Source organism: Podarcis liolepis (assembly GCF_965112155.1).
Source record: "Podarcis liolepis genome assembly, chromosome: 5".
NCBI lineage: Eukaryota > Metazoa > Chordata > Lepidosauria > Squamata > Lacertidae > Podarcis > Podarcis liolepis.
Genome location: NC_139556.1, coordinates 2,902,069 through 3,166,095, shown reverse-complemented (window position 1 = coordinate 3,166,095; position 264,027 = coordinate 2,902,069). Strand labels below are relative to the sequence as shown.

Sequence of the window (264,027 nt, the reverse complement as noted above, 5' to 3'; positions counted from 1 at the left end):
TAGTGGTGGTGAAGCTCCCTGAACATAGGAAGAATCAGATCGATATTAGTATTTATGATATCTTACAGTAAATAGTTTTCATAGTTGCTGGAAATACATGTGCAAATTAAAATAAACACACCCTGTCGTAGGAGAACAGCCACAGAAGGAAATATAAACTGGTTACATGTAAAAACACAGAAGACATTTTTAAAACCTTCTTGGCGTTCAAACTCTGGAATTGCTGTTTTTCTGTACTGCTTAGGAGCATCTATGGAAGAAGCGCTGACTTTGAAGGGAACTCGTCTTCTTCCATTGCCAGGGCTCCCTTCTGCTCCTTCGGGAGAGGCTCCTGCGGAGGGTCTGGAGCAGGAGCAGTGGCGCAGGGGCTGCGCCCCCTTCTCCCGGGGGTGGGGGGGGGGAAAGCCCCGCCAAAAATACACCTTGGGGGCGAGTGGGAGCCGCGTCGCGCGCGGGGGGGGGGGGGGAGATAGAAAGCTGCGCTGGTGGGGAAGCGGCGCGCCGAGGCCACGAGGCCCCCGCCTCCCGCGAGCAGCAGGCAGGAAAGGGCGGGGATTGGTGCCTGGCGAGGCCGCGGAGGGCGAGCGGCTGAGGCCCAGGCCTGCGGGGCGGAGCGAGGCCTCGAGCCGGGCGGCCATGGCGTCTTTCGAGGCGCCGCCCGGGGAAGAAGAAGCAGCAGCGGCGGCGCTGATGGCCGGCCTGGCCGCGCGGCTGACGGGGAGCGCCGAGCAGGAGGAGCGGGAGGAGGAGCAGGCCGCGGCGCCCGGTCGCCTGGCAACCCTCGGGCAGCTGGCGGCCCTCCTTCGCGACCCGGCGGGCAGGTGAGGGCCGCGGGGGGCTGGGGCCGGGCTCCGTCACGTGTGGACGCGCTGCCGCGTGTCTTCCTGCCGCGGCGCGGGGGGGGGGGGGGGCTCGCTTCCTCCTCCTCTAATTCCTCTTGACGATTTTGTAAGGAAGCCTCCCGAAATTTCAAGTCCCCCATTTCTCCCTGCAGTTGTGTTTATATCTCAAAAGTTCCTGCTGCTTCTCTTCTCCTGGCTGGAGGCTGCGGCTTTTTGTAGGCAGAAGATGCCTGGTGGGGTATAAATACTACTACTACTGCTACTGCTACTAAGAATAACAGTAGCACTAATATGATTAGTTATACCCCACCCATCCGGCTGCATTCAGCCACTCTGGGCCGGTTCCATCACGTATGAAAACATGAAAACATAATAAAACGTCAGACATTAATAATAACAATCAGATCCAATACAGAAAAGTCACAATAACTTTAAAATAAGTAACTTATATCAAATAAAGCAGTATTCAACAATCGATTAGAATATAATGGCAAATATTAAAATTAAATATCAGCAAATAATAAACGGTTTCCACTTGGGAATTACAATAAACAATTACTAAAGTGTAATTAATAAAAATCACAATGCATAAAATATCAGAAAACATACAAAACCATGTATTTAAAAATATATCTGAATTTCTTTCCAGTGAAAAATAATAATATAATCTAGCTTTATTATAAATAAATTTTAAATTTTATTGCATTAGCCGTGTGGCCATAGCATGATATACATTAAAATAACAACATAAAATGGGGGTGGGGAGGTAAAGGTAGATATCTTCCTGGGCAAATACTTAAAAAGAAACACACACACACACGCACACACACACACACACACACACACACAAAAACTGCTGAGGCTGGAGGAGGACCGTTAAAGCAGTGTTTCCCACACTAGTGTGCCGTGGGAGGGAGGCGGGCGAGTCGGGCGGCGAGAGGCGGCGGCGGCGAGGATCCGCGTCGAGCCGGGGGCGGCTCCGCGGTGCTGGTGCCGAGCGGCGGGGCAGCGCGCGCAAAAGGGAGGAGCGCGAGACAGCGGAGGAGGAGGAGGCCGGCATGTCCGGGCAGCAGCAGCAACAGCAGCAGCAGCAGCAACTCCCGGCGACGGCTCCTCCTCCGCCCGCTATCGCCGCCACCACCACAACAGCCGCTGCCGCCGTCCCTCAATCCCTCGCTCTGCTGCCTCCTCCCACCCCGGCAAGGGGAAGGGAAAAAACTTTAACTTTTGTGCGTCCCTCCCGGCGTGACGCTGCGCGCTGACGTCACGGGGCGGGGCTTTAATGGTGGTGTGCCGCGAGATTTTTTCCCGGTAAACAGGTGTGCCGTTGCCCAAAAACGTTTGGGAAACACTGCGTTAAAGGGTCCTTCAGCTCCTCAGATTTGTCCTAACTCCATTGTCCTTGTACAATAAGGCTACTTGGAACTTCGTTCGATTGTGCGGCGTATCGACTGCAGCTGTGGTGCCGCTTTCCTCTTCATCACACTAAGCAGGAAGTTAGCTGTCATCTCGGTAATCCAACAATCAGAATCCTGAAAAAAAAAGGGACACTATCCAAGGCTGGATTGGGAGATGAAGCTTGTTCACGAGAGGGGTTAAAAACCGAGATATTTCATCTGTCCAATTAGGACAGAAGAGCATTACATGTTCCATAGTCTCCAAAGCCGTGTCATTACAGGTGCATGTTCTATTTGCGATGGGAACTCTGGAATAACGACCCGACAGAACTGCTGTAGGAAAACAGTTGAGACGGGCACAGGTAAAGGCCCTTCGCTTAGCCTCCGAAGAAATTGTGAAGCAATATAGAGGGATCCCTTCAGGGGGTGGAATAGCTAGGGCTAGGCCTGAACACGGCCCTCTTGCATAGGAAGCTGTGTTAGAGAAGTCAAGTTGCTGTAGTTTCTTTTTAATTGGAGGTAGGGCCGCCGGGCTGATATACTCTGAGTTAAGAACAGTTTTACAATTCAAATTGAGAAGGGAGCGGAGTTTGAGGTTAATTGTAGTTTTCCAAGGGGAGTTATGAATATCTCTTAGGATCAGATTGGAAAACCCACCTCTAATTCGAGCATCCGATGCTAATAGGTGGGAACTATAGGAAATGGCTCGACTCCATGCTCGTTTTACAATTGAGGGCTGGGCGAACTCGAGTCGCAGGGCTGCACCTGAGACACATCTCGGGACGCCGGAAAGAGATCTCAGAAACATATGAAGAGGGCGATCCAAGTTAGCTGATATTGCTGTAGTCCATACTTCGCATCCATATAATAATTTAGGGACAACTTTGGCATTAAATATTTGGATTGCTGCTGGAAGGTGTTTGCCGCCCTTCTGGTGGTAAAATCGGACAATGGCGTTAGAGGTCGTGGTTGCAGCGAGAAAGGCAGATTGTAGATGGGTGGTCCAGGAGAGATTATTAGTGAATAATAATAATAAAGCTACAAATCTTATGTAGAAGATGCTGCTTTTCAGCATCTTGCAGTTTTCGTGTACATTCCTCACCCTAGTTCAGACAGTTTAAGAAGAAGCATACTAAGAACCAGTTCTTTGACTCCAAGAGGAGCTTTTTCTTTTTTGGTAACATAGTTTCTGTTCATTCTCCTATTTAAAGCGTTTAACATTAAAGTGTATGACATGCAACATTTACATAAAATTAAAAATAAAGCAGCAAGAAACACAGAGTTAAATGTTTCTGAGTGTATTAGCAAAATTGTGTCAAAGTGTATCTATCAAAATTATTACAATTACGGATATGAAATGATGCATAGTAACATGTAATGACCATAACTAACATGTATTTTGTATTAATAACAATTAGAATTTATAGGAAGGGGCGAGGGAGAGGAGCAGGGGGAAAAATAAAATATGTAGTAATAAAACTGCTGGGACGCAGGTGGCGCTGTGGGTTAAACCACAGAGCCTAGGACTTGCCAATCAGAAGGTTGGCGGTTCGAATCCTGTTGTTCGGTCCCTGCTCCTGCCAACCTAGCAGTTCGAAAGCACGTCAGAGTGCAAGTAGATAAATAGGTACCCCTCCGGTGGGAAAGTAAACGGCGTTTCCATGCGCTGCTCTGGTTTGCCAGAAGCGGCTTAGTCATGCTGGCCACAAGACCCGGAAGTTGTACACCGGCTCCCTCGGCCAATAAAACGAGATGAGCGCCGCAACCCCAGAGTCGGCCACAACTGGACCTAATGGTCAGGGGTCCCCTTACCCTTACTGCTAGCCCATTTGCACATGCCTGCCCAGGTCTTTGGATACTGGGAGCAATGGAAGTGTCCTTACACTGAGGCGGACTGGCTACACGGAGCGGCAGTGGCTCTGCCAGCCCTGCCTGGAGACGGAACGGGGGACCTTCTGCATGCAGAACAGAAGCTCTGCCCCTGGGCTGTGCCATGCAAGGAAGTGTGTCTGCAGCTCCACTTTAGGAAAAAAGTCTGTGGGAAATACTGAAATACACATCAGTCCTGGCTTAATCTTTTAAAAGTTCACATCTTGTCTTCATTCCGTGGCTCCACAGGAAGGAATGTAGCTCAGTGATAGAGCCAGTTCTGCATGGAACTTCAGTCCTGTTATCTCCAGGTAGTGCTAAGAAAAATTCCTCTCTGAAACGTTGGAGAGTTCCTGTCTTCCCTGTGGCTAATCCTGAGCTAGCTGGATCAGTGGTCTGAAGTCAGCTCCTTATATTCCAGTTCAGGCATCCATCGTCCCCAGAGCTGCTGTGTTTCAGAAAGATGGTTTCATCATATTCTGAAGGCAAGCGATGCAGCCGCCTTGGTGAAGCTAAGCAGCTCTGGGTATAGTCAAAGCCTGATGGGATACTGTCTAGAAGCTCTACTTAACTTGAAAAGTGGGTGTAATAAACAAACAGAATAATTCACCTTTTGACTTGCCCTGGGAACTTAAGTTCAAAATTTAGAAAAACTCAAATTTTTATGAATTTTCTTCGCAATTTTATGAAGCTTGTAGAGCCTGGAGAAAATACGTGAGTTTGTGGTTACCTATAGTAAATATTTCAAAGCCAGGGCAACCCTTTGTTTGCTATATTTTTTCTATCCCTATCAAGTACAAAATATGCAAAACAGCTTGGATTGGCTTTTTAAAAAAAATTGCATGGTACAAATGATATCCTTCTTTTATGTATATTTTTTAATGTACTGTTGATGCTGTCTACTTTACATTTCCTTTTCTTTTCAGGGAAAAAGCAACAGAAAGCCTATTCCAAGATCTCCTGCAAATTTTGAGGAAGGCATCTTATGAAATTGATATAACCTACAAGCAAAATAATACACTGGAACACACAGATTCGTTGTTCCTGTTGGTATCGGAATGTTTCAGATGCCTTCGGAATGCTTGTGTTCAGTGTACCAAGAATCAGAACGTTATGAGGTATGATTATTGCCCCCATACTTGCATAGTTTTTAAATGTTAAATTACAGTAACTTGTTTCACCCAACTGAGTTCATAGCTGATTTAACTTTTGAAGCAGGCTGTCTTTGAAATACATTTCACTCCTCACTAGTTCACTTCACTCTGCTGCATACTCTTGGCGTTTGAGTGGAAACCTTGTGAGTGAATTGTCCACATTTGTTAAATTGTGTGGCTCAGGCTAACTCACCAGTGTGTAATCATTATATATCTACATATTCTCTGAAAGTAAATTAATCTGCAAGAGAATCAAGGGTGCATGAACACAAGATTTATTCTGACAACTTTTTTTCTTTGATTTGCTCTTTTTAAAATACTCGTGAAGTGAGACTTCATAGACATTATCTTCACCAAGTCTTGTGATTATTTAAGATCTGATTTTTTTTGTTAGTCTTGCATCTGGATTACTTAATATTTGTTGGCTGCAGGGATGTGCATATTATTTGCCCCTGAGGTCAGGTGAATTCTGGGGTTTTCTCCGTGTGTTCTAAAGTGCAGCACTGCAGCAGGGAGCGTTGGGTATCCATGAAGGTTCCCTGCAAAGTTGAAAACCCGGATTTTCTAGAATTGTCAGTTGTGCAGGGAGCATTCATGGCTGGACAAGGATCCTCAGTGCAGAAGTGCACTTTAATCATGTGAGGGGTCAGAATGAGTTGTTAGTTATTTTGAATCTTTATGTGAATCTTTATCTCTTGCCAGCTCCTCTTTTCTCTCCTGGTGTGCCTTGCCACCTTAGGACTTTTTATTTTCATTCCTTTTCATAATTGCCCAGTATGACCTCCCTTTCATAGACTTCTCTGGGCCTGTTGTTTTTTAAGCTACAGTCTGTGCTTTCCTAGTATTTTTAAAACCATCTTCCTTCCCTTGGCTTCTCTTCCTACTCAGTCTCTTTCTGTCACTCTTACCTTACTCAGTCAATTACTCCTAGGGGAGTTCACCACCACAGAATTCATTTATTACATTACAATATGTATTACAAATTTAGGACTTTATATTATGATACAGCTTTGTATAAAACACTGGCTTCTCTGCTTTTTTTTAATTTGAGAGAATTTTAAATTTAAAACTGCTCTTTTATAACAGAAACATGGGGCTAATTGAGGCATCTGTACACTTGATCCAATTACTTCACAAATTAGAAACTACTCTGGAGTCATTATTGACAGGTAAGATATTGCGGGGGCTATGTACATAAGCCCACATAGCTACTAACCTACAAACATGTTTACTTGCCTGTGTGCTCACACATACCTAAGAAAGGACAACACTATTCCAGTTGAACAAAAAGACTTTACATGTCCAGCCTCCATCTCCATGTTGTAGAACTCTTAGAACTGTGGAACTGTCCTGATTCCCCCCCCCCCCGGAAGCTCTGTGGCTTTCTTGTACAGTGGTACCTCGGGTTAAGAACTTAATTCATTCTGGAGGTCCGTTCTTAACCTGAAACTGTTCTTAACCTGAAGCACCTCTTTAGCTAATGGGGCCTCCCGCTGCTGCTGCACCGCCAGAGCACAATTTCTGTTCTCATCCTGAAGCAAAGTTCTTAACCCGAGGTGCTATTTCTGGGTTAGCAGAGTCTGTAACCTGGGTTAGCAGAGTCTGTAACCTGAAGCGTCTGTAACCTGAAGCGTATGTAACCCAAGGTATCACTGTAACTTGAAGCCATTGGTTTGCGTCCTACCCTTTGGAGCAGGAGAAAACAAGCTTGTGACAGCCCTTAAGATATCTGAAGATGGCTATCGTATCTCCTCTCAGTAGCCTCTTTTCCAGGCTAACCATACCAACTCCCTCAAGGCTTGGTTACCAGACCTTTGATTATCTTGGTTGCCCTCCTCCGCACACATTCCAGCTTGCCAATGTCTTTAAATTGTGGTACCCAGAACTGGACACATTATTGCAGGTGTAGTCTGGCCAAGGCAGACTAGATGATACTTTTACTTCCTTCAATCTGGAGCAGTATGCTCTTTATGAGAGAGAGAGTTATTTCTTTATTCTGTTACAAAGCCAGAACATCTTGCTAATTGCCGCCGTGGCAGTGTAAGGCCTTGGGGTGCTGTTGCACTCCCTCCAAATGCTGTGGGACTGCTAGTTGCTGCCCTCAGCAACTCTGTACAATGAGGTCATGCTATGGGAGTGCCGGCTGACCTCCAAATTAGCATGTTGTGGCACTTATTAGTGCCAGATGTGCTGATGATGGATACTGTTACAGGTCTCTATACCAACAGACTAAAATCAAAAGACTTTTCTTTGAGAGCAGGTGTTCTTTAATTTTGCAAGCTTGAAACTGAGTGGTATAGCTCAGTGTTAGATAATGTGTTCTGCACACAGACAACCCCGTTCAATCCCAGTCAAAAGGATGGGGTTAAGGGAAGACATTAACTGTCAAGGTCCCTCAAAGTTGGAGAAGCTGATTTTGTTGTTGTTGCCATATTTATTATATTAAATTATCATTTTACCCTGTTCAGGGAGGTGCACATCAGCATTCATTAATGAAATATGAAACCTGAGTAAACAGATAAAACAGCAATGGAATTAAATGATAGGTGAAGGTAGAATAATTCCAAACTATTTCCCACCAAGACTTTATGTAATCAAAACAAGGTTTAACTTGATGTGAAAAGACAAGATTAGGTGCCAAGCCAACCTGGATGTTGACACAGAAAAGGCTTTGCATCTTAGTCGCCACCTTCTGTTATCAGGTTCATACAGAAGAAAGCACCTTGTTTTACTTAAGTGCTTTAGGGCTCTTCAGGCCATCACCAGCACTTTGAATTCTACCTGGAAATACAGCGAAGCTCTTCAAGTGCTGGAGTAATACATAACATAAGGCGAGAAAATTTATTTATTTCATAAAATTTATAACCCACTTGATTGGAAAAAACACCCTCAAAGCAGCTTACAAAAAGATAAGACAATAAAACCGAGAAAAAAAATACAACCTTGCTTTTTTTAAAAAAATAAAAAAATAAAATAAAAACAGATTAAAATAAATGACATGACTGTCATATGCTGATCCAGTTGAGGTTTTTGAGGCTGCTTTTCAGAGGCAGTCTGACACAACATATGGAGAGGTTTCCAAGGTGTTTACGGTTATGACAAAGTCACCACAGAAGGAAACCTGGCAATACTAATTGAAATGAGCAAAAAGGTATCCCTGGCCACAGATATATTTGCACCCACAAGCTATGAATCTTGCTTTAAGGGGAACATGATCTCGTTTGTTATGGGCCAACATCATTTCAAAGTCTATTAAATCACCAACCATCAGGAGAACACCTCCATTTGTCTGGACTGAATTTTAGTGCCCTGGAGCCTACTCTAGAACCTGTGTTGGTGGTGATGGTGAAGAGAATGTTATTTCTGCATCTGCACAATGCAGTTTCAAGTGGTAAAGGGACTGCTTCATTCTGAGCCCCAGTATAATAAATTTATAGCTCTGGAGGCATTCATCCAGCTCATTTCTGACTCAAGGAACATTCACATCACATTTGAATTAGAGAAAAAAGGAGGAAACAAAACTGGATGCCATTGGCCTTCTTATGATGCCTCACCTAAAAATCTCAAGTAAGCTCAGCGAGTGGCTTCATTTCATTGTTAAATAGCATGAGAGGCAGACTAGATCCTCAAGGCACTCCACTGCAGAGTTGTCCCCTGGAAGCACTGGGATTCCTTTCCAGGGCTTTCAGTCCAGACTGATCCTGTGATGGATGCTATTGAAAGCTGAGAGGTCCAAGACAACCTGTGGGGTCACTTTTCCTCTGCCCATTTCCTGATGTAGCTTGTTTCACAAAAGTAACAAAGGCACTTTCTGTCCCAAAATTAGTGCTTAGCTGCAAGCTCTCTCAGGAGAACTTTTTACTCAAATGTGTTTGCGGGAAAGGGGATTAACGAGTCCCAAAATGGGGGTTGGTGATGGCAGAAATCATTCAAAAAGTGTTTGTGCGTATCTTACCATTTGTGATGGCAGCGGTGTAGTGGTTCCTTTTTAAGCTTCTGAAAGCCTGTTTCAGTGCTGCAATCACACACACTCCTTTCCCCCAAAGTGCCTGGATGTAGCTTTGTTGTGGAGCATTCTGTCACAACAATTCTGGGCCTCTTAAAGCAGAGAGATGATGTTAGGGAGAATACAGGTGAAACTCGAAAAATTAGAATATCATGGAAAAGTTCATTTATTTCAGTAATTCATCTTAAAAGGTGAAACTAATATATGAGATAGACTCATGACATGCACAGCGAGATATGTCAAGCCTTTATTTCTTATAATTGTGATGATTATGGCGTACAGCTGATGAAAACCCCAAATTAACTATCTCAGAAAACTAGAATATTAAATGAAATCAGCAAAACAAGGATTGCAAATAGAGCAATATTGAACCTCTGAGAAGTAGAAGCATGCATATGTACTCAGTACTTGGTTTGGGCCCCTTTTGCATCAATTACTGCCTCAATGCAGCATGGCATGGATGCTATCAGCCTGTGGCACTGCTGAGGTGTTATGGAAGACCAGGATGCTTCAATAGCAGCCTTCAGCTCTTCTGCATTGCTTGGTCTCATGTCTCTCATCTGTCTCTTGGCAATGCCCCATAGATTCTCTATTGGGTTCAGGTCAGGCGGGTTTGCTGGCCAGTCAAGCACAGTAATCCCATGGGCATTGAACCAGGTTTTGGTACTTTTGGCAGTGTGGGCAGATTCCAAGTCCTGCTGGAAAATGAAGTCAGCATCCCCATAAAGCTCGTCTGCGGAAGAAGCATGAAGTGCTCCAAAATCTTCTGGTAGATAGCTGTGTTGACCCTGGACTTAATGAAGCACAGTGGACCAACACCAGCTGATGTCATGGCTCCTCAGATCAACACAGACTGTGGAAACTTCACACTGGACTTCAAGCATCTGGCATTGTGGGCCTCCCCATTCTTCCTCCTGACTCTGGGTCCTTGGTTTCCAAATGAGATGCAAAAGCTGCTCTCATCAGAAAAGAGGACTTGGGACCACTGAGCAACAGACCAGTTCTTTTTTTCTTTAGCCCAGGTAAGACGCTTCTGCTGTTGTTTCTTGTTCAGGAGCGGCTTGACAAGAGGAATACAACATTTGAAGCCCATCTCCAGGATCCATCTGTGGCTCTTGATGCACTAACTCCAGCCTCAGTCCACTCCTTGTGAAAGTCCCCAACACGTTTGAATGGTCTTTTCCTGACAATCCTCTCCAGGCTGCGGTCATCCCTGCTGCTTGTGCACCTTTTTCTTTCACACTTTCCCCTTCCGCATAACTTTCCATTAATGTGCTTTGATACAGCACTTTGGGAACATCCAACTTCTTCTGCAATTACCTTTTGAGGCCTTCCCTCCTTATGGAGGGTCTCAATGATGGCTTTCTGCACAACTGTCAGGTCAGCAGCCTTCCCTATGATTGTGCTTCCTACTGAACCAGACTGAGAGACCATTTCAAGGCTCAGGAACCCATTGCAGGTGTTATGAATTGAATAGCTACTGCACCTTTTCACAATATTCTAATTTTCTGAGATAGTTAATTTGGGGTTTTCATCAGCTGTACACCATAATCATCACAATTATAACAAATAAAGGCTTGACATATCTCGCTTTGCATGTCATGAGTCTATCTCATATATTAGTTTCACCTTTTAAGTTAAATTACTGAAATTAATGAACTTTTCCACAATATTCTAATTTTTCTAGTTTCACCTGTAATTCAAGCATGTCTGAATGTACTGTACCTATATTTAAGTGGCATAATTTGGGACCTGAGAATTTTTCTCACTCCCCTAAGGCAACGATTCCTTGCAATGTCATCTAGTGGACTCAAGGGACAGCCCATGATATCACGTGCTGTATTCACCACCCTCTGTAGAGATTTTCTGTCTGTGTCTGTCAAGCTAGCATACCACACTGTGATACAATATGAAAGGACACTTTCTATTGTGGACTGGTAAAAGGAGTTCATCAATTGTTGTTTAACATTATTCTTTCGCAAGACCCTGAGGAAATGGAGTCTCTGTTGGGAAAGTATACAGTAAAATCTTTTAAGTTAATTATCTTGATGGCTATGTGTTTCTCTCTCATCCAGTAACATCTATTTTAAGTTTTTATTGTGGTGTTCATAATGTGGGTAGGAAAGTCCAGAGTGTCCCAACAGTTTGGAATCGGTAATACACACACTGAAGTGGTATGCCTTATGTGCCTGGCAGATGCTTTTACCACTGCGGCTGCCTTGTGGGGAGGAGTTTATTTTTAACGATGTATTAATGAATAAAGCAGCAGAAAAGGAAATACCGTGCAAAGCGCTGTGACTTAAATAACTGCTGTCTAATATCTGGTTAGGTCAAACTGCAATTTGCAATTTGCCATGAGAGCAAGGCATTTTTATATAAGGGAACAGCCAAGTCCCTGCTCTAAAAGTTTTAACCCCTTTTGTTTACTGTTCCTGCTTTCATGTTTACTTAGATCTAGCAATCATAATTTGGAAGCTGTTCAATTAACAGCTTCGATATTATGACCAATTTGCATACGACCAATATGCAATTATATATAAAGAAGTTTAAATCACATTTTTTATATTGTTCTAGAATATTTATTCAGTTAATGGATTGAGTTAGGAGTATTGTTGACTTTGTGAATTGTATTATCATTTTGTACAATTTAAAACCAAACTGTATGTGATGTAAACTGTATCATTACATCCATTAGGCAGGTTTTTTTTAAAAAAGAAAATTGCATCAGCTGAAGAGGAAGCTGGTAATTAATCAGTTTGTAGCAAGTATGAAATGGGAATATAATCCTTTTGTCCCCTGCTGCATTCCTGAGGAAAATCCCTTTTCTAATACAGTGGTACCTCGGGTTAAGTACTTAATTCGTTCTTAACCTGAAACTGTTCTTAACCTGAAGCACCACTTTAGCTAATGGGGCTTCCTGCTGCCGCTGTACCGCTGCTGCACGATTTCTGTTCTCACCCTGAAGCAAAGTTCTTAACCTGAGGTACTATTTCTGGGTTAGCAGAGTCTGTAACCTGAAGCGTATGTAATCTGAAGCATATGTAACCTGAGGTACCACTGTACTAATAATTATATTGTGAGAAAATCCCCCATTTGGACCAGTTAAATACCCCAAGATAAATTTCATTTTTTTTTGCAATTAACTATTACTCTTTTAATTCTCTTAATTTTTATTTTGAAATTGGGATTTCCTTTTGCAAGTTTCACAATATAGCTATAACAGAGTGAATATTCTATTCCACTCACCCAGAAGCCTCTGCATTTGGGATCCTAAGGTGTACTGACCACCCTTCAATAGAAAGGCCTCCCTCGGAAGGTGGTGGGCTCTCCTTCTTTGCAGGTTTTTAAAATGAGGTTGGATGACCACCTGTCAGGGATTATTTAGCTGTGATTGCTATATTGCAGGGGGTTGGACTAGATGACCCTTCCAACTCTACAAGTCTATTACATATCCCGCTAAGACAGCATTGCTGGCCAAGCTGGTGGAAGTGGTATGGCAGAACCCAGGACTTTGGTTCTGTGTGACTTCAGTGTCTATGCCAAGGCCTCTTCCATGACAGCTTTGGAGCTATCACAGCTCATCAGCGGCCCAACCCACAGGGCAGGACAGATTTAGCCTGGGTTGTGTGGTCCGACAATAGATGAGATTCAAACAAGCTAGACCACTTCCTGGTGAGGTTTGGTCTCATGTTGATTATCTCCCCATGCAGGGGTTCAGGACCTATTCAGATGGTCCATTCCAGAGACTTATGGAATCTAATGGAGAGAACTGGCAATGGTACTGAGGCCCCTATAACAGTGAAATGTGTAGGGCTATCCACACTTTTTCTCCTGACTGCCCTCTCCACTGTTGTGGAGCTTGAAACACACCTTGGTGCTCTAGGGAGCTATGAGTTATGAAGCAAGATGGACAATGGCTACAGCGCTCTTGGCACAAAACCCATTGCAAAGGTGACCCAACACACCTTAGAGTACACAATAATGCCTACTATGTTGCAATGAGGGACAAAAAAGGGCTATTTTGTCTCTGCCATTGCATTCTGAAATAGACATCCGGTAGATGACATACCGTCTCAACCCTTGCCCCTCATAGCTAATTATAGCTTGTTAGGTGTGCTTGTGTGTGTGATTGGTTATGTACTGTATATGTGTAAAAGTTCTGAACCAGTGCCTGGATGCAGTAATGGGCTTGGTGAGGGCTAATAAACTGAAGCTGAATCCCCGAAAGACTCAAACCCTGTTGGTAAGCATCTGGAAACTTGGGTCAAGTGCCATCTATGGATGGGGTTGATCCATCATTGTCATTGGAAAGCCTAGCATCCTCAGTGGCTAGGAATTTCTTTAACCAGCTTTGGCTTGTGTGCCAGCTGCCTTTCCTGGACTGAGATAATCTGGCCATGGAGCTTTCTGCCCTGGTGACCTCAAGGCTAGACTGTGGCAATGTGCTATATGCAGGGCTGCCCTAGAGATGAATCTGGAAGCTGCACTTGGTGGATGTTAGGTTGCTCTGTGCAATGACTTAACACCAACAAGCTGTTAACACCATTGTTAAACCTTTGCTCTGGTTGCCAATAAGCTACTTGGCTAAGTTTAAGGTTATGGTATTGGCATACGGAGCCCTGAACAGCTCAGAACCTGATTATCTGAGATATACCTGATTAATATAATATACCTGACTGTCTGCTCTGGTCTGCTGTGGGGTTTGTTTGTTTGTTTGTTTGTTTGTTTGTTTGTTTTAAATACCAGGTGCATCAGTGGGCCAGTTGTTTGTTACTCACCACTGAACACTTAGTTGTGTAGTCCCCTTTCTGTCCCTTAATATTTTAGACAAACACCAAATTGGTATATTCTTGGATGCTTATTGAACAGATCTTCCCAGACTAAGACTAGACTGTATTTTATCTCCACACAATGTTTATTCAGTTACATAGTTGTGCTTGTGTTTTGTAGCTATAATTATATTTTTTTTAATTTTTTAAAAAATAATATTTATTAAAGTTTCACAAAAAATAAAGAATTTCAAAATTTAAACATATGAAGAACTTCAAGAATAAAAGCATACAGGAACAAAACATATAAAAAATACACAGTAACAAACCATTAGCAAAAGAAAGGAAGGAAAAAAAGAAAAGAAAGAAAAGAAAAACCAAAAAACAGAACAAAGAATAAATTAATATTTTCATCTCTTATAGCTCATTCACTAGTTTCTTGACCTCCTCACACCTCCCATTTTGTATTCCAGTTCAAATATTAAATTCAGCAAATCCTTACCCTCTATATAATTATATTTTATTGTATTTTGTATAGTTGTTGTTTTAAGGGAATCGCTTAGATATTTTGGTTTGAAGTGACAAATAAGTAATAGCAGTCATGACTATGATGCTAATCTGTGCTGACTTTTCTTTAATTACATAAGAAAAATAGCTTAAAAGCTACTTATTTACATCTTTGCTTTGTCTTTCTGCACTTCCAGGACAGGGAATTGAGGCCAGTATTTTGCTACTGTGGTTGAAGCAGAAACTGTAATTACATTGTCAGAGTAATATATATAGCACTGTATTACTTTCTCAAAATAATTGCAGGCATATGACAAATACATTACACTCATCAAAATTTTATGTAAACACATGCACAAGTTTTTATTTGACTTATTGATGGTGTGTGTGAATTTCATGCCTTGCAATCTGTTGACCAGCCAACCAAACAAGCAAAAAGCAATCTTCGTGGCCTTTTAACTGCTAACACTATAAATATCTGCTGTAAAATAAACTGTCACTTCTACTGTGGGCAATATTTGTTCTGTCATACTTTATGCTATGCAACTCTCATATTATGCTTTGAAGTGAGACATTTAATCTTTTTGTTCCTGGGATGTTATTGGATGAATTTGCTCTTGAAACAATTATTAAATTGACAATTTTTTAAATATGAGAGTTGAAAGTGATCTTTAGGGCTCATAGGGTCCTAAAAACTTGGTTGTCTTGTAAGCAAATGAACCAACAACAGCAAGAAGACCTGAAAGCAAAAGCGGGCTTTTGCACAAACGATTCATGACAGCTGCACGGGATTCCCACAGAAATGGCTCGATGTGTCTTTTGATGTTGATATAGGCAATTTGCAGCTTTAAGCTGATTTCACTTATGCTAAAATAAATAAGTGGAAAGAGCTTTCTGAACTCTTGCTTACTGGCCTTTGGGAAGACCATGTGAGGCCCATCGATGCTCCCAGAGCCCTTTCACATCCTTTCCAGAGATTGGTAAGCAGCCCCGTCTGTCTTACTGGGCTTGGGGAGTGTATTCACAGGCGGGGGCATCATTCCACACAAACCTGGGTGTTGTAGATTTTACCTGTTGGCCTTGAGTGTGAAATTCACTATACGATTCAATTTTTCATTGCAAAATGAATATTTTAGCTGATTTAATTTCTAATTGCCTTATCTTCTATAATAAGATGCAATATAAAAAGAGTACTGGTTACATTATAAAACTAATTCAAAATAGCTTTTTAAAAATACATTAGTAGTTTTAAAACAGCTAGTAGGGAGGACCACAAACTTTTCCCCTGTTAAGTAAACACTCCTTTCCCCCCCCCCTTAATTATTCAGAATATTTATATCCTACTTTTTCCGGAATATTGCTCATGCTGGCTAATAATAAAAATGATATTCATAAACTTAGCAAAAGGACCCCATAGTAATAAGATGCATATCAAACAGGCTGGTGGGGTCTGCAGTGTGGCACCCATAGACATCCTGGCACCTCAGGTGGTCCCCTGACCCTCCCAATTTTTAAATTTGACTTAAACAAGCTTTGCAGGTTTGCTTATTTGGTCAGGAGTGCATGAGTTCTGGGCCTATTTGTGTCAACAAAACAGCCTGTCTTTTAAAATGCATAGTTCCCAACTCCAGGGATGCAATCTTGGAGTTTGATAAGCAAAGCTAGGATCCCTCATTTTCACAGAAGACTGACATTCTTTGAAATTAAATGAAGCAGCCGGTCCATCCAGACATCTCTGTAAATCTAAGTGTGCAACATCTGCTACATCCTGTGAACTGGCAGGTCATATGGTCATGTAATACAGCAGCTGGACACTATGAATAACTCATAGTGGGTGGCCGGTCAGCCCTGTTCACTCTTTTTCTCGGTTACCAAGTGTGGTTGAAGTTCAGGTTAAGACTCAGACCATTCATTTTCTGCTGATTTTATGCAATTGCTCTTTGAAGGGATACTGTTGCCTGATTATATGCTTAAATGAAGGGCTAATCCCAGGATTGTGTTTGCTATGAGGTATCTGAAATGAGAACACTTGTTCTTTAACAGAAAGATTAACTGTTGTTCTAATGCACCAGGGACTGGTGAAGCCTAAAGGAACTTCAAGCAATCAATAATGTTTAATTTATTAACTACAATTTAGTCCCTCAGTTCCTCAAAGTAATTATACTTGCAGGCCCTGGGGCACTAAAAACGAACAGAGGTAAGGAAATTTCTGCATTGGTTTTTAGACCACAGAATGAATAAAACTGCCTTCTGTCCCTGTAAACAGAGGCCTTTAAAAACAAAGCGCCATATCATATGTGACCTTAAATGCAGGTTTACGTTTAACTTGTAGGTTTAAAATCCAAAAAGTATCAGCTGTTAGCGCCAATAAGAGAATGCAGAAACAACCTTCAGAGGATAAATTTGTCTTAGTAGCTCAGCTGGGGAGAAAAGAGTTAACCTCCCACATGCCTGCTGCAACCCTGATAATTATCAGCACACCCCTTACCACCATTTGCATGTTTTAAAACTTGCTTTTAACACCAGGTGTCCTACACCCTCTCCAGTTTTTGTATTCTCAGGGGTTGCTGTCATCTCCAAACTGTGGGCTTGAGCTGGCAATATATTCTGCCTTAAATTCGCCCTCTCACAAGTTATCCAACTTCGTAAGAAGGCTGGTGCCCTTTAGCGTTGTTGCACAGCTCAGAAAAGCATGGCATACAAGTGTGCAAGTCCATTAAAAATCCAAAATTAAAGTTTACCGTTAAATTATGGAATCTCTCTAACAACTTGAAAATACTATTTTATTCTTTGCCTACAGTTTCATTCACAGAAAAAACCTTTTGTATTACCTTGCTTAAATCATTGTAGAGTGTGTGGGTGGGGGGGTGGGGAATCATTTAAACCTGAAGTGTAAAATCAACTGTAAATTAGAAATCAGGGATGGACTGAAAAGAAGCTTTTCTCCTTCAAATAGAGGAAACCATGTGAAAGACTGCTTCCAAGGCTGAGAAGACAGACTCCTGATTCAAATTCCAGAGGACACATAGTCTTCCCAGGTCCCTAAATAACTTCTTGCCTTTGCCAAGGGTTAAAGGCTCTGATGGGGCTCCCTCTCCAGCAGTTCCTAAGGCATAATAGAATGGAAATGTAGCTCACAATTTGACTAAAGGAGCTATTTATTTCATGTGTAGACAGCCGGCTAATTTTTGTGTGTGTGTGTGTTCAGGGCTACCACCTTTCCTGCTACAGATGCAGCCTTTTTTTTTACTTTACAGTGTCTGGTTTCCAGCCCAAAGCTGGTGGGCATTCTTTGTGTTCAGTGCTCTGAAGGTCCTGGAGGGTTTTCCTCTGGGCAACAGCACTCACAGGAAGTGACATTGTCTGGTGGTCTTCCCATCATTTGTCGTAGACCCAGGGGTAGCTTAACCTGTGGCCCTCTAGATGTTAATGGCCTAAAGCTCCCACCATGGCTGGGCTGATGGAAGTTGGACCCCAACAACATATGGAGGGTCAAAGGTTGCTCGTCCCTGCTTATACAAACAAGTTACAGATAGGTAGCCGTGTTGGTCTGCCATAGTCAAAATAAAAAAATTTCTTCCAGTAGCACCTTAAAGACCAACTGAGTTAGTTCTAGGTATGAGCTTTCGTGTGCATGCACACTTCTTCAGGTACACACAAGTGTGATTTCTCTGTGTGCCATGTTCTCCTATGGGAATATGTAGGTCATGCGGCTGCCATGACTTGTAGAATTGCAGCCTTTTAAAAAGGTCCACTGTGATCATGCAGAATTTAGAGGTCATGTGTTTACTTCCTATGTGGAAGAACCAGTTATTACCAGTTATTACCTGGTTTTGTATGCACATCCCTGCCAGGTTGCAAGCCTGCCAGCGGTCAGCTCTATATGATTGCTCTTTGATATTTAGGATCTATAATAGGCATAGGCTTTCTTTTTGTGCAATTCAGATAAAAAAATCTAGCCTTAACTTTTAAGTGGTTTGTGGCTGAATTCAATCAAATATTGATGTAAGATGAACTTGTGGCCAATCAATATTCCTTTTGCTGTTCAGATGGCCACATAGCCTGATATAAATTGGTGTCCTAAATTGTAGCATATTGTGCTAAAAATCCTTTGAGCCTGAGATCCACTATGACCTAGCATTTGTGAAGCTTAAGCTGCAGACTCCTTGATCAGGGTACATATCCTTCTTTGGTAATTTTCGAAGAAAGGAATATAGAGAAAATTATTCTCCTCTTGGAAGCAAAGTGGAAAGCTGAAGTTACTATTCTTCATACTTCACTGGCAATAAAATGGGGGCATGCTCTACGTTTCAGCAAATACAGAACAGTAAGGCCTTTAAATTGTGTGTAAAATGATCTATTGCCATGGTCGCCATGGCATGATGTTGTGGTGATGAAAAGGGGTCTGACTTAAAGGTTGAAAGGGGGCCAGAGAGCCGGACTTTCCTTTCTCTCTTGTACTGGAACTCAGCTGGGGAGAAAAAGGAGTCATTTAAGTGTCAGGATCATGTATGAATCAGTCCCAGGGCAAGTTTGCAGGGAGGTAAGATACCGGAGGGATTAAGCTTCAGCACCCATTTGCTTCAAAAATTGGATGTATATCACCTGCTTTATAATTGATTTTAAAAACACAGATTGGTGCTAACAGCTTGGTTTAACTGGAGGGATTTGCCGCTAGAGGGGGCTGTAATACGTTCTGTGACAACTGGTTAGACAAGATTGTGACCTTTGCCCAGAGATGTCCCCAGAGCCACAACTCTGCCACAGTTTCTTGAAGTCTAAACTGGCCAAGCACACATGTGGCTTTAAATCCATTCAGTCTTAAGTTAAAATCGGTGTCTCTCTGTCTATATAATGTGAACTGGAGGATTTATTCCCATCCTGCTTCTCTCCCCCCCCCCCCGCCCCCAAAGCTGGAGTGCAAAGCTGTGACTTTTTTTGGCGTTTGGAACATTTGTCTTTCTATGCTTGTTTTATAAGTTAAGAGTAAAAATGATCTTACTGTTGCATTATTTCATGATGCTTTTGACTCATTAGCCAAGTATCTGAACTCCTAGTAGTAAATATAGATTCTTAACATCAGTCTTCCACTTGAGATGAATCTTAATTTATATCACAGAATAATAGAATCATCATACCTTTCAAATTTTAAAAGCATGATGGTTATGTTTTGGTGATTTTTAACTTCAGTTAGAATTTTGGAGTTGATCCATCCACATAATGATTTGATTTTTGTGAAGTTGTAAGCTATTTTGTAAGGGACGCGGGTGGCGCTGTGGATTAAACCACAGAGCCTAGGACCTGCTGATCAGAAGGTCAGCGGTTCAAATCCCCGCGACGGGGTGAGCTCCCGTTGCTCGGTCCCTGCTCCTGCCAACCTAGCAATTCGAAAGCACGTCAAAGTGCAAGTAGATAAATAGATACCACTCTGGCGGGAAGGTAAACGGCGTTTCCGTGCACTGCTCTGGTTCGCCAGAAGCGGCTTAGTCATGCTGGCCACATGACCTGGAAGCTGTACACCGGCTCCCTCGGCCAGTAAAGCGAGATGAGCGCTGCAACCCCAGAGTCGGCCACGACTGGACCTAATGGTCAGGGGTCCCTTTACCTTTAAGCTATTTTTAAGTATGTGGAATTGCCTAGTTTGGGGAGGGGGGAGGTAAGGGGGTGTTAAACGGGAAAAAAATGCAGGCTAAAATATGATTGGGAACAAAATACAGTTGAGCGAAGAAGAATAAACAGAACTTTAAGACATGATTGAGAACTGATAGTTGTTGGTTAAGGATAGAACCGACATAGCAGTTAAATGATGTGCTGTGGACTTTTGGCTCAAGAGGCTCTGGATTACTTAATTTTGCTAAAAGTAAGCATAACTTTAGAGAGGGCATAAGTGGGAAAAATCTAAAGGCAAAACTTACTAATTTCTGCAATGGAACTTGATGCAGACATGTCATTCAAGTTTTTGTTCATACTTGTATCTCTTATCTCTTCCCACTCCCTTTTGTTTCAAAGCACTCAATAAAATGTACTAATAGGTTATCAGAATGCAGTAATAGGCTGTCAGCGTTTAAGATCTATCTCATATAATTTTGATTTCTTATAGTTACGATAATTGTTGTAAATTCCTGCAGGTGTATGTATGTATGTATGTATGTATGTATGTATGTATGTATGTTGTGGTTTCTGTATGTAGAAGCATTTGCTCACATAGGTCTCCTGTTACCTTTGCCTTTCTCTTTCTTCTTATCACTTCTCCTAGCACTGACATTTAAATTGTAAGCTTCTTGAGACAGAGTTGTTTTGATTCTCTTACATGAGTGCTATGTACAGTGTTGGTTCCACGTCCCCTTTTGTATAAAGAAAGGCAACATTATGCTAATTTAAACAGTTTTTCTTAAATCTTTGAGATTTGAAGAAAAATCAGTTTTAAAAAGTTAAGAAAGTAAAAGTCAGAGGTTGCTTTGTGCCTAACCCCAAGTGACCTTATTTCAAGTTTTCTTTATGTGTGTTCCAAAGGAGCAATGTTCCCAGGCCCTCCTCGCAACTTTGGTTGCCAGCTGGCTCCGTCCCTTTCAAGCGGATACTCCTTTGCTATTTCCAGGACCTGGCAAAGGACGCTTCCATTTGCAATGGGCTGCCTTTTAGTAATATCTGTTTAACTATATTTTAATATGTAATAGTATGTTTATAAGCCAGCCTGTAAACAACTGAAGAAATTGAGAACTTGTAAGTCTTGCCCAGAGCGTCCTGTATGCTAATGTTTAGACTTTTATAGACTGGAATTATTTTATTATTCTTATTTAAATTTACTGGCCTTCTTCTTTTGGAGTCCTAGCTACAAACTTGACTAATATTTCATTGAAAATCAATAGTTTTCTTAAACTGAAAATAATCCTGGGGTGAAGATTTACATAGCTTGCATTACTAGCATACTTGGTGCATTTACATTACCGTACGAAAATTGGCGTTTACGATATTGCTGCTGAAGCAGACATACGATAAAAGGGAATGGGTGTGAGTGCCTGTGGAATTTGAAGGGAGCGGCTTATATTTGGGTATTGTCTTTTTCTCTCCCCCCCCCCCCGAATTTTAAAGGTGTGGCTAATATTCGGGTGCAGCTTATATTCGGGCCAATATGGTAAGAAAGCAAAATACTCTGGCTTCAGTCTTCTGGAAGGGAGATTTTAGGGTGTTGTGTTCCCTGACTGCAAATTGCAGTGGTTTGCCAAGCTGCCTAAAAATAAAGTTAGTAGTGAGTGACTTCAACATTTCCCCTTTGAAATATTGCTATTTTACACCCTACAGCCTGCAATAATATTTTTTCCTCCATTAGATTGTATTTTTGCTCTATAGTCACTCCTGTTTACTTCTTTGAGTCACTATAAAATGTAACTTTTCTGTTATGTGACAGGTTGAAAAATGCTTTAAGTACTTGAGGCAAAGCAGACGAAAATAGTGGTAAAAGTTAAAGTACATTGATCCTGTTGTTGCCCCTGCAGAACTCCAGGGAAATAATCTTTGCGTTTCTACCAGGTTCCTTTCCAGCCCGAGTGCAGTAGCAAGCAGATGTTGTACCTCTACAGTGATCAAAGTACCACAACCTAGTTTTGAATTTCGAACAAGATATTTATTAAGGGAAATCTACAATCATTAGGCATGCAGAAAATGAAGCTGTCTAGTATTATTTCAGCTGTCTAGTATTATTTCATTTTATAGATGGGAAAAAGGAGTTTCATTTACATGCTCTTGAAGGCTTTGTCTCCGCAGCATGCCTGGAGCTAGCAGTGCTGCAGTGCCACAGGGGCAGGCTGGCATGTTACCGTATTTTTTGGACCATAACACTCACTTTTTTCCTCCTAAAAAGTAAGGGGAAATGTCTGTGCGTGTTATGGAGGGAATGCCTACGGGTGGCATGCCTACGGATTTTCCTCCTCTAAAAACTACGTGTGTGTTATGGTCGGGTGCGTGTTATAGAGCGAAAAATACGGTAGATTGTTTTGAAGTATAACAGTTGGATTCATTCTGCAGTGCCAGTTAATCCTCCCCCTTTGTCATGCTAAAATTTAAAATGGAGTTGTTTATGCATCAGCTTTATTCCGTCTAGAAGACCATATATGTAACAAAGCTCTATTTTTTGTTTATTTTTGAACCCCTTTTCACCCCTCTCTGCAAAGTTCTCCTTCCCTCCCAGTTGCAGTGGGGACAGTCTTGTGATTGCCTTCAGTATCCTATAACAGAGACGGCACTCAGAGCCCTCTCTGTGGGCACGCGCACAGTCGCCCCACTGTGCTGGAGGTGGGAGGCGGAGGAGGGCTCACACACACGTCCACAGCCTGCAGCCCGAGTGCCGTAGCTTCCGTGCCGGGGGTAGGGGAGGAGGAGAGAAGGGCTGGGTTGGGGTAAGGAGAGGGGGGCCGCCATGGAAGCAGCAGCCTCCCCTGACAAAGGGAGGCGACTTGAGTGCAAAAATACTAACAAGCCCAAGACGGGAGGTGATCTGGTGTGGGAATTTGCATGTGGGGGCCTTAGAAACCTCCTGCGCTTTCTCGGGAAGGAAGCGTTGCCGAGGTCGGCTGGGTTTACTCCCGAGTAAGGGTGTGCAGAATAAGGAGGAGGGAAGCCGGGTGGGGACTCAAAGGGGGCCAGGTGTAGGCGAGGGAAGTAAGAGCAAGATGGTGGGCAACACTGGGGTGTGGGGGATGGGCGTCCTCTCTGGAGGGTTGTTTCCCATTATAAAGAGTATCTGAGGGGGGATACTCTTCCCACTTCCCGTGGGACTGATAGGGGGGCATGTAGACACGCTTGTGCAGGTTGCATTTTGCAACAAACAGGTGCTTAATTGTTGGCAGGCAGAAGGGTGACCCTTTTCGGGTCATGCGGTTTGTGTTTAGCCTTTTATCTTGTGAACGTTGATGTTTACATATGGAAAAAGTATTGGAAGGGAGGAGGGTTATTGGCTTTCATTATGTATTTTGTGTTTTTTATCTTCTATTTTTATGCTGTGAACTGCCCTGAGACTTGCACATGAAGGGCGGTATGCAAATTCAGTAAATGAATAAATAGAAAGATTTGGATCTGAATGGAGAAAAAAGGCACTGAGTTATACCATAAAATTATATATCAATGGAAAGATAATTTAATGAAGAATGCAATGCAATAACTTTCATGAAGGATTATTTATTACAACAGCAGTCATAAAGAAGAAATGTGAAACACACAGAAAAATATACAGGTGAAATTGCCATGTTGGCACTTTGCGATAAATACTGTATTTTTCGCTCCATAAGACGCACCTGACCATAAGGCACACCTAGTTTTTAGAGGGGGAATGCAAGAAAAAAATATTATTTAAAGGGAGCGCTGAGCAGAGCCTGTATGCATCCCAGGCTCTGCTCAGTGCTCCATTTCATGAGTCGTGTGGAGCGTGTGTGCGGCACTTGCAGGCTTTTCCCCGAGGAGGGAGAAGGGCAGCCCATCACTGACGGGCTGCCCTTCTCCCTCCTCAGGGAAAAGCCCCCAAGAGCCACACACACACTCCATGTTGCTCTTTAAAGGGAGCGCAGCTATCCCTGGCTTTCGCAGGGGGTGGGGGAAGTGTTCTGGCTTTTGGGATAGCCGCGCAGCCTGCATTCGCTCCATAAGATGCACACACATTTCCCCTTACTTTTTAGGAGGGGAAAAGTGCGTCTTATAGAGTGAAAAATACAGTAAGTGGGTTTTGGGTTGCAGTTTGGGCACTCGGTCTCTAAAAGGTTTGCCATCACTGTCCTATAGTATTCGTCTAATTAGTGTGTTGAGACCCACAGCCTGGGTCACATACCCATTGAAGGTGGATTGTGTGCCACCACTATTTTTCTTTTGGATGGCTTTTTTCTCTTTTAGGGAGGAGAGTGAAGAGTAGGCAAAAGAGAGAGCATGGGAAACCAGATTCAAAAAGGCCATCTTGCAAGAGATACATTTAAAAGTCGCCCCCGTGTTTCAGGCTCTTTGATGAACATAGGCCCTGGGTTTGAAAAAGTAAAGATGACGGGCAGCAAACCCGGGATGGATGTTGCTCTTGCCCGTAGCTGCACTGCCGCCTCCCAGCACCGTCACGGAGGGCTCATGGCCATTTGAATGAGGCAGTGGCGACACCCTGCTGCAGATGTGGAAGGCTTTTGTCCCTGCCATCAGGGTGGCTGTCTGTAGCAGAGCTGCAAAAAAAAAAAGGGAGGGAGAGGTGAGAAGCAGGGGGACCAGGCAGCCCTGAGAAGGCCCTTTTGCACCTGCAGGGCTGCCAAATGCTGCTTGTCCTTCACCCCCCAGAGGTGTGCTCACCTGGCAGGGAATCCACACCTTTCCCATTTATGCTGTAAGAATTAAGTCTGTCTTCTTTCGTGTCCCTGTGATATCACTGCTAGTATTTCTCTCTCTAACTTTATAGCCAGGTGCCTGCCTCCTTCAGATAACATTCCATGCATCTGATTAGGTGGACTCGAGTCCATTAAAGCTTATAAAATGATCAATTTGTTAGTCTTTCAGGTGCCAGAAGACTTTGCTGTAACAGACTAACATAGTCACCACTCTAGATTTTTTTCTAAATAGGTGATCAGGGGTCAGCAAAAAGTGATTGGGCCGGATCCAGCCCCCGGGCCTTAGGTTGCCTACCCATGGTGTAGATCTAGTAATTTGTGAATACGTAGCAAGCTTGTAGATTGTGAACATGTTAATCCTATACATGTTTCCTCAGAGTAAGTCTCCTAGATTTAAATTGCAATTAGTTCCAACCACATGTGCATAGCTTTGCAACACTAATGTGCTGCTGGACTAGATTATTGTGGCTTTCTTTGGATAGCTTTGATATGTTGTAAGGTGCTTTGACTGGGTAATTAAATGTTTCTCTCTTTTCCCCTTCAGCTTTTCGCTGCAGCCTCCAGTTTCTTGGAAACATTGCAGCTGGAAACAAAGCTTCTCAGCACAGGATTTGGACTCTTGCTTTCCCTTCGCTTTTCTTGTAAGCATCTTGTCCAGCCCATCAACAAATGAAATATTATACGGTTATATTTTAAGTTACCTTATTTACCATCCCTAAAATGTATTTTTGGAGAATGAGAGAGTAGTCCTTTATTTGTGTATGCTAATCACAGGAATCGGGTTAACTGGAAAAAAAATCTTGTTTTAAATTTGACCATAGATTGGGTTGGTTTTCGACATAGACCGCAAGATCACCAGGAGGCTTAATATGCTTAATGTTTTGTGCTAAATCATATGCAGGTAGGTACAATGGGTTTGAATTCATTAATGCTTGGCTAAGTACAAGTTTATCTTGACCAAAATATCACAGTTTACATAAAAAAAAACCGAGTTATGAATTTAGAACAGGTTCTTGAAATTCTTTACAGCTAGGTTGTAATAGGACTGCTATGAATTTCAAGAAAACCTGGTCAGTTGATTAATTGTTGATTAAAGCTGCATAAATTTGGGTATTACTTGCATATGAATAACTCAGTATATGAATAACTTTACTAACTTTTAGATGATTTACAAATTCCTGATGGCACCATTTTAGAATACACATTTCCTTTTGCATGTGAGAAAAGAATAAATGCTTATATTAATATTGTACTGGCCAACTCAATTTTTGTCAGTTATGGTATTAAAATAGTTACATTTTTAAACAAATTGCTGCCTGATATTAATTTGGGGCCTACTTTTAGTTAATTAATTGGTTGGAGTAACTTTGATTAAATAAATGTTGCAACCCCACTTTTTAGTCTAACGTCACCTCTAAGAGGAAACGCTAAATTCAAATAAATTGCTCCAGAAATGTATAATAGTATTTGAAACCTTAAACTCCTTTCTCAATGAAAAACTAATGACTTTGTATTACACTGCTCAGAATTTTCAAACTACTTTTTAAATTGCCCGTTGCAACATTGTCATGAGGCAACAAAGTTTTTGAACAAAGTTTGACAGAGTTTGGGGGGTTTAAATAGAAAAATTTCCATTTAAAAATCTCTACTTGGCCATAAAGAGGTCTTAACTCTAACCTACTTCCCAAAACTGTGAGGGCAAGGTAGCAAACAAGGAAGTAAAAAGCACTGTACACAGCGTCACAATTTAAACATTTCTAGTTACCATTCCATTCATATAAACATAAGCGCTTGACTTGGTATGAATTCCCTCTCTCTTTCCAAAGAGTGTCAAAGCAATTGGTATTAAAATGATGAGATGATAATAACACAGCTCCAGTGCATGCTTGCTTCAGTAGCAATTCTTAGATTAGCATAACCAGACAGGAACCAGTCCTGACCTTTCTAGTTTCAGGTAAATTTTTGGATGGATGGATGTGTGGGTGAAAACACTTCTCTATAAACAGGCCTTTGGCTGATTTACATTCTATGGCTTTCTAAATGTGTTTGTGGGAGCGCGGTTATTGGTTTGTTTTCTTTGCTTTTGTTTTATTAAGTATTTTGTGTTCTTATTTTGTATTTTTATGTTGTGAACCACCCTGTAATCTTCGGATGGTATTTTATTGATTGATTGATTGCATTACACATTGAGGGATTAATTGGGGATATCCATTAGAATAAAATAACCCCCAAAGTCCCTTCCAACACTCTTACAGGTACAGGCAAAGGTACCCCTGCCCGTACGGGCCAGTCGTGTCCGACTCTAGGGTTGCGCGCTCATCTCACTCTAGAGGCCGGGGGCCAGCGCTGTCCGCAGACACTTCTGGGTCACGTGGCCAGCGTGACGAAGCTGCTCTGGCGAACCGGCACCAGAGCAGCACACGGAAACGCCGTTTACCTTCCCGCTATAAAGCGGTACCTATTTATCTACTTGCACTTAGGGGTGCTTTCGAACTGCTAGGTGGGCAGGAGCTGGGACCGAATGACGGGAGCTCACCCCGCCGCGGGGATTCGAACCGCCGACCATGCGATCGGCAATTCCTAGGCGCTGAGGTTTTACCCACAGCGCCACCCGTGTCCCCTTCCAACACTCTTAGATTCATTAAATACCCATCACCATTTGAAGAGTTGGGTGCCTTACATATTGGCTGTTGGTACGTAGCCTAAACAATCCAGAACAATAAATATTCCTGCTTTTTCATTTTGTTTTTGAGGAATTGCTTGAATCATCAAGATGAGAAAACAGTTGCCTATTGCTGTATGGTTCTTTTCACTTGTCTTAACCCTGAGAGGACAAGAGAACTACAGGAAGAAAGCAACTTGAACGTCGCCCTTGCTGTTCTGCAGGCATCCAGGAAGTACCCGGAATCAGAATGGACGTCTGTATACCTCTCCTTTTCCCCAATACATTACCTTAAGTCTTTGATAGTTGTCTTTTCTCAGATGAGATGTGCAGCTTGCTTTTAACTTCTTTTAGTAAATACATTGTAATAACTTAATATTGATTTTAATTCTAAGAGAACTTAACAATATGTAAACTTTATATTGGCCCAAAATAAGGCTGGGATTGAAAGAACTGAATGCCCAATGGTGCTCCATAGTCTCTGGTAGAAGTCACATGTTTCTAACAAGCTGGGCCATAATTACAATAATTTCACACTCTTCATCTCTTGCTAGAAGTTGTTGTGGGAGGAAGGAGAATGTGATAAACCCTTTTGGATGTGCAAGTTGTTGGGCTTTTTTTGCATGTCTGCAGGGCTCTTTGGACTCTAAAATAAAATGCCACTTGCAGATAGGGATGGTGAGAAATTTGAAACTCTTATTCACACTTTTTGAACTAATACATGAAGTGAAAAACATTTATCATTTGAATTCACACTTATTTGTGCCTCCTTCAACAACACAATGAGGAATCCAGACTGCTTTCTGCCTGTCAGAAACAATAAAGCGGAAAGTGAGGCGAGTGCTGTGCCCGCCTTCAGCTCCTTGCTGCTTACGGTGTTAGGACCCTGAACACGAGATTCATCATTTTGATGAATTTTGTTGTATGTCCAGTTAGTAAACTGCTATAATAAATCCAGTTCAGGGAGACATTGATCCCAGCTGAGTGATGGAGATGGTTCTGGGAGGAGATGAGGGGAACAGCAATATCTAGAATGGAAAGTTTATTTTACTCTGTATCTGAAGAAGCCATTACAGAATCAGTCAGATTCCTTAGGGCATTGGGATTATCCTATCCCAGAGCTTGTATTGCTGGGAAGAATAACAGAGGTAGATTTTCAGCAACTTGACACAAGTGGAGTTTGGTACTGGTTGTGATAGCTAGATTTTGCTGTGAGAAAGCAGCTTTGGAATAATTTTGTAAATAGTGGTTAAGAGAGTCACGTAATCTGGTGAACTGGGTTCGCGTCCCCGCTCCTCCACCTGCAGCTGCTGGGTGACCTTGGGCCAGTCACACTTCTCTGAAGTCTCTCAGCCCCACTCACCTCACAGAGTGTTTGTTGTGGGGGAAGAAGGGAAAGGAGAATGTTAGCCGCTTTGAGACTCCTTAAAGGGAATGAAAGGCGGGATATCAAATCCAAACTCTTCTGCTTCTTTTAATTTATATGCAACCCCTCTGACTGGGTTTCCCTAGCTACTCTGGGTGACTTCCAACAGAATATTAAAAACACAACAAAACATCAAACATTAAAAACCTCCCTGTACAGGGCTGCCTTCAGGGCACCAGGCACATTTTGTGCCTAAAGACTCTCCATTTGCAAGCACCTCAAAAAGTCTGGGTGCCATTTTTTGTGTCAGGTTGACACTCAATGACTACTGAAATGTAGGTGCATTGAAGCCTTGTATAGTAGTGTATGTTAAGGATAGACAATATGGTAAGGAGTTTAATAATAAAGAGTAGAGTGTTTTGAAAACTGAAGTATGGTACCAATATTTTTATTGTAAACACCAAATTAAACATGTATTAATAATTTCTGCTAAAAATGTGATATTCACAATGTGTCACTTAAGTGAATTGCATTTTAGTTCATGTTTATCAAAATGATAAATAGAAAGTGTTGCTGAACCCTTCTGTGGCAACTAGCCATTCTCTTTTGGCGCCCACAACCCAGGTCCCAGAAGCCATTTGCCTCCTAGCTTTTCTACCCCAGTTTCTAACACTGGCTGCCTTCAGATGTCTTCTAAAAGTCAGGTTGTTGTTTATTTCCTTGACATCTGATGGGAGGGTGGGTGCCACTACTAAGAAGGCCCTCTGCCTGGTTCCCTATCACTTCAATTCTTGCAGGGAGGGAACCGCCAGAAGGCCCTCGGCGCTGGACCTCAGTGTCCAGGCTGAATGATGGAGGTGGAGATGCTCCTTCAGGTATACAGGGCCAAGGCTATTTAGGGCTTTAAAGGTCAGCACCAGCACTTTGAATTGTGCTCAGAAACAGATATTTTGATTATTAAAAAGTCTTCTGTCTCTGAGATTCTTCTCAAAGAGTTAGCCATGGTTTTATATATTTAAATGTGAAAGGCAAGATACCATCTTTACTTTGATATACTGTGGTGGTTGCCTTAGTTTCAAATTTATTAGCATATTTAGTTGTTGCCCCCCCAAACCCCCCAGTATACTCATTTTTGTATTCTTACATAGAGGCCTTTCCCTCCCTAAATGATGACTGATATACTCTATATACAGAAATAGTATATGCTGTTGTTTTAAGTGAGGGAATTATTTTTTCTAGCGCAGTAGTGGCCTTTAAAGGGGGGGGGGGAATGGGACATTTTATTAATGTTGAAGGTGTGTGTGTGTGTATCTAGCTTTCTTCAGTTGTTGTTTTTCATCTAAAACAACTTGAGCCCTCTTCCCAATCTACCAGAAATATACACTGCTTAAACTGAGCATCTTGGCCTCACTAGATATGGTAACCTGGATTTCTTCAGGTGCAGAATTGTACTCTCTGAGGTAGGTTATACAGGTTATACAGGTTTAAAACACAAAGCAATTTAACTTGGTCTCCTTAGAAGTCAGCCTGGCCAAGGGGTCTTGGGACTCAGTAGATCTTGAAGAGTCATACTTGGCAACTCACTGTGGCAGAAATGTGGGCCTAGGGATGTGAGCAAATAGGATGCTGTCCACTTGGCTGTACCCTGTATTATGTGCAACCTAGGGTAGCTTACTTGAAAGTAGATTGGTCAGAGACAAAAGGCTTCCTATACAGAAATGTTCCTGAAGCAATTCACAATATATCCAGTTAAAAGGACCTCAGGTATCAGGGGTGGAGAAAACATCTAGCTGAAATCTTGGATAGCCGCTAGATAGTAAAGGGGATAGTTTTGTGCTAAATACACCGATGGGTGATTGATTATGAGGCAGCTTCTCTAATCCTTATATTGTAATGATTAGCATAGGCCATAATAATAATAAAAAATAGAGCAAGGATCTTATGTGGATGTATTGCATTGCTGACTGAGAATGTGAGCTCTGTGCAATACATACTGTGCCAAATCATAGATATATAGTCTGTGTGTATATATGTGTGTGTGTGTGTGTGTGTGTATATATATATATATATATATATATATATATATATATATCTCCGTCGTCTTCTACCCTGTTTATTATCCCAGTCCTGTAATCATTACTGTGGTTATCTACTCATATGTTTTCTTGGGTAGAGGGAGAGGAGATAGCAGAAATAAGATGGGAATGTCATGAACTGCAGTGTAAACTGATCCAACTGCTTCTCTGAGTTGCATTTCTTCCTTCCCTCCCCCTCCCCCTTTTATGTATAAAAAAACACTTCTTTACACGCAAGCAGATGAAAAGTCATGCCTTAGGCACTGGAAAATTTAAAAGTCTTCAAGAAGTCAGATAATTTTTTTCTATTTTGGTTTGCTCTAATCAACAGCAGAGAAGAGCCTTGTGTCTTTGGAAAGCTACCGCCTGTAAAAGGGAAAAGAAACAACATTGGACACCATATGTTATCTATTTTAAACATTGAACCTGCAAACACATACTGTATATCTGGGATAGGGAAAAGTGCTTCAAAGATGCATTATAAATTTAGAAAAACTATGGATATTCAATTACAGACTAGATTTAGGACTTGTGCTCCAGTCAATGAGCTTCAATCAGCTACACTTGTCATATTAAAATTACTGATTTGAAGAAAAAGCATTATTTGTCTTTAGATAATTTTAGAACAAGCATTCCCTCCTGAGCATCCAGGGAGAGCCTGAGGATCAAGCCAGTGGCCCCCCTAGTCCAGCATCCTGGTCTCACAGGGCCAAGCAGACACCTGCGCTCTGCCTCTGCGCAGGACCTGAGGGTGTCCTCCCTTGTGGTCTTCAGAGGCAGACTGGCTCTGACAAGGGAGGTCCTAGTGCCCAGCCCTCGTAGCTAGTAGTAAACGCCAAGCCTGCAAGAAGGGCGCTTTCCCCACTCGTGATTCCCAGCAAGGGTCTTCAGAGGCATCTCACCTCTGATATGGGACGTAATACACAACCACCGTAGTGGTAACCACTGATAGCCGAAACCTCCATGAATCTGTCTAACCCCTTTTCAAGCCATCCTGGTTGGTGGCCATCACTACATTTTGTGATGGCAAATTCCATAGTACAGTGTGTGAAGAAGTGCTTCCCTTTCCCCATTTTGAATCTTCCAACATTCTGTTTCATCGAATGTCCCCAAATTCTAGGATTATAAGAGTGGGAGAAAAGTTTTCTCGGTCTAGTTTCTCCACACCATGCATAATTTCTATCATATCTCTTCTTACTCACCTTCTCTCTCAACCGGTAAGCCCCCAACACTGTAACCTTTCCTTGATCATTTTGGTTTACTTTTTCTACATCTTTTCCAGTTTTGAAATACCCCTTCTGAGGTGAGGAAACAACAACTTTATTCCAAGTGTGTTTATACATGCAAAGTCCAGAAAAAAGCAGAATTCTTTGGGGAGGAACCATTTTCATCTGTTGATATAGTTGTGGTGGAGGAGAGGATAATGGGAAGAAACTAAACTGTGCCCTGTTTCGTATTTGTTCTTAACTAGAATAAGCATATATGAATACAGTGGTACCTCGGCATGCGAACGGGATCCGTTCTGGAGCCCCATTTGCATCCCACACAGAACGTAAGACGTGACGGCACGTCTGCGCATGCACGGGTCGTGTTTTGCCGCTTCCATGCATGCGCCTGACATCATTTTGAGCGTCTGCGCATGCTCGAGCGGCAAAACCTGGAAGTAACACGCTCTGTTACTTCCGGGTTGCCGCAGAGCGCAACCCGAAAGCGCTCAACCTGAAGCACATTCAACTCGAGGTATGACTGTATAGCTGATTCTGTACATCACTTCTACAAGTTTAAGACCAGGAAATAGGGTTATCCTTCCCCACTTCATAGGTACTTCAAGCTTGTGGAGCTAATCATGAATGGAAAGCCAGTAGTTGAGACCAGAGGCTGTGAGGAAGATTTTGAAAAGAGAGTCATGGAATTGTATAATCATTATGCTATAATGTGTAAGGTATTCTCTAGCTGTGTGTAAAAATATTTTTCAGCCCTGTTACGGGTTGAAAATCCTTCCTTTCTAACTTAGGGATAGTTTTATTTTTCCCCCTACAAAATTGTGTGCTCTCCAAAAGACCAAATTTGTTTTTAATTCCTGGAAAGTTGGAGTTTCCTCATGTTACAAGTTCCAAGTGCAAGTGAGGGTTTGATAGCTATTTCTCACTGGAAAAAATGTTCTTTAATTGTAGTGTTGCAACAGATACTTGACATCTGTAGAAGCAATGCTGGTATTCTACAAGAACTCTTTTAATAGTTTTCTCTCAAAGCCATGACTATATTTGACTTTTGAATGGGAATTGTGACTAATATAATCACAAACACCATGTGGAAATGATTTTTGTGCTGAAGCTGGGCAAAGCACATCTAATGGTCCTATTCTCAGCATTGAAGCTGGGCCACATTGCATAATATAAACACAATGCCTTTGTGGGTGGGGCTACAAGTGGATTTGGCCATTTGGAGTGTCAAGGGACGTACTTTGCACACTATGAGGATGCTGCTGAAAAGGCATATTCCCCGGGTGAATTTGCCTTCTCTTATCTGTAATATTTAGGAGCACTTACGCCACGTTGTGAAGTCATTCTGTGAGTTTTCATGTCTCATTCCTTATCATAGGCTGGTGGAGAGAAGAAAAACTCAGAATGCAATGGTGTCATTGCATAGGGCAAGCGTTGTGGACGATGACATTTTTGGTGGTACCCCCATTTTGCATTTAATGTGTAACTTGGTTGTGATTCTGTTTGTTTTCCAACCCCCTTCCTTAATCAGTCAGATTTATTACTTGTAAAAGGTGTAATTTTGCTTCTTAAGGAAATGCAACTATTTTGGTTTGAGATGAAATAATCCTATAATCTGGTAAATCTTCCCTTCTCCTGTTTATAGCAAAATCATAGCACATGACTTGAATGGAGCTCATTCTCATGTAAATATATATAGGATTGCATCCTTAGTGTTCTAACTGTCTCAAAAACCAAGTGCCTAGTTGGTTACCTGGTCACCTGAAATTCACAGTCAACAGCTAAAAAAAATTATGATTGTTTTTTTCCATCTTTGTCCAAGACTGAATCCTGAAGGTTTCAAATGTTTTTACAACACTCCTTGTTACGCAGCAGTGCATGATCCATTGGACAAAGGGGTGCATGTGGAAAGAACATTAGATTGGGAATCTCCATTTTTGTAGTTTAGGAAAATCTACAGAGGAATTTGCCTACTTCTGTTATCAAAAATGTCCTGGCTTGCGTGGGACAGGGAATTTAATCCAACTATTTGTGTGCATATGAAATTCAGTATCATAGCTGAGTTATCTATTTAGCATTTTTAACCTATTGTCTTCTGGACATTTACAAATGATTGTATTCTTGTTTCTCCAATTTACTTTATATTGCGTTTAAGTCTGCCTGAACAATATCCAACACATTTATTTTTTTAAAAAATACCATTTACTATTTAATCTTCTTAAACTGGGGTCAAGGCGCAATGGACCAACTTCTGAAGTGTTGCCAGCCAGGACAGGAAAGCAGGAGGGGGGGGGAGCATTGGTTATATTTTGCAATGCTACCACTAAGCTAGCATACTTGAGGGGTCTGAGGATTGGGCCACTTGGTGGAATACATGGTGTTTTGGATCTGACAGAACCGAAGCTTTGGCAACCCATTCCACCTGGATATGCCATGTTTCAGGACATTTTGCTCTCTACTGCTGGTGATAGCTTCCACCTGACCAGATGAAGTTGTGCCTCTCCTGTGGCAGCCACCCACCCTAAGCTGGTGAAGATGATGATGATGATGATGATGATGATGATGATGATGATGATGATGATTTTATACCCTGCCCATCTGGCTGGGTTTCCCCAGCCACTCTGGGCGGCTTCCAGCACATTTAAAAACAAAATAAAACATCAAACATTAAAAACTTCCCGATACAGTGCTGCCTTCAGATATCTTCTAAAAGTTGTGTAGTTCTTTTATCTCCTTGACTTTTGATGGGAGGGCGTTCCACAGGGAGGGTGCCACTACCGAGAAGGCCCTCTGCCTGGTTCCTTGTAACTTCACTCCTCGCAGGGAGGGAACCTCCAGGAGACCCTTGGAGGTGGATGATGGGGGTGAAGACCCTCCTTCAGGTATACTGGGCTGAGGCCGTTAAGGGGTTTAAAGGTCAGCACCAAGACTTTGAATTGTGCTCAGAAATGTCCTGGGAGCCAGTGAATTTCCTTTAGGACCAGTGTTATATGGTCCCAGCAGCCACTCGCAACCACCAGTTCTGGATTAGTTGTAGTTTCTGAGTCACCTTCAAAGGTAGCTCTATATAGAGCACATTGCAATAGTCCAAGCGGGAGATAACCAAAACACGTACCACTCTGGTGAGACAGTCTGCAGGCAGGTAAGGTCTTAGCCAGATGGAGCTAGTAGACAGCTACCCTGGACACAGAATTGACCTATGCCTTCATGGACAGCTAGGAGTCTAAAATGACTCCCAGGCTGCACACGTGAATTTCGGAGGTTAGGGACTGCAGTAGCAATTAGCAAATATATTTATAGGCTAGAATTTCTAATGAGATTGCCTGTGACGCATGTCCAGGGCTGGATTTAGGTTTGATGAGGCCCTAAGCAACTGAAGGTAATGGGGCCCTTTATATGTCCAGCTGTCCTTTGTCAACAACAAATTTTCACTGTTTTTTGTGTTGAATATATGCTTTATGGTAATTTATGGACCTAATAGGTATCTAAAGCCATTTGCACATAACAAAATATGCCTTTTATCAAAGTAATTGTTGACCTTATCTTATATTTTGGAAATGTACATCTAGTTTTCCCCCCCCTTTAAATTTTTTGGGGGGCCCCAAGAGAGTGGGGTCCTACGCTACAGCTTGTTTAGCTTATACGTAAATCCGGCTCTGCACATGTCCATGGTTGCAAAGAAAAAAATAGTTACATTTGTTGTTTTTTTGACTTCTTATATAGTTTAGCAGGTACTGATAGAAATGTAACTTGATTAGTGACCAACTACTATAAAATGCCAGTGTGAACTAACTTTGCACAGTACAAAGTAGCTAACTTTTGCAGTTTTCCTACAACCAACAACAGTTTGTCCTATTGTTTTTCCTTCTCTTTCAGGTTCTTGATTGTTACCAACCATTTGCTGAAGTGCCCCGAGTTGGTCAAAGCCATGTATGCCAAACTGAGCAATCAAGAAAGGTAACCCCAAAAACCAATGTGGGTTTCAGCATTTAGCATTCCATATAGAGTATCCTGTTCACATGATTTGAAAAAAAAAAGTGTGGTTTCATAGTTGGCACAGAATCTCTAAATACATGTTTCTATGTCAGTAATGGTTTTAAATTGGTTGGTTAACATTACAATTTAGCCACAACTGGCAGGGATTTAGATAGGGGTTGCAGAATCCAGGTTGGCGCCCTTACTCTGTAAGAAATGCACACACAGAAAGAGAAAATGAAGGCAAGATTTCATGCTAATGCCTTGATTTCATAAGTGCACCGCACCCTGTTGTATTTTATGGCTCAACTTATGCAGCCATTTAATAGCTATTTGAAAAAAAACAGATTTGCACCAAATAACTTTAGATATGCTTCACTACCTTGCAAAGGAAGTGCACAATGAATGCGACAGTGCATATGTGCCGTGTTGTTTTATATCTCAATCTGCACAAACATGCACAGAAATTCTGTGTATGGAAAAGAGCAAGTGTGCTACTCTTCAAAAAGGAAATGGGCCGGGTAGAAGTTGCACATTATATAAAGTGAGGTCAGAATCTACAATATGCATATTTTTAACACAATCGGGCAGGCCTCATTAAAAAAAATATAAGGAAATGTGGGCCAGCAACTGGCTGCACCACTATTTAGTGAACAGAAACCTGAAGTGCTGTTTAGGTTAGATTAGCACCCTGTGGATGGGATTTTTTTTCTGGGGAGCGGACACGGTATGATGATCTATTCTGCATTCCTAACCCCACTTACATGGGAGTTAGCCCTATTGATTAGACGTAGTTAGGGTTACAGTCTTAAGTGAGTATGTTTTTTTACTCAACTAGTTTTTACTGATTTTGAATCTGAAGCAAAAGCCGAGCTTTTAACTTGGCTTGAGGCCTGCCCTTACCATTTAGTTTATATGCTGCACTTAACCTTAAGTCGAACCTGTGGTAAGCTTCCGCTGAGGTTTTTAGACGTATAAGTTACTCTTTGGTTTTAAGATGTCCGTTTCATACCCTAAATTTGAAACTGAACTACGGTTGTAGCTGCGGTTTGCTGCAGTCCCCCAAGGCTGCCCTGCTAGAGTTAGAGCAGGAAAAAAAGGTTCCACAGGCTTCTCGCCCCTCGGATGCCACTCCTGAGCTATAATTTTTACAGGGTTTAGATTAAACTCCTGCCGCCCATTGCCTTTCCCCTTGTACTTTAAGAAAATACATGAATAAATGGTTGGTAAACACAGTACTTGCCCTTTCCATGCCCAACCCAACTTGCTTGTTACCTTGACAGTTTGTTCCGGGGCCCTAGACTTTATATCAGTTTCGCAAGGAACAAGCAAAGCTGTCAGTTATCACTTTTCACTGTTGGTGCTAGCAGCAGAACTGTCAGCAATAGCAAAAGAAATCAAGCAGTGTATACATTTTATGAAACAAACAAACAAACAAACAACAATATAAAAAGTTACCAGGGGGCTCCCTCACACAGAGCCTGCCACTTCTGGCCGCAGCCCTAGCCGCCAGAACGCAGTAGAAGGGGCAGTGGAGTGGCCTCCTCCGGCGTTTCTAGCTTGACATTTTCTTTTATTTTTACTAGTCTGCTTTTTACTCCCCAGAGGGGCTGGCAAAGAAGGGACCAAGTGCTCTGTCCAACCTCCAAAAGCCCCTCATATAAGAAATAGCAGAGAATTTCATTTTACAGGCTATAAGCTTTAAGACTTGGGATATAGTTTGGGAATCAGGATTCGTCTCAAGAGAGCATCTTATTAATTTAACAATAATTGGACAACTTAAATTGGGGTGGAAGTTGTTAACATTTTGTAACACAAGAATTGGGAATACTGTAACCTAAGCAGTTGACTCCATGTGAAGTTAAAGGAGTATATTCATGTATCTTATAAAACTCTACTGCCTTTTAAATTTGGAAAAAAATGAGGGTTATCATTTGGAGAAAAGATTTAAGAACTTCTTCTTCAGAGAGGTAGGGCCAAAAATATAAGAGCCAAAAAGCACTTTTCTGCCAGTACATCATTGAAAGAGACCTAATTTAAGATAATATGTGACACATCAAAGAATGAATATATGGAATGGATATGTTTGGATGCTTGAGATGTGGAATGGTGGATGCAGTCTTATATGTTATGAAGATGTCCCACAGTTCAAAATGATTGGGCTCAAGTTATAAGGATCAGTTTGCAAATTGACATACTAACAATGGTTCTAAATTGTATAATGAATGTACCAAAGAAACCTGATAGTTAATCTTTTGCCAGTGGTCAGCATAATGCTTGTTTAATACTGACAAAAATTGTCAGCTCATTCTACTGGAGCAGCATACCCTGGTACCCTGTTTTGGAACACAACTTTCATCTGCCCCAGCCAGCATCTCCAATGGTCAAGGATTATGGGAGTTGTAGTCTTAAACAAGAAAGAAAAACAAAAAATGGGTCATTTCTTGAATTTGATAAAAGAAATATATCACACATCTGGTATAGACTGAAGGATAAACTGAGCGAATATTACCTCTTACTTCAGTTTAATTGTTGTAAACCACTCTGATTTTTTTTAAAAAAATGAGTAGTGGTATATAAACATTTTTATAACTAGGTAAGTAAAAATCATACTTAAGGTGTGGATTGGAATTTCTTTAGTCAGAGACTCCATGAGGCATCAGGAGATCTGTGGTGGCCTAGCAACTGTGGTCTAATTTAAATATATTGATTGTGCCCTCCATTTGGTAAACTTCAATGTAAATAAGCAAGGCTTGCATTTTTATTCTAGGGCTTCGTTTTTAGAATTGATACAATCCGAAATTGGTGAAAACAATGCAGTTATCAGTGCAGAAACAGCCAAATTTCTTGTAAATTGTTTCAAGGAGAAATGTCAAGCCGTGCTCATATTGGCTTTTGCAGCAAATGATGATGACGAGGTAAGTATATTTTTATCTGATGTTGTAAACCTGGTGAAACGTGATCTGATCTAGAGCTTTGTGGCTCTCATTTGCATTTACCAGTTCAGCTCACTACAGTTACTCCATACATGTCCTGTAAGACATTGATAGGAAAGCAGACATTTAAAAAACAAATGTTAATAATCATCTGCATCCATGGATTTTTCTGCTGTCTTGAAACAAATAGGGATGTTCTGTGGGTGGGCAAACAGCGCAAGAGCCAAATTATGAGATCATGGTGATTGAGTCTGTAGTATCAAGTGCATGAAATATCAGAGATGTCTGGATATGCATGTCCCAGTAAGAACTTGTAATATTGCCACACAGTTGATATATTAGCTGATACAGTTCGTCCTAATACTTGTGGCTAGATCACATTGGAAATTACTTGTACTCTCTTAGGCTACAAATGGGGGATTCCTTTGTTTGAATTCTTCCCTGTGGGAAGGAAAATAGTCTTCTGATTTGAACAAAATGTCAAGGAAAAGGCTGGAAACCATATCTCTTTCTGAAATCTAGTTCTTTATAGATATTTGGAAAGGAGGAAAATATACAATCATACCATCTTCTCAAATGGATATAATCCAGGAACAGATTGATCTGCTGTTTCTGTTAACTGGTTTGTTCATGCAGTTTAGAAAATCCTGGATCTATGATGACCTTTATCCAAACATTAACACTTCTCTCTCTTATAGACTGGATTTTCAGTTGCAAGGGCAATTCCTGTCTTATTCAGGAAAGCCATAATATAGCACATGGCTCTGCCACTGTAGCCCATAATTATCGCTTTCTAGTCTTAAATTTTATATAATCTGTTTTCTGCATATGATGATTTGCAATTACCACAGTTGCAGTTAGACAATTCCAAGCAACAGCTCTCAGGTTGAATAAATAATATGCAAATGACAATAATTTCCCTTTCTATCTAATCACAAATACTACACATTATTTCAAATGAATATTTATTGAACTTTAATGTAAATATAATTACCTTGCCACAAACGATTTAATTCTGTTGCAGAACAATCTTATATTGAAAATAATGTAGCTAGAGACTTTCTATATATCTATATTTCTTTATTTCAAGTTTGTGTTTAGTTTTTAGAGTATCACCCTTGCAGCAGTATTTCTGTTCTTGATTGTGTATTTGTGATTCTGAGGTTGATTGGATATTTGTAGTACAATATGCTCATTTTTATGGAGGTTTGCATTTGACTATGTTACAAGGCTTTTGAATTAGAAAAAAATCAGTACAGTGGTACCTCGGGTTAAGAACTTAATTCGTTCTTGAGGTCTGTTCTTAACCTGAAACTGTTCTTAACCTGAAGCACCACTTTAGCTAATGGGGCCTCCCGCCGCCGCCGTGTCGCCACCGCATGATTTCTGTTCTCATCCTGAAGTAAAGTTCTTAACCTGAGGTACTATTTCTGGGTTAGCAGAGTCTGTAACCTGAAGCATATGTAACCTGAAGCGTATATAACCCAAGGTACCACTGTACCAAAGAAGGTTGTAAAAAATTCTGCACAAGGGTAATAAAATTTCAGTGCCAAAAAAACCTGAATTCTGCAGTCTGTACAAAACATGCAGTTTTGTTTGTTTTGAATAATCGTGCATTTATGCTACATTGGGACAAGGAACTGTGTTTGCAAGTAAAGCTTACCCCATGACCATTTGCAATATCCTCTAATACCATCTGGCAATTTCAGTAGGCATTTGCTGCCATAGGTGCTAGAAATTTACTTCTTAAGTAGGTGAAAACTGAGATTTCAAACTGTTGCCTGTATTTCATAGGAAGCACTAGTCACGATTCGGCTTGTTGATGTTCTTTGTGAAATGACATCAAACTCTGGACACCTGGAATGTCTGCAGGCTTGCCCTGATTTGCTTGAGGTGACTGTCAGTAAGTAAGAAGCACACACATTTTTAAAAATGTAATAATCTAAGGAGTAATGCTTTGTATTCTACTTGAAAGTAGGTTTTATAAGGAACACTTGACAGTTGTGACCAATAACTTAAAAATAGGAAGTAGAAAATTGATAGCATGTCTTCCAATATCTATATTTGGATGGAAAAGGTATTCAAAGGTTTGCTAAAGGACTACCTAACCATCAGGTAAAACGTATAAGCTTTGGTGCGATATATGTTTATTCCAAGATATTGTGTATCTTGTATTAAAAAATCACATATATGAACCAATGTTCACACACTAATTTCTGCATGCCTCTGTTCTTCACATTGTACAGAATGTGTGAAACAGAATTGAAACTTGAATGCTCCTGTGAAGTAATTTGGTAGTAAATGTTATAATACCTTGGTGTTGTGGCAGCAACTGGAGCTGGAGAGGAGCACAGCCAGAACTTTTCAGCAGTGTTCACTAGAGTTGATTCACATTAAATTGTAGTTTGTTTTTAACTCTGATTCTATGTGACATGTGAACTAGGCTTATGAATTAAAGGACTCTGTTTGATTTCTTATCTATTGTACCAGAGCAGAGGACTAAACAATAATTTCTAAAGTTGCACACTGAGCAATATTTGCTACTTTTGGTGCAAAAGAGTTTACCAGTTAGCTTAGAGATCAATAAGTACTTTAATGAATTTTCACCCAAATAGCCCAGCTGACTAATTAAACACAGGATAGCATGGAACATTGAAACCATATGTTAATGTTGAGGGTTCCCAAACATTCTTAGCCAGCAAGTTTTAAAGTATTTATGCAGCATATTTAAATATGCTGCAAAATACATTCAACTTGATGCTTGAAATGTTGGCTAACTTCAGGAAACTGCAGCAATATGACTCATTATACTAGCCTTAATTGAACCAGTGCATTTAGAACATGAGTTAGAATGTCACATACAGGAACCTGATCTTGAACAGGAATATTTTGTCTAATGTATTTTCTGTTTTTACTTTTTGGAATGATTCCCAGGATACTCTCAGGGACCTCAAATACACACACATCACCCCTCTGACCTCCCCATGCCACCTTTCCCCTTCCTGGGTCGCCCCCAGATTCTCCTTCAGCTCTCTGTCCTTGCAAAGAAGGCCATCTGGTTCCCCTCCTGGGGAGACTTCTGGGACAACCTATTCCAGATTTTAGTAGTGTTTCTTTCAATAGCAGTAAGATGTAGATTGATTTCCTTTTATAATTATATGTTAATAACGATGCAGTAAAACAAAACTTAAGTATCATGGGCATTATAAAGATAATGTTTTAAAAAATAAGACAGAATTATTTTCTCTGTTTAGAAACTTTGCAGCTTACACATCTTGCTGGGAAGCAGAGCACAAACATCTTCACAGTGACTCATTCTGGGCAAGAACAAAGCTGTCATCCAGCTGTGGGGTTTAAGTCACATCTAATTCGTTTGATTGGAAATTTATGTTACAAGAATAAGGCTAACCAAGACAAGGTAAGAAAAGCTAAAGACTGTAAGCAATTCATTGTGCAGTTCATAGTACAAAAAGACATTTATATCTTAGAAATTTTGCAAAAAAAGGTCTCAAGTAAGTAATAAATATGGTATGCTGCAAGGGTGCTTTAAGTCAGTTGTAATATTTAAAATCACTTCCATTAATTCCTGGTGTTTCATGTAGGACTGCATGTATATGCTAAAAATACCAAATTTCTACTTATTATAGGGAGGGTAATAGCTCTGACTGTGCCCCCCTGCTGACTTTTGAGATTTCATGAGGCAGTGTCTGCAAACTTTCAAGCATAGCTTCAGAGCTGTAGGAGCTAATACTTTTGAAAACAAACATTGAAACTAATTTCAAGAAACTAATTCTGCACTAAATATAAGCCACCATTTATTTTTTATTCTCCAAGGCAAATTGGGATGGAGATGATTCATCACATATCTTTTAAAATAGATTGGATCTGTCAGCAAACTCAGCCTCCATTGGGAACAGGGGTAGCATTTAGTGACTCAAATTCCCCATAGTTCAAAGGTGGGTTTATAAGCCACTGGCTAGTTGATGCCTGAGAAATCTTCAGAGTGTCCTATCTCAGTTCATTAAGCAAAGAGGTGCACAGACCTTTTGCCCACACACACAGTCCCTTTCATCTTCCCTTTGTGACTTGCAGCAATTAAACAAGGAAGGATCTTATTAACATATTTCCTTGTTTCATCTGAATTGGGATACTGATTAGCAGATTTGGAACAAGCCAAGGTGTTACACCACCATTTTACACCACCATTTTACAATTGTAAACCAATGAAAATAACTCACTGAGCTGAAATAAGTGCTTTTTACAGTGGTTTTTCACTTCTTGTTGACAACTTGTATGAGGTTGTTTTTGGTGAGGTTTGCTTCTTCATAGCTTCCCTTGGGGAAGAATAGTCATGTTTGAAATACTTGGAATTTTGTTTGGCAAAAAAACCCAGGTTTTTTTTCTTACTGTGAATTTCAGTCCCCGTTCCTGATAGGGATGACTCCCCCTACTGGAGACAGGGAATCTTCGGCTTGCACTGTCCTCTCTAGAGGGGAGGTGTCATCCCATCTCTCCAGGCGGAGTAGCAGAGCAGAATAACACCTCAGCCCTCAAGCAGCTGCCCATGCGCCAGCCCCACTGCTGGAGCACAGGACACTCGGACACAAAACATGTGGTTAGACAGCAATGCAAAAGTTAATGTTCCAGAACTCCTCCCCATATCAATCTACAAATCAACCACAGCAGCCAGTAAAGTCAACAAATTATGCAATGCATAGAACCAGAGGAAGATAGAGGAGGGTGGAATGTCACCCCCCCCATTACGACATATGTAGGTCTGCCTCTGAAGACAGTTAATTCAATGGCCAGGTTGCTCCCCGGGGCAAGCCAATGGCACTGGGTACCAATTAGTTTCCGGACCCAATTCAAAGTGCTGGTTTTGACCTATAAAGCCTTAAACGGCTCAGGACCACAATACCTTAAGGGGCATGAGGTTCATACCTCTGTATAAATCTACTTGGACCCTAACATCATCCTCTGAGGCTCTTCTTCGTGTGCCTCCTCTACAGGAATTTTTTTGAACTAAGGAAGGCCTCAGAATCAGAGGGGGTTTCCCCCTTACTCATGCTCACCTGCTCTGGCAAAGAACCTGGAGAATCACCAAAGGCAGCTTGCCTGGAATCTCCAAATGCATAGATCTCCTCTGTGCCAACATCGCAAGGAGAAAGGCTGCCCTGCAGAGGCGCAGTCATCCTGTGCACAGACGCAGAGAAAAGGTGGGGAAAGCAATGTGACTGAGCACACTGCAGCAGCTGCTCAAACTCCCAGTTAGCACTGGGACCCAAAGGTGCAGTGATAATGCAGCCAGTCAAAACTGCTAGACCAACAGGTGCAGCGATTACGTCTCTAGGAGCTGCTGGGGCCATCCCAGAAACGCTGAGTTGCTGAAACAAAATGGCGTTCCTGCATTTTTTTTTGTAAGAAAGTGGCAGGAAACGCAAGCTCCTGGCCCTGTGTCGCCTCTGTGGACTCCTCCTGTGCCTGTTGGCAATCCAGTCAGAATCCAGCTGCTCCCTACAGTCCCCCCAGAGAGCAGGGTGGGGGAGGAAAACGAAGAGAATGAAGTAGAAATGAATAAGCTGGGGGAGGCAGCCAACAGGAAAACAGAGTGAAAAAACTCACTCAGAAAGATGATATAGCAAACAGGGCGAAGGAGAGGACTAGACAAAGGGAAAATCCACACAAAACAAGCACTCAGGCAAGTGTTTCTCTCCACACACAGAGAGAGACACAAAGACCCAGCCATCCCTTGAGCAGGCAGGGTCATTGGGAGAGAAGGGGTTGACTCCTCCCCTCTGGAGAGGACCTTGCAACTGAAGACCCTGCCTGTCTCCAGTAGGGGGAATCCTCCTCTATCAGGAATAAAAGCATCCCTCTCCATCTGATGAACATTCTCTGCACCTGGCAGCTTCTGCCTTACATATATGCTTACTTTATTCTAAGGTCTTACAAGAAATGGCATGCAGTCAGTGGCTAAGTGGCTGTGCCAGTATATCCCCCTGCCTTGATCCAACATGGGAGTTGCCCATGTGATGTGCACAAGCCACATTTTCTGTGTTTTTACCCATTGCTGCTGCTATGTGGGAGCAAATCACAAAGAAGCAGTTTTGTGGCAGCATATATAGCAATGGTAATGTGTAAATTGGTCCAAAGCTGTGTGTGTTTTAAAAAGTCTGAATATAGAATGGATGTAAGAAAAAAAACTTGGATTTTTAGCCAACTAATACTTGCTTAAAAGATTCATTTGTAATTGTGAGACTAGAGAATTGGTGAGTTTTAATAAGGACAGATCTTTCGACAACTTTTAATATGTTTGAAGGGGAATCTTGCTGAATTAACAGTGATACTTTGTAGGTGAAGAGGGGATTGCTGTACAATGTCTCCATTCTTATTCAGGAAGATACAGGGGGTTGTGATGGACACATGGTCAATTGTAAAACAAGCTGTCCAGCTAGATTTCAGTTCTCTTGCCTCATTTAATTTCTGGATGTATAAGTACTGAGGAAACTAAAGGCTGAACAAATCTTGATTTAAATTGAAACTTTTAGAGAGTGGAGTCTCAGAGACGTGAAGAAAATGGGCATAATTATACTGATAATGTTGTTATAGGATCTTTTAATTTGCCATTGGGGTTTGTATTTGCCTGGAGTAATTGTTCTCAAAATCAACCTATGAAAGGGGGTGGGGGGGGAGAGAGGTGAAACTATGAAATCCTCTTGGATTACCTCATACAGTACTAACAATTGTTAAGTGAAAGGTTGAACTGTCAAACACACCCTGTAAACAATTTCTGTAATCACCATCATCATCTTCATTATCATCATCACAGTAAAAACCACTTCAGCCCTCATTCTGTAAGGGTGACTTATGTGTGTAAGCATACAGATACAATGCTTATCACTGGTCCCTTTGCATAGGCTCACCTGGGTCCCTCTGAACAGGTCAGGTGTGCCTTTTTGGAAATACCCATTCCCATCCATGTCTGCTAGTAGCACACAACTGTAGCAGGATCAGGAATGACTTTCTTTTTTGTTTGTATTGCCTAATTAAGGAATCAGCGAAACCTATCACTGAAGGAACTGCTTCCCCACATGGGGTTTGCTAGCTAATGCTTTGCATGCACAGAATGATATGTTGTGGAGCAACAGGGTCTTCCTCAATGTTCAGAAATGGGTTGAATGATCTTCACCTTGATTTAGATGTCTCATGGCTGGGTGGTGGTGGAGGGCCGTGATAGGGGCAGCATTGTACATGTAAGAAGTATTTCAGGCAAGGGTTTTTTTTTCAACTGGAACTTACTAGAACCTAGTTCCTGCACCTATCAGGTGGGTGCCATTGCCATTCTAAGAGAATGAGGGAAGCATTCATGTTGAGTTCCTCTTTTTCTAGAAAAATAGCACAGATTTCAGACATATTTCCAGCAAAGATGTGTGCAAGAGGTCACTTGGGCCATAGGGAAGAGGAGGATTGCAGTCCCAGATAAACTGTTTGGTGGTTTTTCTTTTGGTCCATTTTTGATTGGCATCCACAAACTGGGTTTAATCAGTAGAGGATGCTGCTGCTGAAGATAGTCTGCAAACACTGTATCCCTCTTGGCACCAGGGCTAGGTAGATCTGGATGTACATCTCTTGTCTCAGATGTTGTGGAGGATGCAGCGCACTGCAGTCATGGCAGGGTCTTCCTCTCCTGTTTCAGAACAGGTGACAAGATTTCCATTCCCCCTACCCACCCCCAATCCCTGCTACCACCATCCATAAAGAGCCTTCTGCACCTTTTAAGGGAGAAATGCTGTGCCTCTGATCTCAGAATGATCTCAAGCGTTTCCAATGGAATGAGCCCACACATTCTACTGTTAATCATCAAATGATTAGAAAGAAGTGTTTATATGAATCCATAGGGCCCACATCGTAGCGCAGTATTTTTCTTTTTCTAGGCCAACAGTTTGGTGGATGTGGCAGAAAGGAAATACAATTAAAAAGTGAAATGGTTTTTAAGAAGTGAAATATTTTTAAAGGTTTCCATTAAATGGGTTTCTAGATTAGTTAGGGCAAGTAATTGGTAGAAATGTACTGTATTTCTTTCTCTGATTTTGAAAAATCAGTGCTGTTTCACACACTGCAGGGTTTTATTGTTTTGGTTTTTGCTAGGCTGCCAGGTTTCTAGAGAAAGCAAACACACCATGAAACTTAGCTTTAACTTTGACATTAAAAAGTGGCATATAATCTAGTGATAGTTTGCTTCATGTGTTGCCCTGTTCAGAAACTCTTGAGGCTCCAGTCATCTCTATACTGTAATGCTTAAGTACTACAACATTGCACCTTGGTTATTGCATATTCTTTGTTGTAAATATATAGATTTCATAGATGCATAAATCACAAAAGTAAGTTACAGGTTTATACAAACATATTAAACATATTAAAGCCTGACCAATATGTATATGCTACTTAAGTAAGATCCATTCATCTTGGAGGACCAAGAAGCTATTTCCCTTCATATAGTTCAGGTCTCTCTTTTTTTGGTCCTCCTTTATGAAAACGATGGAAATGTAAAAGCAATGCAAAAATTACTAAAGTTGCAGTCCATCAGGTTTTTTTATGAAAGGTTACCATCCAGCTGTCAAATAAGAGATATTTTCAGCAATGACACTGCAGTTAGTGTGTGTGTGTGTGTGTGTGTGTGTGTGTGTGTGTGTGTGGATCACTTGTGGAAACTGTAATAAAGTCCAATCATAATTGCAATAGGATGTAGGGTGTGTCATTCTGGGAAGCTGCCACTACTTGGGTGGTTGTGGCGCTGAGATCTCTGCTTCAGTCTGCAAGTGAATCTTGGGAATTGCAACCTCAGCATGAGATCAGCAGAGAGAGAGAGAGAGAGAGAAATCTTCTATTACATACACTCCTTACAAAGACCACTTCAACTTTTCTTATCTCAACGCTATTTTAAACAAATTAAGTAAGGTGTCTGTACTGTTGATTGCATAAGCTGACCTGATTCTTATCTAAGGTACTTAAGTACTGTATGTGCTAAACACTAAAATTAAAACTAAAGGGCAGTTGACCCATCAAAGTTAGACATTCTTTTCTCAAATATTTTATATAGAATTATATTGTTCTGCTTTATAAGTAATGATTTTTCTACATTGAAAATCTTTTTGACTCCGTAGAAGAATTATCATGTATAACAGAGAGTTCTTAGAAACTATGCTACTCAAGTTTAGGTTCAGCATAATTTTGCTTTCATGGCTATATTTAAAGAACACTTTAAAGACCCTTCCCCTCTGCAGGGAGGTGGGACCAATTTGGATGGTCCGCCCCCCGCAACTTAATGGATTCAAATGTTTTCCAAAGAGTGGTAGGGGATGCTTTATCCCATGTTGATGGCCTTTCAGCTGATTCTCTGGTGGTCCGCTGGAATGCAGAGTTAACCAGGGCTATTGACTGTTTGGCTTCAAAGCGCCCTCTCCAATTGCATGGGGCCCGGCAGCCCCGTGGTTTTCCATGGACCTGTGGGCAATGAAACAATCGCTGAGATGGCTAGAGCGCCGGTGGCGGATAACTCATTCTGAAGCTGACCGGACACGGGTTAGAGCTCAATGTCGAGCCTACCAAGTGGGCGGTAGCGACGGCGAAGAAGACTTTCTTCACCGCCTCTATTGCATCTGCAGAAAACAGCAGCAGGAGATTCTTTCAGGCAGTTCGCAATTTAGCGGAACCACCTACTACTACATCCTGCAGTGATTATGATTTTTTTTTTTTGCAGATTCGCTCAGATTCGGGAAGAGATAGACTCCACCGTGGGAGCAGGGCTGGGGCAGGATAGTGCTAGAGTCCCGTCTAGTCATGTTATGTGGGATCAGTTCCAATCTGTTACCTCCGAGGATGTGGACAGGCTGCTTGGACGAGTGAAACCAACCACCTGTCTTCTTGATCCTTGCCCATCCTGGCTTATAAAAGCTAGCCGGGAAGGGCTGGGCGATGGGCTTTGCATGGTGGTGAATGCTTCTGTCTGTGAGGGAGCCTTCCCAGACCCACTGAAAGAGGTGGTTATCAAACCGCTTCTTAAAAAAAACATCTTTAGATGTGGCCAATATGGCCAACTATTGCCCAGTCTCAAATCTTCCATTCTTGGGCAAGGTGATTGAGTGGGTGGTTGCTGAACAACTCCAAGCACGCCTGGAAGAAGCGGACCATTTGGATCCCTTCCAGTCGGGATTCAGGCCTCATCATGGGACTGAAACTGCCTTGGTTGCACTGGTCGATGATCTCCAGCGGGCTAGGGACAAAGGTGAGAGCTGTTTCCTAGTTCTGCTGGATCTCTCAGCCGCCTTTGACACCATCGACCAAAACATCCTTCTGGACTGTCTAGAGGGGCTGGGAGCTGGGAGCACTGTTATACCGTAGTTCCGCTCCATCCTCCTGGGCCGTGTTCAGAAAGTGGTGGTGGGGGATGAGTGTTCAGACCCCTGGGCTCTCACTTGTGGGGTGCCTCAGGGTTCTGTCCTCTCCCCCATGCTTTTCAACATTTACATGCAGCCGCTTGGAGAGATCATCAGGGGGTTTGGGCTGGGTGTTCATCAGTATGCCGATGATACCCAGCTCTACCTCTCTTTCAAATCAGAACCAGTGAAGGCGGTGACGGTCCTGTGTCAGTGTCTGGAGGCAGTTGGAGGATGGATGGTGGCTAACAGATTGAGGTTGAATTCTGACAAGACAGAAGTACTGTTTTTGGCGGACAGGAGGTGGGCGGGTATGGAGGACTCCCTGGTCCTGAATGGGGTAACTGTGCCCCTGAAGGACCAGGTGCGCAGCCTGGGAGTCATTCTGGACTCACAGCTGTCCATGGAGGCGCAGGTCAGTTCTGTGTCCAGGGCAGCTGTTTACCAGCTCTATCTGGTACGCAGGCTGAGACCCTATCTGCCTGTGGACTGTCTCGCGAGAGTGGTGCATGCTCTGGTTATCTCTCACTTGGACTACTGCATTGCACTCTATGTGGGGCTACCTTTGAAGGTGACCCGGAAACTACAACTAATCCAGAATGCGGCAGATCTACATTGGCTCCCAGTACGTTTCCGAGCACAATTCAAAGTGTTGGTGCTGACCTTTAAAGCCCTAAACAGCCTTGGTCCAGTATATCTGAAGGAGCTTCTCCACCCCCATTGTTCAGCCCGGACACTGAGGTCCAGCGCTGAGGGCCTTCTGGTGGTTCACTCGCTGTGAGAAGCCAAGTTACAGGGAACCAGGCAGAGGGCCTTCTTGGTAGTGGCACCCGCCCTGTGGAGCGCCTTCCCACCAGATGTCAAAGAGAAAAACAACTATCAGACTTTCAGAAGACATCTGAAGGCAGCCCTGTTTAGGGGAACTTTTAATGTTTAATAGACTATTGTATTTTAATATTCTGTTGGAAGCCGCCCAGAGTGGCTGGGGCGGGGTATAAATAATAAATTATTATTATTATTATTATTATTCATGGAATGGTAGGTTCTTACAGTCTCATTACAAAACATTTGAAGCTGTGTGAAGAGCAAGTTCTTTTTTCAAAAAAGAAAATTAAATATGAAATGATGTAAACAAAATAATACAAAACTGTAAGGTGCATATAGTTCAAGAGCACATCTTTTTTGCCTTGTTTGTGAATGCAGCCTGAGAAGTCACTTCTCCAGTCTCTTATTGCCAACATTACAGATGATAATGCTGACTTCCCCCCCCAAAAAAATTGAAATGTATTTTTAATGCATGAATGTATGTATCTCATTGTATTATTTTTCATAGTATAAGAAATGACAGTTATTCCACACAGTGAAATATTATTTAGGTAGGTCTCACTGTAACCAACAGCTGCTTTCCCCAGCTAACAGGACAGTATCTTATCCCTGCTGAACCTCAGTCCTTTAGTGGCTTAGATAACTGGAAGGCCAACACGTGCTTTGTGTCAGGGTTTGCTACCCTGTAAGCTGTGCTGCACCCCTGATTTCCAGTGTTCATGTTCAGTTACTGTGCTGCAGTAATAATGCTCATCACATTCATCTCAGATGGGGTTGGTAGTGTTTATGCAGTCAGTAAGCTGAAGCTAGTTTTCTAAATCCACACGAGTAAATTACGTTTTCAAAAATGCTTTTTCAAAGAATGAATGAGAGCAATGTGAGAGCAAGATTAGATGTGATGTTAATTAGGTAAATGCAGTTAACACGCACATTTTCATATGCAATAGTAGCAAGCAAAAGGAAGACTAAGCAACCATATAAGCATCCTTGAGCTCCTTGATGAAAGGACAAGCAAGGTGAAAAGAAGAAGAGAGAAATTATGAATTATACTGAAGTGCATGAATAAAAATCAATAAAAATACATAGCTAACTGAGGTTCTCCCCCCCCCCAACAAAAATCCTGGCTATGTCAATGCTGAAGTAGTAGAGGGAAAGATGAGCAGTAGATTGAGATTAAGGAATGGGGGAAGCTAGTAATAAGAAAAAGAAGGGTGTCCTCAATATTCTCAATGAGTGTGAACTCATTTTCTAGCTTTGTTTTGAGTGTATTGAGCTCTGTTAAACTTAATGACATGCGAATATTTTACATAAGTACAGTCAGCTTAAATTTCAGTGGGATATCTGTTGTAAGACATTAATACAATTGTGTCAGTAGACAGCCACTTTTATTGAATGACACTTTAAATATATATAGACTTTGCAGGGAAAAGGTCAAAATTCTCGTTACATTTGCAGGAGGGAAAAAGTTTTCCCCTCATATGTATATATTTAAATGTTTCATGGTGTCAGTAGAGCAGTGCAATTTTTAAGTATGGCAGAGGCAATGATCATAGTTTTGCTTTCAATGGGTGGGCATGGGGCTTCCTGGTGTGGCTGGGAAAGAATCTCTGCTACTTACGCCATCCATCTCGTATGGGAAGTATATGTCACATCAGAGCCTTTGCCATTCCAGCATATGTATGTCCTGGGAAAAAGAGCCACAAGTATTTCAGCAGTTTTGCAGGATGTGGTAGCTTCCAATAATAGACTTGTTTGCCACAAGCCACAGTGCCATATATTATAAGCCAGCATGCCTGTACCCTAAGCTCTGAGATCTTTAAACAGCAGGGAATAAATGCCCCATCTTTCTTTGGACATGAATTTGCACCTTGCCTTTGTGTAGGGACAATATCCCACATATAAAGCTAACGACAGCAGGTTGCCCATCTTAAAGTCTAACAGGCTAACTGGAAGCTGCTGTGGCTCATTGGACTCCCAGGCTGGTTCACTTGGCATGAAAAACTGGAACTGAAGTTAGATCAGGGACTTCTGTCTTTACAAAGTCCCTCCACCCCAAGCCCTCAGTTACAAGATGAGGCAACATTTGCAACAGGGATACGGCACAACACCTTTTTGTGGGGCCCTGCTTGTCCATGTGACAGGCTTCAAGAGGGAAGCCACAGTTTATAGTTGTCTTTGTAAACCCAGGGCAGAAATCCTACAATTTTTGTCTCTTAAAGACACTTTTGTTTGTACACAGTTGTGTGCATGTAGAAGTGTGCCAACAAAAACAAGGCTTACCATTGCCTTGTTCCTTGTGCAAATGCTAAAAGGGGATTTGTTTTTTAATCAACAGGAGCAAGGCACTGTAAGCCCCTGATCTAACACATTACTGTCTCTTTGCAGGTGAGCGGTTCTTCATCTATGTTGGGTGAGGCAGGTATTTCCCTCTGGCGCAGGGCTTGGGAGTGGGCTGGGCTCCCTCTTGCCCAGGCCTCCTTTCCTCTCTCTCTAGTTTGGCACAATGCGCGACTGACCAAGGCCTGAGTCAAGCAGGGAAGCCCAAGGCTGAGAGAGAGGTGCCTGCAGAAGGTCACCCAGTGAGGGCACGGATGAAGTGAAATTTAATGGAGGATTCTGGATTGGGAACTAATTCTCTAAACCACTGTAATATGTAGTGTGATTGGAAATGGGAATGGAGCGGGGAAAAGTACCTATGAGTGATGTGTATATTGTGGAAGGCATTTAATGACAGCCCTGCCCTGCCCCAGCCTATAGTGGGGAGGTATTGTTTTGGTTCATGATTAAGTAATAGCAAGGGACGTGGGTGGCATTGTGGTTTACACCACTGTTTCAAGCCCAAGCAACCAGCAAGCCGCTTGGGCTTGCTGATCGGAAGGTCGGCAGTATGAATCTGCATGACGGGGTGAGCTCCCGTTCCTCGGTCCCTGCTCCTGCCAACCTAGCAGTTTGAAAGCACGCCAGTGCAAGTAGATAAATAGGTACCGTTCCACGGGAAGGTAAACAGCATCTCCATGCGTTGCTCTGGTTCACCACATCACCCGGAAAAACTGTCTGCGGAAGCGGACAAACGTTGGCCAATAAAGCGAGATGAGCGCCGCAATCCCAGAGTCGTTTGTGTCTGGACTTAACTGTCAGAGGTCCCTGTACCTTTACCTTAAGTAATAATAATAATAATAATAATAATAATAATAATAATAATAAAGCCATTCCACAGTAGTGAGGGTTGGGAATGGCCTTTGTTTTGTTTTCAGCACTGCAGATCACATGCTGAATCCTTAGACCTGTTATATGTAATGAAACGAACCCTTGTAGTGTTCACTTATCATTGTTGCCCAACTCTCCATTAGAAATTGACTTACTTCTGATGTATACTTTCTGGAATGAAAACTGTCTGAATTGGTAATTACTGTGTCAAAGAGAGCTTTGCACCTAGAGTTGGCATGCCTAGGCATATCCAAATGTTTTAAAAGTATATTGCTATACTTTTGTTGTAGGAGACTAGTTTAAATAGTGCATTGTGATGTTTTGGAGAGTTGTGTCAGGGAAGAGTTAGAAGTTTCCAGTTTTTCAGAGGGAGAAAGCATTCCCCAAGGGGGGAAGGAGAGCAGTGAATCTAATAGAAGAGAGCAAGAGGAACAAGAGGGAGGGACTGGCTGTTCCCAGGAGAGGCCAGGGTTCAGTTCTAGCTCAGATTGGGAAGAGGGGAGATACAGGCCAGCTCTAGCAAGGAGGGTAGGAAAAAGTGTGGGAAAGCGAAAGGAACAATGGCGCCTTCACCACTTTGAGAGTGGCTGATCCCGGAGAAGCAGAGCTCAGAAGTTATCTGAAATAAGGGACTCTGAGGAAGAATAGTTAAAGAGAAGGATCGTTTAAAAGTTTGTTTGTTAATACGCAATAAAAAGTTATAAAAGAACAAGAAGCGTTTGTGTGGTGATCTGAAGAGGACAGCGACCAATCCTGACAAGTTGCAAGTTTGGTTTTAGTTGTGCATGCATTGAGATTGCTTAATCTGAAATTGAGTGATTATTTAATTTCTGAACCGCTTAATATATATAAAAAATCTCTTAAGCACTGTATAGAGATAAATAAATTAAATAGGCTACAATGAAAGAACTGTTGGAATTAACATATTTTCTAGAGTGTGTATGGCAGGGGTTTACAACAAATATGATACTTATTCCAATTCAGATTTGGCCATTTCAAAAGCAGCTTGAGTTGGCTTAGAACGCTTGAGAGGCCACCACATCAGATCCCTTCAGAAGCGAAGAATTTAACACATGCTATAGTAATGTTGCTATCAACACAAGGATTTTGGCTTGGCAAACAGAACGACCCTTCTCTCCCCCCCCCCCCCGCCTTCTCCTATGGAAGTCCTTGCATGGGATTCCACTAACAGAACTCATTAACTGAATCTGGCCTAAAGTATAGATGTAACACCTTGCCAAACCAGCTTCACATCATTAGTTTTAAATATTGGATTGTGGCCAATTGTTAGGGATTGTGTCTGAATACATACATCATAGTTAACCATGGTTCTCACTTCATAAATGTATACAAAACCTATCCATTTAGGAATGGGTTATGTTTGTGTATTTTTACCTGCCAAGGAGAAATATTTTATAAAATATTTTTTATTTTCTTTCAGGTTTATGATCTAGATGGCATCCCATTGATCCTGGATAACTGCAGCATTGATGACAATAATCCTTGTATCCTTTCAATAACTTTCTAAATTAATAAATAATTACTCCTTTTCTGACGTAATTTGAGCTGGAGGTGGGGTTGTAGATGTGAATGCTTTGGGAATAATGTGTGTTGTCCTTGTCCCTCAAAGTATCTTAAAACTTCCATCTAGAGAAAACATTACTTCAGTTGTAAAGACTTCGGAGAGACATAGCACAATCCTAGCCCACTTCCCCTCAATTGGTGGCTTGTGGGTCAGTGGTCAATAAGAAGCAACAGCCAGTTCTTCCACTGATAGTTCAACGTAGCATCAAAACAGGGTGTTGCAGAGCCCTGGTAGCTTGGGATCCAAAATCCCATAGAAGGGTCCGCTCCTTGGGTCATTCAGCCATTCCCAGAGCTACAAACAAACAAAGAGCAAGGAAACTTCCCTTCAGTCCTGGCTGTTGTGAGCTGTCAGGGTTTGGAAGGCAGTGGTGTCCCTGCCACTCCAATCCAGTGAGACCTTGACTTAGAATTATTCTGCCCAAAGGGCAATCCTATCCATAACAACTCAAAAGAAAGTCCCATTGAATCCAGTGGAACCTTTGTGGGAGTGTATATAGAATAAGCATTGGCCTATTTTAACTTCCTCTGGACTCTATCCCAGGTTGTCAGAGTTGACCGCTGACTCTTGTGTTCTGGTATAGTCATTTGTTAACCTTTTACCACCAGTACTAAACCTACATTATAATTTCTACTGCCTATTTTAGGAAAAATTATAGCTTGCATCAGAAAAGTGTTATTGTTATATTTATTTTAATTTTTAATTTTTAACACGAAAAGAATAATTACACTTTTATTAAAAGGCCATCAGTTTTCATTTTGCATAACATATTTTAAATCTTTTTCTGTGTGTTTTTTGACTGTCTATGTTGTACTGTATTATGAGATCAGAATACTATGCAAACAAGTTTGAGGGGGTAAAACACAAAACACTGAGGCTGCTTTTTTTTGGCTGGGGTAGCAAATTGACAGAGAGGTTTAAATCTTTTAACTAAATACAAAAATGACCTCTTTTGAAGTGGAGAAACTACATTATTTTTAGTCTTAAAACAAATGGGCCTGGTTGAACATTATCTCGTGTTCTCTAACTTTCTGAATATCCCAGAATCATTGTTGTCACTTTAGATTACGGATTGTAATGGAATCTAACCAAATTTGGTCATTGTAGCTAGTCTTGAAGCTTTTGCTTCAACTGACATCTGACCAGTCAGCTGAAATGAACAGGTAGATGAGTTAGTAAGCAGCTCATCAGTTTTACATACCTTATTAAATCTGACCAGTGGAAAAAATATTTTCAACTTGTATATCTGGTATTATCTGATGAAAGAACAATAGATATTTCTGTTGTTAGGACTGGTGGAGAAATTCCAGTGGAACCACCACTAAGAAAGATGGCTGTTGGTTATTAAACTTGGTTAAAGGAGGTTGTTTATGAAAGTGAGTATGCAGTAAATAATCTGCCTTGTAAATATTGTGTGTAATATTTAATTATTATGACTAGCCAGTAAAGCCCTCAGCCTAGCATCCATTGTATTCTTCAAAATGATATCACAAAAATTTAGGTTTAATCCCAGAATAAAAGGGAAGGGAAAATTAACAGTAAGAGACAATCATGGGCGTGAAAGAAATGGAGGAAAGAAGGAAAATCATCCTGAGAAATCTCATGGGTCTTATTGACTTCCTTCAGAATTCTTTGGTTCTTCATCTGAATGCTCCACTTGAAATTTATCCCAAATGTTGCTTAAAGTGAAATCCGGGGACTACTCAGAAGTGAGTTTTTTTCAAAATTCTTACGCAGTTCCTTGAAAATTCTTCAAATTTTTACATATGAGAGTTCCCAAATTTTTTTTTTTGGTTTAGCTCTGGACAGAATTCTTGTGGCCACTTTAGAGAGGTTTAACTGCTCTTCAGATGCTACAAGGATGGAGGTATTGGTTTGTGGTATTGGTTACATAGTGTGGTACTACCATTATGGCTTGTGAATAAATTCTAATGATGGAATAAAAGGAGAAGCACCATCTTTGTATGAATTAGAATATTATTTCTTCTCTCTGCCTTTCTCACTCATGCATATACCTATACGTATATGTATGCACCCACACACTTTTGTTAATATTTAACATTTCAAACTGATTCATAGTCCTACATCATTGTGAATTCTGTTTTTGCAATATATGCCGTAGATACCGAATATTTTTTCTATGGGTAGCTTCTTTCAGATGCCCAACAGGCCTCAGCCAGAAGTCCATGTTTAGTGCAGGCAGCAACCATTTTGCACGCATTCAGTTGGAGGGGGCAGGGTGGAAGGGGCTTATGCCTTACCACTGACGTTTGCAATAACCTGGAAGGCAGCCCCTTGCAAACGGGGGGTTGCCTGTACCGTCAGTCCCATGCTAGGAGCCCTCTTCTGCAAAGATATGGCAGGCATTTCTTGACTTCCAGGTGTCTCTTGAATCCTTTTTTTCCTTCTGACAGGCCTATGCGGTTGTTTAAAACCTTTTGACTAGCCTGTCATTTTATTTCTATTTTTCGTGTTTTTTATATTTTATTATACACATATTGTTGTACACCACCTTGATTTTTTGTTGTTGAGAGGGTAGTGTATATAAATGCATTTATAAATAAGTAATAACAGATCTCCCAGCTTTCTACATATGGCAGCAATTGAGGCTAGTGGCTAAACTATCCAACTTTCTGACCAAAGGCACTGAGCTGAATTCAGTTTGGATACTATGAGGGCCACAAATTATATGAATTTGCCTCAGAGTGCAAAGGAAGCTTTCACTTGAGTTAGAAAGTGAGCCCTACTTTCCTGCAGTGCCGTGTTTATTCCACCAGTTCATCCCAGTCAGTCTGTTAAATGTTGGTAAAACTTTAAATGCAATGCATTTTTTAAATATTTCATTTATGTTGCAACCAGCTTATGTTGCAACCAAATGGATTACCTCTTCTAAAAAGAAAACTCCTCCAGCATTAGAAGGGAGAAACAGGGGCCATTTACTGTAGAGTAGTCCCATAGGAGTCCCTGGAACTACTTTAGAGCAGATAATTACAGGAGTGTAGTCTGAGTGATCTTGTATTCAGTTCTTGTGTTAGGTAGTGAGAGAAGGTTCTGATGATAATATGCCATTTAACGTTTGATGAAAATAAGTGGCTCTTTGACTCCAAAGACCTTTATAGTGAAGCTTCTGTGTTATGTTAACATAAGCTTGGCAAGTCCTCTTGCGACCAAAATGTCAGTAATATTTGGAGAGGAAAAAGCAGGGCTGCCTTTCTGGGTGATCATTCAACTGGCTACTTAGGAGACAAAATTGGCATCGTTTGTGAAAGGAAAACCTGTGGTTTCTCTTATGCTCTCCTATTGCAATGGCGTGGTTGATCCACACATACAGACCCTTTAGTTTGGATAAAATACTGAAAATATAAATGCGAGCTAATTTTTACATATACCCATTTGAAGAACATTTTCTGTCATTATATTCAGTCTGACAGTCATCTCAGAGGTAGATTCAAAATACTTTTGACCTCATGGCAACGGTTAGTATAATTGTGGTTTATGAAACCTCAGGTTAAATCTAGGAGAAATCAAGTTGCTATGGTCTATAACAATGGCAGTTTGTTTTGTGTCATGCCAGGAAAGACTTTCTTGGGGAAACCGATGAGCATTTCATATTTAAAAGTGTAGCTTGAGAGGGGCCTCATGCTGTGAAAACAATCCATGCTGCTGAGGAGAGCAGAAAACAGGGATGTGATTACGTTCTGAAGGAGTGAACTATAGGAGCTACCGCAAAACAGACAACTAATAGAATACAGTAGCTTTAAAATGGTGATCAAATATGAATTACAAGTACTTTTATTTGGCAACAGCTGTGTTTTCATAGATTTGTACCCATTGGGGGAGGGAAAATATTCATTTGTTTCTATTGTTTCTTACAAGTTATAATGTAAATAACAAAAATAATACATTGGATGTAATATGGTGCATCTGTAAGACACAAACTGGCTCTTTGCTGAGGAAGGCAAAATAAATGGGGATAGTTTTAGCTTTCACATTGGGATTTTAAGCCAACCATGCACAGTTTTCAACTCTCGAAACCAAACGGAGTACACACCAGCCCCACCAGGGGCTTATGAAACCTTTTCCGTTTGCTGCCTATCTGGGATTGCAAAAGCAGCAGTGTTGCTAAGCCCCTGGCAAGCCACAATTCACTTCTATGGGCTGCATTTGGTTTGTGGGTTGGAAACCTAGTAGGCTTGTTCATAACTTAGTTGAGAACCATTCTAGTATTAATTTTTCGAATATTTGAGTATCATTGTGGTCCCCCCCCCGAAAGTATTTTGCTGCCCCCCAGTCCCCCAATAAATTTTTTTAATGAAAAATGCTTTTACTGACTGCTCCGATAGATGTCTAACTGAGATACTGTGAAGCCAAAAGCTTTTTGTGCTCCCCCAAATGTGTCCATTCTTTTTAAGAAGTTGTTGTTGTTTTTATTTTTAACAATGTGTAAAAAAAAGAGAAGGTAATGGTATGCAGCCCCCAGAGAGATAGCTAAGGCCCTTGGCCCAGAAATGGTTGGTCACATATATTTTAAGGAATGTTTTAGCTGGTTAATCTTTTTTTTAAACTGCTTGATTCATCAAATATAACTAATTTTATGTAAATGTATGAAATAGCATGCTAATACTTATACATTAACAATATTATTTGAAATTAACTGTGCTTTCACCCAATCTATCTGTAATTAAACAATATCATTTCATTTGTTTTAATAATTAAGGTCAACAAATGCCAGAGGGTCCAATTGATTTACTACTTGCTAATGTTTATTTCTCCCTCCAAAACATATATAGATTCACTTCATTCTCTCATTCCATTAAGATATAAACAAACTCTCGTTTTAGGTAAAAGTATTAGCACTTTGTCTACCTTTCCCTGGCCCTGATTATGTTTGACATTTCTTTCTTTTTAAAAATATAGTTTTATTAATTTCCAATACAGTGGTACCTCGGGCTGCGGACAGGATCCGTTCCAGAGCCCCGTTCGCATCCCGAATGAAACGCAAGGTGTGATGGCGCGTCTGCGCGTGCGCAGGTAACGTTTTGGTGCTCCTGCGCATGCGCATGATGTCATTTTGAGAGTTTGCACATGCGCGAGCAGCAAAACCCGGAAGTAACACACTCCATTACTTCTGGGTTGCCGCGGAGCGCAACTCGAACGCGCTCAACCCGAAGCGCATTTAACTCGAGGTATGACTGTATATGACAATTACAAAAAACAAGAAAAAATACAAAAACTAAATTCCAACTCTCCCACCTCCAGGACTGACCAATCTAGTTAATTTTGCCAAAGTCCAATCTGTGATTTGGGTAGCTGCCATTCTTCAGGGTTATCAGTAAAGTATTTTATAAATGGATGCCATATTTCAACAAAATCATTTACATCATTTGTATTATACTATGCATGTAATTTCTTTCTTAATTTTTTTCTGATACAATGGTGCCCCGCAAGACGAATGCCTCGCAAGACGGAAAACCCGCTAGACGAAAGCGTTTTCCGTTTTTCAATGCGCTTCGCAGGACGAATTTCCCTATGGGCTTGCTTCGCAAGACGAAAATGTCTTGCGACTCTTGAGATTTTTTTCCACTCCCCCCCTTTCTAAGCCGCTAAGCCTTTAATAGCCTTTTAGCAGCTAAGCCGCTAAGCCTTTAATAGCCGCTAAACCGCTAATAGCGCTAATCCGCTAAGCAGCTAATAGGGTTGCTTCGCACGACGAAAAAACCACTAGACGAAGATACTCGCGGAACGGATTAATTTCGTCTTGCGAGGCACCACTGTATAGCAGTAGACCATATATTCTGTTTTCAACAAGAGATACACAGATGTTCCAATTCTGTGTCAGTAGTAGGCATGCTGCAGAGAAATAGTTCTGTAGCACAAAGGTCAGACGGGTGAAGAGGGAATTGATTTGTGTGAATCCCTAACACCGTGGTTCTCAAAAGGTGCAACAGGAGAGGATGTGGCAGGAAGATTCAAGGACAATCAAAGAAACATTAAAGCATTTCAGTGTAGTATAGTATAGTATCATATTGTATTGTATCACAATGTGTTTTATTTATTTGCAGAATGTGGATAGATATACGGTATTTTCAAAATGAGAGCAAGAGCATGTGCTATTCTTCTTCTGTTCTCCATGACCTATTGTTGTGAACAGGAATTGTTCTTAGGCAGCTTCCTAGATGTCCCACGATCATATTCTAAGGCAGCTGTGTTCTGTGTTTTGTTTTCCAATGTATATCTTATCAATTAAAAATTCATTGTGGCACGAGCAGATTTTTATTCTGAAAGTGTGGCCCAAAGGAAAAAGTTTGGAAGCCACGCTCCTAACTGGTCACGGCTGGCTGCCTGCAACAGGGAGCGAGGAATCATCAGCCACATCTAGCTGTAGGTCCCACTAGAACCGAAATGTTGTTTGTTAACCATTTTTGCCCAACTGGCATGTTTATGTAGGTGGTAGAGAGTGTTAATGACAGATAAATAAATTAAAGTGACATTTCACAACTCTGCATATTTCTGGATAAAGCAACTGAGTGTAAAAGGCATTGTTGCATGTTGTATCACATTCAGTTATTCTGATTCCATGGATTTTCATGACAGTGTTTAAACACTGACAATTAATTGCATATGTTCCCATCTGGAGATAGATATATAATAACTCTTAAAACTGAATATCTTAGGCATGGAATGTTTTTGGCTTTACATTGTCCAAGAGTGTGATTTTTTTCCTTCTCCTTTTTTAAACCCAAAGGATTTTTAGTTGCATATAAATTATAGGTTTCTATTAAAAACGTCACTTAAAATATGGGCAGCCTCTGTAGCAAGAATGTATGTGCCACATACAAGCTAGCATTACACATTTGAATTTGGTGCCTGCTTTTATTTTACAAAAAGTTTTATTTTCTAAAAGTAGACATTTATAAATTTGAAAGACTTTCAAAGAAAGAAAGCCTAATAGGTGCCTTACTTATGAGCTTTAAAATACTTAATTGTCCTAAGGTGTAATAATGAAACTCCTTCCATTTTTTTTTAAAAATCAATAATCACAAGCCACTGCTTTGAGCCGACATTCTGCTTTTCAAGCACATGATATAAGAGCGCCTGCCTTAGGAGATTGTGTTTCTTAGGCACTGCCTTAGGTGAAGATGAAAAGCCTTAAAAACACTAAGGTGCTCCAAAGCACTTTTAAATGTAATGTGTCCCGCATCTCCAGTTGTACCAACTTTCAGGTTGCACTTGTGTCCCCTCCTTTACCTGTTTATATTCAATACACTTGTGGCAGCTCTACATAACTTATGATTTTGCCAAATGCTGTCGTTGCACCCACCTTGTAGTTCGGTGACTCTGTGATTCGATGCAAAATGGGAATTTTTTTTTGCTGTGGAATGAAAAAAGAAGAGAAAGAACAGGGAAACCAGGGAGGCCAACCTGCTGGTGAGTTCTGAGTTTTGGGGAGGTATAAGTTTGGGGTAGTTATTTAGTGGTGAGGCAAAAGCACTCTGTGCAAGCTTGGAAGTACTTCTCTCCCTAGGCTGAGTTCTTGTAAGGTCACAACACATAATTAAGTCATAGGGAGGAAAAGACAAAGACTGGAGGGGGGAGTTGTAGCAATAACAGGCACAACCTTTTATTGGGTGAAGAATTCCTGGGAGACGGAAAATAAATGGGTTCATGTGCTGTCATTTGCTTGCAGTGGAGGTCAGTTCAGTGCCTAATTCCTTTATTTTTAAAGTGCTGGGGCTTTAATCTGTGTGGGAGACGGGCATCGCTCTGTCAGCTTTTCTTCTTAATTTTCCATGAGGGTACATTATCATTTATCAATATGCCTTCGCACTCTTCAGCCACAAAATGGAGCCCATGTCCTCTAAATAGGGAGGGATTGAGCAGTCTAATTCTGCAACAGTTTCGGTTTCACTGGTGCTCAGAGGTCTGTTCTGTTCTCTCTCTCTCTCTCTCTCTCTCTCTCTCTCTCTCTCTCTCTCTCTGTGTGTGTGTGTGTGTTTAAAGAACGCATTAAAACCCTGCCTTTAAATTGTATGGATTTTACACACATTTTTATGAGTGTGAAACTAATGGGCAAATGAAGGTCCCAAAATTTGTGCTCGCTAAGGAAACAGGGCGGGGCAGCATTTGTAGGACAAATCAGTGGAAGGGGATGGAAGCTTGATCCTAACCACACCCACTGGTTCTCCTAGGTTACTTTAAGTCATAGAATCATAGAGCTGGAAGGGATTCCAGGGGTCATCTGGCCCAACCCCCTGCAAGGCAGGAATCTCAGTGAGATCATACCTGGCAGGTGCCCATCCAAGCTCTGCTTCTAAACCGCCAAGGAAGGAGAGTCCTCTACCTCTCATGGGAGTCTGTGCTACTATCAAGCAGCTATTACTGTCAGAAGGTTCTTCCTGGTTTTTTGTGGAAATCTCCTTTCTTAACCTTGGGTTAAGAACTTAATTCATTCTGGAGGTCTGTTCTTAACCTGAAACTGTTCTTAACCTGAAGCACCACTTTAGCTAATGGAGCCTTCTGTTCTCATCTTGAAGCAAAGTTCTTAACCCGAGGCAATATTTCTGGGTTAGCGGAGTCTAACCTGAAGCTTATGTAACCTGAAGCATATGTAACCCGAGGTACCACTGTAACTCCATTGGTTCAGGTCCCACACTCTGGAGCAGGAAAAAACGAGCAGTCCTTGGAGTCCAGCTGTGAGAAAAATGATTTGGGGAGCATTTCAAGGGGAACAGCAGGCAGTTAACCACCCTCTGCCAGTCTACACTTTAAAGGTATAGTTAATCCCAGCTCTTATTTTAAAGGAAGAGTGGCCGTGTGGGGGCATTGGTTACGTTTTCCACCAACCCCCTCCCTGGGTGCTATTTGTGCTCTAAGATCCTGCAGTATGAACATTGAAGAGCACAAAATTTTCAGTGGGAAACTAGCACAAGATCTCAGTCTGGATGGGGGAACTGCATGTTTGCCTGATAAGCTGCAGTTCTTTTGGAAAACACAAACACTTGCACGTGCGCACACACAGAGGAGCTCTCTTTTTTCCACTGAGTGTTTAGGAAAGTGGTGATCTTTAGTGCTTTATAGGCTGAGATTGGGAATGCAATGGAAGGGTTGTGCAAAATCTGAGAGAAAATCTAATTGAAATCAGTAAGACTTGGCATCAAGTAAATGTTCATAGGATTTTACTGTAAAATATGTAAAATTGTAATTGAAGACACAGAACTGAACTAATTTATGGGGGGGGGGGGCTTTCCTATATTTTTTCATAGGAGATCCAAGTGATTACCTTGTCATATGATTAACATAATTCTGCATACTGCAGTGCTATGCATTTGTATGGTTTTCTAGAAATGTAAAGCAAACCTGCAAAATTGGGTTTACTGTGATTGCTGTGTTTTGTTTTATTTTGTGAGGTTTGGCAACAAATGGACTCATGCTCCTATTTGTAGTAACTATGGAAACTTTAGAAGCACTCTCTTTCTAAGGCTGATTATACAATAAAGTGCTTAAAGTGTTGGTCGGATTATCGACTTCAGAATATGTTCAATTTTCTATCTGTCTTTTGGGTAAGAACAAGAGGGTAATGTGAATATTAATTGGGGACTCGCTTTAATCTCTCGTGACACTTAAGTCTGTATAGGTCTGCAGCCAGCTATCCAGAAGTCTCAGGCTCACTCCGCATGTTAAGAGCAATCATACATATTCATGGCTCTCCATTGCGAGAGTGCACTCAGGAAGGAGAAAGCTGTGAGCAAGCTACAGCACACAAACGTTCCCCCAAGCAGGCATTATACTGGTAGTAGGAAAAGGGGGATATGACAAACACAGAAGCCACGGGACACTTTATAATTTATATCATGGATTTGTTTTGTTTATAGTACTTGTATTGTACAAGTACTATAATGTAATTTTAAGATCTCTGCCCTTGCAAATGTTTGAAGACACTCTTAATTAGCAGGCCAGATCATGAAGCTGATGTTCTCTACATGGTGGTCTTTTTAAAAAATTTAAAAGTTTATTGGCATAAACACATGCAGAATACACTAAACTTGAAAATGCTCTGTTAAAACAATGAGAATCCATACTGATGTTTATATTGATAACCTGCTTTTTCCAACCCTTTGTTTAGTTACTGAGAGCCCCTGTTCAGGGCCCCTATGCACTGGACTGGAGCAGGGTTGCCTGACATGGGCACGTCCATCAAGAAGTGCCTCTATGTGTCTGCCATACTGCTGGTGGCATTTCTGCTGGTGTTTCAGGACGGGGCAGAACTGGGCTGGTTAGGGGTCTGCTGCCATTGTGATGGCAACAAGTCTGATCCGTCCCTTCTTCATGGCATCTGCCCTTCCACCCCAGCCAATATGTGCGGTGGGACTGTGGATGGGACAGTGGCTCCATCGCTCTCTTAAGCCCTGCTGCTGCAAGTCTGGGTCACTCTCTTATAATTAAAACAATATTATTTGGTAAAGGTAAAGGTACCCCTGTCCGTACGGGCCAGTCTTTACAGACTCTAGGGTTGTGTGCTCATCTCACTCTATAGGCCAGGAGCCAGCGCTGTCCGCAGACACTTCCGGGTCACGTGGCCAGCGTGACAAGCTGCATCTGGCGAGCCAGCACAGCACACGGAACGCTGTTTACCTTCCCGCTGGTAAGCGGTCCCTATTTATCTACTTGCACCCGGGGGTGCTTTCGAACTGCTAGGTTGGCAGGCGCTGGGACCGCACGACGGGAGCGCACCCCGCTGCGGGGATTCGAACCGCCGACCATGCGATCGGCAAGTCCTAGGCACTGAGGTTTTACCCACAGCGCCACCCGCGTCCATGTTTATATTGTGGGTGCAATAAACCCTTTTGGATTGTCCTAACATGACAAATATCCTCAATGGTCTAATTTTTCATATTTAAAGCATACAATCGTACATTGCAACCAGCTTTTAAAGAAACAACTTCCTAGCATTCTTTCTTCCAGAAAGCTATACTCAAGTCAATCAAATGCTAATAATGTGCTGCTGAGTGTCATGTGACCATAATTAGAATCTGTGACACTTGGAGATCCAATTGATCACTATCCTTTTCTGCCAAGTTGACAATATGGTACAGCTCTCTGAAAAGGTCTTCATGTTCTCTGTGCTAGTAGTGAATAAAATTGGTGGAGCTCTGCTTCAAATCTGTTCTTGAATTAACATATTGCCAAAATAGCATTAGCTTGGGTAAACTAGCACTGTGTTACTTTCCACTGCCAGACTACATGGCTGTCTTTGTTCCCCTCCTCTGCATTATATACATCTACTTAACTTTCCTCATTTCGTTAATTAGGACAAATCTCTGGTCATAAACAGTTGTGTTTCATGCTTTGGTCTAAGGTTGTTAGAGGGAATTCACAGTAGAAATTAGTATATTAGTATACTCGAAGATCCAACTTCAAACTAGGCTTTTCTTTCTTATTATATTTACATGGGATACACAGCAGTGGTCCATGTTGACCAATACTCCTCCATACTTTTCTAGTCTTCACTCTTTTGACTGGCATTCTTGCCACACCCAGACTCCAGACAGCTCTGCTTATGCCCTGCAGGTGAACGGCCATGTGGAACTTAGCAAGAAACTATGAAGGATCTGAGTAAATTATGCACAGCTTTCTCTTGTATGTGAAGCTACATGTAGCAAATAATTGGTGCCCTGCAGGCATTTTGTTCTTGCATGGAGAGTTGGAATTCCTTGTCTCCTCTGTAGGTGTTTTTGAGAGCAATTACATTCTGTGACATAACACCTTGCTTGCAGCATTTAAGCAAATAGTTTTAATGGAATGCTCAGGATGTAGTTTATTGATGATGATGGAAATTATTAAACCTGGATCTAACATTTGCCTGAAACTTTGCTTGAAGGGAGACCACCATGAAAGAGGAATGGGTCATTGCAGGCTATCCTAGCTCTAAGTGTCTTTCCAAAACCAGTAGTTATAGTTTGGTGACTTTAAAAAGGTAATTCATTTTTCATTTTACAGAAGCAACACATGTCAAAAAATAACTTAAATATTATAAACAAAGTACAACCAATAATGCTAAAATATAAGTATACATGATAGAACGTATTAAAATATGGAAAATATGCTTGCAGGCTTCCCATTGTCATCTTATTCACCACTGGGAACAGAATTCCAGACTAGTTGGGCCTTTGGCATGACCTAACAGGCTCTGTTTATGTTTATGCTATTAAAAATATAAGGGGGGGGGGGCGGAGATTTTGGTCTGGATGCATTTTTCTTACACCTAATTTCCTGCATTAAAACCTTCTTCCATACTAGGTTCATGTTGAATATTTTGGTCACACATTTGATTTTAACTATGATTCTGATTAGGGACACGGGTGGCACTGTGGGTAAAACCTCAGCGCCTAGGACTTGCCGATTGCATGGTCGGCGGTTTGAATCCCCGCGGCGGGGTGAGCTCCCGTCTTTCGGTCTCAGCTCCTGCCCACCTAGCAGTTAGAAAGCGCCCCCGGGTGCAAGTAGATAAATAGGGACCACTTTATAGCGGGAAGGTAAACGGCGTTTCCGTGTGCTGCGCTGTCTCGCCAGATGCAGCTTGTCACGCTGGCCACGTGACCCGGAAGTGTCTGCGGACAGCGCTGGCTCCCGGCCTCTAGAGTGAGATGAGCACACAACCCTAGAGTCTGCCCATATGGGCAGGGGTACCTTTACCTTTACCTTTATGATTCTGTACATAGTCATGAGAGCTTCTACTTTGTCCTTCATAGCAGTGGCATACATGTAGCTGAGTACAGGACCATGGCCTGTTTTTCTGATATCTGTGAACTGACATTCCCTTAACACAGACTTTTGGGTGGTTAAAGTGACTTTTGTAAATGACAATATGGATTTAATCAGTCTGTTTAATTTATTGAAATACAATTATTTGTAACATGTGCCGCATATTATATACATTAACTAGAAATGAACACGGGATAAATTCCTTAACTCTTTTCAACAGTTGTAAGCCAGTGGGCAGTATATACAATTCGCAACCTCACAGAACAGAATGAAAGAAACCAGGAGCTCATTGCACGGATGGAGCAGCAGGGACTGGCTGACAATTCTGTCCTGGAGAAGATGGGATTGGAAGTTGAGAAACGAGATCAGAAGTTGATTTTGAGATCCAGTGGAAAGACACCACATCTATAAGCAAACTGCATGGTTTTCATCTGTTTTGCTGTGGATACGATACCAATGTAGTATAAAATAGACTCTCAACCAGATTGTTGGCATTATTTCTTACCAAAATCAAAGGTTAATTTTAAACCTTTCTAGATTGAATAAAATGTTAGTACCAAATAAACTGCAAATACCAAATTATGGATACCTGGCTGATAATTTTTTTCACTCTTTTGTTCCATTAATTAAGAATATAATGTATCTACCAAACTAATTCATAGCTGCTAGATGCCTGGAGGCGGTTGGAGGATGGATGGCGGCTAACAGATTGAGATTGCATCCAGACACGACAGAAGTACTTTTCTTGGGGGACATGGTGTGGGTGGGTATGGGGGACTCTCCGCTCATAGCTGTCCATGGGGGTGCAGATCAATTCTGTGTCCAGGGCAGCTGTTTACCAGATCCATCTGGTTTGCAGGCTGAGACCCTACCTGCCCGCCGACTCGTCTCGCCAGAGTGGTGCATGCTCTAGTTATCTCCTGCTTGGACTACTGCAATGCACTCTGTGTGGGGCTACCTTTGAAGGTGACCTGGAAACAGCAATTAATCCAGAATGCGACAGCTAGACTGGTGACTGGGAGCGGCCGCCAAAACCATATAACACCAGTCCTAAAGGATCTTCACTGGCTCCCAGTATGTTTCTGAGCACAATTCAAAGTGTTGGTGCTGACCTTTACAGCCCTAAACAGTCTCAGTCCAGTGTCTCCACCTCCAACATTCAGCCCAGACACTGAGGTCCACTTCCAAGGGTGGAAGTTACAAGGAACCAGGCAGAGGGCCTCCCTGTGAAACGCCCTCCCATCAGATGCCAAGGAGATAACTACATAACTCTTAGAAGACATCTGAAGGCGGGCTTGTATCAGGAAGTTTTTAAAGTTTGACACCCCCCCCCCCTATATTTTGCTAGAAGCCACCCAGAGTGTCTGGGGAAATCCAGCCAGATGGGTGGGGTATAAACAATATTATTAGTATTCATATTATTTGTATTAGTATTTTCATCTAAAGGTGCAAAAAAGGAAGCTTACCTCCAAGTGTATGAAAAGGTGGGAGATGAATATGTCTGCCTGCAATAATGCATTTCCCCCCCTTGTGTAAACACAACATATCAGACTCTTAATCACTCATGAATTTTCTGTCCTCACTTTAGGTGAACATGAGAAGCCATCGTCTGAGGAATTACTGAAATATGCCCTCATACTATGCAACCATTAGAATTGTTTGTCGCTCTTTTTTATTTATTACAAATATCTATCATCACTGCAAAAAACTGATACACTACTTACACATCAGAGTTCTTCTGTAATTTACCATTTGCAAAATGAATTTAAAAATGCAGAAGCTGCTGCAGCAGCAGGTGTTAGGTTTAACTGTCACAGGGCTTGTCTCTGTTTCTAGAGAACTGGATGTTTGTTTGAGTTTTATTTGTTCCCTTGGTAAGTCAGCCCACTTACCCTTTTATTATTATTTTGCTTCTCATGAGCTTTTTCTAAACTCTGGAAGACTTAAGAGGTAGTTTCTCACTGTGATTAATTCTAGCAATTTCTTTTCACCCCGTGCCTTCCCTAAACATTGACAAAACTCATTTCCAGTTAATTAATTCAAGAGAGGCTGAAGAATGGAAAGCTCTGCCTTTCTATTTTAGATACCATTCTGTATTGTTGTTGAACTCTGCCACTGTGGAATGTGGCATGAATGAGATGGGTGGGAGAGAGACAGTGGTCAATTAACTCCCTGTGCCCCAAATTCATTTTCTCAGGTAAAAACAAAAACCAGAACAAATTCTTAATATTTTAATACGCTTCCTTCAGTTTCCAAACTTTGGGCATGTGTTCCAAAAATGTGTATTATTTTAAGATAAGCTACTGCAGCTTCCCTCACATAATAACATGGTTTGCCTTAAGTTGGAATAATCAAACACATGTTATTAACACTGACCGTCTTCTCTCTCACGCAGACCCACCCCAGTAAAGCAGAAAAGGAATGTGATTTCATGAATACTCAAGCAATATATTCCCCCTTTTTTAATGGAACACATGGGAGAGAACAGAAAGAAGTTCAGCTAAGTATTTGGCATAGATGAAATATTTCCATAAGAAGACCAGGGATGCTTTCATATGCCCTGTAAGTTGAATCACACAATTCCAGTGGTGATTTCCCCCCATGATCAGCAGCACAGCTTCAGGGCGGCAGTAACATCTCACTAGGCACAAATATGTTGACAGGCACTTCTTTCAAGTGATGTGAGCATGCTGGGGGGGGGGGGAATCTGCCATGCATTTAGCATTTCAATTGTGCTTAAACAAAAAACATAATTCCAGTGAGAAATTGGGCTACTTTTGTATAAACTACTTCCATTTCACTGGGGCTTCTCTGTAAGTAATCCATACTTTTGTTGTGGTTGTCATGGGAAATAAAAGTACAGCTGTAAGAGAATAAAATCTCAAATTATGCATAAGAACTCGTGCTCTGGTAAAATAAAATTGTTCATAACTGTATTCTTTAATGTTTCTTTTCACCCCTTTCAATATTTATTTTAGTTTTAGTGGAGAATGTGAAAAAAGACGGTATTACAGATTCAACTGGAATTTTGAAACTTCAGCATTGTAATCTTATGTGTACCTGAGGCTATAATTGTCTTGAGACTTACTTCTGAGTAGACAGGCAAAGTGTTGCACTGTAGATATCTGCAACTGATAGTTAATATTTAAAGCATGTTTCTGGAAAATGGTTGCTGGAAGGAAAATGCAGTTCAGAATGACAGTAAAAATTGTGTGCAACAAGTATACCCAGATGGCACGCAATATTTTTAAAAATGGGGTTTTGCTTTTCCTCCTTGGTGGCAGTGGCTGCAATGGAAGAGTGTCGACTTGTGGGCTCTGCACATGCCCATGGAATCAGGAAGCACAGAACTGTCGTTGGGAGGAACCCCGAGGATTAACTAGTCCATAAATAAGAGGCTAGGAAGAACAAAGGCATAGAGAAGCATTTTCTCCTTTGTTTGTTTGTTGAAAATATGTAACGGGTAAAATTTTAGTTCTAAGTAGAAAATGCAAGACTTTTACAGTGGAAAACATGCTGATTACTGTATTGAGGTTGATCAGCTCTTGATTTTCCAGGATGGATTAATTCTTTTGAGCACAACAGCTTCCCTGTCCTCCTTCTGTGGTCTTGTGTTTTCTGAGGGGTGTGCTTTGCAGGCTTGAGGAGTAATATAGGGTATCAACTAATGATAGGAAAATGCCTTAACAAGATTGAAAGGAAAGAGAGTAGTCAGATCAGGGCTTGTGGCAATCTTGCTAAACAAAAGAGATCAGTTTAAAAGTTAAACTGTTTAGTTTAAAAGGTTAAAAGCAAGTGAGGATTTGGGTTTTCATGATAACGGGTAACTGAATCCTAGCAGAAAGTGTGTGCTATCTTTTACAAAAATCAGATAGAAAGGTATGAATCCATTATTTAATTGACTTGTACACTGTGCCTTTTGGTAACTGTTGACTTGCTGTGGGCTTTTTAAAAATGCCATTATAAAGAAATATTTCTAAATTATTTCCCTTCACTAACAATTATTCTTTAAAAGCAAAAACAGTCTGAAGCTGACTGAAAACTGGTTTTGTTTTGTTTTGAAATATGTTAAATATTCCTTAAAATGCTTCTAATTTTGTCATTCTGGCATGGTAGGTTCCACAATATAAATGCAACTTACATGAAATTCAATATTTGGATCAAAGTGGAAGATTGTAAATTCAGAATTTCATGAAGCACAATAAATGCAGAACATCTTGGGGCAAAATAAGATGAAGAGTCTCTGCAGTTGCTGTCCAAGGTTCTGATAAAATGCTTCTCTGAAGAGCATTTTTGTCCTTGAAAGGCTTAAAATATTAGAAAATCTTTGGGGGAAACAATGGAGTTTTTTGGTTTGCTTTTTTGCAGTTTCTTTACATGATGACACAAGGGTATTGCATATCTTTTTTGGTTGGCACTTTATTGGCATTAGTGCCGACCAAAACAGATATGCAGAAATTTCTACCAGACATTCAATTTTACGAAAGCTTTCTTTGGGTGGCTGCGGCTTTAATTAAAATTGCTTATACAGAAGGATAATTTCCTCTTTTCCCCACATTAAATTTAAAACTAAAAAGAACTTTTGGCTTCCCACCTCCCCAAGGTATGAACTTTTAAAAAGTCAAACTCACTTTAGAATGCTGACATGATCTTCAGGGTTTTTCTTTATACTGAGAGTCCAACATTTGTATTGAACTTTTCCGCGGATCTTTAGGAACTCTTATCAAAACAAGGTAAAACAACATTTTCAAGTTTACTGACATGCAATATCAGGCAAACAATTATTAAAGAGGAAATGAAAACAAAAGCACATTTCCCCCATGCTTACTTCTCCTTCCTCTGTTTCTCCTCTGCGAATTTCACGCTGCAAGTTCTTAGGAGCAAGGAGCTGTGCTCTTGTACAGCACTGGGCACATAGATGCCACTGCGTATTTATTCTCTCAGTTTCAATTGTGAGCCCAAAGGGACTTTTCAATGCGACAGCAAAAATGTATATCAATACATCAGTATGCTAACAGTCTAATGCTAATTCATTTCAAAGCATAATGCAACAATCCAAATAGTTTATTTTGATAATTGGGTATTTTAACATTTTTAATTCATTATAAAACAAACAGAATCAAATGTTGTATCAGAGTCCTAGGACAAGGTTGGGTGGTGGTGCAATCATCAATTATATGTCACCTTGATACTTGAGAATCTATGGAAACATATATAAATTTGCCTGATGGCATAGGGCAAGTTCTTTTTACCTTTTTATTTTATTGCCAAATATATTACAGACCAGTTCTCTCCATGTTTTCCCACAAACAACAAAAGATATTCAGTGCTCTTAAGCTACAAACATGCATAGAGTTATTTAACCATGAAATCTAGATCATTTCAGTTAAAAAAGTAAACACATTTGTTCTCTCCATCTGTTCTGGGGGCTCCCAACACGTCAGAGCATATTCAGAGAGCCGGGAGGCACACAGCTAGGGGAGGGGGGGAAGTCCTGCAAATGTTGGATACAAACCTGTGGGTGGGGAAGTTTAAGTTTTACTCAGAGTAGACCACAACTTAGTTGTGTTTTTTAAATTTCAGTGGGTTGATTCTGAGCAAAATGAGCTGAATAGCACCATTGACTCTTAATTCCATGTTGGACCAACATGAAACTCTGCTGCCAAATATTCTAATACATTTCCTGATATTTTGTTTTCTGCTCTGCAGCAGATAAAGGACAGCAAAGCTACTTCCGTTATTATGAACACTAAATTGGTGTACTAAATGAGTCATACCAAACTGGAGTTGGACAACTGTGGCAAAACTTCCTTTTCAGGAGTAGTAATTAGCGTATCAGCCTAACCTGAGGTTACCCCCTCACCATCACAATAAACCTGATCCTTCCACTGAATTAATTAATAAACACTGTTAGACATTAGCCTCCTAAAGCTAAGCATTCTTAGGTCTCATTGATTTAAGTGGCCAAGGCTTAAGTAAATACTTAACTTCCCATTGGTATCACAAGAATCTGACAAAGCTTGCCTTAGGCTAGATGCCACTCAACTTTTGTGTGGGTCTCTGCCTGATACATATTTATTGCAAATGTGTGTTGTATCCTTTCACTCTAGAGTAGACTTCATGCAGCAGTCCGTGGGTTAAAACCCGTATTCTGACACAAGAACAAGCTCTCATTTAGATGTTTTCTCTCTCCCTCCGCCCCCTGTTTGGGATCTTAGGCTTTCTAGTTCAGCTTTTGTGGAGGCTGCAAAACAGGTGCTCACTCTACAGAGAAGCTTATTCTGTAGTTTCGACTGGAGCTAGTGGCCTTCTGAACTCCCCTTTGCTACCTCCTTCCCCCTCAATAATTTTTTATGAATGATAGCTTTTCAACACCCTGGGAAAAGCTTGTTGGGAAAAGCAGCTCTTCACAGGGTGCAGTCAAATCCTACACATTTCATCAAGGGGATCTTATGAAAGGAGTAATACTGTGTGCTTACAGGTATGACGTATTCTTGGGGCCCATCGCCTCCCCCCTCCTCTCCTTCTTTTATGAACACTTCTAAATATGTTCCTTTTTATTATTATTAATTCCAATCGGCTGGCTAGTTCTTTCTGTCTCTGCATGTGCTTCTCAATTAAAGTCTTGTTTGTTTAAAAACTTGAGGCTTGTTTAGCAGATCCCCTGGGGAGATTGCAGGAATAGGTGACAAAATAGAAACCCCAGAATCCAGAGGGTTGCATTGACAAGTCTGTTCTTTGGTTAGCAAAGGGCAGTGACACCTCTGAGAGGAAGTCTGGAATGCTTTGACAAGCCCTGAGCACTCCTGGTTACTGGTCCCAGCCTGTCTTTTCTCTCTCTCTCTCTCTTTGCTGTAGTGGACATGTGTCTCTTTGTCTCTTTTGCCTTGTCCTTAAAAAGAAAAAAGTTGCATCTTAGAACCTTCTTGAATTATGTGTAGCAGAAAAAGACCCAACCCACCATGAAGGGGGCATATTGCTTCACAAACTGATCCAACTCTCCTCACAAAGAAGTCAGACTTTGTATTAAATATGGTGCCATGAAGCAGTAAGTACTTCAGAATTATGGAACGGAGGCCTTTGGGCCCAAGGTGGAAATTGCATGAAGAAGGGAAATTATGATGATGATTTTATTATATTGAATTTCATCAGAAAGGGCCATAGATCATTTAATTAGTCAAAGGCCTGGGAGAAGGGGAATGTTTTTGCCTGGTGCCTAAATATATGTAACGAAGGCACCAGGGGAAATGTTTCAAGAATGTATTTATTTGTTAATTACAATAATTTAAAACAACAATACCAATTACAAATGATTGAAACTAGCAAAACAGTTAGTAGCCAGCATGAAAACTAAGATTTAGAAGGTATTGGGAAATATAAATGTCTTCACCTGGTGCAGAAAAATACCATAGTCTCTATTAGGCAAGCCTCTCTGGGGTGAGCATTTTAAAGCCCGGGTGCCACAACTGAAAAGACCCTGTGCCTGGTAGGTGAAACCTGGAGATGGACCTCTAAGGATTATATTAATACAGGGAAAGGTTCACATGGGAGAAGGTGGTTCTTTAAAGTCCCAAAATGTTTGGGCATGAAAGGTGAGCTAGCAATTTCAGCTGTTCTCAGAAACTTTTTTGAGACTGGTGAAATGTGTTCCAGTTGACCAGGCCCAGTCAGTATCTACTCAGGGTCCAGATAAATTGTTTTGTGTGTTGAATCTAGACTCCAGGGCCCCCAGAGGAGGGCAACCAAAATGGTCAAAGGCCTGGAAACGATGCCTTATGAGGAACGGTTAAGGGAGCTGGGCATGTTTAGCCTGGAGAAGAGGAGGTTAAGGGGTGATATGATAGCCATGTTCAAATATATAAAAGGATGTCACATAGAGGAGGGAGAAAGGTTGTTTTCTGCTGCTCCGGAGAAGCGGACACGGAGCAATGGATCCAAACTACAAGAAAGAAGATTCCACCTAAACATTAGGAAGAACTTCCTGACAGTAAGAGCTGTTCGACAGTGGAATTTGCTGCCAAGGAGTGTGGTGGAGTCTCCTACTTTGGAGGTCTTTAAGCAGAGGCTTGACAACCATATGTCAGGAGTGCTCTGATGGTGTTTCCTGCTTGGCAGGGGGTTGGACTCGATGGCCCTTGTGGTCTCTTCCAACTCTATGATTCTATGATTCTATGATTCATTCCTGGCTTACACTTGTAAACAAAGGCGCTTCTTCTTACATTGATTCTAATCCACTTTAGAATCTGATTCGGAAGACAATTACTTGGAAGTAAGCCCTGTGGAGGCTTTTCTGAAAGCAACAAGATTATTAGCAATTAGTTCAAATTATAGCTGCTATCTAAGATACTTCCAATGATCATCCTATTGGCACAGAGTACACTGAGTCAAACTTGGATTGGTCAAGGAATGGTTCTGGGTTTGTTCAGTTAAGATATGTTAAAAAACTGAGGAGTACAGAGAAACTTATGTAATAGCATAAATACAAACAGCTTGTGTGGCCCCCCTCCTCTGATGTTTTGGCCTCATTGCCTTGGCCTGAATTGAGCTTGCATGTGTTCATGCCTATGTGTACTTTAAAAGCAACTTCCTATTTTGAAAAAGACTACATTAGATATCTTGGAATACCCATGTTTGACTATAAGAAAGGTTAACAAATCTTGTTGCCCAAAACTTTGTTAAGGTGCTTCTGATAATTTTTATATTTTATTCTGTTAAATTTATATCCCACCCTTTCTCCAAAAGGGAGACAACAGCAGCAAGCACACAGTGGGTGAAAAAATTAAAACATCTAAAAACAATCTCAGTACAGATGCAAACTGGGAAAGACCTCAACTTAAAAGGCTTGTTGGTAGAGAAAGGTCTTTTGCAAGCAAATAAGCTCCAAACCCCAATAGAGACAATACCTGACTAATATGTATGGTGTAGTGGTTAAAGTGTTTGACGAGGGCCTAGGAAACCAGGGTTCAAATTCCCTGGCATGAAACTCAATGGGTGACATTGGGGAGTCACTGCCTCTCAGCCTAACCTACCTCACAGAAGCAGTGTGAGGAGTAATTAGGGAGGAAGAGAAACACGTATGTCACCTTGAGGTCCTTTGAGGAAAGGTGATATATACATGCAGTAAATACATACATACATACATACATACATACATACATACATATCCAAAGGGGGGGGGGATTCCAAAGGGTAGTTGCCACAATTCTAAAGGTCTGCTTCCCATAATGTGCAGAATGCACCTCCTGATTAAGATGGTATCTGCTAGAAGGTCTCACCTAAAGATTATTGTGGCTCATTAAGAATATTTTAAAAATATTTTATGGTGAATAGATCTCGAATACAAGATGTTTTTTTTCTGTTTTTAATACCCTGAAGACAATGGGAATACAAATAACACCACCTTAAAATATTTGGATGCGCCACAGTATCTGATCTGTGATTGGCACTGATTAGTAAAATTTGGGGCATGTTAAAAAATAGCTTTAGACCTTTTTAATGGCCATGCTGCTGAAATTCCAGGTTGTCACTGCTCAGACAGTTCAACAGTGAGTTAGGCTCAGGAGTTGTACAAAAATCCCTGCTGCTATCTAACCAGCAGCAATCTGCTGTGGTTCACCTTTCTTCTCCTTCGCTGAATATGTTTACTGTGTTAGGCTGTAGGAACAGAGCCAATAGCAAGCTGTAATGGTGCAACTTTGTTTGCTGCACTCATTAAGCTTCTCAGCAACATCTTGATAATATGTCAGATTTTGTACTACAAAGACAATGTAATTTAACACTGATTGTAAGAGCTGCCTATATTCTGCCCTATTTTCCTAAAGCTGCAGACATTGTTGCCAAAATCATAAATCTTTTTTTAAAAGGTGATAGAACAGACTGCAGAAATTGTCGAGGCATCTCTTTATTATTAGCTGCAGCCAGCAAACTGTTTCCTAACTATATCTGAGGCTACCCTTCCTGAATCCCAAAATGGTTTTTGACCTTCTAGGGCGAAAGTGGATATAATTTTCACTGCTCAACAGGTTCAAGAAAATGCAGAGAGCAAAACCAACCTCTTTATATGGCATTTATTGACCTGACCAAGGCTTTCAAAGCTGTAAATTGCACTGCTCTGTGGACTGTCCTTCTGAAAATTGGCTGCCCAGATAAATTTGTGAACATCCTTTGGCTCCCCCACAATAATATGGCAGTAACAATCACGGATAACAATGGCTCTCAAAGTGAACCATTCACAGTGGGATCAAGCATTAAACAGGGTTGTGTTATCGCTCCAACTCTATGTATTATCTTCATCGCCATGAGCCTACACATTGTTGAAGGGGAACTCCCCAGCAGAGTAGAAATCAGATATCGAACAGATGGAAAGCTCTTCAGTCTGAGCAGGCTGAAAACAAAGAGTAATGATCCAGAATTGGCCTCCACTGTCACTTACGGACTCACTGCTAAGACCGTGTTCATGGAAGACAATCTTACTTGGCTATGAGTGATCACCAAAGAAGAAAGAGAAGAAGAGGCAGATGAATTAAATGAAAAAGTGCAAGAGTAGACCTCAACCCAATTTAAAAGCTTAGCAACTTAAAAACTATAAGACTAAGTTACAAAAAGGTACAAAAAGTCTGCTGAGATCTCCTCTTTCTCCCAGATTTTTTGGATGACCTTGTGAAGTTGTTGTGTAAGTTCAATTCCACCCACTTTGAAGACTTTGGCAGGTATCCCATCAGGACCGCTGGCTTTGTTGTTTTTCATTTGGTTAACAGCTGTACACAACTCTCCCAGATCTGGAGATACTGCAAGCTCACCTCTAATTTCTTTTTGTGGGATTTGTGAGAGGATCTCAGCAGCTATGGGGGAGTTGCAGTTAAGGAGATGCCGGTAATGTTCTTTCCAGAGCAATGCAATAGCTTCTCTATCTTTTACAGTGGTACCTTGGTTCCCAAACTTAATCCGTTCCAGAAGTCCATTCCAAAACCAAGGCACGTTTTCCCATAGAAAATAATTCAAAACAGATTAATCCATTCCAGACTTTCAAAAACAACCCCTAAAACAGCAATTTAAAATTAATTTTACTATCTAACAAGACAATTGATCCATAAAATGAAAGGAATAATCAATGTACTGTACTATACAACAAATAAGACAGTACTGTAGATGATAAAAATTCAACTTAATTTTTTTTCTTACCTGCAATGATGATAGTCATTGTTTGGATGGGGGGCTTTTATCCATTTCCACAGTCACACAATCAGTCAATCAATCAATCAGTCAGTAGCTCAACTGGGTTCCAGTCACAAATACAAGTACAAAAACGAAGTCACAAGCCAGAGTCCCATAAAACGAAGAGCAAGCCACAGTCACAAAAATGAAAAAGTCACACAGACAAAAACACAAAAAATAGCAAAAACAAAAGCACCAAATATTACATCAGAACACTGCAATGGAAGCTCAGGAGTACATTTGGTTTCCAAAGCAAAGTTCACAAACCGGAACACTGACATGTTTGCCGTGTTCGATTTCCAAGTTGTTCAGGAACTAAGCTGTTCGAAAACCATGGCACCACTGTAGAAGTGTGGCACGAACTATTGAGCATATGCCATGATTTTTGGCCCATTAATGACATGAGTGTTGGCTAAGTGCTGGATCTCTTGAGCTTTTTTTTTATTTTTTTATCCCCCAGGAGTTCTTTATTTCTCTGGTTCTTCTTTGAACCTTAGCCTTAGTGTTGGAATAGGTTTTTTCCCTTAGTGGCGCAGTTTCTATCTCTGCCAGATCTGAAAGGCCTTCCTTTTCTTGTCGATAATGCCTTCAATCCCACTGTCATTCTCATCAAACCAGTCCTGATGCTTCTTGGTTTGGTATCCAGTAGTTTGTTCACAGACTGCAATAATGTATGTTTCGAGCTTGGTCCAGTGTTCCTTGATGTTATCAGGGAATGCTAAAAGCAGGTGGTCCTTAAGAGTCACTCGGAAGCAATCCTGCTTTATGGGATCTTGAAGGGCTTGAGTGTTCATTCTGCCCTTGGTTTCCTTCCTTGAAACCTGCGTTGAGATATAATATTGATAGCCATCATGTAACATATTAATTGGTGACCTGTCCAGCAGTCGTTTACACTCGTCATAGCTCTGCTAAGGAGGACATCATGGCGATGTCTGGCTTGGATTATTCTTGCACTTTTCTTTTAATTCATCTGCACACTTAAATCAGGATATGCTATTTTCTGTCCTCTCTTTTGTGTTGCATGGGGAACCTGATTCACATACAGGTATACTGGGTCCAGAAAATAATAGAATCATAGAATTGTTAGCGACCCTGAGGATCATTTAGTCGAACACCTTACAAGGCAAGAATATGCAGCCATCCCTTATGGGGATCAAACCTGTGACCTTGACGTTATCGGCACCATGCTCTAACCAACTGAGCTATCCAACTGGTACCATAGTAGAGAATGAATGAACACGGCATTAGTTAAGGATAAAATTGCACTGAGGAACATTAGTTTGGTTCTGAGCAAAGACAACTGAATTCTGTGAAGATTTCTGCTATGATGTCTCACAGTTAATTTGACAGCTGTCAAATTGGCCAGGATATAAAACGACCGTGTCAGAAAGGAAGCCCAAATGGAACGCTTCTTTCTGATGTGCAGTTTTCTCACTGACCTCCTTACCTGCCTTATGGAATGGCACAGTCCAGCAACAACTGTACTGTATTACTCTGCTTTTAATGTACCCTGGTGTCCTGAGCACACCCAGCCCCCCAGCCCCAAGGAGGACACGCAATTGGAAGTTTAGTTCTTTGTTGCCAAAGCACTCCATTACATCAGCTCCTGAGGTGCAAGAATCACATGCACCACTCCTGCAAGTTGGCTAGCTGGGCACCTCCTTCTTCAGACTTGTGCTCTGACCCCGGACAGTTGGAGCCAGAGCACAACCACACCCCCTTCAGCATGCTTAAACTCCCTCTGGTGTAGTGCATGCAAGCAACCAGCGACTTTTTCTGTGCAGCATCTCCAGCTGCTCTTGTCACTTTAAGCACCTCCTTGCCCTTTGAGACAGTGGGAGAGAGGATGGAGGAGATTCTAAAGACTGGCCTCTCTCTGGGACTGTCTCTTCCTGCATCTCTTCCTCTCTGGGTCTGTGCCTTCCTGCATCTCTTCCTCTGCCTGTTCCCCCATCTCTGACTGCCTGGCCCCTTCCTCTTTCCTCTGCCTCAGGGGTGGTGCAGAACCCCACAAATCACTGGCCCTAGATCCTCCTCCTGCCCCTGCCTCCTCTGCCCCCCCTCAGACTCCTGCCTGTCCCTGACATCTGGCCTTCAGGGTGGGGCTAGCCATGATTACTTCCCAGTGGCATTACATACCCAGTCTCCAAAAATAAATTATTATTTTCAGTCTGGAGGACTGCCTGTCACATGGTTGCTATTGAAAAACATTTTATGACTGCAAAACTTGGTTCCTGGAGAACACATGGCTTTCCTCCGCCAGACGGAAAGTTCCTTCTGGTGGTTACACCAAAGTTGTTTCATACTCCTACGGACACCACAACTTTTTGGGTATGGGAGAAGATGATGGAACCCAGATTGGAGGAGCAAAAGGGATGCTTCAGAGAGTTTGGGCATGTTGGGGGTATTTTTTGGGTGTTTTGTGTCCCTGAATTTCAATGAATGTCTTTAAGACTCAAGACATGTTTCCAATAAAGTGGTTTGGGTATTCTTTTGTTTTTGTTCCACATGTTTGTGTTGTTTAGTTTGTCTTTGTTTATGCTGAAGCTAAGTTAGGGTGACCAGATATTTTTCTTTTCAAAATGCCTTCTGCAGTTTCCCTCATGACATTGTGGGGAATGCCAGAAGGCTTTACCAGCTGGAAATGTAGGTCATGCTGGGGACAGGAGTTTCTCAAGGGCGTAGGCAAGTCTGGGTAAAGAGGAGGAGGAGGATGTGGAACCTGCTGTGGAGGCCAGGTTGGAGATGCTGGTTGGTTCACTTTCTGACCTTCCCATGGCCTTTCTTTGGTCTCCCAGACACTGCATTTATTACTTAATTTTGCACATTTACCTTTCTGTTTAAGTCCATGCAAAACAGCAGCAGCAGCAGCGATACATGCCAGTTCTGAATCCATCATGGATGTGGCAGTTCACATACCATGTCTACAGGAATTCCTAAATGCACTTTCCATATTCATCTGCCATATTGCAAGGGCCTCCCAGAGGCCTGGTGGTGTGGTTACAATCCGCACGATCCAGCATTCCCACACTGGAGGAGCATTTCAACATGCAGCCCAAAGCACAGGGCTGCAAATTTCAGTGGCAGCCTTGAAGAAGATAGCTTGTCCACCCAAACAGGGCCAAAGAGCAAATTGCCTGTTGCTACCAAGTGAAAGCAGAGGAGAAATAGAAGTTCAAACCCAAGTTTCCCATCTCCAAAACCAAGATCAGGCTGCCTCTGCTCAGCTCATGGGATTGCACTGGGCACGTTGCTGTCTCTGTACCTGGCACCAGTGTGGCGTAATGGTTTGACTATGACATGGGAGACCAGGATTCAAATCCCCACTGAGCCATGAAACTCAGCTTGGGCAGCCACCGTCTCTTCACCTAACCTACCTCACAGGGTTGTTGTGAGGCTGAAATGGGGAGGAGAAGAATCATGTCTACTACCTGGAGCTCCCTGGAAGAAAAAGGTGGTATGTAAATGTAACAACAAGAACAAGAACAACAACAACTGAATAGTGAAGAGGTATTTCAAACAGAAGATTGGGTTGAGAGTATTGTGTTGGATCCACAGCCAGTTAGCAATTATTTTAAGTTAGCATAACAGTTCTATTGAAATTAATAGCTAACTTCCCATTGATGAAAATGTAACTAGCTTGCTCTGGCCACAACTTATTGTTATTTCCCTGGCAAATTGCCATATTGTGGCCAGAGTTTCTATCCCCTGTTTGTTGCCTGCTATTCTAGGATTGGTTTTCTTTGTTTGTTTGTTTACATAGAGGAACATTTTTTAAAAAACGATTCCCCTACTTGCAATCTGAAGTGGTAACAATCCATTCTACACACATGGGGCCATCTAATTTCCATCTCCTTCTGCTGTTGGTGAGAGCTAACACCTGTGACAGTTACAATATGCTATTTGGACACAGTGGATGGTGTTCAGCTAAGTTTTAATTAGACTAGAGTCATCAAAATTTGTGGACCTAACTTAGGCTACTATAAGTAAGGCACCACCCTTTCTGTCCCACATCAAACAATTTTTAAGTTCCATTTATTATTATCATGAAATATTTTCATGATGTTCTAAATCACTGAAATCAAACCAACAAGACTTAAGAATGCTTAGCTTTCACTGGATGATGCCCATAGTTTACTATGGTAGCCTCTAACTATAAAGATGCTCATGTGATAGTTTGTAAAAGATACACAACACATTACTTCATCCCAAGCCTTTGTATCGTTCACCCAAGAGGCAATACGTTTTTATCTGGGAAACTACAAATAATGAAAGTTATAACTCCAACCAATGCATGGGGGCAGAAAATGTGACAAATCTCAGCCCATTGTACAGTGGGTATCTCAGGATAAACTACATCACATCTTTGGCATGGCAAACACCACAATTACACAGGAATTTGCTGTTATCTTCCATCCAGGTATGCAGAGGGCATAGATTGAAATCTAAGCTCTGCAAAAAGCCTGTCTGAATGGGGGAAATGAAGTTCCTTAAGTATTGGGATCTATTGTTCTCCTTTTAAAGCAAGCCATACCATCTGGAGAAATGTGTAGCTTTAATGAAGTTCATAGAATTATAGAATTGTATAGTTGGAAGGAATCCAGAGGGATCCAAAGATCATCTAGTCCACCCACTGCAATGCTGAAATCATAGATTTATATCTATGATTTACTGCATAGAGGGGATGGGGTGGGATGGGGGTCGCCCTAGGGCTCAAAGGAGCCTTCTGCTGCCTTTCTGTTTCCTTGGTTGGCCCACAGAAGAAGCAAGAAAGCAATGGCTGAAGAGGGAGATGGAAGGAAAGAGTTTGACTGAATCATGTTTGTTTGTGTAAAAGCATTGTGCCCTCACAAACATGCGCACAAGACTTCGAAACATGAAAATACAATGACAAAACACCGGCACACAAAAGCCAAGCAGCAAGTGAATTTTTTTTCCAAATACAGCACAATTCAGCCAAATGTAGACTCACATAAACATGTATTAAGAGGGTTTTTTAAGCACCCTGTGCTAATCATTTCCTATATACTCAGTCAGGGGTGCCAACTTGAATTAAATATTGGGGGGACCCTGGTAAGCCCCACCCCACATAATTGTTCACATGACGCAGTGCACACACAACATTAGAAGGGCAATGTCCACCAACTTTTTTGGGGGGTAGCCCCTTTTAATATTTTATTGGCGGGGCTGAAGGCCCCTTGGCCCCTGGGAGTTGGCTCCTACATACACTGTAGTGCCCACTTGGATCCGGACCAGGACACAGATTGTGCCCCAGTGGCATAGGATGGGTTGCCAGCGTCTAGGGCTGCACGGAGGGGGTGGGTTTGGAGGGAGGGAAATGGACAGAGTACGCATACTACGCCCCCCAAAAACCCTCACAACAATATGTATGGTTAAACCCAATATTTAAGAAATTATGGAGCATAGGAACATGCAACTTTGGCCACATTATGCAGCAATTGACATTTTTCTCCCTCAGGAGAAATGCTGAGAGGAGTGTCATCTTTTGGGAGCCCAGCCAGTGCGCCTCAGAGTTATCATTTTTATCATTTGAGGCTGCTGGTTCGTTTCTCCAGATGTGCCATCTGGCACATTAAGCAATTCTTTTCTTAGAAAAAGAACCAATGGTTTTGCCATGTAATGCAAAACACCAATGGAATCACTACACAAGCAAAATACCAGTAATGGCATAGCGGTTCAGCCACAAACGATGGCATGCTAATTTGTTTGATTTTTTCCCAGTGTGTCATCTGTAGTACTAGATTTTCTACCCAGGTTGTGGAGTTCATCATTTGGCAACAAATCTTAAAAGTACACTTTCCTACTTTTTGCGTTACAGCTAAGGATATTGATAATGTTGTGCTAATGATTCAGTTTCAGGATTCTGTCCACAAATAATGGCAACTACAGTGGTACCCTGGGTTACAAACACCTCGGGATACAGACTCCCCTAGCCTGGAAGTAGTACCTTGGGTTAAGAACTTTACCTCAGGATGAGGACAGAAATCGTGTGGCGGCACGGCGGCAGCGGAAGGCCCCATTAGCTAAAGTTTCAGGTTAAGAATGGACCTCTGGAATGAGTTAAGTTTGTAACCAGAGGTACCACTGTACATCTTTCAGATTAGGAATTTGCTTAATTTTGTTTGCTTCCTTAGTGTTTCATCCCAGATGTACCCCTTCCTAGTTTTAGCAAATGCTCTCAGCTGATGTGATGCCATGTAGTGAGACCCATCAGGTCTGGACAATGCCCAGCAGGGCCTCACATGAACTGAAAGTGTGCATCTTGGAACAAGATACAGAATCCTACAGCATGTGGAACAGATTTTCAAGCCAATGTGGAAATTGCTGTCAAAAGAAAGTATGGGAAATCAATGTTCTAAAACAGGGGTCAGCAAACCAAGGTCCGGGGGCTGGATCAGGCCCAACTGCCTTCAGGATCCGGCCCACGGACTGTCCGTGGATCGGTGTGGGGATTCTGTTCATTCGGGCTGTACCCATTTTTTCTCCTGTGCCATTCCACCCCCCCCCTCACACACACCGCAGCGGCACCTCCTCCCTCCCTCCTCCTGGCTTCTCCCCACCGTGCCTAGAAGAGGAAGGGGGCTGGGCTGAGCTGGCTGAGTGCCATTTTACACAGCCTCTCCCCGGAGCCAGCACTTTTGCACAGCTCATCTACCCCCGCCACCACCCTGGTGCTCCTGTGGGCCAGAGAGCAGAGCAGACAAGCTCCCTCTGCCTACCCACGAGAAGCAGCAGCAGCGGTGGTGGTGGTGGCGGCAGCCCCTGGGAAGGTAAGCACAGTGGCTGGGGCTGGGGCTGGGGCTGGGGGGTGGGGAGGAGGACTACTTGCCCCTCTCTCCTCTTCTTCCAGCTCCCCCCCCCCCCCGGTGCTGCTTCTCCAGCCCGCTGCTTCTGCTGCTGCTGCTGCTGCTGCTGCTGCTTCTCCTTCTTCTTCTTCTTCTTCTTCTTCTTCTTCTTCTTCTTCTTCTTCTTCTTCTTCTTCTTTGGCAATCACTCATAGCCAAGTAAGATTGTCTTCCGTAAACAACACGGTTTTAACAGTGAGTCTGTAAGTGACTGTGGAGGCCAATTCTGGATCCACACGTCCTTCCACAGTGGGGACATTGGTTTCCGGGCGGGAGTTGATCATGGTGTAGATTTGCTAAGCGTGCCTTCCTCTTAGCATGTTTCTCCCATGCGTACTGAGTTCGAGTGTCTTCAAAGCCCATGACACCTTTGGTAAAGGCTGTTCTCCAACTGGAGCACTCGCAGGCCAGTGTTTCCCAGTTGTCAGTGTTTATACTACATTTTTTTAGATTTGCCTTGAGACAATCTTTAAACCTCTTTTGTTGACCACCAGCATTACGCTTTCCATTTTTAAGTTCGAAATAGAGTAGTTGCTTTGGAAGACGATCATCAGGCATCTGCACAACATGACCAGTCCAACGAAGCTGATGTTGAAGAATCATTGCTTCAACACTGGTGATCTTTGCTTCTTCCAGTACACTGATATTAGTTCGCCTGTCTTCCCAAGTGATGTGTAAAAATTTTTGGAGACACTGTTGATGGAATCTTTCGAGGAGTTGGAGATGGCGTTTATAAGTGGTCCCTGTTTCACAAGCATATAGTAAGGTTGGCAGTACAATAGCTTTGTAAACAAGCAGTTTGGTTTCCATGTGAATGTGCCTCAAACACTCTTCAATTGGGAGAAAGCCGCATTGCAGAGCTCAGACGATGCTGGATTTCGGCATCAGTGTCGGCCCTTGTGGAAAGATAACTGCCTAGGTAGGAGAAGTGATCGGCATTTTCCAATGTTACACCATTGAGTTGGATTTGTGGCACTGCAGAGGGGTTATTTTGTACTTGTTGGTGCAGCATTTCGGTTTTTTGGATGTTGAGTGATAGGCCAAGCTTTTTGTAAGCTTCTGCAAAGATATTTAGGATGGTGTGGAGGTCATCCTCTGAGCGTGCGCACACTACGTTGTCATCAGCATACTGAAGCTCTATGACGGAAGTTATGGCAACCTTACTCTTTGCTTTCAGCCTGCTCAGATTGAAGAGCTTTCCATCTGTTCGATATATGAGAGAAGAAAGGGACGCTCCCGATGAGGGGCCTGCCCCTGTCTGTGTAAGACAAGGATTCAGATCCACCTTTGAGGGAGGGTTTTGGGTTGTCGTCACTCTTTCTTTTTTCTCTTTTGTTTTATTTTTATTTAGATGACTTTTTGTTGTATTGCATGATGAAAAGTTTCAATAAAATCTGTTGGGGTTGGGGGAAGAGCTCTTACCAAAAGAAAAAAGGGGGAAAACAAACTAGATGGTGCAATCTGCAAAGCACCTTCATGGAAAACAGGTGTGTAGGAGCCAAAATTTCTGCTTCACTGGTGTATCCATGGCTCCCTCCAGTTTGATTAGCTCTGCTGCTATGTGTTAATAATGCTGGGGTGTGGCAATGAGGTATTTGTATTTATTGAGCTGCTTTCTGTTTTCCCATGAGTTAATGGCACACAGAAGGGTGGGAGTGAGCGAGTGTGAACTCTCTCTCAGTCTCCATTATCTCATCCCAAGAGTATGGCTATGCCCATGTCTGAAACCCCAGGAGGTGAGGGACAAACACTTCATTATTTTCTCTTTGGGCCTCAAGGGTTATCAAAAAACACCAAAAAGTTCTGAAAGGAGATTAAGCCCTGTTCTTTTTCAGGCCTCCTCTGTGGAGTGAACCAAAGAGCCACTGCTGTGTCCCTTTTAATAGCAGAGAAATCAAGGACAACAGTGAGAAAATGGGGATTATGGCATACCAGAGTTCCAAGAGGAAAAAGGCACCACCATGATTGCTTACTCCCAAGAATGTACTTGTCACAGGTCTTGCTAGGCTGGTTAGCTTGTGTGGGAAAGAAGCAAAACTTTAATGCTCATCAGTTCTGTTCTGTAAGTTGTTAAATTTTACGTGTGGACATGCTGGACATTCATTTTATTAATTGACTTTCTACCTGGAACCATTATGCATTAGTTGGCAAGAAATCTGTGCTGGTGGTGTATGATAAATTGCCCTGTTAACACTGAACACAGAAGAGATGCAAATTTATTAAGAATTAAGGCTGAGTTGGCCACCCTTTTTGGTTGCCCAGCACTGGTTTTAAATACATAGTACTTAGTTGAAATGAACCTGGTGGTGGTTTCATGAGAAACTTTATTGGAATTCAAGGAGGCTGCATTCACTAATTGAGGGAAGGATTTTGAAAAGACTAAGAAATCATTGTTGTGAATTTATATAGCACAATCAGTGTGCATATTGCTTTATAGAACAGAAGACAACATGTCTTTGTTCCAAGGAATTTACCGTCTAAACCAGGCTTCCTCAACCACGGCTCTCCAGATGTTTTGAGACTACAGTTCCCATCATCCCTGACCACTGGTCATGCTAGCTAGGGATCATGGAAGTTGTAGGCCAAAACATCTGGAGGTCTGAGGTTGAGGGTGCCTGGTCTAAACCATGACAAAGGAGAAACAGAGGGAGGGGGAAACTGAGGCAGGGACAGCAATCTGCTGTTCTTTCAGTTGCATACAGCTAGGCTGAGTTATACACTAAGGCATGGGATGAGGTAATTGTGCCAAAGGTGATTTTTGAGAAGGGATGAAGTAAGAGAGGTGTCATCATGCAGATGGTCTGGGAGGCAGTTCCAAGTATAGAGGAGAGAGTGTGGAGTCTTTTAAGGGAACAGGAGATCTTCCCATAATAGAAGCTGATGGAGGGGAGGAATGAGGAGCTGTGTGGAGAGATGAGGAGGGAAGGCCATGGGCAGGGGTGAAGGTAAGGCTATAGAGTTGGCCCTAGGACTCTACAGTGGACAGGAAGTATGGGGATTTTGTGAGGGTGGTGAATCATTTCTGCAGTACAGTGAGGGATAGACATGATGAATCCCAGATGAGATACTGGAAACTGCAAGAGAAAATTGCAGTTGTCTAAATGAGAGATGCCCAAGGCTTGAAGATGACAGAGAAGAATGGCCATGTGATTTCAGTACTGTAAAAGGAGAAGTAGCATAAGCAAATAATAAAAATACATTGACACAACATATCTGCAAAGAAAGTGACCTGTATTTCTATATGTTTTCCCCCTCCAAGGAAAGTGTTTCATTCTGCTGTACATCGTTCTCTCAAATGGCAAGCTCTGCTTGTGCTTCACTCTGCCAGGGATGACTCTGTGTGTTCAGTGAATCTTTAGAGGCTTCAGATGTTACAGCAGAACGTGGACGATGGCTGCACAGCTGACTTGGGCATTTTCTTCCTCTGTTTCTACTATAGCATATTGTTAAAGGAGGACCATGCACATCTTTCCTATACTAGTTGCCTCTCATTTATAAAGCTTTTCTTCCCCTTTATTGTTTAGCAAATGCCTGTGAAAATGTCTCTTGGCATCCCCTTTTGGATCTTTGGGCCAGTTAACTTGTGTAGTTATGAATATTCAGTTCCGCTCTGGTAATGAATGAAACCTCTCAAAGCAAGAGTTAAGGTAAAAGACAGTGGGAGAAGACTTGTGAAAAACATCCTAATGAACTGATTTGAGCATGCGGCTAAATTTGATTAGACACTTTTGTCCAAAGACACCCGGAGGTGTGACCTCACTAGATATTGATTCACATAAGCCAACTTGGCTGTCACTGCGCAACCTCTTTTGGAACTGCTTTCTGCCTGGGTGAATGGAAACAATGCATCTCCACCACAGTAGTCCTACCACAGTCCTCATTTCCTCCACATGATATACAGAGTTGTGTCTCATTTGTTGCCTTTATTTATTAATAAAGGCCAATTGAAATCCATCCAGTTGGGCTGAGACAATCCTCTACTATTTGGCGTGGGGGTGGCAGTTGGCATTTCTACAACCTTAAACTGCTTAGCATTTGATCTCTGTAACAGCGTTTCCTGGAAGACAACATTTCTGCCATGCATCTAGTGCATAAATTGAATTGGGAAGAGGGTTTCTAGGAAACCAAAGCAATTTGGGAAATCATATAAAGTGAGGGAGGTGAGAATAGGCAAAAGGCGTGCGGGGGGGGGGGGTCCTGATCTCAGGTGAATGTGAAAGCAAGTTGGAGACTTCGTTCTAATAAAAGGTTTGAATAATTTGTTTGGAGTTGTGGGCGTGTGTTTTCCCTCCTCCATCTGGAGGTTGAGCTTAATGGGACACTTCCTGATTTGTCACACTACTTTGCCATGATATTTGATCTAGCAAACTGTAGTTTGAGCAAACCAAACCAGAGTTCCAAACACAATTCCATCCTGGTTAGCAATTCCCATCTGCAGGATTGCTCAAACCACAGTTTTCTGGGGCAGGTGTCATGGCAAGTTGGTTTGACAAACCAGGAAGCAACAGGGGAGGAGAACATGCACACACACTCATTCTCCATGCTTTCGACCATGGCTGAGGGTAGAACATAGCAGCCACAATACTATATATTGTAAACCTGCTGGTCAGTTTGTAAGCTGGAAAATTGTGAAATTACAATGTATCTACTGGGCAAAATTCTTCAAATTCTACCTTGTAATTCCCTTTGGCTTCCAGTGACTGGATCTAAACAAAATTAGCTAGAAGCATGTTGCATGTCACACAGAGCTGACATCCGTTTCCTCTCCCAAATTCTCCACAGCAAATTTGGTGTTAAACATTATTCTGATGCTCTCTGAACAAGTATCTTTGCATAATAGTCAGAAAATATTTTATATCTGTCTGAAATATCTTATACTGACTTTTGATATTTGATACTTGGCAGTATTTGATAGTTGGCATGGAATGATATTTGATTTACAGCATTTGTCATGCAATGATATTTAGCATCTTATGGCTTGCATCATAATGATGATTGCTTTGGCAATCAAAAAATGCTGGCAAGTCTAGAGGCCAGAAAATGAGATTTCTGAGGGAAAGTTTCATATAGCTTCGCAACATGTAGAAATTGCCTGCCCATTGACAGTGTTTACAAATACTAATTTAATTTCCAACAACAAAGGTTTCCCCCCTCAAAATATAATTTATTTCTCTCTTCGTCCACCCCTTCTACATTTTCGTGTCAGGGAATTTCAGAAAACACTAAGCCAATCTAGACTGCTCTTTCCCAAATGGTCACAAGGTGGTTGACACATTTGAAGAAGTCATAAATACATGATATGAAACATTGAAACAGCAAGTGCTAAAGGAATAATGATATAAGCAAACTGGCCATGGTTCCAGCAATTGCATCCTTTACAGGAAAACCCCAGCAGAAGAGGCATTCCTTTGCCAGTCTTCTAAAGGAAGGCAATAGAAGAGCAAGATATTACTTTATTTAGAGAGATCCATGCATCAAACCTGGTGGAGGGGAATTCAAAAGTTTTTTTTAAAAAAGTTGTTCTTAACTTTTAGCTCATTGAATCTCTAAAAAGCAAGTAACCTTAGGCTGCAATCCCATGCACACTAAACTAGGAATATATACCACTGAACTTCTGAGTAAATATTTTGCCAATCTCTAAAGCCCCTTCCCATGCATGTTATTTAACGCACGTGTAAAGAAGAATGAAGATGCCTGGAGATTCTCATAGCTGCAACTTGTAAATGCCGCCCCCCCCCCCCATTTTCTTTGTACTTAGGCTGTGAAGACAAGCGGTGGTTATTCAATAGCCTCTGAGATAAAGAATTTGGCCTTTAAAAAGGTCACTCTCACTAGTTTTGGCCAGGAAAACACTTCCACTTTTTGAGGCAGTTGCTGGGAAGTGCAAGCAGGGAGGGAGGGAGGGGCTGTGGCCCCCTGTCCCGCTTGCAGGCTCCTCCGTGGGGCATTTGATTGGCCATTCTGAGTACAGGATGCTGGACCAGACGGGCCTTGGGCCTCATCCTGCTGGGCTCTTCTTATGTTCAGGTTAATTTAAGCAACGCATACCGAGGCAATTTAAAAAAGCCTTCCCAGAATTGTAGATAGTGACACTGTCTCCAAAGGCCTCCACCCAGTTCTAGTCCTTGCACATGGAAGGCAGTTTTCTTTGTGTTCTTGTTTGCATAGCGCAGGAAAGTGACTTTGCTTGGAGAGCTGGAAGGTGCCAGACGTGGAGAGAGAAGCCGGGGGCTTGGACTAGCCAGGGCTGCCATTCTTTCTTACTTCTTACACCGTTTACAGTCAGTGGGCAGACAGGCATGGTTACAGGCACTCAGTTTATTATTTTTCTTTTAAAACATACTATCCTTTTTCTACAGTAAAACGGTGCTTGTTGCAAAGTAAAGTGTTTAGCAGCAGGGCAGCAGGAGTCAGATCTATTGTAGATCTGTAATGGTGGTGCTACGATTCAAAGTGAGTTTAAAGAGCAAAACTGCACATGTTCAGAGCCAGTGTGGTGTAGTGGTTAAGAATGGTAGACTCGTAATCTGGGGAACCGGGTTCGCATCCCCGCTCCTCCACATGCAGCTGCTGGGTGACCTTGGGCCAGTCACACTTCTGTGAAGTCTCTCAGCCCCACTCACCTCACAGAGTGTTTGTTGTGGGGGAGGAAGGGAAAGGAGAATGTGAGCCGCTTTGAGACTCCTGAAGGGGAGTGAAAGGCGGGATATCAAATCCAAACTCTTCTATTTTTAAAGAAAAAAATCAGGATTGGCAAACAATTTGTTGTTTCACACAGGAAGTAAAAGTAATCCTATTGGCATATTAGAAAAAAATCCAAAATTCATATATATAATAGACCAAGCACTTATTGCATGCCTCGTTTGAAAGTCTGCGACATCCAGCCCACCTTGTTCCTTAAGACTCTTAACAGATGCAGACTTATGGCCAGCCTCTCACTGGCTTTGTCTGGAGTCTAGCCCAGCCTTTCTGAACCTTGGGTCACCAGATGTTGTTGGACGACAACTCCCATCATCCCTAGCCAGCATGGCCAGTGATCAGGGGTGATCACTATAGTTCAAGAACACCCGGGATGTCTCAGCAGGGAGATATAAGGGAAATAATAACACAGAAAAGAAGGTGAGGATCTTAATTTTCAGCCCCTCACACTATAGGTCAGGTGTGGGGAAACTTTGGCCCTCCATAAGTTGCAGAACTACCACTCCCATCCTCCCTGGCCATTAGTCATAATTTCTGGGGCTGATGGGAGTTGTAGACATAGGCCCCAAATACCTGAAAGGCCAAATTATTCTTTGCAGACCCTGGGGGGGGGGCGCTAGGTTTAGCAAAGGAGGCCACTTGCTGTCTCCTCTGCCCTCAGACAGGGTACAGCAGGATGTCATGAACTGGTTGGATGCAGAGGATTGGTGGAAGGAAGCAGCTGGGGCACCGGCAAGAGAAGAAGGCTCAGAGCCAGGGGGAAGTGGTGGTGGAACAATAATGAGTTGTCAGAGGGGAAGAGGGAGAAGACTGGGATGAAGAGGTGTCAGAAGCTGAAGAGGCAACAGGGCTTAGTGACATGGGAGAGTCTGTGGCAGAGAGAAGCGCATAATCGGAGGCAGAAGCTGAAGCAGGAGAGGAGGGAGAAATAGGTCACACAGAGAGGATGTAAGTGGCAGGTCAAGAGCAGATGTCAAACAGGGTGACAAAAGAGCAGAAGCAAATGTCCAAATCACTTATGTTGCACCAGCGAAAAGTATTTTACAATGGAACCCAGATAAAAGAATTACATTTATACAGGTGAAAGTTACATTTCGTGTAGAATGAAGGACATTCCATTGATGAAACTAAAACAAGAAGATGATATACTCATTTCTCTACTCAAACAGCTACAAACATTTTGAAACAAAAAGCTGCTCTAAATCAAAGCAATTTCATTTCTCAGGAAGGTGTCAGACCTTGTGTGAGTGAAGTCAAAAGAATGGTACAAAGTCCCATAAGTCAGATGATATTTTATGGATCAGCTTTGCAGATGTTCTCTGGTCTCAATCCTCCCTCAAGCTTGGAGGAATACACAGGTGGAGGAATATTTACCTGGGAGGCTGTCATTTACCATTCCAAGGCCTTCCAGGTCAGAAAACATTGCTTTGCCAAATTCCTCTGACTCAGAAGAACCACTCCATGGGTGCAATGGCTCTTTATTAGTACAGGAATCTCCTTGGGGGTGGGTAGCCAATTGCAGGACCACACCAGCCAGCCTTCAAAAGGCCTTTGCACTCCTGGGAAAGACCTTGATGTTGGGAAAGGAGAAGGAGACGACAGAGAACGAGATGGTGGGACAGTGTTCTTGAAGCTACCAGCATGAGTTTGACCAAACTGTGGGAGGCAGTGGAAAACAGGAGTGCCTGGCGTGCTTTGGTCCAGGGGGTCATGATGAGTCGGACACGACTAAGCGACTAAACAAGAAGGGCAACAGTTTTTGGGTGGGTAAGAAGGCACCACCAGTGCCCTGTCCAGGGTTCTGAAATGACCCTGACTTGCCTCATGTGACCCTCTTGTTTCAGATTCACCTATGAGCCTTGGGTTGTGACAGGGCAGGGCAGGACACAGGGACTTGGAAAATGCACCCAGACATTTGCAGGATGCAAATTTGGGGTTTATATGTTAATACATGGGGGTGCACATCATTATAAGGCCGGGGAGATGAATAGCTCCCTAACCCTTCTGGAATATTGGTGAAGAACAGCCAGTAAATAGAAGCATTTCAAGCAGTTAAAAGTCATTTGGAGTTAGAGAAGGGTGAGACAAAAAAGGGGGACATGGATGGTGGGGGACACAATAGAGAACTTTCAGTCGTTTATGGTGTCAGGATTTGCAGTTAGTTAGGATCACTAAGTAACAGGGATTATTGGTAAATAAGACTTCTGTTGTCACCATTCCCCCAATAAATACAGTTTTTGAATGATGAGGAAGGGGAGAGGCCTTTAATTAAACCCACAAACCCCTCCTTTGATGTTTCCCAGTCTTAGCCAAATGACAACCCCTTCTAGACTTTTTAAAAAAGCAGCTGGGGACCCTGGCATCACTGAAGTCAAGGGGATGGACCTGAATAATTACTTTCCGCACTTCTTGCAGGCTTGGAAGTCTTATTTCCCCTATGAAGCCATCTCACGTTCTTTGTTGATGTTTGGAATTCCAAGTTATGTGACAGAAAGGTGTCAGCCACATCACAAGAGCTGGTCATGAAAAGTCTGCTGGGAGGCAGGGTTGGCAGGGGGTGAGAGGGGAGATCATTCAGATATGCTTGCACTGATAGAGCTATCTCCTCAGCGCTAATTTGAATTCCACCATTAGTGTCAAATCAGTGGTGTGTCACAGAGCTGATCCCATTTGCTCCAAAAATTATTTTCAAAAATCTTTGAACGCTCAAGTATTTTTCAAGCATTAGATCCCTCTATTGCCTGTGATATGACCTGGCCACGTTGTGCAGTTGCCTGTTCTCTCCTGCAGCAACCCATAAATGAGAAAACACACAAGTTGATGATGTCACAACAAGGGCATGTTTTCCCACAAGTTATTGGGCAGGAGGGCAAATGAGGAAGCTGCTTTCTGCTGTTGTTCTGTGTTGATTACACAGTCCAATCCCAGAATAAAAGTGAGAAGGTGCATCTCCCTGCTCCCACTCAGAGATTTAATTTGTAGAAATTTAGACTAGAGTTGAGGAAGACGCTGAATGGCACCTCCAGCAAACAAGCGCTAGAAACATTTTTAAAAGGCATCTGCGAAAAGAGGACAGTGATTTAGCAGAGAGGGAGTGTTCCTGGTAAATGGAAACCATTGGAGCATATGAAGACTAGAGTTAGAGTGGGAAAGGATTCATGCAAGAGGACTGGGGGGGCTAAGTAACTTGCTCACAAATTGAAACGGCCTTTCTGCTGGTGAAGGAGTGATTCAAAGTCGACACAATAGAAGAAAGGGAAAGGAACGCCAGGACTTGCCTGAGAACTCATCCGTAGGCCTGTGCTGAAAGATCTTATTCTGATGGAGGCTAAATCGTGCCGACTTTGCCAGTAAAAGCTATTCCACCAGTGTGTAGAGGGCTTATTGCTGCATTCACCATGGCCCCACACAGCTCCGCAATGAAGTCATTCTGTAGCCTGATTAAAACAACATCTTCTAATTCTCTTTTTGTTGTAATTTACAATCTCTTTCCTTTGGCTGAACCTGCTGGCCATCCTGGAGGTGAACAAAGAGAATGTGCTAAAGTTGCCAATTCAAGGGCTTCGTGTCGGAGGAAAGCTTTTGTTTCCCCAGGGTGTATTTATTTGGGAGACAGTTCATAAAGCCCTACAGAGCCTTGTAAATCTCCAGTTAAGTGCCTGATCTGTGTCCCCAGTTCTCCAAATCCTGTAGCAAAGTAACTTAATTGTAATTTACTCCAAGATCTCAGGTTGGTTTCGGCCTCACTTCAAAAGATAAAATTGCATCACCCCGGACGATTTCTTTTTAAAGACTTGAATAGTGGGTTTTTTGTTTTTGTTTTTAAAAGAGCATAGACTAAAGAAATATAAAACACAAACCAGACAGAGAATGTATTCTCATCTCAAAGAAAACAAAAACATACAGTTAAATCAGTTATATGAAATATTCTACTTAATCACTGAAACTGCAATATGCCAGCCCCACAACCTTACATGAAAAACCTCTTATTGAATAACAGTTATTTTAACCTAATTGTTCTTCATTCTGATATTTGTGTACTGCCCAATAGCAATTTTTTCCTGGGAAGTTTACAATGAAAACCTTTAGACACAAAAAGCAGCACAAACCCAGAACCACCAAGTAGCATTTGCACAGTTGCACCATCTCTGGGTGATGTGCGATTCCAGGGGCTCCAGGCACTCACCTGGTTCAGTTTCTTTGGAATGAGATCATGGTGTCTTTATGATACGCGGTTTATTTACACATACAGTCGTATCTTGGTTTTCGAACAGCTTCATTCTTAAACGTTTTGGCTCCTGAATGCCACAAACAGTGACTGTTCCAGTTTGTGAACTATTTTTGGAAGCTGAACATCCGGCGGGGCTTCCACGGCTTCTGATTGGCTGCAGGAGCTTCCTGCAGCCAATCAAAAGCTGTGCTTTGGTTTCTGAACATTTTGGAAGTTGAACGGCCTTCCGGAACAGATTCCATTCGACTTCCAAGGTACGACTGTATATATAAGCTGAGCCTGCGATGGAGGAACTCACACAGCTTTAAGGATCTTGCTTCTCCCATAGTCACAGACTTGGCTTCCAGCAGAAATCAGGCATGGTTCTTCCCCGCCTGCTTCCGGCTTCCGGCTTCTGGCTTCTTGCTCGCACAACTCAACTCCCAGCTCAGGACAATAAAATAATCTTCATCTGGTGCGGCAAAGACCACATTGTGAAAACCAGGCAAGCCTCTCTGTGGAGGCCATTCCACAATCAGGGCTCCACCACCAAAAACCCCCAAAACTTATACCTCATCCATTTGGCCAGGCCTCCCAAGCCACTCTGGGCAGCTTCCAACAGGGTATTAAAAACACAATAAAACATGAAACATATGCAAATGTTTGCACAAAGTAATTTATACATGGATACATTTATAATTTATACATTTGATATACCCTTTCCCCTAATATATGACTATTTGGACACATCATTCGGTTAAAGAACAGCATAGCAAGAGTCAGAGAAATGCAAATTTAGGAGGATAACTATGTTTTGGGTCATGCGTTATTTAGTGCTGATTAGACAGGGTAGCATTAAAATGTGAACCAAACCAACTATCTGTCCCTAGCAGAGGGTAGACTAAGGTTACCAGATTTTTTTCAATGAATCCCGGGACACTTTTCAACTTCCTATTAAATAGATGGATTTTGTCAGGGGTCTGCTTTGTAAATTCATGGACTGTACCTGGGAAATGGGGAAATCTGGTAACCTTGTTGTTGTTTAGTCGTTTAGTCGTGTCCGACCCTTTGTGACCCCATGGCCCAGAGCACGCCAGACACTCCTGGTAACCTTAGGGTAGACCAAAGTGGGAGATGGTTGCTTCTTAGGTAGCTGCTCCCAAGCTGCTTAGGGCTTGAAATGTTAATACTAACACTGTGGATTAGGCCAAAATGTCATCCTTTCTAATTTAACTACCAAGGTTTATTTTGAATAGACTGTTTTGAAACTGAAAGAATACCTGCTGATTTCTAGCTGGAAGCTTCCACAATTTTTGCTACTGTTAAAATGTTGTTATTGCATGGGATAAGGAGGGAGCCAGAAAGGACAGCATCCTGTCAGCATGGACAGGAGCATTTTTCTGCATGGTGGTTGTGGGGCTTTATTGGAACTGACCCTGGAGTGCAGCAACTTGAAACCTGGAAGGCCCACGGTGATGATCAAATTGCCAGACACTTTGTACATAAAATTGCTCATATCCACGCCAACTTGGATGGTGTTTTGACACGGCTGGAGATAGTCATTGCCAATGCACTGTCTGGTCTTATTGTTAAAGATTTATTTCAGCTTGTGTTGCCTGGGGATAGGGACAAGCTGACAGGAGCTATGAGACCTGTCACCTGCCCTTGGTGAACACTGAAGGGTCACTGAAGTTTATACAAAGTAAGGTAAGGGCACTTAGCCTTCAGGAACAGGAGGAATTTCCTCCAAACAAATTAACCCTCTTGCCATTTTATTTATTAACAAATGGGTTTTGTCTTTGCATTTCAAAAATCAAGCTAAATGTCAAATTTAAAATATAAATTTCAAAAATGGAACATTTGCTTTCAAAATTTGGTAAAATTGGATATGTGTCCCCGGTCTCAAATATTCATTTCAGCTCTAACTCCTGTATTCAGAGATACAGAAAAGGGTTTTATCATTTATACTTATAGCATGGGTCAGGGAAGAGGCCCACTCACAATTCAATTTAATCAGAATCATTTTACTTCTATAGCCAAGTTATTGGTGGGGTTTTGAGGGATTTTGTTGTTGCTGCTGCAAAGCTTTTGAAAACTAAACTAGGGTGCAGGATGGAAATCTTTGAGGATGGTACTTCCCACAGTCCTGAAGCCTTTCCCCCCTATGATTGGCTAATGATGTCATCCGGTGTTATTTCCCTTCTTCTGCACACGATTCTCCCTGGTCTGCCTTCAATGCAACATCTCCCTGTTGCCTTTGGATTTGATTTGTGTTTTCATTGGCCAGAACTTGTAAACTTGAAAATATAAAGCTATTTCAGGCAAAAGATCTCTTTCCCCCCACCTCAGTGTTTTTTCACGGTCTACAGCCACACCCCTGACCTTTTCCTCCAGCCATTCTATTAAACAAACAAGCAGAAGAAATGTGTTATTTCCGCCTCTGACTGTAGTTAAGAAGTGCTTTAGAGAAACTGATAGTGATTACAGTGATACCTCGGGTTAAGTACTTAATTCGTTCTGGAGGTCCGTACTTAACCTGAAACTGTTCTTAATCTGAAGCACCACGTTAGCTATTGGGGCCTCCCGCTGATGCCGCGCCGCCGGAGCACAATTTCTGTTCTCATCCTGAAGCAAAGTTCTTAACATGAAGCACTATTTCTGGATTAGCGGAGTCTGTAACCTGAAGTGTATGTAACCCGAGGTACCACTGTACTGGACAAAATGGAAAGAAAGCTCCAACGATTACAAAAAGGGCACAAAAATAAATTTCAGGAAGCCAAAGCAGTCTTATCTACAGTGTCAACACCTTTAATTAGGATGTTTGATTCCACTCAGAATAAGTGTTTCCTGCACTGCCAAGACTTCTTTGGGCCTCCATAGCACAGGACTCCTAGAAAGATGGCAGGAACCAAAGGTCTCCATGAGCAGAGAATCTAATGCCACTGAATGGATGTAATGGTTTGGCTAGTCAAGTTTGGTGAGACCAGGTTTGGTTATTCCCCCTCAGCTGTTCAGTCTGAATGACAACCTTCACATCAACTGCATTTGTATATGCAGCGTCCCCTCCCAAGACGGCATAGAACACCTGTCACCAGGATAATAATAAACCATGATTTCAGCCCAAGCCTGCTTCATCCATTCACATAAAAGTTTGGCCTGACATTTATTTACTTATTTACTTATTTTGCTCTCCCTACCTGTTCTCCCAGTGGAGACCCCTCCTAGCCAGGATGCAGCACTTGGAATAGTATATAGCCTTTAAAATAACTATCCTGGAACACCTTGGAATGCCTTGGTGGTTTTTGTTCAGAGTGCTTGTAAGATCTAATGGGATTATAGTGTTGGGTGATCTGCTGATGAATGCAGAATGATTCACTTTGTCTTTTCCATCTTGGGAAAGTTCCCCCACTCACCGTACTACAAAATTTACATGGCAATTGAACAGGCTGCCTCTGTCTGCATGGATATTTGAGTGCATAATTGGAGACCAAAGCTTAATACACAATTAGCAGTAGGTTCTCAACTGGAATGAGAACAATGTTGCAATCATGATATTACAGGGCAGTTGCATGTTTGGATGTGGTCTTAGTATGACAACATGCAAAAACGAGATGGCATCATTATGTCCAGCTGAAACAGATTTCAGTGAATCTAAGCCCCCCCCCCCATTTCTCCCCCCTCAAAAATAAATAAAAATAAATAGCTTTTTACCACCATCTGAATTCTCTGAAATGCATTATAGGCAAATATGAAAAATGAACTGCCATTAATTAGCACAATATAAGTAGTTTCAGCAAGAATCCCCCCCCCCAAAATATTTTGTGCTGTGCAATATTCCTTCTTCAGCCTTGTTGCCTCTCTTGCACAACATCAATGTTTACTCATGACTGGTGCCTCTTCATCGTCCTTGCCAGCAGAGCCACTCAGCTGCTGCAGATGAGGCTTTCACTTTACTCAGAAAAGACCCATTAAAAGTAATGAACATGCCCTCCTCCAGTCTGCAGGGACCTCACCTGTTCTCCTGGAATCCATCTTTGCCTCCAGACAGTGGCAGCCCCAGGGTGTGGGTGGGGGTGGGGAAATATGCACAGAAGGGGCAAAATATATTTCTAGGTGGGAGAAATATGTTAAGATCTCAGACAGTATATATGAATGACAGGAGTGGGGGAGCAAGTGAATTGCACATGCCTTGTGTGAAGAAGTAGTTTCATTCTGAATTGCAGATCCATTTCTAGTGTTATGAGAAAGGGAGAATAAATTGTCTACACCTACATTGCATACACCAGTCATTATTTTACAGGAATGCCGTCAAAGACAACAGCAGAGCAACCACTTCACACTCCTCCAGCTTTCCTTGAGTGTGGGGAAAGAGTCTTTTAGATTCTAGAAAGGAAGAGTGTGTCTTTGGCAAGTATAACACATATCCAAGCCTCTAGATGTTAAACATAAAGATGCCAATAAGGAAGCCGGATTAGATATCTTTATCCCCTGGGTGTTAATATCCCCAAGTTACTGCCAAAGACAGTGAACTAAATGATGAAACGATCTACCCTTTTCACCCTTTCCTGCTAAGGGTCTAGCATTCTGAGAGGGGGAGATGCCTCACCCTTACTACAATGAGGCAGCGGTCCAAGCATAATATTCCAAGATGAGTTCCTGCAGAGGGATGTTGGGTTTTGTGGTGGGGAAAAGCTGGCAGCCGTGGACTGTGATCTGTAAAAATCGTCCTTTTGCGTCTTTCCTTCTTGGCAGGCTCCCACAACTCACCCACTACTGTGTACAGTAAAAGATGCAGTATCAACTCTGCTTTCTGAAAGGCAGAGGCAAGTTTTGAGCAGGGTTTGAGAGGAGGGTGGGGGAATGAAATTACTTACTGTGATTCTAGATGTATTTTATTTTACTTTACTTTTACAGCCTCCTGCACATGCTGGCGGGACATAGCTGCTCTATAAATGGTACCACAAATGTGCTAGACTTTTCTTCCCTGGCCTGTGTTACCTCAGAGTCCGTGCATCCTGTATATCTTCAGTTAGGAGTACATTGAAGGCAAAGAGAGGGGTGCTTGTGTGAACGTGTACGTGCACACATGTACAGGTACAAAATATTGCCACAATTCTTAAACTATACATAATATTCCTTTCTAATATGGGGCACAGAACAGTTCATGGTTAACTCATTGGGCCAATGCAAACATCCCATTTGCCCCGGAAGAGTTGCTTTGCCTTTGCCCAGCCCCCAGAGGCTTCAGTGACGACTGGAAACTAGCACCCTGGGAGCAGGCAGGTGGCTGGGCTTACTTCCTGTGCTACCATAAATCACCAGTGTGGAACCATCTTTTCTTACTTGTCCATGCGGAGCTCATTTACTCACCCTACTAGAATGAAGTAGGATTAGCCATGCCGAAACAGTCCTCACACTGCAGAGATGTCCTTTGAATCCTGTTTAGGACGTATTTCTTTTTTATATGTTTTATTACTGGAAGTTTTACAAAGCATACAGAACAGAAGCCAATACATCAAATTCCTCACAATGACCCTGATTATACAGCGCCTGAAACTGTAACTGCAGCACAACCTCTTCCTTTTAGGAAATCAAAGCCAAAGACCATGTTTCCGTTGGGACCACTTGCGGTTAACAAGCAAAGGCCTTTTTACTAGAGGTTCCTTACAAGAGGGATTTTATGTCTCCCTCATACTGATGCTCAGTCATCAGAAGGTACCTCTCAAACCGTAGGAATCCTCTCTACAGGGCAAGAACACCAGTCCTCAGCCAGCCAAAATCTTAGCCAAACAGTTGGGTTATGGCACACCAGCAATCTTCCATTCTCTAAGTGCATTTGGAGGGACAGGGAGACATAAATATATCAAAGAGCACTTATTTAATAGAAGCCGCCACACTGCAAACCACAAAGCCCACTGAGCTACGTCCAAAGATCTTAGCTCTTCATCAAGCACCACAACAGTCATTGCGTATTGCAGCAGCAAAGAGATTGCATTCATCGGAGACAGGTGCTAAGGAAAGAGTTTTGTTTCTGCAGCTCAACTCTTGCAAATTCTTGGTCAGGTGTTTTTTTAATGTTGCATCAAACAGTGACAATATTTTGATGGAACATAAAAAAAACAACCTGACCAAGAACTTGCAAGAGTTGAGCTGCCAGTTCAGCCCTGTGAAACTTCAGGCAGTTCTAGTACCGTGCCTCTTGCTCTCTGACAGGTTCACATAGGTTGGCAGGACTGCAGCAAGAGTGTTTGGCTGAAATGCACATAGGATTCTGACCCTTAAGGGGAGTGGTCATAGTTAAGAGGTAGAACAAGTAGTTTATATGTGGACAGTCCTTGTCATCTCCAACCAAGAGATCTTAGGAATCAAGGATGGGAAAGACCTGTGACTGAGAGAACCTGCGAAACCACTGTCACTTTCACTATGGGCACCCGTCACAACTACCAAAGGACCCATCAACACTAAACACTGTAACAGGCAATGAGACACAGAACAGGGGTGTTTTTTTGGGGGGGAGGGGGTTGTTAGTGCAGTTTGCCAATCATTTGTGATTCCTTTTTCAGTCAGCAGAGTCACCCAGAAAGTCTTTCAGAATCTTCTTCCTCAATTTGGATCATCTGCTAGTGAACTCCCCATGTGGGTATAAGCACCTCATCCATTCCAGTTCTTAAAGTATTTATTGTACAATTAACAGTACAGCTTATATAACTACTGGTCTAAGAAAAACAAGGTAAACTATATACAGAAAACCATTCCTCCTTTATGCTCTTCAGCCATCTGGACAGAGTGACTGCTTCCACACCAATTACACTTCTCTCCTCCAGAGTCTGCCTTCTAAAGAAGCCTGTTGCTAAGGGCAACCCTGTTGCGGGGGAGATCTGTTGCTAGCGGCAAACTTGTTGCTATGGGCAAAACTTTTCAAGGATCATCTCAAGCCCATGTTTACACTAAACTAACAAATGAGTAGGGTTCCAAGTCTAAACACTTTAACTGACAATGGCTCATAGAACCTTTTTTTTTGGGGGGGGGGTGTCATCATCACTCCTTAACCAAAACTTTATTCTGGTTGTCAATGATGGCAAATCTTAATCACGGGGGCAGGGAAGTAAAGTCACACTTGTTTGTTAATGAAGTCATTGATGCGGTAGTCATGTAATCTGGGGAACTGGGTTCGTGTCTCCGCTCCTCCACATGCAGCTGCTGGGTGACCTTGGGCCAGTCACACTTCTCTGAAGTCTCTCAGCCCCACTCACCTCACAGAGTGTTTGTTGTGGGGGAGGAAGGGAAAGGAGAATGTTAGCCGCTTTGAGACTCCTGAAGGGGAGTGAAAGGCGGGATATCAAATCCAAACTCTTCTTCTTCTTCTTATGCAAAATCTTCTGAGGAGACTCTGCTGACCATTCCAGGACCAGCGATTGTCACTTGGTTGCAGTGCAGAAGTGGGCCTTCTTGCTGTTGACAGCCCTCGCCCTCTGGAAAGTCCTCCCTTTAATAGTTTGTGAGGCTGAGATAGTAATGACTTTTACGTGCCTCTTAAAAGCCTGTTTTAACCAAGCTCTCTGGGACTCTCCCTCTTAACTTCTGAATCCTCAGTTTTTATATGTGGCTCAGTTTTAGGGCCTTTCCACACTTTCTATTTATAGTGGTATAGTTGCTGTTTGATCCACTTTTCAGAGTGAATTTGTAGCTAATAGTCTGCACCTTTGGTCACATATGGCTGTTATTAGAAAGCAAGTGCAGGATTTTCCTTTCCACACTAATGGTGGGCTGTGCCCGAATGGAGAAAATTTCTGTGGCTGTAGTTACACCCTTTATGTACCCTTCTGTTCCTCCAGCCCACAAATGTTGGCGTTATGAGCATGCGCCTGAGGATATCCCTTTCATGACTTTCTTCTTCTTCCTTTTTGGTTTTTAATGCCTAATGTTCAGGAGTTCTGATATTATAGCAGTATAGGGAATTAGCAGAGGAACTGCCTGCCTGCCTGAGCTATGGTGAACCTGGTTATTGTGGTGAAATTTCATCTGCAGCTAATAACTGCTTTTGTGGGCAGCATTTTGACTCAGACCTGTTGTCTCTGTCTGCCATCTCTCCTATGAACTGAATCTGCAAGCTATAAAAAATATATTAAAAATTATATTATTCATTATATAGAATACATATAACAAAATAAACATTTTATAGGACAGCTCTCCTCCGATATTGTGGTATTAACTGGGATCATAGCCTAGTCTGTTCTAGTATCCTTTTTTAAAAAAAAGAAGGCTGGGGTTGGACTCTCCTTTCTATAATACTGCAGGATGAGCACTTTGGGTGAAGAATGTTGGCCTGTTCTTCTTTTAGTGATGCAGGGCAGGATTTTCTCTTTTTATACTATTGCAGGTTAAAAACTTTTGGTAAATAATTTTGTTTCATACTTTTTTATCAGTATCTTTTTATTTACAATTTGCAAATACTTTGGGACACTTTACATAGCAAGCGATTAATGCATATAATAAATATATGAATAATTAGTCAGTGCTGCACCATAAGCCTACTTAGGCAGGGCTAAACTTGAGAATATGCAGGACATCTAGTCAGAATTGCCATTGGTCCGAGGCTCAAGGCGTTTTGCAGAAAAGGGCTGCAGAACATCAAATACCACCCCTGCTGGAAGAAAGACAAGATATCTATCAGAAGTAGGTGGGTGCAGCAGACAGAAGGGAAATGCTTGGGCCAAAGCAGGAGGTTCTAGAATAGACACAGGGAAGCATTCATCTCTAGGTTCAGTAAGGTCAGAGGGGATCCTTGGAACATCTTGGAAGAGAGCCATGCTTGATGGAGCCTGGAGAGGACAGCCCCGCCTCCCGTCCTAGCTTCTCTTCTTGGGATCGGACACCACGGGAGCTGAGTATTTAAATTTAGTTGATTAATCACATAGAAATCTTTTGATTGGTGGAAATGGTGCCTCTGATTAATTAGGGGGCAGATCAAAAATAAAATAAACCAGGACTTCCAAAAACAGCAGATGATAGGAGAAGCATTCTGCACTCTCTCACAGATGTGGGCAGGTGTGCCTCTTTTAAGGTAGTACCTATGCTAACAATATACATGTGCTACCTCCCAGCTGGAAAGGAAGGATGCTTTCATCTTCAGAAATATTGCTTTTATTTATATCCATAGAAAAGCAGATTTCAGCAACAAATATACAGCAACCTCCCCCCCCCCCCTTCTCACAAGGTTGGAACTTGGAGAATGAAATTGCTGGGCAGTGAATTCAGGACAGATGAAAGAAAACCCAGCACACCCTGCTACAGGCTGGTGGTCATCAGGCTGGATTGCTTTCTAGAAAAATGAAGCGTTAGTCATATTCCTGGAGGAGGGGAGGGCTGTGAATTGCTATTATCCATGATAGTTAAATCGAACCTCCATGTTCAGAGGCCTTAGACCTCTGACTGAATTACTGGGGAGTAAACAGAAGGGAAGATCTGTTGACTTTGTGACCCACTTGTAAGCATCCTGGAAGCAGCTGGGTAGTCACTGCTCAAAACTGAATGCTGGAAGAGATGGACTGTTTTCCTGATCCAGCCAAGCTATTCTAATGCTCTTATGACTCATAATTGTCTGTCTCTATTTGCCCATTCAGGGGTTTTGTCCACCACTTGTTAATGCATTCAGCATTCCCTTGTGTAAATAGATGTAAACATTTCAAAGCAGGGTCAGTCTTCTTTTCCTTTCTGCATTCAGAGACGGTGCCAGGAGTATGGATATGGCATGAGATCACACAAGAGCCCACTTGCTATGGATGGGTAGCAATGAGGTTAGCCCTATGGTGTGCCTAGATGTCTTCCAAGCCCTGATTAGTCATATGGACACACTGCAAACCCCATCTTTAAAACTGAGCCTTGCTTTTAAATCAAGTCACTCTGTGGTGGAAGCCACAGTTGCAACTGAGATTCTGCTGATACTGTGTTAAGTTGGCTCCTCATGAAAGCAGAGAGGAGGTGAGGGGGAGGGAGATGGAAAGAGGGGTGGGCAAGGAAGAAGAGATATTAAGGAGAGGGGAGAATATGGAAAATAAGTCTTAAATAGGATTTAATGAGATGTAACAGGGATGGGCAAAATGTGGATCTATTGCTACACTTGTACTCTCTCTCTCTCTCTCTCTCTCTCTCTCTCTCTCTCTCTCTCCCCCCCCCCCTAAATGTTACTCCTAAGCAATTACATATACTATGAAAACTTGACCTTCTCCAGCCCCAGCCTGGCACTGGGGGGAATATGGGCTGGAAACAGAGGAAGCTGCTTTAACTGAGTCAAACCATTGGTCCACTGGCTGGCAGGAGCGCTCCAGGATTTCAGTTAGGAGTCTCTGATAATAAAACCTGGGACCTTCTTCATGCAGAGCAGATGCTCCACCACAGAGAGGACAGGGGCACAGCTGTGCCAGCTGTGGGGCAACAAGCTGCAGGGCGAGCAGGGTCAGGGCGCAAAGGACCAAAGGTCAGGGTGGAAATGGGTGGAAGAGGAGGAGGGGCAGGCTGGGTCCCTAACTTGTTCTAACTGTAGTAAGGAGAGAATCATGCCCACCTGAAGGGGGAGGGGACAAGTCCTACATGTTATATACCCATTCAGGACCATGGCTGCCAGCTGACACCCCCCCTGCACATTCTATATTTTTGTCTCACATTGAGGATCAGATAGTTTGTCAAATAAGGAATGCTGAGCATGAGGGACTTTAAAACATTTCCTCCATTGATCTCACAACCATGCCTTCCACCTAACGTGCCAAAGCTAATCTTTTCCATTTTTTCCATTTTAGTATTGTAAACCCAACGGCTGATTCATCAGATGTGACTCTTTCTATAGGAAGCAGACCCTGGCACTGTTATACATGGCATGCCCTGGTTACATCCAGACTAAACTATTGCAACGCACTCTCTGCAGGGCTTGAGAATCAATGTCACTTTCTCTTGATTTCCAATTTTTCCATTCTGAAGTTCAGTTCACCGCATTTCCACTTGAGTTTGTGAATTAAAAAAAAAATATTGAAAATTTACCAGAATTTTATTGTGCATTGTTCCTAACGTATACGTTTGAATGCATTTTTGCCTAATATAATGCGCTTTTCATTCTTTTATGAGCATGTATATGCTAATGCATACTTCCCTCTAACACACACATTTTTGTTCATAGTTTTGGTTGGAAATTTGGAGGCATGAGAATTTTGAAGAACAGCTGTGCTTTGGTGACTTAGCTACACTTTGCGTGAAACTTGGCTCTGGATTTCTCAGCCCCATTTAAAGTGCTGGTGGTGACCATTAAAACCCCTACATTTTGGGACCAAGATATTTGACAGACTCTCTTAGAGTTGTATTTGGTTGACAGACACTAGAGAAAGGGCCTTCTCAGTGGTGGGTCCAGATTTATGGAACTTCCTTCCCGAGGAAGAATACAGGGCCCCTATTTTGCCAGTTGTAATCAATCCATGATTTCAAAAACATGTATCATGATGTGGCTTAATTTCTAAACATGAGATATAGAATCCAATCTTGTCTGAAAATCTTACTTGGACCCTTTTCTCAGGGAGGAGGCAATGGTGCTCTGCACGTGTGTAAATGACACACTTTCCTAAATCAAGTCCCATTGTGTGGAAACAGCAAAGTTTAAAATGGAAGCCCTACTCACCAGCTGCCACTGCCCTAAGCAGGTGCCAATGGATCCATGATGTAGTTCAACTGGTGACGTTAAGCAGGTGTTGTCCTGGATGGGAGACTACGTGGGGATAATAAGTGAGGCACAATCCAGTCTTGGAGTTACAGTAAGGGTGGATCCCAAACCTGACATGTTTGAAAACTACTGGTTAAGAATAATAATATTGCTTCCTGCTGTTCCAGGGATCAAGATGCCAGATGATGTTTTGCTGCAACTGACTATGGCTTTAATGAAGAGCAATTGCTTTGTCTAATCAAAAGAGAGAGAAAGCATATATTTAAAAGCCCCAAAACATTTCCCTTTAATGACGCACATGGGCAGCACATTTTAAGTGGCTAAACTTCCTCCGCAAACAGCCACGGTGCACCTGTGCCACAGCTGGGTCCAATCTGTGGAGGACCATTGCCGGATTTCAGGCTGGAAGCAAAATAATGCCCCACCCAGGCATATTCCAATCCGCAAACTACTTTAGCATTTCAGAGGGGAAAGAACAATCCTATTCTGTGGGTTAAAGAAATCCATAGCAGAATTATGTGTTGCTGAGGATTTCTGTGAAATTCTGACCGGGGGAGTCGGGGAAAGAGCAGGATCACACATCCGGACTTGAAAGAAAGAAAAGACTGAAGAGAGCAGCAGCAGCAGCAGCAGAGGAGGAGCCTTATAAAGGTCAGGAGCATTTTAAGGAATTAGGATTTGGAGAAAGGGCAGTGAAGCATCTCTGTTGACTACATCCTCCAGACCCACAAGCTGAACACACAGCAACCATAGCAAAGGAACCATATCAAAGACTGCTCTGTGGATTTGACTGGATGGATAGCCTGCCCTCTCAAAAGCTAGAGACTTGGTTATCATTTGGGCAAAAGAGAGTTTTGGACCAGGTGGGGTTGTTCCTCAGAAGCACAGATATATTTCTGGCCAGCTTCCACAGTGCACAATGGTTGAGTTCAGCAAAATGGAAAACAACAATTTTTCTGCTATGTGAATGAGCCTGTATTTGTTATGGGTTCACATATTGCCCCCTCCCCCTCCCCCTCTTTCATGGTCATGAGAAGAAAATGAGAAACTTTCACTCTCGGTTAAGACAAATTGCAGTTCTCAAAGACATCTCACTAACTAGGGAATGTTTTGAATATAAAACCAGGGGGTATTATTACCATTATAATTTACTCATCCTTTACCCTAAGGTCACAGGGGCAGTTGCAACATTAAAATACAATATTAAAAATAGTTTAAAACAACTTACAATCACAAAGATAAGATGGGTCCTAAAAATATATACCTTGTGTCAAAAACCAGTATAAAGAGCTGCATTTTCAGCATTTGCAGTAAACTATAAGAATGAAGGAGTTCTAAAACTTATGGGCTTCCACAGAGAATGCCTTCTCTCAGGGCTGCATTCTCCCTGTCCCTTTGCATTCAGATTTGGATTTCACCTGCTGCTTTGGATTTGCATAGTCCGTTGCTTCCTTTGCAAAATGTCGCGTCTGGATTTTGCCTCAGCACTAGCCTTAAGCTCCTCTGAAGGGCAGCGTCAAATAGTCACACCATAAACCTCTTTCCCAAGGTCATTCCTAGCTCTCTATAATTCACTGAAGCCCATTTCTTAATGGCCTCCTTACATATATGAATTCATACTGTAATAGCCATTGGCTACAAGCAATCATGCTCAACATGACTCTTAATGGCCTGAAGCAATTCCGCCTACGATGTTCCCACTTCCCTATGTATGGCTCCTTCCAAGTGAGACACTTTCAGGCATGTGAAACAAAGCTTGCAGCTCCAAGGAGGAGATGCATTTCTGCTGAACTGCCTGGAAACTGAGGTTCAAGCATGGAAGTGCAGAAAAGGGGCCTTTCCTCTTCATGGGAGGAGTGTATGCAGCACAATTTTGCTATCTGCCCTGTGAACTTGTTGAAGAGTGGGGTGTAAATCCATTGCTGCCCTGCTGTGAGGGCTGAAGATGGCTCCCTGCAAGGCCCGTTCCACCTGGCCTAGGGGGCAGGGACCAGACACCCCCTGCTCAACAGAAGAGACTCCTGGGAGGCCAGAGGGACGTTGCCCTCGTCCGAGTGCTGAAGAGCCCAGACGCACTGGAACAAACTCTGGGGTTGGGGCAAATGTCGAAAATGCTTTTAAATATTTATAAATGTTTTTAAATAGTTTTTAATCTGTGGCATTTTAAAGTTTGGGTTTTTTGTTTTTGTTTTGATCTGTTGGGGTGGGATAAATATTTAGTTGGGGCTGGGGATTAGTTTAATTTTAGTATGTTGTTGTTGTGTTAATTAGTTTCTACTGTTTTATTGGTTTATTGTATAGCTTGTATTCTGTTCTGAAGGGGAGAAGGTTAGGGCTGCCTGGGAGTGGGCCCCAGCCAACAGAATGGCTGGGGCAGGTTCCACGGGGGGGGGGATTCTTTGGGATTGCTAACCCTTCATTGTTTGAAGACTATCCCTGCCAACGGGTCTGGTCTTGACCAGAAGGATAGTAGAATCACCAAGGGAGCCCCACATGACCTTAAGATGCTGATGTGCAATGCCAGGTCAATGATTCACAATATCTCTGCCATCCATGACGTGATCGTGGATGGAGGACTTGACCTGGCATGTGTAACAGAGACTTGGTTAGATGAAGCAGATGGACCTGTTCTTGCCACTGCTTGTCCACCAGGTTTCTCTTACGCAACCCAGGTCATGTGGGCGGGGAGGGGGTGGCAGTGATTTTTAGGAAGTTATTAGCTTACACCAGGCATCCTATTGGGAAGACCCAGTTTTCTGAGTGCATGTTCTGGAAGTTGGGCAATAGGGGCAGTTCAAGTTTCCTTTTGGTGTACCGACCTCCCTGCTGCACCAAGGATTCCCTGCCTGAGCTGCTTCAGGTCATGGCAGATGTTCTCCTGGAGACACCTAGTTTGGTTGTCCTTGGAGATTTTAACATCCATGCCAACAAGACCTTACAAGGGGCCGCTCAGGACTTGTGGAAAGCATGGCCTCCATGAGGCTTTCCCTGAATAAGTTTGGATCAACTCATAGTCACAAACACACCTTAGACCTAGTGTTCACCTCTATGGATGGGTGATAACAACAACAACAACAACAACAACAACAACAACAATAATAATAATAATAATAATAATAATAATAATAATAAATTTTTATTATTTATACCCCGCCCTCCCCAGCCAAGACCAGGCTCAGGGCGGCTAACAACCAATAATAAAAACAAGTTGATTAAAATACAATTTAAAAGATTAAAATACAACATTAAAACATTAGGATGTTGCCTCTTCACCTGACACTAAGTAAAAGTGAAACAAAAGAAGTGCCATGGTAAGATCATTTCCTGATGCAACTGGGAGGTGGGACCTATTTGGACGGTCCGCCCCCACCATCCAAATGGTTTCCAGAGAGTGATAGGGGATGTTATATCCCATGTTGATGGCCTTTCAGCTGATTCCCTGGTGGCCCGCTGGAATGCGAAGTTAACCAGGGCTATTGACTGTTTGGCTTAAAGTGCCTTCTCCGATTGCATGGGGCCCAGACAGCCCCATGGTTTTCCCCAGAGCTGAGGGCGATGAAACAATTGCTGAGATGGCTAGAGCGCCGGTGGCGGGAAACAATCGAACCGGACATGGGTTAGAGCTCACCGTTGAACCTACCAAGTGGCAATGGCGACTGTGAAGAGGACCTTCTTTACCTCCTCTATTGCATCTGCAGAAAACAGCAGCAGGAGACTCTTTCAGGTAATTCACAATCTAACAGAACCACCTGCACCATCGGGGCCTGGTAAGGACACCAAGATCTCCTGCAATGATTTTGCACAGTTTTTTGCAGATAAAATCACTCAGATTCGGAAAGAGATAGACTCCACCGTGGGAGCAGGGCCGGGGCGGGAGAGTGCTAGAGTCCTGTCTAGTCAAGTTGCATGGGATCAATTCCAATCTGTTATCCCTGAGGATTTGGAAAGCTGCTTGGACGAGTGAAACCGACCACCTGTCTCCTTGATCCTTGCCCACCCTGGCTAATAAAAGCAAGCCGGGAAGGGCTGGGCTCTGGGCTCTGGGCTCTGTGGGGGGGGGGGTGAATGCTTCCCTCTGCGAGGAAGCCGTCCCAGACCTTCTGAAAGAGGCAGTCATTAAACCACTCCTTAAAAAAACCTTATTTGGACCCGGCCAATATGGCCAACTATCACACAGTCTCAAATCTTCCATTCTTGGCCAAGGTGATTGAGTGGGTGGTTGCTGAACACCTCCAAACACGCCTGGAGGATGCAGACCATTTGGAACCCTTCCAGTCGGGATTCAGGCCTCATCACGGGACTGAAACTGCCTTGGTCGCACTGGTTGATGATCTCCGGCGGGCTAGGGAGAAAGGTGAAAGCTGTTTCCTAGTTCTGCTAGATCTCTCAGCGGCCTTTGATACCATTGACCATAACATCCTTCTGGACCGTCTTGAGGGGCTGGGAGCTGGGGGCACTGTCATACAGTGGTTCCGCTCCTTCCTCCTGGGTTGTGTTCAGAAAGTGGTGTTGGGGGATGAGTGTTCAGACCCCTGGGCTCTCACTTGTGGGGTGCCTCAGGGTTCTGTCCTCTCCCCCATGCTTTTTAACATCTATATGAAGCTGTTGGGAGAGATAATCAGGGGGTTTGGGCTGGGTGTTCATCAGTATGCGGATGACACCCAGCTCTACCTCTCTTTTAAATCAGAACCAGTGAAGGCAGTGAATGTCCTGTGTGAGTGCCTGGAGGTGGCTGGAGGATGGATGGTGGCTAACAGATTGAGGTTGAATCCTGACAAGACAGAAGTACTGTTTTGAGGGGCAGGTAGGTGTGGAGGACTCCCTGGTTCTGAACGGGGTAACTGTGCCCCTGAAATACCAGGTGCGCAGCCTGGGAGTCATTTTGGACTCATAGCTGTCCATGGAGGTGCAGGTCAATTCTGTGTCCAGGGCAGCTGTCTACCAGCTCCATCTGGCACGCAGGCTGAGACCCTACCTTCCCACCGACTGTCTCGCCAGAGTGGTGCATGCTCTAGTTATCTCCTGCTTGGACTACTGCAGTGCGCTCTGTGTGGGGCTACCTTTGAAGGTGACCTGGAAACAGCAATTAATCCAGAACGCGGCAGCTAGACTGGTGACTGGGAGTGGCCACCGAGATCATATAATGCCAGTCCTGAAAGAAGAAGAAGAGCTTGGATTTGATATCCCGCCTTTCACTCCCCTTCAGGAGTCTCAAAGCGGCTAACATTCTCCTTTCCCTTCCTCCCCCACAACAAACACTCTGTGAGGTGAGTGGGGCTGAGAGACTTCACAGAAGTGTGACTGGCCCAAGGTCACCCAGCAGCTGCATGTGGAGGAGCGGAGACGCGAACCCGGTTCCCCCAGATTACGTGACTACCGCTCTTAACCACTACACCACACTGGCTCCCAGTATGTTTCCCAGCACAATTCAAAGTGTTGGTGCTGACCTTTACAGCCCTAAACAGCCTCGGTCCTGTATACCTGAAGGAGCATCTCCACCCCCATCGTCCAGCTCCGAGGGTCTTCTGGCGGTTCCCTCACTGAGAGAAGTGAGGTTACAGGGAACCAGACAGAGGGCCTTCTCGGTAGTGGCTCCTGCCCTGTGGAATGCCCTCTCATCAGATGTCAAGGAAATAAGCAACTATCTGACTTTTAGAAGACATCTGAAGACAGCCCTGTTTAGGGAAGTTTTTAATGTTTCATGTTTTATCGTGTTTTTTATATTCAAGCCACCCAGAGTGGCTGGGGAAACCCAGCCAGATGGGTGGAGTATAAATAAATAATAATTATCATTATTATGAAAATGAAAATAAATTCCCACCAGGAATTCTGGGGCTACCAGTCGCAATCCAGTCCCTAGTAGGAAAATCCCAAAGCACCTGCAGCTACCACCTCTGGCATTTGTTTTGCCACTCTGCTCATGAAGCGCACGCTTTTCCTCCTGCCATCTTTCTCTGCTATATCTTAACATCTCTATGCTTTGTACCAGGGATAGGTAACCGGTGGCATTACAGGTGTTGATGTACTACAGCTTCCTTCAGCCGCCGCCACCCTGACCAATGGCAGGAGGCTGAGGGAAGTTGCAGTAGGCCAACAAAGCTGGATGATCCCTGCTTTCTGCTTTACCCAGGGATACTTGGAAAGCAAACTTTGTACCTTTTGCGCACAAAGCTCTTGATTTTATGTCTTATTTTGCATTTCAATTGTTTTTACTTATTTATTGTAAGCTGGGCGGAAATACCTTATGTTATGGAGCAGCCTACAAATGCTGTAAATAAGATTATAAAATAAAATTTGAAAAGGCATTCTTATCATTCTGGGGAAGAACAGCATGCATACCTGGACAGCTGCTCTTGAGCCTTTCTTGTTTAAGCTTCTAGACCTTTGATTATTGAACTTTTAAAAGAATGAACTCTACTCAATAAAAGCATAATTACACAGCTATATTTGTTCAGCCAACTTCCCCTGTTGATTTCGCATACCATCCGATTTCCTCATTCTTGGTGTTTAATCTGTCAGATCAGAAACCATGGCTTAATAATAGTTTGTTAGTACAGGATAGACACACAGAAAGGAGAAATTGGAGTGCCAGTAAAATAGCTTAGTGTAGTTAGTTTAACATTCAATTAACCAGTAAAACACTATAAAGCTACACCCACTGTAATTTCCAGCAGGGAAAGGTTGATCATGTTATGCTTTCCTAACCACATTTTTTTTTTGAGGGGGGGGTTAATGACTGGCTGGGTGCCAGTGGCAGTGCTATCCTGGGCTAGAGGGATTCTAACAGTGGCCTCCGTCAGGCCAAAATGATAGATGCAGCCAAAATCATTGGCTGATTCCATTGGGTGAAATAGCCAAATAATTCCAATGTACTTGAATTCCTTTAAAAGAGGGAATGTGCTGAAGTCCTTCTTAAAAGGGGGGGGGGAACCCCTCATGATTCATAAAGTCTCGTAGGTGTTGCATTAATGCTCTAAAAATAGGGAACCTTTTCTGTGTCATTTTTGGTGGGTGTGGAAATAATGTTATGTTTTAACACTCTGGTGCTGAGATTAGACTTTTATTCCTGTGCTAGGAATATGGAGAGTTTCAGGAAATTACCATGAGATTGAAAAAGAACATTGCTGGTGTGCAAAAGATTTTTTCCTCAGATATTTCTCTAGCTGCCCCACCCCTGATGTAAAGGCTGAGAGGAGATGAGTATCACACACTGGAGAGATTCACAGGGGGCTGTTTGCCCCCCATGGCATGTCCTTGGGTCCCTGTGGACATGTGCTTCCCTTTTAGACTTTGTGATTGTTCATCAGACCCTGATGAAAGCCTGGCAGATCCTAAGTTGTAACTTGTGTGAAGGAGGCAAGCAAGATGAAAGGGGTTGCAGAGTAGTACATTTAGCTGCCACAAGTCTTATTCCACTCCACCCCCATCCTGTGGAATCTCCAAAGCACAGAGATTCCTCTACATATGGAGGCTTTCCTTGTGATCTAGAATCCCTGAAGGACTTCTGCTGCCAGCCTAAATGGTAAAACCAGGCTCTTTTCTCAGGCCTTTGTGGATTGTGCAGTTGTGTTCTGAATATTGTAATAATGATGTTGAATTCATCTGCTATTGGAAGATTAATATTATTACCTGTTCTGTTTTTTAATGAAACCGTTGCTTTTCATAGAATTATGTACCCAGCCCTGACTTAATAATAATAATAATAATAATAATAATAATAATAATAATAATAATTTATTATTTATATCCCGCCCATCTGGCTGGGCCCAGCCACTCTGGGCGGCTTCCATAGAAACCAAAAATACACTAAAATACCACACGTTAAAAACTTCCCTGAACAGGGCTGCCTTAAGATGTCTTCTGAATGTCAGGTAGTTGTTTATCGCCTTGACATCTCGTGGGAGGGCGTTCCACAGGGCGGGTGCCACTACCGAGAAGGCCCTCTGTCTGGTTCCCTGTAGCTTTGCTTCTCGCAATGAGGGAACTGCCAGAAGGCCCTTGGTGGTGGACCTCAGCGTCCGGGCAGAACGATGGGGGTGGAGACGCTCCTTCAGGTATACTGGACCAAGGCCGTTTAGGGCTTTAAAGGTCAGCACCAACACTTTGAATTGTGCTCGGAAACGTACTGGGAGCCAATGTAGGTCTTTCAAGACCGGTGTTATATGGTCTCAGCGGCTGCCCCCAGTCACCAATCTAGCTGCCACATTCTGGATTAGTTGTAGTTTCCAAGTCACCTTCAAAGGTAGCCCCACGTAGAGCGCATTGCAGTAGTCCAAGCGGGAGATAACCAGAGCATGCACCACTCTGCCGAGACAGTCCGCAGGCAGATGGGGTCTCAGCCTACGTACCAGATGGAGCTGGTAAACAGCTGCCCTGGACACAGATTTGACCTGTGCCTCCATGGACAGCTGTGAGTCCAAAATGACTCCCAGGCTGCGCACCTGGTCCTTCAGGGGCACAGTTACCCCATTCAGGACCAGGGAATCCTCCACACCTGCCTGCCTCCTGTCCCCCAAAAACAGTACTTCTGTCTTGTCAGGATTCAACCTCAATCTGTTAGCCGCCATCCATCCTCCAACCGCCTCCAGACACTCACGCAGGACCTTCACCGCCTTCACTGGTTCTGATTTAAAAGAGAGGTAGAGCTGGGTATCATCCGCATACTGATGAACACCCAGCCCAAACCTCCTGATGATCTCTCCCAGCGGCTGCATGTAAATGTTGAAAAGCATGGGGGAGAGGACAGAACCCTGAGGCACCCCACAAGTGAGAGCCCAGGGGTCTGAACACTCATCCCCCAACACCACTTTCTGAACACGACCCAGGAGGAAGGAGCCCTGAGGCAGTGTATAACAGTGCCCCCAGCTCCCAGCCCCTCAAGACGGTCCAGAAGGATGACTTAGATGAAATACACAGCAGACTATCAATGGTTTACATGAATGAATGATTTAAATAAAACAAACCTGGATCCCCTAGGGTTCTAAATCATACAGGGATCCTCAGTGCACAGAATAGTCTCCCTGCTTCAAATGATATTCCCCAATAAGACAATGGCAGGGCTGGGAGGTCTATGCTGCTCCACATTTTCCCCCTTCATGTGAATAATGCCTAAATATGGCTCTGGATACCATGTAAAGTGGAAGCAAAGGAGCATCATAAAGAGTGACCCCAGAGCCTCACAAGTGTTGGCTTCATTTTTCTAGCCAGCCATTCTTTGTGGTTACCACCAGTCCTCAACCACACCATTGTCAGCCATTCGGGTGCAGACCCGGCTATGGAGAAGGTAAGAAACACTAGAGGCTTGGTTTCTCCCACTGCTCCGAAGGGATTCCTGCTCACTTGCTTGGAAACTGGATCTGTGTGCTGCCAGATGTTCTGCTCACCTGACAGCTGGGTGCACTCTCCCATGGAAAGCTGCGAGTGGATTTGTGGATGTCTAAGTGACACAACAGAGTATTCAAGTAAAAAATCAGACTTAGCAGCAGAGGGGACACAATGCGTATCAGTGCAGAGGTCCTCAGCACCTCCCACTGGCTTTTGCAGGATATTGGCCCTATTTTTGTTGTGTCTCTGACATAACATGCTACTGCATATTAAGAGTAAAGCTGCCTGGAGCCATGTATGAGAACTGAACAGGGCTGAGCAGTGTATGAGAATACAAATAAAAAATGATGGTTTGCATAATGCTAGTCAAATATATATATATATGGTGCTCAAGAGCAAACTGTTGCTTCCATGGGTGGACTCTCAGAGGTTCTTCATACACTGCTCTTTTAAGATTTACACCAAAGATGTGGGAACTTGGATTGGCTGCTGCTCCCCATTGTGCGTGTACTTGATGGAAAACCTGTTTTTGATCTCTGCAATGTGAAAAACGGCCTGCAAAGGCTTGGGTGTATGTTAACTTTCTGAACTCGTGTATCATGGCTTGTGAAATGCTTATGAAAGCCAATCTGGGCGTATTCCTAGAACAGTGCACAGGAACACCAATGTCAGTTCCTGGTGCATAAAGTCTGAAGCTCATTAGAGCTGTGTAACATGTTCAGTGTGAAACCAGAAACCACGTGAAGCATGCCTGGCTCACAGAATGTGCTTATAAAATCAGGAGAACAAAGACTGTGTTCATCCAAAGAGTTTCTTAGGCTTGCAGAAAACTTTTTCAGCTGACCTTGGGAAACATTTCAAAATGCATCTGGGCTGATTTATAGAGTTGTAGCGAAAGTTGGGTTTTTAAAATGTGTGGTTTCCACATTGTGCTGCTGCATTCAATGAAGTAAGCATCAACGCTTTCCATCTGAGGTTTGGGCTGCTTCTGTGCTGGGGCTCCTTTGAAAGGCTTCCCTTCCGTGACCTGCCTGGAAGGAAAAGACAGCAGCAAAGGTAAATGACAGTGTTTTCACCAGGTTGGTTTAAAAGGGAAGGGATTCCTTTCCAGTTTTAGGAATGATTTCAGCTTTGATGCTGCTTAGCATAAGGATTAGTTGTCAGGGGGGGGGGGGATCCTGGTAGACTGAGATCAAGATGTCTGCTCAGATGTGTGCAATTTGCAATGCATCTGCATTGCCCTTTAATTCCTGTATCTTTCTCTTAAAAATGAGCATGGGGTTTTAACTATATTTGAATTCAGAGGATTTGAGGTATAAAGCATTATTATTATAGTTATTAATTTTCTATAGTGTTATCAATTTACATAGTGCCTTACAGAATAAGTACAAAAGGATAGCTCTCTGCCCTGAAGAGCTTGCAAGATAAACTGCAACAGTGGGAGGGATAAGAGGGGCAGAGAATAAGAATAATACAGATTGGCTCCATCCAAATTAAATTCATTTTGCATAGGCTTAGTTTCATTTTGAGCGAGGACTGGAAATGTCAGTCAAAAACTTCATGGGAAAGATGGATGCTGTGAAGGAAGAGAAGTGGCAACTTTCAGCCATTCTCTGGCCAGGAATGGGGGGAAAGGAGGAAGAAAGTGGGGGTGGATGAGGGGGTGCTTAAGACAGCAGGAGAGTGGTAGAACTGGAGGAGTGAAGGTAATGAGCAGAGTAATCGTGGCAATAAGGACAGAATCATGAGGTTGAGCAAGGTTGTGCTGGACTCAGCAAGGTGATAGGAACTCTGTGAAGAGACTTAAGAAAAGGCTTGTCATCATCCTCATGGAAATCTACACTTCTCTGGGCTTCAGACGGAATTTGCAAGGATACCGGTGGGAAGTGTGAGTCGGCATATTATCTGATCTCTGTTGAGCTGAGAGGAGAGAGGCCCATTCTGGTCCCCGCCACTGTCCAAGGGACCAAGGGCCAAGAGAAGGCCAGCCAACAGACTTGCAGCTGCTCCCGTGCTTTACTCCCCTCTTTCCTTTCCCCTCACACCAAGCAAATGGAAAGTCTAGGATTAGGGTCTGCCTTAACTGCAGTATCTCCACAGCACTTAGGAAAAAGATTAAATGACTTGTGAGGGCTAATAAAATCTTCGCCATCTTCTCAGGACATCCAAGTAGGAATTTCGACTGCACCACTACTGATTCAATATGGGGTGTCATTTTCTTTAATGCTCTCCCTTTTGAAACATAAGTCTCCCGGCTCCCATGTAGTGAACTAGCACATCAGCAAGGTGTCCCTGGTTTATTACATTTGTTTCTTTTATTATATTTCATTACACTAAAATTGTGCCTCATCTTTAATCTGAAGTTGTGTTGCCCAGCATTCTAACACACAATTCTGCATATTTTGTATAACAGCTTTCACAACATAGGATTGTTTTTCAGATGCACCCAAAGAATGTTGAAGGACCTTATAAACACACCCCAATGTTCCTCAGTGCACTGGATTAGAGTAGGTATGTATCATATATATCATTAGAGAAGCAGCAGGTTCTGTGGCAACACCCCTTCACCTTCTTCAGCCTGTTTTTTTCTTTTTATTTGGAAAGCAGACATGTTGTCCCCAGGGAGAATTAAAGGAGAAGCATTAGCTTGCAAAATGTATGCCAAATGAGCTAATGCTTCTGACACTTCCACAATGCAAGCTTTACAAGAAGGCATGCAGACAGTGAGGCCTGTTTTTCTATGTCATATTTTTTTTTAATGGCTAAATGTTTGTAGGAAACAAAATGGATTTATTTTTTGCTCAATCCAGGCATAATATCAGGACTTATCCGGTTCCGGGCCCCAGGGCTTCAGACAACTAACAAAACACATCTTACTTCTGCTCTGGTAGTTCCCTGTTATGTCTTTCACGCGCAGGAAGAAAGAGGAAAAGCAGAACCCAACCGATTAAAGCACCATGACCCTGTGATTCTTTTCTTATGAACAAGCACATGACAAGCCCTGGGGTAAGGACTCCGCAGCCCCTGCTACCACGTGTGACGCTGGTGGAAGCCTTCGACTCTCCAAACCAAGTGTGCACAGCCTGGGACTCGCCAGGCGAAATACAGACCACCAGCCCTGAACTGCAGACAGTCAGGTGGTAAGCAACCCTTTGTCCCCACCTCCACCCTATTTTGAAGCTCTAGGCAGCCAGCCAAAAGAGAAGGGATTCAAAGAATCTCGCAGTGCCTTAAATCATAGCAAATTTATTGAGGCATGCAGTCACAGACTTCACTAGATACTGAGAAATGCTGAGGATGTGGTGGGCTGCCTTTGGCTTGGTGGGTCGCAAAATTGCACATGCTCTGTGACTCAGTCGAGTTTCTAAAGGTATACAAAGATGAAATTTTGAGGCAAGTTCCTGCGTTGGGTAAACATCTGAAGGATACTGAGCAAAGCAAAAAGCATTTGAACAAAACTAGCCTTTCCATTCAGCATCTGTTTGTTATTACATACACCGGTGAAAAACTGCTGGCCATTTTTTGTAATTTTGGTTTCATTTCATTTTAAAATTTTGAAAGTGAATCACCTTGAGGATGCTTAGGTAAAAACAACAACTCTTACTTGAAGCAAAAATAGGAACAAAATAGGAACAATGATTTACCAGTTACCAAAAACAGAGACTCTCCCTTGTAAAAGAGAACAGTTGGGGCACAGAACCATTAACAGGAGGCATTCAACACCTTGGCTGGATGACAACACAAGGGAAACAGAGGCTGTAGGAACAGAAGATCAGTCAAATTAAGGGGCCACTTAGGTCTGAAGGGAGGCTATAATTTGGGGCATCTTGGGTCTGGAGTGTCAGTATATGGTCCCTAGTGAAATTAAGGAGGTGGGGCTGTTTTTTGTTTGTTTGTTTGTTTTTTGCAGGGCCCTATGTTTCAAAAAGCCATTTACAACAATAAATTACAGGAATGGAAATCAACAAAACATCAACATTTAAATCCATAAAACACAATAATGGTAAATGCAGGAAGCCAAATCTACAGTGCTGGAATCCCAGGAGCCTAGGATAAGGCCTGGTGAAAGAGAAAGATTTCTAACAACTTTCCTAAAATGTCAAAAATTGCAGCCCTGGCACTTCTCCTTTGGGAGGGTGTTCTGGAGCAGAGGCAGGGCACAAACTCTAGGGGGCCCGAGGGGCCTGGGCAACCTCAATTTCTTTTCTGAGGGTGCCCAGCCCTCGCCCCCTGCTGCCACTGCCAGCTGTCGCCTTACCTCTGGCCTTCTGGTGCCCTGGTGACAACTGGGCCAGTCATACGAAACAACGCAATAAAAATAATAGATGTACAAATACATAAAATCAGCACTTAAATCAGTTGAATACTTAAGACCATTAGGAAAACCAAATTTCACATTGTACCCTGTGTGTTTATTGTATTTATGATAAAATCCCACCAAACAGAATAGCATTTTTCAGCATCCTCCAAACCTAAACCTAAATCATTCTTCACAATTCTCAACCTGCCTGCCTGTTCATGACAGTCATGTGCAACAGAGAATTTTTAATGTTTCACATTGGGAGAGGAAAATAATGAATAATCACACCATCCCCACTTTCTAGAAAAAAGCTGGCAACTTCCTAGCAAGGAGAGGAAAGATCCTTGCTATTCCTGACAGATCCATTGTGGAATCTTTCCTTTTCAGTGGCAATATATGTGATTTCCCTCAATTTCTTGCAAGGTGAGCCCTCTGGAACTTTCTACTCTTGAAGAGCTACTTCACTTGAAGATGAAATGGATCTGAAGTACTTTGGAGGGTATTTAACTTCAGGTGCTTTGTTGCTCTTTGCTTTCCACCTTCCCTTCTGAGGCTGATACATGTTATTCATTAAACTTACAGTTTCTCTCTTGCCTCTTCTTTTGAGTGTGACTTATGACCTTGCAATCTCTCTCTGTGTGTTTTTGTCATCACAACATGTTTCCATGGAGCTGGATCTGATGTCATGAATAAGAGCATTGTTTCTTTCTTTCTTTCTTTTCTTCCCTAAGTTCCCAAGCATATTTGTGACACAGGTTTGGAAACCAAAATGACTTCACCAGTTAAATATTGTTAGATTCTACAGTGTAACAAAGGTAAGAATGCTGGCATGCTGTATTCTTCTCTGCATGAATTGAGGGTTAGGTATTTCAAAGCAGGTACACAAAGGAGTCCCCAGAGATGCCATTTCACAAGCTTAAGCATTATGTTATCAGGATGAAGCGTTGGATCACCCAGATCATGAGGTTCCATTGCTCAAGCTACATGGAGAACCTGGGTCCGTGTAATGAAAAAAGTAGGCTATAGTCCTATGCACAGTTACATAGAAGAAAGTCCCACTGAAATCAGAGGACTTTGCTCACTCTGAACCTTATGTTCTTAATGAAATGTCAGGGCGGGTATCAGGAACAGGTCAGCAATAACTCTCAAGGCGTCAGTGAAGTTAACTCTTTAGTCAAAGAAACAAAGCAGATCAGGCCTAGTGATCACAGCAACTCTTCCTAGTGGGTCTTGCCTCAATGAGGCAGTTGTGAGAACTGAAGGTCCCCACATTCCCACAACTCTGTTCCTTCCCAACAGGAGCCCCAATTTGGCCTCATGACGGTGGGTGCCATGCAGTGTGCATGGCCCTGGAATTTGTGGGTGCCAGGCTCCTTCATGGGGAATTTTGTGGGTGCTTGGGCATCTATGCTTCCCAAGTAATCTGAGGCTCCTTCATCCTGTCTGTCTTTGCTTCACCCTCTTCATACCTCTTCGGGTTCTGGGAGACCACAGGGGAGGGAGCTGATCACAACAGGAGCAGGAGATTCCCTGGCTTCTTCGGCAGCCCGCCTCATCTCTGCCTCTTGGCCTGACTCTTCTCCAGCTTCAGCTTCTGCCTCAGAGTCTGCCACAGCCTCTTCCTGCTTACTAAGCCCTGTGACCTCTTTGAGCTTCCAACACCTCCTCTTCCCAGTCTTCTCCCTCTCACCACTCTACTACCAATCCTCAGACTCTGAGCCTTCTTCCCCTGGGGGTTCCCTGGGGGTTTCCCAGCTGGTGCCTCCCCCCACTCCTTGGCATCCAGCCCATCCAGGACATGGAACTCAAAATTCTTAGGATGCTTACAGGGGATAGAGCCTTGAGATCTTCCAGTTACTGTACAGTTTATTTTTTTACCTATCTTTTCCTATAAAGTGTACTACAGCCATCCTAGAAACATGCTTTTTAGGTAATAGTGGGACAGTAAAGGTAAAGGGACCCCTGAACATTAGGTCCAGTCATGGCTGACTCTGGGGTTGTGGTGCTCATCTCGCTTTATTGGCCAAGGGAGCCGGCATACAGCTTCCAGGTCATGTGGCCAGCAGGACTAAGCCGCTTCTGGCGAACCAGAGCAGCGCCCGGAAACGCCATTTACCTTCCCACCGGAGAATATTATCTACTTGCTATTTATCTACTTGCACTTTGACGTGCTTTCGAACTGCTAGGTGGGCAGGAGCAGGGACCGAGCAACAGGAGCTCACCCCATCGCGGGGATTTGAACCGCCAACCTTCTGATCGGCAAGTCCTAGGCTCTGTGGTTTAACCCACAGCAAGACAGTACCATCCAGCAATTAGTAGCTTCATGATCGGGGGCGGGGGGTGTCTCTTGCTGAGGTTAGTACAGTCTTGATGCTTTTGAAGCTGGGAGAAACATGAATATATAGATTTTCTAAAGCAAGTCTTAAAAATGAAGGGAAAGTGTTATATGGCTGTTCTAGTGTTTTGCAGTGATGGAATTCTGAGAGTCTGTTTTGCCTTGTTGACTTCTGTGCTGGAATTTGGTGAAGATGGAGTTAATTTCACAGTACAGTAGATGCTCTCCCCCAGCGCGACTCATTCATCACCATGAAACGGTTGAGGAGACTTCTTCAATAAAGTCTGAATAGCCTTACAAAGAGGGGCAATACTGTACTGAATGAAAAGTGCTAACATAACAAAGATGTTCAGAACCATTGCTAGACATTTTGTTCTGCTTGATTTTTACATGGTTACATCAATCCCGGACCACTGGAATTTTGCTACACCTCTCTGGTAGGTTTAGTACCTCTCACCTCTCAAGGAGCCAGCCAAACAGGTCTTTGCTAAATGGCCTTTCTGCAACCCTCCTTGCTTCAGCCATTGTCGTATTTCAGCTGTTGACCTCAGCAAAAGACGCCCCCCCCCCCCCGATCATGAACCTTGGTCACTTCCGTCAGGAAAAGCAGTTGCACTGCTTATTATAGCATTGCCAGTTGGCAGGCTGTGCGTGTGTGTGCATTCATTTTGTAATAACAATAAAAAATACAACAAATGGAGCCCATTCATTTCATTATTAATTAGCAGAACAAATCCCACTTTTTCAAATGTTCGCTTGTTACTTTTTAATTTTTTTAAAAAATGAAATTGTGTTGTAACAATATGCAGCAAAAACCACTATACCTCAAACACCTTTGCTTCTTGTGCAAAAAAACCCCCAAAAACCAAAGGGAAAGAAAAAAAGAAAAGAAACCCCCCCCCCCGAGAATGATATATGAGAACAGAGAGAGACAGCATAACAAAAACTCTATAATACCATAAGTAAATGAAAAGGAAAAATGTTGTCATTTACTTTGTCACTCCAGAAATATAAAAACAGAGACCACCTCTCAATAAATTTATTTTCTTGATTATAAAGTATTGTGTTTCTCTCATAAGATAGTTTGCCAAATGTTCACTTGAAGCAACTGTCATATATTTATTTGTAACCAATTCAGAAACATTTTAGCTTGCATTTTCACCTAATTGCTAGAGTAGGGCGTTATTAGGAAGCAGAAGGCAAGAGAGCAGAGAAAGGGAGATTGCACAGTCTCAAAGGCATCTTAGTGGAAGTGTCACGCATTCTGATAGGAATTCTTTCAAAACACAGCCTTTCAATCCCAGTAACAAGGAGCAAGAAGTCCATAAAAGAGGAAGGCAAATGCTTGTCGTTTTTCTTCTTGTGCAGGTTCTTGGTAAGTTAGCTTTTTTGGTTTCCATCTCCCACTCAATCCCCTATTACAGTTCCTTTAGGCGTTTCCTTCAAACATTTCCTTCCTTCCCCATTCTCTTGCCCTCTGGCAATTATTTGTAATTTAGAGAGACGATCTTTTTGACCCTGTCTCAGTGCCTTAGTGTATCTTCTCACCACAAGTTGCTTTTTACAACCATCAGATTCCGAGACAAGCAAGGTAAGAGGAAGCTTCACCTGCTGCTTCTCCCGGAACCTTATAAAGCTGCCTGAAGCTTTTCTGAAAAGATGCTGGTCAGCCAAGACACTTTGTGGGGGCGGCTGATTAAATGAAGGGTTTCATTTCACTTACATAATTTTGGAGTTTAGCATGTGCTCAGACCTCTCCCACTGACATGTTGAAGTTCTTTAACCAATTTGGACAGTTTTAGAAAAGAATTAGACAAATTTGTAGAGGATAAAGCTATTGGATCTTATCACTCCTGGGTCCTGCTATGGAAAATAACTCTGTCCGTCTGAAATGAAACATACTTTTGTTATATCCCAATTTTGTGAATTTTTAAAACACACAAATATCACGTTTGAATTATGCACATTTTTAATTCCTCTAAATGCACAAATTTGATATGCTTTCCAATGCATTTCACCTAAAATGCACAATTTTATACAAATTCTTTTGTAAAATAACATTTTATTTTGTGCATTTTTCCTTTAACTGAAACTCCTAATAAAATCCAAAGAACTATGAAATTTGGTTGATAGCTGCTTTCCAATTCACATATAAGTCCAGGGTGGGGAAAATAAGTCAGTTATGGGGAACAAACACATTTCTCCTTCAGCCCTAGATGCTGCGTGATGGGAGAGAGAGGGCAGCTCTGGGGCACCTGCAGGCCCTGCATCTCCTGGAGGGGCTGGAGGGGGAGTCCGGGTGAAAGGCAGGTGAGCCTCTGTCAACCAGTGCGACTGGGGGGCGGGGCGGGGCGGATCCTGTGGCCCATGGGCCAGATTGGGCTGCTTTGAGGCTGCTTTGTGCAAGCCACCCTCCCCCGTCTAACCATGTACAACATCAAGAGTGAAAAGGCACAGCGGATTGGGAGCAGTTGCAAAGCCCCTTTCTCAGTGCTTCCCAAGCCTCTGACAACCAGTTGATTGTCGGGTGCCTTGGAACTGCTACGGAAAGCACTTTTCAGGCTCCGTCTTTGGCACATGGGAAGCACGGAGCATAGAGCCCACCACCAGGGGCACAGCATGGGTTGCCAGCCAGCGCCTTGCAAACCAGCACCAACCTGGGAGCAGAGATGAGGCAGAGAAATGCAAATCCAGGAGCTCTGCTCAGAGGCATAGGAAGGGGGTGTGGTGGATGTGGCCCTCCCCAGGTGCCACGACTGAGGGGGGGTGGTGACAAAATGGCAGGCAAGTGGGTGGCACACCTTGTGCCCGACGGCAGCAGCTCTTCTGACCCAGTGGCAGAGAGCAGCCCTCCTCAGCCGTGGCGAGGCACACCCGGCCGCAGCAGCATGTCTGACCCGGCTGTGGAGAGCAGGAGGAGAGTGAGCAGCAGCTTCCCCGCCCCCTCCTACCCTGAACTGTGGTGCATGGGAGGGCACCCTCCATGTCCCGCCCCCCTCGGGAGCGGGCCTGCCCTGGGCAGCGCGGGCAAATGCTCCGCCGCTGGCTCTGCTGTGCTGCCTCATCCTCATCCTGTCCTTGCAGCGAGGCAACACATGTGGCTCTGGCAGTGCTTCCCCACCTTCCTTTTCCTCCCTCCCTCCCTCCTGGTTCTAGGCTGGTATACAAATTCAGTAAATAATGATGATGATGTTCAGATGCTTATGAAGGCCACAGAGACTTGAATCAGGTCTTAATAAAGAGAAACTATGTTTTCCATGGAGTTGCAGAGCAGTAACATCTAGAGCAAAACCACTATGCAGAAGGTCAAAGGTTCACAGTGACGATAAATCATTGACACAATTCTGGCTTTGATGACATGAGCAAGTTCATGTTCTAGGCCTGCCTGCTAGAAGCAAAGTGGAAGGGGAGGGGAGGGGAGGACTGAGCCCAAAAGCTTAGGGAGGGAGCTTAAGGAAATTCTGAATACAGGGGCATGTGATTCAAGCACTGGGACGAGCTAGAATCTCATTGTCTCATGTCAAGGAGTGTTGGAGATCTAAACAGGCTGAAGAAGCTGCCTCCGAGATGGGTTTCATTGACAAGAAAGAAGTGAGCGAACCTTGAGCGTAAGGGGAAGGCGGGGACAGAATCCCACCAAAGTAACTACCATGAGGTGAAACATCCTCTATTCTGCCTCATTTGATGTTTTTATTGTTAGCCCTTGATTCACCTGTGGCTGGGAAAGATAATACCATTTCCAAAGAGAGAAGTCACAAATATTGAATAAATTCCTCCAGAACGAAACTATTTGACACTGATCACACTTGAGTCAGAAACACGTGGAGAATTGGAAGCATTTTGGGGTTTTTTTGTTTTTGTTTATTTGCCCCAATGGCTGAAATGTAATAGTTATGTACAGGGGAGCAAAGCCACGGGAAACCAGTGACCGCAATGGCATTTCCTCATTCCTTCCCTTTCAGGTACTTGCCTGAAACGCCCCAATTGCATATTTTCTTACCCCTTTCAGAGATTTAAGTTTAGGGTAAGGATGATATCTCTAATGTTTCACTTTGTTTTTAAATGGTCTGGGGTGTTTTACAGAAATCTGTAAAGCTTGTTAAAAGGTATACACACACACACACACACACACACACACACACACACACACACACACAGCGCAATGTTGATTCAGAGGGCATGCCCACATTATAGATTTAGGTGGGCTTAATTGTCATTCCATTTCCCTAGTGAACCCTAAGAGCTGAAGTTCTCTGGGGGCTCCCAGGTCATTCTGTTCTTGACACCAGCAGGAAACTAAGATCCTTTGCAAGAACCCTAGAACTGGAATAAAACTATGTTTGTACTGTTGATGTTCCAGGTTTTCTCACACAAGCACTTCTTTGAATGCAGCCTTGTGGTTGTTGTTGTTTAGTCGTTTAGTCGTTTCTGACTCTTCGTGGCCCCCTGGACCAGAGCACGCCAGGCACTCCTGTCTTCCACTGCCTCCCGCAGTTTGGTCAAACTCATGCTGGTAGCTTCGAGAACACTGTCCAACCATCTCATCCTCTTTCACCCCCTTCTCCTTGTGCCCTCCATCTTTCCCAACACCAGGGTCTTTTCCAGGGAGTCTTCTCTTCTCATGAGGTGGCCATGCAGCCTACCTGAAGGTTATTCCATCTACACAAGGAACCTTTGGGCTGCACTGCAGATCTTGCTAAAGGTGGTGGGGGTTTTTTAGGCCCCATCCTGTTCTTTTGATTGTAATTTGTTTAAACTTTTTAATGCCGTGTTTTAAATTGCCACATCCTGCCCTGGGGCCTTGGGGTGCTGAGCAGGTAAAAAATCCAATTAACAACCATGACAACAATAAATATAGTAGCACCTGTTATTCTCAAGAGCTGGTATTCAGAGGCCCATTGCCTCTGTCACAAATGGAAAAGTAACTGCAACCTTTCACTCTTCCCTCTGCAAAGGGACAGTGGCCAAGCATGGCATTCTCACATGTATCAGCACCAGCCTTGAGACAGCAGGGTTATTCCTCCACTCTGCCAAGGGAGACCCTATTTTAGAAGGGGTGTGTCTGTGTGTGTGCACATGTACATGCGCACATATGTGTGTGGCAGTTTTGCTAGCCTACCCTTTAGGTTTTGTATGTTTTGCAAGCAGATTGAGTTGCAGAGATGGCTCTGTGCCAGATCAGTTGGAACAAGATGCAGTGAGAAAACCTGTCTTTCTGCATTGCTGCTGCTTCTTCATCCTTTTTTTTAAAGCAAGAAAAATATTTCACCCATTAGTTTCCACAACAGTATTTTCTGAAGCTAGCAACTGATCGTTCTGTATGTTTGAGCACCGTTGAGTGACAGCTGCTTTGCTGTTATAGATATTTTGCAGAGAGTTATTGGATAAATCAGACCACTAGTATATCATACATGATTTCAGCTGCAGTCGTGTATTTTATGCTCATTCCACACAAACGAGAAGAGTTTAGAGAAAGTCTGTTTTGCCCACAGAGCATTTGATTAAGATCAGTCCTGCAACTCATCATATCTGTGCCGGAGGCTGGCTGGCTCCCGTATCTGTATCCTCTTCCACATCCTGAACCAGCCCCAGGCTAAGTTAAGAATAATGGTGAAACCTGGAGTGTACTTAAATTCCAAGTCCTTACTATGCAGACAGTTTGCTCCTGCAGTGGACCAAACCCTGCTGGCTATTTCTGCCTTGTGTCAACATGAAAATTTATCAAGTTGGCAGCAAACAGCAGCTTTGAAGAGAGCAATTTTGCAAGCCTCATTGAGGACCTCTCTGGTTGATGTTCACATTTTTAAAATAATTCACACTCCCCCCCCCCCAAACCCCCACCACCACATGTAATGTCAGGTTGCCATTCATCTGGAATTTCCCAAACAAAGACAGAATTCGCCCCTCGTAAACAGTGTCCGGGCGGAAATCACTGGAATGTCCAGGAAAACCCGGACAAATGGCAGCCCATGTCGGAAGTGTAGTTTTTCCTTTAAAAAAACTCCAAACCTATTTTTTTTAAAAAGATTTTGCACACACACAAAAAACCCCCTCAACAATTTGACCCCCGCCCCAAACCCCAAAAGTTCGACAGCATCTGTGTCCAGATTTTCACTTTTCAAATTATGGGAACCCCATGTAATGTCACATGTAATGTTTATTTGGGATAATCATTATTACCCAGTACATATGACAGTGTGAAGTGAAAGAGTCCCTACTTGTGGAAGTTTCATATTGATGATTACATGCGGAATAATCTTTTTGTGCAGCCTTTTATTTATTTATTCTAATTTTCTAATTAGTTTTCCAATTTATAACAAACAAAAAACATCAAGAACAAACAAACAAACAAACAAACAGCAAACATTTATCTTTGCTATAATAATTCCACTTTTGTTAACATTGTTGAATGACTTCCTAGAATCCCCCCAGCTGAGTTTCCATATACTCCTTTGTAGCAGTTTTCCAAAACTATTTTCACATAAAATTTACTTAGTCAATTTACATCTTTCTTTCTTTTCATTTTAACATTAACATAGTATTTTACAACATCACAAATTTAAATCCTAGGCCTATCTGATACTTGCAAGTAATTCTGTTTATGTTATCTTAACATATTTAGCTAAATAGTCTTTAAATTTCTTCCACTCCTCTTGGTGCTCCTCCTCCCTCTGGTCACGGACTCTTCCGGTCAGGTTGGCTAGCTCCCAAAAATCCATCATCTTCATTTGCCATTCCTCCACTCTTGGTACTTCTTGAAGGTTCTAATTTTTGGCCAACAAAATTCTAGCTGCAGTTGTGGCATACAAAAACAATCTAACATCTTTCTTGGGCAATTCCAAAACTATTATTCCAAGTAGAAAGGCTTCTGGTTTCTTAATAAATGTATATTTCAACATTTTTTCATTTCATTTGTTCCGCCTTTTAGGTCTCTAGGATGGTGGCTGTATAATGTCTTACCATGGTAGCCATAGGGCCCTGGGTGCCTGAGCACCCATATTTCCCACGCAGGGGCTGGGCACCCACAAATTGCAGCAGCAAGCACACGGGACACTGCAGGGCGTGTGCATGCAATGCCAGCACTCTACTGCATGCCATAGTAGGTTTCCTTCTCTAGCAAAATGAGAAAACTTTAATATGAACCTACTGGAAATCAAGGCCATGCGTATCTTTAAAAAAAGAAAAGAAAAGTGAAATTGTCTTGAGTGAAAGGGAAAGGCATGCTAGTTTTCATGCGTATTTCTCTTTTGGAATTTAAACAAAGCAAAAAAAAAATCACAAAGGTCTGAAACTGCTTATGAGCAGTAGTTTCATGGAGTTTAGTGAATTACTCATGTGGTTTCAGCATGGTGGCCTGGATTTGACAAGAGTTAAATACAGGTTCGGATACAGACGGGGAGTGGGGATCTGAAATCTGCATTTGAAGTTCCATGTGGTTTGTTCTGTGTTCAAGTAAGTGTCTTATCAAATCAAATTCATGAAATCCAGTATGGATTAGCAAGAGTCATCAGCAACAAAGCAAACCTTTCAACTGTGCTGCTTCTTGGAAAAGTTTAAACTGTGCCTTTTAACAGACACCTCAGCTATTGTGCAGTGTTCATGTGGGCAGAGAGAGGCTCATGTGCAGAGAGTGCGATATTTTCTTTGTTTGCATGTAAAGCCTAGTTCAACTGAGAAAATATGATCCTTTCAGCAGAAGATTCCAGATGACATTCCATGGCGAAACACTGGTGCGCCTCTCTGCCCTGGTCTTTAACACCAGACAGAAATATATTTTAGGATCTGACACTTTCTATTGACTGAAGTTAGTCTGAAGTGATTCTAATGTTGCATCTTTAAATTGTTGAAACTTACCCTGGGATCTCATGGTGAGAAGGACGGGTGAGAAATCTGAATGAAAGTGCATGGTTGATGATAACATAAATAAGTAAAATCAAGTGCCTTGACAAGGGCTTAGGTATAGGCATTAGAGAGCTGCAACTAAATGCCTCCTAAACATAAACTCAAAGAAAGTGTGAAAGGGAGGGCTCCTTTTCCTCAGTTAAAAATGTCTGCAATTTTTCAAGGACATAAGAAACACAGGGTCAATAATAGCAAAAAATCCACCTGAAGAGACATTAAAAGCGAATGTCTCCTTTGCAGATGAAACTTTCAAATAATTTCAGGGAAGCCTCAATAGTTCCAGTGAAACTAGGAAGGGGTCTGGTTGACATAGTGTCCCTGGACCTCTCCAAACTGAGTGAATGAGTGGTAAAATGGCAAATGCAATTCAGTATAAGCAAGTGCAAATATATATTTCAATTTCACCTGTATTTCACCTAATTTCATGGGGGCTAAACTAGCGGTGACTGACCAGAAATGAGCCCTTGGGGCTTGTAGTGGATGGCTTGATGAAGATGCTGTCCCAGTATGCAGCAGCTGTGGGAAAAGCAAATTCCACCTGAGGGCTTATTAGGAAAGGCATTGAAAATAAGCTGCGGGTGTCATAATGCTGCTATACAAACTGCATTTGGAACACTGTGTACATGTCTAGTCACCTCACCTTAAAAAGGATGCTGTAGCTGGGGTTCTGCCCAACACTGTAGGTGCCTGGCGCGTGCATGTGATGTCGCATGGCAGGAGGACGCCCAGTGAGCCCTGACACAGCTGTGACGGACGCCATCGGGCCCTCCCGCTGCAGCGACAGGCTCCGTTGGATCCTCTGCCTGACAGAGTCTACCACTGCAGTGGGAGGGCCCAGCCTGCCGCAGCCGTGGCAAGCCCTGTTGGGCTTTTGGGAGGGTGCAATAGGCCCCGTTGGGCCTCCTCCAACAGTGCGGCCCCCTCACTGAAAATTTGGGGAGGGCTTCAACTCAACAGCTCTGCAGAGATGGCTCCCCTGTATTGTAGGATTGGAAAAGGTTCTGAAAAGAGCAACCAAAATAATCGAGGAGATGAAGTTACTCCCCTATTAGGAAAGGTTGCAGCATTTGGGACTTTTTAGTCTACAGAGAAGGCAAGCAAGAGGTGACATGAGAGAAGTTTTTAAGATTATGCATGCCATGGAGAAAGCAGAGAAACATTTTTCTCCCTCTCTCATAACAAAGCTGGATGTTGGAAGACTCAGGACAGAGAAAAGAGTATTTCTTCACACAGTGCATGGTTAAAGTGTGGATCTGGCTCCCACGGGAGGCCGCCATGGCCACCAACCTGGGTGGAGTTAAGAGAAGATTAGACAAATTTGTGGAGGACAAGACTATCACTGGCTGACAAAATAAGACTGTTCCTTTTAATCAACTTGTGGAGAAAACTCGGAGGTGACAGAAAAGGAAAATGAATAAATGACAAATATGAGAAGATGGGACTGGAAACATCATTGCAGTAAGGAAAGCAGCACGAATTTGGATCTTTGGATTCCTGACGATCGAGGAGCATGGGTACCCCCCACAAAAAAATATATATCTTAATTTGGAAAACATTTGGACTTTATGATGTGTATTGATACAATTTGGACTAATTGGTATGATATGTTTAATTTGGAAATGGAAACTTAATAAAAATTATTGGGGGGGGGGAGACTATCAATGGCTCTTAGCCACGGTGGCTGGGTTCCACTTCCACTGCCAGAAACAGTCTGCTTCTGAATACCAGTGTGGGCCACTGTGAGAGGAGGGTGCTGGACTGGAGGGCCCCCCCAGAATGTCCATCTGAGATTCTTATGAGGTTCACACCTGAAAAACCAAACCCATCTGTGTAGGAGGTGGAGAGAAGTCAACACTTCGTTCTCAGCTTGTAGGTGTGTCAAGTGTTTCTCATCTACATTTGTCACTTAGCTATGATGATCAGAAAAACATCATTCATAGCGTTTATTCAGTTCCCAATCTATGTGCCAGGGAGCATTACTGCTCTGTGGCATAACGGTTAGGCATGCCCTGGGAACAAAAATAACAATGAGCGGCTGCTGTGAGCCCACAGCACTCAGCTGCAGAGGGGGGTGCCCACAGTGTCTCTGTATCATGGGGGGCTGGGGGGGCCATAGCCCAAGGCACATTTTTTTTAAGGGGACGCAACCAGGCTGTCTCATTGAGGGAAGCCTCGCCTGGCCCAGCCTTTGGGGCAGCAGCAGCTCCTTCTCCTGAGAGCCACCCATGGACCAGCTGAGAGGGAGGGGCAGGGTGCAGTTCCAAGCCAGCCACTGTTCCCCTCCTGGGCCAATTCCCTCCTGAGCAAGGGGCAGAAGTGGCATAGAAGTGGTGGCAGTATTGCCGCCCTTCTCCTTCACTGAGCTAGCTGGACCAATAATTTAATCTGATAAAAGGCAACTTCTTATGTTCTTGTTGAATTGCTTCCAAATCGATTTTAACACCCAGAGGTTTTCTTCTCATAAATCTTCACTATCACAAAGAAAGAAGCAGATCTTCAGACTTTATTTTGTTTTTCAAATTCTTTAATGTACAGTGTTTTGAGTTCTGCCATTACTAATTACTGTAAACCACAGTGTTGTGTTTGTAGCATTCAAAATTGGTTGTGGATTCTCTCCCCCCCTCCCCCAAACTCTTTGATGCTAAACTACAGTTTATTTCCCACCAGAAGAGCAGTTCATAATCTCTTCACCCTTTGAGGCAAGGCTGGCATAGCTTTCAGTTTGTCTTTCATCCAATATTGTGTTTTCTCTGTCTTTTCCCCTTTGTGGTCAGCAGGCATTGCTCAGTCCTGATGGGCCCTTGACTGCAAAACACACCTCCACTTGAGCAAGTCTTTGGACATTAGGAATTCATGTCAAATTGTCAGAAGAAACTTCAAGATGATGAACACCCGACATAAAACATGGGCTGCTGGGGGGGGGGAGGTCCCTCCCAAACATGTGGCGAATCAGAACTTAGGGGAATGGGAAGTGCTAAGGTGATGTGATCAATGCACTGTTTTGTAAGTGGATGCAGGAATCCTGATGCACACAGTGAGCATCATCTTCCTATAAGGACCACTATGTTCATCTGTGGGGTGGGGGGTAGAAAATGTGTGCATTGCAAACAGGACAGGAAAATTGGCTTCCAGGTGGAAAAATCAAAATTAGAAACTGAACTGTTAGAACCCAATACTAAGAACTTATCTAGAATGTACAACTTGCTGTTGAAATGGAACACACAGGAAGAAACAGTTAAATCGGCTATGATTAAGTGGGCTCAGGATGTTGGACATAACATTATGTCAGCTGACTGGGAGTGGTTATGGAACACCGGTATTAAATTTACGGCATGCAATGCCTTAAAGGAAAACATTATGAAAATGGTATACAGGTGGTACATGACCCCAGTTAAGCTGGCAAAAATCTATCATTTGCCTGATAATAAATGTTGGAAGTGTAAAGAGACTGAAGGTACCTTTTATCACCTTTGGTGGACATGCCCGAAGATTAAGGCCTTCTGGGAAATGATCTATAATGAAATGAAAAAGGTACTTAAATGCACCTTTCCTAAAAAGCCAGAGGCCTTCCTCTTGGGCATTGTCGGCCAATTGGTGACAAAGAAGGACAGAACTTTCTTTATGTATGCTACAACAGCAGCAAGAATACTTATCGCAAAGTATTGGAAGACACAAGATTTACCCACTCTGGAAGAATGGCAGATGAAAGTGATGGACTATATGACACTGGCCGAGATGACAGGCAGAATCCGTGATCAACGAAAAGAGACGGTGGAAGAAGACTGGAGAAAATTTAAAAGTTATCTTAAGGACCACTATAAACTTAACGAATGCTAAAAATGTTGTGGTTTTCAGAAACAAAGGGGTACAGGGATATAAGGTTAGAATATAAAAAAAAAAAGGACTAAGATGACAGAGATTTGAAAGCAACAATTGGGAGTTGCTAGTTGAAGTATGGACATTGGGATGCAGAGAGGGGGGGTATGGGGAAGTCCAAGAAAAGAGGTTTATATGAAAATATGTTTGAAACTATGCGTGTTTGTTTGTTTCTTTTAGTGTTTGTTTGTCTTATTAAAATTTTGTAAAACCAATAAAAATTTTATAAAAAAAGAAAGAAAATGTGTGCATTGCAGCTTGCACATGGAAGAGTTCCTCATACAGTCAGAGCATGGATGAATTAATATGGTTAATTAGAAAAGTTGCATAACTGAGTATGGAGAAAAGGATTTTCAAGGGGGCATTATGTTATAATATAGACACACACACATATACTGTTTCAGTGTTGTTCAAAATAATTTTAAATAACTCTATAGACATTTCAATGATATACAATAATATAACTTAATTGAATCACTCAGTTGTACTCAACAAATACTATTAATATATTTACAATATATTGTGCCATAAGACCGAATATGGAAGTATGATATCCACGGAGGACACATCAAATTTCATGAATCAAAGGGGGGGGGGTTGCAGTTTTATTGAGAGATCTGCATGACTGTGCGGTGGTGATGTTTCAGAGGAGCTGCAGTCATTTATTGTGAAGTGGAATTGGAATTGGATACATGTATGTTTGGAAAGACATTTGGGGTATGTGGCTTTTTGGGTGCTCATATGGAAACTCATCAGCAAATCTGCTCCACAAATGGAGCTGCCATTTCCACAAATGGTTATTTAAAAATTGGAATTAAGCTTGCCTAGGGCATTTAAAACAAACAAACAAACAAAAAAACAAACAAAAAAACACCTTTATCTCACTTGCCATCTTACAATACGAACCACCAATGGAAAACACACAAAGAAGAAAAGTATGTTCTTTACTGTTGAATTTAGCTCATACTAGAGCTGCAATGAATTTGCTCTCATTGGATTATTAAATCATATATTCTCTAAATAGTCTCTGAATACTAAAAAGTTGGTCAAATATTCATCATCTGTGGCTGACATCCTATTATATTTCATTTCAGTATTTACTACATTTTACTGGATCTCAGTAGTTGATGTTTGACTGTTTTGGATAGTTGGGATAAATTTGGTATTCGACAGCTAGATAGGCTACGAGGTCTCATGTCTGATGCCTGTCAGAGCAATCAAGAGATGCTAACAACTCTGTGACTGTATTCCTAGAGGACTGAGTGATGGCTCCACCATCTCATCCAGGGCCCTGCCAGGCTCACATCAGCAAGGTGGAAGTGAGGAGCAACAATACTCTTATGGGACTTCTGGCTGAGAAGCAAGTGTGGCAAGTCACCTCTCCCGGTGTGCCTAGCTTCGTGGGGAACCTGGATGGAGATGGGGGCAGTGGGGGCTGGCATGCTCTCCCAATGATGTTGGAAGGGGGTGAACTCACAGACATCTGGAAATGTCTGCTGGGGTCAGAGATGGAGGTTGTGGGGGCAGGACGCAGAGTTACGGCAACTTCATCCATTGCAAGCTCTGGTCTCTTTTGTGCATGTGCTGCAAAGTTCCTTCGAATTAGGATAATTGGGCATAAAGTTAAGGCACTCTTCAGAGAAGATGTGAAATAAACAAGCTGCTGGGAGCTTGAGGTTTCTGAATGAAAGTAATAAACACACCACTTTTTATGTGTTTATGAGCCCCTCCTGTTAAAAGGAAGAAAAGATTACAAATGAGGACCTTGGAGTTTAAATTAGCCTTGCCTCAATGAACAGTGGTTAAAGAAATTATGAGTGTATAGCTGGTGAAAAGATGGCAGAGAAGGAGAGACTGTGTTCTTTTTCTTATACTTTCTAAGGGATCACAACTCACCCACCAGTAGAGTGAGGAAATAAATTTAAGCACAGGACAGTGGAAGCGATGGCAGTTTGTGAGAAGCAATAATTTGGGAACTGTGTTGTAAAGAAACCGTTTGGGTGAAGATGGGGCAGGGGGAGGGACTGTTTATGCTTTTCCATTTTACCAAGGGATTTACCCACCTCCTCCCAGAACAAGAAATAAAGAATTTGAAATAAAGACCACAGGAGGTGAAATAAAGATGGAAGTGACAGCATTGCTAAAAACAAGAGAGGCTTGGACTTTGTTTGAAAGAATAAAATGAAATTCAGCAGAGAAATGGTGATGGGGAGGGGACTAACTCCATCTTTTTAAGTACAGTAGTAGATAGGTAGCCGTGTTGGTCTGCCATAGTCAAAATAAAAAATTCCTTCCAGTAGCACCTTAAAGACCAACTAAGTTAGTTCTTGGTATGAGCTTTCGTGTGCATGCACACTTCTTCCGATACACTGAAACAGAAGTTGCCAGATCCTTCTATATAGTGAGAAGGTGGGGAGGGGTGTTACTCAGAAGGGTGGTGGGAATGGGAGATAGGCAACACCATTACTGGCCCCAACAACATCACACATACCATCTCGGGACTATTTAATTGCTCATCGTCTAACATTGTGTATGCCATCAAATGCCAACAGTGTCCTTCAGCTCTCTATATTGGACAAACAGGCCAAACCTTACGCCAAAGAATAAACGGACATAAATCTGACATCAAGAATCACAAAACAGAGAAACCAGTAGGAGAACACTTCAATCTCCCAGGACATTCTATACAAGATCTCAAAGTAGCTGTTTTACTACAAAGGAATTTCAGAAATAGACTGGAAAGAGAAGCTGCTGAATTACAACTCATTACCAAACTTAAAACCATGGAAAGACCTGGGCTGAACAAAGACATTGGATTCTTATCTCACTATACATGACTAAACCATTTCTCACCTTCTCACCTCTTGCCTTTTCCTGTAAGACCTATTACAGTCGTTAAGAGTCGTCAACAGGCTCTCTCAGCTATCTGCCTATCTCCCATTCCCACCACCCTTCTGAGTAACACCCCTCCCCACCTTCTCACTATATAGAAGGATCTGGCAACTTCTGTTTCAGTGTATCTGAAGAAGTGTGCATGCACACGAAAGCTCATACCAAGAACTAACTTAGTTGGTCTTTAAGGTGCTACTGGAAGGAATTTTTTATTTTGTCCATCTTTTTAAGTTCATGAGGAAGTATGGTCTAAACACCCCCACCCCCCGCTAGGCAGGCTGGTTTAACTGAGAATGTTTGCAGGAGGAGAATGCTTTCCCAAATGGCTGTCCTTGAAAACAAAGGATGGTGGAACGCAAACGCTGTGGTGAAAATATGGATTTCTACAACACCGCAGTTCTGGACAAGAAATGGGTATGCTGGAAGGAGAACAGAGGTGAAAAGGATGGATCCAGATTTATACAAAAGCAAGATGAAAAGAAAGAATTAATATAAAAACAACAAGTAATGATTTACGATGGAGAGGCAAGGGGCAGAGTAACCTCATTTCTTTTCTTTTCTTTCTGTTTTGTTTTTTAAGGGAATAATAAATTATACGAGCAGAAATTGATAAATTGACAGCTGAGGGAGAAGGGGGAAAGGAGAGGAAAATATAAATTTTAAAAATGTGGTATTTAAGATTAAATCTAAGGAATGGAATGTGAATTGGAAATAAGTAATGTAATATAAAGCAGTAATTAGAAGAATGAAGAAACAGATTGATGATGGAGAGTGGGAAAATTGTATTAAATTTGATGTAATTTGGTATTGATTTGTTAAAAATTTGGAAAATGAATAAAAATTATTTGGCAAGCAACAGCACTCTTATGCTCTCTGTCCTTTTTAAAAAAAGAATTACTGCCCCAGTTTGGAGGCATGTTGGAGAAATGGGAGAGTGTCTGATGCTCAGGGATGCCCCCAAACCGCCTTGGCAGCAGGGAGGGGGCTTCTGACGCTGAATCTCCCAGGCGGCCCTCTTGGGTGGTCCCCTTCTATGGTCCCTGGGGCACATTCCTGGGGACTACAGGGTTCCAAGCCCCAACACTCAGATATGAACTTCTGGTCAAAACTTAACATTTAATATTTGAAATTTTGCATCCAAACTTTTGACAATTTAAAGAATTCATGCTAATGAATTGTGGACGGTCAAACAAGCTGGCTGAAATGACCGGATGGAAATCCCACAAGGAAGATGTACCGCAACAAAACCTCAAAAGATTGATCAATGAGACATCAAACTGAAGATCTTATAACCATTCAAAAGTGCTGATATGTGTGTGACTCACAAGGGTTCTTTGTACCACAAAGGGGACTATTTATTAAGATAAAAAATTCCTTCCAGTAGCACCTTAAAGACCAACTAAGTTAGTTCTAACTAAGTTGGAACTAAGTTCCAACTAAGTTAGTTCTAAGTTAGAACTAACTTAGTTGGTCTTTAAGGTGCTACTGGAAGGAATTTTTTATTTTGACTATGGCAGACCAACACGGCTACCTATCTGTAACTGTATTTATTAAGAGATGGCTTACTGCAGTGTGTGAGAGAGTGAGGGGGAAAAATACTTGGCCTGATGGTTGCTCTTCTCAGCATTTGATCAGAAATCTAGGAAAGCAGAAGAGGGATGAGGGAATCATAGAGCTTAGGCGAGCATGCGGTTGCATGCACAATATTAAGAAGTGCCAATTTGTAAATGGTGATCTGTCTTCATGCTTTGAGACCACATTTACAACTCTCTCAACTCAGGGGAACATAGTCACTTGTGTGAACCTGCCAGGTGATCAGGAGAATCTTTTACCACACAGCAACTACTGGTTTAGTAAATGTGTTGTAGAATGTAAAATAGTTCTCTGCATTCAGTCTTAGGACTAATGAGGATGAAGACAAACGTAACACTTCAAGCTTACAGCCAAATGTAGCTCTGTGTGGAGGATGTAGTTTGAGCACAGAAAGCAGTTGTTTTCAGAGCAGTGTTTGAGCTACTTCCACCATTATTACAATGTTATGTCTGTCTTAACACTTGAAAAAATGCTTCTGTGTTGAAATTGGCTTTTTTCAAGCTCTAGGTGCTAGGACCTGCTAGGGACTCTCATCTTTTGGCAAGGTTTTGCTCTACCTGAACATCAAAATCGAGTGCTGAGAAAGGAAGTTGAATTAGCTGGATTTGCGGCCCTGTTCCAGCTGGAGATACCCATGTACAGAAGCAGCTTTTGTTATATGCAGCAAATGCTAATTCAGATCTGCAGCTGTATCTGCATCACAATGTTTGCCTGTGCTCCATTAACCTGCAAAATGCATCTTGTGAGCTACCGATGGACCTATATCCTCATCCAGACCCAGCAGTTGTTTTGTGTAACTAGAGATGGATCAGGGCTCTTTCCAGTATTGGACACTGGGCATTTTAAATCGTGGCTCTTCATGATTTATCTCTCCTGATACCAAGACAGGAACATCTGCTTGGGTGAATATTTGCAATCCAAGTCTCTTTATTCTTTTTATATCATCTGCAAGTACTTAGCTCTTAGAGATAAATTCAGAAAGGGTGCTTTCACAAGGCTGAAATTTGCCACAGACTAGAAGGGACCTAGATTTCATGTTCATTTTCAGTAAAAAAAATGTAATTGGCCTTTCAACTGGCTTGCAACCAAGTGGTGGACATTTTCATAACTGGGAGCTGCAGATTCACACCAGGTTTTTGAAAACTGAATGTTATCACCTATTCTGCTACCTGATCCTGTCTAGCTCAGATGCCCATGTGGCACTATGTGTTTCACTAAAGGTAAAGGTACCCCTGCCCGTACGGGCCAGTCGTGTCCGACTCTAGGGTTGTGCGCCCTTCTCACTTAAGAGGCCGGGGGCCAGCGCTGTCCGCAGACACTTTCTGGGTCATGTGGCCAGCGTGACAAGCTGCATCTGGCGAGCCAGCGCAGCACACGGAAACGCCATTTACCTACCCGCTACAAAGCGGTCCCTATTTATCTACTTGCACTTAAGGGTGCTTTCGAACTGCTAGGTGGGCAGGAGCTGGGACCGAACGACGGGAGCTCACCTCGCCGCGGGGATTCGAACCGCCGACCTGACCATCGGCAAGTCCTAGGCGCTGAGGTTTTACCCATAGCGCCACCCGCGTCCCTTATGTGTTTCACTATGTGTTGATTATTTAGCTCTTGGAACTGTTGAATGCAAATGGGTGTCGTTGGAAACAAAGGCATGTGCAATGACACTGGGTGATACAAAAGTTGTAACTGTAACATTTTGAACCGTGATCCACACATGCCAGAGTTGCACTCTTCAGTGGATGCAGAGGCATATGAGAACCAACCATACAATGTAAAACAATAAAATGTAAGATAAAGGTCCAGAAAGAAACACAATGGTGCAATTGCAAGGAGCATGAATAAAGGCTTTGCTCATTTCTGAATATTTATTTGAAATTTACTAAGGGCTATTTTATACAGGACTGGCCCACCTACAGGTAAGGTGAGAAAACTGTCTTAGGTGGCAGGATCTACAGAGGCAGCAGATCCAGCCTCCGAGGAATGCATTGCCTGCTGCTGCTGTTGCAGCAGCGACAGGAAAAGCTGCAGCATGCTCCTTGGAGGCGGGATCTGCTTCCTCAGCAGCTCTCCCCATGCTATCACAAGAGTGGTCTCTCTGCCCTGGTGGAGGGTTACTGCTTTTGTGCCATTTTGTGGTTTGCCTTAGGTGCCAAAATGTCTTGGGCTGGCCCTGATTTTATACATTACGCCGTAGGACATCCAGACTTAAGAGGCAGCTGCAGCCAAATCCAGCTCTTTGTCAAGTTTACCAGCAGGACCCTTGGAAACATGCGCATGTTACAGTCATGCTTTTTGGCTATAGACGTGCACCTAAAAGTGTGTATGAAGAGGCTCTTCGGGAAGAGGGAGGGTAGTTAAATGCTGTCAACCATACTTCGGTTCACTGTGCCATTTAAAAATAACTCAAGTTAACACATCAGCCATGTATTAGCTGGGATTCAGCAACTGCTGTTTCATTATCTTCATGGCATGGTGTGAACATGATAATGCCTTTCAGAGAAAAAACCTGTCCTAACCTGGAAATTATCAAACATTAAGAAAATCCAACTGCCCAAATAATGTTGCTGCAAGGTTAACTCTATAAAGCCCTTATGACCAAATCACACATGCATGTACTTACTGGTTTGTGCAACAGTTGATGGCTCACAGCTAAATGTCTGACTTGTCTCTCCTGAAAAGGAATTTGCTTGAGGTGATGTATGAGAAAACGGCTGGCTCTTGTTTACTTATTTATTTATTTATATTTAGAATACTTTATAGCCCCAAGAGGCTTTCAAAGCGCCTTCCTTGCAAAAGATTCTCACAATAATAATAATATTAATAATAATAATAAACCACCCCACATTCACAGAAATGGTACAGTGTCCCTCTGTTGCCAGAATTATTCAAGTGACATTTCCTGCCCCACGCTTTCCTGGTGTCTCCCTTCAGCCTTTGCCCACTAGACAAGAGCTCCCACGGATGTCCTCTGAGGCAAGGCCGTGGGACTGAGCAGAGGGAACTTGATGGACTGCAGCATTGAGTGGCAAACTGCATGTGGGAATAAATGGTGGCATAGACTTTATATTTGCCAATGGGACTGGGATTCCTGCAGCAAAAATTTCCACCCACTTCCTTGTCACATTGGTGACATCCAGTCCACATTCATTGCAACTGTTGGGAGGAATGGGAAGAACCGTGGCCAGTGGGGGTGCAAAAGTCACACAGACAGAACCTTGTTTATCATCACCTCAGACAACATCCTTTCGATTCAGTGAAGATAGTTCATACATTCAGCTAATGTTCAGAGACTTATAAAGATCCTCTTCCCATGGAAGAGGATGCCACCATCCTCTTAATAGAGTGAGTACTTTAGGTTGTCTATGCCTGAAGAGGCTGAAACTGTGAGCCATAACCCACAAAATAAAGGGTGGGAATAGCAGCCCTGCTAGGATGTCCTAATTCCTCATCAAAAGAGGAAGAGTGGGAGAGAATGTGCGGACTCTCTCCTGTAATCTCTTTGCTCCAAGTTAGAAGCATACATCTACAGTAAGGAGTCTGCTCTATCTGAGAAGGTTCCACTTGTGATTTAGAACCCTGGGAGATCATGGACAGCCTAGAGAAGTAGAGAAGTCTCACCACTGCAGAAGTCAACCCTCCAGCTCAACAGTGGGGAAGATTATGAGAATGGAGCTAGAGCGCTCAGGAGCCTCACTCGCCCTCATCACATGGAGAATCAGAAACCTCTGAAGAGGGGCCATCTGATTTAGCCCTCTGCATGTAGGAGTATCCCAAAGGACTTTCTCTGTTGCACAAGTTAAGAGTGCGGAGGTCAGGCACAGGAGTCATTCCTTCACACAGAAACAGGAACTTCTGCCCAGGTAAGCCAGTGCATCATTAAGTAACATTGAAACATGGCAGCTTCTCCCGTGGGTTCATCCCACTGTGTGGCTGTGATACCTAAAAGTGTGCCACTATGTGGGCAGTGGGACCCTAATACAAAATTGTCATCCCCAATGCTGATCTGCTGATTTACTCGATGGCTCCTTAATGTGAAACCATTACCCAGCTAAGCTTGGGAATGATGCTTTCCTGTCAAGTGCTACGCAGTTTTCTGGATCCCCATGGTGGTGACCCTTAACTGTTCCAGCCACAGCATGGAGTGGACACATGAAAAAGTGTCTCCCCAAACATGGCTGCAACCAATAAAAGGTAGCCGAGGGGTGAGAGATGAGGAAGCAGTGACAGTATACAAGCTTGGCTGCCTTGGTTTGTACAGGGATGAAACTGCTGCTCCCCTTCTGAATTCTGGGTTATCTATAGCAACCACGTTCCTAGCATTTTAAACCACTGTTTCCCATGCTCCAGTTGCTTGTGCTCTTAGGCCATGTTTGATGTGTACAGTCACAGAACTCTTTCTAACAGTGGAGTGCTATGAAATCAGTAGCATTGAAGACATAGGGAGAACCAAATACAAAATAAAAACAGAAATAAAAATCAGAAAGTTAGAATTCCAGTAAGTTTACATTTAGTACAGAGTAAAGACATAGCTACCCGTTAGTGCTTAGAGAATTTGTTTTGATGCTATTAAAAACATAAATAAAATATTTTTTTCTTCAAATGTCCATTCAAAAGGTTCCAGTGTCACCTGCAGCTGTCAGAGCTTTGTCCTTTGTCCTGACCTTTGTTTTACAAATAAGTCAATAGCTGAGCTTCCACCCTAGTCCCTATTTTACATCATTGTCTCACCAGCTGCCCTTTACCTGCTTTTGTTTCTTTTCTTAGAAATAAAAGTTTTTCAGCAACACTGCTGGGATTTTAGGTTTCTCTGGGTACAGTTAAATTCCTCATTTGTTTTTTAATAAGATAAAGGTCTTATTTGCACATATTTGTGTGCGTTATAAATTTGAAAATAACCTCCTGGACTGTGATACGTATAATTTAATCTAAGAGCAAAACTCTACAAAACCCAGACTGCAGGGTTTTTTGCGGGGTGGGGGGGGGAACCACAGAGGAACTTGCTTGCGCTGAATGAAGTCACCATACAATTCATCCCATCGACCCTGGTTCCAATGTAGTGAAAGCAGCTAGTCAGCAAGTTAACGCATCGTTCTTGAATGTGTTATTAAGAAGTAACAGGAAAGAGACTGGCCTCCTCCTCCAAGAAAATTAAATGTGCAAAATGATGCTGTAGTTGTCTTGTTCCACTCTAACACGTGGCGGCTGTGTCTTTTAAAAAGGAGGAACATGAGCTGTTATTTACAAGTGAACACCTCTGTCCGCTCGCTACAAGTGTTGCATTTCACAAAGCAGCACCAATGGAACTTGCAGTTACACTGCCAAACTTTGGTGTACTGGTGGGTGTTGTAGCCCCTCCCACAGCACATCATGTCACACCCATCGGCGCTGGGTGAGGTGCGGTTGCAGAGGCGTCCCTGTGTCCCCACGCTCCCAGTGGAAGCATCTTCTTCGCAGTAGTTGGGTGACTTATCTATATATACCAGATCTGTTTCCATTGGTTTCTGGTAACTTCTGATCTGCTTGATCTTCAGAAAGGTGGGCTGCCTAAGCCTGCTGGCTCTCACCACTTCCACCTGCACGGCAGCATTGTATTTTTCTTTCAAAATATATCCAATCTCTCTGAATTTAGGGAGCGTAGTCCAACAGGTCTTGGTTGTGCAGGAACCAGAAACCCCGTGGCATTTGCATTCCAGTTTCATTCTCTCTTCAAGCACCTGTAGACAAAAGCAGGGAGAAATAATGAAAGGGGGAAATAGCCTCTCATCGTTCATCACGTGGATTCTAAGATATTACAGGGGGAGTTATTTGTGACAATATCATGCATAAAGATCAAGGGCACGATCCGGCACTTTTAAACTCCCACTAGCTTCAGATGGATATCTCTGCTGTGTGCTTTTCTCTCATTAAAATTAACCGAAATTAGGAGTGGTTTGCTTGGCTTGATTCAAGCCTTTGGTGTGAAAGTGTGAAAGCAAAATTTTGTTATTGTTCCTAATGGTGTGATTCATCTCTTCTGCCCTAAAGATGTTCAGACAATACCCACACCATATTCAACCTTATTATGCTCCATCTCCAATAAAATTGTTGCCTGCCAAGCCCAGCCCCATCGCCATTCTTGACTAGGAGGGTAAGCTTCTATAGTGAAACATTTCAGCAACTGACCCAACAAATGTTCATTACTCAAATAACCAATGGCATTAGTATTTCCATGTGCTTTTAAATTCTCACTAGTGGTCTAATTAGTTTTTCACTGGGTGCAAAGACATAATGGACTGCCTAGGAGCATTCCTTTCTGTAGAAACATTGCTTTGCCCTTTTAGAGTATAGCACTGTTTTGTTTTTAAATCTTACATTATGGGTTAGCTTTTCTCCCCAAGCCATTGCCATGCTGGACCAGAACTGTCTTCAGTCCCTCTTGACCCATGTATGGTTTTCATCCATTTGTTATGATTGGATGTATTATATTAACACAGTGAAGTAGGTAGCCGTGTTGGTCTGACGCAGTAGAAATATATATAAAAAAATAAACAAAAAATTGTCCAGTAGCACCTTAGAGACCAACTAAGTTTGTTCTTGGTATGAGCTTTCGTGTGGTATCTGAAGAAGTGTGCATGCGCATGAAAGCTCATACCAAGAACAAACTTAGTTGGTCTCTAAGGTGCTACTGGACAATTTATTTATTTTTTTCCTATATTAACACATTGTGATTAATAAGGCTCCTAAGTCCACATGCTGAAGGCCCATGGTGTCCATGCAGAAACCTTTTGAGATGCTGTGGTAACTATAATTTAACATTTAACAGGCAAGAACTGCCACTCTGTTTGGAGGAAAGTATGTTTTAAATATTTGCTTTCTCACTCCATTTTGCAGAAACTTCCCAAGAATTGAAATCATGTCAAAAAAATTTAAGTGGCTGTGTCTGGCAGCCTTCATTGATTAAAAGTTAATTGATTAATCTACTTATTAAAATTTCAGTCTTACTCATTAGATGTCTGATAGTATCAGTCGGGGCTTTTTTCAGGGGGAACTCACCAGAACTCAGTTCCTGCCCCTCTCAGGTGGGTGCCATTGCCATTCCAAGAGAAAGAGGGAGGCGTTCATGGTGAGTTCCAGCACCTCTTTTTCTAGAAAAATAGCACTGCTATCAGTTAAAATTAGCTATAAATCATACCGCAAGAGTGATTCACCAAAACAAATTGCCACTACGTGACTCGCTCTCTCAGAATAACATTGAAACTATTCCCCTTCCTCTAGATAGATTCCCTCTGGGTTCATGATGTTCTTTCCAACTAAAATGGTTGAAATGCCACTTCTCCTTTGTAAAATAAGTGCTGAAATACAATGGCATAAAAACCACTTCTTCAGTTTATTGTTTTGCTTTTTCAAATGACACATTGCAAACACCATTTGATGGAATTTCCCCCTGCAACTTAGAAAGAAAATCCTTACCAAGAAGAAAATCAAAACAAAATGTGTAACATGTTTTGTCAGTTTCAAATTAGGCATATGGCATCAGATGCAGCTTTTGAACATACTAGAGCGTGGGTTTTTTAAACAATAGTAACATTTTTTCATGTGTTGGTTTGAACTTGCTTTCCCTGCTGTGTGTTTTTCTTGGAGATGCTAATTTTCAGACCAGTTGCTGAATGTAATGTAATCCGTATTTTAACTGCCAGAGCAAAGGGTAATAGACAACTTTGACACTGGTGCTCTGTGTCTTTTGCTTATGTTATTCAATAAAGCACCATCTGCACTGCTGGCAGAGAGAGAGGAAATGCCTGCAGGCTCCTCCTGAGACCCTTTCTCAAGTCTAGATTTCACTGAGACAGATAACCTGTGACAGACTTGAAACTGCAGATAGGGACTCACATGACTGGATGATCCTGTATAGAGAAAAGAAAACCCTTTCATATAGAAAGCTAGCATGTTGGGAAGGCATCTAGGCCAGAACCTCCTGTCTGTTTGGGTTTCTCATGTTTCCTGTTTTAAGCTCAGTTCTCCACATGCCTACAACAGTTTGAATTTTTAAAAAGAGAATAAAGACCCATCATTAAGAAGCACATTACCATACTCTTTTTTTGCAAGCAATTTCCCCTATATCATGCATTGCTCCTTGTATTTTCACAAATATATGCATTTTATGTACACTCTTCCCACATATACCACAAAATTCAGAGAAGTGTGAATTTTGGAAGCGAGCTGTGTTTCAATTTGCGTGTTGTTTTGGGAAATGAAAATAAGGCAGGGTTGCATTAGAATGCAAATGTGATCAAATTTGCCCCCCCCCCGGACATTCCAGTTTTGTATATGCAGGGAATCTTTTACACTGCCATAAGGCGTATCTGTCCAGCCATGTGAATCCATGCCTACCAGTGAAAAGGCAGCCCACCCCTCTAACATTAGACCATCCACTCCTATTCTAAAATACCTTTCTTCCAGCCTCATTGTTGTGCAAGTTCATCAGCCTCCGAGCACTCTTTCTGATTTCTCTGGCATCAACAAACCTCCTGGAGAATTCAATGCCGTATCTGATATCAGCGGAGCAGCCTCCCCACTTCCACCCTTCCTCTTGGTTGTAATAACCTTGTTTCTCTCTGTCACAGCCACAGTTGCTTAGGTTTCCCTGGCTGCAGGCAGCAGTGACGGCATGCGCAACCCCAGCAGCAGTGATGGCGTAGGTGAAAGCGGCTTCCCTGCTTCCTGTGGGGTGGAGGGAGAGAAAAAAAGGTGGGGGGAAAATCAGCTGACTGAAGCAAAGAGAAGGTAGCTATGCCCCAATGAAATCCACCCTATGCTTCCCAGCCAACTGGCATTTCAACCGTCTGCCCAGTTAAGATGTAGGTAGTGCTGCTATCCCCAAGTGGCTCGTGAAGCACCTTGCAGGAGAGAGAAGGGATTCTGCTGCTTGGCCGTGACTGAGGCGGGTATCCAGGACTCTTGTGACTTGGCACCGGGGGCTGCCAGGACAGCACCCTAAAGGCACACAGCTTCCAAGTGGCTGGCAACGTCCTCTAGTCAGGGCATCAGGACACCTTTCCTTTTTAAAAATTGGAAATAAAGTTTTCTCAGCAGTGATAGAAGCCTTCTTTGCCTCCAGCAAACCACCACATTAGCTATGGGCTGGATTCTGGTTTGAGGGTAGGATTATCTTGGCGCTTTGGGCCCTCTCCTACATCGGTGTGCCACCAGCTCCCATTCTGAATTTTCCACAATGCCCTGGGGGTGCCCAGCTTAGGACCACTCCAGAGAAATATTGTGTCAAGATCCCCGTTCATGGATTCAAGGACAGCTTTTTGTATTTTATCTGTGTTTTTTTAATTTGTGTAAGCTGTGTTGAGTTCCAGTCTGGGGAAAAGGTGGGATGCAAATAAATTTAATATAAGAATAATGTGGGGATGAAGCATGGAGAAGGTACAGAAATGTCCACACAGACTTCACTCCCAACATCACAACAGCCAAGCAGACAGTCCTTATTACACTCCTGAGTCAGGGACGGAAGGATCAGTCTGTTTCCAGCCCATGACAGCTTTTCATGTCATATCATAGAATTGTAGAGTTGGAAGGCACCCTGGGGGTCATCTAGTCAAGCCCCCTGCAATGCTGGAATATGCAGCTGTCCCATACAGGGATCTAACCTGCAACCTTGGCATTATCAGCACCACGCTCTAACCAACTGAGCTATCCAGTAGTGTTCATTCATAAATCTGTTCAGTCTCATTTCTGCACCAATCTGCTTTTTTTAAAAAAGTGCATTATTTTAAACGGGTTTTTCCCCAAAAAATAAATAGTATTTACATATTCTATCCTAAATACGTGTTATTTATATGTGCTTTGCTACAGGTTTTTCTGATCAAAGAATGCTTTGTGACCCACATATTAGTCCAGAAAGTACAAATAAAATTAGTTCTCCCAGAAATACAGACTGAACAAAATGAGTGGAGAACCTCTCTCCAGGCCTTTGGCTTCAATGGGTGATGGTGGGGGTGGAGCCAACAGGGACTTTGGGGGGGGAGGGGACCCTCCAGCCTTCAGCCCCTTTTTGGATGCAGACAGCTACTGCCTTTCTCAAATGTAAAAAAGAAGACGATTCAATCCGCAGCTGAAAGGGATCAGTTCTAGTTAACACAGTCTCAAAGAGCTAAATTTCTAATTTAATTTTGCAAATCCAGACTGTAACCTGAGGTAAAATATATACAGTATGGCTCAGTTTCAACATGTCTGTCAACACAGCTGAAATGAAATCATTTGCTTTAGTCAGGAAGAATAGACAATTCGACTGTGGAATCTTGTAAAATATGAACAAGAGCTGAAAGGAGTCAGCTCAGATATTCTCCTCTGAAAATTTTCATGTTGAATATTCACAGCCATGTTCTGAATTTCTGAATATTTGCTAAATATTACTACCATATTTACTCAAATCTAATGCTCGCCTTTTTTGGTCAAATTACGTTGCAAAAATTAAGGCACACGTTAGATTCAATGGCACATTAGACTCGAGATAATACTTTGATTTCAGTCGTTTATATATGACTTTGATGTTCAGTATATGGTGTTTGACAGCTTATATTTGACAGTATTTGCTGGTTGATGATATGCAATAGTGTTTAGTAGTTTATAACTGAAATATACTGTAATTACATTTACTTAACAGTACAGCATTTAGTAGCTGGTAGTAATTCATACTTGACATGAATCAGTATTTGGTTTTAGAGGTCCTAACTGGACAACTATGTGGTTACAGGAGAGTCTAAATTTAAAATAAAATAATAAAATAATAAAATAATAACATGAGTTACTATTTATGTTCATACACAGAGTTCATCTGGTTGAATGTAATTGTGCAAGATAACATGATAACAGAAATATATATGTGTATGTGTATTACATAATTTGGTAAAAATAACAGCATTGATTGTATGTAAAAGGTGGAATATAAATCTAGTAGTAGTAGTAATTATAATAGATTATGAAATACAATAAACAATAATAAAATAATTTTAAGTGTTAAACGGGTGTAGAGATACACTGATGGATAAAAATATTAGCCCATATGGGGGGAGGGGACCAAATTTTTTTGGTGAATGACAATCTTCATCAGGGACAAAGAAATGGTGACCATATAAATAAATGTCAGCCTTAAGGCAAATAATTATAGACATAGACATGAATTACAATAGAGCAGCCCATGATTAACAATGTGACAAACCCCCAACCTCAGCTGACAAACACACCAAACATGCAGAATATGTTATAACATTATAAAAATAAGTGAAAAGAAGGAAGTGGTTTAGATTTCTCATTGAAAAGCATTTTTATAATGTAAATATCTTCACATAAAACAAGAACACATTACATTAGGCAGAAAAAAGTTCCCTTCTTCTGCCTTAGGACTCTACAGAATCCAATATTAAGGTCTTCCTGTCAAAGCAAATTGTCTCTGAGGTAACATCCCCGTGTCTCCTCCTCCTCCTCCTCCTTCGTCTTGCCTTCCCAGCATGGGAGATAGAAAGAGAAGAAAGTGAGCAATGGCCCTTCAGCATGTGAGAAGCGTAACCCCAATCAGAAGTGGGATCTGCTACCGATCACCATGTTATTTCAGGGGATGGGATTCAGACTTAATCACAATTAGAGGAGTATGAATGAGTCTGGATTCCAGCCCAGAAAGAACTAGCCTGCCTTTGCATTCCCCATCAATCAAGGAACAGGAATGCGGGAATGCCCTCTCCAAAAATAGCATCCCAGAAAATAATTTGCAATGATTTCAGATATTACAAAATTTCTGAATAACCAAGGCAATGGATTACTTGTAATCTGAAACAGTTTGCTTATTCCAAACATTTGGATTTATTTCTAATATTAGGATAGAACTTGAGAAATGTGATTCCCAGAATGATGTTTGTGACTAAGTTGGTGAAGGTTGTTGTAATTAGAATATTTGTAAGGGAAATCAGTGGGTGGGATAGAGTGGGCTGTTCTTCACCACAAACCTTTCCCCATGCTGGGCTTTGCCAATCTTACTGATTTCCCTCTTGCAGATTCCTACTTGCCTCACATAGATTGGGAATCCTTGAGATCTATCATTTATTAACAAAAGGGGGGGGAGAGATTTGCTACCATTTATTTGTGAGAAGGAATACAACAGAAACTGAAATGTTAAAATAATCAAAGTTGCCATCTCTATCTTGCTGTTGGTGACTCATACCTTCTCTGATTACAATTAATTATTATAAAATAATGTTAAAGTCATTGTATATGTTTCTTTTTACAATCTTCACATTTCCATACACTAATTGATTTTTTACTTGTGCCTTTATTCTAGATGCTTGGTTAAGATCATTTAGTATTATCTCTATGATCTTCCAGCAATATTTTTACTTGGTAAAGTAAGTTTCCCATATTGGAACTTAGCTATTGACTAACCAAAACCCATCTCTGAACACTACTGGACTTTGAGAACGTTCAAAGCTATATTTTGTGGCTCAGATTGATCTCTAATTCAAACAATCCAACTGGAAATATTAATATCACCAAACATAACAACAAATATTCCTCATGGAAATTGAATATTAAAACCCACCACTAGTCATATTACTAGATGGTGATGTTACTGATGGTTATCTTTTGTAAAAATGTGTACCATGCAAGTCACAATCCCTGAGTTCATACATTCGGATGGGTTCGTATTAAGTGTTATCCATGTGGTGGAAAGGAATGCCCTTCCATCCCACTAGACAGTGCCCTGCCACCAAACATATGAACTGGGGCAATTTCTAGGATTGCAACTTAAGTATGCTGACCAGATACAAAGGGGGACGGGGACACCAAGATTCTGTAGGCCCTTTGGCAAGGTGATCTTAGTGCCCCACATAACCTTGAAGATACCGGGCGTTGCGCCTGACCTTCTTAGGTGCCTTCAATCCAGTGTGAGTCCGACCTTCCAAGGTGTTAGAATCAACTTCTGAAAATTCTGGCTGGAGGAAAACTACTGTATTTTCCATGTATAGGACGGTTTTTTAATTATTATAATTAAATGTTAAAAATTAGGGGTCGTTTTATACACAGATAGTGCAGAGGGGGGGGGCGTGCGGTTGTTGGCAGCCGTGAACAGGAGATTGTCAGAGGTTATTGTGTGGGTTATTGTTGGCTACGGCAATACCTGCTTTTTTAAAAAAAATATTTATTTATACAACAAGAAAAACACACACACAAAAACCACAAATACCAAATTACACATAAATTACAAAAATAACCATAGACACATAATTTTCTTGGCAAACAATAAAACATCTATTGGTCTTGTCAGGGAACTGCCATCAGTGCAGGAGGGAGAGAGAGAGCTCCAGAGGGATCCCAGAGAGCGTCCCGGGATTGGGAGAGGCAGCCCATCTTCTGGGGAAGGGAATCAGCTCAGCTCCAGTGGAGAAGGGGGGCAGATGGGGGAATCTGAGAGGGGGTCACATGACTCCTTGCCGGGGACCAGCGGGGAGAGTAGGGGTCCTCCGCTGCCTACGCCTTCCTTGCGCAGAAGGCTTCCGCTCAGGGAAAGTAGGAGGAGACTGGGCGTGAAAGAACTTCTTTGCTGGAAGAAGTTTAAGAAACGCCCACTGATGGATTCTGCCAGCGATTGAGACAGCCAGGGGTGAGTGGCTGTCCGGACAGAAAAGGTTCACTTAGGCAACCCAGCCAGGTGTTGGCACAGGCTTACGCACGAGCAACCCCTAGAACCATTACAGGTCTTAACACTAAAGACCCAACTTCCCGTCTACTCCATATTTCAAATTCATATTACTTATTGCCAATACACATTTTTTTCATAATTAAACTTATTCTCAATAAATCTAATTTCTTCTATCTACCTAGCAACATCACTGAAGTTCCTCGAATGCTGCAACAGAATTTAAACTACTATATTTATTTTTCAGATATTCTTTGAAAACCTCCCATTTAGAAACAAATTCCTGTTTTGATTTATTCTTTATTTTTTCTGATAAACCATCTAATTCGGCATATTCTGTCAGCTTTTGGATCCAATCTTGTATAGAGGGGATTTCATTACTCTTCCATTTTGCTGCGATCAAAACTCTTGCTGCCGCCGTCACATATAAAAAGATACCCTTCCTCTTTTGTGGAATATCCAAATCTGTTATTCCCAGGAGGTAGGCCTCTGGTTTTTTATTGAAAGAGATCTTTAGCATTTTTTGCAGTTCTGCATGTATACTCTCCCAGAATACCTGTCAATACCTGCTTTCTATTGGCTACTGCTGCAGTAATTAGGCGGTCTCTTGGCGGCTGCCGTTGGTGAGCAGACAGATGACTGGTGGCCGTTGAGTGATTTCCGGCAATCCCTGCCCCCCCCAAAAAAAGCTCAACAACTCTGGGCAATCTCCCCCCATTTCCTCAATTGGGAGTCCTCCAAAATAGGGGTCATCTTATACAGGGGGGCATGTTAAATACGGTAATCTCTGTCTCTATTTTACCTGGAGATAGTTTGTGTCCGCAGCATATCACTTCAGATGGTGGGCTCACATCTTTTCTATGCAAAAAATGTCCCTGGCCATGAAAAATACAGCATGCTAAGCTAAGATGATAATAGCCTAGTTTGCTAGAATTCTGTATGGAGGTACTTTTTATAGAGGCCCTTCTCTGCTGAGATTCCTGTATTTCAGGGATTGGGCTAGATAACTATCAGGGTCCCAACACTACAATTCTATGGTTCTGTGATTATGATTCAAGCTACATGATCCTCTACCTGCAATTGGAAGCAGTACATCTGAGAAACAGATTTACCAAGACTAGACCTTAGCTACTATTAAAGGTAAAGGTATCCCTGACCGTTAGGTCCAGTCGCGGATGACTCTGGGGTTGCGAGCTCATCTCGCTTAACAGGCCGAGGGAGCCAGCGTCTGTCTGCAGACAGTTTTTCCAGGTCATGTGGCCAGCATGACCAAGCCACTTCTGGCGAACCAGAGCAGCACATGGAAAGGCTGTTTACCTTCCTGCCAGAGCAGTACCTATTTATCTACTTGCACTGCGTGCTTTCGAACTGCTAGGTTGGCAGTAGCTGAGACCAAATAATGGGAGCTCACCCTGTCGCGGGGATTCGAACTGCTGACCTTCTGATGACAGCGCCACCTGCGTCCCTTAGCTACTATTAGTATACAATTAAATGGGCATTTGTAGCAGTGAGAATGTCAAAGATACAATTCCCTTTACTTTAAAAGAGGCAACTTTTTGCTTTCCCATCGCAGAGTAATTTACAGTTGTGTGATGTAGAAGTTATTTAAGTCTGTATGGCAGTAGTTAGGTGCCTGTCTCCCAGGAGAAAAGCCCCAAAGCTGACCAGCACAAATATCTAGGCATCTTATCATCCAGGATATCAAGGAGCAGTGCCAGAAAAGTGTACAAGTTCCTTAATTTCACTTTTAAAAGCTTACGTGGCCATCTTGGGAAGGACTGAAAGGCTATATTTAATACGTTCTTTCTTGTTACACACACTTCAGATCATAAATATTCACCGAAATCAAGTGTGCCCTAAGCTCTCAGTTGATGCCAGTTATACCACCTGGAGCCTGCAGCATATCTGTATATACATATTAAAGATCTTAAGTTTAAACTTTGTGTTCAAATATATATCCAACAAGATACTAAAAAGGTGAAAATTATATAAAGGAACTGACACAAAATACTGAGGGCTGGTTCACTCTCTGCTGCTGCAGCAAGGATGGCAAAAGGGGGCATTCCTAGACCCCTCCATCGGCTACAGGCAAATGTTATTCCTATTCTGCACCTTTCTTATTGGACTTTGAAACTGCTAGAAGCAATCAGATCTGCATATGTCCCTTTAAAAATCAAGGAGGCGGTGTCTGATAGAGAGATTTCCTTTTACCTCCTATGAAACCTGTGTTTCATTGTGTCAGTAGTATGTGGAATATTGCCACTAATCCCTCCCCAAAACAAACAAAAACGTGTTGTTGCAGAAAATCCTGTTGAGTAATAGGTCAGAGGAATCCCAGCGAAGTCCCCTGCTAAGTGCTTCTGTTTGAACAGTAGTTAATATTACAGTGCCTGCAGTAAAGTAACACAGTTGATCGATGGAGAAGAGAAAGCAAACAATGGGGGACGGTGGTGGGCAGGCGGGCGAAGGAGAACGTGAAGGCAGCCTTCCTGAACTGCCAAAGGAAAATAAATGGGAGATGGAAGAGATGCGGGGGGGGGGGGATGTGTTCATGCCTTGCTACCAGTGTCAGGATGTCATGGTGCATCAATGCGCTAGCAAAAGAGCCTGAGGGGCAGCATGTCTTATTCAGAGATGGCAGAGCAGATGCAGAACAGTGACTTTATAGTAATCACAGAGGGAACAATCCACTGGGAAGATCTCCTGTGCAAGACTTCAATGATGTCACCTTGAAGGAACAGCATTTTAGCTAATGGATCCTTGAAGAAGGAATTTGGGAGGTTTTGGGGCCTGGTTAGGGTAGCTGCGCAATCAGGTTTGAGTAACCTGTTCCTTCAACCTACCCAAAATCACAAAGAGCTGCGCACAGGAGAGTTTCTCTTTGGCTACCTTTGTTCTTTTGCACTACGTTCCATAGAGGAATCCACATGCTATAAGAGAGGTGCCGGTTTTGCCCTCCTGCAACAGGAACAAATATGGGCAAGAAGTAAATTGATAGTATGTGTCAGTTATGTAAGAATCATGCCCAGTAGCCTTTTTCATTTAGCATGCTCGTTGTGGTTGTCTTCTTATGTGCCTTCATCTTATGTGCCATTGCTGGGGGGGTGTCTTATTTTGCTTTTATTTAAATGTACTTTTTGTCTGGGTTATTCATAATCTCTGGCCTAAACTAGCAATAAGTTTTCTTTAAACAATAATAAAAAGGTTAATGTCACCTGTCCCTTTAAAACCAGGACTGTCCTGTTTTGGGGGTACATTGGGGTCCCATGGATGCAGGTGGCACTGTGGGTTAAACCACAGAGCCTAGGGCTTGCTGATCGGAAGGTCGGCGGTTCGAATCCCCGCGATGGGTGAGCTCCCGTTGCTCGGTCCCTGCTCCTGCCAACCTAGCAGTTTGAAAGCACGTCAAAGTGCAAGTAGATAAATAGGTACCACTCCGGCGTGCAGGTAAACGGCGTTTCCGTGCACTGCTCTGGTTTGCCCGAAGTGGCTTAGTCCTGCTGGCCACATGACCCGGAAGCTGTACGCCGGCTCCCTTGGCCAATAAAGCGAGATGAGCGCCGCAACCCCAGAGTCGGCCACGGCTGGACCTAATGGTCAGGGGTCCCTTTACCTTTACCTTGGGGTCCCGTTTAGCCCCCTTATTTTCTGGTTTGGAAGTCATAAAAATAAAAATTGGCATTTGTGTGCTCACCCAAACTTGCTTGTCTTGCCCCAACCAAAGATGCTAGGTCGAAACTACTATTCAACCCAGGCAGGAAACTGCTCCTGATGCTAAGAGCAGGGAAATCCACTCAGTGGATTTGTAACTGGCTGACTGACCGAACCCAAAGGGTTCTCATCAATGGTTCCTCTTCATCCTGGAGAAGAGTGACTAGTGGGGTGCCACAGGGTTCTGTCTTGGGCCCGGTCTTATTCAACATCTTTATCAACGACTTGGATGATGGACTCAAGGGCATCCTGATCAAATTTGCAGATGACACCAAACTGGGAGGGGTGGCTAACACCCCAGAGGACAGGATCACACTTCAAAACGACCTTGACAGATTAGAGAACTGGGCAAAAACAAACAAGATGAATTTTAACAGGGAGAAATGTAAAGTATTGCACTTGGGCAAAAAAAAATGAGAGGCACAAATACAAGATGGGTGACACCTGGCTTGAGAGCAGTACAAGTGAAAAGGATCTAGGAGTCTTGGTTGACCATAAACTTGATATGAGCCAACAGTGTGACGCGGCAGCTAAAAAAGCCAATGCAATTCTGGGCTGCATCAATAGGAGTATAGCATCTAGATCAATGGAAGTAATAGTGCCACTGTATTCTGCTCTGGTCAGACCTCACCTGGAGTACTGTGTCCAGTTCTGGGCACCACAATTCAAGAAGGACACTGACAAACTGGAACGTGTCCAGAGGAGGGCAACCAAAATGGTCAAAGGTCTGGAAACGATGCCTTATGAGGAACGGCTAAGGGAGCTGGGCATGTTTAGCCTGGAGAAGAGGAGGTTAAGGGGTGATATGATAGCCATGTTCAAATATATAAAAGGATGTCACATAGAGGGAGAAAGGTTGTTTTCTGCTGCTCCAGAGAAGCGGACACGGAGCAATGGATCCAAGCTACAAGAAAGAAGATTCCACCTAAACATTAGGAAGAACTTCCTGACAGTAAGAGCTGTTTGACAGTGGAATTTGCTGCCAAGGAGTGTGGTGGAGTCTCCTACTTTGGAGGTCTTTAAGCAGAGGCTTGACAACCATATGTCAGGAGTGCTCTGATGGTGTTTCCTGCTTGGCAGGGGGTTGGACTCGATGGCCCTTGTGGTCTCTTCCAACTCTATGATTCTATGATTCTATGATCATTGGGGCCACAACAGAATGGAAGGGCTATTATTTAAAGAGGGGGTTGCACATTGAATGTAATCACACCTAGAATCATAGAATCATAGAGTTGGAAGAGACCACAAGGAAGGGCCATCGAGTCCAACCCCCTGCCAAGCAGGAAACACCATCAGAGCACTCCTGACATATGGTTGTCAAGCCTCTGCTTAAAGACCTCCAAAGAAGGAACTGCATCCAAGAGTATTAAAAGAACTGGCAGATGTGACCTTTAACATAACAACTGCTTAGGGTATAAAACTGATAGGTGAAGGCTCCGCTACACACAAGAAAGTTTGTAGGATGTAACACACTTTCTTAGACTGCCTGGTGCAGATCCCCAAGATTAATATAAAAAACCTCTGGGGTTATTTTGCTGGAAGTCTCCTTGCTGATTCCATGTGGTGCAAGGGAATCGTTTTTATCCAGAGAGTTATGAAAATAATAATTTGAAGTGCTTGGCCTTTAGGCCCCACCCCTTTAAAAACATTCATATTTCAAAATGCGTTTAGGGTGGGGATGAGTTTATTTTTAGCTGCAAACTTGCAGTATAGCTGTCTGTCATATAAACATTTCTTGGCTTGACTGCCATAATACATGACGCAAACTAAAGTAAATGTACAGTCCTTGTATGTTTTTGTATAACAAAATGATTTATTTTTCAAAAGACTGCCCAAATGCTCATATACATAATAACAAAAAACCAAAAAGTGTGCTATTTTACAAAATCCCTGTATTTGGGGTACATTTGTGTTGCATGGGGGGGGGGTTTCTTTCAAACTTTGGAAATGCCATCCAGTGTTTTTTTGTTAAAGAACATGTGGTTTACTAAAAAGAATGTATGTTAAGGAAGAGAGAAGAAAAGGAAGGATGCAACACATGTAACAGTGAATTTTAATTCTATGTTTAGCATTTGCCACTCGATGTAAAGAACCAGACTAGATGACCAACCCTATCATCTATAATTGTAGGGAAGGGATTTCAGCAGCACAGGAACCACAAGCAAATGCTTGAGCATTTTGAAAAGCAAATAGAACCTGCTAAAAGTGTATGTTTTGATTTATTTAATGTACAGCAATGTTTCTGTTTTGTGTGTGTGTGTGTGATTGTAAGCTCATTGCTTCTGGGACTAGTCATTTAGGCTGCAATTCTACACACTCCGTGGGACTTAACTGCAAGTAAACATGCAAAGGGCTGGGCTGTTAACTTGTTACTGTGCAAAGCACCATAAAAACTGTGGAGCTATAAATAAACAACAATAGTAGTAGTAATAAAAATAATAAGGCACTAGGCATCCAGACTTTCAGGTCTATAGATAGGCTGTGAAGAAATCAGGATTTCACTTGTTTTGCTCAGCTGGCTCTTGCAGCTTCGATTCATGTCAGAACACAGTAAAGTGCTGAAGGCAAACATTTTTCATCTTCTAGAGTTCAGAAGAGAGTTTGGCATAATTAGCTGCAAAAGGGCTGAACAAGGTATTTGAGGAAATCTGACAACTATCTGGCATGTGTCTAACTAGACTAAAGAGGAGGGTTTTGTTTTAGCTCTTATACTGCACAATAGAAACCTCACAATGTTATTGGATCCAGGGATTTATTAAGTAAGTCATATGTCTAGACCAGCCTTCTCCACCTTGGTGACCTCCCATCAACCTGAGTGACATGGGCTGATGAAAGCTGAAGCCCCAAACATCTGGAGGGCACTAGGTTGGTGAAGGCGGATTTAGGCTGTTGCCTTTCAAGGCCCTTTAAACAAAATTGCAATGGTTTAAAAAGCTAAGTACAGAACTAAAAATGTTTTGCTGAACTTAAAATGGTAAGATATTTAACACTTGCAACTGAATCTAAAGTGCTTCAGACAGCATTCCTTTGCCTACTCAGAAGTAAGTAAGCCTACTTCAGTAAGTACTGAAGTGTTAGTCTAGTTGTTATTGCTTTGCTTGCTTTTGAATTTGTCAGGTATCAAACATGAAACCTTATATAAATGGTCCAATGCTAAAAACCATTGCATGCCAATCAGATGCTATCAGTTACTCTGTAGCATTGTATATGTCAGCTATCAATTACAGTAATAAATGAAATACTATTGCATATTCAACATCATCAAAACTTGAAATTAAATCTCATGTAATACCAAATGCAGATATCAATCTATGACAGAATATTCAGTGACGTGCCTGCATGGATATAGTGTTTGACTATAACAAGGGACACCTGAGTTAAATAAGACCCCCACTTATTTATGAAATTCATTAGCTAAGCATAAACTAGTCAGAAACTCTCAACCTAATGTACACTGCATAGTAATTTTGAGAGCACTGCCCATAAGGTAAAAATGTGGCCAATTATAGATGATTTTATTTAATAATAATTAAGAAGAGAATTCCAGGTAGAATTTTTAGAATTCTATTTATTTTATCTTGGGCCCTTTCACGGTGGGGTGAGGCTTATCTTGTAGAATCACATTAGATTTGGTGTGTTTGTATTTCTGGTACTCTCTACTTAATTCACGACACACACATATTTACCATTTGCATTTGCTTGACCAACATTTGAATCTCCACCATCCACAAGTGTGCCAACTCTAGGGGGCCATTTTGTCACCACCCCCATCAATCTCTGTTGGAAAGGGGCCAGGACCCCCTGAATGCTGAGGGAGCCTGGTGTGCACCTTATGCATGCAATGTCACACACATCACACATTGTGTGTCCCAGCTTCAATGGCCAACTCCAGTGCTTGGCCTTCTCCAGAAGACGAGACGCCACTCACACATCATACATGTGACATCACACACACACAATGTGTGCCACCCTCCAACCAGGCACCTCTGACCATCCAATACTACTGGTTATAGCTTGAAGGAAGGAATTCTTCTTGGTGTGTCTCACAGCACAATCTGAACTATGTCTACTCAGAAGTAAGTCCTAATGAAAGGGGAGGGGGTTACTTCCAGGTAAGCAGAGTTACAACTGTGGCCTTAAGATATGCATATAACAAACTGGAACCTTGAGCTTCTCATTATCTATCATCTTTTGCTTTCTTAGCAGTAACAATACCCTCCCACTTCTTATCTCACCAGAGCCAAGATAATCTCTAGATAGGCTTCTCTTTTCTCCATAAGAAACCTTGTTGTTGGTTTTTCCCTGCTTCCAGGCTGCCTGATGATAAAGCTGGAATTCCACAGCATGTATTGCTTTCTGCTGATTTATTGCTTCAAGGACAGCTAAACAGCAGCAGCACTTTGCAGTTCTTTCCGATGGTGCCTCTTAGCATTGCCCCAGTTTACTGGCTCCCCGGGCCTGATGTCATGTGGCTGAAATAATTCCAACAGCCATCCTTCCTGACACACATATTTGGATAATTGGTATCTTTAGACATAGTCTGACTTAGTGGCTCTTTCAGAAGCTGAAAATAGGCTCTATTGGTAAAAGATACATGCTTACATCCCAGTTTGTATTCATTTTAATGCCATGTAATGCCATTATAGTGTAAGCCCCACCCCCACCCCAGGTGTCCTTTTATTTTGCACTCTTGTTTTCCCTAACAGCATAAAGGACAGTTTGGGAAGGAGCATTTTTGTCAGGAACATGAGCTGAGGGAAAGCGTTAACTGCCTACCCAGGGTCTCATAAAATCAGAGAGCTGGAAGTGTGCTTATGAGCTAATCTAGTCCAAGGGTGGGCAGGCTTCAGTCTTTGGAGATCTACTTTGTTTTTGTTTTGTTACTGGATCCTTGAAACCCATTGACCAGAGCCTGGTGCATAGGATAGACATTTCAAATGAAATAATTTTGAGCCCAGGAATTTGTTTAGAGCACCAGAGCTGAACTGAGGTCACAATCCTGCCACACAAAAAGCCACTCCTGGTTAGCTTCTCCCCTGCCCACATTTCAATAACTTTGTTTGTTTGTTGCATGGTGTGTATGTCATTTTTATGTTATTATTGTTATACAGGAGACAGGTTGCTTTGTTTGTTTGTTTGTTTGTTTGTTTAATTTGTGTACCACCCTTTATCCGCAGATCTTGGGGCACTTCACAACATAAAAATGCTGTCAGAAATCCTTGCCAGTTTACTTCAAAGCACAAGAGTAAATTGTGATCTAGCTTCTGACCTCCACTGATCTAGTTCAAACTCAAGGATGCAACCACATCATCCTTGAGTCACGAACATGTGCTTAAATGCCTTCTGTAAAGGGGAAGCCACCAGTTCTCAAGGCAATTCTCTTTCACAGTTGACCAGTTCATGTTGTTAGAAGGTTCCTTTTCATGTTTAGTGAAGAACTGCTTCCCTGCAATTTCCATCCTTTGGCTCTAGTCCTGCCCTCTGGAGCAACAATGAAGAAATCTGTTCAACCATTTGCATGAAATGCCCACCAGGCTTTTGAAGACATTGTCATGGGCTCTCCTTAATCTTCTACTCTCTAGGATAAAGATAACCAGCCATTTGATCTGGACAGACCTTTCCCAGTTATTGCCCAAAATTTAGAGATCCAATAATTTCCATTGTCTTCTCTATTTCAGCCTTGATACTGACCATCTGCTTTGACTTGACCTAAAGATGCCACAGATTGGAGAGGGGACTCTGTATGTCTAAAGCGTGTGCTCTGTGGCTGAACCCTGCCTCTTCTCCTTGCAGCACAGGCACAAACATGTCTGAAGAGCTTCTCTATCTGGTACATGAATTAGACATGTTGAGTTTCCTGAGGCTCAGAGCCTGATGCAAAGAGGGGCAGCACAGTAGAACTCAAGGGTGGCATCTGGTGGGAGGAGAGTGCAGAGCTTGCCATCATCTGACGACTTCTCTTTAAAGCAGCATTACTGACCTCTTTTCTGCCTTCAAAAGGAAAACCCTCCAAGTGTCCCAATTTTCCAGAAATAGTTTCAGAATTACAGAAGCCATCTCGGTTTCTGATTTGATCCTGGAATGTCCCTGTTTCCATTTTTCCTTCCCTCCACTTCTCAGAGAACAATTAAAAGTGATGGAGGGATCAGATGCGTCCCCCCCCTCCCCACCATCCTGTCCTTTTTGGAAAGAAGAGACTTTGCTGTGTAGGTGTGGGGGCACAAATGGAGTCCTGTTTATACTGCAAAAAGGTACATGCATCAAATGAAAGGATATAGTGAAGCTGTCATCACTATTCTGGCAGCCCTTCTTATAATTTTGAAGGGAAATGTCACCAACACTTTAAATTATTTAACTGCAATGCATCAACAGCCAGCAATTTTTCAAGGAAATGCATGGAGTGTTTATTCCTTTATGGTGGCCTTACACTGCAGTACTAAGCATTTTTACTCAGAAGTAACTAAGAATTCACTCAGTTTACTCTTTGGTATGTTCCTGCTCATTTTCACAGTTTCTGTCGTTGTTGCTGCTGCTGCTGCCCACCTTTTCCCCTGACTCAAGCCAGCTTACCTCTGAAAATTTATTTAATTTCATTTATCTGTGGAAGGTGTTGTACACGATCCCTTCCCTCACACATTTTTTCTTTACAACAATCCTGTGAGGAAGGTTCGGTGGAGAGGTTGCAATTGGCTCAAGGTGACAGATGTACCATACATGATGTCTATGTGTGCAGCAAGATCAACCGCGGGAAAAGCTTCCTGGTGTAGAATAGGACACCCTTATTTTCATCTGAGAAATGTTGGAGGGTATGAAAATATATTTATATGCCTGGTCCTTGTGTGCTTCAACCTACCTCTTTCTCACTGGGGCCAAATTAGACTTGAAGACACGAGATCCATGACCAACTTTGTGCATGAAATTCATAGCATGGTACTGTGTGTCAACCTCCCCTCCCCCACATAGCATTTTCCCTGTGAAAAATGTCCCCCTTCTTAAAGTTCCTATTTGCTTTCATGGAAAGCTTTGCATCAGGGAGCAACCTGTGTGCCTTCAAGGGCCAGGTGCAGTGATGAGAGGCTGTATGGGGGCTGCTTGCTGCGGGGGGGGGGGGCAGTGAGTGGAGCCATTCTCACTCACACACTCGCTTACTCACTCACTCATTCTCTTTCGTGGACCACCCTTCCCCATATGAACCTTCTTGCCACCTGGGGCTCTTCTCTGCATGGCCTCCTCTGTCGTTGCCCCTCAGGGTTCCCTGCCGTGCACCAAATCTGTCATTGTTTTGGCACACTTTTGTTTTTTGAGATGTTTGGGCAGCACCAACAATATGGCTGTATTGGCAAATCTGCTTTTAATATGTTAGTGGGATTTTATTTTATTTTATTTTATTTTATTTTATTTTATTTTATTTTATTTTATTTTATTTTATTTTATTTTATTTTATTTTACTTGGTGGTAAATTGCTTTAAGCCTTCTTTAGTGCTTATGTCCACATCTGTTACATACCCCCTTCCAGGTGTGAGTTGCCCACCTGTGCCTTACATGGATTACGACTATAATTCGCACGTTTATGTGATGGTGCCACCTTCATGCGATAGGCATACACAAATCAGCCTGTAACAAACATCATCCCTCCTTTCTGATGAGGTAAAGTTTAGCACTCCTCTGCACTGTGTTTAAAATTCTCTAATTTCTTCTCTTTATTATCTTCCAGATTATTTTGAGCTTCCATTCTTCATATCTCACTCCCACACCCCATACCCCCAATTACTCGAGTAAAAACAAATATATCAATATAGATTTTCCCATAATAAATATACAGATGTTTTATAATAAACATACCATCAACCTGACATTAACAGTAACCAAATAGTTAAATAACAGTGCCAATAATATGACAAAATGACAGTATGAGAAAAAATAACAAAAACCCCCGAATAAAAGTAATAATAAGAAGAAGAGTGTTTCACATTAACCAAAAAGCGGTCTGAATTGGTTCAGGATTTCTTTCTGACTCTAATAATTTGAACCATATCACAAGGATACTGGAAATGCTGTCATTGCATCCTGGGTGTATTCTGTGGTGCATAGAAAAAGTTCAGAATGCTGTATTCAGTACTGAATTCAGCATCCATAAAATCTTAGGTTTTTTTAATATATAAAAAGCTAGTTTCTGACCTAATGGATGTGAAGCTAGATTTGAAGGGCCAGAACTAGACATTACTCAAGTTGCCTGGAAACCACCAAAACAACAGACTCACGCCTCCATTTCTTTTCTGAAACGCATGATGCCGTGCCACCCTCTTTCTCTGAGCTTAGTTCACTTTGTGGGCTGCTGATTATGGAGACAGGGAAGGGAAGAGTGTGGGGAACAAACATGTGGCCTGAATGGTTGGTGGTGTTGTGTTGTTTTTTATTACATGCTGCTTGTGGAGGGTGTGGGAGAGGAGACCTGGAGTTGCTATCCAAAACATATGAGCGATGCTGACTGTAACCTCAAAGGCAAAGGGGGCAGCATCTCATTGTCCTGTCCCAAAATTAGAAAAATATATATGAAAATAATAAAATACGCCACACACATTTACGTAAAATGGGGGAGCACATTTGTTGAGTGCATAATTTGCATGGTTCGCAGAATTCAGATTTCCTTGACACAAAGCTTGGTTTGCCTGTATGCAGAATTTTAATTCCTTTATTGGCATTTACCAAGCTCTGATTATGGGTTCATCAAAGCTCCACATGGTCTTTGGTGGAGGTCTTTGCCAGAGACTGAAGCTGGGGCTTCCTGCATGCAGCTGATGTCCATTGCCACTAAACCATGGTCACTATGCTGCTGGCTTCCCAGATGATAAATAGACTTAAGGTAGCAGTGGCTAATGCTTTTTGACCAAGGGACTATAGTCAACCTTGGCCAACACTCTGAGGCCCACAAGACCACACACACACACACACACACACACACCACACAGAGAGAGTACACCCAGGCAGACATATATGAGCACACAGCCCCACTTCCTCAGCTGAGCTGTGGCGATCATTGCACCCTGTTCACCCAAGTAATTTGGGAGGGGTGGTGGTTTGCATCCCCATCAGTGCACTGGGTTCTGCCCAGCCCAACACTGTGTTGACTTTCTTTTTCTTTTCTTTTCCACTTCTGCCAAAATCTGTGGGGTCTTGGGGAAAGCAGGAAAAAAATGCTTGTGGGGCAGAGATTAGGCCCCCAAACTAAGAGTTATCACCCCTGACTTAAAGCAGTCTGTTATCACAGGAGCAGATCAGAGTCTAGCCCTTAAATTATTCAATCAGTTTTTTAATCATAAATTACTGAAAATCTGCAGATCCAACATTCCACTGAAGGTGTTCAAGGGTCCCCTTTCCCCAGCTATTATTCTTCTTGTGGTTTCTTACCCCTCTACTTAACCTTCTGCTTTGGCTTCAGATGAACCTACAATCCCAAAGCAAAACACAGCTGAAATGGCCATGTTTAGTCTGAGTTTGGTTTAAACCATAAAAAGCCACCAAGCGCCACATCAATCAGAGTCAGACATTTTTGGGAGTTCCCCAGGTTCACTGAACAAGTTCACGAACTTGGTGAATATTTTGGTTAATGTAGTTCAGGGATGGGAAAAAAGCCCAATTCTTACCAGAGATACAATTGACAGTTGTTCACCCTGAAACTTTGAATGTGAAGACCAGCATCTTCCAGCAAACACAGTCATTTTCCATACTAGTACAATATTAGGTCCATGTTCACATGCTACCAGCACATTACCAACACACACAAAAAAGAAGAAAACCCTTCCCCATAATTGGCTCCAATATGGAACCCAAAATTTGCTTCAAATTCATTTAAAAAAATGTCTGTGGCAGTTCTAAGGATGCAGTCCAGTCAGTTACCAGTTCCAATTTCAAAATGAGCCCAAGAGACTTGCAGATCACTACTAATATAGCATAGTGGAGGATGCAGGGCCAATTCACATGAACGAATATTTCTAATCTACATATGAATTGATGCCCTTTACACCAAAAGGAAGAATCTAGGATGCTAAGAGGGGGGAGCAGGCACTAGGGCTACACAGCACTGAAGAGCTTTCTGGGGTAAAGGGAAAATGCCTCACACAATTTAAAACAGGGTCACTAAGGTTCCACGTTGCACACGTGCAAGAGTTATGCCACTTGGTTTCATTAATCTGTGCCAATATATTGACATTTGACTTGCCACATTAACATGGAGAGAGAGAGAGAGAGAGAGAGAGAGAGAGAGAGAGAGAGAGAGATTATCTGATCTATTGAGGATGATAATTACATTTGGCATCTATTATATGCCTGTTAATATGTTTTTCCTCTTCAACATTACTTGAAGGAATCCCTTACCTACTCGAAGCTCTTGACCAAAGACTGTTTTCTCTCCCAGGGCTGAGCAGTTCCACCTGCCATATCGGAACTGGTACTGGCATTCATTGATCCCCATCTGGGCCCCTTCTCCGATCACTATGATGGCATCAGGACGGCTCTGGCAGATTGCTCGCTGCCGAGGGGCCAAGCCTGGGATTTTGTTGCAGATTATGTTTGCTCCTAAAGCCACCACAGATGACAAAGCTCTAAAGGAAAGCAGAGAAGAAGCATTAGAGCTAATGGAAGCCATTAATTCCATTTCCTTGATAGCATAGCATGCTGGACAAGGCAACTGGCTAAGAGCAAAAGGGCTGGAAGGGAGCTCCTATAATTACGCACACTTATCCCAACCTCTTTGGTCTGGCAGTGGGGCTGGAAACCTTGCATGACTTTCGGTAATGCCTAGTTTTGCTTGGGCCAGAGTTACCACATGTGCAATCTGTCTTACAAAACGTTGGCACTTCCAGCTTCTGCCTGTGATCATACGAGGCAATGAGGAGATGTGAGAAATAGATATTAAAAATCTGATTTGGATTTTTGGAAATTTTGCTAACTGAAGGGCAGATTAAGTTTAGTGGGCATTGGCTCCGCCTCACTGCAGAATGCTTTCAAACCAGTTCATCCCTTTCTAATTTTAAACCACAACATAAAAAGTAGGGGATGACTTTATTCAACCAACATTCACGCTCATTATTATAAACACGAGGTGATGAATGATTAATAGGAGCTTGCGAGCACAAATTTCAGAGTCAGGTTTTTCAGACCTGGAAAACGGTCTGGAACTTTTCACAGAAGTGTCTCAAACGTTTAGACAGAGTAAAAGAAACATTTTCAATAACTGCAGCAGACACGCTTGCAATTTTCATTAAAGTTTTTGTCTTCTGCAGTATGCTATCTCAGTGATAAACAGCTTTGAGGCTGCAACGCCCTTAGCAAAGGGGAGCTGACCCCTGCTGGAAACAGGTTGTGCTTCAAAATGAACCAGGAGGACTAAGCTATGGCTTTAACACCAGAGCAAGAGATTGTACTGCTTTATTTATTCTTTTAAAAACTTATACAGTGGTGCCTCGCAAGATGAAATTAATTCGTTCCGCGAGTTTTTTTGTCTAGCGAATTTTTCGTCTTGCGAAGCACGGTGTCGGAAAAGTTTTGGAAAAGCTTCAAAAATCGCCAAAAACCTCAAAAAAGGCTACCACACCGCGTTCTATCAGTTGCTCCTCGAAGTCAAGTCACAACTGTATTAAGGGTGTTAAGAAAAAGGAAACAAACTTGCAAAAAACGCAAGACGTTTTCATCTTGCGAAGCAAGCCCATAGGGAAATTCGTCTTGCGAAGCAGCTCAAAACCCGCAAAACCCTTTCGTCTAGCGAGATTTTCATCTTGCGGGGCACCACTGTATACTGCTTTTCACTTATCTCAAAGCAGTTCGCAATGTACATGAAACCATTACAATAAATAACAGAACATCCATATAGTCATATAATTTCAAGAACTAAAGCAACCAGAATCAATAAAGTACTCAATAGTCAAGAAATGCTGTAGAAAACTAAAAGGCCTTTAATTGTCTGTGAAAGCCCCTCATAGTCAGTGGTCACCAGATCTCCATAGGGAGTTCATTCCATAAAATGCAACATCTGCACTGCAATACATAGGCAGCCCCTAGGAGCCTCGCAGTGGTTTCCATTCTAATATCCAGAGCTGAAGATCAAACAGCACCACAGTGTTGGAGAGGAAGCTTGAATAGTAGGGGTGGTATTCAACTAAGTTTTACTCAGAGTTGACCCATTGAAACTAATGGGGATCTGATGACTTCTCATCCATTACAGAGTGGTACAACAGATGTTGTTGGCTAAACTAACAAATTTGAGAGAACAGAACATCAGACAGGACAACTTTTTGTTTAGATGGAATGTCTTTATTCAACATTATATTAGATAAGGTTTTTCACTAGATGTGAGTCATGGGTACTCTCACTGCCCACAGCATTCATGGCACCAGTCCTGCAAGCCCACCGTCCATTAACTACATGCAGCAAATAAAAGAAGAGAAAAAGCTTGCAGCAGAGACTGAAACACAATACAATATATGTAATGCCATTTCCAAGGTTGTGCTTTAGAGCAGTGTTTCCCAACCGGTGTTCCGCGGCACACTAGTGTGCCGCGAGACGTTGCCTGGTGTGCCGTGGGAGGGAGGCAGGCGAGTCGGGCGGCGAGAGGCGGGGCGGCGGCGGCGAGGAGAGGCCGCCCAGCGCGGGGCTCTCGCCGTCTGCCTGCCTGGCTGCCTGCGTGGCGCTGACGTCACGAGGCTGTAACGTGCCCCACATAGGCACACGCGGGGCGGCGAGCGAGCTCCCTCCCACATCCCATCGCCGCTCGCTTCGGCCGGCCTACTGTGCTGTCGCAGGCGGAAGGCCTGCACATGCGCAAGGTTTTTGCGCCTTCGGGATTCCCTTCACGCCTTCCTCCTCCCGGGTCCTTGAGAGCGCGGGAAGCGGCAGCGCGAGACCGGCGTTGAGCCTGGTAGGTATTGCGCTTGCCAAGGCAGTCATTTGGGAAATGAAAACTTGCAAAGCAAGCAACCAGTTCAATCTGAAGTACGTGTATGCTTAATATCCTGTATCTGAAACCTGTTCTGCCCCCTCCCCCACACTTGGTGCCATTTTCATCTACACATGCAGCAGAGTAAGTTGACCCAGAATAGTACCAATTCAGATGGCAGATGGGAGAATGACAGTGCTGAATGCTTTCCCATGTGGAACAGTCCCTGCAAATAAAAACCTAGCATATTTGGAAGAGGGATGCTAGCCCAGTGGCGTAGCGTGGGTTGTCAGCACCCGGGGCAAGGCAAGTAATTTGCGCCCCCTAACCTGTGGATTTTGCACCCCCTAACCCGTGGAGCGCCCCCCCGATGTTGTGCCCGGTGTGGGGGCACAAGCGAGGCCCGCCTCCCGCGAAACTTCCAAGAGGTCGCCCTACGAAGCCCCTCCGGAACGCAGCCTGGAGACTAGAGCAACGAACGACGACCCCACCGGCCCAGGCAGGTGGCGGCTTCGACGGCGCTTTTCCCGCCCAGCGATGCCGACGCACCTTGAGGCTCCCCCGGGCGGCCACGTGGCCCTTGCCCGGCCCGGCGTGCTCCGCCGGCGGCGGCGGGCTACCGCTGCCTCCCGCTCCTCCGCCGCCCGCCTCCGCCTCGTCGGCGTCGTCGTCCTCCTCCACGTCGACTACCACGTCTTCCTCTTCGTCCTCCTCCTCCAGGGCGGCCGCCGAGCCCTCCCGCCAGGGCGGCCTCCACAAGTTGTCGAGCTTGGGCAATGGCTGCGCGGCTGACGGCGAGGCGCTAAGGCGCCGGCTCCCCAGGCTGGAGCGCTTGGCCAGGCGCCGCGCTTTCATGGCTGGCCGCGCCCAGCTTGCCTCAGCGCGGCGCGTGGGAAACAGAAGCAGTGGCGGAGACGACGACCCCCACCCCAACCAAGCCTCGATTGCTTGTCCCTTCCCTCTGGACTCGCGCCCCCCCAAATGTTGCGCCCGGTGCGGCCGGCACCCCTGGCACCCCCCACGCTACGCCACTGTGCTAGCCTAACCATTACCTTCTATATGCTGTTACTATTTTTTTTTTTTTTTTTTTTTACATAAGTAAAAAGTGACCTTTCCCCATCTGGCATGGTGGTGTGCCTCGAGATTTTTTTCATGAAACAAGTGTGCCTTTGCCCAAAAAAGGTTGGGAAACACTGCTTTAGAGCAAGGCATCCTTGACGGACACCTTAGCCAGGTAGAGACAAGGTGTGTGATGTGAACTTGAGGGATGTCTTATGCAACCTCTAAGCTTCCTTGTGCTTTGTGAAAAGTGAAAATGGGAGCGTTTTAATTAGTGGAGTCCTTAGCCAGTCTGGGAGCCCTTGTATATTGGTACAGTGAACGGTGCAAATGCAAATGTTGAAATGTTATAGGGAATAACCATATCTATTTTGAAGTTCCTTTTCCCAGTAGCAGTTTTAGGCATTAAAGAAATGCAAACAGAATATTAACATGCTCATTGTTACACTGGATTCTGGAATTCTTGGGCCTGTTAAGGATTCAAATTGATCAGGCCTGGTCCTGGCACTTGCTGTGACCTGCAGACTGGCTTAATTGTTTTCATGCTGTTGCTCTATTGCTGGTTTTATTAATTGTGCTGCTTTTAATTTTTGTTATGTTGCATATATTATTGTACTTTGTGTATTGTTGGAAACCACTCCAGGATGGCATTCTCATGATGAAGCATTGTCTATGAATTGGAGGAGTGAAGAGATCCTCTATTTCCACAGATGCTTCTTGCTGGAGGTCCTGGCTTCCATTCGTTCACAACAGTCCATATGACCTAATCTCTGATCATTTGATCAGCTGATGCTCATCCATTCTTGCTTCAAACCCATCTTAGGGTCCACTAGGCTCTCTTTACTATCCTTGCTACTTTCACTATATAGGCGACCTAAGACATCAGTGACTGACCATACGCTTTTCAGGCAGAAGGTTGGGTCCCATCCCCAGCTCATATTCAAAATCCCTCCAGTTAAAAAGAATCTTCAGTAGCAGAAACATGCCTACCTGAGACCTCAGAGGACCAGATACTAGGCTAGACGGACCAATTATCTGTTTCAATTTAAGGCAGCTTCTTAGATTTTTCCTCCTTCCATAGCCATACATGCTTCTGTGTAGCATCACACTTACTGAGCCCGACAATCAGGCTGCTTCACACTGTGTATGCACATCTCTTGATGTCCCATAGCTGAATGTGTGAACTAGCTCCACTGAGAGAATTGTCTTTATTTATATCTATACCACCCTTCCAATAGCAGTCACTCAAAGTAGCTTACAAAAAGAATAATTTAAAAACAGAAGGAGTACATGAAGCAACATGAAACTTCCAGGGCTGGATCTACACATGGAACAGAATCAGGTAACAGAGGCTTGAGATGGTAGTCAAAATAAAAAATTCCTTCCAGTAGCACCTTAAAGACCAACTAAGTTAGTTCTTAGTAATACTAAGAACTAACTTAGTTGGTCTTTAAGGTGCTACTGGAAGGAATTTTTTATTTTGACTATGGCAGACCAGCACGGCTACCTATCTGTAATTGAGATGGTAGAACAGACTGTCCCACTCTGTACTGTGCATGGTGGGAGCAATTGCATTTTTACTGCTCCCCTACATAAAACAGACCAAAAAATCCTCCCCAGAAGTCAAAGTTTAGCATCTCAAGAGCAAAGGCCATAGGTCACTCTCCTCCCTGCTCTACAGGAAGGCTGTTTGTTTAACAAAAGGGAGACTTGAAAGAATATGATCACACACCTGTAGTCTGAAGTGGTGCAGACCATTCTACCAATGTTAAGTCTCTACTACCTGATTCTGCCCCATGTATAGAAGCCAGCTTACCTCCATGTTCTGCAATGGCTTATTCACATATAGAAGCCACCATTTGATGCTGCAGTCCATGAATGAATGAACTGAATGAAGGAATGCAGTGATGAATGTCCATGTATGACTGTTGTGCAGCATCTCTCACATCTGTACCTGAAATGGAACTGACATTCCCTGAAAAGTGCTATGGTCCTGGTGATGTAGGAAGTTTATAAGGCCATCCCTGTTTCTTGACAATAATATACTGATATTATAAAGCAGTAGCTTTATAGCAATTAAAGTACTTGTCATAACTGAGGAAATTTACACAAACTAGAGAGTTCATAGCAGTGGCTCTTGAACCCCCCCCCCCAGGGCTTCTATGATTCAGAGCTCAGGCTCTTAGCTACTTAACCAGATATAACATTTCCAGTTCTCACCTTTCTGGGTGATTTCAGTGATCAGAGGGAGAATAAATTTTGCACTTATTTTACAGGCAATCCAATCAAATTCCAAAGCATTACAGTCCCATACAAAGCATTATTGCAATGCCATTCTCAGTAACTAACATAATACAAAAATAATATTTGCTGATCAACTCACTTAATCATGAATGCCAACAGAGTATGCTTCATGATGGCTCATGTACAAAACCACAATGGAATGCAGAAATCCAGGCAAGGCATGGCTTTGAAGGTGCTGCTGTAGAGGAGGCAGCTGCCATTCAAAGAAGAAATTTGTGTATATAGAATAGGTACCTGTGGCTTTGCTCGATAATTCCATGTCCTATTTGCTCAAAATGCAAGCTTCACGCGCATCCTCACAAGGCAGCATGCAAGCACCTGTCCTTAGACAATAAATGCCCTTGGCTTCCACTTGGCTTGTCCTTTAAGCCTTAGGGGGTCTGGGCTCAGGGTGACCAAATGACCACCTGCTCCCATGCAAACCTGCCCACCTTTACAGCTACAGTGGTGCCTCACAAGACGAAATTAATTCGTTCCGCAAGTTTTTTCTTCTTGCGAGTTTTTCGTCTTGCGATGCACGGTTTCCCATAGGAATGCATTGAAAATCAATTCATGCGTTCCTAGGGAAACCGCCTTCAGACCAGGTCCGGGGACAGTTTGTCCCCGGACCTCTTCTGAAGGGGGGGGACAAGGGCTTTTCTTCCCACCCCCAGCATTTTAAAAAAACCCGGGACAGCGGAGGACTTCTCCGCTGTCCGGGGCGATCTTAAAATGCTGGCGGGCGGCATTTTAAAATCGCCCGGGACAGCGGAGGACTTCTCCACTGTCCGGGGCGATGTAAAAGCCCCTGGGAAGGCAGGCAGGGGGGAGCAAAGACTTTCGCCCCCCGCCCGCCTTCAGAAGAGGTCCTGGACCTCTTCTGAAGGCGGGCGGGGGGCGAAAGTCTTTGCTCTCCCCCCGCCTGCCTTCAAAAGCCGTCCGCGATAGCGGGAAGCTCTTTCCTGCTATCCCGGACTGCTTTTAAAATGCTGGCGGTGGGGAGCAAAGCCTTTCGGCCCCCGCCGGCCTTCCTGGACCTCTTCTGAAGGCCGGAGGGGGGGAAAGGCTTTGCTCCCCACCACCAGCATTTAAAAGAGGTCCCCGGAGATTTTCCTATGGACTTTTGTCTTGCGAAGCAAGCCCATAGGGAAATTCGTCTTGCGTAGCGCCTCCAAAACAGAAAACCCTTTCGTCTTGCGGGTTTTCCGTCTTGCGAGGCATTCGTCTTGCGGGGTACCACTGTATTCACTGTGTTCTAACTTTAGATTCTTACAGAGCTAGAAAATATCAGACAAATATATACAAAACATAAGGCATTTGGTTCCTTTAAAAATATATAGCTGCTGTTGGGGGTGGGGTCTTAGTCCTCTTTTGGCTCAGCCTTACCAATATATCCTCCAGCTTTGCTTTTATCTCACTCTTAAGTGGTTGCCATAAATGATTGCCAGCAGAAATGCTGAGTCATGAGAATGAGGTTTGGAAAATTCTTCATTTATATTAAATAAATGTGCCTAAAAATTTCAGGCTTCCTCTTGAGCTATTCCTTGCAGGCTTCCTCATTTTGTTTGTCACACATTCTAATGTGGTATGTTGCACATTTAGGTCTTGGCATATTGTGAGCTACATCTGCAGCTGGATTTGAGGGTGTTTTTGCTTCCTAGCAGCTGAAAAACAAATTAATGTGCTGTATTTTGGCACTGGAACCTATTTAATCTTTCCTCACAGTGCAATATCCTTTTTTATCAGAGGAAATCCTGAATGCCATGTTTTATCAAGACTTCTAGTGCCATGTGTGACCAGATTACACTGCATAAAAGCATCAGACTAAGCTATACAGCATAGCTTGGGTATCAGTAGCAATAAGTGACTGGGGAAAAGTAGAGAGCTATTTAGTTTATCATCAACTGAACTAATGACCAGTCCCTAATCTTTTTTAGTGTTGTAAACAGAAGTTGACCTAAAACAAAAGTTGAAGTAACTCCAGATTTTATTAGTCACTTACTTGAATTGGAGCCAAATTCCACATTGTACGGTTCTTGATGGACTGTACCAATTCAAAATGCAACTGGGGTAACTACACCTTGATGCCCCCCCCATTACTAAACATGTTAAGCAAAAAGGTTTTAGCCTGGCTTCTCCCCATGGCAAATCACATGGAACCTTTTTTTTTTTAGTGGAAATATCACAGGTTGGTTGAAGGAGTCAAGAACCAGATTTCTCTCAATTTTCTGTGTTCCCCCACCCACCCAACCACATTTACAAAAAGCCCAGCAATATAAGAGTGCCATTTTCCCATGAAGGTAGACAAAATATGGTGGTCTACGGTAGAACCCACAGAGAGTTTTCCCCCTGCAACAATCTTCTCTCCCCCCCCCCCATTATTGGGCAAGGTTCCCTCTGGGGCATGCTCTAACCATTCCCCATCTGCTGGCTTGGCTCTCCTTGTTAAAATATTGAGTTTTTATTCAGTTTGTCTAACCAGCTCAGTCTAGGGTGCTTTGAGAATTCAATTTGGTTGAATGGTGGGATAAAGAGTTAATTAATCGAAATAACTCTTTGTGCCAGAATGCAGGAGTGCAGACTCCATGGGGCTGAACCCCTTTGAGCTCCGCCAATATTTGTTAGTGGGGGGCGAGCCCCCTCAATGTTCATCTGGCCATGTTGCCCGGATGTGATGCTGTCATGTGCGGCATGCTGGCTTCGTGCAGTTGCATGAGCCAGGGGTATGGAGGCTCCTCCTTCTTCTGCCACATAGGGGAAGCAGCCCCTGACCCGTGGCGGTGGCAGAAGGCGGAGGAAGTGGAAGAGCCACTGGTCATGGAAGCTGAGCATCAGCCCCCACAATATCTTTGCAGAGTCAACGAGCCTGAAACATATTATAATATTCTTAATATATAAAAATTCAGATTCATTGGATTCAGGTTACTATGTGATTTAATACTGCTTAGGATATATAAATCCCATCCCCAGTTAATAGTTTATGGAATTATAGACTATGTACATTTAGTTTCAAAATAACAAAGAGATGTTCTCTGCTGATCTGGGGATGGAGGATCTAATGTTAAGATTCTACTACAACACTAGAGAGGCATTTAAATCTTACTTGCAGCACAAAGGAAGGGGAAGAGATGCTGATTCTGTGCTCAGGATGACTTAAAGGCCTTCTTAGGGCCAGCTTTCTCATATTTATACCTTACACAGTTATGTGCATTATAATCAAGAGGGATGTGTCTCCATGCCAGGAAGCTACAGCTAAGTTGCTACTCCCTGGGTCATGTCCCTGAGATTATTTGAAAATGCGCCATTTCAATTCATGTTTTATGTCTTCCCCATTGGGATTATTGGTTTACATTTGGCTGAATTCAAATTATCCCCAACTAGCCTAAATGACCTGTTCAGGGAATACTGGTGTATCCCAGTGGCTGCATAAAGTGGAATATAGTTCTTATAGCTGCTGGAATGGCAGTCATAAACAGCAACACAACAAAAACATAAATAACACCAAGAAAAGAGGTACTTAGAAATAAAGGGGATGAAATGTTTTGTTTTATTTTTCCTTGCCACCAACTCAACCATCTTAAGGAAGATGCATAGAAATCCCTTCCACCCTTGAAAATGTTGACTTGCTACATTTTATGCAACCAAAGCATCTGAAGTGAAGGCGAGGTGAGGAGGAAGGGTGAAAAAATCCACACGCTTTTGTGCCATGGTGCAAGAAGTAGGGGAAGCTCCTCCCATGTTTGATCTCACTGCAACAGTGGTGGCGCACTGCCACACACATATATCTCATACACTCCATAGTCTCCAGCAGTCAACCTTCATACCGCCTTGCCATTTTCCCTACTGCTCAGCTCCCAGTTCTTGTCTAAATGCACAACCTTACACACATAACTAGAGGCTGATTTCTGGGTTGATTTTTGCACCACCGCCCTCAGTGGGCGCTGGTTTCACCAACCCCCAGGTATGCCTCTGGATCACTCTAACCCCCCAATAGATGGAGAGGAAACATGCTTTACATGCAGAAAGGCCCAGGTTCAGTTCTTGGCATCTCCAGTTCAAGGGATCTCTCTGAGAAAGGTCTCTAGCCTGACACACCAGAGGCTGCTGGCATTTGAAGCAGGCTCTGTACGTCTGCTTATATAGTCACTGAGTTTTGGTGCATTAGTATACACAATGGGCTCTTGCAGGATTACTGAGGTGCTACTTCTATCTGTCAGAAAGCGTCAATCACTGTGGGCAAAGAATGAGTGCAAGGCATGGACTGAAGGAAGCTAGCCACACACATATTCCATTAACAGAAGGGGCAGTCCAGGTCAATTAGTTAACAGAGTAAAGAGAAAACCTACTCTTCAATGGCATGTGTGTGTATATATAGACAAAGAGTGGCTGATATATTTTGTGGTGGCACTGTGACACATCTGAAATAGGATCTCACTACTGGATGGTTTATTTAATTAAGAATTCCTAAGTAAATATTTCTGAGCATACATAAGTGGCCGAGCATTGGCAGAAGCTTCTCTGGCTCTAGATTTCATCTGCATATGTTTTTGTGCTTTCAATTTTGTTTTCCACTTCAGGCTTCAAGAAATCATTGTTGGCACATGCAATGATGAAATGGAAATCCAATAAGCTTGCTCCATATTGCACTGTGGTGGGGCGATCCTACTTGTGGCTCTGACTCTGAGCCAAATCTCCAGGCTCATGTGTCTTCTGCAGTGAACATCATTTCTGAGATTCATTAGAAGAGGATTTTTTTTTCTTGAGGGTATTTACATGAGATGTAAACTAAAACGTATTCACTTCAGAAGCAATGGAAATGTAGTGCCCATTCACACAACCAGCTCAGCTGGTGAATGCCACAGTTTTAAACAGCCTCAGTAGACTTCCAGTAGCGCTAACATGGGCTTCGGCTGTAAATGCCAGTGTTGGCCCACCCATAATGCAATGGGAAGTGACCACCTCAGGTGGCAGGATCCACAGGGCAGCAAATCCGACCTCCGACCTTTTCGGCAGCGAGAGCACTCCTTGGAGACCAGATCTGCCACCGCCTCAGCAGCAGCCCCCCCATCCCGCCTCTAAAGCAGCCTGTCAGCAAACAAGAGGCACTGCTAGTCTCCTCCCACCCCTGGGGGGTGCCCTCTGGGGTCTCCTGGATTCTGCACCCACTGGATTCTGATTTGATTCCACCACCAGTCATCCTTGTTCCCAGTGTAGATTTTCCTCCTCCCTTGTTCCTGATGGAGATCATCACTCACCCCTTCTTCTCTGGACAGGGAAGAACCATTTTGTAGTTCGCCTCACGTGCCAATATGACTTGGGCCAGTTCTAGTTAATGCAATCCAATACAAACCCATAGCTGTCAACTTTCAGATTTGAAAATAAGGGATCAGCAGCCCCGAAAATAAGGGATGAGTCTACGGGGACAGTCTACGGGATATCTAACAATCCAGGATAGCAGCGGGAAGCACCGGGAAACGGCGCTGGAATAAGGGAATTTCCCGCAAAAAAGGGAAGGTTGACAGCTATGCACAAACCCTGGTTTGCATAACTTTTGAGTGCTTTAAGTGGCATTTAGATGACTGCCTCATCCTGTAACTCTCAAGCTCAAGATCAGCTTGGATGGGATGCTGCAGACAACACTGCGCCCAGGGCTGGATATAGGTTTGATGAGGCCCTGATCTACTGAAGGTAATGGGGCCTTTTATATGTCCAGCTGTCCTTTGTCAACAACAATTTTTTGCTTTTTTGTGTTGAATATATGCTATCTGGTAACTGATGGACTTAATAGGTATCTAAAGCCATTTGCACATAACAAAATATGTATTTTATCAAATAGTAGATAGGTAGCCGTGTTGGTCTGCCATAGTCAAAATAAAAAATTCCTTCCAGTAGCACCTTAAAGACCAACTAAGTTAGTTCTTGGTATGAGCTTTCAGTGTATCTGAAGAAGTGTGCATGCACACGAAAGCTCATACCAAGAACTAACTTAGTTGGTCTTTAAGGTGCTACTGGAAGGAATTTTTTATTTTTATTTTATCAAAGTAATTGTTGAACTGAAATACAATTAAGAAGTATATTAATAGCAACCCGTCCATGAAAAATGTAGGCACCCTATATTTAGAAATGAGCAAACCAGTGATATTTTAAGGAGCAGCCTAGCAGGCGGGGCCCATTATTCACATCATAGGAGCCTTTGTTGTTTGTTGTTTGTTGTTTAGTCATTTAGTCGTGTCTGACTCTTCGTGACCCCCTGGACCAGAGGACACCAGGCACTCCTGTCTTCCACTGTCTCCCGCAGTTTGGTCGAACTCATGCTGGTAGCTTCGAGAACACTGTCCCACCATCTCGTCCTCTGCCGTCCTCTTCTCCTTGTGCCCTTAATCTTTCCCAACATCAGGGTCTTTTCCACGGAGTCTTCTCTTCTCATGAGGTGGCCAAAGTCTTGGAGCCTCAGCTTCACAATCTGTCCTTCCAGTGAGCACTCAGGGCTGATTTCCTTCAGAATGGAGAGATTTGATCTTCTTGCAGTCCATGGGACTCTCAAGAGTCTCCTCCAGCACCATAATTCAAAAGCATCAATTCTTCAGCAATCAGCCTTCTTTATGGTCCAGCTCTCACTTCCATACATCACTACTGGGAAAACTATAGCTTTAACTATCTTTGTTGGCAAGGTGATGTCTCTGCTTTTTAAGATGCTGTCTAGGTTTGTCATTGCTTTTCTCCCACAAAGCAGGCGTCTTTTAATTTCATAACTTCTGTCACCATCTGCAGTGATCATGGAGCCCAAGAAAGTGAAATCTCTCACTGCCTCCATTTCTTCCCCTTCTATTTGCCAGGAGGTGATGGGACCAGTGGCCATGATCTTAGTTTTTTTGATGTTGAGCTTCAGACCATATTTTGCACTCTCCTCTTTCACTCTCATTAAAAGGTTCTTTCATTCCTCCTCACTTTCTTCCATCAGGGTTGTGTCGTCTGCATATCTGAGTTCTAACTGTAGCTTCTTGTCCCACATACAGATTTCTCAGGAAACAGATGAGGTGATCAGGCAGTCCCATTTCTTTAAGAACTTGCCATAGTTTGCTGTGGTTGACACAGTCAAAGGCTTTTGCATAGTCAATGAAGCAGAAGTAGATGTCTTTCTGGAACTCTCTAGCTTTCTCCATAATCCAGCGCATGATTGCGATTTGGTCTCTGGTTCCTCTGCCCCTTCGAAATTCAGCTTGCACTTCTGGGAGTTCTCAGTCCACATTAAGCCTGCCTTGTAGGCTAACAGATTGAGGTTGAATCCTGACAAGACAGAAGTACTGTTTTTGGGGGACAGGAGGCGGGCAGGTGTGGAGGATTCCCTGGTCCTGAATGGGGTAACTGTGCCCCTGAAGGACCAGGTGCGCAGCCTGGGAGTCATTTTGGACTCACAGCTGTCCATGGAGGCACAGGTCAAATCTGTGTCCAGGGCAGCTGTTTATCAGCTCCACCTGGTACACAGGCTGAGACCCTATCTGCCTGCGGACTGTCTCGCCAGAGTGGTGCATGCTCTGGTTATCTCCCGCTTGGACTACTGCAATGCACTCTACGTGGGGCTACCTTTGAAGGTGACTCGGAAACTACAACTAATCCAGAATGCGGCAGCTAGACTGGTGACTGGGGGCAGCCGCCGAGACCATATAACACCGGTCTTGAAAGACCTACATTGGCTCCCAGTACGTTTCTGAGCACAATTCAAAGTGTTGGTGCTGACCTTTAAAGCCCTAAACGGCCTCAGTCCGGTATACCTGAAGGAGCGTCTCCACCTCCATCATTCTGCCCGGACGCTGAGGTCCAGCGCCGAGGGCCTTCTGGCGGTTCCCTCATTGCGAGAAGCAAAGCTACAGGGAACCAGGCAGAGGGCCTTCTCGGTAGTGGCGCCCGCCCTGTGGAACGCCCTTCCAGCAGATGTCAAAGCGATAAACAACTACCTGACATTCAGAAGACATCTTAAGGCAGCCCTGTTCAGGGAAGTTTTTAACGTGTGATATTTTACTGTATTTTTGGTTTTTATGGAAGCCGCCCAGAGTGGCTGGGGAGGCCCAGCCAGATGGGCGGGGTATAAATAATAAATTATTATTATTATTATTTTAAGCATAACCTTGCTAGCGTGTGAAATGAGTGCAATTGTGCGGTAGTTGGAGCATTCTTTGGCACTGCCCTTTTTGGGGATTGGGATGTAGACTGATCTTCTCCAATCCTCTGGCCACTGCTGAGTTTTCCAAACTTGCTGGCATATTGAGTGTAGCACCTTAACAGCATCACCTTTTAAAATTTTTAAATAGTTCAGCTGGAATATTATCACTTCCACTGGCCTTGTTATTAGCAGTGCTTTCTAAGGCCCATTTGACTTCACTCTCCAGGATGTCTGGCTCAAGGTCAGCAACCACACCACCTGGGGTGTACGAGACATCCATATCTTTCTGGTATAGTTCCTCTGTGTATTCTTGCCACCTCTTCTTGATGTCTTCTGCTTCTGTTAGGTCCTTACCACTTTTGTCCTTTATTATGGTAATCTTTGTATGAAATGTTCCTTTCATATCTCCAATTTTCTTGAACAGATCTCTGGTTCTTCCCATTCTATTGTTCTCCTCTATTTCTTTGCATTGCTTGTTTCTCCTTCCTATTTTTTGGAAATCTGCATTCAGTTTCCTGTATCTTTCACTATCTCCCTCGCATTTTGCTTGCCTTCTCTCCCCCGCTATTTGTAAGGCCTCGTTGGACAGCCACTTTGCTTTCTTGCATTTCCTTTTCATTGGGATGGTTTTAGTTGCTGCCTCCTGTATAATGTTGCGAACCTCCATCCATAGTTCTTCAGGCACTCTGTCCACCAAATCTAAATCCTTAAACCTGTTCCTCACTTCCACTGTGAATTCATAAGGGATTTGATTTAAATTGTACCTTACCGGCCCAGTGGTTTTTCCTACTTTCTTCAGTTTAAGCTTTAATTTTGATATAAGAAGCTGAAGATCTGAGCCACAGTCAGCTCCAGGTCTTGTTTTTGCTGACTGTATAGAGCTTCTCCATCTTTGGCTGCAGATAATATAATCAATCTGATTTTGATGCTGCCCATCTGGTGATGTCCATGTGTAAAGTCGTCTCTTGTGTTGTTGGAAAAGAGTGTTTGTGATGACCAGTTTGTTCTCTTGGCAGAACTCTATTAGCCTTTGGCCTGCTTCGCTTTGAACTCCAAGGCCAAACTTGCCAGTTGTTCCTTTTATCTCTTGATTCCCTACTTTAGCAATCCAATCCCCTATAATGAGAAGAACATCCTTCTTTAGTGTCATTTCTATAAGGTATTGTAAGTCTTCATAGAAGTGGTCAATTTCAGTTTCTTCAGCACCAGTAGTTGGTGCATAAACTTGAATTACTGTGGTGTTAAAAGGTCTGCCTTGGATTCGTATCGAGATCATTCTATCATTTTTGAGATTGCATCCCAGTACAGCTTTCGCCACTCTTTTGTTGACTATGAGGGCCACTCCATTTCTTTTATGGAATTCTTGCCCACAGTAGTAGATATGATGGTCATCTGAACTGAATTCGCCCATTCCCGTCCATTTTAGTTCACTGATGCCCAGGATATCAATATTTATTCTTGCCATCTCATTTTTGACCACATCCAACTTACCCAGTGTCAGGGAACTGCCATCGGAGCCAGAGGGAGAGGGAGGGCTCCAGAGGGATTCCGGAGAGCATCCCGGGAGGGAGAGAAGCAGCACATCTTCTGGGGAAGGAAATCAGCGTAACACCAGTGGAGAAGGGGGGCAGATGGGGGAATCAGAGAGATGGCTCCAAGACTCTTCACCGGGAACCAGTGGGGAGAGCATGGGTCCTCCGATGCCCACACCCTCCCTGCGCAGAAGGCTTCTGTGCAGGGAGGCTAGGAGGAGACTAAGCGTCAAAGAGCTTCTTTGCTGGAAGAAGTTCAAGAAACGCCCACTAACGGATTCTGCCAGCGATTGAGACAGCCACGGGCGCGTGGCTGTCCAGACAGAAAGGGTTCATTCAGGCAACCAGCCAAGAGTGGCGTTGATTTACACACAAGCAACTCCTAGAACCATTACACCCAGGTTCATGGTTCTTACATTCCAGGTTCCTATGCAATATTTTTCTTTACAGCATTGGACTTTTCTTTCGCTTCCAGGCATATCTGCAACTGAGCAACCTTTCGGCTTTGGCGCAGCTGCTTTATCAGCTCTGAATCTACTTGTACTTGTCCTCCGCTCTTCCTCAGTAGCATGTTGGATGCCTTCCGACCTGAGGGGCTCATCTTCCAGCCTCATAACTTTTATATGCCTGTTGTCTTTGTCCATGGAGTTTTCTTGGCAGGGATACTGGAGTGGCTTGCCAGTTCCTGCTCCAGGTGGATCACGTTTGGGCAAAACTCTCCACTCTGACCTGTCCATCTTGGGTGGCCCTGCATGGCATAGCTCATAGCTTCTCTGAGTTATTCAAGCCCCTTCGCCACAACAAGCATAGGAGCCTACATAACACAAAACACTGTTGCTGTATGTAGGTTTTATTTCATTTGTTTTTTATCTTATATTTTGGAAATGTATATCCAGTTGTTTTTTCTTTAAAAATTTTTGGGGCCCCAAGAGAGTGAGGCCCTAAGCCATAGCTTGTTTAGCTTATATGTAAATCCGGCACTGCCTGCACCCACCCATATCCACCATGTGCTTTCTGGTGAGAGCCTTGGTTGACACCACCAGCAGATCCCTTTGACATCCACAATTTTTCATTGTCTGTCATCACTATTGTCCTATAGAGAACCTTCAAAGTGAGCCAGGGCCTGCCTGCATACATTCCTCAGGGATTATGTTCCCCTGCATAATCCGGCTAGTTCTGAATACGTATAAATGCTTCCACAACCTTCACCCGTTGATTCACTTTGGGAAAACCAAAATACCAGTAGTCTAACAGTTTAAATTACAAGAATTTGATGAATCATAACAACAATATACTGTATATTATGTGTTTAATCAAAAGTGCCAAGAGCTTGCCAACCAACTAATCACTATTGCAATCCTTATCGAAAACATTAGAAGGTAGGAACAGGCTTATTTCTTACTGAATTTGTCAATTGTTTGATGAATCCTTGTATATTTATATTTATCATATGTTTTTTGTCTTCAAATGTTACAGATCTCTGTGTGAGAAATGGTAGAATGCCTCTTTTAAAATCTTGCTCCCCATTAATTGGGAACACCTCTTTAGTTGAATAATCTAACCAATTAATTGATTAAATGTTGCAGCATAGTGTGTGTGTGTGTGTGTGTGTGTGTGTGTGTGTGTGTAATCAAGAGAGACCCAAAAGCTCACTATAACAGGCTTTGGGGATTGAACATGGATAGGCTGGTGAACACATTGCTCAGGCCTCACACAGGACGCAACTAGATTGGTAAAGGAAAAGCAGTTTATAGGTGTTGTATCAGTCTACATCCCAATCCCAAAGAAGGGCAGTGCCAAAGAATGCTCCAACTACCGCACAATTGCACTCATTTCACATGCTAGCAAGGTTATGCTTAAAATTCTACAAGGAAGGCTCAAGCAGTATGTGGACCGAGAACTCCCAGAAGTGCAAGCTGGATTTCAAAGGGGCAGAGGAACCAGAGACCAAATTGCAAACATGCGCTGGATTATGGAGAAAGCTAGAGAGTTCCAGAAAGACATCTACTTCTGCTTCATTGACTATGCAAAAGCCTTTGACTGTGTCGACCACAGCAAACTATGGCAAGTTCTTAAAGAAATGGGACTGCCTGATCACCTCATCTGTCTCCTGAGAAATCTCTATGTGGACAGCAGTGGCGTAGCGTGGGGGGTGCAGGGGGCCCCGGCTGACCAGGCGCAACATCTGGGGGGGGGCGCACTAGCACTTGCAGCTCTCTGCCCCTACCTGGCTCACTCTCTCTCACTGCAGTGCTGGCTGTGCGAATCCGATCCGAGCCGCTGGGTCGCTGCCCACTGTGGAGGGGGTGGGTGCCAGGCGTGCGGTGCGGAGAGAGAGCGAGGGACTATCTGGGGGAGGGACAGTGCAGCAGCCGCCCAGCACAGCGCTGAGCGCGGGAGAGAACCACACCACACCAGACCAGGCAGCAGCAAGAAGAAGCTGGCAGCGGCGGCAGGTTAGGGGGCGCAAATTACTTGCCTTGCCCCGGGTTAGGGGGCGCAAATTATTTGCCTTGCCCCGGGTGCTGACAACACACGCTACGCCACTGGTGGACAAGAAGCTACAGTTAGAACTGGGTATGGAACAACTGATTGGTTCAAAATTGGGAAAGGAGTACGACAAGGCTGTATATTGTCTCCCTGCTTATTTAACTTATATGCAGAATTCATCATACAAAAGGCTGGGCTGGATGAATCCCAAGCCAGAATTAAGATTGCCGGAAGAAATATCAACCACCTCAGATATGCAGATGACACAACCTTGATAGAAGAAAGTGAGGAGGAATTAAAGAACCTTTAAATGAGGGTGAAAGAGGAGAGCGCAAAATATGGTCTGAAGCTCAACATCAAAAAAACAAAGATCCTGGCCACTGGTCCCATCACCTCCTGACAAATAGAAGGGGAAGAAATGGAGGCAGTGAGAGATTTTACTTTCTTGGGCTCCATGATCACTGCAGATGGAGACAGCAGTCACGAAATTAAAAGACCCCTGCTTCTTGTGAGAAAACCAATGACAAACCTCGACAGCATCTTAAAAAGCAGAGACATCACCTTGTCAACAAAGGTCCATATAGAAAAAGCTAAGGTTTTCCCAGTAGTGATGTATGGAAGTGAGAGCTGGACCATAAAGAAGGCTGATTGCTGAAGAATTGATGCTTTTGAATTATGGTGCTGGAGGAGACTCTTGAGAGTCCCATGGACTGCAAGAAGATCAAATCTCTCCATTCTGAAGGAAATCAGCCCTGAGTGCTCACTGGAAGGACAGATCCTGAAGCTGAGACTCCAATACTTTGGCCACCTCATCAGAAGAGAAGACTCCCTGGAAAAGACCCTGATGTTGGGAAAGATGGAGGGCACAAGGAGAAGGAGACGACAGAGGACGAGATGGTTGGACAATGTTCTCGAAGCTACCAGCATGAGTTTGACCAAACTGCAGGAGGCAGTGGAAGACAGGAGTGCCTGGCGTGCTCTGGTCCAGGGGGTCACGAAGAGTCGGACACGACTAAACGACAACAACATATCCAATGTAACATTTGGCCACCAGGTGGCACTGTGGAGTCCCGTTTTTCTCTACCTATTTTCCCTACTTAAATTTACAACGCGTTTAATTGAAATGCAGTGGTACCTTGAGTTACAAACGCTTCAGGTTATAAACTCCACTAACCTGGAAGAGTTACCTTGAGTTGAGAATTTTGCCCCAGGATGAGAATGGAAATCTTGTGCCGGTGGTGCAGCGGCAGCAAGAGGCCCCATTAGTGAAAGCACGCCTCTAGTTAAGAACGGACCTCTGGAACGAATTAAGTTCTTAACTAGAGGTACCACTGTGCTTCTTTGATGTGTCTAGCCACAGAGATGGGGGACAATTTGGCTCAATTCACATCTTAATGTGAATCTGCCTAATTTGTACTGTACTTCTGAGAACAATATGCAACTCAAAACCTAACTCTCCTTTGAAATGTGCACTTGTCTGAATCTTGAAAGAAAAAATACAAAAATGCGTATGGGGGAAAGGCTGCATTATTTAAGACTAGAAAAAATGAGGAAAATAGGGAAACTGGAACTGTCGGATTTGCCCATCCCTAATTAGCACATACAATAAAGTCATACCCATCAACATTTCTCGAATGAAAATAGGGACATCCTATTCCATAATAATTTTATTATTTATACCCTGCCCCAGCCACTCTGGGCAGCTTCCAACATATATAAAAGGATAATAAAACATTAACCATTAAAAAATTTCCCTATACAGGGCTGTCTTCAGATGTCTTCTAAAGGTTGCATAGTTACTTATCAACTTGACTTGGGGGGTGGGTCGCATAACTCCATACCCTCCAACATTTCTCCAATGAAAATAGGGACATCCTAAGGAAAAGTGGGACATTCCAGGATCAAATGAGAAACCAGGATGGCTTCTGTAAATCTGTGACTGTCCCTGCAAAATAGGGACGTTGGAGGGTCTTCAAAGTCTCTAGATTAGCTGGACTGGATATAAATACTAGGCAGCCTAGCCTTTGCCTCATTTAATAGAGCAGAAGCTTCTGCCCACAGTATTTAGGCAGTTAAAATAATTTAAATTGTAAAATGAAATGCAAAGTCTGGTGCCTTGTTGGGCCCAGGGACAGGCCCCTCTGGCGCAGGGGATAGCAGGAGTCCAGAGCTAAGGGGCAGACGTTTTGAGGCAGTTTTTCTCCACAGCCCAATGAGCACCTGAGAAAGTATTCTGCAGAAAACTTAATTCAGTATACTCTTAATTAGATAATCTTGCTCAACGCTGATCATCTGGAGCCTTGCTGCTGAATCTGCAAGGGCTGACCCTGCCATCTAGCATGGCAGTTTTGTCAGAAGTCAACGGGTTCACCCACCTGATGCTAGTTTGCAAGACTTGAAGCCATAAAGACGTTCTCTTGGGGAAGGAAGTCATAGGCCTTTGTCCCTGTGTGCACCCAAAAGAATCCTTCCAGCATGAAACTGACCTTGCAGTTGGTTTCAGAATGTGTTCACCCACAAAAATCTCCAGAAGTCAACATTGCATGTTACACATTGCAGAATGCTGTTCATAGCTTTGAAGGGGCATAGTTTTTAAAGCAATTTTGGAATTAGGGAATGTGCAATTTGTCCCACAAGAATGGGGCTGTGGTACATAGGGTCTATTATGCTGGCCCATGGAATTTGCTGTCTAGTGTGACTTATATTCACGGCAAAGCTGTAGTAGCAGGCCTATGCAGTAGCACAATGCAGTGGGAAAGGGTGGGAAATTGTTAATTCATGCGAGCTATCCACTAAGAGATGGTTCTTAGCATCCATTTTAAAAAGTGCAGGAAGCCACTTTTCTTTAAAAACTCATTATTTTTATCACTAAACTTGAAAATAATCTCACTTGAAATAATCTGGGTCCCCCCCCCCATTATCGGTCCAGAAGATGATGTAGTACACAAGCAGGGATGCCAACAGGATTTCCTGGGCCTGGCATCGCCTCCAGCGACCTATGGGCAATAACTTCTGCTTATATTAACTTGACTTAGTCCACCTCACAGGGTTGTTGGAAAGATAAAGGGGGGAAGCAGGGATAACCTTGAGCTCCTGGGTATAAAAACAAGATACAAATTTATAATGTCACCCACTGATCAGGCAAAGAAAGCCAGAAAAGTCACTCACTGCTTTAACTCCAGTGTTTCCTAGTCCTGATAATTACAGCAAAACACCAAAACCAAAAAATAAAAGAAATGCCACCCCTTATAAATAGTATCAATTAAACATACTTGTTTTGACAGTGGAACACGCTCCCTTGGGAGGCTGTGGACTCTCCTTCCTTGGAGGTTTTAAGCAGAGCTTGGCTGGCCATCTGTCAGGGATGCTTTAGTTGGATTCCTGCATTGCAGAGAGTTGGACTAGATGACCCTCAGGGTCCCTTCCAGCTCTACAATTCTATTATTCTGTGATATAATTGTAGAGCTTCCCAGCCTTGGTGTCTGAACCACCAACCCTCAACCTAGCTGTTCTGAAAATTAAAAGGTGGGGGGGGGGAGGGGAAACAATGTACACAGCCTTGTGGTCCTTGGAGGAAGGTCAATATGCAAATAATAAGCAACAAATGTGTGCAGTTTCTCAACTCTCAGCAATACACACACACACACAAACATTTTGCTGACCTTGATAAACACACACAAAAAATCATTATATAGACAAAAAAGGCCAAAGGATTGTTAACTTACTTCAGCTGTAAGGTGTTTAATTATTTTATGGCTGTATTTGTTGATTCGTGACTGTATGTTCATAATAGCCCAGTGGTGGCAAGCAGACCATTAATGGTTATAAGGAAGATATGGGAAATCCAGGGTGGGGGGGTGTCACAAATTTTTCTCACTAGGAAATAAACCTCATCTATTTTAAGTAACTTCTAAGTAGAACATACCACAGCCAGCCAATTGTGTTTTATTCTGCAAGGCACTACATATGGAGAATGAATGAAATAATGTGGGAACAAGGGAAGTGCTCAAATAAGAGTACCTCGATTTCATCATCTGTCCAGCATCCAGTTAGCAGCAACAAGGACTTCTGCTTTCTTTTCTGCTGCTCCCAGGTAGGAATCATCAGCATTCTTTCCTCTAATTGCTTAGCAACAGCAATTAAGTGTCCTTAGCAATGGTGTTGCTTGTCAATTGCCAAAGCCTTAGAGTGTCTCCACATTTTGTTTTATAACTTTCATTAAAAATGTCTGACTTCCTTTTCTTTTTTAAAGACATGAAAGCGAAGAGTCTGGGGGCCCTGTTGACTTGCGGCCTGGTACAGGTGTACCCCTTGTTCCCTTCCCCGTTGACAGCCCTGACCACAAGAAAAAGAGCAAGAAGATATAAGGGAAAATACAAATGACCAGGGCATTACATTAGAAATAAATACTCCAAAGAGATTTTAAAATAAAGTAGAACTGTTGGTGTATCTGAAGAAGTGTGCATGCACACGAAAGCTCATACCAACGACAAACGTAGTTGGTCTCTAAGGTGCTACTGGAAGGATTTTTTTTATTTTGTTTTGACTACGGCAGACCAACACTACCTGTAGAACTACAGGTAATGTGAAGAAAACATGGGATTCTCCAGCCTGCGTTTGCCTTTTTCTGCAAATGACTGCTTTGTTCCCAGGAGAGAATCAAAAGGTGAAAGGGGAGTGATTCTTAATTATTCCCCCACTTCATTGTTCTCCACACTTCATTCTGATTCAAACAGTGGAAGAGAACTTGGCGGTAGATAAGGGGGTAGGAAAGTAAGCCTAGTCGTGGTGGGAGAAGAGTTGTGCACTCTGCCTTGTTTGCTGATTCTCCCCTGAAAATCCTTTCCCTGCATCGTTTTTTACCACCAAAACACACATATGCCAAGGCAGTGTTTAGTTCTACCCTAAATGTCTATTTCTGTCCCTCAAGACTTTAGAAAGCAATTTTATGTTCCTGGCAAGTACAAGAGAGGGTGCTTTTTTAATATAAAAAAATGCACCAATGTTTTGATTAAAATTGTGAATGGATATCAGAGACCTGGGAGTGGGGGAATCCCTTCCATTGCCAGATAAAGCACACAAGGACCCAGCTGGCCATCCCTGATTTACATATTAGAGAGGGTGTGATCATAGACTAAATCCTTTCTTCACTTTGCCTGGGAAAACAAATACAAATCAGAAAACTGTGGTTGTTGAGAACAGAATCCTTGGCCCCCTAGGAGGCTTCCCCACCCAAGCCTGGCAGAAATGCAAAGATGCAGTGGATGGTTGGTGGACTCCCTGAGGCTCTGCCACCTGCTTACAATCCATGCGAGGGCATCCCAGTGTCTTCATGTTAAGCCCAATAGTCCTCTGCAGCAAGGCCCATTCCACATCCTGTTTCCCCCCTCTTCCAGCACCTAGAATGAACCTCTGCATAAATGGGTGGCAGCAGTGTGTTATTTAAAGCAACTTTCCATCAGAATCTTAGGGAGAAGCATCTAAGGAAGAAATCTAAGCCAGTGTTTCCCAACCGGTGTTCCGAGGCACACTAGTGTGCCGCCGGACGTTGCCTAGTGTGCCGTGGGAGGGAGGCGGGCGAGTCGGGCTAATCCTCCGACGAGCTCCACCTCCAGACCCATTGCTCAAATCCTTTAACTCAGGAGGGCGGGGAGGGGGGGGAGAAAGAGAAAAAAGAAAGGGTGGAAAAAAAGAAGGCGAAGAGAAAATATTTTTTTAAAAAAAGGAAAGAGAGGGAAAAAAGCGAGGGATGGAGGAAGGGGAATAAACAGAAGGGGAGGACAATGAAGAGGGGCGGGGCTTGGCAGGCAGCAGATAACTGGGGAGGGGGGCACGGCTGGCGGCGGCTCAAGGCAGGAAGGGAGGAGCTGCCTCGCGGAGAGTCTTGGGCTGCAGAGATTTCCCGTTCAGGAGCGCGGGGGGCCACGCCGTGGATGGGAATCTCCCCCCACTCTTCCTCCTCCTCCTCCAGGAGAGAGGGTGGTCCGCCCCACCGAGTCGGGCCTGCTCAAGCGTGGGAGCCTATAGTTAGAGCTCAGCTCCTTTTCTTGCCTTCCCCGCCCCCCCACGGAGCACATTTTCCTCGCCCCCCCAACCCCCGCATGTAGAATAGAAGCCCTCCAGCCTCCACGGTGCACAAACTCTCCCCTCTGCAACGAAGCGCTTTGTTGCATATCTTTGGTGAGGTTTTTAGGCAGTCTTGCTGCACCTTAAATCAGCGCTAATTGCGCCTGGACGCAGTATTTACTTCCGAGTAGGCCCCCTTCTCCCCCCCCCCCCCCGGTAGCACCTGACGTTGCTATTCGTATCATCAGGTTTGTTTGTTGATAATTTAATTGTTTTAAAAGCATCATGCTAAAGAGCTCTCTCCCACCCCCAGACCCTTGGGCAAAACAGAAACACACACATACACAAACACAGAGATTGAGCCCTGCAGGTTTTATGAAATGAATGGATTCTGAATGCCTGTTTCAGTGGCTTGTCCGCCTTAGGCTGCTGGGCCAGACACCTGTTACACGGTGCAGTCCGTAAGCTGTGAGCGCTGCTACCTGCCGCCGAGACCACGTAACGACAGTCTTGAAAGACCTACATTGGCTCCCAGTACGTTTCCGAGCACAATTCAAAGTGTTGGTGCTGACCTTTAAAGCCCTAAGCGGTTTCGGTCCAGTATACCTGAAGTAGCGTCTCCGCCACCATCGTTCAGCCCAGACACTGAGATCCAGTGCCAAGGGCCTTCTGGCAATTCCCTCACTGTGAAAAGTGAGGTTACAGGGAACCAGGCAGAGGGCCTTCTCGGTAGTGGCGCCCGCCCTGTGGAATGCCCTCCCATCAGACATCAAAGAGATAACCATTACCTTCTATGCTGTTACTATTTTTTTATTTTTTTTTACATAAGTAAAAAGTGACCTTTCCCCATCTGGCATGGTGGTGTGCCTCGAGATTTTTTTCATGAAACAAGTGTGCCTTTGCCCAAAAAAGTTTGGGAAACACTGATCTAAGCTACAATCCTTTCCCTCTTCATCTATGTGTAGTTGTGCTTTTGTTTTCATTGCAGTTTTAATGCAAAGGAGCAGTCAATGCGGTGATTCCACAGTCTGAAGTGGTACTGATTTAGTATTGTTACAAAAGTTGGGTGCCTCCCCCTCTCTCTGCCAAGCAGTGGCAGGAGCCCATGGGGTTCCTGGCACTCGCCCGGGGTCTGTGGCCCTTTGGAGAATTGAGACGCAGTGGAGACTGCCGTGGTTTTAAGAAATGTACTTTATTCACCTGCATGGAGGGAGTCCAGATCTTACAGCATGGCCATTTCAAGAGGGGCTTGTACTTCACAACAGTGCAGCCCTGGAGTCCAAGGTATCTCTGCAAGTCAGCCAGCCTTCCCAGCGATGGAGCCCAGCCTTTCTTCCTGCTTCTTCTTGCCAGCAACTCTTGCGAAACTCCTTCTTTCTGTCACTTCAAACACACACTCCATCACCTTGGTAACATCTGACTCCCCAGGCCAAAGCATTCCTCTTCGATGGCCCATCAACACTTTCACTGATCGGTGAGCTCCGGTTGCTCAGTCCCAGCTCCTGCCCACCTAGCAGTTCGAAAGCACGTCAAAGTGCAAGTAGATCAATAGGTACTTCTCCGGCGGGAAGGGAAACGGCGTTTCCGTGCACTGCTTTAGTTTCGCCAGAAGCGGCTTTAGTCATGCTGGCCACATGACCCGGAAGCTGTCTGCGGACAAACACCGGCTCCCTCAGCCTGTAAAGCGAGATGAGTGCAGCAACCCCAGAGTCATTCGCGACTGGACCTAAAACAGTCAGGGGTCCCTTTACCTTTAAGCCAGTCATGCTGATTTACATAAACCAGCCCAGGATTCCTCTGCAGCTGCTATTTCTCCCTTCACATCCCAAATAAGCAAATTTCTAGGGTTTAAGGGTCCCCTGTCCCCCCCCCCATGGCAGAGCTTCATGCACCAGGGGGCGGAGAGCAGGCGGGGGCGGGATTGGTGTGTGTCCTGGGCGCATGGCGCACGACTCGTAGGGGCATGGCACCCAGTGCGGGCGGGGGGGCAGCCGCGATGGCTCCCCGCCAGGATTGCACTGCCAGGGGTGGTGCGCTCCCCCTGCACACCTCTTCCTCCGCTAGTGGGTCCCACAGCAAAGCTATAACAGTATATCATTTGCTGTTTGTATGGGCCAGTTCTTGGATTTACCACCAAATGACTGGAAGGCCTGTGTTTCCTGCTAAGCTTCATGAGTTATTTCAGGGTCCGTTTTTGAAGAAAATAAGCGCTTTCTATGCAGATGAGGAATTTCTACACAGATGGCGTATATCAACTAGATTTTTATATCAACTATTTTGGGTCATTTGTGTGTCACTCTGTGTTTCTAAGGAAATATTCACCTCACCCACCTCTGCATACCAGAGATCCTGCTTTCATTTACAGGGTTACTTATTGGAAGATAAAAGAGGTTCAAGTCAGAATTTCCAATTTTCTCAGTGTTGCTCAGTGCTCTTTCAGCTCCCTTCAGCTTGTAATTCACCCCTTATGGTGAGTGTTGTCTCAGGGAAATTAATCCTGAAAAAAGCCCTCATGGATGACTATTATTACCTCACCTCTCTTTTCCTGCCCCATTTTTAAAAGTTCGCTACCTTGCATTTGAATAGTCAGTTTAAACATAAATTCATTGTAGGATAGTATTCTGGCAAACAGCTGAAACACTGTTTGCCACACCTGTTTTTCAAAGAATACAGTTAACTTTGCTGAGGATAGCACATGCTTGAGAACACAGGAAACTGCATGGGTGGAATTATAACTCAAGGAGAAGGAAGACCACTGCAGAGGACATGAAGCACCCCACACACTGTGCTGAATTGTGAAAACCTGTGAGGCATCGTTCAACATCAAACACCCAGCCTAGAAACCATAGAACACAAGTTCGCCACTGGCTCACCTTCCCCATTGCAAGCTACTCCACACACGGGCCTTGTCCCCCAGTCGAGGTGGCCCAGTGCTGTGTGCATGAGTGCAAGATGTCCCCATGCCCTGCAGTGTTCTGACTTCACCCACGCACACCGCAGGGCATGCTGACGTGTTGTGTGGGTGCCCCACGGCGTGCGTGCATGGCTTCCACAGAACTTGGGGAGCAGCCTATCATCAGAAATATTGCAGGAGCTCCGGCCCCCTGCTGGCCCCCCACCTATGCTGCTCTACCTGTCAGTGGCTCTCTAGGATCTCAAAGCAGTTGTACTTCCTAGCAAACTACAGAGATCTTTTTTGACTGGAAAGCAGGAATGGGGGTGGGGCACAGAGAGGCCCTCCTGGCAGTGGAGTTGACACCACTTACTGAGAGAGCCAGTGGTTGGCGTAAGGGGGTGGCAAGGCCAGGCAGGCGTGGGGGCATCAGCAGGAGCACGTGACTGACTGCCAGTGCACCGTCAGAGCCCTGGCAAGCCGTAGCAATGCTGCTGTGAGAAAGGTGACTCTGTGGCCCACCTCCACTGCGCAGCTGCCCCTGCGGGACAGCCCAGAGACTGTGTGCTTTGCCATTGAGCCCCACCCTCAAAATGCAGCCCCCTCTTTTCTCAGGGTGCGTGAGCTTAATGTTGTTCTGAAGAGTCAGGTGGTTTTTGGCCTACTATATTCTCTATTTATTTATAATGTTAACTGCTTTTCTTTTAAGAAACGACCAGGGCGAAATATAACATTCAAAACATTCAAAGTACACATGCCATTCAATTACCGTATTTTTCGCTCTATATGATGCACCAGACCACAAGACGCACCTAGTTTTTGGAGGAGGAAAACAAGGGGAAAAAAATTCTCAATCTCAGAAGCCAGAACAGCAAGAGGGATCGCTGTGCAGTAAAAGCAGCGATCGCTCTTGCTGTTCTGGCTTCTGGGATAGCTGCGCAGCCTGCATTCGCTCCATAAGACGCACACACACTTCCCCTTACTTTTTAGGAGGGAAAAAGTCTTATAGAGCAAAAAATACGGTATATCACAGTAGCCTATACAAACAATCCACAAAGAGAGAAGATTCCAATTTACCTATCAAGGAAGCTGCAGCAAAAACTAAGAAACAAAAATTAAGAATTGAAAGCTTTTTTAAAAAGAGCAAAACTGCTTTGCCCCCCCCCCCAACTATCACCAAAAGCTAGCATATGGCTTCTCAGGCCTCCATGGAAGAAGCATTTCACGGTTGTGGTGCCATCACAAAAAAGACCCTGACCTAAGCCCCACCAGATTTTACTTCCTAGAGATCTGATACCCAGAGCAAAGTCTGTCCTGTTACCAGAGCATGGAATGCTCACATAGGAATTAAGAGATGCTGTAATGGCAATAGCCATTAAATCAATCCTCTCACTTTGGCTTCTCCCCTATCCATGGGCTGAAACATTCTAAAGCTGCAAGGCCAAGTGCTGTGCTGTGGAATTCCCACTGTTAGTGTTGTATAATGCACCTAATTTGTGTCTTAACTACAGGAGCATATCATGGGTTGCCGGGGGCGCATGCATGTACCAGGAGGCAGGGCATGTCGGGGTGGGGCACAGAGGGTGAATGGGGCCACCATGCCAGCCCAGCCCTTGCTGCTGAGTCGGGGGCAGGCTAAACGATAAACGCAACACGGCCTTCCTTGCAAACACTTGCGCAGGAACACTTGCCCGAGCCTGGCAGTCCCAGGTCTGAGTGGCCTTATGCTGGAGGCTCAAGTGCCCCCAAGGCTGGGGCAGCTGTTGTGGGGGGGGTGTCCTGGTTGGGGCAGCTCTGTTGTGTGGCAGCTGCCGCAGAAGAGAAGTGCTGGGCCAAGAGCTGGAAAAGGCACTGGGGGCTCCAGAGAAACCCTGCGAGCTTTCCAAGGCGGCTTGACTGAGGCAAGGGGTCTCATCGTCACCACCTTTTTGGAAGCCCCCCAGGCTGGCGGAGATGGCTGTTGCTGATTCCTGAGCTGGAGTTGGGGGGGCAGCAGGTGGTGGCATGATAGGAGGCAGGGACATGGACGGACATCCCTGCTGGTCACGCTGGAAGGGCTGCTGCCTCTTCTCTGACTCGCCCCTTGCCTGCCTCCTCAAAACTGTGTGCCTGGGTCCACAACATCCCTGGCATCCCCATGCTATGCCCTTGTCTAAGGGAAAGACAATTTTGGGGGTATATCAACTCTGTTCATATGTCTGACAACTCCACGCTACTACAAAAGAAACCGTGCAGGAGGAGAGCAAAAATGGGAGCCAGCGAAGAGATGGGAGGGAATCCAAGCCACAATCTAGCGGAAGAAAGAAGAGGAACCAAAAGTCACAGTACAAGAAGGAAACAGAAATAATAACCAAGGGCCAAAGAAAAGGACAGAAGAGGAGTTTGCTACTGGGAGGTTTTTGTGTGTGTGTGTTTTTACTACTAGTGTGAAAATTAGTCACAGCTGTATAAACTAGGCTTTGTGAAAGCATTTCCACTCCGCACGAGAATCCTTTCTTGCTCTCTAACAAGCTTTGACAGTGTTGTTTCCCCAACAGGAACAGCTGAATTGTGCTAGTTAGGCATGGGTGTTCAAAAGTTGTTGGCACACATTTTGGGGACTAGCTTGTGATCTGAGCTGCAGGATACTTCAGGAAATAGAGTGCACGCTGCAGTCGGTAGAAATGACAATCTTTTTTCAAAAAAACTACATGCCTACTTTTACTGGAGAGATGCTCAGACTTCTGCAGGGCTGTCAAACCCAAGCTGTTCTGCTATTGAACATGGATTAGAATCAGAGGCAGATGGAGGGCAGCATGACCAGTTCCCCTACACCAGGCGCTGAGCTGTGATGTAGTGAACTGAGCAGAAGAGAAGGCCGAGGGGTGGAGTTTGGCCCAACACAGAGCGCTACCAAAGTCTTCCCCTAATAGAATGTAGTTTAGGCTGCTGGGGCGGAGGGGGGCATCATCTCTTTTTAAAAAGTTTTTGTGGGGGGCTGCCAATAATACTTCTCTATGTAAAATATTAATCTACCTAGTAGAAAGATTTTAACCCAGCCTGCTATCTGCAGTCTAGAAATGTGGTTCCCCACAGCTGCTGTCTAAAGTGCTACAGTCCACCTTACACCTCAGTAAGTAAGCCTGCAACTTACATGCATTTAACTTGTGCACATTCACTATACGCGCTTAACAAAACAAACAAACAAAATTAAAGGGGGCAGAAAGGGGACAGGCATCGGGGGGGAGTATTTGGCAACAACAACCACCCTCCCACCAATTTGTTGTGACTATACATGATGTTTTCTTTAGTCATGATCAGGGGTCGGCAGCCTAAGGCCCATGGGCCACAAACGGCCCACGGGGGTCATTTAACCAGCCCCCGAGCCGCCCCCAAACTGAGCTGCCCACACGGTGAGTCCCTGCACGCTGCGCTAAACCGGCATGGGGACTCGCTTCCGCGGCACTGGAAATCGTGTCTATGCAGACACCGGAAATCGGGGGGGGGGGCATGATCCGGCCTACGGAGGGATCTCCACTGGAATGAACCGGCCCAGGCGAGGTAAACCTTGCCGACCCCTGGTCATGATCCCTGGAATGTAAGCCCCCGTGTAAATTGTGGGCTTACTGTATTCTCCACTCTCATTCAGCTACACATGTATCATTAATAATAATATAAATAATTTATTTTTTATCCCACCTTTCCTCCTGAAGGAGGTCAGGCCTTGCACACTTGCACAAAGAGCATTTTAATCACCTGCTTGGCTCAGTCCAAAACACCCATGATGTTGAATGTGTCACATGTGTAACTATTTATTTCATAAAATGCATTCACCACTTGGTTGTTAAATAAAACTCAAAGCAGTTTACAAAAGACAAAACAGTAAAATCAAGAAAAATTCACAATCTTGCTTTAAACCATATAAAAGTTAAAACACTAAAATAGATTAAAACTAGAAGTTTCACTATCCCTCCTCTCCCCCTCTCTACTTCCCTGACCTTATACTGTACACAACACTAATGTCTCATATCAAATGTAACTGATCTGTAGAAAAGACTTTACAATCTGAAAAAGAGGCAATGTATGTGCTCTTGTAAACCAAGAAAATCTTTAATAATAATAATAATAATAAAATTGTCACGAGGGAACAATGGTTATTGGGGCTGCCATGTGTCGGGAGGGGAGATTTATTTATTTTCCCGCTACCATTGGGGGTGGAATGGGCACTGGCGGAAACCAGTGGGAATGTTTTCTGTGTTTCATCATCATGCTGGGTGGGGAGGGGGATTTTGTCCAAATTGTGGCTCAATAGGAAGGGGATAAACCTCTCCTCCTGACACAATGCTGCCCAATAACCATTGTCCCCATATCTGTAATGTTTTCAAAAAAAACCCCACCCAAATACATAAATAACTGCATGCCACATATTTAGCATAACCAATAGCTTGACCCTTAATGACTCAGGTGTTTACATTTTCCATGGCCTTGCCCCACCCTGCCTTCCTGCCCTTGTTTCCTGTGGTCATGACTTGCAGGGAGGGGGGGGGGATTGAGACCGTCTAACCCCTGGATCCAGCAATTGCTAAAATATAAGCCAGGCTAGCTTCCTGTGTGGAGGGGATAGCCTGAGTGATGGGCCACTAAGGGAAACAAAGGAAAGGGGGTCTGTGTGAGAGGACGGGGGCGGGGCGGTTCTCCCAGCTGGAGGTTGGTTAGAAGGAGAAAACCAGAGTTTAGAGTTGAGCTTGCAGTGATGTGACCTAGAAGCAAAGTGGCTCATATGATGAAGCCACTGGATTAGGATACCTCTTACAAACATTCCCTGGTCCCCACAAGCAGCTGACAGTAATAGAGATCAACTGGAGACGTACAACAAAATTCCACAGTGCAAATAACAGACATTTCTGATTTCACCCCTACCACCCCAGTTCCTTTCTTCACAAGCATAAAATAAACAAATATAAACCAGAAATAAAAATTGTAGGATGAAATAAACCTAGACATATTTGTACTATTGGTGCTAAATAGACAGTTTGGGACATTATAGGTATTTTAGGTTGCTGAGAAGTGAAATCTGTTGGAATAATGGGTTCGATTCTGCTCAGAGGAGACTACTTCCGCTCAGATGTGTCAGTGCAGAAAACCTGTTTGCTGTTGCTTCACAATGTAACCTGTTCTTAGTTTCCTTCTCCCCCTCCCCAACACACACTAGCAAGACTCTGCAGTTGACTGTGTTGCTGGCCAATGAGAAACTGCAACAACACTGCCTTGGCTGCCCGGCTGCCCTTATTGAGCCTCCAAGCAAACTGGCTTTTCCTCCGCCATCTTGAAAATATGCTTGACAATTTCACACAGAAAAGGAAACAGTATTTAAGTCAACAGTAGTTCCCCTGCCATAATGTCAACATGTTATGCAATTTTTAATACTGATTTCTCATTCACATTCATATTGCACCCACAGGTGATTCTCCTATTGCCCAGGTTTAATTACACTACTACAGTAAAGCTATTATTGCTGCCTGTCTGGAATGACGTTGCTGGTGGCTGCCAGCTTGGAGGCTCACAGTTTAGCTGTCTCCCAAGTGTAGGTCTGCACTAGCACCAATTATGCAGTCAAGTTTTCCACATTTGGGGACATCACAGGGGTCAAAAAGCAAGGGGTGTAGTGGATGAGCCTCACCCAGGGGAAACTTCCTACATGGCCAAGGTATCTTCCCTGCCAGACACCACTTCAGATCAGCTGAAAATAAAATTCAAAAATCCATACAGAAACATCATGTTGACCAGGGGTGTGTGTGTGTGTGTGTGTGTGTGTGAGAGAGAGAGAGAGAGAGAGAGATTATAATATGAGATTTACACAGCCATAAACTAGAAAGAACAACTGGAGTTACTGCACATATTTGAGTAGATTTATGATCTGACTGAATCTGAGGCAATGGTGGCTGGCAGGGCCTGTGGCCTGGAGGGAATCTGACACCTGGATGGCTTCAGTACTGCAAAGTCCTCAAGGCGCTGAATTTTGAGGCAGCGTAGACCCAAGTCTGCACCTGTACAATTGAGTTTTGCCACAGTGAAAGGTGCTTCTCGCCAGCTCCACCTGGTAAAGAGGCTGCGACCTTCGTTCTCTCTCTGCGGACTCATCCAGCATCACACATGCCTTTGTAGCCTCCAGACTCGACTACCCTAATGTGCTCTGTGGGTGGCTGCCTTTGAAGATTATCAGCAAGCTCCATCTGGGCTATAGCAGAGCATTTACTTCACAGGGGGCACAGACCACACAAAATACATTCTATACCAATGCTTTCGAGCCTGCAGTGGCTTGTCCTAGCCTCTCAGGCACAACTGAGCACACTTTTTTGCCAGAAGCCATCATGAATTTCTCTTCAATGTTCTACTGTGTGAATTTCAACACTGAAAGTAAACTGAGTGTTGTCAGAATGTTCTAATATTTAGCAAATGTTCATCAAATATCTGCGCTCTTGATATCTGGTGAAGTCTGGTGATACTTGATTACAACCATAGGTTACTCAGTCAGTGAAAACACCTGAGGTTAGTTTGAAAACCTTTCAAGTGTGGTTAGATAGGTGGCCCTTCCAGATACTGATGTTTCCCCTCTTCCTCTGCACTCAGTGCTGCTTAGATCACCCTGGGTAAATAATCCAGCGCAGAGCTGAGGGCACTATATAAATAATTATGTCAGCCATGTGGGCAATTCATTTCCTGCCTATAAAGCAGGCAAAGCCCAGCGTATTTGGGTGGCTGGGAGTCTGAGAGAGTGAATAGGGTGCCTGTGTGTGAGAGGGAGAGAAAAGGGTGTCCGTGATTTTAATAGATTTTGAAAGGACTTTTCAATTTGTATGTAAGCCATCTAAGCCACTGGTGTGAATGGAAAGATGGGATATACATTTTTATAATAATAAGGCACATGAGGCCTATGGCAGGACTCACCTGTTTGAGTGGTGCACTTTTATTTTTTGCTTTGTGCTTGTGATATTTGGAATCTGGGCAGTATTCTGAGTTGGTCTAGTATAATTAATACAGCATGTATAGCTTGGGTGGAAGGAGACCAGCAGCGCCTCCTATTCGCCCAAAGGGCACTGTAGGGATGGCATGTAGTGGGGGGGAGGATGCTGAGGGGACAACAGATCCAGCCTCCAAGGAGCACCCCACAGCTGTCGCTGCCCCATGGCAGTGGCTGCAGTGGGCAAAGCTTCTCTTGGAGGCCAGATCTGCTGCCCCTGTAGGTCCTGCAACCCAAGGCCTCACCTTGCCTCAGGGATGGGCTGGCCCTGCCTACCCTGGGCTCTTCCAAGGCACTAGAATTTTTTTAACTTTCAAAAGTTGGCAGCTTAAAAGGACCAAAAGGTCCTACCTATACTAGAGATGTATGTCCATAACTCCATGCAGCAGCAGCAGCAGTTCACCGACAATCACTGAGCATCTTGCTGAGTAGTTACAAGGTGAAAGCAGAGACACAGAGGCTGCTGCTTTAGCCCTGCGCAGACCCAGAGGGAGGAAACCCAGGGTGGGCATCTCTTCCATACGCAATGCCCACACAGCAGCTGTGCTCCTGCATGGTGCTCACGTAGCAACACCATCCAAGGAGCAGAGTTCCAGGCAGCTGTATTTCCCAGCCCTGCCTGGAGACATCAGGGACTGAACTGGAGATCCTTTTGCTTGTTAAGCAAGTGCTCTGACCCTGGGCTGTGGCCTGCATCTGATGGTGCACAAAAATCATGCAGAGAAGCAGCGGGCAGCCTCCTTTGTAGGTGGGACTTACCGTACTTAAGACTTACTGAAACTTTAATTATTGGATAACTAGTGGTGATCTTGTTTGGAAAGGACTGGGTTAAAGACCGTCTGCAGTTATTTACAGATAATTGTCCTTTAAAAATAGTTTCTAAACCAAGGGTTTTAAGAGCTTCTCTTGGCATGTAGAGATGCAACGGGTAGCACAGAGACAGACCACTTGGGAGCATTTCAAACTGAAATAAGAAATGCAGCCACATGAAAGCTAACTTAGTATCTCAGATTTAAACTGTGTCCTGGTTGCCTTGAACACTCCTTGATCCTTAGAATGGCTCAGATGTTCCTCCAAATTGTTCACCCAACTCTAATGCCCATTGAACTAAACATGCTCTCGCACATGCAGCAGGATTAGAAGGTCATGGGTTCTGTCCCTTAACGAGGCCTATTCACCCTTGTCACAAATCTACTCGGTTGATGGACAAATCTTTGTGATGAGCTGGCCACCCATTCAGAGGGTCAACAAAAAATCTCACTTATCTTGGAAATTTGACCGTGAGACTGACAATTGCCCATGGACGGGTGGGTGGGATTCAGTGTGGGGGCAGGGCAGGGCAAAGATCAGGATGGGATTTGTTGTGTGTGCAGACTTGAAAAATTAGGGGGGAAATCTCAAGCTCAATAGATATTTTATGAATACTTGAGTTTTTCAGACATAAAGGGTGCATGTGTCCATATTTGGCCCCATTTCATTACATAAGCATTTAAAGGCAGAAATAAGGACACTGTTGTATAACTATGTTTGTTCTCACAAAGATTTGTTTTAAGCACTGCCCCTTTCACCAAAACAGATTGTGAAGCTCCCGTTCAACTATCTGCTTATGTTCACTTGGGCTACAAGAGCTTATTTTGCACTAGCTTTGCACTAGGATGCAATAGTAAACTGGCCTATAGCAGTTTCCTGTTTTTAAAAAGTAAGAATTCAAGAATCTAATGCATGATCTTGTAGCAGTTCTGGTTTTTATCATAGGCAAATCAAAGCAACATTGCTATCTGGACAGGCATTTAGGAACTTGAGAAACTGATGTGGTGGGGGATTATACAAAGGTACAAAAGGCAAAATGGGAACAATGATTTACCAGGTACTAGAAAACAGGGATTGCCCTCCCTCTGGAAGCAGTAATGGCCACCAACCTGGATGGCTTTAAAAGAAGATGAGACAAATTCATGGAGGATAAGGCTAGTAGCAGCTATGAGCCATGATGTCTGTGCTGGAGGAAGCAGGGCTTCTGAATCCCAGTTGAAACCCACAGGAGGGTGAGGGCTCTGGTGTCTGGGTCCTGCTTGCTGGGGCCACAGGCATCTGGTTGGCCACGGTGGGAATGAGAGGCCGGACTAAAGAGGGTCCATGCGCCTGATCCGGCAGACTCTTCTTATGCTCTTATGAGGAGCACAGATGTCAGGAGCCAGAGTCAGGAGTAGGTCAGCAATAAAAAAAGCACCAGTGACAGTGAAGTGAACTTCTTATTCCAAGAAACCAAAACAGCGCAGGCCTAGTGATGCCAGCAACTCTTCCCAGTAGGTCTCACCCCAGTGAGGCAGTTGAGAGGGTTGAAGTCCTCACCTTCCCACTCCTCCCCTGGTTCCTTCCCCACAAGCCTAAGGCTCTTCTCCTCCCTCTTCATTTCTCTGCGTGTTCTGGGAGACCAGGGGGGAGGGGAGCTGGTCGCAGCGGGGGGGGGGGGAGATTCCCCAGATCTTTCTGCAATCTACCTCCTCTGTCTTGTCTCCAGCCTCTGAATCAGGACTTGCCTCTGCCCCAGCCTCTTCCTGCTCACTTAACCCTGTTATCTCTTCAAGCTTCTGACACCTCCTCCCCCCGGTCTTCTCCCTCTTCTCCCTCTGACCACTCATTGCTGTCCCACCACCAATCCCCTGGCTCTGAGCCTTCTTCCCTGGGGGTTCCCTGGGGGGTTCCCACCTGGTGCCTCCCACCACTCCTCAGCATCCAGCCATAGGTCAGTTTAGTGACCTATGAATAGTAACAGGATCAATGGTAACAAGAGTCTAGAGGAGGATCTTGCTAGTATGCTTTTTAACCTGAAATTGGACTTTAAATTGAGTGCTAATTCATATTTGGCGTGGAGCACTGAGAGTCAGCCACAGATTCTGAAGCATGCAGAGAGGTGGAAGTACAAGTTCTGGCAGGATTAGGATTAGAGACAGGGCAGAGCTGTGGGGCAGAACCACAGGTGGGTCAGTCGAGAGCAGGGATCAGCAAACTTTTTTAGCAGGGGGCCGGTTCACTGCCCCTCAGGCCACGTGGCAGAGGGTGGCTTTTCTCTCCCCAGCCCCTCCCCTCCCCTTGCTTTCCTTCATCCTCCGCCGCTCTGCCTGCAGCTGGCGCCTCTCCTTTCTGGGCCAGCTTTTCCGGGCACCAGGTGCGGGGCCAGCAGACACGCCAAGCTCCAGCCGAAGCCCCACTATGTCCCCGTCACAATGCCCACAGCATGGCCATGGATGGAGAGGCCAGTGGGTGGGTGGCAAGTCTGGGCTGTGCCTCAGCGCACGGGTGGCAAGGCTTTGGATTGGCTGGCACCAATCAAAGCCTCCATCTCCCTTCCTCCGCCAGGAGAAGGGAGGGAGGCGCCGCCGCTGTGGTGTGTGTGGGCACCTGGAAAAAAATTGCAAAAAAAAATGGCGCAGCCCAAACGATCACACTGATCCAAGCGGCAATTCCGGGACCATCCGCAGGACCGTCCAGAGGGCAATTGGGCCTGATTCGGCCCGCAGACCTTAGTTTGCCAAGCCATGGTCCAGAGGCAGAGTAGAACTGAGCTGAGAAGACCAAGCAAAGAAGCCTGGAATGAAGAGACAGGAAAGTAGCAGGCAGAAGAGCAAGTGGGAAGATCAACATGGTAGCAAACAGAGTCTGGCTGGTCTGAAAGTATATATAGCTTGGCCACGTCATAAAGCACCAATGGACTTCTTGGTGGTGGACCTGGAAAGAGAGTGTAGCCCCATTCGTTTTCACTGAGTGCCTCACACCTTGCATCACTCACAGCACCCTTGGATCGCTCACTCCAAGAGCTAACAAATGCAGTCCCAGCTGATCTTAACAACGTGCACAAGTTCCAACTGTTCCTATTTACCAGGGACAGTTCCTGTTTTTCTGGTCCCTCTCCCCAGTCTTTGATTGTTCCTATTTTCTCAGCTGATGCCTTTGCAGAGAGTGCTGCCTTGTTAAAATGTGTTTAAAGTGAGTTGTCATCTTCAGGATTTAGGCCCCCCGCCCTGGGGTATCTAGAAATTGAACCTTGGGCTGGGTCATAAGGTCATTTCATGTTTATTGCACGTGCAGGTAAATGCAGTGGTGGACTTTGGATTTTAAAATTTCAGCGGCATCCTGAGCAATGACAAAATTCAGTGCCCCTCTGCTGCTTGCCTTCCGTTGTTTGCCATTGCTTCTGTGCCCCCTGCAGTGCACTCTTGGCTCAGCGCAAGCAAACTGGTTGCAGTCCCCTAAATCCACCTCTGGCATGTGCATCATCTCTCAGGCCCCATGCAACACTCGGCCTGCCTTTTCACACACCAGGGCTGCAATGATATATTTTGAACTGCTGATAAAGTCATGTAGGACAGTGACATTTTCCTAGTATATCTTTTCCCCAAAGAACAAGAAGCCTTCTGGCTTTTAAATCAATGGAAGATGGGCTGTTGCAGAATCACTGAAGATGGTATACATCAACCAGAATAAAAATGTCATCAATAAGAAACAGTAGTGTTGATATGAAAATAATGAGAAATGTGTCTCTATTTTTGCCCATTAGATGTACCCTCCCTTTGTATTTGGACGGATAGTCATTTCAGAGAACCAGGCAGGAGTTGACTCTAATGTCCAGCCTCCATCCACTGAGTGTCAGGATCTCAGCCTCAGGGCAGCTCATACAAGGGGTGGCTAGTGAGTGGCAGGCAGGCAGGCAGCTGGGAGCTCCCATGTTGTGCAGTATGAGCTTCAGTCAGTTTCCATGCAAATTCTCACCACCTTACAAGCTTTTCCACTTATTGAGCACCTTAAAGAAAACTATGCCAAGAATGTTTTAATGATCGGTGGTAGTTTTTTTAAAAAATATATATAGATGCAGTAGGTGTTCATCATGTTATTTGTCCAGGAAGTAACATTAACAAATAAAAGCAAATGTTTGGAATGCTTTCACTGAAAGGGCTTCATGAAATAATACCTTAATGCTGCCCTCACAGTGTATGGTTTAGTGCTCTTTGAAACAGCATGCTTGTGTTTGTCATGCTTCACACAACTTCTCCCATCCCAGAATGAGGTGCCAGTGGGTGGGGAGAGAGAATTCCACAGCCTTCTCATTGCATAAGCAGCAGATTAAGAAAATTGTTCAGTTTTGCTTGATTGTTTGTTGCTTGGAAAACAACAGGTTCACGGGGATCTGATATCTAATCCATTGAGCACATTGCTCTGCTAATACAATCTAAACATAACAAACCAATTCCCAAGAAGTGTGCGGGACCCAGGTTTATTGTTACAGAACAACACTGGATTCCCATTCAAATCTGTACTCTGGAACTTTGAAAGCTTTTATGGCACACAGTTTGCACTGATTTCAGTGGCAAGTTCAACTTGTGATAGATTCAGAGTGTGTGCTAACCTTTGTGAGAGATGGAACTGAATTTTTTGTTGCTTGTGCTATGAATTTTTTTTAAAAAAAAATTAAGCACCTATCATGTAGAGCTGTAGGCCTGTTGAGACCATTCTCTCCACCCCCCCGCCCCACTAGTACTGACTAGTTAACATTCGTTTGAAAGTGTTATTGTGTATTGGGAGCCATTTGCATGGGAGAGTCAACAGGTTGTAGGTGGACAATTGACATTTTCCTCACCTGCAAATTCTCCCTTGCAACCACTTGTCCAGGCTGTTGTTTCCCCACCCCCCACAGCAAGGCTAATTTTGAATCTTAAAAGCTGGGGGGGGGGGTAATGGGAGAAAATAAGCACCATCTCCCTGTTTGCCTGTTCTTCCCTGCAATTCCCTCCCCCTTTACATTTGCACCAATATAGATGCTTACAGATTACAGATTACAGATTACAGCAGGGGGAGGCAACTCCTAGCCACTCTGAGCCAGAGAGCATGATCTTGGTGCCCCCTGTGTCTGTGCCCTTCACAGGGGAAAACCTGGCCAACACCTGGGAATAGTTACCCCACAATCTTTTCCTGGGCTTTAGTTGAAATGCAGGGAAAGCCAGGGATTGGCTACCAGGTGCCTAATATCAGCACACTCACTAATTATTTTTTTTTAAAGGGAATTTGTTAAAGGAAGAAATAACTTTTTTTGGGGGGGGGGTGACCTTGCCATTATATTGTAGCATGTCAAGAAGTGTTAACCTAGCAGGCTTCAACCTGTTCTGACCAAAGACTCATCACCACCTTTAATGCAAAAATGCATTTAGGGACCCCTTTTTATTTTTAAAATAAATTCATCATATGTTGGTAGTGCTGCTTTTGTGGCCCACCTTATATCAGGCCAGGCCCCAGTTGCTGACCAGTGCCCACCAGTTGTGGATCAGTGGCCTACAGAGTGAGGGGGTGCTCCCTCATCCCTGCCTTGTAGAGGAAAGGAGGAAGATTTTGCTTGCTCTGCGAAATGTTGCCATGTGGCTAAATCTTCACCAATTAGCTGTGAAGTCCTACACCCAAACAGCAGCATGCCAGAGATGTGAAACAGGTGTGAAAAAATACAGAAGACTATTTTTAAAGGGATTTTTTCAGAGTCCTCTAGAGCTCACATAATATTTTTTTTTTAAAAATGAACATCATGAATATTCAGTGTTGCGCTACTAAAAATAAATCTTCTAACAATAAGCCTTTTTTTTAAGGATCTGATTGGATGTGTTGTTGTTTAGTCGTTTAGTTGTGTCCGACTCTTCGTGACCCCATGGACCAGAGCACGCCAGGCACTCCTGTCTTCCACTGCCTCCCGCAGTTTGGTCAGACTCATGTTTGTAGCTTCGAGAACACTGTCCCACCATCTCGTCCTCTGCCGTCCTCTTCTCCTTGTGCCCTCCATCTTTCCCAGCATCAGGGTCTTTTCCAGGGAGTCTTCTCTTCTCATGAGGTGGCCAAAGTATTGGAGCCTCAGCTTCACGACCTGTCCTTCCAGTGAGCACTCAGGGCTGATTTCCTTATGAATGGATCGGTTTGATCTTCTTGCAGTCCACGGGACTCTCAAGAGTCTCCTCCAGAACCAGAATTCAAAAGCATCAATTCTTTGGCGATCAGCCTTCTTTATAGTCCAGCTCTCACTTCCATACATCACTACTGGGAAAACCATAGCTTTAACTATACGGATTGGATGTAGCCAACCATTGACAAGCAGGATGCAGGTCTTCAGTAAACTGCAGTGTGAAGTCATAATTTAGTGGTTTGGTATGAAACACTGAAACATTGCTCGTTGCAGGAAATACTGCTTCCAAATGATTTCATTTAAGTAATTTTGTTTAGATGCAACAAAACAGATTGCAAATACCAAGCTGATAAAGCAGAGCAGGCAGACAGACAATCAGAGCTGGAATCTAGAAAGGCAGCATGCTGCGCTCTGCATGCCCAGGGGGCGTTGGACTTGTTTCAAAGCAGCAGCTTGCCCTGCCGCATGGCAAACTGAAGCTACTTATCTTCCTTGTCCACACAGCAGATAGATGACTGTCTCATCTTACCACCTGAGGCTCTCTCCTCCCCACACAGGTATTTGGAAACACTGGCAGAGGTGCAAGCCTTTGGCCTGAACTGAAAGGCACAAACCAGGGGGCTTGAAGCCCCTGGAGCCTCAGCAGAGGAAGAGGGAAGACAACTCCAGCCAAGGGACTGAGGGAAGGAGTTCAACCAAATTTCGATATGAGAAAGAGACATTGCCAGCAAGCTGCATCTCCAAAGCAATGTCCAAACACGCATATTCCTTATTAGATAAACACAGTGCTTTTTTTCCTTAAAAAAATGTTTAGGGGTACTCTCATTTTCCTACTCATATTGAAATACTGCCCCTCAATGAGGCCAAACTTAGGTTCACAAAATGTTTAGGGGTATGCGTACCGCTGCATTCCCCCCCCCCCGAAAAAAGCACATGATAAATAGAACCTCTCAAAGCAGTGGTAGTATTAAAAGTAAACATTTGCAAGCATTGTCTCCTGAGACTGATTGATGCCAACAAGTATTTTCAAACGGGATCCCACATGTAGTTGTGCTTGGTGAGGAAATGGGAGAAAGGACAGGCTTCTTACACACCAGGGGAGCTCTTGAGATATGCAGGAAAGAGCTGAGCACCCTTTTGCTGCCAGCAAATGTTGACAGTAAATAATGGTGTGCAGAAGGACCTAGCTGTAGAAGGGAAGCAAGCATCCATTCATCTGTTTTCCTTAAACCAGTGCCTATAAGAAGGTGGGGAAAAGGTTGCATGTGCATGCCAAATTCCCCCCTCCCCGGGACACTTGAACCCTTGAGGCAGATTGCTCCTTGGGAGGATGAGGCAAATTGTGTTGGTCCAGGGGCCATATTCCAAGCAAACCACTGCTGCTGGCTCATTTTGTCTACCTGCTCCACAGAATAGTGAGGCAAGAGGGGTCTCTGTGAGGCCACATCCTGAGACACTCAATTTGCATAGAGTAAATCAAGAAGAAAGTCTGTAAAGTAATCTGCCTACTCACAGGATAAAGGGCTACTGGGAACTGGGCTCTGAGGATGTGCAGTTTCAGTCATTTGTCCTCCATGTTTACTCCCCACACCCAAGTTTTCAAACCCAGAAATATGAAGTGTGCATTTTGTTGGATGAATATGCAGCACAGGTACACCATCCATACTGGAACACACATGCCAAAAATGTGCCCCCCCCCAAAAAAAACACCACCCTCAAAATTTGTCAGGAATTCAGAAGAAGAAGAAGAGTTTGGATTTGATATCCCGCCTTTCACTCCCCTTCAGGAGTCTCAAAGTGGCTAACATTCTCCTTTCCCTTCCTCCCCCACAACAAACACTCTGTGAAGTGAGTGGGGCTGAGAGACTTCAGAGAAGTGTGACTGGCCCAACGTCACCCAGCAGCTGCAGGTGGAGGAGCGGGGAAGCGAACCCGGTTCCCCAGATTATGAGACTACCGCTCTTAACCACTACACCACACTGGCTCTCACAGTTCACAGTTCACAGTTCTATACATCTATATTACTTTCTGTACCTCTCCTACATGAATGTTTTCATATCTCATATGCTATCAACAGTCCATGAGAAGAATTATCTATTTTGCAACTGTTCACTTCACATCACTGCTAAATTAGCAACCAATCTTGGGCTGTAACATGTTCACTGTGCAATCGATAAACAATGGAAAGACAATAATCCACTTAGAAAATAAACTGACTGTATATCAACATTCTCTATAATACTTCTCCGCTGTGAGCAGTGGTTTGCTTTATTCCAGAAGGAACTCGTGGTTTCAAAGTTGACATTATCTATCTGCATAACCCACATAGTTGGTGCTGTAGCATTCTGAATTTCTGATAGAGTCATCTCTTTATAGGGCTAAGCCAAATTTTCAAATATTCCCTCTCAATGACAACCTGGGTATCAGCCAAGAAAATAGGAGAAAACAGAATACATTCTCAGGAGGAAAAAGAAAATATTACTTTAAATGGCCCTTTACTTTGGGTTTCTGACTGTAACAAACTGCTCTGCTGCATTGCTGGAAAATGCATCACTGCAGAAAAAAGATGGTTTCACTGCTCTGCCACTGCTTGATAAAGATTCCCAGAAAAAGTTACTGCTTCTGCCTCCACCACCAGCATTTATCATGTTAAGCACACAAAGGCATTTTTTAAAAAGAATTTACCCAGCACCATTTAACTGAGCCCCCCCACAAAAGCCATTCACTTTACTTTTAAGCCTCAACACAACACACCACTGCCATCCATTCTGGACTTTCCCCAGTTCTTTTTTATTTTAAGGAAAAGGATTTAAAATTCATATTTTATCTTCAATAAATATTATAAGTAAAGAACATTTACCATTAAATATATGCATATAAACCCCCTGGGTGTGCTGGAACAATTCAGGGGGTGGTAGTAGCCTCTGATGCAGTTGGGGGACACTGAATAAAAATAAGGGGGCAGTGGAAGCATAAAGAAGAAAAGGGAAAACTATTTGTGCATGTTTGATCTGTTGTGTAATGACACTGACCACCAGGTTGGGCGCTGCTGTGGGATGGCAACAATGCCTCCCCTGGATCCAGCAGGTGAGCTGAGAGTGAGGGGTTTTCCTGGGCTTGTGGGAATCCTTTGCAGCTTCAGCCAGGCCCAGGAAGTGGATCACAGCTTGCCTGCCTGTTTGGTCAATGGCAGGCGGGCTGCAGTAATGGCACCGCCTCTGGGGCAGATCAGACTGAGCCAACAGGATGTCTGTAGAAATATAGCTACATAAAAAGGTAAAGGTAAAGGGACCCCTGACAGTTTAGGTCAGATGTGGACGACTCTGGGGTTGTGGAGCACATCTCACTTTACTGGCCGAGAGAGCTGGCGTATAGCTTCCGGGTCATGTGGCCAGCATGACTAAGCCGCTTCTGGCGAACCAGAGCAGCGCACAGAAAAGCCGTTTACCTTTCCGCCGGAGTGGTACCTATTTATCTACTTGCACTTTGTGCTTTTGAGCTGCTAGGTTGGCAGGAGCAGGGACCAAGCAACAGGAGCTCACCCCATCGCGGGGATTCGAACCGCCGACCTTCTGATTGGCAAGCCCTAGGCTCTGTGGTTTAGACCTATTCTGGGACCTAAATCCAAAAGGCATCTGGAATAATTCTTCTGAAACGAATCTAGTAAAAAGTAGACAGCTTGACCAAAAGCTTGTCAACTGAAATTGGCGTATGTAATAATTTAAGAAGCTAATCACATCCAAGCTTTCTCCCTTTGCAAGCTCATGAGATGGCACAATTCTAGGGGATAGAATGGTCTGTTCCACTTCAGGTAGCAAATGGGGGGAATTACATGTTATAATACCCCTCTGTGTGCAATACACCCAAACTAGCACAGAAGGGAAAGGGCCGAGGACTCATCCAGACTTCCTCTTGTTTCTAGGCACACATCCTTGCTGTAAAGTTCCATGAACTTTTTTTTAAAAACCCCTGCACTTTCTCCACAAAACCCTCTCTTTACCGTTGAAAACAATTGTACAGAAAACCCAAATTGCCATTTTGTCTGATTCTTTAAAGAACAGGTATTCCTGGGGGAAACAGTGAGGCAAAAAACCAACCAAACACTCAGATGAGACCCGGGCAAGACAGGTGCCCCAAAAGTGAAGGGGAAAAGGTAAGGGTGGATGGGATGTGCCAAGAGGTAGTTTGGTTTGCTTGTAGGGAGTTTGAGAGGTGGTCCCACCCGCCCACTGTGGGGAGAACATTCCAGGTTCAGATGGGACAGCCCGGCCCACTGCATCCTTTTTCCTTTTCCCCTCCCACAAGTCTTCAGGCTGAAAAGTGGGGGAGATCCCACTGTAGCCTGAACTGATCCAGTTCCCTTGTCTACCTCAGGGCATGGTTAACGTAACAATATTGCTGCGCCTATGAGATGACTGCTGAGCCCAGTCAGAGCCTAGCTGGGGCCAGGGGTTGCTTGCAGGGTGCTGACAGAGTGCCAGACACAGGCTGTGCTGATCAGTGATCTCTCAGCATTAGTGTCAGCTAATTCAATTGTTTACCCTCAGGTTTAAAGACTAAAAATGTCACATTGTTGCCAAACTATTGGATGTGGAGTCCTAAAACAGCTCGCTTAGCATGCAGAGGCCAGTCATAAATGTCTAATGACAAAGTACCGTAGGGTTCTTTCAAGTGTTCCCAAAGTAGCTGCTTATTTTATGAAGAATGGGGTTATATATGCAGAATACCCACAGAGTGACACAAGGAGTTCCTTGGCACAAACTTCCCAAAACTCACTTGTGGCTTTGCCCTTCACAAGCATGACCCTGTGTGTAATGTGATTATGTGGCCACATAATTGTAGATTATTTGTAAATTGCTGCATAATTAGGCTCTAAGGCTCTCTAAGCTTTCGCTGTTATGAAACATGTGTCTAGCATTTCAAAACATGAGGGGAAAGCGGCTGAAGGGGTGAGATCTTCTTCAGGCACTGTGTCCTCTCCCACACCCATGAAAATGCCTCAGGAGTGAATGGGGCTGCTCTGGAAGCACAGATCTACTCAAGTACCATAGATGAACTGCTGATGAGAGACATCATCTCCATGGGAGTGATTCCTGACAATGGGATATAATTCTTTCACGTCAGCATTGCTGCCAAAGTGGAAATCATGGCAACTGTAGCGATGCTGCTTCACATATTAAATGGCCTCTCAAAAGCACAGTCTGACCAAAGGCCAATAGCAGACCCACACAATCCGGATGTTATAGTGGTGGGATCATCATCCTATAGTGGCCCTCAAGCTCATAAAGCAGATGAAAGAACAAGCTCTATTTCTTAGTGAGGTGGCATACCTATATCAGGATTGTACCACATCAGTCTGCAGGTGGAAGAATACTCCACCATCATCATGCCTCTACACAAAGTAGTATGTGAAGGAGAAGACTTCTAGCCTAGCCTTTTCCTAATATGCAAGTTTTCTATCATATGTAGGAACATTATTCCCCTATTGGGGGACATTCCAGTATGTCAGCTCTCACTTTCATTCTGAAATGGCACTAATAGTGCAATCCTGTAGATATCTACTCAATACTAGGTAAAGGTAAATGGAACCCTGACCATTAGGTCCAGTCATGGCCGACTCTGGGGTTGCGGCACTCATCTCGCTTTATTGGCCGAGGGAGCCGGCGTACAGCTTCCGGGTCATGTGGCCAGCATGACTAAGCCGCTTCTGGCGAACCAGAGCAGCGCACGGAAAAACCGTTTACCTTCCTGCCAGAGTGGTACCTATTTATCTACTTGCACTTTGACGTGCTTTCGAACTGCTAGGTGGGCAGGAGCTGGGACCAAGCAACGGGAGCTCACCCTGTCACGGGGATTCGAACCACCAACCTTCTGATCGGCAAGTACTAGGCTCTGTTGTTTAACCCATAGTACCACCCGCATCCCTCTACTCAATACTAAGCCCCATTAAATTGAGCAGGATGTACTCCCAAATGAATTTGTTTAAGTGTGCAGCCTAAGGTCCATCCTAACCCAAGTTTGTTGTTTAGTCATTTAGTCGTGTCCGACTCTTCGTGACCCCATGGACGAGAGCACGCCAGGCGCTCCTGTCTTCCACTTCCTCCCACAGTTTGGTCAAACTCATGCTGGTAGCTTCAAGAACACTGTCCCACCATCTCGTCCTCTGTCGTCCCCTTCTCCTTCTGCCCTCCATCTTTCCCAACATCAGGGTCTTTTCCAGGGAGTCTTCTCTTCTCATGAGGTATCCAAAGTATTGGAGCCTCAGCTTCACGATCTGTCCTTCCAGTGAGCACTCAGGGCTGACTTCCTTCAGAATGAATAGGTTTGATCTTCTTGCACCATATGGGCACCATATTGACAAAGTTTACCAAAGTCCTGTTTGACCCCATTTCATGGTAAAGTTCCACAGCCTCTGACACTGGCCAGACCAATGACCAGGGTCCACATGGTAACTGTTGTGGACACTCCAAAATATCCATTTCATTGAAGAAAACTGATGACATTCAAAACCCACCCCCACAAAAAAAATTAACCCCCCCCACAAAAAACAACAACAACAAAGCACAGGCAAAAAACAAAAAACAGGCAACACCCAAGCCAAACAATAAAGAACACGAAACCTTCATTTTAAAAATGAAAAAAATGAAATGAAAGAGCGGAGAGCATTGGAGAACAAATCTGTGTCTGAGAGCGCCATGTTGAGAGATTTTCAAGAAACTTACAATATTTACACAACAGAAGTGCTACCTTCAGGGAAAACTTGTGCTGGTAAACTTTGTGCCAGCACACCAGGGATTCTCTGCTGAATACTTTTCCATGGATATGGACACAGTCCTTCCCCTTCCAAATATTGAGCTCTGGTGTATATTTAATAGGGGTCTTTTCTAACCGCATGCTGCAAGACATTTTGGCATAATTTCTCTCCCCTTCCCCTAACAGTAAAGAGAGATGTAAGGCAACATTTTAAGATATGGATCCAAAGTATCCCAAAGTCATAAGGTTCTTTGCTATTTGGGGTCTGGCAATCTATTATTCCTAAAGTTAGCACAAGATTCTAATGCATGGACTTGGGTCCAAAGTTTCCATGGGGACTCTGGGTGTTCTAACTGCTGTGTGTGTGTGCAAGGCCAAAAAAGAATACATATAAAAACAATAATTATATGTTGGACTTGGAGAAGTAGAATTACATTATATAACAGCAACAAGTCGATATGTGTCTCTCCCCCCCCCCCCAACACCTCCCTTCCATTCCACGGCACAGCAATTTGGGAGCAGCATATATTCTGCTTGCATGTTGTCCCATCATCTGAACATTCTTTGTCTCTCAATAGTTATATTTTATACCCTGCTGATTCCCAGATTTCTGATAGGGTTGCTGGTGGTCATTGTAATGATGTTCTGTAAAAATGTGGCGGTTGTGATTCTTTGGATACCAGTGTGGCTTTGATGCCCACAGTTACCACTTTTTCTTGGACTAATTCTCTGAGAACTGAAATACATGAGCAGAAGTCACATGGGAAAATTTAGTTCGGGAGTAGACAACAGGGTGCCCACGAGATGTTGCTGGACTGCTGCAATACTGCAGTCTAAATACTGTAAGGCTAAAACAGGATTACAACCCAATACTTATGCTTAGTGAAGTCTCACTGTGGTCCAGCCTTTCTCAACCTTCGGTCCCCAGATGTTGTTGGACTACAACTCCCATCATCCCTAGATAGCAAGACCAGTGGTCAAGCATGGTGAGAGTTGTAGTCCAACAACATCTGGAGACCCAAGGCTGAGAAAGGCTCCTGTGGTCAAAAAGGTTTAATCCCAAGTGTGCAGGATTTCAACCTTACTTAGATACCGCAGCGAGAGATATTTTCTGTCTTAGTTCAGATGCAGCAATAAACCACAGTTTTCTGTTACATCATGTATCCACTGACACATGCTTCAGGATCCCCTCCGCTTCACACACAAAGGAAGGCGATTTAAACATTCATTCCTGATTAGCAGCAAGCTGGGGCTGATCATCTCCCATGAATATGCCCAGTCCAATCCCAGCCCAACTGTCATCTCAGAGATCATCACAGATAGAGAGTGTCTATCTGTGGGAGCTGCTGGCTATGTGCAGCAGTTCTCCTTTCTGACTTCTGGCTGCTTTTCAGAGGGAGCCTGGCAAGCTTGCTCTGCAGCTCCTCTTTTAATGCTAGCTGGATGAGTTCCCCGGTCCATAGATCCTTACACAGACTGCAGTGGACGGCATGCCTACAGCTGCATGTGAGGATTCTTTGTGCTTGCTTGCTGATTTGTTTTCTAAAGAGATTTCAGCCAATGGGATGAGAGCTTGCAAAATGGGTTAGAAAAGGGCAGAGTTCAAAACGGAGTTGAGGGAATGCTGCTCAAATCCATTTTTAAAAGCATCTAAGCTAGTGGGCATCACCATGTCTTGCATGGATTCCTTCTCTTTCAGGTACATGCTAAACAGAGGGCACACACATGCAGATAAGCAGCAGAGTGTATAATTGGGCTTAATTTAGATAATGACTAAAAAAAAAAAAACACTACCCAGGTTACTTTATAAAGTTGCAAGTGCGCTGATAGTGCATTGAGGTAGTAATAAAATGCAGTAGCTATTTTGTTGTGAAAGGTTTATTGGCCATGGTGCCTGCATTCATGCTCTGAAACTAGAGCCTATTCAATGGAAAAAAGGAATGTTCGAGCGCTGGAATGGAAGGGGGGTTGTTGTTTTTTGTTTTGGAAGGGTCTAGAAATTCCATCCAAGTACAGTTACAATGACCAGGCAATTTTTTTAATTCAACGTTGAGGAAACCAGCACAAATGTACCCTTGTAATACCCCTGGTACACTATAATGTTAGCTTGTGAAATGAATAGAGGCTCCGGAACGCAGGCACAGCTCATCTGCTTACCAAGTGGTGGAGGGACAAAGAGATGCCTAAAGTAGGGACGGGGAATCTGTGACTGCCCAGATGCTGTGAGGTTACAAATATCTTCATCCCTAACCACTAACCAAGGGCCACTGGTATCCAGACACATCTGAAGGACCATAGCAGGAGTGGACTTTGGTTATCCATTATGACTCTTCTCAATTTTGTGCCTCTACAGATCAGCACCCCGTGTGGGGAAACCACCTGTGCCACCCTAAAACCGGTGCTGACAACGGGTTCTCTATCCCTGACCTAAAGTAGCATGTGACATGGACTTTTGGACCAATATATATATGACACTCACATGAGCCACTCTTCCCCCACCCTTCTTTTGAGGAGGAATCCTGGCACCCTTTCGTCCACATGGAACACCTGCATCAAATGCCACATTTGGCGGGTGGGCATGAGAATTTTTCAACAGCATAGACAAAAGAAAGCATGCAAACTATGGCTATATGGATGTGCATACATTGATTTACACTCAGGCACATGACAGAAGTCCTCTACATAGAGACTGGTGTATCAAAACCCAAACACAGTAGCAGATATTCCTAAAATGGTAGCAGTGTTGGCAAAGTATGGCTGCAACACCTTACCAGTAACTATAATTTCAGAAGCTCAATGTAAGGCCAGTCAATTAGCTCATTTCATTAGAGCATATAATTTATAAAACGTACATTAAAACAGCCCCAGCTTAAAAAATAAAAACCAATTATGTCCCTGTTACCTGTTAATCCCTAAAATCTGTTCTAATGAAATGATTAAATGCTGAAGAATCTTCACATAAACTCAGAACTGTGAATATTGAGTCTAAAGTAGGAATGAATTTGCTGCGCAGCATTCTCCTCAGTTAATTTTGATAATGAAAAGCCAAATGTATTTTGGATAGGTGAATATTTAATAAATGTTTTATTTTCAGCATCAGTATTTGCCATATGATTACTTTACAACAGCAACTAGCACCTGAAATAATACAATATCTCTCTGAGTGATAGTATTTAAAAATACCCAACAGCTAATTTGCAACTCCATTTAGTAAATTTTGTACTATGCTCATCCATTGATTTAAACAATCATGGGTTACTTTCTCAATAGGCAAAAGCCTCCAGCACTATTAAAATTCAGTTATAAGATCCCTCACTTTTCCTTTGGTAGAATGCATCTTTCAATGTATGTTACAACTAGCAAGGTCCAATAAGGTATAAAATGCATGTACTGCATTTAAAAACATTCAAAAGACTATCAAAATAATAGTATGCAAAAAGGGATTAAAACACCTGTCAGCATACTATATGCCAAGATAGGCTTGTGTGAAAAAATGTTTTAAGTGGCAGGAAAAACCCAGAGTACAGTGAAGGCATCTGCCTGAGATGACTAGGCTGGGAGCTGCCAAGTGTGAGTGCTGCCACACTGAAAGATCAGTTTCTTAGAAATGAAGAATGAGTATTATGTGGCGCCTGGAGCAAGGCCAGTTCTACAGAGCAGTCACATGGGAATATATTGGGGATGCAAACCCACAAGTTAACTGATCCTAAGCGCTTGAGGGATTTATATACTAAGAGTAACACCTTAAACGTGGCCCAGTAACAAATTGGCAACCAGTGCAGATTTCTGAGCAGATGAGGTTTTTATTTTATTTGTTTATTTAAGACAATTATATACCACTTTAACAGGGTCCCACTGCAGCACTCTGCACTAAGAGCACCAAGGGCGGTGTCCAGATCAAGCACAAGGGAAGCCCCACATAGAGTGCATTTCAGTAGTCTAGCCTTGAAGTCACCAGTGGCTAAACTACTATGGTCCAAGGATGGTTTTAGTTATCATACTAGCTGCAGCTGGTAAAAAGTGCTTCTAACCACTGAGGTACCTGGGCCTTCCCCAAACTGAATCCAGAAGTACTCCCCAACTGCTCCTTTCTGTCAGGGGTGAAACTAGGCTTTAATTCACCTGGGTCACCTGCCCCCCACCCATGTGCATTTGTGTACACGCACTTAGGCTGGGAGCCTCAACGTCGACCCTCTGGAGGCTTCACCTGGGGCAAAAAGACCAGCTAGCCCCCCCCCCCCGGTAGCTACAGCACTGCTGTCTGTTACTATTATATATATATATATATTTATTAAACGGAAGTCACTGGTCTTAGGAGCAGGCTCTGTGCCTGGTAACAGCTTTAACCATTGTGCCATCTGGGAAAGGGTCTGCAGTTATAATGCCTACAGTTCTGCTACTTTGCAAGGTATATCATTAGGAGCCTCATATCTAACTAGCTACTGATGAGTTACCTCTGTGTTAATTAAAGTCTGGGCAGGAAACAAAAAATGTTTGGAAAATAGAGGCTGCCTGGCTAGGTTGGTTGTACCCTATGTTCTTGCTGAGTCTTCCATCTCGGTCTGGCCCTTCTGACTCAACATGACTTCCTGAGCCAGACTCTGGCTTTGTTCCTCCAATGCTGGTTTCTGCCCAGTCTACTGATTCTTTATGTGGTGTGGCCTTTAGTCTAAAGATTTCCTTTTCTCATGCTTCCAACACTAGCTGGCCATGGTTACAGACATGACCCAAGTCCTTTGTTGCCTGTACATTGGGTATTTAGACCGTGAATATTCTTTGTTGTTGTTCTTTGTAGGAAATTATCTTTTTTGTGGCAAGGTTCGACTGGGTCAACAGTATACATCACTTCCTTATTTGGCAGTCATTTCTGACACATTCAACCCAAATATTTAGGTTTAGAGTCCCATACACCTACAGAACTAACTCATGCCCTTAAAAATAGCCAATGAAAGAGAATTTAAGACAATATAATGTGGCTTTACTCTTTCCTATATATATATATATTCTGGGAAACAAGATTGTTTGAGGGATTGTTATTGGGATGTGGAAACTTTCATCATCGATCCAAACATGGCCCAAGTCTGAAATGACCAGGAGTGGGGGAAACAGTTACCATTTGGCAGATGTTTTGTGGCAAAGAGGATTACGAATGCGTCAATGATCTTAATCCAGTTCTCAGTGGGCAAGTCGCCACATCACAGAAACCACCACCACAATTGGCAATCTGATTGTCAGCTGTAGCAAGTTGGCTAAGGTTTAAACAAGTACAGGGAGAGAAGAACAAATCCAGAGGTTGCCCTTTTAGGTCATAGATGAGACACATAGATGGGCCTGATATGCAAAGTTCATATTGCATTGTGGGTGGGTGAGGAAAGTTCAGCTCTAAAGGCACTGTGTACAATAAGATAATACACTGCATTTAATCCTTAAAAATGTCCCTTTTAAAGGACATGAGGAGAGAAGCTAAATGCACATATTCATTGTTTGGCTTATTCAGTTAATAGAACAGAGAGAACTAACTTTTCTAAAACCAGACGCCAATCTGGCAAGACTGCATTTTATCCCTGCCTTCTTCCTGACCTTGTATGTTCATCCATCCCAATGGTCCCAAGGAGTAGCAAATGCCCACAGAACCAACAACCGCCATCACTGCCACTTGGCATGAAACACCAAAGGAGGCCGGATTGAATGGAAGAGAATCCACACTTTTCACATTGTGCAGACCTAGTTCATTGGGAGTTTCAGCAGAGGGTAAATGTTTGGCCTACTTTGGCAAATGTTGGAAGCATAAAGAGCACAGACAAGGGGGGAAGGAAAGAGACATTTTTTCTACAACCAACCAACCAACCAAAACACCCAAGATCAGGGTGGTCCAACCCCTCAGACCAAGTGGGCCACAAGAGTACTTCCAACACAGAACCATAGCATAAATTAAAGTGTCTGTAATATAGTTAATATCATTTAATATAGACAATATATTTAAGTGAATATATATATAACTAAATACACAATTAATAGATATAATATATTTATTTATTAAACAAAAATTAATACACAAACATATTATGCGCTTTCATCAACAATGCTGATATTGAGTCCCTGTCTGGATAAAAAGGTGGGGAAGAAGAAGAAGAAGAAGAAGAAGAAGAAGAAGAAGAAGAAGAAGAAGAAGAAGAAGAAGAAGAAGATAGAAGGCTGCTATTCAGACTGACTCGAGCCTCTTGTGAAGCCAGTAAATAAATGCAGCCCATGAAGAATGAGTATCAGTCACTATTTCTCAAGGTTGTTGTGAGGGATTAAACAAGGAGTGGGGAGAACCGTATATTCCACCTTGGCCTGCTTGGAGGAAAAGGTGGGATATAAAAACAATTAATAACAAGTAAAACAAATAATTTAAAAATAGAGGGAGAACACACATGAGTCTGAAGTGGTAGCAGTGCATTCCTCATCTGAGGACTGATCCTAAAATATTCCAAAGGCATTTCAAGGGTCCCCAGGACACCTGAGCTTAGCCATAATGCATGCTGGGAGTTATAGTTCTTGCTCCCTGGCGAGGTTCCTGCAGGTCTGCTGACAGCTGCCAAGCCAAATGTCCTTCATTGCCCCCAACTCACACCATGGCTGCTGACAGGCGGCAGTTTCCAGCTGTGCACTAAACATATGCAGGGCTCACCATGGCAATGTCCAGCAATGACAAGAGGGGGAAATGAATGATAAGCACCAAAGCCTCCCCCACAAGCCCGAATCTGAGTCTTCATGCTCTTGCTGAGAGTTTGCCACCGCTCCTCAGACCTTAGCAAATCGTAGCTTGCCTCCACCCATACAGGGGTCTCCCTCTCTTCGCACCCATTGCTTATGATTTTGGAATGAACTAACTGAGAGACAGGATTTCCTTCACAGCGCCACCCCCACGTAGCCAGTGTTACCCCTTTCACTAAGATTCATAGAAGAAACATCGAGGAAAATATGGAAGAGAATGGCTGTTGCCACTAGCAATGCTCCTTTGGGCAAGGGCCACCAACAGAAGCCACATGTTGGACCACCCGACTCTGGATCACCAAATTCAGTGTCCTCTCAAGGACTGCATTAATTTTAGAAGCATTGTATTTATCGTTTTCAATTTTACAACAAATACAAAATTATTTAAATCCTCTCATTGTCCACAACTTCCCCTCCCCACCTTCCATGGTTCATTAAAGTTCCCCTAATTCAAGTGCATATCCAAAATCTTCCTTTACCCTTTTATTTTCACCTTCAGGCCTATTTCATTTGTTAAATTTTCTCTGCTCTGATTATTCTAGTCCTGCTATCATTTAAAGATGTTTACTACAGTGATTCATGGGTTCCAAAAATTTCCCCTCAAGGATTGCATTATTCCCCAGACCGTGCTTCAGGGACTAGAGTAGCATTTTGTCATCAACCCCCTTTTGGACACTATGCGGCATATTAAATCCAAAACCAGGCCTAATTTTAGCATGGGAGCGTCCTTGAATATGCAAATAGCGTTCTTAGAGAGGTTTTGTTTTTGTCAGGACCATGGCAGATAAAGAGTTAAACTTCCATTCCCCAGGATCCTGAGACTGCTTAAACTTCACCTCAGCTGCCATTTCAGACAATGCCCCATCATATTTGGTTCAGTTCACATATAGCAAAAGGCTTTGCCAGCACCTTGCCGGATCTGAATGTGCACCCAAGAACACTTTGCCAAATCTTCTACAACATGCAAGGATTTTATGGCAGACACAGCAGTGTGGAAAGGATTCCCTGATGCTATAAAGTTTGAAAACAGGCTGGTGTGATTAATTGAAATTAGTGGCATTATGCCAAGGATGGATTTGGCACAAGCAACCTTTAATTGTCCCCACTACAAACTGAGAGAAATTATTTCACTGCATTAAGTAGCATCACTCATCACTTCCATTATCCCCCAAGATGTCTCACAGTGAATACAACCTATGCCAGGTCCTGCTGCAAACCTAAGAAAGGTTTTGTTATTGAGTACAAGGAACAATAGCAACCCAAGAGCTATCAGGCAGCCCAAGATATGATAATTCTTGGAACACGCATTATGCAATATTAAGAAAAGCAAAACAGGAGCTTAGGTTACCAGCAATCTCAGAGGCTTAAATAGGGCAACTGATAAATGCAACAGGAGCATTCATGAGAGGTCACATTAATTTGGGGTGCGGAGACAGAAGAATAGGAAAGTCCACGATACTGAGGTAGTTCAGAACAATGATTCCTTTAAAGGCCTTGTCCTTCAGTTCTACTTTGGGATAAAATATTCTGTGTGAGCTGAACACTAGGATACTGGTCTAGTTCTCACTGTGGTAGTAAGTCTTCCTCTCTGGGCTGTATCACTTCAGACTGCAGCTGGAGATGTGTGTGTTAAGACTAAGTTAGCCCTTCTCTATGAAATGGATGTGGGTGGATTTTGTGGATGGAGGATCATTCAATCCTATGAGTCTCTCATGTAGAGCTTGAATGCTTCTCACACAGATGGCACATGGCCTCAGTAGGAACCAATGTGTCCCCTTGCTTCTGTGCATATGGCAATGGGTTGTCGTTTGAAATTTTAGCTAAACTAGACAGTTAATGTTACAAGGTTGTTAGGAAAACGAAATAGAAATATAAAATTACAATATTAGAGTAACCAGATAATTGGGAACTTGCCCAAATTAAAGTGTACTAAAATGCTTTGTTGTCTGGTGAATGTACATCTAAAATGCATGCATGTTTTCCACTTTCCAGTTTGTTAGCAAATAAATGCATGTCCCAATTTCTATTTTTTTAAAAAATATATATGATATTTATTACTTTTCGAATGGTTTCAACACAACACTACAAACAAACAAAAAGGGAAAAAAGAACAATACAAATACAATACAAAACAAAAACACTACATACAAAACAAAACAAAAACAAACAAAAACAATTTAAAAACATCTCAAACATTTTCAATATCTTATCTTTCATTCGCTTATTTCCAACGACCTCCTCACACCTCCCTTTTTGTATTCCACTTCTATTAATTGTTTCAGCAATTCCTTTCCATCTTCCTCTGTTTTCTATCCTATAATTATCTTAACACATTCTTGCCTTATTTTTTCCTTTAATTTTCTATTAATCTATTTATACTTAATTCCTTATAACATTTCTACTAAAGCCGTATAACTTCATTCCAACATTCTTCTAACATTCATTAATTTTACAATATTTCTATAAATAGTCTTTAAACTTTTTCCAGTCTTCTTCCCCCGACTCTTCTCCCTGGTCTCGGATCTTGCCAATCATTTCCGCCAATTCCATATAGTCCATCAACTTCATCTGCCATTATCCAACACTTCAGTACTTTCAAGAAGCAACCATTCTCTCAGCCAGCAAAAAGCAGATGGTTCACAACAAAGTTTAGGTGTCTGGCAGGGCAAGTCCACCTCCTTCTTTGGCATCCGTCAATATCTTAAATTTTACTCGAGGCTTCCTGCCCTGCCAAACAAATCTAGAGACGTCCCTCTGCCACCTCCTGAAACAATCCATCCCATCCAAAGCTTGCAATGTTTGAAACAAAAGCAACATCCCCAACAACACAGCAACCCTCATCCCCACCACAGCAACTCAGCCCAACAATAACAACTTCAGATTTGTCCATATTTCCAAATCCCCCTTCTCTTCAATCCAACGTCCTTCACAGTTATCCTTGAATAAATTCACATTTCTGGCGGTCATACTAACCCCCAAATACCTCTCTTTCTCAAACGATGTTAGTCCTGTCTCCTCCTGAAACTCTGTCAAGCTTTCCTTTACCTCAGGTAGGGCTCTGATCCTCAAATTCATCTGTTTCTCTTTAAGTTCAATCATAACCGATGTCAGCTTATGTTCATCAAGTTGTCCTTGTATGGATGGGACTCTCTCTCTCTCCAGTTGTATTGCTTTACATTCAGCAGCAAGGGTTTTCTCCTTGACTTCATCCGCAGTTTGCCGTACCAAAGTAGATTCCTGTATCAATTTCTGGATGGTTTCTGTATTGGTATTCACCTTTTGTCCCAGATTATTTAAACTTTCTGCAATTAAGTCTATTTTAATATTTGCAGCAACCACTTTCACATTTATCACGTCTGTTTTCTTGTGAAGCTGTTCCAGCGAATCGTTTATTTTCACTAATACGACCACTAAGGCCTCTTCTGTCGACATTCCGTCTGTTTTTTCCTTTCCATTTGCCATAACACTTAAGAGATTCAAGGTCAATCCCAGAGTCTCCCAATACTTTATCTTGCAGCTGGAAATTCCCCTAGCCCAGCTCCTGTAGAGCAGCCAATTTCAAAAGCTTCCACTAGGGGAAAACAGTTTCTATTTGTATTAGTCAGTACTGTCCTCTTTTAAACAATGTTCCAATAATCCAAAGTTAGTTTCAGTTTTCAGTTACTTTTAAAAAACAGCCAGAGACAGTAGAAACAATGTATTCTCTTGTTTAGCTACGTGTCAATGAACGTTCTAAACGCTGTCAATGAACATTCCAAAAGACATTGATCCTGCTAGCAGCCCGTTTCCAGGGTCTGAGCGGCGGTATTTTAACTCTCTTGACTCTCTCCTACAGGCATATTCAGTCCACCACTTCCCCCCCCCCTCTTCTCCTGTCTCCAAAGGGGGGGTTTAGTTCTTTGCCGATGGAGATTTAGTCTTTTTACAAAAGGCTTTCCAAGACTTCAGCTTGCAGGCTCATTGCTTTAGTTTATTTACAAAAGGGGAGGCGGACTTCCTGTATTGAACCTCCCCATTTCGATGCCAAATTAAACGTTTAAAAATCCAATTCCCCCACTTCAGCTCTACTCACGGGTAATTACTTTAGAGTCAAATTGTCCACAGGAAAAAGTCAGTGCTCTCCGGCAACAGCTATGCGGCTTCGCTCCGTGGAAGAAGCAGACAATTCGAAGCACCGCGCCGCTCACCCCACGTCGCTCCGGATCCCTGAAACCGGGTTTCCCCGCGAGTAGGGGAGGCGCAAAAGGTGCCCGCCGAATCCACGTTCACAGGCTTCTCCCGCCTGTGATTTTTAAGGGTCTCCGCCTTCACCGTGGCGGTACAGACCCAAATTCCCACGGGGCAAATTCCTCCCGATCAGAGGAATTCCGCCATTGCCGGAGGCACCAACTCGGAAGTCCTTTTCTATTTCTATTGTTACTAGCCTGACTTCCATTCTGTGCTCCCATTTTTGCAGTGGACCCTGCAACTGAGAATTCACCCTTTCAAAAGCTGCCTCAGCCACAACCTGCCAATGTGCCATCAAGTAGTGCTGTTCTCTTAAGGTCTTATTTCAGCACTCCAGATAAAATGTTTTATTATATAAACCACTGGACATAAAGTTTTCACTTGGACAAACTCACATTCACCCGGTGCTATACCAGCTGCACTGGCTCCCGGTGGAGTACAGGATCAGGTTTAAGGTGCTGGTTTTAACCTTCAAAGCCCTATACGGCCTAGGACCCTCGTACCTACGGGACCGCCTCTCCTGGTATGTCCCACGGAGGACCTTACGGTCTGCAAATAAAAACATCTTGAAGGTCCCAGGCCACAGAGCGGTTAGGCTGGCCTCAACTAGGGCCAGGGCCTTTTCAGTACTGGTGGAACGCTCTGTCACAAGAGACTAGGGCCCTGCGGGACTTGACATCTTTCCGCAGGGCCTGCAAGACAGAGCTGTTCCACCAGGCCTTTGGCCAAGGCACGGCCTGACTCCCTCCCTCGGCAATCTTCACGGAGCTCTGGCCCAATGGTTGCCAGTGGCTTGATTTGAATTAATTTTATAATGAATGATTTTAGAGTGTTGTGTTGTACTGTTGTACTGTTTTATTGTTGTTAGCTGCCCTGAGCCCGGCTTCGGCTGGGGAGGGCGGGATATAAATAAAAATTATTATTATTATTATTATTATTATTATTATTATTATTATTATTATCCTTTCCTTTAATGTTGTCATTGTCCCTTCATCTCCCTGCCCAAGTCCTGCTTCAACTTTTCCACATCCACTCATGTTCAAAGTCTCCTCCCTTAAACAGCTTCTCCCTTTCTTGCCTGTGAATCCTTATCCTGGTACTTTCAGAATCTGCACATGGTGCTACTGTTCATCCCTCCTTCACTTCTCTCACCCTTCAGACTCAGGCTCAACCCATCTCTTCTGAGTAGAATTTGAAGTAGCATCTAAATCCTCATTCCCCAAACAAACTAACTGCATTTAAGAGCCGCCAGGGCCAGCCCACCCAGGAGGCAAAGTCTCTCCACACCAAGATTCTACTTTAGCCAATGTCCATTCCAGCAGTGCAAAGGTCAGAGGCATGCAAGAGACATGATCCCAGATCAAGGACGTGTTCCTGCCTTGCAAAAGCACTCCATGAGAGGGTATCTGACAGGAATAGAGAAGGGCCGTCTATCAATCTTTAGTCCTCCTTTTTCCCCTCATGTAGATCTTCACTTACCCTTTCTTCTCTGGACAGGGGTGGGTGGACACCATTTGGTGGTTCGCCTCAAGTGCCAGAATGTCTTGGCAACAGCTAAGGACAACAGCTAAGGACTTGTAATGACATTTGCGCCTCTTTTCCTCCCCTGCCTCTCTGGTCACCCATTAACATTTAGATTTTAATCTTCTCAAGGACAAGGCTCTCTCTTTTTTTGCCTATGGGACTCTGTAAAGCGCCATGTGGTGTTGGAGTGGTGTTAACAACACCAGTGAAGCTAAGAGTTGGAACAGGTCATTTGACAGGCCCTGCCTCTGGTCTGGTCTGTTGTTCTCACAGGGACGCCTTGGCTTCTTCACAATGTTTGTCACAGGCAGGCACTGTGCTCCACTTTTTACCTCAGGAAGTCTGTGATAGTTTAGCACCCTATCATGTCTTAAGTGTAATGTTTATATTAAGTTTATTTGGACAGGGGCTGAGAGGAAGTAATTTGACTGCAAGAACAGTTTGTGAAGCAGCCAGAGCAGCTGACCTTGTAGAGGAAAAGTAGCCCTCTCTTTCACTGCAGTTGTCTGCCAAAGTACAGGCATAAAGGAGAGAACCATTTGTCCAGCTGGGCAGAGTGGCCATATTAGTTAAGGACAGACACTATGGAAAAAGAATGCAGAATTCAACATTCAGTACTGCCCATGGTTGATGGGATACATTTCAAGAGTGCATTTTAAAAACAAGTCCAAAAGTTGTATGAGGCTCTGGAGGGGCAGGGGTGGAATATCATTCATCACACAAGATTAGACTGAAGCAAAGAATTTGGCAGTGTTAGGATTTTAAATTATCACCTTATATTTTACTTAGTGGATGCTGGTCCATTAGGGAGAATGGGGCACTGAGCCACCAGCTTCGTCTGCCTTCACCCAGTTCAGGGAGTCGCACAGCCTATGGCACCTTCTTCTTCTTCTTTAGTTGTCCTTGTAGAGCTCAGCAGAAGATGCAGGGTGGTGATTGGGATTAGTTGGCTCTGCCTGTCGTTATCTCAGGCTCCATCTCCTTTTGACCCCCTTGCCTTTCACCCTACCATGGGCACCAGAGGACATCACTGATTTTAGTACTGATGTCACTTCTTGTTTTGGAAGGCACCCTGGGGAACCTCATCAGGGAACGTGTGTTGATATGCGGCAACACAATGTGCAATATTACACACCACACTTCCTACACATAACAACTTGATAAGTATAATTTTATGCCTGGACTTCTTTAATATTGTATCCTGGGTTTCTATACATTTTCCCCACTTATGCTCTTTTTTCAGAACAATAGTGTGACCTGAAGGCAGGTGGTGTCTTGGAGAAGGCATTATGTAATCATCTGGTTTAGCGTAGGCATGTTCAGAAATTACGATAACATGCAATGTAGTGTTTCTTTCAGTCCAAACTCAGGAGCTGAACTAAAGTAAATAAATTCAAAAATCTCTCTAGCACAGTTCTTGAGGGTGTGGTTATGGGGAGTTAATCACACTAATGGGTGGGTTAGAAGCACTTGGATGCACCTCATGCTTGCTAATACCCCCAAGAGGTTGTTATTTTGTCGTATGTGGCTTGCTAATTATTCTTGCTGAACAATTTAGCCAAACCATATTGTTGTTGGGGAAGCCTTGCCACGCACAATCCAGAATTAAAGTAAATGTCACTATTTGACAGAATTCATGACTGATAGATAACATCAGGGCCAGCCCACCTCTGAGGCAACAAGGCTGGTAAGTGCCAAGAGGCCCCGGAACTATTGCCTTGGGTGGCAGGATCCACAATGGCAGCAGATCCAGCCGCCATGGAAAGCATCACGCGCTGCTGCTACTGCTGCCATGGTGGCAGCAAGAGCTGCAGTGTGCTCTTGGGAGGCCAGATCTGCCTGCCCCCCAAAGCCACCTCCCCAGTGGCCTCTTAGGAAATAGGAGGTACTGCTGGTCTCCTCCCACCCTTATTCCCAATGTAGATCTTTATTCTCCGCCTGTTCCTGATTTCGACCAGCGCTCACCCATCTTCCTTAGTGGATGGGGGCCATTTTGTGGTTTGCCTCAGGTGCCAAAATGTATTGGACACCCCCCTCTCTATGCCAAATGCTAAAAAATGAAAGCCTTCAGTGCTCACTACGTTTCTGCAAGAGCAGGTTACTTTTCTCATCCTCTCTACTATTCTGCAATGCAAAATTCCTAATAACTGGGTATATAAGATCTTCCTTCAGTATAGGATCTTCATGCAGCTGTTCCTGGGCCTCTTGGTACTTACCAACCTTGTTGTTTTGGGTTGCCACCTTGTAACCTGACAATTTATGGGTGTCTAACAGGCATTCAATACATAAATGTGGCAATATGAGGTGTAGCACATCAAGGCTATGATACTGAATGTAAAATGAAATTCAGAGTGCAGTCAAAGGAGGATTGCTTCCCAGGTCAGCGTGTGAGAAATTTCAAAGAGTTTTAGTAATACAGACAGGGTTAGGAGCATTAGATGTGAAAGGCCTAAGAGCCTGGTTACCAGTTACCTTCATCATATCAAAAGTAGCCCAATGTCCTCTGTTGATAATACTGGTATTTCTTCTCCCTCCTTTAATGGCTAATTGTCTCTAGGGGTTGAGAGGAAAGGAGCAGGGACAATCAGCTACTAAGGATAAATGAGATATGTAGAAATTAACAATTAAAAGAGAAGTGCTCCTTCCTTTTTTTTATTTCCTGTCTTTTATATTTACCTTCAGTCCCCTCCAAATTCTCTGCCTATCTCACAGGGACCCTTTAGAATTAACAAGAATTAGAGCTTCCATTTTTCACATGATGAGTGAAAGTGTTGCTAAGCTGCAGTTCTCTTTAACAGAAGAGAAAAGAAAATGAAGGTCCTCCTTTCTTGAATGCTTTAGAGAAAACCAATCATCTCATACTTTTATCTTCACCACCTCACCATCGTCACATTTGCCACTTGGCATGTATCAGTGTGAGACCATGCTGCTGATATCTGAGTTTACATGAATTTGCATGGAAAAGAAATGTTCAAGCCATGCGTAGAGTGAAACTAAAATATGACTGTACCTAGTTTGCTATAAGGGTAATTGAAAGCAGAGATAACCTAACAACATTGAACTTTGTAAATATGACCTGTCTCCCAACAGTCTAATTTTTTATTTTTTTATTTTTTAAGTGGCGGAAATGACTGGCAGAATCCGAGACCATGGAGAAGAGTCGGTGGAAGAAGATTGGAAAAAATTCAAAGTATATTTACAAAAACATTGCAAAATTAATGAATGTTAGAAGGATGCTGGAATGAAGCTATACGGTTTTAGCAGAAATGTAATAAAGAATTAAGTAAAAGCTGACTGATAATGGGCCAAAATGAAAAAATTTAAGGTTAGACCGTTAAGATAAATTATAGAACAAAAATTGAGAAAGATGGAAAGAATTTGCTGAAATAGTTAATTGATCTAGAATACAAAAAAGGGAGGTGTGAGGAGGTCGATGAAACAAGTAAATGAAAGGTAAAGATATGGAATATTGGATGTGTGTTTTAGTGTTTTTGTTTCTTTTTGCTGTGTTTTTTATGTTTTTCTTTTTATGTATTGTAATGTATGTTCTGTTAAATTTTTTTTGTTTTCCTTTTTTCTTTTTTCTGTAATTTTTAAACTTCTAATAAATATCATTTTAAAAAAATATTTTTTTAAAAAGTATCATTTCTCATCTGACAGTGTCTCACTTGGGGGGGGGTTGTTGCACTGAGATTTGGGGCATTGTATGTTAAAACATTCAGTGGGAAAAAAACCTTGTCTTTTTTTTAATTGTCATTTCCATTCATGGCAGCTAAAACTGTACATTGTTTGCGAGCGCCTTCAGTCATGGCAACGCCTGAAAGGCATGAAATGTTCTACAAGAATATGAAAAACATGTTATCTATCATCTTAGGACCAAATGAGACGCAGCATCAGATCTTTGAACAGATTTCCAATGTTTGTTTTATTAAAAATGAAAATATGTGGGTGGATTATCTATTTATTTATTTATTCAATTAATCAATCCAGTGAAAAGTCGTGATTGATCAATGAACAATCTAACTCTTCCTCTTAGTACAGAGGTGCGCTTGTCACATACACCTGCTCACACATGAATCATTAAGGGCCAGAGTAATCTCATAGTGGCATATTTTCATTCATACAGTTAGTCAAAATTATTTCCACTGACTTCTGGGATTGGGGTGAATGGCACATGGACCATAGTTCACCAACCACCTCACACCTAATCAAGTAATGACCACATATTGTTGATTGGCCTCATTAACTGGCCTCATTGACAGAGCAACCCCAAAACAGACCGTGCATGACCTTATGTATGGAGGATTCCAGACTTTGCTTGGACAACATGCTGCTTCATGTCATGACTCAGGGCTGAAGTGGATTCCGAATGTGGGGCCTGACCAACGTCAGGCAGGGATTCAGACTGTGAACCTCCATCCAGCTCTGGCCAAAGGGAACTTCAGGAGGGAATAGGAACTAGAGCTAATGGGGCTCTTACAACAACTGGTCACATCATACCATATGTTTGCCCTGGTGCTATGAAGCCTTTGGGGCCAGGTTTGCTTGGTGGTCTGAGCAAACAAGGGACTCCTCTAGTGCTGCTCTTGTTCCTTTTCAGCCAACACCATCACCTGCCTTGTGATCCTTTTAACTGGAGTTTACAACAGTTCAACCTGGGACCATGCCAAGTGTACCCTCAACCATGTAGCTGTAGGCACATTGATGTGGCTTCACCTGTTTCCTGTCCCTGCTTCACCCCAGCCAGCCCCCAGCTTGACAGAAGTGAGTCCAACACTTCCTAATCGCAGTTCCACCAGGCATACCACACAACTGGTGTGTCAGAATGATTTCACTATAGTACTGCATTGCGTTGCCAGCTGGTGTCAAGTTTGGCCAATTATCTGGCTCCTTGGAGCTCTTAGCAAACTGAGAGGAGCCTCATGAGCCCCTCCATTAAAGCAGGGAATGGAATCTGTGTTTGTCCAGTCTGTTAGAAACAGTAGGAGATGGAGGCAGAGCAACAGCGACTTTGCCAAGCCTCACAGCAAGGCCAGGCTTTGAAGCCGGTCCTCTGAGCTCCAAGGACAACATTCTCTCAGCTGGACCCTCTAAAACAGCTTCCACGTATGCATAAAGCTACCAGACTGACCAGATAAACTTCTGCGCCATCCAGACTTGCTGTCTAGTGTAAATATATCTCATCCACCTCACTTTAGTTTTTTGCCCTCCACCCAAATAATTTCTGAAAGGTTTTATATAGGCATATGCAGCAGAGTATGAGGCCTTTTTATCTGAATGGCAAGATACACTCTCCATTTGATGAGACCACAAAAGCAAGCAGACATGTTACACCCTGCAGGGGATGAAATATATTTGGTGGCATTTTGGAAGGGAGGAACTGCAGGGCCAATGGTGGGCAGCTTGTTTATATGTAGCAATGAACTCTCTAGTCCCCATTTCCCTCTAAACTCATTCAAAGCTGCAGCAGCTGCAAAGATTTGAGGAGTGAGGTTATTACCCCTCTACTACTATCTCTGCCAGATTGCTCAACCATCGCTACTGTGTCCTTTCTTCTGGCAGATCAAATAACTAGGTGACAGCCAAAACGCCAAAAAATATATATATATATAAAAAATAGCAGGGGCAATTAGAATAAGAACTGTTATATGATTAACTTTCTAACATTGCTCAGCTTTAAAAACAAAAGCCTATTGGCTCACATGTTTTACCTGTGGCTAAAGGATCATGTATAAATTCTGTCATTTCTGTAATTTATTACCAACTTAATACAATTTTATTCAAGTGACTTCCCACTCGCCATTGTCGATGTGTCCTTAGCTTCTGGTGTTACTGCTTTGAATATTTTAAATTAGGTACCTCCGATTATAATCCATTACCCAAAATTATCACTTAATCATCAGCTGTATTCTTAGTAATTTCCATTCATGTTGAAACATTATTTAAGGCATTTGTATACTTTTGTAAAGCTTCAAGTGAGAATATTATACTTCTTTTCATTTCATTCTGCGTACGACAGCTCTAGTATACAACCTTCATTGGCCTTCCATTTATATCAGTCGTCTCCATTTCCAAAGATTATCTTGAGCCCTTTCTGTGCGCCTGCAGTGCTGTTGCAGTTATTCAGTGCATTGCTGTTATCTGCTGGTATCTCAAGGTTAACTCAGCCCCTCCTCTCCCCAGTTCGCAGGTCCATCCCATAATACTCTAAAAAGTACATTGTTGTCCGAAAGCGACAGTCCTCGCCCTACGTGGATCCTTTCCAACAAGTTTCAAGATCTCTTTATTTTCTTCTCCTTTAAATCTCATCAGCACAGGCAGGGAAAGGCATTTCTCTCAGCACCAACCCACTGACAGCCTGGCATCACCTTCTCTTCCTGCTTTCCTCCAGCAGCATCCTCCAGGGTCTGCAACACCTCTCACTTGGAGTTGCCAAATCTAAATTTCTACTTTCTCCATGTTGTTCACAGTCCACACTACCACACCAAGAATTTACCTTAGCCAATGTCCATTCTAGCCATGCAAAGGTCAGAGGCAAGTAAGAGACCTGATCACAGATTAAGGACACGTTCCTATCTGACAGGGATAGAGAAGGGCCCTAGACAGAACCTGAGGGCCAAGCAGAGAGAGCCCTGCTTTTCTCCCCTAGGTCTGATGTTTCCCACCCCTCACCTAAAGGCATACTGGCCAGTAGCATCACGTGGGGAGGGCCAGAGGGGCAGTGGCCATGGGCGCATTTTGCTCCTCACTGCCCTGCCAGCCCCACAGAAAGGGCACATGCCTGTTGCATCCCCCTCACACAGCCCTGCGGCACCACAAAGTGGCGTGGGGCTGGCAGGGCAGTGTGACTGCACCTTTCATGCCCACCAGGGGCCGTGGCGGGCAGGGGTGCAGCATGGCCCCCACTTGGCTCTGATGGGTGGGGCATCAGCATTGAGGGCTAGGTGTGGGCTCCGTTCACTCTCCGTACCCCAAACCCCTCCTAGTATTCACTGCAGGTTTCAAGGGGTTTCGCATGAGTAAGATCCCCTCAGTGTCCCACTGCTGCCCATTGGCTTGTCCTCTCCCTCTGGGAAAGCAAGGGAAGCAGCATGACCTCCATCAGGCCTAGCCAGCATCTGAGAGGGGCTGCCTGCATGCTGTAGAGCACTCTTGCATGGTAAGGTTTCCATGCATTTTTAAAGAACAAACAAACCCCAAACCACCAGTACTCTAAAGCAGTATATAAAAGCTCATGTATAGGACATGGTCTTCCTCTTTCTCTTTTGACCTGTGAAATCTCAGTGCATTTCTTTTTTCCTATTGCTAGTAAGTTCCATGACTAGAGGATGTGGAATCAACAAAAACAGACCCATACAAAGTCAGCATTCAATCAATACATGTAAAAGTAGCTCACACAGCAAGCCATTGATAGTGGCTCACTTGCTGCTGACGCTGCCATTTGGAATGCTCTACTGTACACTCATCACAAAGGTCTTTGCCACTACATAAGCTGGATGTGTCAAACAGTTGACACCTATCAAATACCCCTGAGGCTTTCTCTAGTCACCATAACTGGGAGGATTCACCCTCACCCAAAACAGAAGACTAACTATATGTCACTGCCTAGAGGCATATTAAAAACACTCTCAGCTACTGCACTAAATTGCTTTCCACTTGTATTGCTTATTGAAGCTCACTTGTTTTTTATGTGCTTATTGTCTGCATATGACAATCTGATCAGTTCAGCATGCTAAATGTCACTGTTATGCATGCTGTGAAATCAAAGAGCAAGCAACCAATGTACATCACAACACGCAGGTGCCTTTTTGGTTATTTTTAATATGTTGTGAGCCACTCTGAGCACTTTTTACAATGGAAGGGTGGGGCACTATTAAATTAAATTAAATTAAATTAAATTAAATTAAATTAAATTAAATTAAAATTAAACATGTTACTCTTGTCCCCCCTTTTTCCTGTACTGTGGTTGAACACCTGTTTATGGTTTTTGCACACTGTCAAAATTGAGATTATAGTCTCCCCAGGACAGAGAACTGTATTTTGTTTGCTTGTTTTTGTAACTCTGTACAATACTGTACATGGATGGTGGTTAACAAATCCATAATAACAACTTAAGAGCTTGCAGCTAATGCATTCACCTCAATAGACACCACACATCTACTTTTTGGAAGGTAGAGGGAAACGAGAAAGTTGCTGAGGCAGACAGCTGGGCAAGCAGGCTTTGCTGTTGCTGCTTGCAACCATATTGAGATTATAGTGCACTAGAATCATTTCACAACTTGCTCCTGTGCAAAGTTATCTGTGGCGGTACCCAATGATCTCTGTTGCCAACCAGGAACAAAGAACAAAGGCCTTATACAAATGCACGCAATTCCCTCATAACCTCACCTCTCATCCTTCAGTAAAATCTGCACAATGCTTATAAATATATATAATGGTATATACATGCTATCATGTTAGATCTAGTCTTCATTAGAAAATATTTTAGTCTTTTCACTTTTGTAATTTTCTCTAAGATCACACAAATACATTGTCTATTTTGCATTTTATCAGCCAATGTGGGATCCAGCTGCTGAGTGTGGCTGGGCAAACCCAGCCAGATAGGCGGGGTATAAATAATTATTTTTATTATTATTATTATTATTATTATTATTATTATCCCATAGACTGAACAACAGAGCAAAAATGTAAATGTTGTAATAATTATAAAATAAGTTCCATTAATATACATTAATTTGTCATTACTGTACATTAACATATATTAACGTGTGTTATACTTTTATAAATTTATTATCTTGATTATACTTTTGTGTTGATTTTGTAAAATTTCTTTATTCCATATATATTTTTCTCTGCCTTGAGTACACCAATGAGAAGGCAGGATATAATAAACTGTTGTGATGTAATAAGATGTGATAAACTGTACACAACCTCTTTATTCATAAATAATAACAGTTTATTTGCAAAGATGAGAAAGTACAGAACACCTAGAAATAAATTACCAACAAATTGATTCAAAATTCCTACATAACAACTGGGGACACTTCTCTTTAGAACACTAAAATTCTCTCAGAAGGAGACCCCCAAAAAGAAATAGTTGGATGACTTCTGCCAAGTTTTAATCTTCAAAGGTTGCCATTACTAAACCAGGCAAAGTACATTTGTCCACAACATACACATACATACCACAAATGCAATAGGCTATTTTCCATTAGGTATGGAAATAGTCTACAGGAAATCTTGGCCTAGGAGTTGCAAAATGGAAATAAGTACTTTCCAGAATGTATTATATTTATAATATAATATATTTATAATAAGCTGCAACAGCAATTTATTGAAGCCATTTTACATAGCAAGCACTGCACAAAATGTTGCAGTATGGGGAGTCCAGCATCCCAGCTGCCATTCCCTGCTATCCCATGTTCTCTTTTTCCCTTCAACAGTGTCAGCCTTTCCCACCCCACAAAACAGCTCAGTCCTCCTTGGCTGTTTGGTGCCCTTCCATCTCCACTGATGTCTATGGGCAATGGAAGCTTGTGTGGAGGCAGACCTTTTGGGGCACTATGGCACTGAAACATGGATCCAAGTCACAGGTCTACATGGTTTTTAGAAAGCATGCCCCACCCAAGGCACCACCAAACTCAAGTTGCCAACAGTTTCTGTGGATTGCACTGCAAAAACGATCTACCCAGTATTTGTCAGAGCCTCTGTGGCATTAAAAAACACAGATCCTCATGAATCCACATGGTTTTTACATAGAATTCCTAGAAAACCACAATCAGACAGGTGTACCCCAAAATACCCACAAGCATCCATGCCTCAGTTCCATGTCCATGTGCTAAGGTGGTTCTAGTAAGCACCAGTCTGTGATTTTTACAATCCAGTCCATAGGCATCAAGTGCTGGACTGATGGTGAAGAACATAAGAAGAGTCTCCCATCTAGTCCAGCATCCTGTTTCCACAGTGGCCAGCCAGATGCCCACGGGAAGCCAAGAAGCAGCACTCTCCCCTCTTGTGGTTTCCAGCAACTGGTATTCAGAAGCACACTCTCTCTGATTCTGGAGGTAGAACATATCTGCCAGGCAATGTGGCCACTGATGGAGTTCTACTCCATGAACTTGTCTGATTCTCTTTTTGAGCTGTCCGTGTTGGTGACCTCACTGCCTCCTCTGGGAGTTCCATAATTTAACTGCCTGCTGTGTGAAGAACTTCTTTCTTTTATCTATCCTGAATCTTCCAACATTCAGCTTCAATAGATGTCCACGAGTTTTTGTATTATGAGTGAAACTTTTATCTAGCCACTTTCTCCATGCCATGCATAATTTTATAAACTTCTATCATGTCACTTCTTACTTGCCTTTCCCCTAAACTAAAAAGCCCCAACCTTTCCTCATAGCAGAGTGGCCCTGTCCCCTGAATCATTTTGGGTTGCCCTTTTCTGAATCTTTTCCAATTCTGAAATATCCTTTTGAGGTGAGGCTACCAGAACTGCACAGAACACTCCAAATGTGGTCATATCACAGATTTGTATAACAGCATTATGATACCGGCCATTTTATTTTTAATCTTTTCCAAATGATCCTTTAGCATGGAATCTGCCTATTTCACAGTTGCCACATTTTCTACAGGTCAATCCATGGGGACAGAGTGACCTGTGGTTTTGTGGTGGCTTAGAGAAAATCCCATATAAAATAATGTAAATATAAGAGGGCCCATTAAAAAAAACTTTTGCTACCCCCTCCCCTGCCACGCATGCTCTGAGGCACAGATTTTGTGACCAGACACCCACAACAGTCTCAGAATTTTACATGTGTTCACAGCCCCCCAAAAGTTGAGGCCCCACCAGCTCAAGATCTTGCCCCCACCATTTTCTTTAGCATCTGGTTAAAACTGCTAGGAGAGGTTGTCCAGAGTTTGGAGGTTCATTTCCAGCATTATATTGACGACACTCAATCCTATTTCTCCTTCCTTCTAAGTCCCAGGAAGCTGTTCAAGTTCTGAAATCAGTGTCTGGATGAGGATGAACAAACTGAAACTTAATCCAAAAAATACCATGATACTCGTGGCCAGTAGAAAAGCAAACCTGGGTGAAGGGATTCAACATTTCTTGGATGGGATTGAACTCCTCTGGAAGAATGAGGTTTCCATCTGGGATGTCTTCTTGAATTCAGCGGTGAACCTGGATGTCCAGGTGTGGTGGTGGCCAGGACTCAGAGCACTTTTGCATAGCTAAGATCAGTATGTCAACTTTGCTCCTTCTTGGAAATGGTGTGGCATTGGTGACACTATGACTTAGTTACATTTCATTTGAACCATTGTAACAGCCTCTGGGCTGGGCTGCACTTTCACTGTTGCAGAATGCCATTCAGCAGGGTTGATTACAGGGAGCACGTCACTCACTCCCATGTTAGAAGAGCTTCATTAGCTACTGGTCTGTTTCTGGGCATAAGTCAAAGTTCTGGTGCCATTAATATACATTTTGGTAAGTGGTTTGTTCCTTTGTCTGTCTGTCTGTTTTCTATAGCAATGTTTCCCAACCGTGACCCCCTTCTGACCACGTTTCCTTCCTGTGCCCCACATGGGCATAGCCAAGGAGAGCAGGGGGGGGTCAGATGCCTCCCAGTAAGTAAAAATCAATACAAGTCAATACAAATCTGAGGTTCTGACCCTCCCCAACAAAAGCCTGACCCCCCTAACAAAAATCCTGACTATGCCCATGCTCCCTCCCATCCTACAGGTGGAAAGGTCGCTATTTAAATGTTTTGTTTGTAAATAGAACATCTTTTATATATAATTTTCATAATTTTTACAAAATACAATTGTATAAAATGATAGGAACATAATGAAATATTGTTGAAGCAGAAAAACATAGAATCATCATTCTAGTGCAACCCCCTCCAAGCTGGGAAACTCAGCTAAAGCATCCCTGACAGATGGCCACCCAGCCTCTGCTTAGAAACCTCCAAGGAAGGAGAGTCCACAGCCTCCCGAGGGAGATCCATCTTCCATGTATTATAAAAAGTAAACAACATTTATTTGACCCCAGTTATCTGACACAGAGGGAGAAACCTACAGATTCCGTCCAAAAGGTGCACAGGGAGTTCTGTATATAAGGGAGAATTTTTAAAAGCAAGTGGTCCTCACTGACCTGGTGCAAAAAGATCTCGTCATCTGGAGGAGCCCTGGCTGCCTAGATAAAACACTCTAGCTCCACACTCACTTACCTGGAAGCAAGGTCCCCTGGACTCAGTCCAGCTTTCTTCTGAGTAGACACTTTGTTATTTACTAGATGCAAGTCAGCAGCACCAGACGACCCCACTCAGCTGGGCCTCCCATGTTGACCAGTAGGGCCTGCGATCCAGAACCCCCAGGTCAGGTAAGTGCAGTGGTGGGGTGGCAATGGGTAGGGCTGGGAGAGCTGCTTGTTGCTGCCGCCAATGCCTGATCCACTAGGCACTGAGGTAGAATGCTACCCACACCTTGCAGAGTCAGACCCACGCTGCCACCGGACCAAGCATTGGCGGCAGCAACAAGCAGCTCTCCCAGCCCTACCCATTGCCACCCCACCACCACACCTACCTGACCTGGGGGTTCTGGATCGCAGGCCCTACTGGTCAACATGGGAGGCCCAGCAATCGCCCTCTCCCTCCAGAAACAAACCAGGACTGCTCCAAGAAAACACATGTGGCACAAAGGAGCATTAGGCCCTGTGGGTCACCCCCTTACCCACTTTTGATTGGCCAAATGGAGAGCCAGTCAATCGGGATTAAAAATAAATCCCCCCCTCACTTCTCACTTCCCTCTGTGTTGTGGCCCCCCATTTGTGTGATTTTCACCTGGGGGGCCCCAGGGGGCCTCATGGCCCCCCAGTTGGGAAATGCTGCTCTATAGTTTCTGCTTCCTCTCAAGATATCATCACCAGACTTGGCACAGAGGTTCCCAAGGTGGGGGCAGCAGTAATCATAAATGTTTGGGCACCATTTTGAATTAAGATTGTGGACCAAAATGTTATCTTGCCCCTCCCCTTTTTTTTGCATAGGTTCAGTCGCCTATTGAGATATTGTTGTCGAACTCAGTACAAGGGCTCCTGAGGGGCAGGCAACAGTTTTCATCAGGCTTGGATGTGACTTCTGCCCGAATTTGATTGTGCCAGGTACAAATACACAAACAACACTATCTGTTTTTTAAAAATCACAATATTTTGGGTTTGTGTCCTGGGCAGCACAGGCACTCACTGTAGTAACATATAAAACCCTACATGACTTGACACCAAGTTATCTGAAAGACCATCGTCTCCCATACAAGCCTGCCCGGATATTTATGATATTTGGCAGAGCCCCTTCTTTCCACTCCACCAGCAACTGAGGTGCATCTGGCGTGAACGCTCAGACAGCTTTCTTGGTTGTTGCCTCTAGGCTTTGCCTCAAGCAACTTTAGAGACATCGCCATTGTTTCATTGTGGTGATGGCCACTACCTCAGATGGATTTTGGACTAACCTTACTTCTGTGCTTGTAACTCCTTTTAAATTCTGTGTTCTAAAATCTTGTTACCCTGCCCTGAGACCTTAGGGTGAAGGGTGGTAATAAACAACAACAATAATTTAAAAACCCAATGAACACCACCATTAGACAACTTCATGGAAGATAGACCTATCGACAGCCTATAGTCCTGGAATCTAAGTGGAACTCTTGATGCAGACTATCTCTGAATAAGCCATAAGGCAATGCCATCATATTGGGAGAGAGCGATGGACCAGGTGGTCATCTGGTCGAATCCAAGTTCTTCATTCAAATTCAACTCTTGTCCCTTTCTGCCCTGATTGATTCCAATAAGGGACCAAGGCTCAGCTGGATCCCTCAACTCCCCCAGCCCATTTTGGGCGGGGAGGACTAATGATGAGTTGGGGAAATGCGGGGCGGGGAGCATCTGGGCCGCGCTGGGCTGAAGGGAGACGGGGGAGGGGATCCGGATTAATTTCCCCACCACAAATTCTCACTGCCCCAGAAATCTGCGCTCTGCAGCCAGTCTCCGCGAAGCGAGCTCTAAATAAAGCCTGCGCTTGTGTTTCCCCCATCAGCAGAGCTGCCTTCGTATTATTATTATACATCCATAGCTTTTGCCTTCGGACCTTATAATTATGTCACACTGCAAGGGAAACCACCAGCATCTGGTGTGTGGTTGAGAAAACTTTTGTTTCAAGACTCGGAACTATTTATAGAAAGAAAAACTTGGTGGGGATAGTCATTTCCTAAAGTTTTTCAAGAAAATACGGCTAGGTTTCTATTAAAGAGGGTTCTTCTCCTACACACACATGCCTACATATAGATATAGATATAAAATAAAAGCTCCCTTTTAGAAAAGAGGGAAGCGGTAAGCAGCTCGCTCCGGCTGTTGCGCTGCGCCCCGCGTTGCGCAGAGTCGGCAGCCGGAGCGATTCCATTTAATCCCCGCGAACAGCAATGCAAACGCAACGCGGTTCCATAAATCAGACTTCTCTGAAAATAGGTGGCCAAGGCATATGTATTTCATTAAGAATTAAGAAGGAAGAAATAGACGCGTTTCTTTTCTGCCTTTCCTCTTTCCTTGTTTTTTAAAGGGTAGATTTCTAACTTGCCTGGGGATCGAGGGCGCGTTTCCCACAACAGAAGTAGAAAGCTGCAGACCCACTGAAGCAGCCAGGGGTGGGGTGGGGTGCAGAAGGATGGGGAGATGAATAATAGGCCACTGGTCGCACGCACACCGGAGAGAGAAAAGCAAGACAAGGCCACCATCTCCCAGAAGTTCAGCACTATATAGGTCGAGTCTATGCGTGTTTACACAGAAGTAGAATCAATGGGACTTACTCCCAGGTAAGGATGCATAGGATTTTGCGACCAGAAAGTCTCCATTGGTTTCGATGGCAGTGACTGAGGAGAAAGAGCCCCAGTTCTCCAGTTGAAATGAGCAGGTTTGGACATGCTGAGCTTTTTGACACATTGCGCTCCAGTGGGGTGGGGTGCAAGTTAAGCAAATGCTTAATCCATAAATACGTTTCATGTGGCGAATGCAGCAGTGGGGAGTCCCCGGTTCAAATCCCACCTCAGCTAAGAGCTTCTGTACACTGCAACCCTCCGCGTGATCCTCAGCCGCCAATCCCCCCGGGGTCCAACAGGGGAGCCGAAAACTGCGCCCCTTTACTCAGCAATGAGCCCCTTGTATCTCTGCCCAAGCGAGACTTAGGCGAAGGGCACCGTTATTCTTTCACCGTCGTCCCCTCCCCTAATAAAAGCAGCCTACCTGACACGGCTGTTGGCAGCATGGCTGGCATATTATGGGCGCGAGAGCACTTCGCATAGGGAAGCTGGAAGCTGGCCAAGCCTTCTCTAGCGGACAGCCTGAACCATCCTCCTCGCCCTTGAACGCCGCACTGCACTGATGGAGCCCAATGCGAGATCCAGTTGCCGGGCCTGAATCCGAGCTTCCTGCCTCAAATCAGCCTCGCTTCGCTCATTTTGAATAAATTAGTCCTCACTCCTCCAGGAAGGCTGACTTCGGAGTCGATCTCCAGCATCAAAAGTAAGGGGCTTGCTTGGAGGTGGGGGTCCGTCCCTCTGCCCCTCGGCTTCCCTAACCTCCATCCCTTCCTGCACCCGGATCCTCATTTCCCAGATAAAATTGTTTGGTAACCCTCGCGATCCGGGTGATGCGGGAATGGCCTGCGCGTCTTGGCCTGAATGGAGAGGAGACGGAGCGAACCGGGCAGCCCTAGCGCGGGGGGAAAGCGAACGAGGGCGAGCCGCTCCAGTTAAGAGTGAGGGGCAGAAAGCATACATTTGAGTTCAGAGTTCAAATTTAACTGCCATCTCTGTCAAGGAGAGCGAGGAGAGTCAGAAGGGACTTGTCTTCTCGCTGAAACCAGTGGGACTCTAACAAGTTTCTCTGCGGCCGGATCATGTCATAGATACAATACAATTGTTATTTTTAGGGGGATATGCCTGTAATTTAGGAGTACAGTATTACACTACCAGTTCCTCATCGCCAAGACTTCTGACAAGTACCTGGACATCAATACTTATCTTACTTTGGGGGGAGGTGGTACAATCTTATTTTGATTCAAACACAAACCCCTTGACGTCTAAAATCAAACTTCCTTTTGTTTCATAGAGTGGAATTGCAGCCACGCATCCCGAGTCACGCTTGTTCCGAAGTTAGCCCCACCACAATCCCATGGGACTTATTCCCCAGTCACTGCGCCTAGCGGAGCCACCCACTTAGCTCGGAAATGCCTTTGGGCGCTTCTCCTGTTAGCAGTCTTTCTTCAGGACAAGGAGCCCCAAGTCCCCGGCATCATTACCCGAAAGGAAGCCCCCTCCCCCCCGGTTCTCAGCAGTGCTTCTGCCCTCGCTGGCTCCGCCACCCGATCCCTCCTTACGGAGCACCTGTTCGCAGCAGCAGCAGCATCTCTCGCCGGAGCACCTCAGCCACAAGCTTCCCCCAAAGCCTCTGATTCCTCTGGGGGCGCCTCTGAACTCCAGAGAGCCAAACCTGCCGCAGGCAACTTGTTTTCGGAAGAAACCTTCTCTCTCACATGCCCACCCCACTCCCGACAGCCCCCATATCTGCCACCCCCCACCCTGCCTTGCAACCATCTTTGGGGCGCACGTCTCTTTCCCCCACTTTCCCAGCTCCTAGAAGGCGCCCTTTAGGAGGAAACCAGCAAACATCTAAGTAAGGGGGTTAAAAGAAAAGAAGTCTTGATCACTTACAAGTAACTTCCACTGGTAAGGATGAGGAAAATCTGAGGGTAATAGACTGAGAGTAAAACGCTGCGCGGCGAGAAAAGGATCATGGTCGTTATCCAGCTCTGAGCACTCTCGAAAGGTCTGTTCCTTGGCTTAGGATGGATGTCTTCCTTGGGGGACCACAAAGGGTTAACTGCTCCCTCCCCCGGTTGGTGTCCCCCCCTTCACTTTGGGTGGGAGGGTGGCTGGGGGGAGAGGCTCAGATGGGGAACTTGAGTTTGGATCCGGATTGGGCTGGGGGGAAGGAGCAAGCGAGGGGCTTGTTGGCTCAGTTTTGCTGTGTCTGGTTAATTTCCTGGGTGGTGGTGGTGGTGGTGCTGTCTGTCTGTCTGTCTGTCTCTCTACCGAGAGATGGTCGCTGCTCCTCCAGCTGCTCCTGCTGCTGCTGCTGCCTCTGGCTCAGCTCCCCTGCCAGTCATCTCGCAGTGGTTGGAAGCTTGTTAGAGAGTGGCTTCTCTCGGCGGAATGATGATGCTCCCAGGGATTTGGAGGGCAGACTGCGCCTCTCTCCCTCTCTCCTCGCCAACTCTCCAGAGACTGCAAGCTGCCATTGGGCGAGCGGTGCCGGCAAACCGCCTCCTCTCTCTCTCTCTCTCTCTCTCTCTCTCTCTCTCTCTCTCTGTGTGTGTGTGTGTGTGTTGGTGGCGGCGGTGTTGTAACGATGACAATGGCATGACACTGATCCGGCAAGCTGGAGAGCTCCCTTTCGGTGGCGGAGCAGCGCTTTCCAAGTTGAAGTTGGCTGGCTTGAAAAAGGAGCGCCCAAGCGCCGGGATGGGACGCCCTGGCTTCCCTTTTGCTCTTTGCTCTTCGCCGTTATCATTAAGGCAGCCCTTCAGCATCAGCCATGAGCATGGATGGCACTTGGCAGAGGTTCAGGAGCGGAAGGGAACGCAATCTCTGCCCCACAGAGCTTACAATTCCCCAGCAATGAAAGCAATTCCACGGACCCTTTTATTTCCCTTCCCTCCTTCTTTTGAATATTTAAATATCCCGTGGAAGTTTAAATTAGAGACTCCTCGGGGAAGGAATCTGCCATCAGAAGCACTATATAAATAAATTTATACAAGTATTGTTGTCGTCGTCAGTACTGCCAGATGTGACTGGCTTAGAAAGGATAGCTCCTGGCTTCATAACACCGCCAGAAACATTAAACGAAGCCTTCCTGAGACAGACAGGGAGGTTCTCGAGCCACAAGGTGTTGTGCGGAGCGAGAGAGGGAGCGAGACATCCGAACTGCGCCATGGCACAATGCGGGAGCCGGGTTCAAATCTCGCTAGCCACGCATTCATGGTCCTCCGCCTGCCCTCGGGCGGGGGGGGGGGACAGTGGCATCGCTGCGAGGGGGGCTTCAAATCGCGTGAGAAGCGCCCAGGACAAAGTGCTTCGTTATCTTTGGCCTCCACTAAAATCGAGGCATGTCAGATTACCATTTCCATGCACTGTAACTGGTTGGGGGTCCTTCAGCCAAAACTGGCTGCCAAAGCGGCTCACAGCAGTGAAAATCTGCAACAGGAAAGGAGGGATTCCTCGGTACTTGCAAATGTGGCTGCCTCTTTCGGCCCCTGGGAGCTGGCAGTCCACCACCAGGCCTGCTCTTCCATTACTCTGCAGACTTTAGAACAGGGGTGGGAAAGCCCTGGATGAACTCTCAACTCCCATCATTAATTGTTTTTTAATTATTGCACTTTTTCTATGTTTTTAGCGGGTTCTATTTTAGCTATTTAGGTGGAAAGGAGGTACACGAATAAATATAATCATCATCATTCCTGGCCCTTGGGCATACTGGCTGGGACTCATGGGATATATAAAGGGGCGTGGCCAAGGGGAGGGGGCAGCTGCCCCCATCAAGTAAATAAATAAATACTGAACTAAAAGTAGAAATTGGAGAAAGATTTTGACATTTTTCTGAGCACCTGGGGTCAAAAGAAAGTAATTTAAAACAACTGTTGCTGTGACATTTCATTCCGAATCTGCTAGATGGAGCCAGGTAGAGGTTGATGTTAGGTGGGTGTCCTGCCCTTGCGAACATAAATCTTGGCTACGCCCGTGGATTTATATACTAAGGACACCCGCAAGGTCCGCAAGTCCCCATCCCTGCTCCAGAACAGGGGTAGGCAACTTAAGGCCCGAGGCGGATGAGGCCCAATCGCCTTCTCAATCTGGCCTGGGGACCGTCCAGGAACCAGCGTGTTTTTACATGAGTAGAACGTGTGCTTTTATTTAAAATGCATCTCTGGGTTATTTGTGGGGCATAGGAATTCGTTCATGGTTTTTTTCAAAATATAGTCCGTCCGCCCCCCATGGTCTGAGGGACGGTGGACCGGCCCCTGCTGGAAAAGGTTGCTTTTTCTAGAAGAAAGCAGAGCCACAGCCCTGCTCCGAAAGAAAGGGAGCTGCCTTTGAATACCATCGGTCTCTGCAATCCCAGGCTCGGGAAGATCCCTGCTCTCTCGGTGGTTTCACGAGCTGCGCCCGCTATAACTTTGAAATGAAATTTGTCGAGGATCCCCCTGTAATTCCCCCCCAAACCGTTTGAAGCTCTTTCCTCTTTATACAGGGCACTATATAAAGAGGTGCGTGAACTGCCCCTCAAGCAGAAAGACTAGATTAAAACAGAATTTTGGGGAAGAGGACAGCTGCGGAGATCGACTCCCTCCGTAGTAAAGCGCGGGGGTCTTGCCTATCGTGTCTCTCTATAATGGTCAATGTTCAGAGAGCTTCGTTTACATTCCCCTGTTATAACCCTTACAACAACCCTGCGAGGTAGCAGGTCTCGCAGAATTCCCTCCTTCGGAGCTGAAGCGGAGAGGTTGTGGCACCAGGTTCCTGGCGCGGGGGGAAATCCCCCTTCCAGGGACTCCTGATTCGCAGCTCACAGGGCGAGCCTATCCGTTCCTCATGCACTTCCACGGGGCTTTCTCCTAGGGGAGTGCGGTGGAGTCGTGAGTGTTGGACGAGGACCGAGTGAATGAAGGACGAAGTGGACTAGAATCAGTCATGAAACGTGGGGCTCGAAGCCACCACCCTGAGGCTCCTGCCTCAGTCACAGCAGCCTCTCAGCCTCAGCTACCTCACAGGGTTATGGTAAGGGTATAACAGAGAGGAGGAGACCCAGACCCGACACCTTGCAGGAAAGGTGGGATAGAAATGGAATGGATGCGGAAGTATTTGGACTGCAGCCAGCCTTCCTCTCTTGGACAGAACCTGCCTCTCTCTCTATACGGCCAGAGGAGAGCTGATTTCCAGAACTGCCTTTCCTCCATTTCTGCATTCCCCATTTTGATCCCTGGGCAGGGGGCGGCGATGCACCACCAGCACAAATGGAGCGAGTGACATATCCCCGTGGACAACGGCTTCTGGCGACCCTCACCCCGTGCGACCCTCCCGGAGGGTTTTTAGCTGGTCGTTTGAATCCGGGACTCGGTCAGGACACCTGGCCGCCGTCAAAGCGGGCGTAAAACCTCTCCCGACGTAAATGAATCTCCCAGGGGGCGAAATGTTAATTATTATTATTCTCTCTCCAAGCAGAAAGATTAAATTTCGTCTCGTCCGTCAGTGATTCCCCTCAGCACCCAGAAACGGGATAAGGGTGTGTGTGCATATCTGCAAATATCGAGAAAGGTGGAAGGGGTATCAGCCGTCGCTTCCCAACCGGCCGGGAAGGCAGTTTGGTACCCGAAGAGGGGGCTCAGCAGCCCCGCCCAAGGAGTGACTTGCCCCTTCTAAATCCCATGGAGACTATTTTTATTAGTTGCAAGGCACTTTGAATGAACTCAGGTCCATCCCAAATGACCCTTGCACCATCAAGGTGACTGTCCTGTGCACGGAGCTGGAACGGGACTGACTTCCCATTGTTGGCATAGGATCGGACCACGAAGCTGTAATTCTAAACATGCTTATTAAGAAACGTCGCATTGGCCTCGGCCAAACTGTTTGCAGAGCAAACGCGTCAAAGCTCCAGCTGAACAATGATTTCACGCGATCCTTACCGTCCTCCCTTCCTCCAGGGATCGCGGGGCAATCTGCAGGGGTCCGCCCTCCACAAAAGACAATTGTTGCACAATTTAAGAAATTTCAGTAAAAAAATCAGTCAAAAATACCAGTAGCTTTTGATGAGTGGTGGGGACTGGCTTAAGGTAAGTAAGCTTTATGGCAGGGGAGCTAGAATTAGAGACCTCTTCCCCCACGCCAAGTGACGCGCAACCCGATCCTATGGAACTTTGGCTTGGAAGAGGACTCCATGCCAAATCAGCAGGAGCAGGCTTACTCGGAGGTGAATTCCACTGACTTTAATGGGACTTTCAATTGAATAAGAATTTAGGAAGAGAAACAGACCCTCTTCCTCCCGCACGCGCACACAATTAGACCAGATCACACCAAATCACTGGTCTGTTGCTTTCTTTAAAGAGAAAAACAAATGTCGGGAACACTTCGATTTTATGACAGCAGACATGCGGTAAATTGAAGTGTCCTGTTTTAGCGGCAGAATTCTCTTCAAAGACTTGACAATGAGAGAGACCGATTTCGTGGTAGCCCTTTATTATTAGAAAGCGAAAGTCTCGTTTCCACAGAAATGACAGTGGCAGAGGGAGCGTGTATCTGACATGCTGGTGCGATGAGCTGATACCGTTTACACGAGAGAACAGATTTGTACATATGGGATCCTAACGAGATCTGGAGCTGCGCTCCCAGGCGAAGCCGGCTGGAAGTTTTGTTCTGTTTGATGGACAAGGGTATCCGGAGACCGAGCCTCGGCCCTCCAACAGATTCCCAGAGCAATGTGCAAAAATATGTTCTTGCGTCACCTTCCGAAAGCAAGCTTACATTCTGCGTTTTGTTACTATTTTGGCATAGCCCAGAATGTGTGCAAGGGAACGCAACGAAATCCATTTTAGAAAGAAAACCTCAGGTGGCTCCTGTGGGGGGGGGGAGTGTGTAAGTCTTTTTTAAATAAGAATAATAATAATCTGCATTGATCTGCCTAGTAATATTTATAATCCTGCATCGTGAGGCTGTCATTCTAGACTAACTTGCCTGGGAGAAATCCCCATTAACTCCTGAGCAGGGACTATACTCCTGTATAGGCGGTGTAAGCCTGAAAGGCGAAGTGCCGCTTGAGATCTGTTGAGTGCTGCGATGGAAAAGAAGAGATACAGTTTCGTTGGTGGGTCGTAAGGCGCTGCTCCCTTTAAATGATGCACCTTGTGATTTACCCCAATTCCCACCAAGGCGGGCCAAGCGTGGAGCAGGTGGGCGAAAGAATAATCAAAAGTGGCGCCTCCTTCTCCCCCTCCCCCCCCAGCCCTGTTCATTTGGTTTATCCTGTCTCTAGGACTGCAGTATTTTAACCTGTGTAAATTATTCCCGGGGCAGAAGGACGCGCGTCTATTGTATCTGGAGTCAGTCGGTCCGGAGTAAAGAGCAGGGCGTGCAGCCAGCTGCCCCGGAGCCCGGGCCCCGCGTCCTTCGTCCCTCGCTCCAAAGTCTACTTCGCCATCGCTCCCTTCCCATTCAGAACCGAATAGTGACGTGTTTCACTCCGGATTGTTATTCACAGTGCTATTCAGGGATTCCGGAAAGGGGTACCCTGGGGATGCAGCAGCCAATGGGAAATCAGAGTTTTTACTCTCTCTCTCTCTCTCTCTCTCTCTCTCTCTCTCTCTCACACACACACACACACCGCTGTGAAATATCTAGAGTTCATATGACAGAAAACCGTGTGTGTTTGTGTGTGTAGGACTGAATATAGTTCTCTCTCAGAGAGAGCGAGAGAGAGAGCGCTATATTCTCTTATACACACACACGGCTACCTGTCAGTATCTTATACACTCCGGATCTGTCCCTGCGCTGAAGATCGTGGTCTTCCATTCGGGACATCACCCCGCCAAATCTGGAGTTTGGGCAGAGGCCGCTCATCCAGGAAGACCGCCTGGCTAACTACTGTCTGAAGCCCATGAACAGCATTTTCATGGAAAGGGAAGCCGCAGCAGAAACCTTTTATTATTACTGTTACTATTATTATTTCTATTCTATTATTATTATTATTATTATTATTATTATTATTATTATTATTATTATTTCTAAAAAGCGTGGGGGGTATCTATACTCCTCCTGGGGCTGGATTTAGCTCTTGATGATGAGCAGGGAGTAAATCCTGCTCAGTTTGGCCACACGTTCCCTCCTAAGAATAGGTCACACAGCCAACGCAGGGTTTAACCTTGCCTCCCTCCTGCCCGAGCCCCGGCTTTGGAGGGAATGGCCTTGCAAGCCGACTTGAACCCACTATGTTGTTGTTGTTGTTGTTGTTGTTGTTGTTGTTGTTGTTGTTGTTGTTGTTGTTGTTAAAATTTCTATACCGCCATTCATTCGAAGATCACAGGGAAGTTTGCAATATAAAAAACATCGAAAATACATACCATAATAACAAACAAAAACAATAACTCCCCCTTTCCAGGGAGATTACAATCTGAGCATCGCAAGGGCGGTGGGCAAAGAGAGACAGAGGAAGGAGACCGAAAGCGCCGAGCCTGAAACTGGTTTTGTATCGTTCTGAATCTAACTTTCCTCCTCCAAAGCCAACAGGCTGACCCAGGAAACGGAGTGTTTAATAGAGCGGGTTTAACAGCGCGATTTGTATTCTTATTTGTGGGAAATACGACTGGGTTCAAGGGAAGGCTGCAGAGCCTGAAGCTGGAAGCCTGCAGACAGTCCCTGGCAAGTAAGGCTCTCCGACCCGCCGCCCCAAGATCCACGAGGATTTATTGTCGAGTAAACGAGGAGAGGCTCGGGTTGCGCCACCGGGGGCTGGAGCCGGGAAGTGTCATAGAAAACTTCCGCCACCATCGCAATATGGAGCTAATATTGACCAACCTTTCAGAGTTGTTGTAAGGAAACGGAGGCAGTGTGGTGGAGTACTTTAGGGGTGCTAAAGACCAGTAAATAATCCCTCCTTAAAAGCTACCTTTCCCATAAAACTGAGTTTAGGAAGGGGCAACGACTTTTCTGCGTCCTCATCCCACACTACTCTGACTTCTCCTTTCCCTTATCTCTTCCAATACCATTTAGATTGTAATCTCTTCACGGCGGGGGCCTATTTTGCACCTTGATGGAATTGTTCACTATGTGTAATACAACAACAACAACAACAACAACAACAACAACAACAACAACAACAACAACAGTTAATGAAATAAAGATAGATAGGTAGCCGTGTTGGTCTGCCATAGTCAAAATAAAAAATTCCTTCCAGTAGCACCTTAAAGACCAACTAAGTTAGTTCTTGGTATGAGCTTTCGTGTGCATGCACACGAAAGCTCATACCAAGAACTAACTTAGTTGGTCTTTAAGGTGCTACTGGAAGGAATTTTTTATTTTGAAATAAAGATGATGATAGGAAAGATCTTGAATTCATTCATCCCTAACCTTGTTATTTTGCTGGTGTTCTCCACCACAGCTGAAGGTCGAGATTGAACGCTATCTTCATCTTCACTAAGTCTAAAAATATGGACCAAAAATATGGCCAAAATACAAGACTCACCCATACCTAAAACAGACACTTTGCTTCATTCTGCAAATCAAAGACAGAGGTGGGGGTGGAGTGTGGAATAAACAGGAGGATGGAGAGGGGAGAGAGATTGAAAGCCAGGCTGCTGCATTCTCAGTTCTCCCTCGCCTTTTTTGTACGGGGGGGGGGGGACTGGTAGAGGGAGGGAGGGAGACAGAGAGAGAGAAGGAAAGAAAGAAAGGAAGAAGAAGAGGTATCACTGCATTCAAAAGGATATGATTTCACGGGGGTGGGGAGAATTGGTCTTTCCAAGGCTCGATGAAAGAGGGAATAATTGCCTCTCCCCCCAGTCTAGCCTCCAAGCAGCCCGAGTCAATTACACCCGCTATTGTTTAGGGAAAGTGAAGGATCTTCATCTCTCTCCTAGGCTTGCTGAAGGATCTAGTGCTCTCTCTCTCTCTTTCTTTTCTGGTTATTATTTTTTATTACCGTACATTTGCAGTTGCAGACTAAAGAGGAGGTCATCATTCATCAGTATTCACCTGTCTGGGGCTCTGAATCGCCCTCTTAGTCTCACCTGCGTCCTTTGCAAGGAGGACGACACACAGCAGCCTGCTCTCCTTTCTCTAGACTTCCGCGTGCCCCGCTTTCCTCGGTTCACTTTGCTCCCCAACCCAAAACGAGGGATAACAGCATGGGCAAGGAACGAAGCTAGGAGAGAGAGATTTTCTTCTGACTCGCAAACTGTTTTCCCCAACTCGCCAGTATAGTTTCTGCAGCGGCTGCCTCCTGCTTTCTGAAGCTGCCCCGCCGCCTTCCCTGCTCCCTCTGGAATCCGCTTCCGACAGGGTGATTTCAAATATGGCAAGCCAGGCTGCGCGCGTGTCGCACAATACACTTCCTAGGGAATGACTGCAGCTCTTGGCTGATTCACACAAGCTTGATCCTTAAGTGATGCACATCAGGTAATGTTGTGCGCGTGTCAATTTGCATTGCACATATAAATCCAGGGAGAAAGCTTTTATCACCTGCCAGCATCGTTGCCAGTTCTCCATTTAGCTAAAAGAGGGCAAGGGCAGGTGCGGGTGCATCGCTTGGTTTTTCCTTTAAAAGGTGACTGCACCGTGACAGGTAGCAGAGAGCACTGTACTGAATTGGCTTTTGGAAAAACCATTTTCTTGGAAGCCATGTGGGCCTTTTTTAATACTTGCAAGTCACCACGATGTTGCAGTCAAATAAATCAAGGACTAGTTTACACATTGCATGCTCAGATTACTATAAGATTGACTGATGAATATGTGAATTAGACTTCACAGACATAACTTTTTTTTTCACCTCAAACTTCATGCTTATCAGTGGATACAGTTCACACATTCAGTTTCCAATCAATCAAGTGTTGTGCTTGCTAGTTTGGACCAATTTTCCAATTGTCACCTGTTTGGGTGTGGTCCTCTATATTTTTCATTATTATTGATCTATGCTCTTCTTTAGTGCAGCATATTCTCCTTGCATGCCTCTCCCATGTATGTCCCTCACCTACCATGACCTCTGCACTGCCTATGGCTCAATTTTCCGCTTAAATGGTGGAAATCCCACTAGGTAGCTGCCTGGGCTCATGACATTCGTTACTCTCTGAGCACCAGACTCAGCACCTCCCCTCCTTCCTCCAATTACAGATACATGGGAACAAGCTGTAGTGAGAAAAATGAGTTTTGCACATGTTTCAGTGCTATTAGTTCACATGTTTGAGTGCTAAGTCTGTGTGATTCACATTAAGGTTCAGATTTCAGTGCGCTGGTCCTCTGTATCCTCCTTCCAAATGCTGGAGAAAAAACTGCCATCCAGTCAGTAGTTAAGATAAGATGCAAACATGTAGTAAATACATTTCTTCTCTGCTTGACAGAACAATACAGAAGAGCACCCTTGTCAAATGGTTGTATCACATGCACACATATATGTTGGGTAAGTCATCATCTGTAATCATAGAATCATAGAACTGTAAAGTTTGAAGGGACCATGAGGGTCATATAGTCCAAGCACCTGCAATGTAGGAATCTTTTGCCCAATGCCGGGTTTGAACCCACATCCCCTGAGTTCAAGAGACTCATCCCACCCCATGAAACTCTATCTGGATTCAATAGGAGCAACTACTTGCAGGCAGAAGCTGCAGTAAATAGTTGGGATGAACTCCCTGAAACGGAACAAAACAGAGGTGTGAGGGGGGAGACTTTGCTGTCTGGCTTTGTAATTCTTGGAAAATCCAGATTTCTGGACACACATATCAGCTTAGAAGCCAAATAGAAAGCTACAACTGTGTGCTAATGTGTCAGCAATATGTCTGATCATATTGATAGTAGGAGAAGATATATTGATTGTATATTATCCTTCCTCATTCACGCTAGTGAGCTGGTAGCAGAGCACATTCGCCTGTGTATTGCAGGAAGCTAGTTAGGAGATTCGTTTGAATCTCTTGAGTTAAGCAATCCAGTCTGGCTTGTCCAGATTGGATTTGTTCCTGGTAAATCCCCTTTGTTCCCTCTTAAAAAGAATACAGACACAACTGTAATAAGAAGTTTACTCACATTCAGTTCACAGTATGACCCTGAAGGCAAGCTTTAGCTTGTAGTTACAGAAGAGAGTGTGGGTTTATCCCATATGGGGATTGAGCCCATGTGCTGCTGTCCGAGAGCCAGCAGACAGCAAAAGCATCAAGAAAACAGCATCAAGAGAAGCGTCAAGAGAGAGGGAGAGGGAAGATAGCTGCATGAACAGCCCTTTTACAGGGTCTCCCAGGGTCGCGCCCATCTACCTGGTCATATGCAGGGGGAGAATGTTCTAGACCAGGTGTCACAGGAAGTCCTCCTGGCTGGAGCAACATCCCCCTGTGTGTTCACTCTGGGCAAACAGGAAATGTTGTATTTGACTGCTTTCTGTGATGTTACATCCCATATAATTGACATAGATTTGGGAAGGTATTTTGAGAATTCTCATGCAAATGCTAAATATAAACTTTCAGAAAACAAAAAAGGGAATCCATTCACATTCAGCTGCAATTCATCAAAGGCTGGCCAGTCCTGAGATGCGCAGACATGTGTGAACTGTCCCTTAGCCCCCTAAAACAAAAAGAAGAGAGTCTTGGAACCCTTGAGATGCTGGTAGCATCCCTAGGCAAAGAGGCTACTTCAACATAAATGAATCTGATGCCCTGGGAACAAAGTGGTGAGATGCAGCAGGATGAAGGTGAGTAAGAAAGAGTTAGTTTATCGGGTTACTGCAAGAACATACTTTTGCAGTTGGCCCTGAACTGTTCATAAGTCACTTTCATCTCTTTGATTATACAATACACAAACTAACCACCATCAGCTCTGAGCACGCCAGTTAAAGGCTGCACTTTGCTAAAGAACAAGAACACAGTCTCAGAGGAAAGAAGCAACCCAGTGCTTAAATATCTCAGCATCTTATTTGGAAACAGGGCTGGCTCCCAGATATTCATCACTTAACGACGGCATCATTGGGGGAGGGGGGCTTCACTTGCAGGTGTGAGTGGTCTGTCACAGGTATAATGCCATATAGGACCTTCATATCTCCTTAAAAACAAATACACAAGAGCAGTATCAGGAAGTGCAGAACAATGGATATTCATGAATGTGTGGACTAGTCCCTACAGCACCAAGGAACAAACGCAAAGTTAAAGAGAAACACATTTATGCACAGGTCAACTCTTTTCATCAGATCAGTGACATAGTCTAATGCATCTGAAGTTAATCCCATTTATCTCAATAGAATTTATTCCAAAGTATGAAACATTCCCAGTGTAAGCACAGCACAGGGTTGGATGTACATCCATTTGAAATAATTGTGACTTGCTTCTGCTAAACAGTGTGATAGAGTTTACGGCAGGGTCAGCTGTTGTGTGGGCGCTAGACACCACTGCTCCCATAATGCTATCTGAGCGGAAAACAATAGTTTTGATGTGGCAGGAACCCCACAAGACACAGAGACCCCTGGTTGAAACTTACGTTCAATACAAACAAACCAGTGACTGAGAGCAAAACGTGACAGAGGATGTGTGGGACATTTTTCCTCTTTCCCAATACTTGAACTTCGGTCATGCTATGAAACTGATTAGCAGGAGATTCAGGATAGACAGCATTTAATGCAGGTATGGAATGCATTGCCAGAGCCAGAAAATGTGATGACAGCCACTGACTTAGGTGGTCTTCAAGGAGTATAGGAACATAATGGCTGCTAGTCATGAGGGTAAAAGGAAGCCTTCAGGCTCGAAGGCCTCTGGATACCATTTGCTGGGAACCTCCATGACAGATGGCGGATGCCTTCGGGTCCTGCATGTCAGCTCTCTGAGGTGAGGTATGTGGTTAACCACTGTGGGAGGACAGGAGGATGAGCTCGATGTCTGGTCCACCTGGACTCTCTCTCCTTAAGTTCTTATTTGGCTTGGGCTTAAATTGGTGTGAATTTAACTGGAACATCTTCTTCATTCTCTCCTGTATCAGCTGCACTTTGACATGGTGGCAGCAAGAGATGAACCTTTGTCCAATAGGAACTGGTTCTTGTGTGCATGTTGGGCACTGGTTGGCTGCAACATCAGATGTGCTGCACATGTGGAATGGCTCCTCCAAAATCATAGGTGGAACCTGTAGCTGCCTGGGATGTTTCCACAGGACGCGTTCACACATTCTGCTAGGGCCATGATCTGAACATGAATTCCTCCACAAAATCAAATCACCAGAGGCATTTTGTGATTCAGCCCTTCCTAAAACTCTGTGTGAAAGTGACAGACTTTCAGAGAAGCCACAGTCCCACACACACACATTCTTGGGTGCAAGCCCCATTGAATTTACTCGTGGCGAGAAATAGCTACAGCCCTATGTACGCTGGCAAGTTGAAACCCACATTTACTCGGAAATAAAGGCCACTGAGTTCAGCAGGGCTCCTTCCCGACTCCAGCAACTGTGCTTAGGGTTCAGGTCCTGTACATTGACTTCAATGTGTGCAGGACCTCAACCCTGTTCACTGCCTGCTTTAACCCTCTTCAATGTGGCATAAATGAGCAGAAGATCAGGGCTGCAAGCTTCCAAGCCCAGACTCCCCAAGCAACGTTACTCAGCCCAAGGAGGTCCTGCAAGAGAAAGATGTACTTGGTGGCCTATATCGCAGGGGCTAGGGCTTGGGAGAGAGCCCGACTTAGGACAGCGAGACTTCACCCTGAGCTCATACGACGGCAGGGTCTGATGACTGTCAGTCGGGAAGGGGGTTCCGGGTTCGAATCCCAACTCCGCCTTGAAGCGGCTCTGGCTAAACGGCCAATCCAGGACCTCTCAAACTCGGGCCTTCAGCTGTTGTTGGACTACAACTCCCATTATCCCTGGCTAGCAAGACTAGTCCCTGGGCCCACACGCCCGGCCCCGCGACTGCGCCTCACCGCACCTGACTGCCCCAGTCTACCTTGCGGGGTTGGTGCCAAGCCGCCTTGGGCTTCCCTAAAGCACCTGCTCCAGTCTGCCAGCCCGACTGGCAGCAAGCGCCCCCCGCTCCTCGCCCGGCCCATGGGCAGGTGAAGCTTCAAAGGGTCAGGATTGCAGCTCCACACTCACTCTGTGCATTTTGCACCGTAAAAGAGAGGGGGGAGAGGAATAATCCCGCAGCTATGCAAAAGGAGGGGGGGCGGAATAAAAGGCAGGGATCTTTAACGTGCGGTTCAACAGGTAGAAACTCGGCTGGAGCAAAGGAATGTGGAAATACAACTCGCGGCAGGCAGGCAGGCAGGCAGGCAGGCAGGAGGGAGGAGGCCGGGCGAGCAGACCGGCCGGCCTGGTCTGCTGAAGGGGAGATCCGGCCTCTGCCCCGCGCCCCCCCCCCGCAACTGCCCCCTGCTCTGCCCTGCAGCTTGCTGTCCCCCCCCCCCAGGCGCCCAGCAGGTGCCTCGGATCCCGTCTCGGGGAGGGCGAGAGAGCGACCCTGGCCTCCGCCGCTCCTGATCTCCCCGCGGCCGGCCAGGGGCGGATCCCTCTCCCGGGGACGAGGGATGCTTTGGAGGGTCGCTGGGGCCCGGCTAGCAACTGGTGGCTGACCCCCCCCCCCCGCAAATGCAAACACACACATCCCTTCCACGGATTTTAATTGCGGGAGGAGGGAGACAGGATCGCACCCTCCGAAGCTTCCCTACACCCACCTCTTCGGCGTGGGCAGGATCTCCCCTGCGCCGCTGCAGAGTTTACATTGCTTCCCAGGAAATGGGCTCAGGGATCTGGCGCTGGGCGCAGCCGGATCCTGCCCACGGGGAGGTGAGTCTTGCTGATCGTCGGGTCTGCAGGGAAGCAGCGATCCTATGCCCCCGCTCTCTCTGGGGCAGGATGGACCCGCTCCGGATTCCGCGGGAGCGACTCCGGAGTAGGCTCCCGATCTTAGGCTGCGCTTCCAAAGCACGTTTCCGAAGGAGGAAGGCGAGCTTCTGGGTCAGCCGGCTGCTCAGGAGTTAACCCCTGCAGCCTCGGCAGCTGGACCCTAGTTCTGCGCTCTTGGAAAGGGAGACCTACTGGGTTCGGCTGCGGGCTTTCCTCCCCAGTCAGCGTGCTCAGGAGGCTGCAGCGATCCTGTGCACCTTTACTCAGAAGTAAAGGAAATGCAAGCTGCTTCTTTATGGTCTCACCCACAGTGTCTACCTTTACTCTGAAGAAAGTTCCTCTCATTGCAATGGCGTTTACTTCTAAGTAAATCTGTACTTGGAATTGCAGTCTGAGCTACCTAGGGATGTGTTGCTGGGTTCTTGTTTTTTAAAAAACACACAAAACAAAACCACAGTTATTCAATCCCTCTTTGTCCTACACCAGTTAACAAACGAAACAACAATATGTAAAATGTCCCTTTTTGCAGACTCAGGCACGTAGACCAGACAGTGCGCGACGCAGCAACGTTTTGCCAATTGCTGTGCTCACATGACCAGCGCCTCCGAACTGGTGGGAGGGAGGAAGAAATCGATAATTCTTTTAGCTGACCGACGCGCGGCTGGGATTCACAAGCCCTTTCTCTCTCTCAAGGCGAGCTCAGGGCTGGGACAGGCAGCAGACATCCAGGTCCCGCCACCCCTTCCAGAGACCTCATATTTGGTGCCCGAAAACCTGCCTGCGAGTTTGCAACAACCCATTTCCAGAAGCGGTGCAAAGAAGGGCAATGACTTAACCAACAAAAAGCAATATGTGGCATTGTTGACACACAACTTCAGAAAGCTCTCCTCGGATCGCGACACCCCCCTCGCCGCTGCCGCCCCCGACGCAACCCGGTCTCGTACTCACCCTAGTTTGACATAGATGACTCCGAAGCAGAGAAACACGTAGAAAATCCACTTTCGGAAGTTTCTGTGCATGATCTAGGAGGGCATGGAGGGAGCCATATAATATAAAATTGTGCGGGGGGAGGAGGCCGAGAGAGCGGAGCGGTCGCAAAAGGGATCTTTGCCGATTAAATCCCAGCAGCAGGAAGCCTTTGGGGGATTCCTCCAAAGACCCGGCAGGGGGGCACCAAGGCAGCGTTCAAACGATCGGCTCCCCCTGCAACCATGGGGGCCAAAAAACAACAAAGGGGGAAGACAGAGAGAAGGGCTTTTGCATTTTTTTGAATTGCAAAAAGCAACCACATCGAGGATCGCGAGGGGAGTCTCCTGGAGAGGAGAGCAGGCGTCGCTGGGGATCGACTGCCTCGCCGCAGCCTGGAAGTTCAATGCGTTTCTACTTGTTCTGACTTCTCCAGGTAGCACCACGTATCTTGCGATCTGTAGCTGCAGGTAGGAGGATCTCTCGCTCTCGCTCTCTCGCACACACACTTCGCGCGCGCACCTCCTCTGCTGCCTTTTGCATTTCCAACGCTCATCTCTCCAGTTCCACATACAAAATAAAGGGGAGGGGGATTCACAGATAATTATAGGGTCTGCAAACGAAGCATTTGTCTTCGGCAAAATTACACACACACACACACACACACACACACACACACACACACACACACCCTCTTCAGCAGACATAGTAACATTAAAAGCAAGCTAAAAACTAATCCTGGGTCTGTAATCCGATTAAAACCCAAACGTGCATCCCGATCCGTAGAAGAAAGTCCCACTGCTTTTATTTTATTTATTAAATTTGTATACCGCCCTTCATCCGAAGAGCTCACAGCATAAAAATACACAAAATGCATAATGCATAATAAAAAATAAGAGCAAGAACAAACTCCCCCTCCCACAAACTCCTTTAAAATGATATCGGATGTTAATCAGCCCAGAGGTTGGTGGAAGAGGATCGTTTTCGCCTGGCGCCTAAAGGAAGGCGGTGTATTCCTGCAATCCGGAGCAGACCTACCAGTTAACATTGAGCTTGGTGAGGCTTGCTACTGAGCGAACATAGGAATGGGTTATTCAATCGAACAGCATAGTTATAGACATGGGAAGTGACTATAAAAAAACTGATTAAATTTACATATTTTTCATATGCAAATTCCATCAGTAAAAACACTTAGGATGGGAGAAGACTTCCTTTGGTTTTAGAACCTTAAGGAGGCCATTTTTCTCAGGGTCATCACAAGAGTAAATAAATCATAGTCAATAAAGCATAATTATTATAGAGATGAATTAACCAATTAAATGTGTATCCGGTGGAAATCAACTTAACAAATCAACTTTCAAAGCAATGCATGTGCAGGTCACAGTAGTCTTTGCAGGCTTGTGGGAGGCAGTGGGCACTTTGAAGATGGCACCTAATGCGCACCATTTTGTGGGGTATCCAGAAAGAGCAGCCAAGTCCAACATTTCCTGTTTGCTAGAATGGGCATTCAGAGGATGTGGGGCCAACAGGGAGGACTTCCTGTCAAACCTGTGGGAGCCACTTCCCTCTGGATGTGGCCAGGTAGAGATGGGCATGACTCATAAAAGGCTAGTGATGTCGCCCCCCTCTCTTACTCTCTTGCCTCTTCCTCTGCTTCCTGCAATCTAGTCTGATCTCTCATACCTCATCCATAGTTCAGGCTTCGCTTTAATCTAAACTGCAATATGTAACTGCAACTGCAACCTAAGTCTGCCACCAGATTGCTACTGAATGTGAACTTTGAGTAAACTCTATTTTATTCTAAGAAGACTGTTTTGTACTGTTATTGTTTTAAGTGGGATAAAAGGGGGGAAATACCAGGAAGAATCCTGGCTGCACCAAGGCATCCTGGTTGCTTCATAAAAAAGGCTGAAACCAGCTGAATCAACAGCTTCCTATCTTGCTGCAAAGGGATGCACTCTGCTGTACTCACAAACTTGAGCAAGGAAGGATAATATCTGATATATCCTCTCCTGCCTTCCATACACATCCCTGCACATTTTTGTAAGTATGTGTATTAAAAATAGTTTGAGAAATCCACTGCCTAGTTAATCAGAGCATCTTTTTATTTCCTCATGATGTTATTTATTGATCTAATTAATTAATTAACAATTGCCTACATTGTGTAACCCTATTTACAGGCAACTCTCAAGCTGCGCGTTTGATGCATGTGTGCCCATGCATGTGTGTCCTGCATTTGGCACCAGAAAGGGGGGGGGAGGAATGGAGCTGGGCAGGCCAATGTGCACAGTACCCAGAACGTAACCCACACGTAAATGTAGGGGGGGGGTCCCCTGGATTACCTTAACAGAATAAGAGGGACCCAGCATGGCAATAGAAAGCTGACCTCCTGCAGCCAGCCTTGCAAGTTCAGATTTGTAGAATGTAGTGTGTGTGTGTGTGTGTGTGTGTGTGTGTGTGTGTGTGTGTGTGTACCTGCCTGCCTGCCTGCCTGCCTGCTTACCCTTAGCAATTGCCCTAGCTAACTGTTGATAGTACTTAATGCTGCTTCCCTTCCCACTGCTCTGGAGTGCAATATGGGGGAGCCAGGCAAAATACTTGCTTTATACAAATAACAGCCTGCTTCCTTGATTAATCAGGGGTCACCTTTCAAATTAATAAAAAAGGTTATGATAAATTAACTGCTGCTTTAAATCCTCTTCTTTTTCTTCAAACTTTGGAATAGTATTTCTTCAATAACTATGTGTGAATGTGTATGCTTAGCTATTGCTTGGGCCTAGTAAAGGCATGACTTCATTAATATATATTCTAATGGCCCAACACACACAATGGTCACATCATAAATCTAGCATGGCCCATTCATATTTTGGCAGGAGCCTGCACTTACCAGCCTCACCTTCTGTCCATTTTCTATAGAAATAGAACGAGGGCTGCTGTGAACCACGACAATTCAAATTCTACACTGAGAAAAGCTGAAGTCCACAACCTCTAAATTAGGTAACCTGAGCAAATTTTAGTAATGCCTCTTACTTTTGTATCTGCTTGTTTTGTTGGTGCATAATCTGTTCTAGCTCTTGCTATCCAGGACCTCAGGTCAAAACTCCGCTTCCGTCTTTCATCAGCAAGAGCCCCTTGCTGTAATTTCAGCATTCCCTGATATACGCAGGTCCTTCCCTCACAATCACCTTGTCACAGTCATGGGTATTTTGCTAACAAATAATCGAAACTGCAAATGCCCCCTTTCCAAAATGACTACTATTTATGATTGCTATTCCTACCGCCGCCTTACAGCTGTTTCTGTCTTCCTAATCTTTAAAAATCATAATCACCATGCAACCTTCTGGCTCTCCTGTACATAGAATAAGTGGTATAGTAAAGTGATTCCACTAAACACACACCCCAACACACATACACACAATCCTTGCTCAACACCTGCACAATGGCAGGAAAGGGATGGAAGGATTTGTGAGGGTCTATTCCACTTCTTCTCTTAGTGAGTGTGAGTATACCCAGAAGCAGGAAAGATCTGATGCCAGGGATAGCAGGGCT

At 43.8% G+C, this 264,027-nt stretch overlaps 2 protein-coding genes and 1 long non-coding RNA gene across 8 annotated transcripts; 1 reads left to right on the top strand and 2 right to left on the bottom strand.

Annotated features, from left to right (window-relative positions):
• The first annotated feature begins 606 nt into the window (after positions 1–606).
• On the top strand, positions 607–68,524 carry ATXN10 (ataxin 10). Of its 3 annotated transcripts, none has more exons than XR_014526263.1 (13): positions 622–821; positions 5,035–5,226; positions 6,349–6,431; positions 25,438–25,534; positions 27,647–27,811; positions 36,096–36,176; positions 38,965–39,112; positions 40,925–41,033; positions 42,385–42,548; positions 55,040–56,559; positions 66,752–66,796; positions 67,062–67,157; positions 68,166–68,524. XR_014526263.1 is itself a non-coding variant. In XM_083503445.1 (11 exons), exons 1-11 carry the CDS (start codon positions 637–639, stop codon positions 68,354–68,356), a joined length of 1,479 nt encoding a protein of 492 aa, XP_083359571.1. In that variant the 5' UTR covers positions 607–636; the 3' UTR covers positions 68,357–68,524. The 3 variants fall into 3 exon arrangements, 1 of the variants encoding a protein (XP_083359571.1); XR_014526264.1 differs by having other exon boundaries at positions 66,685–66,796; XM_083503445.1 differs by lacking the exons at positions 66,752–66,796; positions 67,062–67,157 and having other exon boundaries at positions 607–821; positions 55,040–55,103.
• Positions 68,525–118,755: 50,231 nt separating this feature from the next.
• Positions 118,756–121,682, bottom strand: LOC310707041. Its single transcript, XR_014526289.1, has 2 exons — positions 121,567–121,682; positions 118,756–118,993 (listed from the first exon to the last, which is right to left on the bottom strand). It is a non-coding gene; the product is annotated as an uncharacterized lncRNA (long non-coding RNA).
• A 9,314-nt stretch (positions 121,683–130,996) lies between these two features.
• WNT7B (Wnt family member 7B) lies at positions 130,997–262,325 on the bottom strand. 4 transcript variants are annotated; one of them, XM_083503528.1, is made up of 6 exons: positions 260,461–262,325; positions 168,621–168,847; positions 149,289–149,560; positions 146,341–146,574; positions 143,481–143,531; positions 130,997–133,015 (listed from the first exon to the last, which is right to left on the bottom strand). In XM_083503528.1, exons 1-6 carry the CDS (start codon positions 260,529–260,531, stop codon positions 132,788–132,790), a joined length of 1,083 nt encoding a protein of 360 aa, XP_083359654.1. In that variant the 5' UTR covers positions 260,532–262,325; the 3' UTR covers positions 130,997–132,787. The 4 variants fall into 4 exon arrangements, with proteins under 4 accessions (XP_083359654.1, XP_083359657.1, XP_083359656.1 ...); XM_083503531.1 differs by lacking the exons at positions 130,997–133,015; positions 260,461–262,325 and adding exons at positions 134,788–135,304; positions 245,605–246,119; XM_083503530.1 differs by lacking the exons at positions 130,997–133,015; positions 143,481–143,531 and having other exon boundaries at positions 143,577–146,574; positions 260,461–262,300.
• Positions 262,326–264,027: the final 1,702 nt, after the last annotated feature.

Excerpts from the sequence above, each read along its gene's own strand:
- ATXN10 (XM_083503445.1), top strand. The coding sequence starts at position 637 with ATGGCGTCTTTCGAGGCGCCGCCCGGGGAAGAAGAAGCAGCAGCGGCG. Across the intron at positions 5,227-6,348 it reads AAGAATCAGAACGTTATGAG|AAACATGGGGCTAATTGAGG; the intron begins GTATGATTATTG and ends CTTTTATAACAG. Across the intron at positions 39,113-40,924 it reads CAGCAAATGATGATGACGAG|GAAGCACTAGTCACGATTCG; the intron begins GTAAGTATATTT and ends TGTATTTCATAG.
- WNT7B (XM_083503528.1), bottom strand. The coding sequence starts at position 260,531 with ATGCACAGAAACTTCCGAAAGTGGATTTTCTACGTGTTTCTCTGCTTC. Across the intron at positions 146,575-149,288 it reads ACAATGAGGCTGGAAGAAAG|GTGCTTGAAGAGAGAATGAA; the intron begins GTATTTTAGAAT and ends TTTTGTCTACAG. Across the intron at positions 133,016-143,480 it reads ATCAACTGTTGCACAAACCA|CTGCTGCATACTGGGACAGC; the intron begins GTAAGTACATGC and ends CTTTTCCCACAG.